We start from the raw sequence: 246289 nt of genomic DNA on the forward strand, positions 1-246289 counted from the left end.
GGGATTGTGACTCAAAGTAAAGCACTCGCCTAGCATGTGAGAGGTACTGGGTTCAATCCTCAGCACCACATGAAGATAAAACAAAGATGTGTCCACCTATAACTAAAAAATAAATATTTTAAAAAATATATTTAGAATGAATGAGAGCTTTCAAATATTCACTTGTTGTATTTCAGAATTCTGTGTTAAACCATGAAAAGCTTTTTGGTCCTGAGCTCTTGTGTCTCCTGAATCTTGACAAAACACTAGAACAGTGATCTTTGTGTTACCTTATAAGAAAAAAAAAATGAATTATGTATATGTAGTACTCAGATTTTCAGTTTTAAAGGTGGGAATAAGAAAACCAATGAGAAGAAACATTGCTAAGCTGATTTTATACTCCTACAAGATGATTATTGTTTTTTACACATATAAACACAATAACACTATTTAAAAATAAAAAAAGTCGTCGGGGTAAGTCTATTCCATTTTCTTTTTATTCTGGAATTTACATATGCTAAAGAAGATTGAAGATTTTTTTGGAGCTAAAAACCCAAAGTCACACTTTTAAATGAACTATGCTGTCTAAGTGCCACATCTTACTACCTACAAAGCTACTAGGCATAAAGAAAAAAATGAGTTTGAAGCTCAGTTTGTTTTATTCCAGCTGGAGTAGTTTTCATAGTATCGCTGAGGGCCTCAGGGAGAGTTGTGAAGGGAACCTGAGCCCAGGTTTTAGCGGGGGAGTTCAGTTTTACAACCTCCACCACTGGCTTTGCTGGCTTTAACAAATTCACTCCCTTTATTCTCTTGGGTTTGGCTGAAAGTTTTTTAAGCTTGAAACGCCTCCTGCTCTAATAGGAATTTGCCTCACCTGGTGTAATGGTTTTGCTTTCTATAGGTTTCTAGTTCCTCTGTTGAATAACTTAACTGTTAATGAGTCAGAAAAGAAAAAACCTGAAGTCATCTCCTACCTTTGGAATGCATCAGCGTCCTGTTCCAGTCTCCTTTTAAAAAGATAATTGGGGAAACTTCCATCATTTTCTTGGAAATAAAATCTCTCTCCAACTACCATTTTGGTCATTTTTATAGGCTTCTACTTAATTCTAAAAGTTTCCACTTTGAAATTATGGGTTATTATTATTTATTTTTTTAGCCCTTTTGGCTCACTTGATTTTCTCTCATTTCTTTACAGTAAAAATAATGGCTACTACCTCATGCACTGAATCACACACAAGATATGTACATTATCTTTTTTTACTTTCAGAAAAAGCAAAATGAATTTAGTCATAAGACCCCCCCCCGCCCCCGCTATAGTCTCAGCTATTTAATGATCACCATGACTTGGTGGAGGTTCATTATCCCCATTTTTTTTAGAAGAGGAAATGGAGCTAGTAACTTCCTCCAGGGTAACTAGAATAAATTGGCAGAGCCAGGCTTGAACCCGGACAGTCTGACAGTTCTTAACTGCTGTACTGTGGTCCACTCACTCCATCACATTCAGGTTCTGATATTATCTGTATTTTACAGATGAGAAAACTAAAGCTCATGGTGAGTAATTTCCCCAAGGTGAACTAACTAGTAAATAATGGAACTGGGGAGATGCTCAGATCCCTCTTGGTCTATAGCCTACTTGCTTTTCAAGAGTAACATAACACATTCATACAGTAGACTTACTTGTTTTCAGGAAAATTGTGTTTACTCAAATTTAACATGGTCTTTTTGAGGGTAGCGGGTACCAGGAATTGAACCCAGGTTTACTCTGCTACAGAGCTACTTTCCCTGCCCCTTTTATTTTTCATTTTGAGACAGGCTCAGGCTAAGTTTCCCAGACTTGCCTGGAATTTGCAATCCTCCTGCCTCAGCCTCCCAAATCGCTGGGATTACAGGTGTAAGCCTGGCTTACACTGGGTCTTTTTATGTGCATTTCTAGTACAAGTGCTGCTTGCTCCTCTGCTCACAGCTGCCTAAACCCTTAAGTCCCTTTGAAAAGGAGAGAAGAGGTGCCTTCAAGGGTGGAGGTGTGCGTCAGAGATTGCTGACACTCTCTTGCTAGTTCATACTCTGACTTTGGCCACAAGGATAGTAAGAATGAAATAACAAATATTGTTCACTTTTATTGAGCATTTATTCTGGTCCAGTCTCTGGATTAAGTGCTTTTCATACATTATTTAATTCTTGCAACCCTCCATGGTGAGTGGTATTATTTCCCCCAGTTTGTAGTAATAGAAAATAACATATAATGACATTCAGTGACTTTCTTGGATGTTCACAGGTAATGAGTGGTAAACGGAGATCTCTGTCAACTTCAGTCAGACTTTATGTAATCCAGCTTCTTAACCCCAGTGCTGTAGATAAAAAACTGTAGATTTGACTAGATATTATAGAAATAGAGCCAGGTTTTTGTTGTTGTTTTGGGTTTTATTGTTGTTGCTGTGGGTGGGGGGCTGAGTCCTTTTTTTTCCGTTTCTTGTTTTTTCTTTACTAGACTGCATGGTATGGATCATCTGCTTCTTATCAACTGATTTTAAAAATTCAAAATCCTTCTTGTAGTTGGTTAATAACGACATGGTCTCTGCTTTTGAAATTAGCTGGACTCTAGCACTGGACCAGTTCAAAAGCAGACACTTCACCAGCTTCTTTTTAGAAGGGACCATGTGTAAATAAACATCCCCCTCCCCAGGGCCACACAGAGAGAAGCAGCCAGCTTCAAGCCCTTGGCTCTCATGTGTGTCTCTTTTCTCCACCCTCCTCCGCCTCTATCTATTTACCATCATGCAGAAACAGCCTCCTTATTCTTTACAGGTGGATCAATATTTACAGCTGATAAGAGGAGAGGCTGTTGGCACCCCTGATTCTGCAGGCTGCTGTGTAACAAAAGCTGCCTGTTTTCCAAGGACCTTCTGCATCTGCTAGCAAACTGCGGTCAGCATTGCCAGGAGCTTGAGAGATGACCAGTTCAAAGGAAATTTGTTTGGAGTGCTTACAAACAGCTTCCTGTTTGCTAAGGAAGGAAAATAATTCTGTTACACATAGGTACAAGACCCAGAAGGCAGATCTGTCGTGAACAGTAGACATTTATTTCTCCATCTTTTATTTTTTCTCATGATCGCCTCAACATTCTGGTGTGTGATCGCAACCATCTGTACAATTATAGTTATTTAACCTACTGCCAGTTTAAAATTGAAGGTTGCATAGGTGCATATTAACAAGGGTGGTGCTGATAAAATTTTTTTTTTAAATTGAGGCAGCTGATCACAACAGCATTTTTAAATTAATGAATGTGATTGGCTTTAATTATAAAAAATACATATGTCTAGCAGGCTTCCTCAATAAGGCTTTTTTTATGCTGACTGTGGCACATTTTTCCTCAAATAATTGCAGAGCTCAGCTTTATCATTAAGCAGATGGTTTCTATTAATTCCCAAGGAAAGTAAATGATTGCAATTAACCGAATACTCGAAACCTGAGGATTTTAGAGTTTAGTCCGGCTACTTCAGGCATGAATCTATATGTCACCCTCTCTCAAGGGATGACAAAAAAAGAGAAATCCTTTTGACAATTTCATGCTGTCTCCCACTTTATAAATGGCATTGAAAGCATTTTGAGAGTTCTCAAAGCTGTTAGTGCTAAATCCCCATTGCCTTGCTAGTACTAAGTTTATGAGATGATTTTTTTGTTTGTTATTTTGGTAGTATGGGGGACATGGAAATATTCTAGATAAATCTGAATATCCACTGAAAAGAGTTCCAAAACTGTAAGTTAAGGAAGGACCGCTAGGGTTGTTTCTTTTCAACAAATATCAATTTGCTTCTTTGACCTATGGGGCAACATGTGAGATGTTTCAGCGGGTTCACAGAAATGATAACATGATGGAAAAGATCCCCATTCAAGTCTCCCCACCCCTGCTTTAAATAAACTAATGTTTGCAGTGGATTTCTTCAAGCTTGTTTGTTTTAACCAAATGATATTGCTTCCTGGTGTCTTCATTTCAAAGTTTAATCACATTCAACAAATTTTTGTTTGGGTGGGCTACTGAGTGCCAGGCTGGAAGGCAGAAAGGCAAAGGATTTTGTCCCTGATTTTGAAGCACCTACAGAGGGGACATAAAAATCAAACACTAAACCATCACAATACTATGTGGCCCACAGACAGGGAAGCATCTTGGCAGAAAGGAAGGCATCGAGAAAGTGTCAGAGCAAAGATACTCTGTGAGCTCGGCTGGAAGGATGAGTAGATGCTTTCAGGTTGTTAGCCTAGTGAGGAGGCCCCCACACAGAAGTTTCAAGGACCTCTTGGGTAATTAGATGTTGCCAGGATGCAAATTTCAAGGGGAGAGTGTTGGAATCTTAGCTGAGACTGGTTGGCTGGGGCCAGATAATGATACCTTTGATGCCTTGCTAACTGGAGTTAAGATCTTATCCTGTAGGGGATACTCTTTGTGGTAACAGTCTGGACAATGGAGAGATTAGAGGAGATGAGACCAGACTGGGAGATGAGTGAGCAGTCTATCCCAGAAGCTGGGAAGGTCTATAGGCCCACACAGGTTTCTATGGGCCAGGCACAGTGGTGCACACCGGTAATCCCAGTGGCTTGGGAGGCTGAGGCAGGAGGATCCCAAGTTCCAAGCTGGCCTCAGCAACGTAGAGAGACCCTGTCTCTAAATAAAATAAAGGGTTGGGGATGTGGCTCAGTGAGTAAGCCTCCTGGGTTCAATCCCTGGTACCAAAAACCAAAACAAAACAAAACATGGGAGGTGGTTTTGTTTGTGCTAGAGATAAGGAATGTGAGGGCATAAGGAAATGGTGCCTTTGCATCACTCCGGTGGATATATCCTTATGTGGTGGGGGGTGGGCACAAGGGGTGACACGGAACTGGGGGATTAAGGGAAAGATGTGGCTTGTAGTCATAATAATTCCTAAGCTGAGAACTCTGCATATGATTCATGAGATTATGTCAAGATAAGCTTAACCACATGAGGGGCTTCAATCTTTTTTCCCCTCCTGTTTAACTTTTTATTTTGCACTCACACAAAGCCCTTTAGGTGTGGATTCTGTTGGAGCTTGTTTGATGTATGTTTTTGGTTTTTTTTTTTTTAATTTTTTTAGTTTTCGGCAGACATAACATCTTTATTTGTATGTGGTGCTGAGGATCGAACTCGGGCCGCACGCATGCCAGGCGAGCGCGCTACCACTTGAGCCACATCCCCAGCCCCCTTGTTTGATGTATGTTATGTTCTTCCTGTGACCAAGCTTCTGCTGCTTGATACCATGGAAAACGTGGACCTCTAAGATGAGTGCAAGTTGCTACCACTAATACTTTTGTTCTCGTTTTCTATGGGCAGAGGCCCCCTTATTTAGAAAGCTAGAACCCATCCATCTCACTCTTCTTCTTAAACCAGATCATAGTCCTCCAAGTCTTGGGTTTGCATCTTTACCATCAGTATAAATAGGAAGTAAGGCTGGACAGGATAGCACATTCTTCGCATTTGGAATGACAACTTCCATCTTGCTCATCTCCTCTCCAAACCTTGACCTTTAAGGCACAACTCAAATTCTGCCCCCTTCCACTTTCACCATACCTCTTGAAAGAGAACCAATCCTCAGTCCTCAAAACTCCAGTGGTATTTTTTATTTTTATTTTTCATCTTTTATTTGCCCCTTGGTATTCACCACTTCGTATTATTCTGGTAAAGGTGGATGCCTTACACTCCTAGGTTGAATCTTCTCGTGGAGGTTCCCAGTATCATCCTCTGGGTCCCCCACTCTGTCTTATATGAGGCCCTAGGTTCAATCCCCAGCACTGCCAAAAAGTAAAAAATCAAAAGTAAAATAACATTTAAAAAGTAAAATAACATGATGAATTAGGTGTATTATTTTCTCCATGTTGCAGATAGGAAAACTGGGCCTTGCAGAAGAGAAGTCACCTGTCCAGAGACATACAGCTGTGAAGAGGTAAAACCGGGATGTGAGCCAGCTAGCTTTGGCTCCAACTCCAAATCCTGACTCTTCTCCATTGCATTGTGCAACTGGCTCTTGTGCATCTGTTATTTCACAAAATCTGCCTGTGAGCCTTAGGAATATCTGTTGTAAGCCTCATTTACAAATGAGTAAACAGAAATTTAAAACTTTATTAGGTAAAGTTTTAAATTACAAGGTTATTTGGTCCATCCAGCTCCCAAACCCCTGGTTCCTCCCACCACACACAACTTTTCTCTTACAAATATGTAGGGAAGGGGCCTCAGGTGGAAGTTGGAGGTAGCTCATTTCTAAGGTCCGTCCATCCTAAGATTCTGCTGTAGGAGCTCAATGTCTATGGGAAATACCATTGCAGGGATAGAAATAATTCTAATTACAGAAAGTAACTTTACATCTCCTCTGATGGTCCCTTTGGTAGTGAAGCATACATGAGTACTTGGAACTTGGAGCTAATTCAAAACAAAATGAAAAAAAAAATTGGCTTTATTTTGTCAGGACTATTAACAGGTCATCAAAATGCCTGCTTTGAATTTCTGTTTCTTTGTCTTTCTTGCAAAATAGTTGAAATGCAATGAAAGTGAAAGGCCCAAAGACAGACAACAACAAAACAGAAATTAAGTTCTTGGAAAGTGCACAAAACAAGCTGACTCAGCCAGTACAGTGAAGAGTTTTATGGCCAAGGGAGGCAGCTTGAGAAGTTCTTGAGTTCTAAATAGAAGATTCACTCCTTTAAACGGTTCCAAGTGAAGAACATTGAGTTCTTTCATCAGTTTGCCTCAAATATTCCCCAAAACCAGAGAGCAGAGTCAGCATCAAGTCAGGTGAAAAGTTCCTTCCATGGCATGAATCTGTTTTCATTTAGTTTTTATTTATGTCCACTGCTCTCAGTTTGTCTCTTTATAACAATTTTGTCTGTGATTGATTTCTAGTCCATTTCAAATTTATATATACTGTGATTTAATCAACTTCATCCTTACACAATGTGTTTTGAGACATATTAATGAGGTGGGAGTATTTTTCAGAGTATTCATAATTTATATTTTTCTTTCTTTCTTTTTTTTTTTTTTTTTTTGGCTTAGTATCAAACTTGGAGATTCTACAAGGCAAAGGGCCAAATTCTGAGCCTGCGTGATTTCAGGAAAGGTCTCCCATTGTTTTCAGGCATGTTTGCTCATCAATGTTAATAAAAGATTATTTTCTTACATCTACATTCTTTTCTCTGTTGCTGATCAAGAAATTACTTGGGAGTCAGTCACGGCATTGTGTGCCCAGAGTCACAGCTACTCAGTAGGCTGAGGCAGGAGGATTGCTTGAGCCCAGGAGGTTTTTTTTGTTTTGTTTTGTTGGTTAGATTTTTTTTTTTTTTTTTTTTTTGAGATAGTCTCACTGAGTTACCCAGACTGATCTCAAACTTGCCATCCTCCTGCCTCATCCTCCCAAGTAGCTAGGATTGTAGACAGGAAGCCCTTCCCTTAGCTACAAGCTCAGGAGTTTGAGACCAGCATGGGCAAGCATAGTGAAACCCCATCTCAAAAAAAAAAAAAAAAAGAAAGAAAGAAAGAAAGAAATGAGAAAGAGAGAATTACTTGGAGCTGGGAATATACATAGCTCAGTGGTAGAAAACAAGCCTAGCATGTACAGGGCCCTGGATTCAATCCTCAGTAACATTCAGAAGAAAAGAATGGAGGGGGGAAGGGAGAGAAATTGCTTGGGAAAAATTTTTTTGGGACAGTCTGGCTGGACACAAAATCACGAGCCACTCAAGCAGGAACAAACTGAATTTAAAAGTGATCACCTGAGGCCTGGGGAGGTGGCCCAACAGTGGAACTCCTGCAGAGCCCCATCCTCAGCACCATAAGGGGGAAAAAAGCCATGGCATGAATGTTGGTGAGCACCAGGTTTCTCCATTATAAAGGTCTGCTTTTCTCCTTTGCCAGTGTATGTAATTACATAGTATATGTAATTTTTTTTTAGTACTGTGTCAATATCCTTTCCTCTTGAAAAGTTAGTTAACCTCAGCTGTTTGTCATAGTGATAGAAAATGAACACGGGAGATAACACGTTTAAAAAAGAAGCCAAATACCTCTTATTCTTCTCAAAAGTAGAAATTTTGTATATCTTACAGATTCTAAATATAAACACAAAATAGGAGATTTTAAAGGGGCTTGATGGAGGTGGAGAAAAGTATTTCTTTACCACTGAACTATGATAAATCTCTTTGTTTTAATAAAAGTAATTACCACTGGGCGAGGTGGCACACACCTGTGATCTCAGCAACTCAGAAGACTGAGGCAAGACAATCACAAGTTCAAGGCCAGACTGGGCAATTTAACAAGATCCTGCCTTCAAAATAAAAGGAAAAAGACCTGGGAATGTAGAGCACCCCTGATTCAATCCATAGTACCAAAAGAATAAAGTAACTAACATTTGCTTAAAACTTACTATATGCTGTTTGTTTGCTATGTTCAGTGCCATATGATCAGTATTGCATTTAAAAGTCTCAACAACCCTACTCAAATTCCCATTGAATAGATGAAAAAACGGAGTCTTAGACAGTTAATTTTCCCAAGGCCAACATGGCGAAGAGGTTGGAGAATTTGTTTCAGGAAGCAACTTCAGCCAAGCTCTTCACTGTTATACTGCTGCAGTCTTTCTGCCAGAGCAGTTCACTCTCTTCCTGGGGAAGAAAAAAGATGCTGTCATCTAGTTGTCCTCCCCAAAGTGAAATGAGAGTTTGAGGAATCTTAGTGCAAACATTTATTGGCTTGGGTTTTGTAGCATAAATAAAACTATTGATTTAACTCTTGAAACATTTCCATCTTTTAATGTGTCAAACATGATCTTAAGCAAAACCAGAAAAGTTCATGATGTACATACAATGTAATCCCTGATTAACTTGACTAGGTGGAATGATTTTATGTTGTACCAATCACAGATGATTTTCCTCTCACCCGAATAGATTGCCAACTGGAAGAGATAGCAAATATTCTCTAGGACATTGGATTGTAATTAAAGGGCTCTGTTCCACTGCTTCTTTAATGTCCTCTGAAGTCCAAAATCAAAACCAGAACCCCAGCATACTTGACATTTCTTTTAGTCTTGTGCATTAATAAAAAAAAAAATTTCTTGTTGCTTTGTAAGGAATAAATTGAAGAAGGCACAAAGGACTTTTTAAACTTAATGAAAAAATACATAACTTTAAAATATAAAAATGACTGACCTTTTAAACTGAGCTACACAGTTCTTAATTAATAACTCATTATAAATAGTAATCACTGAGATTTTGAGAAAAATAGGAAATTGCCAATGGAAAGCTATCATAAGAATTAGGGAGGTAGCTACTTAGGTCAAAAAAGCAGCTAGCTGTCCCCATTCAAAAAGGTTGCTCTTTATTTTCAAAATCTTACATGAATGCAGAATGTAAGATCTCAGGAACATAAGGACAAAAAGTTTCTGATTATTATTATTATTAACATTTTAATCATTCTCTAACTTTAAGACAGACCATTCATGATCAATTATGCCTTCAGGAAACTCGTAAGCATTCATTTAGCTATCAAATGCACATCATATATATTTTTTCATCTGTTTTTAAAATTATCTTAAGTATGCTCTAGTAAAATGTGTAATTCATTTTAAAACCATTAAACAGGATTAATTCCCGTATTCCTTCTTGAAGTTAAGATAATACAGCTGCCAGTATCTCACTTTGGGGAAAGCTAAAGCAATAAATGGTTAGGTTAAAGACCTAATGTCTTTTAAAAAAAAAAGAAAGAAAGAAAAGAAAAAGAAAAAGGAAACTGTAACACTGCAGCATTTGGCAGCAAATTGCTCCACATGTAATGGTACTTCATGATGTGAAAACTACTGCCTATAGTATCCCTACGCTGTGTGATTCACACTGAGCAATGTAAGAATAGTAAGATATTGTGCTCTGTCTTAAGGATCTTAAAATCTAATTGAGAAAGCAAGAATATGTACATTAAACTGAAAGGGCACTAGGGCTTGCAGTATTAACTCCAGTCAGAGTTCAGAGAAGAGAGAAACAACTGTGAGCTGAAATCTGGGTACTCAGTGAGTGGTCCTGAGACCAGAAGCAGTTCTATTGCCCAGACTTCTTGGGAGTGTGGAATCTCAGGTCTCATCCCAACCTACTGTGTCAGAATCAATGTATTTAGAGCATCCTTTAGTATGGAAAAATGCTGAGTTAGAACAATGTTTTTAAGCCTAAAGCACTGTCCAATAGAACTTATTGCAATGATGAAGAGAGTCTATTTTCTTCGCTGCCCACATCACAGCCACTACTTTATGGGGCTCGATAGGTAGCTAGTGCAGCAGAGAACTGGACTTTTAATCCGAAATCTAAGTTTAAATAGTCACCTGGGGTTGATGGCTACCACATTGGACAGTGCACAATAAGAAAGATTAAGAGTCAGGAGATTCAATAGCTGTTCAAAAACAGACACTAGTTAGATCACTGTGAGGCCGTGTTTTTAACTTTCTTTTGCCTGTTTTATCATCTGTACCTAATGAAATGAATTAGACTGTCTTATAGTTTTATTTCAGTGTTACTGTACATGATTGTTTCTGTTGAAAGAACACTTCTTTGAACAAGTAAGTCTTGGAGAGCTACATCCCTAGCCCAGGGGTTGCATTTAATGTACCGTGTTCTGGTTGTGGTAAATGATGTAAGTCTACTAACTGTGCTTCCTTCCTCTGCCCTCCAGAGTACCCAGTGAAGCCGAGGGTGGAGGGGACTATGTCTTATTCATTATCATTTTCCTGTACCTCACACAGAGTCTGGTACACATTAATCAGGCAATAACTATTTATTGACTGCTGGCTGTTTGCGCCTACGTTTCAAAACTGTGTTTTCCACTCTTGGCTGCCTGCCCTGAAGGAAGAGGGAGCATTTCACTCCAAGCACTTGAACTCTCTGGCAGTCTTCTCAGTGGTCATATAACTTAGGGTCTCTCTGACTACCTTTCTACAAATTTGGCTCATATCGGCCTCACTCATCACTATCCAGACCACTCCAACTCTCACACCAGTTCTCCTCTGGTTGAAAAATCCAAATCAAAAGGGCTTCTTTGAGAAAAAAGGAATCTGTCAGTTCACTCAACTGAGAAGTCCAGTTCTGACATGGCTGAATCCAGGTGCTCAGAGATTCATAAGGACTTTACCTCTTCATCCCCAGGCAGGTCTTTCTCCTGTAGTGGCCTCCATCTCAGCAATGGCATCCAACATGCGGGCCTGTGTGGACATCCACAGCTGTATATTAGCACCTCCTCATTTATTCAAGAAAGTTGCAGGATTGAGCTCATGTAGCTTTAGTCATATACCATTTCCAAATCCATTTCTGGCAAAAAGAATGGAATGTTCCAACTGCCTAGGTTTGAAGGGTGGTTGTAACCAGTCCTAAGGCCAGGCTACTAATGACTGAGAGTAGATGAGGGATAACTTCTCAAAGAAAATTTGTTTTTGGCAAATAATAATAATTAATAATAATAATAATGTGACAACAGATATTAGGAAAACAAAAAACAGAGATATGTACTATAGGTATGCTATCTATATCTCTTTGTTCTTACTCCATGGCATTAGATATAAATGAATCTGATGCTTAACATTTGTAAAGCAGGTTGATCCTTCTAGGAACCTCAGTCCCAGTTTGTCTTTTTCCAGTATCTCGTTTCATAAATGGTTCCTTTCCCCACATCTCTTAGGATAGTGGATATTGCAGTGGATATCAGGGTATAAAACTTGGAAAGGGAAGCTGTGTACCAACAAGGGTTAAGGTTCTGACTCCCAAGCCAGCAGATCACTGCTCTGGCTTTTACAAGTCATGTCACCCTAGACAAGCTACTGAGCTCTCAAGTGGTTAATAATTCCTACCTCAGTGTGCTCCTATAAAGAGTTAATTAGAATATGTAAAGTGCTTCCTGTGCCTGGCTCACCAGAAGTGCTCAAGGGCTTTCTATCTATTGCTTTTGTTGTTGATAATAATAAAAGCCATTGCTCACATGCTTGTTGCTGGCTCCTCTGCTGGACTCCCAAAGGCTGGTTTGGCTTGGGCATCTGTCCCTCCCTTACCATGGTCCAGCCATCACTGGATGGCCCTTCCTGCATCCCCTTAACCCCCATCCTCCATGGCACTTGCACCTCTGTGGACAGGTGCTTCCTTCTGCTCTGACTGCCCGCCTCCCATCCATCACATCTCACAGTCATCAGGGAGGATTTCCGGACACTCACCTCCATCCTAGATCTATTATTTTCTTTCATAGCAACCCTCTTCTTTTCCTTTATTACTGTCCACCCTCTGTGATTACCGGTGTTTTTGTGTCTCTTTCTTACTGACTGCAAGCCCTCATAATGCAATTAGTAGGATTTCGGTAATTATTTATCAATAAAATAAATTACTATTGTATTTTCTACACAGACTTAAGGTGACAAGAACTTTGCTGGGGATATAGTGAAGGAGGTCTCAATAACTGACTGTACAGACCTAGTAAAGGGGGAACATTGAGAGAGAAGGTTGGAGAAAGGTGAGCTGGCTTTGTCCTTAGGGCCTTTGAGAAGGGGGGCACAAAATAAATAAAGAGGGTCAGCAGAACCAGACCTCTGCCTGTGACTGGCTGATCCATGTGGCATTCTTTTCAGTCTAGTCTTTCTCAAAGCAGATTGTGTCTATATTTAGCATCTTTGCCAATTTTATGTCTGTCTCTTTTTCCTTCAGAGCATGGGGTACAAGGAGGTGTTGGTCACATTGCCTGTTTGTTATACAATCCCCCCCAGTACTTTGAATGGCAACATTATAAATAATGGCTATTTATGATTGTTGTCTAGACTTAACAAACGGTTATTTAACAGGCAATGAAATAATTTACCCACAGTTCTTATGCTGTAATTACACACGCCACATTTAAGGGGCAAATGTTAGGACTCAGGCTCAAAATGTAAGTCTTGTTCACAGTGGTGAATTCTTCTCTGTGGGCAATGAATACTAGCATGAAATACAGAAGAAAGATTAAGTGCAGTCATTTTTCAGAGATCAGGTTCTTAGAGTTGAATGTCTAAGTCATCATAAATCTAATCAGTGCTGATTGGAAATATTAAGTAGCATATCTGTTCATTAGCTTCAAAATATTACAGGTTTATTTTTAAACATTTTGAAAGTACAGGGGGGGGGGGGGAAAACCCAACCACCCCTAGAACAACTATATAAACATTTTGGCATATACCCCTCTAGGTTTTTTCCTCCTATTCATGAATTTTTAAAGCATACTATTAGAATCATACTATACACGTGTCATATAATGTTTTAAAATTTTAATGTTAATGAGTTTCTAACTCTTGTTAGCTAGCTGCACTATTTAATACTGTGGCATTAGGAACATGGACTTCAAAGCACTAGAATTATAGCTGGTGTGAGTTGTGTTCTAAATATAAAACACTATAGTCCAAAGACAGTACAAAAATAAAATCATATTAATTTTATGTTGATTATATATTGAAATATTTCAAATATATGGGATCAAATAATGTATGTTAATAAAATTAATATCAGTTGGGTTTTTTGTTTGTTTTTGTGGTGCTGGGGATTGAACCCAGAGCTTTGCACATGCGAGGCAAGTGCTCTACCACTGATCTATACCCTCAACCCCTTATTTACTTTTACTATTTTTAATGTGCCTACTAAAAACTTTAAATTTACAAACATTACTCGCTTCTATTTCTGCTAGACATCAATGATCTATGGCATCATTTATAGCTGCATAATTTTCTGTTATATAAATAAAATCATTTAATTCTTAATCAATTCCATTTGTTGAATCAAGATATTTCTTATTTTTCAGTATTAACAGTTACTCTCTGAACACCTGTACATAGATCTTTCCTTTTTTTTTTTTTTTTTGTACTCTTTGTTTCCTTAGGATATACTACTAGAAGTAGTATACTATTAGAACAACTCTAGTAGAATTGCTAGAGAAATGAAAAATTTTTAAATGAGCAATAATGTTGTAAGGAAATAAAAAAATCATGCTTTGACTTTTTGTTATTTAGTCATCATTTTCCTTCTTAGAGAAAGATACCTTTCCAGTCATTAGCAATTGCTCATTTTACATTGAATTAAAAATACCATTTCAACTATATTCAGATAAATGAACTACCACTGTTGTTACTGAAAAGTCAGTTCTGAGTTTTCATGTTTTATGTGAACTGCAGAGTATAAAGAGTTGGAACTCAACATAATTTTTCCTTCTGAAGAAATATACTTTAGGTTGGTTATAGACAACCATGAAATGAAAAAGATTAACACTATATGAATTTTTAAACCTTTCTGATTTGTAATAGTACCTGACATGGGGTGGTGGGAGGGGAAGCTCAAAGATCATTTATCAGAGGTACAGAGTATTTGATCTATTATTTGTGTATAGTTATACCTTAACACTATTTATTATTATATAGTAAAAAAACAAATCCTTCAGTTATTTAGCAATAGGGCACATACCAGATAAACAAGGTGGTACTTTTCATACTAATTGGGTAAAATACATGGGATGGTTTGCACCAGGTGGCCAGCAGAACCTTCATATAGCCTGCCTCCTGACTGGTGCATGTCTGTAATCAAGCAGGAAGATCCCAAGTTCAAGTCCAGCCCAGGAAATTCAGAGAGGCCATGTCTCAAAATAAAAAGGGCTGAGGATGAGGTTCAGTGGTAGATCACTTGCCTAGACATGTGTGAGGCCCTGGAATCTATCTTCAGTACTTGGGGGGCGGGATGGGGGGTAGGTAGAATGAAAAAAAAAAAAAAAAAGAACAACAACTAAAACTTTCCTGGCTTGCTAGAGTTTTTGTATCTTATATACTTTTCTCCAATGTCAGAATTCTCAGGGAAAATGTTAGGACTTTTAGGAGTTGCCGAACTCTCTTTTCTCATCCCCTGGGTAGTATTAAAGAAATGCTGATTCAAGAACTAGAGTTTATGCTTGACTTGGAAATTTAGTATTGTGGGGGATTGATTGGACTAAACAGTGACTTGAATATAATTTAGGGGAATGATTTATGTCATTTCTGCTGCACAAAATGAAGAGTGTCTGGTTTACCGTCTGTGTTTCATTTGAAATAATGAGTTTCATTAACAGTGGAAGAAGGAAAAATAAAAATCTATAATTTAATCCAACTTGGCAGATTCTACTGTTTCCTAATTTTCAGTGTAAAGAATTTGAAGAAATACTCCTGTCCTCACTAAGCAGAAACTCCAAGCTGGATTTATTTATTTATTTATTTATTTATTTATTTACTTACTTACTTATTTTATGAGTGAAGGTAGAAGAGAAAAGACAGACCAATTTTCAGTAGAATAGTAATCAATAGATAGTGGCATTATCCTGAAGGTAATGTTACATAAGATTCTACCATTTGTACAGTTTGAATTATTATTTAGTTGTTCTGCTTTGTCTTCTTGCCATAATAGGTAATCATCCAAAATAAAGATATTTACACAGAATTTGTATTTCTAATTTCTCTAAAATTTCCCCATCTTTGCCATCGCGTGCAAAAGACAGTTTCCTTTATTAGTTAAAAAAATGTATCCTTCAGTGAACATGGTCTCACCTACTCCACAGTTCGCCTTTCACCCAATGTACATGACAGTGTGATGTGTCCTACTAGCATGGGGTGCTTTTCAATTTCAGATCAGATATAGTAGCAATAGATCTGCAATGACCTATTCTGTGAGAATCACAATTTTAACCATCAGTGGCATTTTAAACAAGAAAATATTTCATATGAACAATAGCAAAGTATGAACATTATTTGTACTCCTAGTCTAACTTGGCTCCTTCTCACAAGTTAGTAGACAAACAGCTGCCACTTTGCCAGATTACTTTTTTTTAATAAAACTGTTTTAGTCAGCTTTTTCGCTGCTGTGACTGAAGGACCCAACCAGCACAATTGTAGAGAAGAAAAGGCTTATTTGAGGGCTCACAGTTTCTCAGGTCTCTATCCATAGAAGACTGGCTCCATTTCTCTGGGCTGGAGGTGAGGCAGAACATCATGGCGGGAGAGTGTGGCAGAGGGAAGCAGCTCACATGACTAACAGGAAGCAGAGAGAGAAAGACTCCATTCTCCATGCACAAAATATATACCCCCTAGCCACGCCCCCAGTGAACCACTTCTTCCAGCCCCTCCACACCTGCTTCCATTTACCACTCAGTTAATCCTATTAGGAATCAATTCAATGATTAGGTTAAGGCCGTGTAATTCAATAATTTCTCCTCCGAACCCTTGCATTGGCTCACACATGAGCTTTTGGGGGACACCACCTCAAAACCATAACAAAGACTCATCACTTAGATTTCTTTTAACTTGTCTGTATAATTAATGACTTAGTTTAATTCCATATTAAGCCTTTTCCATCTGCAGGACTGTCATACAACAGTGACATAAAGCCCCACAGCAACACGTTTAATTGAGGAATGAAGACTAAGAGAAGGGTTCTGGGGCAATATTTTGATTATAAATAAAATTCAAAGTAAAATATCTAGTTTTGAAGGACTATGTAATTTCCTAATTAAAAAGAAAAGAAAAACGGCTATTTAGTGTTATTTTGTAAATGTTTTCATGTGTAATGCCAGAAAGCACAAGTCTAAGACTGATACATCTGTATTTTTTCTTTTTAAAAGGGGGAAAAAAAAGGAGTAAGAAGAGAGGGAGAGGAGCTGTTTTCAAGGGAGGCTGTCCTTAGAGGTGGAACTTAGAGCAAAGAGCTATCTTGGGGTTTCCAAGAATTATTTAAAATAACTACAAGGACTGTTTTCTAAGAGAAAATGCTGTGCAGTTCTTCTGTTTTTTTGCAGTGCTGGTTATCAAATCCGGGCCTCACCCATGCTAGGCAGGTGCTCCATCACTGAGCTACATCCCCAGCACTGTGCAATCCTTTTTAAAAATTAAATAGCCCAGTTCATTCACACATTCATTGTAAAGCCTACCCATACTTACTAGGTGTGCAATGATTGTTTCTTTTTTAGATGTTGACCGACCTTTATTTTTATTCATTTATTTTTATGTGGTGCTGAGAATCGAACCCGGTGCCTCACACATGTGAGGCAAGTGCTCTACCCCTGAGCCACAACCCCAACCCTTATTATTTCTTGATTTCATTCACATACTCATTGGATTTTGGGGGGTTATTTATGATGAGGATATTAAATGGAAAATCACTAACTGGTGTATTCCAAACATTCATGATTCATCAGATTCTTCCTGATCAAAAACATTTCTGATGATTTACATGTTTGATACATTTCCTTTTTCATAACTTATTAAATTTAGCTATTTAGTACATTAAGATTTTTAAAATAATAATATTTTACTATGAAATGAATAACATTTATAGGTAGATGTCAAACTAGGCCCTTGGTATTAGAGGATTTATTTTGTTTTGTTTTTGGTGATGCTAGAGATTGAATCCAGGGCCTCCTGTGTATGCTAAGCACACACTATACTTCTGAGCTACACTTCCAGCAACTGCTGGTTTTTTAAATAAAGTGTTTTTTTTTTTTTTGCAAATATTCAGTTTTTCTCAAAACTAACCCCTCCTTAGATTTTTTTCTTACTGCAGTTTTCCTGCAGTAAGACTTACAAACAAATTTAACTTTCCTGTATAAATTTGAGAATGCTTGCATTTTGTTCTATTTACCTAATTGCTTCATGGGGGAAAAAAAGGTAGAAGAAAACACTTTAGATATATGTAAAATAGTATAAAATGTGTGTGTGTGTGTGTGTGTGTGCATGTATATGAAATTTGGAGCTCCTGTTTAATAGATAATACTTATGATTAGATACGGATCTCATATAGTTACTCTTCGTAATATTAATACTTTTGATTATGTCTTACATAAAGAATTTCTTCTCTTTAATTCCTAAATCAGGCATGATTTAGGAATTAAAGAGAAGACTACTCACACCTGTAGTCTCAGCAACTTGGTAGGCTAAGGCAGGAGTGTCACAAGTTCAAGACCAGCCTATGCAATTTATCAAGGTCCTGGGAAACTTAAAATTAAAAAATAAAAAGGGCTGGGGATGTAACTCAATAATAAAGAGCTTCTGGGTTCAATCCCTAGTATCAAAAAAAAAAAAGTCCAACATATTCATCCACATTTTATAAATGAAGAAATCAGGGCACAGTGTGGATTCAGAAGACTCTTATAATTCTAAGATCCAGTCCCTTGCTTTATTTGCTTCCAGCATATAAAAATCAATGGACAAGCATTCAAGTGCCCTCTACATGCCAGGCACGTGCCACATGGTCATGGGTTCCCAGTAAAGTCTGAATAGTTGTTCTTGTCTTGAAATGAGGCTTGTAGCATGCTTCCTCTTGCTGCTGGCTAGGTGGGGATTGAGTTGCACTTGACCTCCAGTGCAGAGTGAGGAGAGAAGGAAGCAGTTTTCCTGCAGTAACTACCTGTAGGTTCTACACTTTCCGACTGATCCCATCTGACTTCTCCACTGCTCCTTTATTAACTTCTGCTCATCTGAATGTGTACTGGTGGTTCAGGTATACAGTGATGATGTTGGGCACATCTTTGACAGAGCCATCTCACAGTGACCCCTTTCTCATTCAAGCACCATAGTTTTTTTTTTTTTTGTTTGTTTGTTTTTTTTATTCTACCTGGGAAGTGTCCTTGGAATCTAAGACCTCACCTCATCTTAATACCATGTTTGAGGCACAGTGGTCATCCAAGTTTCCTAACTGGTCTTTCTGTCTCAACCTCTTTCTGCACTCCTCTAAATGGTTTCTAAACGTTACAGCCACAATCACTGTTCTAAAAGGCAATTTCATCCTGGGTCATACTAAAACATGTCAGTGGATCATATTCTCACCAGAATTCACCTGCAAGGCCTTTGCAGCCTGGCCCCAGCCCTGTCTCCAGGTCTCTCTAGCCACGTTTTTCCATTTGCACTCAATGCTTCTCAGCTGCACAGAGCCTCTCAATCTCTCCAGGGAGGAAGCTCCTGGGTCTGCCTTTCCCACTCCTTAATGACATTTCCATCATTTTTTGCCCTATAAATTACTGCTCACTTTCCAGTTCCAGTTCTGATGTCCTCTATGAAGTTTCCCCTCATTCTCCCAGTTAAGCTTGCTGAGCTCCACCCCAGCCATCTCCTGCTCCTCAGCACTTCCTTCAGATTCCATTCCTTCTCCATTTTATTCATCATTGCATCAGCATATAAGAGTCAGATTATAAAGTTGCTCAAATACAAATTTTTTAAAAATTATCTTTGTCAATCCAAACTCTAGAAAAGTGCCAATAAATATATATGAATCTATCTCTGGCCTGAGTTTTTAACCTATGTACTTTACTGGCTGAGCTCAGTCAGGGTCAAAGATTTCATTAAGATATGGCCAACTTGGGTTAGGGTGTAGCTCAGAGGTAGAGCATGTGCATGTGCTTAGCATTCACCAGGCCCTGGGTTCTATTTTTAGGAAAGAGAGAGAGAGAAGAAATATATGGCCATGTATATATTAGCTTTGCAATATATACAATGGCGTTTTAAAATCTTACATGAAGAAGGTTGGAGGTATAGCTCAGTGGTAGAGTATTTGCCTAGCATGCATATCTCCAGCACCACCATCCCCCTACAAAAGGAAAGAAAGACAGCAAAGAGATCCTAGGTCATTCTGCTCCACGTTTCCAAACACTTACTTAAGATAATTACTATCCCATAATGCTGTTTTGAACAGAAGACAAGAAGACAACTCAAGTGCCCTATATCACCTTAGGAAGAGACGTTCATTGTTTCCTTGTCCTTTGTAATGCTCTTTAATCCCTTGATAATCTGACATTTAACCTCTTTTACACACTTACTATGTGGCAGGCATGGCACTTTGTACATATTGCCATTTTTACTGCCCATATAACATTATGATGTGGGTGCAATTATTGGCTCTGTTTTGGTGAATAGGAAATGGAGGTGACATAACTAGTAAATGACAAAGCAGTATCTGAACCAAGGCTGGATGACTACAGAACTCATTTTCTTAACCACTATGCATCCCTGTCTTCCAAGAAGACATCTGTTCTAAATTCAGTCATTACTGATATAGGAGAAATGTTAAGAAGTGTAAATTTTTATTTGTTTATTTTTGTGGTGCTGGGAATCAGACCCAGGGTTTGGTGTTAGTGGTAAAGCCCCTGCTTTGCCACTGAGCCACACCAATGGGAAATTTTTATTTGATTTGATTTTATATTTTTTAATGCCTTTATTTTTGAAATTTTATTATTTATTTATTTCGTTACTTGAGTTAAACCCAGGGGTGCTTAACTACTGGGTCACAGCCCAGCACTCTTTTATTTTTTATTTTGCTGAGGTTGGCTTTAAATTTGTGATCCTCCTGCCTCAGTCTCTGGAGTCATTGGAATTACCAGAGTCACCATGGCACCCCACCAAAAGTGAATTTTTTTTGGGGGGGGGGGTTATGAGAGGTTAAACCCAGGGACACTCAACCACTGAGCCACATCCCCAGCCCTTTTTTGTATTTTATTTAGAGACAGGGTCTCACTGGGTTGCTTAGGGCCTCACTAAGTTTCAGTATGAATTTTTAAATAGTGATTATTACCAACAATTTTGACTCTATTAATTTGGTCCTTTTATTATTTTGAAAAAAAATTAAATTCACTATTGGATTAGTAGACAAAAATTCTAAGAAAAAAATCAAGGTTACATCGCTTAGACTTATTGTTCCTTTGTTTTTCTATAATATGCAATGCTTCAGAATAGCCTTGACTTTTATAATCAGACATTCTGTACAAAAAAAAAACTCTGTAGAGCTGCTGCATTCAGCATGTACTTGCTGTTTTAAATTACCTGTATTGCACAGGCCGTATTAATGGAAATAAAATTAGCTTCAAGATAGGAAGTGCCTTTGATTAGCTCAATGAAGCCATGGTCAATTCAATTAAAGTGTTAAAATATATTTCAGAGGAAAGAAAGTTTAGGATCATAAATTAATTCAACACAGTTGTTCCTAAGCACTTACTACATACTTGGGAGCATATAGTGTGTTTGGTGCTTTGAAGATAAATGTTATTTACCAAATACCTAGTTAATAAAGAGTTGCTTCAGAATCCTATGTTTAACATCAAAGATCTTTGTCCTGAACTTTGTGGTTGACAAGGTTTAATTTCATTTAAGTATGGGATAAGTGAGTCTTACTGGATACATTTTCATATAGATAAAAGTTGCAAGTATCCAAATCGCTTGTTCTGTGTGTATAGGTATAATTCCTCCTGTGTTATGTAACGTCTCACCTGATTTGGGGCTTTTATTATGCCAACAGGGCTCCTGAGCATCCTTGAGACCATCTGAAACACTAAGCATGCACGCAAATAAAGATTCATTGTTTTTATCTCTCTTTTCTTGGTTGTTTGAAGATTCACAATGTAGTTAATACCAGCTTATGGTATCAAACAACAAGGTTGGGGAACATGTGCACTGTTAAAGAATAGTTTGTTGAAATATTTACCAGATGGCCTACGTAAAGGAACCATGAAAAGGCCTCATTCCCTATGTATGTCCCAACTTCAAGACTTGCTCCTGTATAAATAGGGCTGCAGGGAAATTCAGAAAATGAGCATCGTAGTTTACCTTTAAATGTTTATTCCAAGTTTAAGGAGGACAAAAACAAAAAACAAAACAAAACAAAAAAAACTCTTAGAATCACCTTTTCAGTAACATGAACTGCCTTAGGACATGGGTAATCTTTTTTTTTCAATTTTTTAAAATTCTTTTTAGACATACATGATAGTTGAGTGTATTTTGACATATTATACATACATATAACTTATCCTAATTAGGATTCCATTCTTGTGGTTGTGCATGATGTGGAATTTCACTGGTCATGTATTCATATATGAATACAGGAAAGTTATGTTCAAATGACTCTACTGTCTTTCCTATTCCTAACCCTCTTCCCTTCCCTTCATTCCCTTTTGTCTAAACCACTGAACTTCTATTCTCCCCACAACCTTATTGTGTGTTAGTATCCGCATATCAGAGAATATTTGGCCTTTGGTTTTTTAGGACTGGCTTATTTGTTATTAAAAGAGACCAAGGTGGGCATGCAAATTGGTGCAACCATTATGGAAAGCAGTATAGGGATTCCTCAGAAAACTTGGAATGGAAACACCATTTGATTCAGCTATCCCGCTCCTCAGTTTATACCTAAAGGACTTAAAATCAGCATATTACAGTGACATAGACACATCAATGTTTATAGCAGCTCAACTCACAAGCGCTAAATTATGGAACCAATCTAGGTGTCCTTCAACAGATGAATGGATAGAGAAAATGTGGTATGTATACACAAGGGAATATTACTCAGCCATAAAGAAGAATGAAATTATGGAATTTGCCAGTAAATGGATGGAGCTGGAGAATATCATGCTAAGCAAAACAAGCCAGTTTCAAAAAACCCAGGGCTGAATGTTTTCTCTGATATGTGGATGCTACTTCACAATAAGTGGGCAGGGTTAGAGAAGAATAGAGTTAATTTAGATTAGGTAGAGGGGAGTAAAGAGAGGGGTGGGGTATTGGGATAGGAAAGATAGTAGAATAATCAAACATTATTACCCTATGTACATATATAACTCTATGATTGGTGGGATTCCACATCATGTATAACCAGAAAAAATGAGAAATTATACAAGAGAAACCAAGGAAGAAACTGAGAAACACAAAGCTTGCTTTATTTATGAAATTGCATTTTAAATTCCTGGATTCCATACAATCAAATTTAGATAACATATCCACCTTAAAAATGACTTTACCAAGCTGGCATGGTGGCACACATGTAATCCCACCTATTCAGGTGGCCAAGGTAGGAGGACTGCAGATTCTTAAGTTATAGGTCAGCCATGGCAACTTAGTGAGATCCTCTTTCAAATAAAAATCATAAAGATTGGAGATGTAGCTCAGTGGTAGAGCACCCCTGGGTTCAATCCTCAGAAACAAATAATAATATGAATAATAACTTTGCTAAATTTTTTTGCTTTAAAGAAAGATTGTATTTGCTGATAGAAAAGAAAATATTTGGTTCAACCACTAAAATAATGAATCTCATTTGATACAGTGATGTGTTTTCCCATACTAGAGTGCCACATGGAATGCTAAGGAAAGGAGTTTTAGAACAACCAAGACCCAAACACAGCTAGTCTACAGAGATCTCATTTCCCAATTTTTAGAATATTTTTAGATAATATGTTAATCTTATTAAAACAAGATACACTTTCAGATAAATGCACTTTCTCTTACACATTTGGTGGTGTTTCGGTTGGCTATGTTTTGATATAATTTGGAAATCAGATTTCTAATACCTAACTTGCAAATTTCAAGGCAAAGACATAAATTGAATTATCTGAGGGAAAAAAAGTCAGTAAAATTGGTCTCCTTTGGTGCTACTACAAATGAACTATAGTCATTTATTTGTGCATTGTTCTAGTTGTATAAACAAAGTAGGAAATAGCAGCCCTAGAAACCCTAACTTTCACTTGACATGTTGAAATAACTACAGCCAAATTAAGTTGTTCTGAAAGTCATGGTCTCAATGTTTATTGTTGGTTTACATAGACATGGTCTTCATATGAGAAATTCTGAGTACGGAGAGAATTGAAACTTATTAGAAAATAGTTTCTTATTGATTTTAAGTGGTAGGTTAATCTTTCTCTCTCTCTCTCTCTCTCTCTCTCTCTCTCTCTCTCTCTCTCTCTCTCTTTTCTCTCTCTTTCTACCAGGTATTGAACTCTGGAGCACTTAACCACTGAGCCACATCCCAGCTCTTTCTTATTTTTTTATTTTGAGACAGGGTCTTACCAAGTTGCTTAGGTCTTCACTAAGTCGCTGAAACTAGTTTTGAAGTTGTGATCCTCCTTCTTTGGCCTCCTGAGCCGCTGAGATTACAGGTGTGTACCACTGCACCTGGCTGGTTGGTTGATTTCTACTCTTACAGTTGTTTTGTTTTTTGTTTTTTAAATATTTATTTATTTATTTATTTTTATTTTTCGGCGGACACAACATCTTTGTATGTGGTGCTGAGGATCGAACCCGGGCCGCACGCGTGCCAGGCAAGCGTGCTACCGCTTGAGCCACATCTCCAACCCTCTACTCTTACAGTTTTAAACTGTATTTGTTCATAACAGAATATTCTGTTCAATCTCAATTTTGAAATTGAGTTAAATTTTAATTTTAAAGGTACTGTTCTTTATTAAATATATATAGTTCATAAAGAAATATTGTCTTTAAAAATAATGTTTCAAAGTTTTGCCATCATTCTTTGGATTTTCAATTAGATAATCAATATTTATATTAATTTAATATAAACCAGGTATGCTGGTTCATGCCTGTTTTCCTTTTCCCAGCTACTTGGGAGGCTGAGGCAGGAGGATTGCAAATCAGAGGCCAGTCTGAGCAACACAGTGAGACTCTGTCTCAAAATATTTTTCAAAAGGGCTGGGAATGTAATTCAGTGCTACAGTTCTTGCCCAGCACAAAGTGCTAGATTCAATCCCCAGTAACACACACATACACATACAAAAACAATATAAATTATCTAGAGAGACTGTACAGCATACCTAGTTCATCTTCCCCTCTTAACAATAGATAGAAGCACACACTACCACATCATAATATCATGTCTAATTTAGATTGTGCCATCTCAAAACTTTTTCCAAGCCTGCATTCTGACTATAACATTTTCTATACCTTGCTATATTGTTAACCAACCAAAGTCAATCAATATTTCAATGCTCTGCCTAAATTAAAGAACTCTGTTAAAGTTAAAAATATTTTGCATTAAAAGCACATTTTGAGGTCAGTGTAGACAACACATAAATTGAAACATCAGTCAAATGAAAATCATTTAAGACTCTGTGGCCTTGATCTTGTTCACAGTAGCTCTCCACTGTGTCAAACATGTCCTCACATCATCCCATTAACTCCTGATGACAATGCAGTAAAGCAAATTTTACACTTTTATTGCATAGTTGAGGAAAGTGATGCTGAGGAAGAAACAAATAAATTCCCCAAATCACAAGATCAGTAAATGGGAGAGTCTAACTCAGGATTGTGTGACTCCAGAGCCCCCATCAGTTAGTGTTCTTCTCATGTATATTTACCTCCCCCCCACCCCCATTATAGACTGTTGGAGAAGCCTAGAAGGAACTTCAGTTGTCAATATTCTAGAAAACTCACCTGACTCCATGATGCTGAGCCACCATAGATCTAGTGAACGGCAGAAATCGGTGACTTAGCTGAGCGCAGTGGCACAGGCCTAAGCCCAGGGACTCAGGAGTCTGGGGCAGGAAGATGACAAGTTCAAGACCAGCCATGGCCACTGAGCAACACCTTGTCTTAAAATAAAAAAGACTGGGGATGTAGCTCAGTGGTAAAGTGCCCCTGGGTTCAATCCCTAGTAGTGTTGGGTGGGGGTGAATTTATAATTCATCATCCAAACCTGAACACTAAAGAGGACACTCTAGTCATCTTACCTGGAAAAGAGGTACAAAGTAGGATTTTCCAGGGCAGAATGGGATGTGGTTACTTCACCTAAAGCAGTGGTCTTAGGGAGGTCATCCCATCAGAACTCAGGTGGAGGGTGTCATGCGTTGAAATACACCACCTGAACGACAAAGGAAGAATGAGAAACTCAGGTTCAGAGATGATTTCTTGACTGTGTTTTAAAGCCCATGCCTATGATTTCTCAATACATAGGTCTTCCTTTAAAGATAGTTGAATTGCTAATTAAAGTAAGGATTGAACTAAAACACTCAAAGCCAAGGGCAGAGAGATCTGCTGTGTTTTCAAGCTGCCCAGCTACAACCCTACCCCTTCTGACCCTCCCTCTACAAGTGTTTCTGCACCTACCCGTCATCTTTGGTCTGGACATATGGAGAGCAGTCTATGTAAACATTTTTCCACAAATTAATCAAAAGAATAGGCCATTTTACTAGTCACTGATTCACTTTAAATCTCTTGAGACCAGAATCACTGATTCACTTTCAACTCTCCAAGACCAGAAGAGGGGCAGGAGTTAATCGAATAGGTTGGGGCAGATCTGAAGTGTTTCCTCTGTTTGGTTAAAGTCCAAAGCTAGTGTTGGAATTCAGAAAACTCTTGTTATCGATCTTGTGGAGTTGCAGTTCAATTCCCTAAATAACGCTATCATGGAATTCATCATGACCAAGACTTTTTCAGTACTAAAGATGATGATGGTTACTACTTGAGTGTTATATACCTGCAGAGGGAAGAAATGTCATCCTTCTTTGCAAAATTTCATGTCTGACTTTCCTAAGTAGAGCAGAGAATTATCTATTCTCAAGCCATGGGTGTTTCATTTTTACTGCCTGTAATATTTTGGAAAACCTATCTGATATTGTCACTATATCCATGTTAGGATATTTATACTCTAAGTTATCTAATTAGTAAGTACAATTTGCAGTTTATCAGAAGGTATCAGATATTGTGGCTAGTGTTTTGAAGAACATAAGATGTATTATTCCTGCTCAGTCAGACATAGATACTGCCACGAGTGTTTCAAGGTCATATCTACTGGATGTTGATCTTGAACACAGTTTTTAAATAAATAATTAAAATTTTAAATAAAAACTGGATGAAAATTTGTCTTGTAACTTCTATTTAGATAAATTCAGTAATGTTTTAATTTTAAAATTGGAAGACAGATGCAAGGGACAAATATAGGAAAATTAAGGACCACTGAGCTATTTTTAACAGTTTCAAATTAAGTTGGCAGCTGTTGCTAACATCAGAACTTAAATAACTTTGCTTTGTTAAAAAATAAATCCTCAACATATGGATTTCAGCAAGTTGTATATTTATTGTTTGTACTTATTAGGGAAAGGCACTTCAGTTGAAAAAATAAAAAACTCTCCAGGGTATGAAAAAAAAAAAGTCTTCCTTGTTAGCAGCAACTGATCATAGCGTTATTGAAATATCTGTCCTTGAAAACTTCTGATGCTTTTAATTCAACATTTACAGTAAAACCCAGTTTCTTGCTAATGGGTTAAAGGCATTGCATTCGCCTGGGTTTTCAATTATGTTCTTTTTTAGAATTGTAAACTCAATTCTAGAAGAAACTTTCTGAGGGTCTCTTTTAATTGCTCCTTCAAACTCCAGAAATTTATGCCTATCTGGTGTGCAGGAAGAAGCTCATTATGTAGAAGTCATCATTTTTCAGACTACCAAAGGAAATATCCCTCTGATCTTGTTAAGTACCCGGTTTGAGTATGTATTCCATAACACATCTGCCTTTTATCAATTGAAATTGCTCTCCTCTCCCTTCAGACTAGGATCTCAAGGGCTGCAGTGGCCTTGAGCTAGGAGAAGGCAATGGTTCTGGCATTGGGGGATGACTTAAAAGTCAGCTCACAAAGAATGAAATAGGGACCCTTTGTCAGATGTGGCCAATTGAACACACATATTCAGCTCTGTCCCCTTTTAAATTTTCACTATGGTGACAGTAAATAAACTGTTTTTTAACAAGAGATAACCCACAAGATGAAGAGAATGAGAAAGAAGAAAATACCAATGGATTTTGGAGGCTAGAAACTCTGTAGTTGGTAATTGACTTGGAAATCTCAAGGAGGCAGATTACTGATCTGAAAGACAAGGAAGCTGAGAAGCAGCTGTTACATAGTCACACTCCAAAAGGCTCAAGGAGGTTTATCCTTTGGCAAGGCTGGAACAGAGAGTCTCTGGACTGAAAGACACAGGCACAGCTTGAGAGAGGCACCTGAGCCAAACCAGAACAAAGTAACATGCTTCAGCTTGTCTTCTGTACATTCAGTCAGGTATAGCCTCTAAGAAGAAAGTGGAGAAAGTATTCTCTAGAGAATATGGTTGGCCAACGGATGGGGGGGAAGACCAAAAATACTGACTTTTGGAGTTTTCCAAGGAAATAGCTCAACCTGGTCTTCTTACTGTAGAAGTCAGATAGAATCAAAATTTTTCTTTTCCCTGTTCCATCCTTACAGACAGCTTCTAGTCAGTTTTTTAGTTCAGCTTTTCAGGGAAAGATAATGTAAAAAAAAAAAAAAAGATACCCCAAATGGTACTCTATCTTTGATATATATAAATATGAGTAATAAAAATATATGTGTGTACATATATATAAATTAATATTGTCTGAGAAAATATTATACATAGTAAACAAGAATAGTATGCTACAAAAAGGAACCTTCACAAACATAGGAGCTCTCAGAAATTAAAAATATGATTCTACTGCAATTGAATTGATAAACGTTTAATTTAGGAAATTTGCATTTAGATAAATAAGTAGAGTTTCACTAATAAATTGCCTTTTCAGGGCTGGGGCTGTGGCTCAGCGGTAGAGCGCTCACCTAGCATGTGCAAGGCCCTGGGTTCAATCCTCAGCACCACATAAAAATAAATAAATAAAATGCAGTATAAATAAATAAATAAATTGCCTTTTATGTTGAAAAAATTATATGAAAGAAAAGGTAGAAAACCATGCAACAGGTGTCTTAAAAAGTGCAACATAGGAAATCTCTTAGAAAGTAAATGCAAAAGTTGAGAAAATTGAAAGTCTAGTCTGAGATCCAGCATCTAAATTATAGGAGAAAATGAAGGAAGAATACTGTTAAGGGAATAATTTCAGCACACACTCGTAATCCCAGTGACTCTGGAAGCTGAGGCAGGAGTATCAGAAGTAGAAAGAAAAGAAAAAGAAAGAATTCCAGAAAATTTCCTGGAACAGGACATGAATTTCCAGATTGAAAGGCCTACCTAGTGTCTTGTAAAGTGTTTGAAAATAGGATTATACCAACATATATCACCAGATCATTTTAAAATATTGGGAACATAAATAGTCCTACAGACTTTCAGGGACAGAGGGTAAATAGATTTCCTTCAAAGGGTGAAAAATCAGAAATACTGGAAGTTAGAAGACAGCAGGGGGGCACCTTCAAAATTCTAAGAAGAAATTAATTTGGGGTCTGGGGTTGTGGCTCAGTGGTAGAGAGCTTGCCTCGCACTCATGAGGCCCTGGGTTCGATCCTCAGCACCATGTAGGAAGGAAGGAAGGAAGGAATTTTAAAAAGAAACAAAACATTTTTTAAAAAAGAAATCAATCAATTTTGGCTTAGAAGTCAGTGTTCCACCATCATTTCAGGTTGAGGATAGGTAAAGGTGTTTTCTGACATGTAAGCTTTTCAACAGGTTTGCCTCCTATGAGGGTATGTGGGAGAGAATGAAGGTAGAAGGGAAATCAATGTACTCATATTTTCCTAGCTAGAGAAATGAAGGGAGATACTGAAAGAATCAGCTAAAGGAGGCGAATATGGTTACACATGAGAAACAGAAAAGGCGGGAAATGGCAGCTACTGTTTCCCAAAACAATCCTTTTAGAAGTGTTTGCTTTTTTAAATTAGGTAAAATTATATTTTAAAAACAGAAAAAAAAATGGAATAGGCCAGGATGAAAAAACAACGTTTGTTCTCCTTTTTGTTGGTAAGGTGGTCCTTTCAAATTGGCAATTCCTCTGACAGCGTATAGTAGATAGATGGTTTTGGTTTAACTTTAACTCATCGGTCTTTGGGTTCCCCAGGGTGTTTCTGTTGGTCCACAGTCCACACACCTTAGTGAGATTTTGTAATAATAACTAAGCTATACTTGAATAACTATTTCTTGTGGGAACATTGACAAGAGATTCACCAAAAATGAAACACACACACAAAAACCCTTTCTTCTTCTACCAAAGTACCGCTAGATAAAGAGAGCTAATTGGCAAGGGATTTAATAATATTTCCTGGCACACAAGCACACACACAGGAAACTATGAAATGAAGAAAATAAAATATTTTAAAATCCCCAAATACAAGTAGTTTCAGTTGTTGCAACCTGAAAATAATTGTTTTTATTAGATCATTAATGTTTCATGATTTGGGGATATATTTGTATGCCTTACTATTGAACTATTTTTATTGCTATATTGATGCCTCAAAGGATTCTGAAAAGCACCAAATGAATTTTTGGAATGGTGATAGTCCTGGGGCTAGAGTATTACCAAACAGAATGTCTTCCTAATATACAATGAGATTGTATCCATGTTTTATTGTATAGTAATGTTTTAAAGGAGACACAGTAAAGCTTTAATGAGAGAGTCAAAGAAATGAAGAAAGCATTGAAGATACATAGAGCAAATGTGTAGTAAGTTACTTAAGGACAAACAGTAGCTCTTCTTTATCTTTTTAATGTTTTTATTGGTGCAATATATATAGTGGGGTTCATATTCATTCATAAGCAGATACTGAGTTCCTTCTCTGCACCAGGCACTAAAGCTGTATCAGTGAACAAAACAGATAGAAATCTTTTCCTTTGTGGAGCTTTTCTTCTAGTAGGATTGCGGGTGAGAGCAGGGACCAAACAAAAGGACTACCAAACACACATGGTTTATCAGAGAGGATAAGGGCTATGAAGACAAATGACTCAGGAAGAGAGACAGAGTGTAGTAGAGTAGGGAGAAAGCAGACGATGCAATTTTAAATAGCAGACATGATAAACGTATTAAAATGTTTGTTTAAAAAAAAATTGTTTTGGTGGGGATCCAACCCAGGGCCTTGTGCATGCTAGGTAGCTGCTCTACCACTGAGCTGTGTGATTATTTCTTGATAAAGGCAAATCTGTTCCTCTCTATGGGGACTTTTTCTGAGCCCTTTATTTGGTTCAAGTCATTCAAGTACATTGTTGGGGTTAAAGCAAAGATAGGAACCTGAAAAGAATTAGGGCATGGCTAATTGAACAACACAACCAGAAGGGTACAGTGATGGTATAAAGGAGAATCAGTCCAGAGCCTAGCCTCCTGAACCACACAGTCTTAAGTAGTCCTTAGCAAGGTCAAGTTCTTTGCAAAGGACAGAGGATACTCTATCATAATAGGAGCTAATTTGCTTGTTTTTGAAAACATTCCTGGCATCCCAGAATGTACCTCACTGGGAGAAATAAAGAAAACCATGTAAGTAAACCTTTGATGCTACAGAGATCAAGCTGTTCCCTGTTCATCTCGGCTTCCAGAATCTAGGGGCCTGAGCTTCTTTGATATTATACTATTTATAGGTTTCTCTAATACACAGCTCCCTCCAAGAAAGGGCTGGAGAACCTCAGGAGTAAGCCTTTCAGTCATTTTCATGGACATTGGACTTCCATATTCATTCTTCTGCAGAGCCAGATTTGGGAAAACAGGTCTTTTAATTTTAATTTCCAGGGAATTTTAATAGGGCCAACAGATCAGAAGCCCCACCCACAAAGCCAGAGGGAATTCAATAAATACTGCTTTTTGTTAACCTCATACTTGTAGACTTTCTTTATACATCCTGAAATCCAGTATAGTATTTATTCACTACTTATTTATGTGGTGCTGGGGATGAACACAGGGCCTCATGCTGGCTAGACAAGTGAGCCATATCCCCAGCCCGACTTCTATTCTTATTTTTGTGCACATCTGCAGAGTTCATATGAACACCTGTAAATTATTCTGGGTCATCAGCAAATGTACTTCTGTGTTCCCATTCCCTGCCCCAACAATCAAACCTTGCCCCGTGAACATGTGCTAAAGATAAAACCCCTGAAGTCAGCTTTCATTCCTCCAGCAGCCTCCTCACCCTGGTAGAATAATGAGATCCTATCTTTTGAGGGTACAGTGTTGAGAGTAAATGGTATTTAACCGGAAGTCCCCCTGGCTTTATTAGCAGAGCAGCCTTTGTCTACCCCACAGGCTGCAGTGCCCTTGACTCTTCTGCCTGGACTTTGTCCTGTTTTGCACTGTTGGAAAGTGTGTGTAAACATCTCAGCAGGGTCCAACTGGGGCATCCTGGCTGTTCCTGCTCCTTTTGAAGTATGGGGGACTGTACCATTGTCATGCTAGTTGGAGGAGTCCTTTGTTTTACAATGGCCAGGCTCTGAAGAGCCAGCTGATAAGACTTGGGACCCTGGTGTGAAACTGACCCTTTGAACTAGGAAGAATCTTTTCAGATAAGCAAGCCTTGGCATTTTTACCACACAGCAGCTTTTTATTAGAGCTGTTAACAGAGCAGGTTAGTGTCCTTCCTAGGCATGTAAATAAAGGCTTTTCAAGCTTTTCTGTAATAACAGACACAGGACATGGGGTCCTTTTGTGTGTGTGTGTGTGTGTGTGTGTGTGTGTGTGTGTGTGTGTGTGGTGCTGGGGATTGCCTTATGCATATGAGGCAAGCACTCTACCAACTGAGCTATATATATACCCAGCACCTACTTATAAAGATGTAAACCTTCCAATTGCCCATCTTGATAATGGTCTTCGGGAAAATAGCACCAATTTGGAGTATCCATTTATAGTTACTCATTAAAAGATTAATTGTATCAGGAATAAAATACAAATGAAATCCAATTAAGGACCTTTTTCAAGAAAACCTTACACTTTCATTTTTTAAAAAATTATCTTGATTTTCCTTTCGACCAAATGGTATGAGTTACTTCTTAGAAAAGGCCATTGGTAGAACAGGAAATGGAAAATAGAATAAATGGTAGTCTTTTTAAATTAACATTTTAAAGTCCTGAATGTTCTTGAGTATTCTCTGAAAAAAATTATGCATTAATCATTTAGCCATTCAACAAACCTTTATCTAGTTCCAGCTGTCTGATAGCTACTAAGTACATATTTATGTGCAGCACTGAGGATAATTCCTACCTGGTTCTCCAAATCTTCCTGCCCAAGGCACCACACACATCAAGCCAAACACCTAAGAGGAAGGGTGAACAGGATATGGTAGGAAAGTGAATGGTACTGTTGGAACATTTTTTTTTTTTTTTAATGTGGTGCTGGGGATCAAACCCAGGGCCTCACACATGGTAGGCAAGCGCTCTACCAGTGAGCTACATCCCCAGCCTGGAACATTCTTTTTGATACTGAAAGTCCTTTGGAACTTTATTCTAAAGTGGGCTTTAAATGAAGAGTTTCATTTTCCTTTTTCAGCAGTTCTTTTGAGTTTCCATATTTTATGTTCAAGTGTGCTTTCCAACTTTTCCTTCATCTTAGCCTAAATGCATCTCTGGACAGTTTCCCAAAATAGAATTTTCCATTCCAGACTAAGGAGCTACAGATGAGATCGGGAATTTAGGGTAAATGTCTTGCAAGTTCCATTTGAAGTGGCACACTGTCAGAACTCCAAAGAGACAAAAGGGGCTTGTGTGGCAGCTCAGACTTTTCAGGCCCATCATGGACTGTGGTTCTCTTTGTGAGCATAGGACCCAGCAGACCAGCAGGCTGCTGCCCAGAGGGAATCAATGCAGTTGTTCTAGAGTAGCAACAGCTTTTAAAACAGCCTTTTGGCTTAAATTGGCCCCTACATTATAACTCTTCTCCATTCCTAGGTTGTCTGTACAAAAATTCAGAGAATCACAGAATTTCATAACCTGAATACCTACCTATTATTTTGTGGATGAGAAAGTGAGGTCCAGAAGAGTTAAGTTCTTCCAACCAGTAGTGGCAGAAACAGACCTACAATTCCAAACCCTGGCCCACCCTCCACCCCAACAGAATTGAGGACCACAACCTCCAAGGACCCTAAAGACATCCATGCCCATCAGATCTCCACTTCCTTCTCACTTGTTTCTAGTACCTCTCTGCTCATTTGTGACTGAAGCCAGATAATTTCAAGATGTTTCCTCCATGTTTCATCTAAAACAATTTTTTTTCTTCATGCTCTTTAGAATAAAGTTGCATTGATGAACTTTACATTGGCCTATGTTATATGCCCATGTATAAAATTGTTGAGCCCAGACCAATAAAGGTTGTACTGAACACTGTAGTAGGGATTTACAGATTTATTACCACTTGCCTCTTCCCCCACAAACAGTAGTACATTTGTGGGAATTACATTACACATAATGTTCAGGCACACTTGAATTTTAAGCCAAAAGAGTTCAAGGTAATGGTCCAGGATATTCTAACAGGAAAGTATGTTGTGCTAAGATTATTGCCATATAATAAAGTTCACAGTGCCCTTAAGCAGTATGAGCATGGAGGATCCTTTATAAAAATACTTAGTCTAGAGCCAACATTCCACCCCTCTCCTCTTTCTTGTCCCCTCCCTCCCTCCCTCTCAAAGTCACAATCTCCATACTTCTCATTTTCCACTGTAACCATTATGAAAGAAGAATTATTATCCTTTCATGAGTTTTTAAAAATGTAAGAGCAGTGTCTCAGTCATCATTAAAATGCATTCACTGTCATTTTTTATAAAGCTAATTTTTATAAAACCCGAAAGTGACAAATGGATGGATTAATTCAAATGAGATTGACATCACTGTATTCAATATCCTGATAAAAATCACATAGGAATGGGAGTTGTAATCTTATCCTACTGTGTGTCCTCAGATATGTATTTACCTTGTTCTCTGGCTAAAGAGGAAAAATTAATACTGTCAATACTGCGATTAAAGCCAGTGATAAGCTGATGTCTTGTCTATCACATGACTGGCTAGAGTTATCTTCTATTTCTCTGCATTAAATCAACACAGATGCTTTGGCTTTGTAAATGTCACTCAACATCATTTGGGCTATGCAGCCTCTCAATGTAATACAGCCTTCACTGATGGTGTGATGGGGATTTGAGGTTAGTTCTTCAGAAGAATTCTCCCTTACAGTAATATGATAATAATAGCGTAAGAAAAAAATATTACATGCAATAAAACAAATCAGAAGACTGAGCCAGAGAAAAGCTGTAGAACTCTTGTAAGAAGAAAGGGGGAAAGATCATAATAGAGAAGAATAAGAGACATAATTATGAACAGATGGAGTCATTTGTCAGTGATCACGTTGGGGGCAAATAGCAAGTTGTGGAACAGAGGACACCTTTTTTTGTCCTCTGCTAAGACAATACTTTCCCAGTGAACGAGCGGATGTTTAGTTCAAAAGGTCTCAAACTCCTACACAGCTCTTGTCTGTAAGGGTCCTGTGTTTTATTATTTTTTTGCTTTGTCTACACGACTTGATGTACTTAGTATTTTCAGCAAATATTCCCTATCCCCCAAATGACATGTGATCTGCCTGCTATGTGTCCATGTGTTGGGATACTAATGAGCATTCAGAAGTCAGGGAGACAGCAGCTGCCCAGTAGCCTTCAAGTTTCAACAGCCCTACCCAGCAGGATAGCAGTTAATTTACATCTACAAGGCAGCACTCACCTCAAAAGCTTCATGAAAATGAAGCTTATGCACATGAAATGTGTTGAAATTGTAGAAACTATGCAGAATTAAAATTAAACATTGCATATCCTCCAAATTATGGGTTTAGATATTAGATGATGAAATGGCTTAGCTTTAAATGTCTCATTTCATATTTTCTCAACTCCTACATTTTTGAGAAGCCATAGTTTCAAAGGTTTTGTGAATTAAAACCAGTACCACAAACCACACCAAAAGAACAGTTTCAGCTAACCTATTTAAAGGAGAAGTTAACTTCCTCTGGAGAAAGACATCTTAAGTAAGGTGGCTCAGATCTGTCAGATCACAGTCTTCCTTTGAGAATTTCTCATTAAAGAGTTTGAGATTCGTTCATCAACATCAGTGCTCTACAGGCAACACTGAAAACTTTGCCATGGCCAGGTAGAATTGTGCACTAACCAACTACTGAAAGGAGCTCTTTTTCCTTATTCCATGAATGTACTACTTACTTAGGAGAGCTGGTAACTAAAATGTAGTTACCCATAGACCAGTGGTTCCTAAACTCCATAGATAATACATAGCAATTATCTATGGAGACTGTAAATTAGAAATTTATAACTCCTAAAACTCAGACTTACTGAATCCAAATCTCTAGTGATATGGTCAAGGATTCTGTATATTTTAAGATGTTTTCCAAGTGATTGTTATTTTGCTGGCCAACTCGGGATCATTTGCTGTTTGAGTATTGTTGCTAAAAAAAATAAATAAAACCCAATTCCCAGCCATAACATTTAGTAGGATGTATTTTTTTTTTCCCAATCAGCACACAGAATTTTTTTTTTTTTTTCAGTAACAGAGTCTCACTATGTTGCCCAGTCTGGCCTTGAACTTATGGTACTCCTGCTGCAACCTTCCAAATAGCGGAAATTACAGCTCATCCCACTGTACAAAGTCAATCTTTTAATCCATTTAATAGACATTTTTGGAATATCTGTGCTGTATAAAATAATTCCACTTTCCTTGAATTACTGACTTCCAGCCCACAAGACACACACACACACACACACAAATTCATCTGTCCACTGTCCACGTGGATATATAAGAGTGGGCCCTTTGCAGGCATGTTGAAGTCTGACTCCACAGCTATGTGGTGGCCATTTTTAAACTTCACAGACTGAAGAACAGTAGAGTCCTGTCTGCCAGGAGAGAAAAATAAAGTGTTAACTAGAAAGAAGGGAGGGGAAAAAAAATTCTGCCTAGATTTTTGAAGGCCTTCCCTTCCTGAGCTGCATTCATTTGCTGATGCTCAGCTGAGCTGCTGCTCAGTGTGGCCTGAGACCCCCTGTGGTCTCTTGGGGGGGGGAATTATGGCTTCCACCCTGTCCCCACCCCCCATAGAGTAGTTTAGGCTGTTTCTTACACCCATAGAGTGCTTACTTACACAAATCACATTCAGCCTTCCCATCAAAGCTCCTTTTACATCAACAGTAGCTCCCTAATGTGCCCATCTTGTGTGGCTGCCATGGGCAGACCCTGCCCTCCCGCGGAGGCTTCCAGGGCCACCCTTCATTCGGATGTTCTGCCCACTAAATGAGCTTGTTTGGAGGCAGGTACCATTTGATTCCCAGTTGGAATGTTCTCCTTTAAATCACTTGAATTACAACTAAGCACTTTCCCAGTTCTGTGCCCACCAAATTTTCCTGAACAAGAAAGTTCCCTTGCTGGCCCTGTGCCCTGGACTCAGGTCCAAAGGCGGCGCCTGCAAAGCAGACCCTGGCTGCTTCCAGAAACGTGCTTCAGCTCTGAACTCCCGGCTTTTCAAGTGTCCTCGTGTTTTATGATAGAGGCTTTTCTTGGACCCCGCTTTCCTTCACATCTCATCCCCGCCCCCTTTTTTTCTTAAACCATCAACAGAATTGATATCCCAGTCTCATTTATTATTTATCATTTAGAACTTCTAAAATCCACATGACTTCTATGAAGAAGTAGATTTTTGATTCTATTTTTTTTTCTTGCCATAGATCTTGAATTCAAACTAAAGAGTTCTCTCAAACCTCTTATTTGCCAAGAATCCCCTTTGTTGCATTATTAAATAACCAGAATCCCCCCCCTCCCTTTTGAATTATAAGCAGTATCATCATGGAAGGACACTGGGAGGAATTTCTGGAGGCTGTAGGAATCTTGAGCTTGATCTAGCATTCATCTCTTTATTACATGACTTCAATTTAGGGTATAAAGAAGGTGAGGAGGTACATCTGGGATTCCAACAGCTGAGAAGGACTCCAGCGGCTGGGAATATTCTCATGTGGATTGATTTTGTATGTTCGCATTTCCTACAAACCCAGGAGAAAAAGTCAGCTTTTATAATTTCTGTTAGGAGTTTAGTGCTTTCCTTAAGACAGATATTGAAGTCAATGGCTTCGACTTATTTGTTTGGGATTTGTGTATGTAACTCTAATAGACCATCTCTGGTGATGATTCTGTATGGTAACTAGTTAAGGTCTGTAGTGTGATAGTCTTATTTGGGGGGAAATTCCAAGGATTTTAGTGTGTCTTAATTTCTTTAGTACCTGGCACTCCAAAGAATCTTTCACCTTGTGTAAAATGAGTGTGAGCGAAGTCAGGACATGTTCATCCCAGGTGGGAGTAGCCAAGCCCAGGACTTTACTAGATAAGTAACAGGTGTGAAGTGTTGTCAAAAGGCTCTTCTCTTTGACAGCTGAATTGAGCCATAAAATTTTTGAATAATTTATACAACTCTGCTGGAGTCCAGATATAGATTGTTAATCCAAGGCTCAGAATGCACTAGTGTGGATTTCACAACAAAACGCTTTAAGTTGATTTTTTTCTTTTATTGTGTCCTTTATCTTTGGCAGAGGTTAAAATATTAAGATTGCCCTATAAGTCAAAATTAATTTAGAAAACTATTATCCAGGATTTAACATCTTCTGTTTACTTTTAAATAGAATCAGAGTTTATCATGATCATATGTTTCCATTTATATTTTAAAATATTACAAGATGGCCAAGACTGGGGTTAAGAAACCTTTAAAACATCTTTAATTTCAGTTTAACTGCTAAGTTTGCATATACTTCTTATAAGCTGGGTGGATTTTTCCTCCTCAAAAAAAAAAAAAAAAAAGGAAAGAAAAGAAAAGCAACATGTGGTTTATTACATTCGTTACTCTTCTTAGCCTGTTTTGCATTAGGAGGTTATGGAAACCTAAAACTGAAAGCTTCATAAAGGAAAACCTTACAGGGAAGGAAAGAAATAGAGAAAAGAGACATCTGAGACTGTTCTTTTTCCTCCATCTGCCCTGAAAATACATTCCAATGTAAAACATTGGTCCTTCGAAGTTGGAAGTAGAAAGGAGCAGAGAAGTGAATGATTTTTTTTAAAGTCATATCTAACAAGTGCTCTAGTTAAGTAGACCCTATATTTTACCTTTAAGAACTATCTAAAATGTAAAAACATCTTTTTTTAAAAAAAAAGGAATGAAAAAAAGAGAAAACTAAGTGTAGATATTCATTCCCAGGCCTTCTGTATATGAATTGTCAGTTCCTCCCCTACTCCAAACAAAAAACTGCCTCCAGGAATTTACCCAATGAGGGTCAGAGCTTCCATACCTGTTGGCCAGCTTCTAGGGCTAGCATGGCAGGGGCCCCAATCCACTTTCTCCTAATTGCTGCCAGCAATGTTGATGCTAATAGCAAATATTTTCCTCATGATGCACAATCCAGTTAATGCACTAGTGATGATCTTGAATTTTTCCCCTTCTGATTTCATTATATATTAAATTTGTTATTATATAGCACCAACATCATAATGCCTTGGTGTTCCTATTAAAGGCTTTCAAGGATTCCAAATGTTTGTATATGTGATCCTATTCTCCCTAAGAAATCAATTAAGCATGATAAAACAGAATAAAGTTTTCTGAAGTAGATTTTAATTTGCTTAATCATGTGTGTGTGCCTTATATATATATATATATATATATATATATATATATATATATATATATACCCTACCTCATGATGGGTGCTCTTAGGAATCATGTCAATCATGTCAAGGAAAGTCATTTTAAAGTTTTTTGGAAAAGCAAGAAGATGCTTCTACGTTCTGCTTATTTAGGAATTTGGCCTCCTATTTTTTCAGTGGTGGCTCCATTCAAAGAGGTTGTTTAATCATATAATTCAATTCTTTCAAAAGACATTTGACTTCAGATTCTGAAGATGTGATATGTTATAAAACTGTTTCCTTAATATTTTCAGTTTTCACTAACTTTATTCTACCTCCCAAACATACTTTTCCAAAGAGTAGAGGACTGGTGGTGTAGCTCAGTGGTCGTGCACTTTCCCAGCATGCACCAGGCCCTGGATTCCAACCCTAGTACCACAAACAACAACAACAACAAAACAGCAGCATTTCAGAAACTCCTAGGGTCTTATTGGACCCCCAATGAAAAAGAAATAAAACATCAGAGATGGTTGATGATGAAAACACATTCTGGTCTATTATGTAAGCAACAAGGTAATCAACAACTTTAAACTGAAACTAGAGTAGTTTGTGTTGCATAAAAATGTTGGGTCCCAGGGGCTGGAGTTGTGGCTCAGTGGTGGAGTGCTTGCCTAGCATGTGTGAGGCACTGGGTTAGATCCTCAGCACCATGTAAAAATAAATAAATAAAATAAAGGTATTGTGTACATATACAACTAAAATTTTTTAAAAAGTTGGGTCCCAGGAAGAAGGAACAATTCCCATTATTTGAGCTCATCTATAATAAATTTTTGTTGGGGAACATATTAGTAGAATTGTCCAGAAGGGCTATTAGACAGATTATTAATTCTGCCATCTTTTTGTTTTGTTTTCATTTGTTTCAACTAATCTGAAGGACTTTAGTTAAAAAAAAAAAAAAAAGTTGTTATGGTCCTGTAAATTGAGCTGTAATCAATTTTGCCTGACAAGTTTATTAATGACTATGTTACTTCAGCGCTGTTTGCCTTCAGGATATCATGTGAGGTGAATTCAATAGAATGGATTACACACAAACTATAAATTGAATCATTCCCCTGGCCTGCCCCTTGTTCAGCATAAGCTACCTTTGAATTGAAGAGGTGAGGGTCGACTATGAATGCATCTGAGGGTGATATCCTTATTCTAATAAGAGCTTAGCACACACTGATACTGGTCATGACTAACGGGCAACAGAGCCGCTGTTTATATAAAGATCTCAAATACAGGCCAGTTTTGTTGTCTTTGGACAATAAAATGATTTTGTATCTGTTGAGATTAAAATAGTACAATGAACTGTTTCAAAAAGTTCAGAGTGTCATTTGAGGATCTCCAGGGTTGGTGGGGGTGGAGGCAGGGTGGGTGGTACAGGTCTCCTCTATATTTTTGCCTTTGAGCTGCAGACATTTTTGGTTCTTCAGGCCAGCAAAGTCAATATATTATCAAGGAGCTGCTCTCAGTGAGATGGACAATTACTGCTTCACTTCTGGCTAGAATAACATGGTATTAAAATTTTTAGAATTACTCTTCCCATGTTCTGGTGATGCTGTTTAAAGGAAAAGTGAAGGAAAGCAAAGCATTTTATTTAGCTGTTTACAAAAAATTCTGCTTTAAAATAAATAATATGTGCTTGGTATCAGGTATGGTAGCCCACACCTACAATCCCAGCTATCCGGGAATCTGAGGCAGGAAGATCACAAAGTTTAAGGCCAGCCTGAACAACATAGTGAGAGACTGTCTAGAAATTAAAATTTTAAAAAGGACAAGGAATGTAGGTCAGTGGTAGAGTGCTTGCCTATCAAGTGTGAGGCCTGGGTGGTGATGATGATGATGATGATGATGATGATGATATAGCTCAAGAGTATAGGCTTTGATATTAGAATCTGGATTTGAGTCCAGACTTCTCAACTATTTAGCTGAACACTTTGAACAATACACCTTGTTTTTCCCATTTGTAAAATTGGAAAAATAAGCTTCACCTTCTGTAGTTATAAGGATTCTTTAGTAGATATGTGCAGGATTTAGCACAATGCCTAGTATACAGTAACTCCAGAAGCCACGGGCACTATCAGAATGAGAGGTTCATTCTGCACCATGGTGTTCCTACTCAATATATCACCAAAGATAAAGCAGTGACATCACATCATGTCAAACTCACAATTCTAAAATGTACTTGACTCTAGATCCTATCCTGATTCCATGACTGTCCAGAAGCCACTAAAATGTCACTGAAAGGAAGGTACTCTGCCAGGTCCTCGAGGAGTCAGGAGACTCCCTTCCCCTAGTGGGTGTTAATGATGCTCCTGATCCATCCAGATCCCACTTGTATTCCCAAGAAGCAGTTTCTTTTGTTTGGACATCTTTAAAGAAAGCACACCCAACTTTTCCTTTCAAATTTCTTTTTTGTAGGGCACACTGCAAGAGTGCTTGCCTAGCATAACCAGAGTCCTGGATTCAATTCCAGTCCCTATCCCCATTCTGAAACTCCTTCCCTTTCTACACCGGCCACTTTAACCCATGTCCTCAGAATTGCATTCGGTTTCTGACCAGCCTGACTTCCAGTTCCACTATTGAAAAGACTCTAAGCCTGATGTTATCCTCTATTGCTTTACATTTTATTTTTGTGTCTTGAAAATCATCTTTCTGTGTGATCAACAACCGGCTGCTAATGGCCTGGCTGTGTCTTACAGGTCTGGATTGAAAGCAGACAGTTTTGCATAGGGGATCAAATTAACATGCTCCTTGAGGGTGTGGGACTCATGCAGCCAACTGGAGAAGAGTCACCCCTGTGGTCCTGGTTTCTGAACCTTACCTAAATTAACCCTATTAACCAGTCTCCTCTAGAAGGTCTTTATTGAGCTCAACACCATGAAATAACAGAGAGGGACAGATACTGTTATCAATAAGCTTCTAGTCTAGATAGAAACAAGATGAATGGACCCAAAATTATGAACTGACTATTCAAGGGGACTGGTAGCATATTTTCTGTGGTCTGTGTTAATCTAGCAACTCAACATGATGTTTTTCACTGAAAATAATTGGATAGTGAAGTAATTGGGATGGGATTGGCCGAGGGAGAATGGGAGCACTTGAGACTGCTCTTTGAACAACATTGAAATAAAAGAAATTCTGTTTCTCAAAAATATATCTCAGCTAGGCATGGTGGCACATGCCTATAATCCCAGCGGCTTGGGAAATTGAGGCAGGAGGATTATAAATTCAAGGCCAGTCTCAGCAACTTGAACAAATAAAAAAGGTTGGGAATGTGGCTCAGTAGTTAAGCGCCCCTGGGGGTTCAATCCCCAATACCAAAAAATATTTAAAAATGAATGATATACACATATATATAGATTTTGTTAATACTAACTCAAGCCATGGCTCTATTCCATCCTTACTGGTGAAGATGCTGAGTGGGAAAGTTGAGCCTGTGGGTTATTCTGCAGGAATCCACATATAAAGGAAAGAATCTGATCCTTCCAGTAAAGAGAATTTCTGAGAGAAAAAATAAGCAATTAGGGCTGGAGTTGTGGCTCAGTGGTACAGTACCTGCCTAGCATGTGTGAGGCACTAGGTTCAATTCTCAGCCCAAGAAAGAAAGGAAGGAAGGAAGGAAGGAAGGAAGGAAGGAAGGAAGGAAGGAAGGAAGGAAGGAAGGAAGGAAGATCCATTAACAAGCAATAAAAATATTTTTCAAAAAAGCCATCATTTTGGTGGAGGGGCTGGCCTGAATGACACAGTAACATTGGGACGGATGGAGAGGCCTGGAGCAGTAGGAATACAGCCAAGAAGCCCTTGGTCTAATGGGGCCCTGGGAGCATTTCCATGCTTATCATTAATTACATATTGAAGAATTAGTTAGGCTGATAAGAGTGAGTGAATGTCCTCAAGTAAAGGAAATGACAAGACTATAGACAAAGGGTCACGAGACAGCATGATATAGATGCAAGCTACCAGTTGTAGAGCCGAAAGTGAGTTATAACGGGTGATGGAGATGGAACGTAGGGGCTTCTTTGCAAAGAACCTTAATTTTGTCATATGGAGGTGCTGCAAACACTTGGAAGAAGGGGTTGTAAAGTAAGAGAATGATGTGGTCAGACTCATGGTATCAAGTGCAGGAGAACAAATATAGAAATGGAAGGACTTGAATCAATGAGTTAGACTGATAGAATGTCCCAGAATAGAGCACAGCTAGCAGCCATCACAGGGTGGGGAGGAGGGGTCAATAGAGGCTTTGTTTCTTTCTTTCTTTTTTTCCCCTCTAAAATCAGGTCTCCCCATGTTGCCATGTGGCTTCAAACTCAAGTGATCCTCCTGCCTCAGCTTCCTGAGAAGCTGGAATTAAAGACAATTTTAAAAATGCAGGGACTTGGTTAAGTGACTGAGTATAGGCAAGAAAAAGAGTATCCAGAGCAAAGGAAGCCTCTGTGATGAGCAGATTTCAGCTGAGTAAGATATTACACCAGAACTGGTAGTACCGTAAGCAGACGACCATAGAGTCAAAGGACAATATTGGTTTAGAGGTGGGTGAAGTGTTTGATTTAGAAATCTGAACTTTTTTCCCCCCCAGTACAGGGTATTGAATCCATGGGTGCTCTATCACTGAGCTACACCCAAGCCCTTACTTTAAAACAATCCAAATTAAAGAAAATTACAAAATCAATGAATGATGAATAAGACATAAGTAAGAATACCTAGTGTGTATTCCCAAGTCAGCATCCATGGAAGATCAAATATGAGCAAAACAGTCATTCACCACTCAAAAAATATTTAGTAAGAATCTACTCTGTACCAGGCAAAGCATCCAGGGTATAAGTACTTAGGAATATCACTAAACACAACAGACACTATGCCTATGCCCTTAATCCCTCTGTAATTTAATGCAAATTCAATGTTGAAGAGATTACAGCTCCAAACCTAAGGGAGAAAGGAAATAGTCAAAGTAACTTAGATCCAGAGACAGTTACTTATCTGTGATTCAAGACCAGCCGAACAATTTGAATTCCATATCCTGGCCCCTGCTCAATCTAATTAAAGCTTGTAAGCCAGTCTCCACTACAAAATCACCTCCTTTAAATCCCTACAGTTGCGGAAAGGGTTTTGGGATCTCAGATAAGATAATGAAATGTTATGGAAAGTTTTGCTGACCTTTTTTATTTTGGCAAGAGTTTTCGGGCTGCTTGAAATAATTCTTTGCTGACACCTCTCTTAAAGCACCTTGGTTAGTTATAGCACACAGTTAACAGTGTTAAAAGCTGGCATGCCCAGATTTTCCCTTGTGGGAACCAATCATCTTAGCCAGTGGAGAATTTAAATGGTGGTGAGCAAAATAGATTTGAGCAGGTAGTTCATGAAGTAAAGCAGCAAACATTCTATAATTTTGAGTTTCAAGATGGAGCAATGTCTGTTATTTAGGTGTTTTCTATTAAACACCAGCTGCTAGATTGCCAACCCCACTTTCAACATCGTTTTGACTTTTGCTTTAGGCGTTAGGTGGTTCTTCTGCAGAGATTATATTTCAACTTGAAAATCATGTGCTCATTTCTTTCAACTCTGAACTCTTAACTCCGGAGTATGTAAATATTATATTTTAAAAGTGAGAATCAATGGGAAGATAAAGTTTGAGTTCAGGAATGTAAATCCTTTGGGTTACCTTAAGTTTGTCTCCATGGGCACTGAAAAATAATACTTGCAGTTCCAAGTTAAAGCTCACCTCAGGACTGAGCTTTTGGTGGACTCTCAAGGAGAGACGGTGGTAATGTGGATTCATTTAGGAATGTCAGGGCCCATCTGTCCCTCTCCCCTCCCCATTCCCACAATATACACGGGGCAGCCCAAGGTCAGTCCCCCCCCCCCCCAGTAATTACTCCCTCAGAAACACTGTCTTGTCTTCTCTGCCCTTGACTGCTGGGTCAGTTTCCAGACTCTTCCTATCTGTTCTCCTGGCATTGTTCTCTTTACCCTCCCTCTAATTAGGGAATATCTGTGATCATGCAACTTTTCTCTGCTTTAGCTTCTGTGGCTCCCCACTACCCCTGGGAGAACTTAGTATCTTTATTATGGCTTCCACAGCATGGGCCTGCCTATATCTTTGGGCACAGTCTCCGGCCTCTCCCTCCTCTGCTTCAGCTCTTTTGCCCTCAGACTTTGATTGGTTCAACTTGGCCTAGGCCCTATTCCCTAACCCAGCCCCACTCTCTTAATTACCCCCCATCAACTACTTGTAATCTTGGAAGATGCAGTTCAAATGTCACCCCACCCTCACTCTTCCTTGATCCTCACTGTCTTATTTTATAAATGATTTTTAAATGATAGTTTTCAGCCAGGTGTGGTGGCACATGCCTCTAATCCTAGCCACTTAGGAGGCCAAGGCAGGAGAATCTCAAGTTTGAGACCAGCCTCAGCAAATAAAAAAAGCTGGGAATATGGCTCAGTGATAGAGCACCCCTGGGTTCAATTGCCAATACCACACACATACACACAGGATAATAAAATAAATGATTGTTTCCCATAACCTGCCCTCCCCTGGAAACCGTATTAATACTTTGATATATTATACACACACACATACACACCTGCATGCGCGCGCGCGCACACACACACACACACATTCTCTGCATAATTGGACTTTGCATATACTACCTTTTTTTTTTAAAGAGAGAGTGAGGAGAGAGAGAGAGAGAGAGAGAATTTTTAATATTTATTTTTTTATTTTTTTTTTTAGTTCTCGGTGGACACAACATCTTTGTTGGTATGTGGTGCTGAGGATCGAACCCGGGCCGCACGCATGCCAGGCGAGCGCGCTACCGCTTGAGCCACATCCCCAGCCCCATATATACTACCTTATAAATTATTAGTTATAACAATGCAATCATAATGTATTTGGGGGGTAACCACTCACTTTATTTTGGATATCTTTCCATAGTATAGCTCCAACACTGCTTTTTTGGAAGATTTACTCTGAATCTCTTAACATTTTGGCAGTTTTTCAGTAGTGAAGTTTAAGAATGTATTATACCCCAACGTATAGGAGTTGAGAAGGTTGTGGAAACCAAGATCAGAACTTCTCTAAAAACAGTATTCCCTGGGATGTGGGAAATCATCCTTCAGGATAGTTGGGAGTGAGGGGTGGGTTTTTACTGTAGTTCCAACCCTGAACAAGAGTCAGGGCTAGTCCGGATCCTGTATCCTCCCACCTAACTTGGGTAGTAAACACCTATCCAGTATCAGGGTTGTCTCGTTTTTAAACACTCAGAAAGTTCTAGCAGAGCTTCTGGGAACATGCATCTTGAAATGGAGGGGCCTGGCTGCTTTGGAAGAATGGCCAAGGCTATGATGGAGGAGCTCTGGAAGGGAACTAATCCAGGACTTCAACCGGAGCAGGCTCCCATTCATCTGTCCTCTTTGAGTTGAAAATGGATTGTGTGCCCTCCTCAAAAGTTCTGAACACTGTCTAACTGAAACTCCAGTATTTTAAGAGGTGGAAAAGCAACAACAACAAAAAACTAACACCTTAGAGAAGTGATTTACCCCAACGTCAGACCTAGTAATTGACAGAGAATAGGCATTTAGTCTCCTAACTCCAAACCCCAAGCATCAGGGTACTTTGAAGGGAGTATTTACCTCATTCACAAAGGAGGTGGGGGAGGGGAGAGGACTGGAGGAGTAACTCTAAAGGGATTGGGTGTAGAAAATGTTAAAGAACCAGTGCTCTCTAATCACATTGCTTTAAATATAATCAAAGGGGAAGGAAAGTAATTGGAGACCTAGGAAAACTGCAACCTATTATAAAGCTCCATAATGCCTGTTGGCTCTAGGAAGAGCTTGATATCTGCCTTGGGGCCTTTTCCTGGAGAGGCTAAGGACTCAACTAATGGTAACTAAAATTTACAAATGTTCAGTGACCCACCGGGGTATACTGTCAGATCTGAGCTACAATAGAAATGTTTAAAATTGACCAGAAAGTAAGACATGTTGCACAAACTTGCAGTGGTAACTAATTTGGGGGACAAACATGAAGAATTATTAAAATGATCCCTCCGGATCTCAGTTCCCGAAGGATTCCCAAGAATTGTTTTTAATTCTACAGTTGCATCATTTTATGTTTCTTTTAGTTACCTATCTGTATCTTGTCAACACAAACTAACTGCTATCCTAAATAATGTCCCCAATGCAGATCAAAACTAAAGCCATACTTGATGTCATTGTCAACTGCCTCTCAAATTGAATTCAGTGAGATGTCGTAATGAATATTGGAGCCCTTGATCTCTCTTTTCTGTTAAACCTAAAGGCTTCTAATGTCATCATCCTAGATTAATGACATTTGGTTATAAATCCTTTCAAATATATGAGACCAAGACCAAGAGTTTTAGCCTTAAAACTAAGAAGGAGGTCTGTTTTACAAAGGAAGAAACGAAGACAGAAAAGACCTCAAGGTCACTATGTGAAAGTCACTGGAGAGCTGGGGTTGGATCTCAGTAGTAGAGCGGTTGCCTTGCATGTGAGAGACACTGGGTTTGATCCTCAGCACCACATAAAAATAAAAAATAAAATAAATATTTTTAAAAAAGAAGAAGAAAAGAAAATCACTGGAGAACCAAGGATTAGCACCCAGATTTGCTGTATGTTGTATACTTTATTCTTTTCTACCAGACCTAAAATATAGCTGACAGGCATTTGACAAACAGAATACTACCTATTTATTTCTTTGCTCCCTGGCATGTTTTTGGTTTTCTATTATAGTCTTCCCTATTAAGACAATGTAGTTCAGCATGGCTTTACATTAGAAATGGAGATATTTATAAAGATATGGTATACCTGAGAGGACCTAGAAAGAATGATGTGTGAGAATCATTCATTCATTTAACTCATGTTTGTTGCATCTCTTGCTGTGTGTCAGAATGATTAGAATATAGTGGCAAATCCCAAAAGATCCCCAACTCTCAAGGAAGAAAACAACAAACCAATGGATAGACAAGTGACTCCAGGCAATGACAAATGCTAAGAAGATGTACATTGCAAATGAAGGGAGGGGTGGTATTTTGGGTTAGAGGACTGGACAAGGACTTTCTGTGGAGGTGACAGTATAGCAGATCAGAATAGAGGAAACTAAACCCTGAGAATTTCTGGGGTTTCTTTCTTACCCAACTCAAGTGTGCTCTTTAAGCAATGAATATTCACCTTGCTGAAACAAAAGGATGCTGGTTGGAGGGCCTTGCTCCATATTCTGCATAATTCACTCTTGACAATAGCAGTGCCTTTCAGACCAGTCCAAATTCTGTTTCATTCAAATTGAGAGTTAGTAGGAAGCTTTTAACTGTCTCCAAACTGCTTTATCAGTAAAAACACAATAGACAATAAAGTTGACAGTACCTGTTGAAAATAACTGTCTTGGAGGAAACATACCCTCTAATTTTGTGGCCTCAACTAATGGGAAGCTCTCCTTCTGAACTATTTCAAAAAGGGTCAGCCTGGCTGGGTCAGCCTGTATCTGAATGAAATGATAATTTAGGGCCTGGTTTAATCAATAAATCATTGCACATTTATTCTACAGATACTGTGAGTTAAAGTCATTCCTGTGGAAGCCCAAACAGAATGAAGTAGGGAAAAGGAAATCTGACCCAGGTATTCATGGTTAATTTCACAGATCCACAGGGGAAAGTGGTAACCTTTGAAGTCTTCCCACAAATCCCTGTGCCCTTAGGCCAGAGTTCTATGTTAGAATGTTTGGAGAATCTTCTTGAAAACTGAATCCATTTAGCTGATTTATTTGAATTACAAATTGTGTTTTCTGAGTCAGTGTGTCCAAACTAATCTAACAGCAAAACCCCAAATTTTGGACCCTGCCACTTTAAAAAAGTAACACACACACACACACACACACACACACAAATCCACTTCTGCTTATCTGCTTTGTTTTGCAGCAGAGATAACAGAATTAGATAACAGAATTGTTTACTTGGCTGATTTATTTATGGCAACTTGTGTATTTTTTAAATTTTTTTTAGTTGTTGATAGACCTTTATTTATTTATACATGGTGCTGAGAATTGAACCCAGTGCTTCACACATGCCAGACAAGTGTGCTACTGCTGAGCCCCAGCCCCAGCCCCAACCTGTATATTTTTAAATCACGTTAGAATAGGCTATTGTTCATTGTATACTATAGAAATACACATGTTGCAAATTACTCCCAAGGAATTCTGATGATGCAGGATTTAAACAAGAAGAAGAAGAAGAAGGAGAAGGAGAAGGAGAAGGAGAAGGAGAAGGAGAAGGAGAAGAAAGAAAGAAAGAAAAGAAAAAAAGAAAAAGTTTGTGCTCAACTTTGCACGCCTGTAATCCCACCTATCTTGGAGACTTAGGCAGGAGGATGGAAAGTTTGAGGCTAGCCTAAGCAATTTATTGAGACCCTATTTCAAGAAACCAAACCAAAAACAAACAGAAGACCACAAAGGAACGGTGACTATTTTGAAGTTGCTTTTTATTTACTAGCCTACTAGAAACTGGTGCAGCTCTTAAATAATGTGCTTTACCTCCTCCTTCTCTTGGCATGTTATCACCTGGAGATAGGTGGCAATTGTTAAAACTAAAATTTGTAGTTTGGAAGAGACTCAGACCACTGCTGCTGTTATTAATCTATAATTTCTTTCTGGGCTTGCTTGGCAATCCTGATTTTGCTTTTTTAAAATCCTTTCTGTTGACAACTGAAGTTCCATTTAGTGTACCTATAAATAGCTTAGAAGCAAGATTAGCCTTAAGTATGGGGCATTTTCTTATGTTTTAAGGATATTCACCCAACTTGTTTGTAACTCTTGCTAGCACTTAAGTACATTGCTTGACCTAACGCCTTCTCTTTTGCTGTTATTTACTGATAAAAATAAATCTCCTGCTCTAAGCAACAGGAATCACTCCTAAAAGCAAGGAAGTCTTAAGGAGAGAATTCATATGTTAATGAGCCCTTCCTAGTGAGAACTTGGTTAAACGTACCATTTGCTGACTTTGTTATGGGTAGCGTGGAGCTGACATTGTTATGGGCAGAGTGGTAGCCTTGCATATTCTTTCGCCTTAGTGGCCTTGTGTGCACCTGCGGGAGGGGGAAGTTTACATAAGCTTCCTGGGGTATCTGAATCGCAGAGGCTCCCATCACTAAGGCTCTGGGGAATGGAGCAGGCGGATGGAGGTAGGTGCTCAAGCCGTGAAGCTGGCCAAGTGGGTGGGTAACTTTTCGAGGAATAGCGCGCCAGGGGCATGGTCAGCAGTGACAGTTCCTGGAAAGCGGGCAGCGTGGAGATCTGGCAGGGCAGGCGCCTCCTGCGGTCGGGAGCCCAGAGCCCAGCCGGGCTAGGATCGCGAGCCAGGCGGCCAGACTGTGGCGCTCCGCTGAGGGTGGGATCTGCAGGAAGCGAAATGGTTACTTTTTTTTTTTTTTTTTTTTTTTTTTTCCACTGCGGGCTCTGGTTACTTCTGAAGCTCGCGGGCCCCAGGCGGGCTCCTGTCGCTGAGTGGAGACGGTTTTTTCTCTCGGTGGAGGAAGATCCAGGAGATTCGCAGAGCTGGGGCGTGGGGGGTGCGGTGGCCTGGACGAAGCAACTCAAACACCAGGGAGCAGAGATTGCAAAGCCAGAGGGGACAGAGGGTTGTCACGGAGCTGAAGGATCTTTTGCCGGGACCCCCACGGCTGGTTAGGGAGCTGTCGTGGGTGAGAATCACTGCGGTGCATCGAAAGGTGGTCGATCAGGACAGGCCGGGAGTGGGGGTGGAAAGTGCGTCACGGCGGGGCGGGAGCGACCCCTCGCCTGCCAGGCGGGGCCAGCTCTGCACCACGACCCCAGGGGTGCGGCCGGCAACGACTTAGTGGGGACCCTACGCTGGCTACCTTGCTTCTCAGTCTCTGCTCTGCTAGGGTCTCTTCCGGAAATGGGTGGGCCAGGGTGACGTGGGGGACATCCAAACCTTTTTTTTTCCTCCGGGAGCTAACCGCGCCGGGCAGCCAGCCGCAGAGCAGTGAGCGGCGGCGAGTGCGCGCCGCGGGGCTTGGCAGGTTCGTGGGCCGCGACGAGGGCTGCAGGCCGTGCTCGGCTCGGCTGCCCGAGACTGCAGGTGGGGAGCCGCTGTCTAGGTGTGGGGCTGGATGGCAACAGGCGACAGGAGCTGAACGCCAGAGGGCTGGGAGGTGCGCTTCGGCTCGCGCCTGCAGGGAGGGGGCTTCTCTGCGGAAGCTGGCGGGGAGTCGTGGGGCCCCGCAGCCACTCGGTGCCGTAGCAGGCTGCGGAACTAGTGCTCTTCCGCAGAGGTGGCGAGGCTGCGCTGAGAGGTACTTTCTGCTGGAGGTGGGAATCGGGAGTCCTCGGGAACCTTGGGGCTGTTCTGGGGGCTTCGCGTCGGCGACTTCAAGGGGTTCGCTCGCGGCCGCCGGGGCTCTACTTCGACCTCGGGCTCCCCACGAGCGACAGCACGGTCGAGGGCAGGGGACCCGGTCCGACTCACGGCCCTGGGCGCCCCCTCGCGGCCTGAGCCGCCGCTGCCGCGCGCCGTGCCAGGTCTTGAGGCGCAGGGGACTGGGACGCCTTCTTTTAGGTGTGTCCCCTTTTCTTGTTGCTTGGGTGGGTTGACCCCAGGGAGTCCCCGACAGCCCGCACTCGCAGCTCTTAAGAATTGCCCCCCCGAATTCTCCGCGAAGAAGGGTGACATCCCTTCCCTCGTGCTCTCCTCGGGTCCGTTTTCAAGGCTTTTAAAAGGCTCCGGGTTTCACGTTCATCGGTGTCTGTATAAACCAGGCTGTGTGTGGAATTTGTTTTTACAACTCGAGTCTTGTGACTTCTCAAACACTTTATTGAAGTGTTTTCTCTGGAAACTTGTTTCAAATGAGTGCTGTGAGTTTCACAAAGAGGAGTGTTGTTCAGGAGCCAACAGGTGACGGGGTGAAACCCGAGTCTCTGTGTACATTGGAGTCAAGTCTGGCTGCCGTTTCCTTGGGCTGCCGTTGGAAATAGAAATTTAAAAAAAAAATCAATAGGAGACTGACGGGAACACAGTTTTGAGAAAATATCTGCACCCCCCCCCCATTATGGAAATAATGAACTCGTTAGGACAGTGCCTGGAGTGGTAGGCCTCATGCTGCAGCAGATGCATTTTGGATCCTATCTTTATGTACCAGTTTACAGCCAAATAACCTGACCCCAAAATCGTCGCTTGGCAAAGGACCCTGCTTTGTCATCATGTTTCCTCCTTTTGTTAAGCAGTCTGCCTTACTGTCGTGGAATGTATTGTGCATGAAATTAGAGTGCTTTGAGTTCCACATTTCCTCTTGGAAAAATGGATAGTGTTTTGGCAACTGGGTGGTACATGACAGCCCACTCAGCTGTCGGAAAATGTGCACGCTGGGTGGAGATTTACCTGGAAAATGCAGAAAATACCAAAGGGTTATTGCTGGTATGAAGCACTTTTAATTAAGGAATGTTTCATAAGCAATCTTTTCTGATAGATAACTTCATTATGCTTTTATTTTTCAATATAACTGAAATAGAGTTGGATTCTGTTGGCAATGAATTTCGTCTCTAGCACACAATAAGTCATGGAGTGTAGTTAGGGTGTGTGAAAACTTTTAAGAAAATTACAGTGCAGTGTCCTTTTACTATGCAATTCAGATCTTAATTGCAATAGTTTCCATAGTTCTGGATTTATGTAATTTTAAGTTAAGGACATCACAAACAAGGAACTTTATATAAAGGAAGTGTTATGTGTTTGTACTGCCAAATTTGTCTCTATTTAAATTTGATTCACCTACATATTTAACCTGAAAGAACTAGTAGTTTTTGAATGGAGAACCTGTGATCTACGTCTTCTATGCAGGAAGGCCTTGTTAACAAGCAGTTTTAACAAAGGAGTTCTTAAAACTGCTTGTGGCTCACAGGATGGCACTTAGCAGCAGGGGACACCTAGGGAATGTTAGCCCAATTGACTTCACAAATCAGTATCTGTTCTGGTTTTTAGTGACCAAAGGATTTCTCATTTACTTGGGTATGTTCACACAAGAAAGACTTTTTTTTATAAAGACCTTATAATATCATGATAGTTTTCACATAGGCACTAGAGAGAAATGTCTCTGGGAAAAATATTGGAAGTTAGACCTTAGACTTCATATTCCATGACCAGCACTGAAAATTACTGAATAACAGTTGCATGATTTTGATTTAATTTGGTGACTTGGTCCAAGAAAGTGATGAATAAATAATAGGAACCATACCACAACTGATATACAGTTATAACCTCAATATGTATCTGATTGAACTTACTCTCCCAAATTCCCTCAAATCCTCCTTCAGCTTCCCAGTTGCCCTGTGGAATTTATAGGTACACCATATAATATACCCTACAGGGATATCACAGTAGTACCATAGTACCAATAAGTACATCATCTTTCAAGTCTTCTATTACTCAAAATTATATTGACTCAATTTCCCCCTTTTCTATTAGTTCTTTTTACTTTCCCTCCCAAAGTCAACATGTTTAAGCTTCCTTAGAGAGGCTTTGGCCTCTCCCAAGATCCTTTTCTTACCATGTTAATCTTCTTCAAGGGTAGAAATATCTTTCACTCATATACCATCAAGTCCAAAGTCTGACGTGTGTAATTTCTGAAAATCTGACTCAGATACCATTGCCATTTATTGCTGCTGCTTTGGAAGAATATATTTGTAGTGATTGTGTTCACTCTTCACTGCCTCTGGACCTCCAAATATTGTGCTTCTTACTAAGCTTTCTGGAGGAAAAAAGTACTCATTTATGTGTTATGTCAAGATTAGTCAAAATAATAAACCTTAGTTATTGTGTTTGCAGCATACAGACCAGTAGGAAATACAGTGATCCCCAGATAACCAAAATAGCATGCCAAAGTAATAAAGCTGCTTTTTTAGTTTGAATAATATCTCAAACCAAGTGATATCTCACTTGACCAGTGACTTTTGTGTTTATAGGAGGAATGGTTATGCCCTCATCCACAGTGTGCTCACTAAGTACTTTGAGACACACTTTCTCAAAGATTAGTTTCTTTACAGAATACTGAAAATGACAAACTAAAAAAGTGTTCAGAGGTTATTGGAAAAGGGAAAGCCTAGTTAAAAGACCAAAGTAACAGAAATCAAACATGAAAGCAGGGAAAAAAATCCTATAGAAAGTTTATCAATCATCAGGGAGTTATGAGTCAGGGATTGGGCTGTTCTGAACATCAGCTCCTCATTATGAAGCATCCCTAAACTGCCCTCATGTTCCAGGTGAGGACCAGGTTCCCATGTCACATCCAGCTGGATGGCTGGACTAAAACTCTGGTGTCTTGAATCCTGAAGCCAGCACTCTTTCCATTGTTCTCAGAATGAAAGCAGGTGATCAGCAAAATGCTAAATCACAAAATTATTTACACATCTACCACCACCAAAGAAAGCAAGGAAATAAAAAATGGAATTTGGAAATATTCTTATCACTGTGGCTACATTTTCTTTAAGGCCCCCCACCCCAGTGGAATATGTCAGTTGCTTTCCCCAGGAACCATCAATAGTGACATTTAAATACAAGGATGAATGAATGACTTTAGTGAACAAATCTAGAAAGTGAATTTCATGAGGAACCTGCTATTATAGCATTGTGTGGGGTGCTCGGGACCACACTCTTAATTTGAGGATCAAGTGCCCCCTCATAACTAAACAGAAATGAGGTGTTTTACAGTTGTTCAACCTAAGACTACTGGATAGACCTTGTTCTGCTGTCGACTTTTATACACGCTCTGTGCAAGCACCACGTGTGTGGTGTCTGAGGTTTTATAAGGACTGGTAAGAAACTGCCTTCAAGACAGCTGGAAATGATGGTCATTAATTTGGCCAAATTATGTGCCCTTTAAGAGGCTAGAGCCTTCTGAACTCAAAAAAGATGAAGCCCAGGTGTCAACATGCAGTCTTCATTTGTTACTAACGTGTTTTTCCTATTCCAAATGTCACTGTTGGCTTCAAAAAAACCTGTCTAGTCAATGAAAGTAAAAATGCCAGTTGGTACACTGCATAGTGACTCTAATTCTTTATTTTCATATAATTCTCTTGCATCCTTAAGTTGAACCATCTTTGGAAGGAAGGTAATTATGGGGTTTTTTTGGGGGAAGGGGGTGTTGTTTTTTGGTACTGGAGATTGGACTCAGGGACACTCACCCACTGAGCCACATCCCCAGCCCTATTTTGTATTTTATTTAGAGACAGGGTCTCACTGATACTTAGTGCCTCACTTTTTGCTGATGCTGGCTTTGAACTCGAAATCCTCCTGTCTCAACCTCCCAAGTTGCTGGGGTTACATGAACTACTGTGCCAGGCTTATAGTTGTGGGGTTTTTTTTTGTTTTGTTTTGTTTTGTGGTGCTGGGGATTGAACACATGGCCTTGTGCATGCGAGGCAAGCACTCTACCAACTGAGCTATATCCCCAACCCATAATTGTGATTTTTTTAAAGAGGCAGGTCCTAAGATGTTGGGTAACTTGTGAAAGGTATGAAATACTTCAGAGCTGGGGTTTACTGAGTGCTGGGAGCACCAGATTCCATTCCCTGAGCATAGCTCTTGCCTCTTGGGGCAGATGTTCTCTTGACAATTATATGATGATTGAGAAGTTATACATCTGCAAGTGTTTGATTCCTTTTAAATGGTAAGAAGTAGCTGTTTCACTGTTCTCAAGGAAGAGGGGAGAGAAAGGGCAAAGGAAAAAATGGAACTCTTCAGTTTCTGTGGCATCCTTGGATGGAATACCCCCCATAATAATTCTTGTCTTCCTAAGAAAAAATCATCCTCCCTTATGTTGACATTTAATTTTCAAAACGGTGTCTGCAAAGAACTCCTAACCTGCCTGACCTAAATTCAAAGACCTGTTCTCTCTGACCTCAATGCTATTCTTGATGGCATTATTAGCCATTAAAGTTTTTTGCTTCTCTTTAAAAAGGGGGGGGTGGTCTGTGAGTGAGAGAGAGAAATGATGATCAAGCAGGTAAAGCAAAGTGTGAACAATTGAGTCTTGTTACTTTTCTGAAGTTTGAAATTACATCAAAATTAAAAGTTACAAAAATAGCAGCATGCAGGACAGAGGATAGGGCCATCATTGTCTACCTAAGAGTGTTCTGAGCAAGAAAACAAAGGCGCAATGAACAAATGTTTTACTCTATAACATGATACCAGGGCTGAGTGGTTCCATTTCCAGTACAACTCAAGACTATTTTGTAAAACCCGATTTCTGCTCCTATTTCTTATGATCGTCCTTAAAAAACAACACTTGAAAATGAAATTAAAGACACTTTTTTGTTAGATCTGATTTTACCATGACCTCATATGCTTGACCTAAAAGATGTTTTTTAGCAGCCCAAATACAAACATGTTTAGATACCACTGGGAAGACCCTGGGTGAAGACTGAAGCACGTGAAGTGGACTCCCCTCTTCCTTTTGTGGTGTCAAAGTAAATACCACATAGTAATGCGACTGCCTAAACAGGGGGTGTTTGTGACATTTGTGAGACCACATTTTTATCATTTCTATATTAACATTTTTACAAGCACAGGAGCCATTCTCTGACCAGCCAGCTGCTGTCACTGTATGAGCCAACACAGTTATGAGTCAATAATATTCAATAGTTGATTAAGAATAAACTTTCTGGGACTATTGGCAGTCCTTTAAAACAGTACAGATAATTTTTAAAAATAAGAAAATCCAGGTGAAGCTAGTGATAATTGTAGTGTCTCTTACCACAACCACCCAAGTAGAGGTCATACTATGTCTTTTTTTTTTTTTTCCTTTTGTCTGTTTTTGTGGTACTGGAAATTGAACCCAGGGATGCTCTACCACTGAGCCATACCCACAGCTTCCTCCCTCCACCTTTTTTTTTTTTTCCCCCTCCAGACAGGATCTTGCTAAATTACTGAGGCTGGCCTCGAATTTGCAATCCTCCTGTGTTGGCCTCCCAGGTAGCTGGGATTACAGGCGTGTGTCATGGTGCCCAGTTTAGAATTTCTTCTTCTTATTATTTTTTGCATCATGAATGATGTTTGTTTATTGTTACTATTTCTTTCATTTATTTCCATTTTTTTTTATAGTGATGAGGCTATTTCTAGATATTACTTCTGATGAGCCAGGGTGTCTTCTGTCTCCTGTGTTAGAACTTGTTTTTAATATTTGTTTTTTGGTCAGCTCTCAAGACATGCTAACAAATGTAGTTTGGTCATTTTAAGTAATTATCCTCTGATATAAAAGAAAAATAAAAAGACTTCCTCCAGTGGAATAAATTCTGAACCAATAGCTCATGAAGCTGTTGGATTTTTTTTACATATATATTTTTAAAAATTTTTAAATTTGTTTTAGACATTGATGGACCTTTATTCATTTATTTTTATGTGGTGCCGAGACTCGAACCCAGTGCCTCACACATGCTAGGCAAATGCTCTACCACTGAGCTACAGTCCCAGCCCCTTTTAAACATATTTTTATTGGTGTATTACAATTTTACATAATGGTGGGATTTGTTTTTATATATCTGTACATGAAAGCAATATATCAATATAATTTGGCCCATACCATTCCCAGTATCCATCTCCCATCCCTCTACTCAGTTGATCTCCCTTTGATTTTCATGAGATCTCCCACCTTTCTTTCTTTCTTTCTTTTTTTCTTTTTCCCCCTCTCTGGCTTCCACATATGAGAGAAAGAATAGGCTGTTGAATTTCTATCATTTTGACTGGGCTTTCCTTCACTTTCTATGGGTGAATAGACTGTCTCCTTTCCAGTTGGATCATTTTGTGCATCTGCTAGTAGTTGTCATGACTAGTTCACCAAGAAAGTAACTTGGCCTGATCAACTCCTGTCCCTCAGAGGCAGTGTGGGGCCATAGTGGGTCGTGATCTCAGGGATTACAGCAAACGGGTCCAAACACAATAGCTTGTTCACTTTCTAAACTTGGACAGTTTACCCTGAGGCAGATCACTCTGAGACTGTTTCCTTATCTGTTAAGTGAGATACTACCTACTCTGGGTTGCTATTGATAGGTTATTAACTACTATAACAGTAATAGTACCTGGCTATGCACAAAGGATTAAATAAATTAGATTAAATAAATCAGAGTGCTACCAAATAATAACCAAAAGCCATGTTTATGATAAAAATCATTTTGTCACTTATGTACCTAAGGTTGTATTCGTCACACTGTCAGTGAATCCATGCTCAGGGTAGTTTGTTAAAAGGCTTGGGTGAACATGAATTACAGGTTTGAGATATGGCCAGCAAGTCCAGGTGATTGAGAGGGGAGGAGGATGGTAGGTGGCACTTAGTGCTAACATTGATTTACCTTGATTAGGATAGTAATTTACTCTACATTTTTTCACAAAAGGCTCATCAAGGAGTACAGCTGTAAAAGTAATTCATCTCTGTAGCAATCTGTATCTTTGTGCTAGCTTGGAAAAATCCATGGTTTGTCATAATTTGTGATGTTTGCTCTTATTTTATAATATAATGACATTTAATTTTTAGGTTCTATTTAATATTTATGTCCTTTGTAAGACTGCAAAGTACATAATGTGGTGTCTCCTCCCCAGCCAGATTTGGCAAGGGACAAGTGCTCATATTTCATTCACGATTCAGGTCAAATTGCATCGAAGGCACTGGTTCTCCTGGTGGGGGTTTTTGAGTTACTAATGAAAGTCTTAACCTCTAGTTCCCTTTCTTTGACATGTGGGGGTTGCTTTTTGTAAAGCAAAGAAGAAAGACTTAGATCCAAGACATTTCTGACTTTGATGAGCACATCCTTTTTTATTGAGGAGCTGGGGAGCACACCTGTGCCTAGAAAGCCTTTCCTAAGTCAGGATGGGAAGGAATGCACCTGTGCAAAGGGTCACCTCCCTCCCAGTGATAGTGTAGGAAATGAGGTCTTCTTTAATTTTTGTTCAGGGTGAATGAAAGTTAAATTTATCTGTTCGAATAATACCTACTGGGTGGCATTGTTCCTACTGCTAGTAAAGATTGTAGCCATGAGATTTCAGGGTTAGACTTCTGTTTGTGAACTATTAAAATTTTAATTTTTTAATGTTTTTTAATTTATAAAAAAGAAAACGACACTTTCTACAATCAGGTGTTGGTAGTAACGTTCTCTGATATTAACTGGGTTGCATCAAGCTGTGGAAAAGTGACCTTGTCTTGGGCTGAAATTATTTAGTTTTCCATTGCCTTTTCCACATTGAAGCAAATGAGAATATTTAGTAAGGCAGAAGAACTTTTGGAAGTCTGATTCAGGTCCTTAGCTGGGTGACTTTGGGCAGGTCACTTCTTGACCCTTTTCTCTAAAATGATTGGGTTGCACTAATTACAATTTTCTTTTTTTACATCATTTTTGTGGGGAGGAGGCAGGTATAAAAAGAACTATCTGGTTCTAAAAGGTCTGGCATTTCTTTTTTTCTTAGGTCCTTGAGTGAAGCAGGATTCTTAAGAATTAAAACACACTTAACAAAGACAATGCATGGTCCTGGGGCAGGGAATATGGTCCTGACACCTTTACTGCCCTTCATCTGGGGTGGCTTTACAAAGGATTTAACATCTTACTTTGCCCAATAGTGGGCTGATGGCATTTCACACACAGTAGGTGCTGCATAACTCTTTAATAAATGCTGGCTTATAATGCAATTAAACATTAATAGTCACCAAGCTGGAATTTATTTTAGCCTAGTGCTGTATCCAATTACTGTTTGTTGAAGGAACTCATTGATGAATGTCTGGCTGACTTTAGCCCTTAGTAAAAGCTTGAGGATTTAATGTGCTATATCAGGATTTAACTGTGCTATTTCTATTTAGTGTGTAAACTAAGTTTAGTGTCATGATTAGAAGTCTGAAAGCTAAGCAGTTTGGCCCAGGGGACCCACTCCCAGCAGGCAGCACTGTCTCAGTGGGAAAACTGCTTAGGAAACATGGGGGAACTGAGACAGGGGTGGGGGTCTCTGCAGCCATTTTTCATGGGGCAGAATAGCAGACAAAGCAGGTGGCCCCGTTCCTCACACTTCTTCCTACAACTACTAGGACTTTACGGGAATTTCATTTGTAGGCAAGTTAGAAAATCAACAAAACAATTTTCTTGAGTCCTTTTCCCAATAAATTAGTGTGTAGAGAGGTGCCTTTTAAAAGTGACTGGAAATAAACTAGATTTGGTGGCATTTTTGAGATATTGAGCTACTCAGGGGGCTATTTCCAAATTGTATAGTCCTGGGCATTGGAGGGTGGTGACACTAGAAATTTGATTACTTTCTCTGGGTCCAGCTGTGTGCAAACAAGCATTCAATAAAAGCTCTTGGAGATGGCTAGAATAATGCATTCAGGTTTTTAATTTCTTTGTTTTTTTTTCTTGTGTTGTCCACAGGAGCCATTATTGGATGTCCTTTGACTGAGAGATAAGGTTTTTAACTTTATTATTATGCCTTTGGAGATGGAGTCCAAAATGAGCAAACTGGCTTTCGGTTGTCAGAGAAGTTCCACCTCAGATGATGATTCTGGCTGTGCACTGGAGGAGTATGCCTGGGTGCCCCCTGGCCTCAGACCAGAGCAGGTAGGAACCCAATAGTATGATTTTCTGCTTTGTTTTTCAGTGTGACTTAAGACTTTAGAGCATTGTTTTGTTGTGTTTTTGCAGTAACACTGACATACCACTTTCCCTCAGTTCCCTCACACCTCTTTGGATGACTTTGAAGTTTTGCTTTTTAAGGTCTTATTTAGTTCCTCCAGGAAAGTTTTCCATCTCTTTACACCCATGGATCCAGTCACCCCACAGCGATGCAGTTTTTGCCTTCATGATAGATGAAATCTCACATCCTGCATCTGTGTGCCTTTGTAATGTGGGTTTCTGATGAAATCCACTCACTCTTCAGAGAGTGAGAGGAATTTACATTTTTTAAAACTTCAGTGACAACAAAAAGATAATAAAAGGAAAGTTTCCAGGCCAGATGTCAGTAATGCCTTTGCTGTGGAAGAGAGATGCCGAGCTATAAGAATCCACCGGAAGTGGTACTGTCTAGAAATTCAACCTGTGATAACTTCACTTTTAAGAGTCTGTCACCAGACAGAGTAATTGGGGAAAAAAAAAATTAAGGAGTTAATTTTGTGCTTTGTCTTATTTTAAGAAAGATAACCATCTGTATGCCTATTTTTATTTTCCCAATATCCTTATAATGATGAACTTTTTGAAAAAAAATCACTGGTGATAGATATTATTATGAGGGCAAAAACATCCTTTGAAATAAAAGATGACAAGTGTACATTTGCTTCTGAGTTATAGTTCCATTTCCTTTATGGTGGGAACTCCTTTGAGAGCAGAGAGTCCTTGTTCATCCAGGGCCCTGCACAGCAGCTAGTGCACATGCAGCTGCTATTCAATAAGTGTCTGTAACTGTGAAAAGCTTCTAGAGCTGATACAATGTGGAGAAGATAGAGTGCTAGCACCACACTTAGGGAAGCAATACATTGACAAAGTCCCCTTCTTAAATCTCAGAGTGGGTAGGTTTCATGTGATATTGATTTCTAAACAGAGAGGTCCCATGTGCCCTAATCTCTTTCTTCCTTGGATCATTTTCGTTCCTTCTCAGCATTGCAGTATCCTTTGCAGTACTCATTAAGGGATGTTCCTTATTTAAAGACAATAGAAAAACAAATATTAAGTTCTCCTTTCAAAGTGAACTAAATATAGTTCAGCATGGCTCCTCTCCAATTTCCTTGGAAAGATTGATTCCAGATATTTAGAAAATAGCATCCATGGAAGTTAAGGATGCAGATGCTTCAAAGAACCTGATCAGAGTCTGCAATGTGTAACAAGATTCAGAGAGCAAGTTAAATGTTTGTATAGTGGCTGGATATTGGACAGTGTCACATAGCCCATGTAGTCACCTGCAGAATTTACCCCAGACTCTCAGCTGATCCCTTGGCTGACCCTTGGAAACTGACTGAGGAATAGTAACAGTAAATGTGGATTTTTTATGGTGTATAATTTATGATGCTCCTAATTGTCACTACAAATTGCATTCCTGAACAGCAATTTAGCAGCTGGATGCTAGTTATCTGAAGGTTTGCAGTTCTGCTGAGTTGGCTCAGCTGGTCTTCTCATTAGCTCCAAGAGGCCAAACCTTGTATTGAGGGAAAGGTAACTTAAAGACTGAGCCAGCTAAGACATACAGTTTCTGTGTACTGATGTCATTCTTTGTCACTTACACAGATCCAGCTCTATTTTGCATGCTTGCCAGAGGAAAAGGTTCCTTATGTTAACAGCCCTGGAGAGAAACATCGGATTAAACAGCTTTTGTACCAGTTGCCACCACATGATAATGAGGTAAAATAACAGAAAGAAGGCTAATTAGAAAAAAAGAAAACATACAATAAACATGGAGATGCCTCTCAAAATCCCAGCTTCTCACTGGCTAGGCCTCTCTGGGGTCTTTGATCAGTTAAAATTTGGCCTGAGAATACAGCTTCCCATTCTGTAAGAAAAGAGGATGAGTGCAATAAACTTAACCAACACAGGTTGGTTTTTATAGTGTTTGCAGCCACCCACCAAATTCCTACAAATTCCTGAGATTTTCCCTACCCCTGCATCCAGGGTAAATGCTTTATGGTAGTTCAGGCCTGAGTCGAGTTGAGTGCCTATAGAATGTGGAGTGAAAGTGACAATTAACAAGTTTAAACCTTTTTTGGAAAGGTTAATGCCTTACTTTTTTTCAATGTCTCTTGCTGATAAGGATTTAAATTTCTCATTTAGAAAAAAAAGAAAAGTAAAACAAGACTATTTCTTCAGGTTGCCTTTCCCTTTTTCTAGAGAGGCTGCAAGATTTAGGCATGGTGTCATTTTAAAACTGGGGATTTGCAAGACAGGGCAGGTAAACCTGCCGTTTCATTTCCTGAAACTCTAACTCTGGATATAAAGAATGGGCGAAGAAGACTGTGTAGTCCAGTGTGGGATTCTGTTTTGCTTTCTGTGAAGGTGCGGTACTGCCAATCTTTGAGTGAAGAGGAGAAAAAAGAATTGCAGGTGTTCAGTGCTCAGCGGAAGAAAGAAGCACTTGGAAGAGGAACGATTAAGCTTTTGTCCAGAGCAGTGATGCACGCCGTATGTGAGCAGGTAACTCTTTCTAGGGTGATGGCTGGTGGAGGTGATGTGGGTAGAGTGAGCTGGGATAGGTGACAGTTAGTACAAGGTGTGCACCCTAATAGCCTCCAAAATACAACAGAAAGATAGACAACCTAGCTTTGTATTCCACAGTAATTCATATTGGCTGCACTGCTATGTATGACAGTGGCAGTCAGTCCACCCATATGTAAACATTGAGTGAAACCGGGCCTTGCATAGCATCCTGGCATGGGGGGAGGTACTAGGACAAAACTAGTATTTGAAAAATGCAGAAACATAATGAAGACATTCAAATCTTAACTGGCAGTTCTCAGAGTAGGAAATGTATCCAGCAGGAGGCTGGCTCAGGAAAACCGCTGTTAAATGTGGATCCGATTAAACCGTACTTAGGAACAGTCGTGTGTAGTAGTGTATCTGAGGCATGTTCATCACAGCTGAGAATCGCAAGTAATCCAGTATTGAAGAGCCATTTAATCTCTAACAGGAGAAGACCAAAATAAAAGCTTTCCTGATGAGTTTAGGGCTCATTATGAAGTTGTTTTTAATAAGAGTCATTTTACATTCACATTTTTTGTTTTCAGTGTGGGTTGAAGATAAACGGAGGGGAAGTTGCAGTGTTTGCCTCCCGTGCGGGCCCTGGAGTGTGCTGGCACCCATCCTGCTTTGTCTGCTTCACGTGTAATGAGCTGCTGGTCGACCTCATCTATTTTTATCAGGATGGAAAAATTCACTGTGGCAGGCACCATGCGGAGCTACTCAAACCACGGTGCTCAGCATGTGATGAGGTAAAAAAGTTGGTCCCTGAATGCTGGAAAAAATAGCTGGTAGCAAACCAGTATTCCACTGCTTATACCTAAGCAAAATATGTATCCTGGTGTGTGTTCTGTGTGTATATTGAGAACCCTGTGCACTCATACAACAGGATAACACACAGCTGATAAAGAGAGGGCAGCAGGTGTCTCTGGGCTTTCCTAAGTGTGGTGACCTTGATGATGGGGGGAAAAAAACAAGTTGCAGATGATCTCATTTTTGTTAAATATAGGGGTGGGCGATATAATATACATATTTGTATACAGTCAGAAAAGTTATAGAAAGACATATACCAAATTAATAGTGGCTCTCTGAGGCATGTTGGAATGGATTATGGTGTGAAAGAAAATTTCTTAAGCTTTTTAATTTAAAGTAACTTGAAATTTATAGAAAAGTTGAAAAGGTACTATAGAGAGTTCCTGTATACCCTTCTCCTCCTGATGCTAACATATTACACAGCCATGATATATAAATACACACATACATATATATATGTACATATATATGTATATATATGTATATATGTATATGTATATATAAAATCAAAGCTAAGAGATTAACATTGGCATAATACCAGTAGCTAAACCAGACTTTAGATTTCCCAGCTTTTCTACAAATGGCCCTTTGCATTCCAAGATCCAATCCAGGGTGGCTTGTTTCATTTATTTCATTGTATCTTCTCCTTGGTCTTCTTCAATCTATGACAGTAAACTTTCAGTTTTTCCTTTTATACATTTATTTTTTCCAATAATGTGCTATTTGAACATTTTTTTAAATATCAAAAAATGTAAATGTCCTTAATGCTTCACTTGACTCAGTGGCCACCTCCAGATTATCTACACACGTGCCATTCACACAAACCCAGCACCTGTGTAGCCCCTACAGACACTTGTATGATGAGTCTTCTATTGACTCACACAGCCAGGCATGGTGGCACACACCTATAATCTATGTGACTTAGGAGGCTAAGGTAGGAGGATCACAAGTTACAGGCCAGCCTTAGCAACTTAGCAAGGTCCTATCTCAAAATTTAAAACAGGGCTGCAGATGTATTTCAGTGGTAAAGGACCCTGGGCTCAATCCCCACACCTGCTTCCCCTCAGACCACTAAATTATTTCAATGGTAAGATGTTCTTTGCCAGATTATGTCACCAAAGTGCTACTAGGGAGCAAAAATACAATGAAGTGATTTATCTACAATGTAGAAATAGAAAAAATTTTTTTCAAGCTTAAGCAAGGATTTGTTTAGCATCTCTTTTCAGCCCTGTGTTTGTGCTCTTGTTGTGTAGCTAAACCAAGTTAAATTTAAGCTAGAGGCTGTAAGAAACAAGGTTAGTTATTTGATTTAAGAGGCAGTGTCTGTCCGTTGCCCAGAAAACATACGGTTACCTGGCCTTGTAAATAGGTCATGCTGATTTTCTTTTGTTCTATTGTTCTGCGTTTCTCTTTACAGATCATTTTTGCTGATGAGTGCACAGAAGCAGAGGGTCGCCATTGGCACATGAAGCACTTCTGCTGCCTCGAGTGTGAAACGATCCTGGGAGGACAGAGGTACATCATGAAGGATGGCCGCCCCTTCTGCTGTGGCTGTTTTGAGTCTCTCTATGCAGAGTACTGTGAAACCTGCGGGGAACATATTGGTAAGTCTGCAGCCCAGCCTTCTGCCCTGTCACGTAGCCATTGGTCATTTACAATTATCCACAGTCTTGTTTATCCATGTATTTTGTTTTTTTAAATTGGGGTACAATTTACATGTAGCTAAACATACAGATCTTAAATGTATTAGTTTGATGAACTTTGACAAATGGATATGTAGTCAATTCTCATTAATCACAGTTGTGAACATTAAATTAGTGCATATTGAACCATTGCTCCTCAGAGAAATGTAGGGTTAAGGTTCCTGTGAACCTCCGATCATGACACCTGCCTGGTGCTGGGGATCAAGCCCAAGGGCTCCCATTGCTAGGCAAGTGCTCTACCACTCAACTACAACCCCAGCCACATTTTCATTAACCTATCGATACAAAACCTCATTTCATGTGCACTTTAGGTTAAAGCCACTTTGAATATACACTGGTAGTGGATTAACCTCAAACTCACAGCCAGTAGCATTGTCACTCATGGTTAGAAGCTTATCCAATACATGTGTTTTCTCTGTAAAGTATATCGAAAGGCATATCACAGTCTTGCGCCTGGGAGCATAGACAGCATTTCAGCATTATAGTTAGAGGCCATTTTTTTTTTTTTTTTTTTTTTTAAAGAGAGAGTGAGAGGAGAGAGAGAGAGAGAGAAAGAGAGAATTTTTAATATTTATTTTTTAGTTCTCGGCGGACACAACATCTTTGTTGGTATGTGGTGCTGGGGATCGAACCCGGGCCGCACGCATGCCAGGCGAGCGCGCTACCGCTGAGCCACATCTCCAGCCCTCGAGGCCATTTTAAACAGCAAAATTATGGCATTAAATAGACCACGAATAGAACACTTTTTTATAGTATGGGAACTGCAACCAACCACAGAGCATCCTTTTGTTTGAGCTCAGCTAGGAGTGTGCATGTTGGTCAACTTAAATTTACTCCATTCTGCATGCCTATGAAAGACCATGAAAGTGTGATGGGTATCAATTCCGGGTGTACAGAAAATTTTTAGTGAGTAAGGAAATTCACCAATTCAGAATCTACAAACAATATTAATTTTGTCTTAACCCACACCCCTTTCAAGACCAAGATACAGAATATTTCCATCACCTGAGATGCTTTCTCTTGGCTGCCATTTCCTCTGTTTCTTCCTTCTTCCTTTGTTCCAAGCATTAATTTTCCTATCCTTTCTCAAAACAGGTGTTGACCATGCGCAGATGACCTATGACGGGCAGCACTGGCATGCCACAGAAGCATGCTTTTCCTGTGCCCAGTGTAAGGCCTCTCTGTTGGGATGCCCCTTCCTTCCCAAACAAGGTCAGATTTATTGCTCAAAAACCTGCAGCCTCGGTGAAGACGTCCATGCTTCTGATTCTTCTGACTCTGCGTTCCAATCAGCCCGATCGAGAGACTCCAGAAGAAGTGTCCGAATGGGTAAAAGCAGTCGGTCAGCGGATCAGTGCAGACAGTCTCTCCTCTTGTCCCCTGCTCTGAACTACAAGTTCCCTGGTCTTTCCGGCAATGCTGATGATACCCTTTCCCGGAAGCTAGATGATCTGAGTCTCTCCAGGCAAGGAGCAAATTTTGCCAATGAAGAATTTTGGAAAGGGAGAGTAGAGCACGAAACCCCTGAAGACCCTGAAGAATGGGCTGAGCATGAAGATTACATGACACAACTCCTCCTCAAGTTTGGTGATAAAAGCCTCTTTCAGCAGCAACCCAGTGAGATGGATATTAGAGCCAGTGAGCACTGGATATCTGATAACATGGTGAAAAACAAGACCGAGTTAAAGCAAAATCATCAGAGTCTTGCCAGTAAAAAATACCAGTCTGATATGTATTGGGCCCAGTCACAAGATGGACTGGGCGATTCTGCTTATGGTAGCCACCCAGGCCCTGCAAGCAGTAGGAGGCTCCAGGAACTGGACCTGGACCACGGTGCTTCAGGATATAATCATGACCAAACGCAGTGGTATGAAGATTCCCTGGAGTGTTTGTCAGACTTGAAACCAGAGCAAAGTGTTCGGGATTCTATGGATTCTTTGGCTTTGTCTAATATCACAGGTACGTATAGGGAGTGTGGGCTATTTGAAAAAGTGACCACTAAGACGTTTATTCAAAAAACATTGCTGATCAGCACCAAGAGGGGATATATTATTTAACACTCTGGACAAGCTGGATACAGTGGTATACACCTCTCATCCCAGTGACTTGGGAGGCTGAGGCAGGAGTATTGCAAGTTTGAGGCCAGTCCGAGCAATTTAACAAAATCCTGTATCAAAAGAAAAAAGGAGGGCTGGGGAGATAGCTAGTGGTAAAGCTGAGTTCAATCCCCAATACGAAAAATAAAAAAAAAATAAAAATAAAAACACCTTTAGCCCAGAGGAAGGAAGGCATTTCAATTAAATGTTGAACGCTATACAGCCAAACAAGTATGTGTCTGTACAGGTAAGTGGGCATGTATAAAATATTTTTTTAACCCTGTCTTTTGAGATAGGTATTACCTGTTTTAAGGAGGAGAAAACTGGTTTATTTGAATAAGGGAGTCTACAACTGGATCGTGTCCAAGAGATTCTGTACTATTAGATTGTGCTATATGAATTTCAAAATATTAAAATCGGCCTGTGCACTTCATAAGCTTGTAACAGTCTTAAACATTTTTTCTGAATTGCCCTGTGGCAAGAGATAGCTCAGAACGATCTGAGTGGTTTTTTTTCCTCATTTAAAATATTACCTTACTATTTCCAAAGCAAATTCATATTATCCACATTTTATCCTTAAAATAATCCCGAGTTGTACAGAGTGGATATTACTCCATTTTGCACAGTAGGAAATTTAAATTAACAGAATGCTAAATGTCTAGTATTACATAGGTTGTAAAGACAAGATTGGACCTAGGATCTAGCACATTGTCAACCTCATATTTGCAGCAAGTTTTTGGACACAGAAATATGGTCCTTGTGCAGCAAATTTTATAGGTTAATGATACACAGTCATTTCATAAAGGTGGTTTATTAAAACAACCAGCAAAGGCTCCAGTGGCTGCCCACTGCCCGAATGACCTGAGCCAGGCAATGCAGTGACATGGACGATGAGAGGAAGTTACTCTCTGGCTTCTGTGGACTGCTCAGGGATGAGGCCTACAATAAAGGGGAGGGAAGAATGGTGGGTGAGACTGTCTGCCAGGCCCTGTACTAAGTGTTTTGACATTTTAAATCAAAATCAGACTAATTTGATTCAACGTGAAGAGTTAGGAGCTGGGGGTGTTGCTCAGTAGTAGAGCATGTGCTTAGCATGTGCGAGGCCCTGGGTTTCATCCCCAGCAACTCAAAAATAAAATTAAACATGTTAGGGGCAAGCTGGGCATGGTGGCACAACCTGTAATCTCAATAATGTGGGAGACTGAGGCAGGAGGATTCTAAGTTTGAGGCCAGCCTAGGCAACTGGCAAGACCTGCTCAAAAAAAAAAAAAAAAAATTAGAGGCTGACATTCCTTGACAACAGACTGAAAAACAGGCTTCCTTTAAATAGTAGGGAGTTACATAGTCTTCACCTGACAACAGTCCACACCACTCCCTATTGTTAGTTAGTCTTGGTCCTGTTACAACAAAAGGCATCCATCTCAATTGTGAGAAGTTTTTCTTTCTTCTTTTTTAGCAGGGGGTGGGGTGGGGTGGGGTGGGGTAGGGTGGGGTGGGGAGGTAGGTGTCAGGGATTGAACTCGGGGACACTTGACCACTTAGCCACATCCCCAATCCTGTATTATATTTTTATTTAGAGACAGGGTCTCACCGAGTTGCTTAGTGCCTTGCTTTTGCTGAGGCTGGCTTTGAACTCACAATCCTCCTGCCTCAGCCTCCTGAGCTGCTGGGATTATAGGCATGCACCACCACGCCCAGCAGAAGTTTTAAAGTAAGATGGGGTTGGAAACAACACCTTTTGTGGGTCAGAGGTAGAGTAGAGAAGATTGGCTAAAAGTTGAGATCAGGGGTTGGACAGACCTTCTGAATAGTCTAGGTAGTCTTTTTAGGCCAACCACAGATAATATGTAAACAATCGGCATGGCTATGTTTCAGTGAAAATATACACAAACAGGCTGTTGGGCTGTCGTTTTCCAAACACCAGTCTAAAATGAGGAAGATTCCCATGATAGTGGCCATGTGGTTGTAAAGGAAGGAAATGATTTGAGAGATGTTCAAATAAGACAATTTGGCTTTAATGGATTGAGGAACAGAAGCTTCCACAGCTTATGTTAATAAACAAATGAAGAGCTGTTAAATTTTTTGCTGCTTGTGCCATGTGCTAAAATAATGTTTGGCTCAAAACAGCAGAGCTCATAAGCAAGGTTGTTGCCCCTTGTATCATTAACAATATTTATATTCTTTTCAATTGATAAATAATACATATTGGTTTTCCGTAGTAGGATTGTTTATTTGCAGTGCTGGGGTCAAACACAGGACCTCAGACCTGCTAGGCAAGCATTCTACTGCTGAGCTACAATCCCCATTCCCTTCCTAGTGGGTTTTAATCAAATATTGCAATTGTAAATCTTTGAAATGTTTGCTTTCAATAGCGTATTTCTAATAGTTATCAGAATATTAGGCTTTTGAGAATCATATATTGTTTTGGCTCCTCTTCTAGGGGCTTCAGTGGATGGAGAAAGCAAGCCTAGGCCATCACTATATTCTCTACAAAACTTCGAGGAGATGGAGGCAGAAGACTGTGAGAAAATGAGCAATATGGGAACTCTGAACTCTTCCATGCTACATAGGAGTGCAGAGTCCTTAAAAAGTCTGAGTTCAGAGTTGTGTCCAGAAAAAATCATGCCTGAAGAGAAGCCAGTACATCTGCCAGTGCTCAGAAGATCCAAGTCTCAATCCAGACCACAGCAGGTCAAGTTTTCGGATGATGTCATCGATAATGGAAGCTATGACAACATTGAAATCCGGCAGCCTCCAATGAGTGAGAGGACTCGGAGGCGGGTTTACCATTTTGAAGAGAGGGGATCTAGGTCCCACCACCATCGCCGCAGGAGAAGTAGAAAATCCCGCTCTGATAATGCCCTGAATCTTGTCACAGAAAGAAAATATTCTCCCAAAGACAGACTGCGGCTTTACACTCCTGATAACTATGAGAAATTTATACAGAATAAAAGTGCCCGGGAGATCCAAGCATACATCCAGAATGCTGATCTCTATGGACAGTATGCCCATGCCACATCTGATTACGCACTGCAGAACCCAGGAGTGAACAGGTTTCTGGGGCTCTATGGTGAAGATGATGATTCCTGGTGTTCCTCCTCCACTTCCTCCTCTGATTCAGAAGAAGAAGGGTATTTTCTTGGACAACCAATTCCTCAACCCCGGCCACAGAGATTTGCCTACTACACAGATGACCTTTCTAGTCCAACTTCTGCACTTCCTACCCCTCAGTTTGGTCAGAGGACAACTAAATCCAAGAAGAAAAAGGGACACAAGGGCAAAAATTGTATCATTTCTTAACTGAGTAGCTGTGGAGATCAATTGTTTAAAACTTAGCCATTAACCTTTGGAATCTTATCTTTTTTCTTCCATAGGAAAGTTGCTAAAATAGTTTAAAGTGCTTTCTTCTCCCATGTAAATGAGAACCCTACTGCTGTTTACAGTGTCAGATTAACAGTTGAAAGGTGTGATTTCTCCAGTTTACCCTCCTTGGATGGTGCCAGGTTAACGTGACATGTGACATCGGTGCCTGTAGCAGGTGCATTACAGTTTCAAATAGCTGCTTTGGTCTCCAATCCACAAGAGAATACTCAAACTCTCGAGGTGACTGGACCGGGGTGTCCATTTAGAAGATGGAGAACTCCAGCCACCTTTGTAAAGCAATAGTGTTTGTCTTTATGTACGTCAGGTTGGCTCAGGTCCTGACCAGTCTGTCTTGTTGTGAGGCATGCACTTGTCACAGTGACCTAGCTAATACTGTGCATCCTATTGTGTGAGGCCAACTTGTCCCCTTTCAGCCCTTATTAGCCAGGTAAACATTGTATTGTATTAGCTCCAGCTCCAGATTGAAAAAGAAAATTGCTATTTATAATGTAGTATTTCATAGACGTAAGTGTATTCCTAATTTAACGGTGCAAATATTAATGTATATACTGTACAGTTCAGATTTTAAAGCTGATATTTTTATATCCCTGAATTGCAAGATGTTTGTTACACTGCAGTGCTAGATTTATTAGGGAACCAGAAATAGCATTTATGGATGAAATGATTGCTTGTATTTTAGTCAGGGTTTATAAGTTTTAGATGGTTAAATTTATATTGCCTAGTGATGGAAAGTTTAATTTTTTTGATTTTCAATATTAAAAAGGCTCTGTATGCATGGTGGGGCTATGTAAATACTCTTTAAAACTATGGCCCTATTAATCTTACGAGTGTTATTTATGGGTCAAGCAATGTAAACTGTATAAATGTATAAACAAACAAAAACCCACACATACCCCTGGAATATATGGTAAAAACAAGTAGATGCTGTCTGGGTGAATGTTTTTCCCTGGGGGTCAGGTAGGGTGTCTTTCCCATTCTTGGCAAGGTGATGATTATCTCATGAGAAGAGTCTAGAACTACAAGGATCTGCTTTTCCTGGAAGAGGTCTTTGTAGATTTGTTATTTGAAGAGAGGTGACTCCTTTTTTTCTTCCCCTCCAGCTAACTTGTTGGCCTTTGAAAGCAATTTTGAAAACTGGGACTTCTAGTTATTTTTCTTTTAAAATCTTTAGAGGATGCTGTGACACTGAGTACTTCAAGTTCATATGAGGTTCTAGTTCAAGGAAAAATTATGTTGGGTTTGAACTAATGAGTGGATATTTTGATATGTGCCATTCTTGCATATATATCTCAGTCTAATTAAAGGTCTTGGTGGCATCTGGGGCCTTTTAGGGAGGTATTTAATAAATGCTTAATAAATAACAAACTACCTTTCTGAATACAAGTCTTTATAAACATCCAGTTAACTTCTTCTTTGGTCCTGTGTTCCAATTTGTCTTATTCTGCAGTCCTTCTACCATGAATAGGCCTCCATTTTACTTATGCATGTCCACATGTCCTCATTAGCAGGTAGGAGATAAGACTTGGGACACCAAAACATATGTTTCCATATTTATCAGAGCAGGGAAAAGCTATGAGGCCTTGAGGAGGCCAGATACAATCCAATAGGTAAACCAGTGAGCAAACAGCCTCCCTGTCTCCTCGCTGGATAGGGCAAGGCTTTGTATCTAGGCCTTAAAGACTTCCTTCAGAAAATCACCAATGGGAGGAGAACACTTTACTACTCCATTTGAAAAAAAAAAAAAAAAGACTTCAAACAGGACAAAAGATAAGCTTCTTCCCATTCCTCATCCCAAGTAACCACTATTACCCAGTTCTAGTGGATCCCTTCAATGTTCAAAGCACATTTATGTGTCTCTCTTTAAAATGCTAGTTGGGGATAGGAGTGTATCTAGTGGGAGAACACATGCATAACATGTGCCAGGCCCTGTGTTCAAAGTAAAACCCATACACAACTGACTTGCTTTTTGTTTTGTAGTACACACAGGTCTACCTCATTCTTTCAGTGGCTGCTGAATATTTTAACTTTAGATATGCCATTATTTAACCTGTGCTTTGGTGAGGTACTTGAATTGCCTCAAACCTACCTTACCCTGCAGTGGCATATGTGTGCACATAACTTGGGAGTAGCATAATGACCAGGATGGAGGTTATGTATATTTAAAACTTCGATACTGCCAATTTTCCTCTAAAAGAAACTGCTGATTTACACTTACATCATGTATTATCTGATCACAACCTCACATAATATATTAGCAGAATTCTTGGTTTTGAAGAAATTTTTAGAACCTACTCTGTAGCAAGCATCCTTTTAGGAACCCCTTATGCAATATGTTACATTCAGCTGATGGTGTGTAGCCTGAAGACATGCAGGTATGAGCTGAAGGTGCCGCCCTCAGTAATTTTCAAGTTCATTCTTAACAGATTAGTTACTTTTGTTAAATCTGTCAACAATCACCCTAGTGATTCTTTTCATTTCCTTATTATAAGGGTTATATAGATTTCCAAGGGTTTTAGGAAATAAATATTTATTCACAATGATAATGTAATCTTCATATTTTTAAATCTGTATTAGTAAAGCAGAAGACAGTCTACAAAGGCAGAAAGGAAAGCAACTGCCTTGCAATTCTGTAAAAAAAGTATAGCATGTAGTTGCTAAAAGGTGTGAGTAGATCAAGTTAACAGGAACTTAAAAGTATCTTGGTCAGTCACTGAATTCTGAAACTTGATCCAAGACAAATATTGAGTGTTAAAATTCTGCCTGTGATCACACATGGGGAATCAGAACCCCAAGGGTTGCATTTTCCTCACTTCAGAGCAGTTATTGCAGAACACCACTGCCGGTCCTGGAAAGACACAAAGTCCATAGGAACTCCTTTCTACTCTCATTAAAAGAAAATGATTCCTTATAGGTAAGCACATGCTATTCTCTGCACTCTGCTTGCTCTTTAGTCCCTGAGTTCAATCAAAAGTGCCAGAAGTGAAAGGAGAAGTCATTTGCTACCCAATCCTCTTGCTTTGGCTACCAAGCATGGACGTTAAAATGATGATGAAATTAGAATGCATACTGCTAGATCTCCAGTGGACTCTTGACAACCACTGGAAAGAACCAGTGTTGCTAGACCATCCACTTTTTCAAGAGAAGCCAAGAATCTGAAGTTTTGGGAACTTTCCCAGCTTTTAAATGCTAACAACCAACTCAAACATTTTTGAAACACTGCTGAACAGAATGAGTATGGCATCGCAGTTTCTAACCTCTGGGTCATAAATTCAGGGGTCGAAAGCAGACTCCTCTATGCTTAGAGTTGTCTAGGAAGGCAAAATACTAATAACTATTTATAGAAATACATGTGTCCCTTTTTTAGATACACAAAGAAGAAAAATTATTGGGATCTTTAAAAACACCTTAAGAGCTTCATTATCAATTCAATGCTAGTCAAATAATTATGATAAATTCTTTTTAATGAGAAGATCACTAATTGCCTAGATTATCTAGTCATTCACTAGAATGCTGTATAGAGGTGTGCAGAAAACATAGTTTTGGGGTTTTTTTTTTTTTTGTAAACTCCAAACATATTAGAAAGGCTTCTAGGCAAACTGTACTAAGGAGCAGGAATAACTGAATTTTGCAACTGGAAGAATAAAATGGAAGCTTTTCAGAATGTGGAAGAAAAGTAGGATACTGGGTATATTGTATAGATTTAGTCACAGGATTAGAAACAACTTACTCTGTTTGAACAGATCCATCTAGCTGGCCAAGTATAACTTTCAAGGATCAATTTTAGCCATAATATTTCTTTCTGAAAGAAAATTTTGCATCTCTATTGCTGTACATTTACATACGTATGCTGTTATGCCATGTCAACTTTTGAAGTAACTTGCAACCCACTCCCTGAATGCATTTTATTCCAAAGTGGACAGTACCATTAAGAATAAAAATTAGTTGCCTTAATACTAGTGATTTCAGCATTTTTAGGTAACTGAATCAAGCAAGTGATGTTGCTTGGTGGCTACTAATCTAAATCCACTCACCACAAAATTGATCTTGCAGAGTGATGCAAAACACTGAACTGCAGGAGTCAGGAGAGATGAGTTAGGAAACCTACCTCTCATTAAGGTTCTGACGGTGTTCATACTGTAATATGAGAGTGTTAGACCAACTCAAAGGTTTCTTTCCAGCTTTAGACTTCTGTGGAGATTAAATTTATTATATTATTGGTCTGAAGAATCTTCTCAGTATAATGTGTCTTTCTTTTTCTGACTCTTCATTTACCAACATGTTTGTCTGACAAGGATCTCTGAAAGAATGATCCCCACCCCTTCCTCTATCACCAAGACCATAGCTTAAGGGAGCTGGGAGTTTTGAGAGGGGTGTGTGTGTGTGTGTGTGTGTGTGTGTGTAATTAATACTTGAGATTCTGAGTAAGAGGATAATCTAAATAATGAAATAGAAATTCAGGCATGGGGACTGGGGCTGTAGTCAGTAGCAGAGTGCTTGCGTAGCATGTGTGAGGCACTGTTCAATCCTCAGCACCACATAAAAATAAAAACAAATAAAAGAAAAAAATTCAGGCATGGTTATCTCCCTTTCAGTGCATATGCTTAAGGTTGGTCCTATCTCTATTAAGTAGACAGTTTGGAAGCTGGATAGAGTATGAGAATAAAGTAATTTTCTCCATGTCATTTCTCTCCAATTACCAGGAGAAAAAGAAAGAAAGTGGGCTGCTTTTGGCAACAGTATTAGTCTTGAATCTCTGAACATGGAAGCAAAGATCAAAAGGTGTTAATCATATTAAATGAATCCTGAATGCTACACATTTAATTACCAGGTTTATTCCACTGAAATGAATTCTCAAACTTCACCATGAATCCTGATGCAGCAGTTACAGATTGTGAGTCCTGGGCTGTTTGGGGCTGCATGCCCAAATCTGTTTCCTGAAGTAGCTCCAAAGTCATAGGAACCAATATGGAAGTTAGTATCGAGTGAGGATAAAGTGAAAAACCAGTAGAATATACTGAACTAGGACTTTGTTTTTTGTAAAGTTATTAGTTTTATACATAGCCCATTATAATTATATTATATATGAATTTCACATATCTCAAATAGCTAGTCTGTACTGAAGGCAAGATTTGAACCTAACTCTGAATGACCACTAAGCTTTTTCTTCTTTAAAAACACTAAACTTAGACTGGAAACTCTACGTAAGACACTGGCCACTTGCTATATAGACCTGGGAGGTCATAACTTCTGTAGTCCTTAAGACCAAAATCCTCATTGGTCCTGAGTTTGATCCCCAGCATTGGGGGAGAAAAATCTAAATTGGTAAAGAATTCCATATGAACGTACTTTGTTAGTTACGAAACACCAGAATGGTGATTCTAACCTTGTTCAGATAGTGCAATAAGAAAAATATGATGCTTCTCAGAATTCTATAAAATAGTATATTAAACCTGAAATAAATGCATTTTAAGCAACATCCAATATGGCATGCTATATTTTACTCTACAGAAGTAACAGCAAGTTTTCTTTTAAATAATGGGCAAAAAAACCCTTTAAAAACCTAACACCATTTTAGTGATAATAATCTAGCATTAGAACACCATCAATCCGGAAAAAGAGTTCAAAAAACAGTATGATATAGAAACAGGCTGTTCTTCCTGTTATATAAATGTACACTAGATTGTAACAATCATATGTCACTTGTCATTTAAATATAGCTTGAAACTGAGAACTCTGGATTGGCAAAGCCTTTTATACAATCAATCAGCCCTCATTACCCCAAGATCAATCAGTACAACAAAAATGCAGCCTGCTCAGGGCCAACTTCAGTCAAACTAACTTTTGGATGTAATTTGACAAAAATGAGCAGTGAGTCTGAGTAAAACATGAGCTGTTTTAATAGGAAACCAAATAATAATGTGTCTTAAAGAATAAAAATGTTTATTCTGCTCTCATTAACAGTTCAGTACTCCATGTAGTCATGGAATGATCCAGGTTCCTTCCATATTATGAATCCACAAAGAAAGAAAAAAAAAAAAAAAAGAACAATGTTACACTGCGTTGCTACCTCTCTTGGGAAGGGATAAAAGAGTACCTCTAATGTCTAAGAGTCACAGTCTAGAGCAGTACTTCCCTTTCAAATTCCACAAGACAGAACTTACTTCAGATACCTAACTACAACGAGGGCATGGCAAATCCAGTCATTTGGCATTATATGATTCAGTATTAACTCTATAATCATATTAACTCTATTACAATGGCAGTTATATGATTCAGTATTAACTCTGTTACAATGGAAAATGGGCAAACAGATGTTGGTAACTACCTTAATTACTGGTACACGCCCATTCCCATTTCTTGTTCACCTGATTGGATAACACAAGTGGTCTGAGAGTTGGAAGGAAGGACATGAAAAATCTGCACCTTGGTCTGGCAAGCAAAATGTGGGCATTACTCCCAGAGCACCACACAACAGCCCAAGCAGTTAAAGCTGAAAAGCCAACTGGCTGCCTGCAACACTGAATGCTGCCCACTATTATCCTTTAGAGACAATCATCATTCTCCCAAAATTATAGCCAAAAAACTTTCAGAGCCTACCTTGGAGTTTAGAATCGATTACAGCAAACTCTGGAGTGAAGCTGATATCAGAATCTATTTGGCAGAGTGTAGCAGAGTACTTCCTAAGGGGATCTGGTCTTCCCTTCCTTCCAGAGGTTCTGTATCTGTAAACTGGCTCAGGGCTGGGAGGTGATTGAGGGCTATGAGAAATTAACATTTTTGGCAAGAATACTACATATATAATGTTTTCAAATTTCACTCAACTACAAGAGGTAAAACTATAAAATGTTCAAAATCCCTCAATTCTGCTCTCAAACTACCTTTTCCCAAAGAAGGGGAGAAAATATAATCATCCATTCCTTAACTCTCTGCAGTCTATAGTTGAGACAGGTTCCTAAAACAGAAGACAGATTAACAAAAGAACAAGCAAGTTTATTAACACCTACAAAGCATGGGGCTGGGGATGTGGCTCAAGCGGTAGCGTGCTCGCCTGGCATGTGTGCGGCCGGGGTTCGATCCTCAGCACCACATGCCAACAAAGATGTTGTGTCCGCCGAGAACTAAAAAATAAATATTAAAAATTCTCTATCTCTCTCTCTCCTCTCTCACTCTCTTAAAAAGAAATAAAAATAAAAAAATAAACACCTACAAAGCACAACACAAGAGAGAAAAGCAACTCAAAGCAGTTGTTTAGGAATCTGCCTTAAATAGTATTTTTTGTTTTATATTTTGATACTGGGGACTGACTCCAAGTGTGCTTTACACTGAGTTATATCCCCAGACATTTATATTTTTTTCAGAGGGTCTCCATAAATCGCCGAGGTTGTCCTCAAACCTAAAATCCTCCTGATACAACCTGTGAGTCACTGAGATTACAAGTGTGCACTACCACATCTGGCCTAAACAGTTAATTTTAAGAAAGAAAAATGAAGTTCAGATACATGACAATGGAAAAGTGGCCCCAGGCTTTAGAGGTGGGAAAACTGTGGGAAGATAAATCTATTGAGATTTAGAAAGTCAGCTTAAGAGGGTCATCTCAGAACTGAGAAAAAAAGCTCTCTGTAATTTACATTTGGGAAGGGAAAGGAGAGAGAGAGAGAGAGAGAGAGAGAGAGAGAGTGTGTGTGTGTGTGTGTGTGTGTGTGTGTGTGTGTATGTGTAGTGGGTATAGACTTTTATTCTTTGTGATTCTCTGTCCTGCTTTTAGGCAAACTGAGAAATGGCAGAGTTTCTCTGCATTTTGATTGTCTTCAACTCAAGAATCCTTTATATTTTGGAGAAAAAATATCTTGGTTTCCTTCACCATCTTTATCACCCATCATCTTCAAAGAATTTTAGTCACATAGGCTGATACCATTCCCTCCTGTATTTTGCTACTTTTCCTTTTCTAAGTCTTATTCTTCCAATATCCAGGGTCACACGTTACTTCCTTTGTGAAGGCACCTTTAATTTGACAAACATGAGTACCTATAGCATTTCAAACTGTGCTAAGAACCAGAGTCCATGACAACATGGTCCCTGTCCTTCCTCCATGAATTATTATACTGATGTAGGGTTTTATTCCTGCTGTACTTGGAAATTCAGGCTCACAATGACATAATTGTTAAATACTATTATGCTCAACAACTACTGTTTTCAGATATCAAAAGTCCATTTACCACCAAATTTAACTTCCTCTATCCTGCTGCTGAGTAAGTGAACTGAATAATTAGAAACAGTTTTTTAGCAGAGAGTAATAAAATTTACATCTTAGCAGAGCAGTTTAAGCCTGATAAAATAAGAGAAAAGACAATCTAATTATTTAAACTTGGTTTCTTTATTTTTTACTTTTAAAATTCACAAAAAGCTTTACAATATCTGCTTTCCCCATGTTGATCATCAAGGCTTTATGGTAAGACAATGAAAATTTTATCACATCAGTTATGTATACTCAAAAACAATGGATAATTTACAAACACATCTCTTTAATCAAGAACATTTTACAAAATACATACTCTGGTACACATCTGATTTTATCCTATAATTGGACTTTAAAAGGCATTTAAAAAAAGAAAAGAAAAATCCCCAACAAATTTAACACTGACAAGCCTAGCAGAATAATGCTGATGGCAAGCTATAAAGAGATCTAAATATCAAATGTACTTTGAGGGAAGGGAAAAGGAAGAAATTACCTGTTGAATCTACATTGAAATGCATCTGTTAGTAAGACTTTTCCTTTTAATGGATTTCAATAAAGTGAACAACTCCTTTGCCTCTGGCAGTTTCTCAGGTTTTATTTTCAAACTTGTGACATCTTAAAGAAACAGAATCCTGGGACTAGAATATTTAAGGAAAAGGAAAACACTGGGGACAGGAGGATATGACATCAGTACTTTCTTCATCTTTCTATGGTAAGTAATAAATCACTATTCACACTAAGGAAGAATATCAGAGATAATAAGTGGAATTTCATTTGGCTTATGTTTTATAAAAGTTAACTAAGTATAACATCTCAATGGTAAAAATAAAAATTCAAGATAGTCTCCCTTAGGAAACTTAAAAAAATAAATGTTGCCCTCAATTAGTTTTTAAATTTGTAGAGTGGCATAATACATATTTGGAGACACTCATGATAAAATCCATTAAAATTATTTATACTGCTATTTCCTCTTTTAATATAGTCTTGATATACTCTTGGGGAGCTCTTTAGATAGCATATCCACTAAAAATAATGCCAGAACTGAAGTGAGAATAGAGTGGAAATGGAAAGAGGATGGGAGGATAATGAAATGGTTAGTAATAACAAACATGATTTTTAAGGTTTCCTCACTAATGTCACAAAATGATATATTTTGGCTCAATGGCACCACGCTGCTGGAATTGACCAGGAAATAAGTGGAATATTCTAATGGTCCCAGTTAGGTCTTTAGCTAACTCGTGATTTGGATTGCTCACTGATGAAGGACTGTTGACACAGTCTGGTTGGTAGAGGGTGGCTGTGGGGACTGACTGCCTGTTTTGCTCTGTTTCTTTGAAGAATACTTTTGAAGGGCTAGGAATCTCTAAAAGTCGGCAGAAAAAGAACTCCTCAGATTACACAGATTAACAAAAGAATAATTCTGTAAATGGCTTAATCATGAGCATGTTATCAATCTCTTTTTAAGAAAAAAAAATCTCCAGTACTCCTCTATATTTTAAATTTTTCCTCTATTGATCAGGTTTTTGAAACAATCTCAACTTTAAAATATCTCTTTATCATTCATCAAAAATTGCCCCATTAGTCTAGTATATGATGTTATTGAAGACTACATGGCAGAGAGAATAGTCAAGAGTTTCTTTTGGAAGAGATACATTGAATTCATTTACTTGGGGGAAAAAAGGATTTTATTCTAAGGTGTCTCTTGGATATTTTAAGTGCTCTACTATATCATAGAGAATTATTCTCAAACCAAATATTCTCTAAGATACTAATGTACTCAGGATAGGACACATTAACGTATTAAAAGTTACAAAGCCTAAGAAAAACAAGCACAAGTCAATAAAATCACAACTCAGAATTCAAATATTTCCACATGGTATCTTCACTATGAAATGCAAAAAGACTACTGTTTAAGTGAAATGATCTCTAACATGTAAATTTCACTCCTGTGACCAAATGATCATAAACCATGGAAGACCATGAGTAAGTACAGAAAGCTACTCCCCGGGACTGCTTTTTCAAAGCTTAAAAAATTATTTGACCATCATTTGGGTGGAGGGATGAGTATGGATTAGGAGGCCTCTACATGTTTAAAAAAGATTCTAATTAAAATATTTTAAGCAGACTATTTTAGATGTTTATTTGATACTGGAAATGTGGTCAACTATCATAAAGTATTTCTCTTCATTACAAAAATTCCATATATTAAGGATTTGAACAATTGGGAAAAAAAATCTAGAAACATTTTTTTTTTTTTTTGCCTGAGCACTAAATCTTCTAAAAAGGCTCTCCAAAATCTTGAGCAGAAGTATCATAATCTGCAATGAAATGCTTGAGTTCTTCAACACACCGCTCACCTATTTCATGCAAATTCTGCCGCAGTGCAAACTGTATAGACTTTTCTAATGAAGGGTCTTTCTCAATCAGCATTTTCACCACCATCCCAAATGTTTCACAGTCCTGTCGGTAAACCTAGAATGGCAAACCACATTCTGGTTAGCTGAGAGTGAAAATAATTAGACAAACATTTAGTTGATTGAGCTAGCAGAATTACAATGCTGAAATCTGTAAGGGAAAGGCAACAACACAGCAGAACTTCTCCGAGAGTTGTGTGGTTGCTGCTGCCAGAGGCCACTTAAACCTCTGGCTTGGATATTTGCTGACAAATGAGTACAAAAACAGATACAACACATCACTGACTGTACAAGCTTGGAATGGCATTTGCCAGTACTAGATAGGGCAGTCTACTTAAAAGGACCATCAAGCTAGAGATGAGAAAAGAACAAAGGCTAGGCAAGGCACATCAATGGCTTTGTTCATTTATTTGTTTGGAAGAAAACAATTTCTGAGCCCCTAACTTCAGCTTCTTTGAATCATGACAAGATAACAAATTCAACAACATACAACAAACAATAAGAATGCTGATGTATTGAGCTGAGGTGGTTGAGCTCTTGTCTCGAATACATCAGCACTGAGTTTGATCCTCAGCACCATATTAAAAAATAAATAAATAAAACAAAGATATTGTGTCCATCTACAACTAAAAAAAAAGAAAGAAAGAAAAGAAAAAAAGAATTATGAAGTATCTATTGGAAAAAAACTTTTCAAGTTAGACATAGGTAATCATAAGTTCTCCAAGTCAGGCCTAAAATCAAAACAGTATGTTAAATACTCCCATGCGTGAACATGTTTATACACATGTATGTGTTTATATATATATATATATATAAACATACACATATCATACGCATTATGTATACGTACATTTCTATTTCAATGTATATATCTTACTTCAAAATTTATATATTTTATCAGTGGCAATTAGATATTTTTCTGTCCAAAAATTGCTATTTCTTCTACACTAAATGACACTTCCTTAATTTATAGTAAAAAAAAAAAAAAAAAAAATTTTAGATTTCCATGCTATGTTTTGTACACAATAGTCTGTGTCTTTAAGGAAAAATAGTTAAGCCTCCAAAAAAATTATGTGCACTATAAATTATTTGATTTAAAAGACATGTTACAAGGCTGAGGCAGGAGAATTCTGAATTTAAGGCCAGTCTGGGGAATTTAGTGAGAACCTGTCTCAAAATAAAATTTTTGAAAAGGGTTCAGAATGTATCTTAGTGTGAAGCACTTGCCAAGCAGTAAGAAGCCCTGGGTTTAATACCAGTACCACATAAATAAGTAAATATCGTGTTACATTATCTTTTATTTTTCTAATGTAACAATATGACATTGTTTGTTCTCCAAAAATGACTTTATTCATTCTGGAAAACTTCAGAAATCATATTGAGCTATGATGTTTTTATTCCTAAAATGGTCACTACTAGTTGTGGTGGCTTCTACTGTTTTTAAATGTCTACAATATTTGCCTAAAAATAGCTATTTCGGCTGGGGATATAGCTCAGTTGGTAGAGTGCTTGCCTAGTATGCACAAGACCATGGGTTCAAACCCCAGCACCACAAAAAAAAAAAAAAAAAAAAAAAAAAAAAAAAAGCTATTTCAAGAAGACTGTTTGTTGAACATTTTCTTGGGGTATGGGGCGACTGAACCCAAGGGCACTATACAACTGAAATATATCCCCAGCCATTTTCATTTTGAAACAGGGTCTTGCTAAATTGCCCAAGTTGGCCTCAAACTTGTGATCCTCTTGCCTCAGCCTTCCTATTAGCTGGGATTACATGTGTCACTGTGCCCAGCAAGACTGTTTAATTTTTGCCTCTCACTTTTAGGTTGCTAAATTTTACTAAAATTATTTCCATGCTGTTAAACAAACAATTCAAAAGTCCCAAAGAAATTTAAAGGACAAGTTCTTCAAATGACCCCCAAATTAAAATACATAAAAACATTAGCTCTCTTCTCAGCAATATACACACACATTTTTCTCAAGAGTAATGAAATTTACTCATAACTATCAAATTTAATTCAGCAATATAAATCCACAATTTGTTTCAGCTTATTATAAGGTTATATGATCCAGAACTAATATTAACATTCTGATAAACCAACTTAGAAAACAGTATACCATTCAGATAATATCACACATGATGTCAAGGCAATAGAGTACATTATGACTAGTCTAACAAACACTACTGTACCTAAATTCAGTCCCTGTGGAGGAAAGTCAGAATCATGATATTTCACAGTCTTTAGTGGAGATAAATTCCTTACCAAACCAGTCAGCCCACATAATAACAGCATTTTAACACCAACCACAGGCCTCAACAGACCACTTTGTGGGTGGCCTAAATTTTACAGACTTTTTTTTTTATAACAGATGTACTAGATGAGGATAATGTTACCTGCAAATTCTTTAACGTAAATCTGCTTTTTATCTAAACTGTAACTCTTCATTTATAGCATATTTACAGAACATAAATATGCTACATATTTGCATAAAAAAACAAAAAAATTTTAGACATTTATTTAAACTGTTAACTACTATCACTCAAGTGACAAAATACTAATAAACATTTAAGGTTTTTGTTATCTGTGTGTATTTACTATAGGTTTTTTAAGTTTTTCACTGGAAATAGAATAAAAAATTATACACTGGTTAATAAGAACAACCAGAACTATTGTAAATAATATAATTTTCTACTAGAGGAAAACTCTTCTGAAAAGCCTGCTTAAAATGTCCTTGTTGGGCATTAGACAGGAAACAATTAGTTTTTGTTAAAGGAAGACCTCGCCCTCCAACATTTTATAAATACAACTTGAATCTATCAGAAACCTATTTCCGAAATCTGTTCCACAATAAACTCAATCCCAAAACAGGAAGGGTGTAGTTATCTGTAGGAGAGTATGTTTGCTTATGGTCCCTAGCTGGAAATTCATTAATAATCTTCAGATTTGGTATCTACAGGCCACACAGGAAGATTTTTTTTGTTGTTGTTGCTGTTTTTGTTGTGCTTGGACTTCATCAAAATGGGAAACAGGTTCAACTGTGGGAGAGGTTTATATACACCGCACAGAAACTTACTTAAATTTGCCAGCATAATGGAAACACTATCCAAATGTGGTTTCACTAACTCCTTTGTTGTAGTAGTTAGTATTAAGTTAAATTCTTATAAAATACTTTTAGGAACAAAGAAATATGCTAGGATAAACTATCAAGGCTTTTTAGTATTAATTATGTGTTTGGATGACTAGAAGAATATCTGATGAAACAAACTTAATGGCAAATTGCTCCATTTAAAAATTCCTTGTAATGACATTAAACTTCAATATATCACTTCTATTCCTTACCTCTGTTCCCACAAAATAAGAAACCAAAATAAAGGCAAGATGAGTTGCAAGGAGAATTTTCAGATAAACCATCTTTAATATACATTACAATTCTGGAAGAATAGTTTGAAGGAATAGTGGAGGTTAGAGTTGTGCCAATGCAGCCAGCAGCCATTAGCCTCAGAGGCCAAATTATCAAATGAGAATATTTCTTCTATTGTTGGTGACTCATCATTTCAAAGTCATTTCAAAATACTTAAAAGCCTAAAACATATTACTTTGAAAGAAACCATGTTTCCCCTTTCAAATATATTGTCAATGCAACCCATATTTATATATATAATTTATATACAAAATCTCCCCCCACACACACACTGAGAATTGATCTCAAGGGTCTCGCACATGGTGGGCAAGTGCTCTACCACCAAGCTACATCCTCAGTCCTTTTTGTTTTGTGACAGGGTCTATGCTAAATTGCCCAGACAGGCCTCAAATTTATGATCCTTCTACCTGAGCCTTCCCCGGTAGCTTGGAATACAAGCATGCTACACCTTGTCCAGCTTATACACAGAAAATTGCTGGTAGTTTGCTTAGCAAAATGTTTTTTTCTTCAGATTGTATAAAGTGATTGCCAATCCAAATCAAAGAATATAGTTCAGGTTAAATGTCCAATTCCTGTCTCATTCTATAATTAATAGAATAATTAACAGCATACTATTATTTTTAACAATCAGACCTTCTAATCAGAATCCAGATAAGATTTGGTCTAAAACTCTTTTTCCTATGAGATAAGATAAGCATACTGTAAGAAGAAAGTAAAAGTCAACTTAAAATACCCTGCTTCACTGTCCATTCATATGGTTTTCACCACCAGAACTAGATACCTATACAAAAAAACATTTTTTTAAAAGACTACACAAAGAGCCAAGTTTTAAAATATCTAATAATATCTGTTTTATCTTTGCAAAAAAAAAAATCAAAACATACACACAAAACCAAAACCAAAAACTCGTACAGAGACATCATTAAGAAGTTGAGAGGACGGCATATTACTAAGATGAAGCAATAATTAAAATGTAAACATTACATGTAAAATAAAAGGAAAATTTGGCAGTTCTGCCTGTGTCTCCATTGTATAGGTGTGACAGGAAAGCTCTAAAATTTTTCCTCAAATATTGAATCATTCCCAGTGATTCAAATCAGTATTTATCCCATATAGTTCAACTGGGAAGCAGTTGTGTTCTGTATTCTATTTTTTCCTAAATGGCAATTATTTCAGTTTTAGAGACAAATTGGAGCAACCAGAATACAACTTTAAAAGTCAAATTTTGATTATAATGTCCTATATTTCTGTTTAAAGCAGCAGTATCAGCAATCATTCTCCTCACATACTAAAAAAACTCTGAAGCATCTAAATGGAAATCATGTTAAACTATGTTTTTTTCCGCTTTCAAGTCATTGCATATAGACATAATTACACAGTTAAATCTTCAAATTCAATTAATTTGTAGAAAAAGAACCAATTGTTTTGACAATGGAAAATGAGACATTCACATCTACAAGTATGCCACAAAATAAAGAAGAAAATGCAAAAAATTAGCATAGCTATAATTTTTATTTTTTTTTTAGAATTTTTTAAGTTTTTTTTTTTTTTTTTTTAGTTATCGGCGGACACAACATTTTTGTCTGTATGTGGTGTTGAGGATCGAACCCCGGCCGCACGCATGCCAGGCAAGCGCACTACCGCTTGAGCCACATCCCCAGCCCGATAGCTATAATTTTTAATTTTCATTCTATTCAGGCCAAAAATGATCCACAAGCAATTTTTCATTCACACTAAATAACATAAATAAAGATTAAATTGTATTTAAATTACAACACTGAAAAAATATCTCTGATCCTTTTTAAAATGCCCCTAGATTACAACTATCTTAAAAAGATGGGCTCCTAAATACCGATATGCAGAGTGATGAAATTTCTATAGTGATGGGGCCTCCAGGTTTGGGGTACAATATGGGCATTATAATAGTACCTCAGCTCACAAGGCTTTTTTGAGGATTATATGAGAGAACACACATAAAGCACTTAATACACTCAGAAACCATTCAGTCATTCAACAAACATTTGAGGACTTACTCTGTGTAGGATCTATACACAAGAGTTCTTCAGGTGAATAAAATGTATTTTTAATTAGAAAGATGTAATAAAACACAAAAACACAAACATATATATAATACCAGTAAGTGTTAAAAGAGAAAGTAGATTCAGTGATGGAGAAACTGCTTGGATTGGTCAGTGAATAAGGAAATGTTTTAGTTGACAGAGTGATACTGAAGTAAGAAGCCAATGAGAGAAAACTGAGCAGAAGTCAGTATCCACAAAGGCCCCCCAGAAGGAATGGAAAGCAAGTCCTCTTGACAGGGAGCCAGTAGAATGCCATAGAACCACTGGAGTAATATGAGAAATCTGGAAGGAAAGGTAAAAGACAAAATGTGCAGGTCTCTAGAGCCACAGTAAAGACTTTAGATTTTTATTCTGAGTACAATGGAAAGCCATTATTGGATTTCAAGCAGGGGAAACATTATGTTTAACAGGTTTACATATCAGGAAAAAAGAAATCATTCCAACATCTCACTTGCCTAGGAAAATTGAGTTTCAAAGTATTTTGAAGCACTAACCTTTGTTTTAAACACTATTGTTTGTTCCTTTTAGATGGAAAATTCTAAAACATATTGGCCATTTCCTGCCTGGTCATTAAAAGAAAAAAAAAAAAAAAAAAAAAAGCTCTAAGAAACCCCAAAGCTAGTGTATTTTTCCCCCTCTTTGAAAGCATAATGATCATTAGCTAAACTGAGTTATCGGTTTACATTTAATTTTTATCACTTGCCTCTTTAATTTTGAATTGTGTTACTCCAGGCACCAGAACTGGTCAAATTTTCTGGCACATAAATTGAATTAAAGGCTAAAAGAGACAAAATTTGTATCATATGTTTTCCCCCAATAAAATTGTTACCTTCACCATCTTATCCATAGGCATCATTTGATTATTTAGTAACTTTCAAAGTGTTCTTCTTTGGTAATCTGTGGTTAAACAATTTTCTACTTTTACTCAAAGGATGCTGTGAATTGTTGGACAACGTCCAAAACTGCAGTTATTTTATCCACTGTGAACTCCTTAATCTCTCTTGTTGAATTCCATATCAACATAAAACACATGGAGTATTCTAAGCCCTTTCCACACCCAATTCAGGAACTCCCACTGCTGATAGGACTCCCCTCCTGTCCCTATCTCACTTCCTCCTACTCTTAACAAAATTGCCTCTTTTCGAATTTATCTTCTATTCAACTCAAAAATGCTGCTACTTTTTTCTCCCAGTCTCAGAAAAAGAGTCTCTCTGAGTTGTCCAAGTTACTCCTTATATCCCTGCTATTGACAGTTCCTCTTGCTTCAGTACTTATTCCATGTGTTTATCTTCAGGCTCCTTCATATAACCCTTACCTTTTCACAAGCATTCACAAATAGATTTATTCTTCTGCCATACTCTCATGCCCTTGTTCTGCATTTCTGATTTTGGCAATGTAATTCAGGCTATTATTTCCCACCTAAAAAGTAGCAAAACATTTCTGTATAGCCAAATCAATTGCCCCAAACAGCATGATCATAATACTCACATACTGAAAATTCATCCATAAGCTATTCTATCAAAAGAATTCAAACACTTTTTTCTGACATTCAAATTTTTATAAGTCTGTCTCCAACCCACATATCCTCATATAATTACCTGGGTTACTATCAACTATCATTTTTCTACCAAAAAAATTTTCAGCAAAATGTAGTCTATAATAAACTGGTTTTTCACTCCTAGTTTCTCATCCACTACTTGTTGAACTGCATCCTTTAATTTGTGGGGTCTGTACTAATGCTGAATAGTCAGTGTGAGAAGTGAATTGCAGTTCCCTGGTTGGGGTTGAGACAGATTATTTCCTTCCCAATATGTATCCTTTACAATAAAAGTGTAATCAAAGGTATAACTCTTTGCTGACTTCTGTGAATTCTTCTGGTGTACCCTTCAAACTTAAGGGGGGTCATAGGAAACCCCTGGATTTGTAGCCATTTGGCAGAAATGAAGATGAACTGGGGACCCTCAGAGTGAAGCTAGCATCTGAAGTAAGGATACTCCTACCAGCACTGTGTCCTTTAACTTGTGGAGTCCACACCAACTCCAGGTGTTGGTGCCAGAACTAAACTACACTACACTTGTTGGGTTGAAGCAGAATATTTCCTTCTAAAGCCTTTCTACTAAATCAAGAAAAAGTTTCTGAGCCCATCATTCAAGCTCCTTCTAATCTACCAGTTAATACAATTTTGTTGAAATCTACTGTAAATTCATTGCAAAAAAAAAAAAAAATCTTTGTGCTGAGGAGTAGAGTGGGGAAATGAAGGTTATATGACAGATAAAAATACCACACTACTTGTAATTGTCAATTATTCCCTATAGTTTCCTATTTTTGTACTTATGCTGATTCTATTCACCCAAACTTGGAATCCTTTAGGTCCCATTTTCATATATGAGAATCTTACCCTAATCTTAAGGGTCTGATCAAACATCACTTCCACAGTGAAGCCTTCTTTGGTTGTAACTGAAACCTATTTTAAAAAATCTGTTTCAAAGCCAATGAGCACAGTAGAAAGCAATTAATAAGAAATAAGAAATAGAGTAAATTTGAAAAAGTTAATTGAGCTTTTAAAACATAACCCACTACATATCTCAGAAAACTCTAGCCTTAAAAAAAACTCAGAGGGGCTGGGGTTGTGGCTCAGCGGTACAGTGATGCCTACCACATGTGAGGCGCTGGGTTTGATCCTCAGCACCACATAAAAATAAACAAATAAAATAAAGGTATTGTGTCCAACTACAACTAAAAACAAAAAACACCTCAGAAACATATTCTTTTGAAGTAAAGGGAATTGCCAGCAGCCATCAATGAGGAAGAAGTAAGAAAGGACAGTGTTAAGCTAACACTGAAGCCACTGATGCCCCTTAAAAGCCAGGAACTCAGCCTGGTAAGGAATAAAGGACATGACCTTAAGTTCATGTAAGACTGAATTAGATCTGAGCCTCTATACAAAAGGAGGATCTTTGGAAAAGTATCAATTGGAAAGAAAATAAAAAACTTGGTTGTTGGCAAAAGAAAACCACAGGTTAACCTGAGGAAGTAGTTTCCCCTGAGAATGCATACGCAACTGGAAGTTCTGAGTATAAGCCAACAACTCCAAAATCCAAATACGTGAGGGAAAATGTAAAACTTTCTTCAAAAGTCATCAGAAACAAAAACTGAATCAGTCTTGGGACTTCAGATATTGAAATTATATCTGAGGAGGAAATTATTTTTAAACTTATTTACTTTTTATATGCATTTTCACTATAACATGTCTAGACATGGATTACTCTTTAAGTTTATTATATTTAAGACAATTTATGCTTCTTGTATCTGAGTATTTATACTTTTCAGTAGAGTTGGAAAATTATAAAATATTATCTCTTTGAATATGGAATATCCTCTATTCTCTTACTTTTATTCTCTTACTTTTATGTCCTCCAGTTGAATTTAGGTAATTTTTTCATCCTATTTTTCATTACTCTTAAACTTTTTTCTTTCATATAACTTTGTGGTGCTGAGAATTGAACCCGGTAGCTCACACATGCCAGGCAAGCGCTCTACCACTGAGTCACAACCCTAGCCCTCAAACTTTTTTTAATCTTAAATCTTGAGCATTTTAAACATAACAAGCTGAGTTTCTGGTTCTCTGGGGAATCCATGACTTCAGTATTAGCTTAGCAATCTGGTTTCTTACTTCCTCTTCATTAACAGTTGCTGCCAACTCCAAGTTTTTGTGTTTGTTTGTTTGTTTGTTTGTTTAGAGAGAGAGAGAGAGAATTTTTAATATTTATTATTTTTCTTTAGTTTTCGGCGGACACAACATCTTTATTTGTATGTGGTGCTAAGGATCGAACCCAGGCCGCACACATGCCAGGCGAGCGTGCTACCACTTGAGCCACATCCCCAGTCCCATCTCCATGTTTTTTGAGGCAAAAGTTTTCTGGGAAATAGAGTATACTGTATTTTAAAGATCAAGGTTTAAATTATATCTTAGTTATAATTTAAGATTTTTTAAAAAGAGCAAATATGAAAGGAAAAAAATTAAAAGTAATGAAAGATGGGATGAAAAAAAAATCTACCTATATCCAACTGGAGGACATAAAAGTAAGATAATACAGGATATTCATTATTCATAGAGATAACATTTTATAATTTTCCAACTCTACTAAAAAGTGTAAATACTCAGGTACAGGAAGCATAAATTATCTTTTTTTTTTTTTTTTTGAGAGAGAGAGAGAGAATCTTCAACACTCATTTTCTAGTTCTCGGCAGACACAACATCCCTGTTGGTATGTGGTGCTGAGGATCGAACCCGGTCCGCATGCACGCTAGGCGAGCGCGCTACCGCTTGAGCCACATCCCCAGCCCCATAAATTATCTTAAATATAATAAAAGTAATACAAATAATCCATGTCTAGACACATTATAGTGAAAGTGCATATAAAAAGTAAATACATTTAAAAATAAAAATAATTTCCTTACTCCCTTCACAGAGAGTCATAAAGATATAATTAAAATGAATGCTTTTTTGCATTAATCTTCTCATTGCTTTAAGTAATGTAGTACATGCATAAGAAATCTTTTCAATCTTGCCGACACTGAAAACCATTAAAGTATTCCTGCATTTTTGCAACCAAATGAATAAAAATGACTTTGCTGCTTTATTTCCTAATTATTTGAAGAGAATGGTTCTTGAAGAATTATTGTAGTGTTAATCTTCATTAGCTTGATTAATTAATGGCAAAGACAAACTACAGGAGACTGAGGGTGCTTCAGGCCAGTTCTATTCATTTGACTGTTGAAAGAAGAATTGGGGCAGGGGGCTATTAAACAAATATTTACTGTGAACTTACTATAGGCAAGGAAATTCTGGATGACTCGAAGATGATTCATCAGGTAATTTCCCTTCTGTCTATTAAAAAGGTAAACAATATATGATCTCTGAACATATACTCAGTTATGGGTAGGAAGAAAAGATGTCATGAGGGGCTGGGATTGTTGCTCAGTGGTAGAGTGCTCGCCTAGCATGTTCGAGGCCCTGCATTCGATCCTCAGCACCACATAAAAATAAATAAAGGTATTGTGTCCAACTACAACTAAAAAATAAAAAATATTTTAAAAAGAGGTCATTAATTTTTGTCTGTGCAACTTTTACTGGCAAACAATAGCTATGCAACTGATAAACTCATTGAATAGATATATTTTTACTGTAAAAAATTTTAGAAGGGGCTGGAGATGTGGCTCAAGCGGTAGCGCACTCGCCTGGCATTCGTATGGCCCGGGCTTGATCCTCAGAACCACATACAAAGATGTTGTGTCCACCGAAAACTAAAAAAAATAAAAATAAATATTAAAAAATTCTCTCTCTTTAAAAAAAAAAGAAATATTTGCAGAGCAAAAAACTGATCTGTATTCAAGAGTATAGACTCTTTTCTCTTTGCCATTATTTCCTAAATAATATGTAGTATAACAACCATTTATATAGCATTTACACTGTGTAAGTCTCATATATTACTTCAAATATATGAGAGGATATGCATGGATTACTTGAAAATACTATTTTATATTTTATGTGAAAGCAAAATCATAAAGTCACCCTAAACAAGCAAAATATTTCATAGTAAAATCTTTAGCATCTATAGATTTTGGTATCTGCAAGGGGTGGGGGAGTCTCCTGAAACCAATATCCCAGGGATCCCACGGGATAACTGTTATATCAGCCTTCCTTAAAGAGGGGGAGGGGGGCCTGGGTGCAGAGCTCAAAAAAACAAAAAAGAAGAGGAAGAGCAGGAAAGAAAACAACAAAACAGATGACAACATCATTAGCTGCCAACAAACCAGACACTAATCAATCAACTCATGTCTAATACTTAAGTTCAAGTTACCTATAAAGAGAAAGATATTTTTGGTGCCACTTTTAAAAGGTCTCTTCTATAAATGAACTAAGAATACCAACAAGCGCACATTGTTATAATTGTAGTCAGCAGTGAGTACTATAAGACAGATACAGTTTATTGTTTCGAGTACAATACCTGAATTAAATAGTTAAGAGAGTATATGTGATAAGAGATTTCACCTTTAAAAATGAGAAATAACAGATAAAGGGAGTAAATATGAAAACAATTTATGTTTTAGAAAAAGTTAGAAAGAGTAGAAAATTCTAAGGAAAGACCAATCTTTTCATGCTGTTTTGTATCTAGAAAAATAAAGAGAAAACCAAATGGAAAATGTGAGAGCAAAGTCATAAAGTCACCCAAAACAAGCAAAATATTTCATAATAAATTTTTACAATCTGAATAAATTAGGCACATGAGGGGGAACAAAACCAAAAGAAGCAGAAATGAAGGGTCCAGAGGCAAATAACTCAATTCCTAACACTGGTAAGGAATTGAGTTATTACCTCTTAGAGTTAAATCTGTGTTAACAAACTTGCTATAAAATTTCAAAGTAATTTGAAAGCAGTCAATATTTGAAAGCTGAAAAGAAACAGACAAAATATTATTTAACATTACCAAAACTATTTGTGACTTTCAAAACAGAAAGGACTTTCACATATATAGGTTGTGGATTATGCAAGAGAACCTTAAATTAATCCCATTAATAAATGAGGAGAATCGAAGACATTAAATGGAAGCATCCAATGTTCACTATACCATGCTATTTATAAATGTCTTCAATGTAAAATATTCGGAGACTAAAAAATGTTGACTTACAAAAGCAGAATTTGAAAATATTACAGAAAGTTTTTACCAAACACTAGTACTCAGTGGATAAAGAGAAGAGGTGAGAAAATGAAGCTTGTGCATGGGCTTATTCCACTGGGTACACATTGACTGAAATGAATTTGTTGTAGTGACAATATCCCTTGGGATAAAGTCCAAATAGCCTCATCCCTTGTAGTACTTGTGCCATTTTATATTTATTTTTATAAAGTTTGGTATTTGTACTATTTGTACTTAATGTAAAAATAATCTTGTAATGAGAACATCAAGCTAATTATTTGCGGATTTATACCAGGTATAAAATAACTTACCTTAAATTTTCCTTAAATTTACTTGATTTTGACTTTTCCCATATGCTACAAATTATGTTACAGAGAGAGCCTAGAAATGAAATTCTCTGAAAACTTTACATTCATACTTCAACAACAAATTCCTAGAGTAACAGAATGACTAGAATTTGACTGGTAAATCGTAACATTTAAACACCTAGAAATTTGGCAAAAATAATTTTTTTCAATTTATTTTGAAAATGCAGATTTTCAGGTGAATTTTATGTGAGTATATATGTAAAGTGTGAACAACTGGTTGGTAATAATGGACTGGTAATACATTTGGGTAGACTTGATGTCTAGACAAGATAGCAGTGAGAGCTGAATTTTTAAGAACCTTCCTTACTTGCTCTGATGAAAAGGAAAAACAGAGAATGATTCTATTATGTAAGGTTAGTATGAAATGCTTATATCAAGTACATACTACAATAGTAAGAGCTGTCACTACTTTGAAAACAATTTTATTTTAAACTATCATAGGCTAAAACCTGGTTCTTTTCTTTATCCACAACCCTAGTTAACACTTTCATGACATTTGACTAACCTTCACATCAATACTCTTTAAAAGTAGAACAAAAATAATCTATTACTTATTGAAAAAGAAAGAATAAGAGCTAGTGAGAGAGGGGGAATCATCAGGCTATGGGTAGCAGTTGAAACTAGACACTGAAAAAAGGGCCACGGCTACAATGACCAAATGTAACATCTATTTACAGATGAAAACACTAATTACTCACTGGTGCTTTACAATGGTATGTTTGAGGATTTTTTTTTAAGTGTTAGCACAAGAACAATGCACTCCTAAAAGTATTAAAAAAAAATTCAAAATATCTAAAAATTCTACTGTTAAAATGACATTAGCACAGATCAGCAGTAGAGATCCTGGGTTCATTCTGCAGCATCATAATCAATAATAACAAAAATAAACAGTGTGTACAAAAGAAGCAATACTTAGCTTTTAATATTTATTTATTTATTTATTTATTTATGGTACCAAGGAATGAACTCAGGGACACTGGACCACTGAGTCACATCCCTAGCCCTATTTTGTATTTTCTTTAGAGACAGGGTCTCACAGCACCTCACTTTTGCTAAGGTTGGCTTTGAACTCTTTTTTTTTTTTTTTTTTTTATTTATTTTTTAGTTCTCGGCGGACACAACATCTTTGTTGGTATGTGGTGCTGAGGATCGAACCCGGGCCGCACGCATGCCAGGCGAGCGCGCTACCGCTTGAGCCACATCCCCAGCCCCGGCTTTGAACTCTTGATCCTCCTGTCTCAGCCTCCTGAGCCACTGGGATTACAAGAGTGTGCTACTACGCCTAGCCTAGCTTTTAATTTTAAATATGACTTAGAACAGAAAGGGGCCTTACATTTTTCAGTCCAACTTTTGAAGAAAAGCTAATAATCAGCCCATATATTGTTAAGAGTATAAAGTTCAAAATAAAATAAAAATTATTAAGTATATTAATCTAGACTTACGGTAGAATTTTATTAGCCTATCAGCTAATGACTAGATAGGCAATAAAATGACTTCTGAATTTCACAACAGCCAAACTATGGAACCAGCCTACGTGTTTATCAATGGATGAATGGATGAAGAAACTATGGTTTATATATATAAAAGAGTTTTATTCAACCATAAAGAAAAATGAAATTGTATCATTTGTAGGAAAATGGATGGAACTTGACACCATTATGTTACACAAAATAAGCCAAACTCAGAAGTTCAAGGGATGAATGTTTTCTCTCATATGGGGAAGCTAAAGAGGAAAAAGAAAAGGGGGGTTGGATCTCATGAAAATCAAAGGGAGATCAGTAGAGGAAAAGGATCAAGGGATGGGAGTTGGTTGGGAAAGTGCTAGAGAGTGATATTGGCCAAATTATAATCATACTGTTATATTGTGTGTATGTTCAAATATGTAACAACAAATTCCATCAATATATACAACTATAATGCATCAATGAAAAAAATGTGGAAAGAGAATTTAAAAATCTTTATAGAGAAATCCCAGAAAAACACAAGGTGGTTAAAAATAAATAAATAAAAAGTAAGACAAAGCCTTAAAAAAAAAAAGACTTCTGAATTAACTTCATTTTCCTTAGATAACTGGAGTTAAAGAGATTTCTAGATAGCTAATCTATAAAATATTTTTACACGAGCCTAACATATCTATGACTATAAAAGATAATGACTTTACTAAAACGCATATATATTCAGTTTTAGTCTTTGAAGTAATAGAAAACAAAAATACTCAATTCTCTCACCAAGTGTACCTGACTACTCTTTATTTCTGTATATTTAAAAGAATGGTATCCCATTGAAAATGTTCCTGTATATATTTAACTATAAATTGTCAGATAAATAGGTAATCAATCCCTTCTCAGTGGATGGAAAACAATCATTTTCATAAAATATCAATATTGCCAGGCATGGTGGCACATGCCTGTAATCCCAGCAGCTCAGAAGGCTGAGACAGAAGCATTGTGAGTTCAAAGCCAGCCTCAACAAAAGGCGAGGTACTAATAAGCAACTCAGTGAGACCCTATCTTTAAATAAAATACAAAATAGAGCTGGGGATGTGGCTCAGTGGTCTTGTATCCCAAGGTCAATCCCCAGTACCTTCCCCCCACGCCCCACAAGTTAAAAAAAAAAAATATATATATACACACACACACACACACACACACACACACACAAATACACTCCTTAGGACTGTGTTCTGAAAAAGCCAGAGAGTTTTTTTGTTTTGTTTTGGTACCAGGGATTGAACCTAGGAGTGCTCAATCACTGAGCCACATGCCCAACACTTTTTTTTAGAGACAGGATCTCAATGAGTTGCTAAGTGTCTCTCTATGTTGCTGTGATTGGATTTGAACTCAGATCCTCCTGCCTCAGCCTCCTGAGCTGCTGGGATTAGAGGTGTGCACCACCATGCCCGGCCAGAGGTTTTAAAAATGAACTCATTTTGTTGTTGTTGTTTTGTTTTAGTTTCTATACACAAAATAAATTTTAAAAACACAAAGAGATAAGACTTCCCCCCCCCCACAAAAGATACCTCTCTATGATTTGAAGAATGTTATAAGCTAGTTGGAAAGCTGAGGTAGGAAGACCCAAAGTTCACTGTCAGCCTCTGCAACTTAACAAGACCCTGTCTCCAAATAAAAAGAATTAGGGATGCAGCTCAGGGTGGCGTGCTGCTGGGTTCCCTCCCATATTGGGGACCCTTAAACATCAAGGAACTGCTCTATCTATTCACATTTAGAATAATAAACTTTGGCCAGGAGATTTAGTTTATTTATACTCTAATAACTGCCATAAAATTAATGACTTTCTTGGGAAAAAGCTGAGGGACCTACTTTATAAAAACTGCAAAAAACCTAAATATTGTAGTTCATCTTTAAAATTTACCAGAACATATTACATTTGATAAAATAGATAAGGTACTTTGGTTATTACAACTTGATTTGTTGGTTTCATCTATATGGATTTATTGTGGTACTATTCTTTTAAAAAAATTTTTTTAAAGATTTCATGTATATGGAAAAAGAAGAATAATTACCAAACACCTGTGTAATACATTACTTAGCTTTCTCAGACCTTTATAATTTTCCTACCCATTTGGTATTTAATTTCTAAAAATAAAATGTGTAAAATTCAAGTCAAAATTGGAAAAAAAAATAATCTCTTAAAACTACTTCATTTTCAAAAATTATTGTTAAGTTCTAGCTATGAGTTTATAAAATAACCAAAGTACTCTAGCAAAAACAGAACTTCCATTAAGTCTTCTGGTTTATAGTACTTTAATAATTATTTTAATTCTCTTACTATATACCTGACTTTCTCAAGAGATCAACTGTGAAAAATAGTAAGAAGAGATGGCAGAATATTAATAAATGACAACCCCAAATACTCCTTCTTTTGTTATTTCAGTTGAGTGTTTCTACCAGTTATATTCTTAAGAATTCCACCTCAAATTTAGGTGAAAAAGAGAAGCAGCATTAAATCATTCATTTGTTCAACATTTATTAAGCACTTACTAGTAACTACTGGGCCTAAGTGTTGACAGGTGACCAGGTTGAGACATCATCTCTGATTTCAACTGACTCAGAGACTAGTCAGTTTCAGGTGTATGACTTCATCCATCATTCATCCAAAAATATATCTTAGGATACCAATAATTTCTCTAGGTGATGCAGATAAAGCACTAAGCAAAACAAAGTACTTGTTCTCACAGTGTCCATTATGGTAAGGACAGACAAGGAAATAAAAACATGTATCAAGGATCCTATCTATAATCCCAGCTAATCAGGAGGCAAAGCAGAAAGATCGCAAATTCAAGGCCAATCTGGGCAATTTTGTGAATGAAACCCTGTCTCTAAATAAAAAATTTCAAAAGGTTGGGTATGTAGCTCAGTGGTAAAGCACTCCTGGGTTCAATTCCAGCACTGGTGGAAAAATATCAAGGAACTTTAAAAATAAAAAGCTAAAAACAAAGTGAAAGTAAAAATACAAAGGGGTCTGGGGTTGTGGCTCAGTGGTAGAGCGCTTGCCTATCATGTGTGATGCACTGGGTTCAATCCTCAGCATCACATAAAAATAAATAAAATAAAGATATTGTGTCTATCTACAACTAAAAAAAAAATTAAAAGAAAAAGCAATCTTAAAAAAAAGACAAAGTGATAGCAATTATATATAAGATAAACACATTCATATTTGTGTTGAAGACATAGTGATCAAAAAATCTTTTATTAATGTTCTTAATTGATTTGAGAGACATCAATCATTTTCACATCACCAAATTAAAGGAGGTTGTCTCATTCTCCATTTTTTTTTAAACATTTCTCTAAAGACTTGATGTTGCTGATCATCATTATTTTAAAACTACTGATCTGCCTTTCATGGTGGCATTAACACAATCACATTTAGGATTTAATTGAGATTTTCCCCTACCCAACCAAGGGAAGGAGATTTTAATTGATGTGAAAACTGGACAATACCTTGAGAAAGGCTTATTTTATTCTTAATTTCAAATAGTTTTTAGAAGAGTATCTACCAATGTGATGACATTTATTCAAAATACTGAAGAGTAACAACATCAAAAAGAAGCACCTATACAAAATATTTCATAAAGCCCTTTCACGTTTTTTACTTCATTTAATCCTCATAAAATGATAATACCCTAATGAGCTAAATAATATTTCATATTTATACCCTAATAAGAAAGATAATCATTTCAGATTTAAAGACCTCATTTTTCAGAATAACATCACTAAAAATGAGATTTAATGCTGTATTTTTTCAATTTTTGGAAGATAATTAAGAAAAACATAAGAAATATCTATAATTCAAATATTAAAAAATAACATTTGCTAACACTTTGGTGCGTTTAACATCCCTTCTTCTATCCCTATTAAGTTTTAAGTTTAAGAGTTTTTTTAATTGCTTCACATTAATTAGACAATGTTCTTTTTAAAAAAGAAAAAAGTTTGTTTCTTATTTAAAAATAAAGAAGGATGGGCTGGGTCTGTAGCTCAGTGGTAGAGTGCTTGCCTAGCATGTGTGAGTCATTGGGTTCAATCCTTAGTACTACAAAGAAAGAAGAAGAGAGGGGGGAGGGGGGAGAGAGAGAGAGAGAGAGAGAGAGAGAGAGAGAGAGAGAGAGGGGAAGGTAGGTGAATCACATTGGTTAAAATGACTATGAAATCAAACAATTTTAAAAAACTAAATAGAATTTCAGAATGACAAGTAGAAAAAATAAGTATCAGTAAAAATTTATATCTGAAAAGTACATGGACCAATGATTATGAAGAAGACTGTGTTCCCACCTGTTCAATCTCTTTGGTTTTTGATGCTATTGCTTTAGAGCGACTGGTTAGTTGACTGTCTTCAAATAATTCTGTGCCATCTGTTGTATTTGACTCAGGTTCTTCTGGATGGTCAATGAATAATGGTGCGGTGGATTCAGCCTTTAAAAAAGAATTTTGCAAATCTTTATTTTTTTAAAAAGACTTAAGAACATTTCAGATGGTTGTGTATAAGAACTAAGTGGTACATTATATTAACAGAAAGTTATACATTTAACTTATTTAAAGAGAAGAAGACTGCCAATTTCATTACACATAATAAGCATATGTAAAAAGGATTAAAGAAAAAATGAATGACACTTTTTAAATTTTAGGTAAGATAAAGCCTCTAGGCTTAATTCCATTCTAAAATTAATTCACTCTATATTAAGATACAGATAAAAGATTTTCTCCCCATGGCTCTTCTTTAAGCAATCTATTTATGGAACACTGAAGGAGAAAAAGTTCAACTGAAAGTGAGAGGTATGTGTACACATAAAGAAGTATGACAAAATGGAACACAGAAAAGGGATCCACCTCCAGAAGTTAAAACACCTGACTCTTAAAACTAAGGACTTATTGATATCATTAGAAAATCCCACAAAGCAATAATGATTACTTATATTTTAAAACAACAACTCTACAATGAATAAATAATCCTAGCATAGTCTGGAAATCATTGCCTATCAATATACTGTCAACTGTATCAAAAAAGGAGAAAGAATTAAGTAAGGGGATGTGCACATTTATGCATATACATGCACAGGTGATCCACAGAAGGATACTATCCATGGGAAAAAAATCATAAAAAAATTTTTTTCCCCCAGTACAGGGGATTGAACTCAGGAGTGCTCTACCACTGAGTTACATCCTCAGTCCTTTTTATTTTTTATTTTGAGATAGGGTCTCACTAAGTTGCCCAGGCTGGCCTCCAGCTTGGGATCCTCCTCCCTTAGCCCATCATGTTGAAATCTGGCATGGTAACTGTTTTGGAAGTTGAGAACTTTAGTTAGTGATTAGGTGGGTTTAATGCTTTTAAAGAGGAGACTTTAAGGAATGATCTTGTTCTCTTTTGCTCTTCTACTACGTGCCCAACAGCCTTCTTCCCCTCCAGAGAATGCGGCATTCAAGGTGCCACATCTGGAATCAAGACCATGCCATTGCCAGACACAAAAAATGCTAGCACCTTGATCTTGAATTTGCCAGCATCTAGAACTTTAAGAAATAAATTTCTGTTCATAGCAGATTGCCTAGTCTTGGGTATTCTGATGCAGCAGCACAAAAGTGACTAAAAGATGGGCCAATACACAAAAAAATGTTAACTGGGGAGCACAAGAAGCATATCAGAGCAGATATAAGTTTTTGTAAAAACAAAAAGCAGTAAGAAAAAAATAGCTAGGTGAGAAGGGACACACTTGTAATCTCAATAACTCAAAATTTTTAAAAAAAATTTTTTAAAAAAAGGGCTGGGGATGTAGTTCAGTGATAGAGCACCCCTGAGAGTTCAATTCCCAGTACCACAAATAGAGAGGGAGGGAGGGAGGAAGGAAGGAAACTTGACACTAAAAAATAAACTTAGAGATATATTGTTCAAGGCACTCTTGCAAAAATATGGCAAGAGCTTGAAACACATTACATGTGTATATATATGTACTCTGTGTGTGTGTAAAACAGAGGCACCAAACAAGAAAAAAATTTTGAAATTTACAAAGGTCACCAATGAAACAGTCATAAAATTTTACAGTAGGTAGGGAAGCAGAATCAAGAAAAATCTCGAGTCTTACTGTACTGAACGAACATTATTGATTCCACTGAATGAACACAAATTTGAAAGAGTCATAGAAGTCATGCATTCTAGGCTGGAACAGAATAAGTGGAGACACCGAAGCAGAAAACTACATCCTATATGTGAAAAAAAAAACCACAATATTTTCACATTTAAATGTTAAAATTTTCTTCTACAGCAGGAAGAGATGTGCTCTACTAGAATGTTCAAAAACCTTCAAATAATTTGCCTTTTATTCTGATGGCCACAAGCAAAACTTTCACCTCTACCTAAAAGGATGCTAAGTTACATCTCTACAAAATTTGAATGTAACCTCTTTAATGGCTACTATAGTTCAGCATTTGACACAAGCACATGCAGAATGAATAGTGAATTTAAAGCCAGTATAGTATTTTCCTCTGAAAATGTGTGCCTTAAAATATTTAATTCTAAAATACTCATAAGGGAAAAACACTAAAAGTTTGGTAAGTTAGGCAAACTTTGTTATTTATCCTTCCTTCAAAGACCAATGATGAGCATATTAATATATTAAAATCTCTGAACCCAGCTGAAATATGAAAACCAATCTACCTCTTTTAAATGCAGCACTTCCAAGGCTGAGGTAGAGCTCAATGTTAAAGTATTTGCATAGCATGTATAAGCCCATAAAAAGGGCTGGGAATGTGGTTCAGCAGTTAATCACCCCTGAGTTCAATTCCCAATACCTTCCCCCCAAAAAATCCTATTCCCAAAAAGCACAAATCCCTAAAAGCACAGATCACTATTTAAGAGCCCATGAACAAATATTATCTATTATCTGATAAAAAAATATTAATAAGGTACAGTGGTGCTAAATTTCTTAGAAAGACAAAAAATTCCCAACTACTTAATTTCTAATATGAAAAAATATCAATCTGATGTGGAAACCATTTTAGACAATGGTATAAAATTGATGTTACTGTTCAGCATTAATGATGTACCAAGTAGCAAACATACTTAAGTAATCTTAGTCTCACTCTCATATCTTTCTTGACTTTGATCCAATAAAAGATCATGTCTGAGTGATGACCCCCACTTCCAGATTTTTAGGGTCATTTATTTTGCATTAATCCAAAAATCTAGTCAACAGTGGTCAAATTTTAAAGTGAGGGGAGAAGGTTAAAAAGTTTTTATAACAGGGCACAGTGGCATATATTTGTAATCCCAACAATTTGGAAGGACACCAAGTTTGAGGCCACCCTAGGCAACCTAATGAGACTCTAAGCAGTTACCAAGCTCCTGTCTCAAAATTAAAAATAAAAGCCTTAGGATGTAGCTTAGTGGTAAAGCACCCCTGGATTCAATCCCAAGTACCCTCACCCCACACACAAAAAATGTCTTTCTAGACTCCATTGTCACTGACTATTTAAGGGTCAATGAGAGAATATATGTATATCATTCAAAATCTGAGAAGGGTAGACAATAACATTTTTTAAGAAGTTAAGAAATTAAAAAATGATGGGGAGTTGGAGAAGATGAATAATAGAATAATATGAATATTATTCATATAAAAGTAAAGCCTTGTCTATATATTAATAAGATCTAAATATGTATTAACACAATAAACTCTTAAGCCAACAAAAAAATTGGTCTTACTCTAAAATAACAATTTTGAAGCACATGTATCTATTGTTAATATAACAACCATTATTCTAAATTATTAAGATAATTAAAACTATTTAAAATAACACTATTAATGTATTACTGTGTTATTCATGTTTTTAAATAATGCTAGGAAAGTGCTACAGGATAGCTTGATGTTTTTAATACATTTATTGAAGAATATGAAAAAAATATTATTCTGGCTACAATAATAAGGAAACCTTGACCTATTTAAGGACAATTGCTATCTAAATGACAGATCAGCATTTTCAAAAAGAAATGCTCTATGTAAATTCTGACAGGGTTTGTACTTTTTATGAGCAGTGTACATTAGTTACTTTGGAAAGGACCTTTTTATAATCCATGAAGATGTAGGAAAGTATATTATTGCTATATAGAATTCCTATGCTTAATCCCTTTTATCAAAAAACCTTCCACAAAAGACATCCCAAACTATATCACAAGGCCAGAATTCTTCAAATATAAATAACTTTTCATGTTACAGAAATTTTTATATTGTCTATCGTGTGAAGATTAATTCTTCTTGCATCAAAATCTTGAATCTGAAAACTTAATTTAGCCCATGAAATCCTTTTAGAGATGTTATACATTATATATAAATTTTTCAGTTAATACACACATTTCAGAAATAACTTTCTATAGACCCAGAAATGTCTTTTTTGGTTTTTCAGGGTTTGTTTCTATGAGGTTTTTTTTTTTTTTTTGGCAGGGGAGGGAATCAGGGATTGAACTGAGGGGCACACAACCACTGAGCCACATTCCCAGCCCTATGCTGTATTTTATTTAGAGACAGGGTCTCACTGAGTTGCTTAGCACCTTGCTTTTGCTGAGGCTGGCTTTGAACTCAAGATGCTCCTCCTACCTCAGCATCCTAAACTGCTGGGATTACAGGAGTGTACCACCACACTTCACCTCATTTTGTTTATTGTAATCAATAATCATCAAAGGTCTCAGGAAGCCCAAACAATGTTTAATTTCATTCTTGAGATAATTATGAAATAATTTACATAAAATATAATGTGCAACATAAATACAGCCCACAATCCAAGTCAAATTAGTTCTGTGTTCTGAATTCATTGGTTTATGAGTAGTGGTTGAGTGTGATTTCCTGAGATACTTTTAAAAGCAAAGTCCATCAAAATAAGTATATAAATAATCCATTTCTTAATACTCCATATTTATGCAATTCTTATACTATTAAAGTATCAGAGACATTCAGGCACAGTGTGATTACTGCATTCAGAGTCATTCACATTTAGACTGTTATCTCTTGTGTGGTTAATTTTAATAATCCTTGAGGGTATTTTTCTTCAAATATATTTGAAATTCTAGAAGATATCAGATATTTCCCACCCATAACTTAAAAGTCCAGGAAAAAAACCTTCAGACATGAAACATACACGAGGAATTACACCATACCTCAAACTCAGAAATTTCAGGTAAGTTACTTTCATCCGATTTCTCAAGCTTCTCAGCAGCCCATTTGCTTGCAGCCTCAGCTAGTTCCTTTTCAGTTAGCCTACTGGGTTTGTCTAACACCTAGTAAAAATCAAAGAACATTTTTTGTTACAATACTCAAGGGCTTTTAAACTTCAAATATGTCAAGAAGCACACTCCACTTACACTTAAAATCACATAAACCTTCAAATTTATATGGATAACTGGTACATTCTTTTTCGGCTCCTTCAAAAATATTCAAAATAGGATTCCTTTAAATAGCAATTTTCTTTAAGACATATAGACTAGATCTAACTGGCAATTTAATCTACATAAAACTTCAGAAATTCATCTAGGGAACAAAGCAAAAGACACAATTTAACTCATATACTAATTGTATATAAAATATAAAAGACATTATAAACTAATTTCAGTGTTTTATCTTTATAGTCAATGAAATAAATGATGCCAAAATTTCATTAAAGCAAGTTCCTAAGTAATGCAGTAGGAAAAGTCCAGATGTGTCATCTTTATAATTTATAACAAATCATATAAATCCTACTCCTTACACAGTTTTAAAACTTAAATTTCATTGAGCCTACTACTATTTCTTCCTCTAACCAATTACAGTATGAACAAATTATGGGCTTTGGAGTTACAGGCAGACAGTTGTGAAATGCAATTTAATCAATTGCTAGGAAGATGGCTTTATACACATAATTAATAATGCTTCAATCGTGGCTTGTTTTTTTCATTTACAACATAGACATTAATAATACCTTATAAAGTAGTTATGAAAATGAAGAGAGGTTAACAGACTTGAAAACATCTAGGATAGGCTTGATATTTTTTTGTTTCTTTTCTGTATTCATTGATATAAATCTATTACACCTAAACATATTTGAAGAAGACCAATGAGTTCATGGGGGAAACATAAAAGCAAAATAAAACGTCTACTGGATCACATAATTATTCCCATAGTATCATTTAAAAGCATATGCTATAGAATGAGATGTAAAATAGTAAAGCACAAATAAGAAAAACCCTTCTCTAGGGCCCTAATAGTAACTTGCTGATTCCATTTCCTTATAGAAAACCTTATCATAAAACCTTACCATTTCCTTATTTCCATTTCATCAATCATGCCTTGACAGCCCTCATTTTGTCCCTAATATATCTCTACTCCCGATGCCAGTCCTTGTTTTTCTTTTTTTTCCTTAAAAAAAAAAAATCCACCTTATGGTGCATCACTATTAACATAGTGCTTTTAAAAAACATTCTATATACAAAATATTTCAATTAAATAAAAATTCCAAAAAGGTGTTACAAGCTTGTCACCTCAGCCTGTAAACCAGGAAACTGAGGTCAAAGTCCCTAATTAATACTGAAAAAAAAAAAAAAATCCACTTGACTTTCTTCCTAATTAAACTCACCAAACTACTGACTGGTCACTGGTAATATTCACAATGATTTATATATACATGGAGTTGTGGGACAGTAAAGTATCTTGCTCCAAAGATATCTCTTTGTGACATATTTTGAGTTGATTATTCAGAAAAAGTGAAGATCTCTACAGACATGTGTATGGCTTTAAAAAACTGTCCTTTTACAAAAAGAAATTTATATTTATCTACATGAGTAAAAGAAGCAGAAGGTGTAAATGGTCTTTTTCTTTGAAACCCCCATATCTGCCTTGGACAGGTTTTTCAAAGAAAAATGAGATTTCAAGCCTGACACCTGGGCCAGAAAGATTACCACAGGTGGTCCTCAGAGGGCTGCTGCCTAGGAAACTGTGTCTGCATAATAAGATAAGTTTTATCCCACACAGTACTTCTCCTGAACCTCCCCCATGGCTTCTGTTACTACCTCCCCTGGTTCAGGACCTCTAAACTCTATTCCCTTGTGCACCACAAGATATTATATAAACTTCAATCATATGATCCTTTCCTTGATCTCATACTTTCTGTGTGGCTCACATGCTTAGACATATAATAAATTTTTAGTTTGTCTTCTATGACTCTGTTTACAGTCAGTTCATTTCATAGACTAAAATTACCAAACCTTCAGAGGGAAAAGAGAAAATTTGAAACTTCCCTTCCAAGTAAATTCCATAGCCAGAAGCAAACCTAAATATCTGGTTCCAACACCCTGCCCATATAGAAGGTTTAAAAGATATTATATAAAGCAATATCTTTATTACTACTTAGTAATATAAGATTTTTTAAAAGGTACAAGAAAACACACACAAATACATCCAAGAAAAAAATTTATATTGAATTTTTTTGGGGAGTATCTTTTTAAGAGGGAGTTATAAAGCAAAACACAAATGTTCATATGGGCTCTCAACAGAAAACAAAGTAAAAACCTACTATAACTTAAACTACTAATCTGTCATTAAATGTGTGCACTTGAAAAGCTACTGGAACTACCTTCTAATAGCAAAAAATAAACTTTCTGAAAACGTATTCCTATTTAAGGACAACAATGTTTATAAGAGAAAGTCCTTTACCAAATCAGATCAATGAACCAAAGCTTTTGATATCTACCCTGTAGCCCTTGGCAAAGAACACACAGAGCTACACTTTCCTAATATGCAAAATAATTATACATCTAAAATTTTGATACTTTTTCCATTTTAAGATTTTACAGTCTATAACAAAAGTGCAACCATCTACATGAAATATGACAAAAATGGCAAAAAAATTCATCCTTGTTGTTTCACATTAAATATGTTTTAACATGCAGTGCAAAGTCCTACTTTAAAACTTATTTTTATTTATTTATTTTTTATTGTTGGTTGTTCAAAACTTTACATAGTTCTTGATATATCATATTTCACAGTTTGATTCAAGTGGGTTATGAACTCCCATTTTTACCCCGTATACAGATTGCAAAATCACATCAGTTACACTTCCATTGATTTACATATTGCCATACTAGTGTCTGTTGTATTCTGCTGCCTCTCCTATCCTCTACTATCCCCCCTCCCCTCCCCTTTTTTAGTTGTAGTGGGACACAATACCTTTATTTTATTTATTTATTTTTACGTGATGCTGAGGATCGAACCCAGCGCCTCGCTGGTACTAGGCGAGGGCTCTACCACTGAGCTACCATTCTAGCCCTATAACTTATTTTTAGATAGCACTGTATTTGGGGAGAAATTAAAACTTCATATGTAATAATTTAAATTTTTGTGGTGACTTGACTTTGGCAGGTTCTATCTATTCTTTATTAACTGACAAGAAAAATAAGTCAGTCTTTCATGTGGGTAAAGCACTCTTAATGTGTTTAAGACAGAACCCAAAAATCTTATCAATTTTTGCTATTTAAAACTTGCCATTCCAGGGTTGGGGACATAGTTTAGTGGTAGACCACTTGCCTAGCATGCATGAAGCCTTGGGTTCAATCCAGCAACATAACATTAAAAAGCAACCTATTACTCTAGAACCCTCTGACTTTGAGAAAGTTCCAATGATACAAGTTGTCACAAACTTTTCCCCTCTGAGGCAGAGAAGAAGCTGTCCCTTGAATACCCAGCACAGACTTCCAAGTAATCCTGGAAAGTCAAAAATAATAAAGGGAGAAGAACAAAAAGAAGTGAAGAAGAGAATATAAGAAGCAACAATTGTGGGCAAGAGAAAGAGTATGAAAATTGTAAAGAAAGAGAACAGATGGAAACAGCAATTTCTCAATTATTAAATTTTGGGGATAAAAAACATAGGGTCTGACTTTTCAACATGTTTTGAGATGCTGGAAAGTGATAGTTAAAAGAAAAAAAAGTATGGCAGTATGTAAAAACGTGGATGTGCAACCGATGTGATTCTGCAATCTGTATACGGGTTAAAAATGGGAGTTCATAATCCACTCGAATCAAATGTATGAAATATGATATGTCAAGAGCTTTGTAATGTTTTGAACAACTAATAATAATAATAAAAAGTAGCTATCCCTTAAGAAAATTATTTAACCTCTGAACCTCCAATCTGCTGTAGAATGGAGATTTATACCTACCAATATCAGAGAATTTCTGTATGAATTAATAAGAAAAACCACTAATACCCCAAGTTGACTAATTATAAATAAATGTTAAGTCTTTACCTATACCCCCAACTTCCCCCAAAAGCAAAAATCTACAACTATGCCCCATCTGAATATTTATTCCCACCTGATTACTGTCAAGATGAACAAGGGCTGTAGCAGTAAATATTAATTTTAGCACAACCTATGAAAAAAAATTCTACAAGAAAATTGTTCATTTACTCTGCTATTTTAAAATTGTGGTTACTTAAAATTCAACTATTTAAATGCAGCAAATCAGCCCCATAAGTATGATTATATATGCTAAGAGCATCTGTACTAGCCAATCTTATTGACTTTATCATTCTTCTTTAAACTCATTTTAGGAAAATAACAAACCTTTGATGAAGGAACTGCTGATGAACTTGAGGGTGAAGTGTCTCTTGATGTTTTCAAAGACTGGACTGGTCTTTCTTTACCTATACAAAAAAATATAAAATTTTTCTAGTTCATTTGTTCTCAAGTGATTTTGTAACTGAATTAATGGGAGAGGATCATAGAGTTATTTTAGTACTGAAATGTTACATCACATTATTAAATTAATTACATTAATATCTAAAACTACCTTTCTCAGAGACTGACAAGATCAAATATTTAAAGTAACTCAGAACCAAATGATATATACGGCAATCTAGGCCACACCAATATCAGTTATCAAACCTGGAGCTACAGAGAAGACAATGCCTGAGGAAAGGCAAAACACAATTTTAAATCATGAATGCTTCCTTTTCCCTGCGACTACATGTTAATATTTAACATATCACAATATAAACAAGCAAATAGTTATTGTAGTTATTATATAGATACTAATAGAGCTAATCAAAGGCTAGCTCAAGGAGAGCTATGTATAGGAAATTTAGATACTCCTGAAATGTTTATACAGTTTAAAAAGTAAAATTAGAAAACTATAATTCAGAGTACTAATCCAGAGCCTGGCATGAATGAATTCCCAAATATTTGTTCGATGGCATGAAATAAGTCTAAAGCCACTAACTCTATCTTAAGTCACTTCAGACACTTAAGTGCTGTACACATACACCATGTTTTATAGAAACTTAAGCCAGGAAGTACATTTAAGCAATATTACTTTAGCAGGTTCAACAACAACCAAAAAATATGTTTAAATATAATGTTTAAAATTGGTAACAATAATGTTATTGATAGAAAAACATTTCACTAAATTGTCAAACTCTCTGCCCTTAGTTGCTGGAGTGGGGGAAAACAAACAAACAATTAATAATATGGAGAAAAGAAGAAAGTGGCATCAACTTTTAAGTCACACAGAGCTGATTGAGACTGGAGAGTGGGTTAAGGCCAGAAGAGCAAGTCAAAAGCAAAAGCAAAGGCAAAACAACCTTGAAACTGAGGCAAAGCCAGTTCTGGTCAAAACGCCTCTTCCAGCTCTTCCTCACAACAGCAAAGATTGCTAAGCAAAGGCCTAGAAACTCAAAGGTTTCCAAGCACCTGGGGCAGTAGTGAATAACACCCCTTTCCAATGTCCTGAAGACCCAAGAAGTTTCTCTATACCCATGACCTTCAATCAGGGACAGTTTTGTACCTCCCACCCCACATACTGAGCAATATAAGACATTTTTGATTGTCACAGTAAGAGAATGCCACAGGCATACTAAGTAGAGGCCAGAGGCGCTACTAAAAATACCTGTTGGGGAGACATCCCCATAAAAAAGAATCTCTACACCTACACTCAAATGTCAATAATGTTGAGGTTGAGTTTGAGAATTCCTGGCTCTAGGCTGAGTATTCCAAGTTTGAAGCTCCAACAGTTTTTAAAAAGACATAACGTAGAATTTAGGGTACCACAACCCTGGTACCATAAAAGGTTTTCATACTGAGCAGGCTAAAAATTTACGGTATGCCTTAGAAATCAAAAGAAACATGATATAAACCATCATTACATCACCAAAGCCAAGAATATGATTTATTTAGTTATTTTTTATTGTATTCCCATTGCATGTGGCAAACTCTACATCATACTGAGATAATATCAGTCTATCCCACTATACCAAAATTTCCTAAAGGAACAAGTATCACAGCTCATTCCTTTTTGAATAGCCACAGCCTACTTCACTCAAAGTCTTAAAGACAAGATTAGGCATTCAAAATTAGGTAAAAAGGTGAAACTTATTTTCTACCTTTAGCATGCATTGACTTCTCCATTCTACTCAAATAAGCAAGCCCTTGAAAGATGAGGTGCTGGACCAATCAGCACAGCAGGCTATACTAACTAAAAGCATAATTGCAAGCTCAATTCTAACATGCATGTGCTAGACACAGAAGAAAAAGAAAAACAAAAAACAAAGAACCTGTCACAAGCAGCTGTTAATCCCTTATTTAGCAATTCCTTTATAAACAGGGCATCAGTACTGCAGATATGTCAGGTATGGTCCTATGTCAGTCTTAGGACCTTTCCTGATTTAAGCTGCTTAAAAGCTAATCTAGGCTGATGTCAACCAACCTCAGTGTGCAGAAGCAAAGAAACACTAACAGGCAAGGCAGGCAGTTTATCATATATCTACATACATTCCTTTACACCTGTTTACATAAATGGGAGGGACAGGCAAGAAGCAAAGGACAAAGAAAATGATGATGGCAGCAGAAAAAGCACAGAAAAGGTAAACAGAAATTCCTTGATCCCACCTGCCAAGGGCCTCTCTATTCTATAGATCTAAGCCTCCCATGGATGGTTATATTCCTAGTCAGGAATGGCTAGCCCATACAATGAACCCACATATCCTAATCCTACTGCTGCAGTGCTATCTAACTCTAATGACAATAACGGACTAATGGAGCAGTTATATATTTTTCCCATTTCCATTACCTCTACCTATTCAAGCCTCCCACCCTTTCAAAATCCCAAATCAGAATCTAGCTCAAAACTCACCTCTTTCTGGCTTTCCTTCATTCTGCCGTTTGTAGGAGGCACCAACACGCACAGGCTCTAGAGAAAGGTGTGCAGGCAGGAATTAACACCAGCTCCTCTGTGCCCAGATGGAAAGATAAGAACCCAGAAGTAGGAGCAACAAGAACAAGAACTTCTGAGTGTTCACTAGCTACCCTTTCCTACCCTGCTTTCAAGCTGGGTTGCCTGAGCAACCACCTCTGAAGATGAATCATAACGGAATGGAAAAAATCTTTGTTTAGGGTATGGGAGACCAAACATGCCATACAAGGTACACTTCTTTGGCATACTGAGATCACTATTCAGAGAAACAACAGACACAGGAATAGCTCTTAAAAACTGTCCTTTTGTAAAAGAAATGTACATCTAAAATAACAAACAGTAGATGCAAAAAGAGGCTTCCTTTGAGGTCCTTTAAATCTGCCTAAAAATGAATCACATAGTATCAGGAAGAGAGACTAGAAGTTCAGCACCTGAACCAGATGCTTTTAGGCTATCACTTACTCTTTTGAGAACAACTCAGACATTACCTGAGATTTTATCTGCATAGCAAGAAAACTTTTTCTTTTCAGTGCATTCCTCTCCTCACCATCCCATAGCTTATTGACACCTTCCCACCTGAAACGCCAAGCTTCTATTCCAAAGCCACATACTTCAACCATTTAGTCATTCTTTTGAGTCTTATATATTACATACACATGTAATAAATTTCCATTTCTTTTCTCCTGTGGATCTGCCTGATGTCATATTATTTCAGAATCTGTTACAGAACCATCAGAGAATATAGGGAAAAGATTTAAACGGCCCCCATATAGGCCAGAAGCTCACTAGAAGTATTAAGATGAGGCCAGTCAATGACAGCATGGGCAGAAAGGAATGAGAAAAGGATCAAAGATAAGACATGAAGAGAAGAAAAGGAACAATTCTATTCATTGTTACAAGTACCTAATCTCACCCATAAAGTTCAGATTCAAAAAACTTGTACAGAATGAGACACATACACCAAATCAGGAGTGAAAAATGAATCAACACTAGAAATCAAGAAAAATACTGGGGAAAAATTCAAACAGTTATTCTGATTTGCTTTCAACAAACAGCCTATTACTAAATTTTGCTGATTCTTCTTAAGCAAATTATCTTATATATGGTTTTTCTTTAAAAACAAATCCATAGCTATAAATCCTGAAACATTTGTTAGTTTTCTTGCCTGCAAACTTTTAATGATGCAGATAGAATAAACTTTCTAAACAGCCTAAATATACCAATTAGGAAGCCCAGATAATTCTACAATAAGGGCAAACTTTTTAGCATTTATTTAAAACCTTTCTTTAAAATGCCCTTTTCCAAAACTGTTTGACATTGTCAGTAACCTGCCTTGAACTATGTTTCAAGAAATATCATGGAGGGCTGGGGATGTGGCTCAAGTGGTAGCACGCTCGCCTGGCATGTGTGCGTCCCGGGTTCAATCCTCAGCACCACATACAAACAAAGATGTTGTGTCCACCGAAAACTAAAAAATAAATATTAAAAAATTCTCTCTCTCTCTTTAAAAAAAAAAAAAGCCAAATTAAGTTTAAAAAAAAAAGAAATATCATGGAAATAATGCCATCCTTTATTTTCAATAATGATATGGAAGATACAGTAGACTTTTCTCATTCACTGATCTCTCTAGCTTCAGGCAAGTTTTTGTTAATCCTGAACAGCTGATCTGCTTTTATGTTAGATATACTATGGACACTATTACTATTACTTTTCTATTTGCTATGGTTAAACTCTTAGTTTATGTACAGCAACTGTCTAGAGCATTATGGTAGACATATACTTTATTCTTACTTTTATTTCCTATCCTTATTTCCTTTTAAAATAAACTCTTCCATCTTTTTATTTGTTTTATAAAGTGTTTTATTTCACCAAGCTTCCTCAAATTCTTTTTCAAACCAAGAGATAAGAACAAATGATATTTTACAGACATCTATTAGAGCCTCAGTCCACCTCATACTAGGTGGTAAGAGTGGACTGTACCACCCATCCTATCAAACTTTGTGTTCAATTAGTTACTATATGTTGATAGCTTAAAATCAATCATGGTGGGAATATTCACTCCACTGATATAAGCAAATACAAAAAATAAGGTCTTTTAAAACAACATAATTTTGATTCCAAATTTCAGAGACACTGTAGTTACTGAACATTTAGTTAGATTCCCAACAATGTTGCTTTAAATAGATCTAGATTCCTAACACACCACTAAAACCATACATTATAATTATAGAATCTTGAAGAAATAGTGACTAAATCAATCCACTAAGTGTTAGGGTGTTTTTTTGTAACACAAGATTTAATAGTAATAACCCCACTGTGCTTAAACTCTTCATCCCAGATTCTACTGATTTGCTCACTTTAGAACTAAAGACCTCATTCTTTTTGTTTTTTAGTTGTAGAGTACAATATCTTTATTTATTTATTTGTATGTGGTGCTGAGGATCGAACCCAGTACCTCCATGTGCAAGGCAAGTGCTCTACCACTGAGCTACAGTCCCAGCCCCAAGACCTCACTCTTACCCTTGACACTTTAATGACTAATACATAAGATTTTCTTAATATTTTAAAATTAGTTTTTCATGCCTGCATCGGTCACCTTTCTGTGACAAAATCTGAGATAACCAGCTTATAAGGAGAAAAGGTTTACTCTAGTCACAGTTTTGGAGGTTGTAGTCCACAGTGGCTTGGCCCCATTTCTTTGGACATGTGGTAGCACAGTGCATCATGATGGGAAAATGATATAAGAGGCCAGTACACCTCATGGCAGCAGAGAAAGCAGGAAGGGTCTCCTTGAAAGACAATCTTCTAAGTAGGCCCCACCTCCTAAAGGTTCCATGACCTCCCAATAGCAACACAGGTTGGGGCCCCAGAACATTTTGAACCCTCAGTGCCTTTGTATTTTTATGTTGATCCCATATATCTTTCTAACTATATCTTTCCTTTTCTTTTCTGTTACTTCTTGTTTCCTAAATGTGAGTGTTCCTCCTAACCTCAATTCTTTTTGCTCTGCTATTCCTAGTTGGTTTCAATCAACACTATGAAACACATTTCTCTGTCCCTTCTACTCACTATTCTACATTCTAACTGACAGGATGTTATTCACTAGCTACTTAGCTATTACACCTCAAATTAATCTCACTCATCCTAGTAAACAGACACTAACTTTCTGCTTGACAGCAAAGGGTTTCCCCCTTTGTATTCAGGGTTAAAATATTCTTGCCTTTGCTGTGATTTGCTAAAGAAAATGAGTATTGCTGGGCAGATGGCACACAACTATAATCACAGTGACTCAGAGAGGCTGAAGTAGGAAGACTGCAAGTAAGTGCAAGGCCAGCCTGCAACTTAGGGAGACCATGTCTCAAAAAATAAAAAGGTCTGGGGTATAGCTCATTTATAAAGCTCCCTTGGGTTCAATCCCCAGTTCCACAAAAAAAGAAATTAATCTTAAATTAGGATTAAGGAAATAAACCAAGAAGGAAAATTATGTAAGTGGCAGTATAGAAATCAAAATTTATAAATATTGGTGGTTAAAGAAAAATAAAGATTAAAAAAAAGCCAATTACAAATACTTTCTAACTTAAAATGGTTCAACTTATAATTTTGAAACTTTACAATGGTATATTGGCCATACACATTCAGTAGAAACTGTACTTTGAAATTTGATCTTTTCCAGGACTATGATGTATCATATAATACTGTAACTGAATGCTAAGCAGTGGCAGCAAGCCACAGCTCCCAGTCAGTCACACTGATCACAAGGGTAAACAACCAAAACTCTACAGTGTACTGTGTTGCTAAACTATGAAGTTCAGTAGTCTGGTGCATTAAATATATTTTCAACTTATGATGATGAATATAGTACTACTGTAAGTCAAGGAACATCTTTATTAGTTCTATACACCAGACATAAAGGTTTTTTAAAGTAAAAGCAAAAGCTGGAGAAGTAGCTCCAAAACAACATTCAAGAAGTTCTTTAAGAATTGCAGGGGCTAGGGTTGTGGCTCATCGGTAGAGTGCTCGCCTAGCATGTGTGAGGCCCTGGGTTTGATCCTCAGCACCACATTAAAAGTAAATAAATAAAATAAAGATATTGTGTCCAACGACAACTAAAAAATGTTAAAAAAAAGAATTGCACAGTATTTGTTGATTCACCAAATGAAATAGCTGAATACAAATCTACTATGATCTTTCAAAAATATGCTTTCTTCTATATTTTCCTACTGAAAGCAAGGAGTCATCCAACACTATCAAGTGCTATTCATTATAACTCATAAGAACAAAGGATATTGCACACACAAAAAAGAAATCATCAAGAGAGATAATAAAGTTAGGGTCTATGCCTTGTAAACTACTGACTCTCAGTACATACAGTGCTTGGCAAAGAGCAACAAAAAGAAACCTTCAAATTCAAGAAACAAACTTCACAGCACAGGTGTTACATTGATCTCTCCTTTGACAACTGAAGATTTGAAATAGAAAATGGTTTGTTTTTCTGGACCACAGACAAACAGGAGAATTTGGGAATTCTGGTTAAAAAGAGTGTGACTTCTTAGAGATTTACCAGTTCATTCAAGAAAGTCTATAACAGAAAATGGGTACTTGTATCCATTGCGTCAATCCCAGAAATATGTTCTGTATTAAAGGTAACCAAAAATGATGGGGAAATGATACTGGTATAGAGGTGGAGAAAGCTTTGCACCATCTCTGCCCCACAATCTATCAGGTCAGATACTGACAAGCTGAAGTAAAGTCAACTGACTAAGAACTCTTGAAAGTGCCCTGCTGAGTAGTGCTCTAATATATCCACTAAAAGCATGTAAAGCTCACTTTTGTACATAAGGAAAATACTGTATCACCTGTACACATTTATGAATGCTTGCCACTGAGAGAACATACTAAGTCCCAAGCAAGGACACTATAAAATGTCTACACATCTAGTATTAATCGATTACTGCTTTAGAACTTTTATCATTCAGATGCCAGAAAAGCTACACCTGTATTCCTAGGGTTCACCCAGAAAACTCACAGCCAAAGCTCTCTTATGACTAAACAATGGGTTCTTAAATAAGAATAATATATTATAGAATCTAATTCAACAGCTAATTAATAGTGTGAATCAGTTAATAGCTCAAGACTTTTCAGGAAAATATTAAGTTATACTTCAGGAATTCCAAAAGAACACAGCTAATCCCAATAAATCTTCTCTACTGGCATTCTCTCACAAATTTCTACTCATCCTTCATATACTACCTAAAATGCTTATTCCTATTTAATTATTTGTTTGCTTGCCTCTTTAACTAGATTATAAACTAAAGATGGTAGAGATCTGTATTGCTTGGCAAACCATGTATCTTCAATATATTTTTATTTGTTAAAAGACAAGTATATGTACTGAACACAAATACAATGGTTCCAACTAAGAAACACTATGATATGTATGTAGTTGTTAGGAGAATGGCTCCCTTTCTATTATCTAGTGTACAATCTTATTTCCATATTCCCATTACTACTTCAAATCTGCACAGAAAAGCCTGCTCTCTAAATACAAAATTAAACTCTAAATTTTAAAAAAAATGCTTTATTGGGGGTGCAATGGTGCACACCTGTAACCCCAGTGATTCAGGAAACCAAGGCAGGAGCATGGCAAATTTGAGGACAGCCTGGGCAACTTGGCAAGATCCTGTCTCAAATATAAAAAGAACTGTGGATGTAGCTCAGTTGTTGGGAACCCCTGGGTTCAATTCCTAGCACCACATACACACACACAAAATTTCTACATAACCAATAGTTCATAAGATATACATCTTTTCCCACTATAATAAAGTTCAATAATGAACACTTCCAAATACACTGGTATCAAAAGTGTTTTTAATATTTGAACACTTAGAACAAGTATTTTTAAAAGAATTAAACAGAAATATGTAATAGTCTTTCTTTGAAATACTTGCCAAAAATCAAGAAAATAAGAGGAAGTTAGGCTGGAGAAAAACAGGGCAACAACATTAACAACAACAAAAACTCTGCAAATCTTCTATAGCAATTACGTTTTTTTTAAACTGAAGCAAAATGCTACACAGCCTCATTAAAAAATAAGCATCAATGGCAAATTTGGCAAATGTTTAGAATAAATTAACAAAGAAGTAGTTTGTAAGTTCCTGCAAGCCACAGTGGATTTATAAAAACAAAGCAACACAATCTTTATGTCACTGTTTGATTGAGGAAATGCTTTACAACTTAAAATTTTGGCAAGAGTGCATCTGATAAGGCCTTCCAATGAGATCCCTAAATGGAAATAAAGACAAGATAATAGTAAAGTTGGAGGATCACAAGTGGTTGAGTAACAACAAACAATGATGATCAAAGCTTGAGGTTAATAGATCTCTAAAAGTATCTAAATTCAACTCTGGGGATATGATAGTACTCCTCCAGTATGTAAAAGGTTACAACAAAAAAGAAATGTTTGTTTGTATATGTGGCTTAAGAAAAATAACTAGTATTTAGTAGATGTTAGAGGAAAAGATTATTTTCTAAACAATGAGCTACATACAGAGGTGGAATGGCCAAACTGAGATATTATAAGAAAGACTTCAACAAAAAATGGGTATAAAAGGGGCTGGGGCTGAGTGGTAAAGCACTTGCCTAGCAAGTGTGAGGCACTGGGTTCGATCCTCAGCACCACATAAATAAATAAAATACTATATAAAAAATAATGGATATAAGAGACTGAATTTAATGAATTCTGATGTTGCTTTTAACGCTACATGCTAAATAAAAGGTAAATGTTAAAAGAAAATGAGGTTAAAAGACAGTCTACACACTGTTAGCATCTGAATACGAACAAAAAGGACTAAAAAGAATGTTGCTTTCACAGTTATGTCCAGGTCAGCCTAACTAACATAAGAACCAAGTTCTTATTAGTGAAGTATGGTATGAAAATAAGTTTGATTTAGAAGGGTAATTAGTCTGAAGCAATACAAAGTTCCATAGGATTTACCTAAAAAGCTAAGTAGAAGAAATTTAATTATATGTGTATATAAACACAAAATGAGAAATAGGCACTTGAGTTGGAAAAGCAGTTAAATAATTCTGTGGCTTATAGCTAAGAACAAAAAGGAGATGTTAAAGTGCATGTCAGACTTATGAAGATTTAGTCCTTTAACAGTTACTACAGTCAAACTACTAGTTATTATTAAAGCAGGTTAAATTACTCTGAAAAGTTATAAACAAAAAGCAAAAATTTTAAAAGTAAAGAAAAAAATGAGGGCATAAGTAATTTTTAAAAATAGTTATTTTAACCTGTAATCTGTAAAAACATTTAAAATCTTTACCAAAATTTCAACTACATTACAAACTAAATTTCAACACATTGTTAATCAATCTAGCTTAAGCTGGTGATAATTGAAAAATCCTATTCCTTGGTATTTCTTTGAAGGAAAGCAAGGTACAATTAATATCTATGACGTTCAGATAAAGCAAAAACTAGTATCACAAGTGTAATATTTACTTCTCCATTTACTGTTGAAAACAAGACTTCTCCAACTTAAGACTTCTTGGTTTTTTAATAAGATGATCTTATATAAGTATTCTGAAAGCATGAGAGGAATATAGAAAGTATTTTCTTAGTATTGCATAAGTAGTTAAGGAACCAAAGTATCCTGCAAGAGTTCTCCCAGAACAAATTCTTTTATCTTCATTAAAGAATTTTACTTTCAAAGTTAAAAGATTAATGAAAACAAACACGGAATTAGCAAAGTCATTTATATCTATATTTCAGTTTACTCCATATCTTGGGTCCCCCAATCTTTCCACCATTCCATATACTAAAGATATTAAACCTCAAAAGATGGGAACAGTATACTGGAGATCCTGAGAGAGGAATATCACATTATGTCTCATGCATACTTCATCTTAAGACTTTAGAGTTTGGGTCACAAAGCAGCCAAGTCCATAAAAACAGAAAAAAATGGTCTCCCAGAAATTTCTGTTTTAAAGGATATACAAAAAAAAAAAAAAAAAAAAAACCAAGACTAATTCACCAATTCTACTTTTAACAGCTTTACTATAAGCTATCAAATAAGAATCTCAAGTTTCTGTTTTAATATTTTATGTTTTGTTAAAAAGTCTTCATTATTAGTTTCCATAAGATACTTTCTTCCTCTTAATCAAATCATTAATTGATCTTGGCTTAAGTCATACATATTCAGAAAACAAATACTTAAAAGGCATCTGACTAATTTACCATATGACTATGCATGAAAACACTAAGTTTAGAGGTTGTTATCTTGAAGGTTTTTTGCTTTTGTTTGGGGTTTTTAATATGCAAGTGGGAGAGAGAAAAGCAAAGGAGAAAACACTCATTAAACTCCACAGAACTTCCAGTTTCCCAGAAGTGTCTCAAGCATATTATATTAAGCAATCAGGCACAGAGGTGCTATGTTTTTGTTTTTATTTGGTTTGAGAGCTTTCCAATGATATTCTTAAGTCTTATACCATCATTCATACACCTACCTATAACCAAAAACATGTTTTTTAGAAAGCTTCACTCTGCCTAGCTCTACAAATTAAGGAATAACAGATAAATGTTTGCTCAACACAGATCCAGGCAACAGCTACAAGAGAAAACCATGTGATGATGACAGGTGGTTCTCCATCACTCTCATCATGCAGGAGGCAGAGGCTATTGAATTAAAATTCTTATTATTTGAAAAAGACACTAAATAGGAAGGAAGTTAAAAAGAAAAGTAAAAGAAATATTCTGGACTTTTTTTGATTTCCCTCTCTTGGCTTACAACCAGTTAGAATATACTTCTGCACTAATTTTGAAGGTGAAAGGTTAAGTAGACCCCAACTTCAAAGAGTTGGGAAAACCCATGTGTATTCATTATACTATTCTTTAAAGTTCTCTATAAATTTTAAAATTCTTCAAATTAAAGTTATAACACCTATGAGGCAATTTGTCTTAGTACACTTCCATCAGTGGAAACTGTGAAAGGAAAAGGAGTCGTATAAAATACATACTTCTATGTTGAGACTGATGGAAAGAATATGTTTTGCTTCGTTCTGGAGAGTAACTTCTACTACTGACACTGGAGCCAGATCTGCTGTGTGGAGAGTCCTTTCGACCTACAGGCGATTCTCTGAAACAAGGAGCATCCCTTTTATGAGGAGACCGGTCTCTCGAATAATGGGAAGAGTAGAAACTTTTTCTTCTAAAGCCATCTCTCATGTCCCTTTGAAGAAAGAATAAGAAAAGATAATTATACCCTCTATTCCATATACATACACAGGCCTGCATGTGCGCGCACGCGCAGACACACACACACACACATAAATGGCAAAAGCTCTAATTACAAGCTACTCTTTATATTGTAATCTTGGTTCCTTGTTCAACCAAAACCTAACTGCCAAAGTCAGTTAACAAAATGAAACTATCAGTTAAATATGATTTAGAATGCACCACTTTTTCAATTAAGTAAAAGTCAGATGGTCAAGTACAAAAGTTACTTTATTCTAAGCAAGCACAAATTATAAAATGTGAAAAACAGAGATATATAAACTATTTTTCTTGCCTTTAACAATAAACCACACAGTTACTACAATTCCAAAGGCACCTAGCAATACCAAAGATTTTCCTAGTGAAACATTCCATGACATGTTATTTATTCCTTTCTAAGTATTGGGAATGTTCAGGTAGAGCATGAGCATCCCTAATCCCAAAAGCTCCAAATTTTGAAACCTTTTGAAGTCTGAATATTTCTGGTCCTAAGTATTTCAGAGAAGAGATACAGAGGTCAGATGCAATAGTTTACACCTGTAATCCCAGTAGCTCAGGAGGCTGAGACAGGAAAAATCTGAATACTTCTAGTCTCAAGCATTTTCAGAGAAGAGATATCACAGGTGGGACACAATGGTACATACCTGTAATCTCAGCAGTTCATGAAGCTGAGACAGGAGGATCCCAATCAAGGCCAGCCTTAGCAACCTAGCAAAACCCTAAGCAAATCAGTGAATCTCAAAATTAAAAAAAAAAAAAAAAAAAAAGAGCTAGGGATGTACCTCATTGGGAAAGCACCCTGGGTTAAATCTCCAATATCAAAAAAGATGAGGAGATACATGATTTGTATATATCACTGCCCCCTACCCCTGCAATCTGGCAATGTCTAGAAGGCTTTTGGTTATCATAAGGGGTGAGATGTGATCATGCTGGTAGGTGCCAACAATGCTACCAAAATACTACAATGCTCAGGACTACCCTACACACACACACACCAAAAAAACCTGGTATGTACCTATTAAATTCTGAGTTTGTGTCCTTAGTTTACAAATTGTTGCCCATCTTTAAATACCTACTTTTTATAAATCATCTTTACTTTCATAAGTTACATTTTTTATTAAGCAATATCATCAACTCAAATGAATAAGCAAGCCCCACTAGGAAAAATTTATAAGCAAAAAGCATCTTTAAAATGTTGAAGCTAACCAAAATTATTAAGCAAACCTATCAAGAACAAATGGGTTTAATTAATTGATGATTTAACAAATATACTTCCATATTAAAATTAAAGACTATTAAATTTCAGACAGAAGAATGCTAAGAGACAAACCAATGGCATGGACGTTATTTTTGCAGGGGGCACAGTCCTAGAAATTGAACCCAGAGCCTTGTATACATATTACACAAGCACTCTATCACTGAGCTAATTCCCAACCTCATCACACTGAATTTCAAATGCTCTGAAAATTATTTCAGTATATTAATTAATGGTCACACATAAGTAGTTTGTTGTCCTAGGGTTATCTGAACACTAGCTAATTAACACAAAAAATATACTGCCTCTAATAGACACAATTAAGTTTCCCTAGGAAAAAAATAGAAAACAGCTAAAATTCATTAATGATAAATGAACTGGTACAGAATCCTAATAATGAAATCAAGTCAGTCACTAAAACATCTATCTACTGAAGGAGTTAACCATTATTTTTCTTTCAAAAAAGACTGGCAGAAGAAAGAGGGGGAACTGGGATTAACCTTACTTTGACTGAAAGGGTTTATTATTTATTTGATCATATCTGGAGGTCAAGGGGAAAAGCTAATTTACAATAAAGGGGGAAATTAATAATCCAAGACACAACCACGTTAATTGACAAATAAACCTACAGATTTTTGGAACTCTATCAGTTGCTAGGGACTCAAAGAGAAGCCAAATGCACACAGTCCCTGCATCACAGAACTCTCAGGCTAAGAGAAAACGACATTAAATATACATAAAACAGGTGAATGCAGTCAAGAATGGATGTAGTGAAACTAATTAGGAGTCTGTTTAGTCCAAGGAATAAACAATAGTAACCTAGATGAAATAATGGGGTCACAAATTTTACACCCCCAAGAATATACCTTTTAGACTTAACATGCGATGAAAATTTGACAAATGAGTGTGAAAGATGCATGGGGAATGCCAATCTGATTCCCAGAATTCTAGTATAACAGATTAACAAGAAAAACTGATCTGAGAAATGAAGATGGGGTGAGAATCATATTGATATAGGAGCATATTAAGTTTGAGGTGATCAAATAACATCTAGGCAAGCAACTAGAGACAATGACCTGAAGTTCAGAAGATATTTCTGGTTCTCAATGTAGATTTCCCTGTAAACAAACAGTAAACCCATGGATACAGATGAAAACAAGGAATAAAAAAAGCAGAGTGCCCAGAATGTATGGTTTAAAAGCTATAACACAAAGAGAGAAATGGGGGACTGGGGTTGTGACTCAGTGGTAGAGTGTTTGCCTAGCATGTGTGAGGCACTGGGTTAGATTCTCAGCACCGCATATAACTGACAACTAAAAGAATAAAACATTTTGGGCTGGGGATGTGGCTCAAGCGGTAGTGCGCTTGCCTGGCATGCATGCAGCCCGGGTTCGATCCTCAGCACCACATACCAACAAAGATGTTGTGTCCGCTGAGAACTAAAAAAATAAATATTAAAAAAATTCTCTCTCTCTCTCTCTCTCTCCTCTCTCACTCTCTCTCTAAAAAAAAAAAAAAGAATAAAACATTAAAAAAACAGAAATGGGCTGCCAAATGAGAGAACAGCCAGAAAAATACATACACACACACACACACACACACACACACACACACACACACAAAGAGGAAGAGAGTATATTATCTGTGAAGCCAAGGAAACAGCATTCCAATAAGGAAAATAAAGATTTTCTAAATTGAAATTAAATGAACTTTTTTTAAAAAAAATTTTTTTAGTTTTGATGAACCTTTGTTTTATTTATTTATAGTGGTACTGAGAATTGAACCCAGTTCCTCACACATGCTAGGCAAGCACTCTACCACTAAGCTACAACCCCAGCCCCTAAATGAGTTCTTACTGATAGCTTACTTAGAGGATAGAGGAGAGCAGGTCCATATTAGGAAAGACTGCCTATCTTCTTCCATTGAAAAGATGAATCTACAGTTCCTAATCCCAACACCAGATGGCAGTAAAATCAAAGCACAGTTCAGAACTATCATAGTAGTCTGAGGTGGCTGAATGAACTTATGGGAAGAACATGTCAGATTTTAACAGCTCAAAGTAATGCCTCTCCTCTCCGCTTCGTATCAACCTCACCCACCAACTTAAGAAAAACATTACAGGCTGGGGATGTGGGTCAAGCGGTAGCGAGCTCGCCTGGCATGCGTGCGGCCCGGGTTCGATCCTCAGCACCACATACCAACAAAGATGTTGTGTCCTTTAGAGAATTAAAAAATAAATATTAAAATTCTCTCTCTCTCTCTCTCTCCCCTCTCTCAATCTTAAAAACACACACACACACACACATTACAACAGGCAAGTAAGCTCGGTATCTTCTTTGATAAAGTGGTAATATTGGCTAACTTACTTTTTCAGAAATACACACAACCACTATATGATAGGCACTATGGAGGATCACCCTGACTCTGAGGAAGTTTAATATCTAAATGAGGTTTGTGACAGAAGGTTCAAAAAGGCTGATGCTGTAATTCAGAAGGAAATATGTATTAGTAGATTAAAAAACAACTCATCTGGGTCTTTAAGGAAAGATGAAAGTTAGATCAATATTGACTAATAGAAATATATTTGAGTTATATATTATAGCCATATTTAAGGAAATAGGTGAAATTAACTTTAGCAATTTTTTTAACTTAACCCAAACTAAATATGTCCATAGTATTATCAACATGCAATCCATTTTTTATTTTTATATTTTTTAGTAACTTTATTTTGTTTACATGGGCACAATATCCCTATTTGTTTATTTATTTTTTCATGTGGTGCTGAGGATCGAACCCAGGGTCTTACACCTGCGAAGCGAGTGCTCTACCACTGACCCACAACCCCAGCCCCTATTTTGTTTATTTTTAAAGTGGTGATGAACCCAGTGCCTCACACATGCTAGGCAAACGCTCTACCACTAAGCCACAACCCCAGCCCAACATACAATCAATATTTTAAAATGTAGTGAGACTTCTGTTCAACATAGTCCTCGAAACACTGGCCAGAGCAATTAGACAGACAAAAGAAATTAAAGGCATAAAAATAGGAAAAGAAGAACTTAAATTATCACTATTTGCAGATGATATGATTCTATACCTAGCAGACCCAAAAGGGTCTACAAAGAAACTATTAGAGCTAATAAATGAATTCAGCAAAGTGGCAGGATATAAGATCAACACGCATAAATCAAAGGCATTCCTGTATATCAGCGACAAATCCTCTGAAACAGAAATGAGGACAACTACTCCATTCACAATATCCCCCCAAAAAATAAAATACTTGGGAATCAACCTAACAAAAGAGGTGAAAGATTTATACAATGAAAATTACAGAACCCTAAAGAAAGATATAGAAGAAGACCTTAGAAGATGGAAAAATATACCCTGCTCATGGATAGGCAGAACCAACATCATCAAGATGGCGATATTACCAAAAGTTCTCTATAAGTTTAATGCAATGCCAATCAAAATCCCAGCAGCATTTCTTGTAGAAATAGATAAAAGAATCATGAAATTCATATGGAATAATAAAAGACCCAGAATAGCAAAAACAATGCTAAGCAGGAAGTGTGAATCAGGCGGTATAGCGATACCAGACTTCAAACTATACTACAGAGCAATAGTAACTAAAACAGCATGGTACTGGTACCAAAACAGGCGGGTGGACCAATGGTACAGAATAGAGGACACAGTAACCAACCCACAAAACTACAACTATCTTATATTTGATAAAGGGTCTAAAAGCATGCAATGGAGGAAGGATAGCATCTTCAACAAATGGTGCTGGGAAAACTGGAAATCCATTTGCATCAAAATGAATCTGAATCCCTATCTCTCGCCATGCACAAAAGTTAACTCAAAATGGATCAAGGAGCTTGATATTAAATCAGAGACACGGCATCTGATAGAAGAAAAAGTAGGGTATGATCTACATAATGTGGGATCAGGCTCCAAATTCCTCAATAGGACACCCATAGCGCAAAAGTTAACAACTAGAATCAACAAATGGGACTTACTCAAACTAAAAAGTTTTTTCTCAGCAAAAGAAACAATAAGAGAGATAAACAGGGAGCCTACATCCTGGGAACAAATCTTTACTCCACACACTTCAGATAGAGCCCTAATAACCAGAATATACAAAGAACTCAAAAAATTAGACAATAAGATAACAAATAACCCAATCAATAAATGGGCCAAGGACCTGAATAGACACTTCTCAGAGGAGGACATACAATCAATCAATAAGTACATGAAAAAATGCTCACCATCGCTAGCAGTCAGAGAAATGCAAATCAAAACTACCCTAAGATACCATCTCACCCCAGTAAGATTGGCAGCCATTAGAAAGTCAAACAACAATAAGTGCTGGAGAGGATGCGGGGAAAAGGGCACTCTTGTTCATTGCTGGTGGGACTGCAAATTGGTGCAGCCAATTTGGAAAGCAGTATGGAGATTTCTTGGAAAGCTGGGAATGGAACCACCATTTGACCCAGCTATTCCCCTTCTCGGTCTATTCCCCAAAGACCTAATAAGAGCATGCTACAGGGACACTGCTACATCGATGTTCATAGCAGCACAATTCACGATAGCAAGATTGTGGAATCAGCCTAGATGCCCTTCAATAGATGAATGGATAAAAAAAATGTGGCATTTATACACAATGGAGTATTACTCTGCATTAAGAAATGACAAAATCATAGAATTTGGAGGGAAATGGATGGCATTAGAGCAGATTATGCTAAGTGAAGCTAGTCAATCTTTAAAAAATAAATACCAAATGACCCCTTTGATATAAGGGGAGTAAACAAGGACAGGGTAGGGATGAAAGTTTGAGAAGAAGATTTACATTAAACAGGGATGAGAGGTGGGAGGGAAAGGGAGGGAGAAGGGAAACCGCATGGAAATGGAAGGCGATCCTCAGGGTTATACATAAGGACATATAAGAGGAAAGGAGGGGTAAGACAAGATAATACAAATGGAAGAAATGATTTACAGTAGAAGGGGTAGAGAGAGAAAAGGGGAGGGGAGGGGAGGGGAGGGGGGATAGTAGAGAATAGGACAGACAGCAGAATACATCAGACACTAGAAAGGCAATTTGTCAATCAATGGAAGGGTAACTGATGTGATACAGCAATCTGTATATGGGGTAAAATTGGGAGTTCATAACCCACTTGAATCAAACTGTGAAATATGATGTATTAAGAACTATGTAATGTTTTGAACGACCAACAATAAAAAAAAATGTAATGAGATATTTTACATTCTTTTTTTCATTCTAAATCTTAAAATTCAGTGTGTATTTTATACTTACAGAACATCTCAGTTTGAGCTGGTCATATCTCAAGTGATCCATGGGCATATGCAGCTAGAGACTCCCACACTGGACAAAAGATTTGGATGAAGGAAAAAGCATTCAAAGTGTCAAGAAAAGGAGAAAGAGGTTAAAGGGGATTATGTGCCCAATAACAGAAGTAGTTAATAGGACCTTATAAAGCAAAGACTAAAAAACAAAAGTAGAAAACTTAAAAGGGAAAAAACAGTTAGTATGAAATACTGCAAAGGCTAAAAGAGACCTATACAATAAAGATGTAGGAGTCATGTGACCTGTAAATCCAGGAGCCCAATAAAACGTTAGAAATCAAAACAAATTTTAAGAAATTAAAATACATCCATCTGCTGAAGGAGCTTACTCATTACTTTTGTTCCAAAAAAAGATTAGCAGAAGGAAGACAGAGAGAACTGGGATCAACCTTATTTTGACTAAAAGAGTTTATTATTCGATCATATTATATTTAGCAGTTGAGGGGAAAAGTTAATTTACAATAAAAGGGGAAGTTGTTAATCCAAGACACAAAACCAAACGTCAAGAGAAAAATGGTAGAAACTGACTAAGACAGGGAGATGGTCTTATTGGAAAGATACACAAAATGTAGGAAGAGAAAAAATAAGAAAGCATTATCAGTAAAAGAATTATAGAAAATTATAAAAATTACCAACTGAAAGTAAAGAGAGAATGTGAAAAGGGGCAAAATTGTGAAATAGCTCCTTTGAGGCAAAGTATTCATTAGAAATGTTCCTAAAAATGTTAAGTCCTTAGACCTGTGTGAGCATTTCCTGGGAATTTAACAGAAATTCAAAATCAATAGTAGCAGCTCTCACCAACTGAAGCAGAAATCTCTGAGGATGTGACCCAGGATTCTGGATTCTAGATTCTGGGCTATAACAACACTTTCCGTGAGATTCTTATGCAGACAATACATTGAGGAGGAGTTAAGTAGAGAACCTTACAATGTGTAAGAGCTATATATAAGTGAACTGTCCACAAGTCAGAAAGTGAAAATTCAAAGCTCATGAGAGCACAAAACTATTCTCAGTTGATTCAAAGGTCTGGCCATGCCTGTGTGTAGCTCTAGCCAGAACTGAAACATGCAAAAAGACTTGTAGCTAAATGCATTATCAAATCATAACAGAGAGGTGGATGGGATAGAGACAACTGTGAACCAGAAATTACAATTATCAATGAAGAAGAAACTAGATGTTTAAAATTTATCACAGTACAAACATAAGGACATGGTAGTACAAACAGGGAACTTCAAAGATAACACTAGAATAGTGGGTTGGAGCTCCTAGAATGAATCTAAGGATCAAAGAAGAGCAATTGAGCTGGGAAAAAAAAGTGGTTTCACTCCTAGAACATTAGGTTCCAGTTACAGAAAAGAGATGGCAAAAGTGACTGAAAATAAAGTCATTCTATTTTGAGTACGGTGAATATGAGTTTCAAAACATACTAAAAGACCAAGTCCTTGCTACCTTGAAGCTTATATTCTAGTAAGGAAGATGGCATATAAACATTTCAGAGTGACAAGTAATATAAGGAACAACAGACCGAGAAGGTTATTTTAGGTAGGATAATCTGGGAAGATTTAAATGAGAAATAACAGATAACCAGAGAGGTGACAGAACCCAACAAAGAAATTCAAAAAGAACATTTCAGGTAGAAGGTACAGCAACAATAAAGACAAAATATGTTGTGTGTTTAAGACCAGTCTAGCTAAAGCAGATTAAGAGGGAAGAATCATGGAGTACATGACTACAGAATTTGAACAATATCATAAAGAGATCTGAACTATGTTCACAATCATCACTAAAGGCTTTAAGAAGGCATCAAATGTTGGAGAGAACATACTGATAAGTAAGTATGCTTCTTGGAGTTTACAGACTTAAACAGCATCAAAATTTCAAATGCAATATTAGTCTTGTGTAAGGACTTAACAAAAGTATCACCCAGTAGAGGAAGGAAAATTGGGTTAGGATACATTAAGGTAGTCTGTGAACTAGCCTCCTAAGTACTGAAAAACCCTGCCAAAGTAACAATTATTAACAACTATATTGTTAATATAGTGCTGATGTGATTTGAATTTTTGAACTAATCTAAATAAATTTAAAGAACTATCTTTAAAATAGTTGAAGTAGTACCATCAGTCTGCCTACCTTTAAATTTTATCCATCCCTTAAGAATTTTATGATCTTGAATAATCTTCTATGCCTACAAAGTGATGACAATACTAATACCTTCTTCACTGACTATAGTGAGGAGTAAACAAACTGATAGAGAGATAGCATTTAGAACAGAGCCTGACATGGCACTGACATGTCTATTGACAACATTACCCCTATATGATTTTCATTAAACCAATAAAAGGTCTGCAACAACAAATAGCTAAGGATCACAAACACACTTGTCATTCAGAAAAGCAGAACTCTTAAATCTTACATATCTGTAGGAGTTCAAAACCAAGTCATAATAATAAAGCCTCTAGAAAAAGACTTCAGCTTGATTTCTGGGGAAATTTTGCTTTATAGAAGATGAACTACCAAAAATTCAGTATCAAAGCATTGAGCTAAGAGTTCTTTATACAGATGAAGCATATGTAAAAGTAAGCAGAAAGGCAGCTAACAAAAAACAGAGATCAGAAAACATTTACTGTTAAGAGCCACAAAGGACTTTTGTTTTGCAATACTGAACCCCACGTCTAGTACATGCTATGGCAAGCTCTCTATCACTGAGGTACATCCCCAGACTTTTTTTTTTTAAACATCTTTATTTTGAGACAGGGTCTCCCCTAAGTTGCCCAGGCTGGCCTCAAACTTTCGATCCTCCTGCCTCAGTCTCCCAGGTAGCTGGGATTACAGACATGCACCTGGCTAAAAGAGAAATATTTTAGATTTGTGGCTCTATGGTCTCCATCACATATCAACATTCTACTCATGTATCACAGCAGTCATGGCCAATATGTTAATACTTGGGCATGGCTATGACACCAGAGCTAGCTCAGCACGCTTTCAGGTTTTATCATCAGAAGGTTATTTGGGAGAAAGTTTTAGCAAGGCAGGCAGTCTGAAGGACGCAGTGAAACTTGTGCCACACCAAGTTCATCTTGTTTTCCCCAAAATCCTCTATCCTTGGGAGAAGGTGCTGACCTCAAGGCCTTCACTATTAGAGTAGCACCTTGGCATGCAGCCACCTCTAGCCAGCATTATCACAGCAACTGGGGCAACATGACCTGCACTTTTGCATAGTCAACTCCCAGTGCAAACGCAGCCACAAGGGAATCAGAGACCAGGGTTCGAGTCACCACTCTTCACAGTTATGTTCCAATAAAATCTTATTCACAGAAACAAAGAGTTGGTCAGATTTGGCCAAGAGTTGCAATTTGACAACCCCCAATCTAAATGATTGTATACTTCCAAATTTTCAAGTACAGTTACCTACAGCTTTGTATTTTCACATAATATGAAGAAAAGTATGTTTTCCCTCCTCCTACCTATTCCCAATTTCTTGAGGCGCTCCATCAACATTAAAAATACAAACTCAGACTTTTTTTTTTAAAGTTAGATAACATGATAAAGGCAAACTATATCTTAACCTTAAAACTACACAAAACCATTTCCTAGATTTGCTTCTAATTCTTTGGCACAATAACTGATGAGAGAGCATAATGAGTTTTTTAAACTTACAATTCACCAGAAAATCCATAATGCTTTCATTAGTAAACTCATTCCCAGGCAACACCTTAGGAATTTTTCCTCTTTTCTCCATTTTTTCTTTCACCTGTACTTCCTAGATAAATCGCTATTGATTATTATACACAATTTATATAACTAAATATTTTTCCTGGTATATCAATATTCTCAAAGTTTCTCATTTTAGGTTTAGATATTTGTAGATTCAAATTTAGTAGATAATGGCAAACTGTTTACCAGAGCATTTATATTAACAGTTAATTAACCTCTTTGCACCTTTTTCCCCATTTGTAAAATGGAAATGTGGGATAAAGAGTGAAAATGCCTACCACACGTAATAAACACTTCACATATTAATTCATTAGCTCAAATTTTAAAATACATAAGTTAAAAAGGACGTGAAGCAAGTAGAATTCATATATCTTGCTGATGGGAATATAAATGCTGTGGTAAATAGTTTGCCATTATCTACTAAAGTTGAATCTACAAATAAAGAATAATCAAGCAAATCCACTTTCAGATCTATCTCACAGAAATGTATGTTTGTGTGTTTGTGTGTGTATATGTATGTGTATACATGTACACAAAATACACTGTCAAAGTATTTAAAAAATCAATTTTTAAAAAAATTTCATACAATGGAACTACACATTCCCTATGATAATAACATATTATTATATTCTTATAATAATATAATGTAATATAATAAATATAATAATGGATATAACAATGAAAATGAAGAAACTACTGCTACATGCAATTTTGAAAACTATTACAATGTTGATCAAATACAAAAGGTATATCATATACAACACTATTTACAAAGAGCCCTCATTTTACAAAGTTCGGATTCATACAAATTTCAGTACCACATACTATTATTTGGATAAGGATCCCCCAAAAGGCCCATATGTAAAATGCTTGGGCCTCAATGTGACACTAGTGAAAGGTAGTAGAAATCTTTGAGAGGTAGGGCCTACAGAAAGTAAATGGGGACATGCCTCCAAAGGCAATTATGGGAAGGTGGTCTCTTCCTTTCTCTTTGGTGCCACTGTCATAAAGTAAGTACTTTGCTCCACCATAATCCTCCTTCATAATACACTGCCTTATTACAGGGCCCAAGAGCAACAAGGTCAATTGACCATGAACTGAAACTTCCAAAACTCTTGAGTCAAAAGAAACCTTTCCTCTTTGTAAGTTGTCATCTCAGGAACAGAAAACTAACCCGCATATCAGAGTTTAAACACCAGTCCCCCAATAACACAGTACAAATATTATTTTCCACAGTCACTGCACAAAATACAAACTTTGTTACTAGTTCTTCAGACCACAAATCATTACATGAATAACAAATGCACACCATGACCAATAACCAATCACACCACATATTTTGAAGTCCATTGGTGATTGGTCATTTACATCTGTTATTCAGTTCACACACAAACAACAAAAATGTGTTGCCGTGGGGACTGGAGTTGTAGCTCAGTGATAGAATGCTTTCCTGGCATCCGTGAGGCAGTGGGTTTGATTCTCAGCACCACATATAAATAAATAACAATAAAGACCCATCAACAATTAAAAATATATATTTTTTAACGTGTTGTCTTGTCTTCCAGGAATAAACTCACATGGCATTTTACAAAAGGGGATAATCAAAAGCTAACTGAGAAGTAGGGTTGTGGCTCAGCAGTAGAACACTCACCCAGCACCTGCAAGGCCCTGGGTCCGACCCTCAGCACCACATAAAAATAAATAAATAAAATATTGTGTCCAATTACAACTGAAAAATAAATATTTTTGCCGGGGTCCTGCCTCAGTGGGATCCAGGGGGTTCTGAAGGATGAGTGGTGCTAGTGCAAGAAATTAGACAACAGGGCTGGGGATGTGGCTCAAGCGGTGGCGCGCTCGTCTGGCATGCGTGCGGCCCGGGTTCGATCCTCTGCACCACATACCAACAAAGATGTTGTGTCCGCCAAATACTAAAAAATAAATATTAAAAATTCTCTCTCTCTCTCTCCCTCTATCACTCTCTCTTAAAAAAAAAAAAAAAAAAAGAAATTAGACAAGGAGTCATTCCGTTGGAGCAATCTCTAGGAGAGAGCTCTAAAACTGCTTTTTCTCCTCATTATGGGTACAGAATCATTAGTAAAATGCATCATCAATTTACAATTTCCAGATTTTCCCAGGATATAACATTTCCTTGTTTAACAGATGCCAAACTACGTAACCAGACTCTTTGTCTCCTAACGTGTCATTAACCTTTAAGTTTAAAGCACACCTGTACTTTGTTTCTAATCTAAGATCCCATCTTAAAGTCCCCCAAATCTTATAACCTAAAATCTATAAAATATTCTTAAAGCGTCTAAGAAACCCATAGCTAAAAACCTAAGAATCTAAAAATTTTCTAACATTATTCTAAAAAGGTATTTTATAAAACCTTAACTAATGCCTACATTTATTCTTATAAAACTGGTTAAGCTGCTTTCTCAGAGAGTTTCCTTGTTCCTTAGTTAAAGTATGCCAGTTCTTAAATCTTAGTAATCTTTAACTAAAGGGCAGGCTCTGTATGTCAATCCACCTGCCGCCAATATTAGCTATTGCTTATCATAAATCTTTAAAAGAGGATTTATTAGAAGGGAAATGTATTTTTATTAGCCTTTTATCCCCTGGATAATACCATAACCTATCCTTAATCAAAATAGACTTACATATAGTGGGCTTCATGCAATAGGCATAATAATTGTCTACTTAGGCTTTTTTTTTTTTTTAGTTCTCGGCGGACACAACATCCTTGTTGGCATGTGGTGCTGAGGATCGAACCCGGGCCGCACGCATGCCAGGCGAGCGCGCTACCACTTGAGCCACATCCCCAGCCCCTCTACTTAGGCTTTTTAAGAGACTTAAGATTATGCATTTGGTTTCTTGGTTGATATAATCAATTGTGGTGCCTAAAGTTCCTGAATAATTTTCCCAGAATGATTATTGATATTTTTCTGCTTTATCCTTAATGTCCTGAGAGATAGTGAAACAGTCTTTTAAGTCATGAACCACCTGTTACATTCTTGGCCATCTAGAATTTAATTTGGTTTAGCAATAAGTATACTCATGCCTTCTGTTAGGTTTATGAGTATAAAATAAAAAGTCCCAATTACATGAAAAAGGGTCTCATGGTTTCAGTTTCCCACAAGTGCAGCCTTGCCACTTTCATCCTCACTATGATCTTGTCAAGACAGTGGGAAGGGGATCGCCTTCACCAATTTCTTTTTTTCTTTTAAAGCTAACTGGGCCGAGAATGGATACAGCTCAGTGATACAGCACCCGCCTAAGCACATATGAGGCCCATGGGTTCGATTCTCAACACTGCTAAAAAAGAAAAAAGGAACTGGCCAACAAAGATGAAAGTATAGACAAGACACAGAATGTGATAATGCTAATAGTTCTATTCAAATCAAACACAAATGAAGGTACAGAAGAAATAGCTCATGTGGAACACCTATGACATCGTCCTTCAAGAGACTCCAGATACATAGAAAGAGCTTAACGAAGGCCATTTTTGACATAAGTGACAAAAAGGATGAAGACATAATAGAGGAAGTAACACTGGCAAAAACTCTCACATTAAAGAAACTCAGAGGGCTGGGGTGGTGGCTCAGTGGCAGAGCGCTTGCCTAGCACATGTGAGGCACCGGGTTCAATCCTCAGCACCACGTATCAATAAATAAAATAAAGGTCCATTGGCAACTAAAAAAAAATTAAAAAAAAAAAAAGAAACTCAGAGTTATCACATGACAACAAAAATGCAAAGGTTAAAATATTGGAAAATGATCCAAACTTGGAATGCAGTAGAACAATTTACCAAGGCATAAACAAAATGCTTGCTCTAAATCTTAGGTTCTTATGATGAGAAAAAGGCAAGCACTCTTCAATATAATTAATTTTTCATTTTTGCAAAGAAAACTTTCCTGATGTTTCTAATATTAAGTTACAGTATACTAAATATCAGTTTTACCATTTTATCATATTCCTATACATTTATAATTGATAGTAAGAGTCAATGCTTTGACAAAAATTTAAAAAAAGTCACGAATGTAATTTTCCTCATTTACTATTAAAACTAGTTAAGTCAGAAAAATGATTACTTTTGAAGAGAAAAAAGAAAGTAATTGAGTAGGGGCAAGAGGGAAGCTTCTAGAATGCAAATAATATTCTATTTCTCAACCTGGACTATGATAATTCAGTGGGTTGTAAACCTTGATTTGTGCATTTTGTGTTATATATTCTAAATAAAGAGTTTTGTTAAAAAGAAAGGTATTTATCTGTCTCTAAAAATGTGATAACATAAAAATATAACTATCATTTAACATGACCTAAAAGGACTTTGTTTAGAAGTAAAGAGAAATTTTATCCTTGAGAAAGAATTTTTTATTTTTAATATTTACAGAAAAATAAATTACAAGACTAGCTATCATCTGAAAATCATTAATACTTTCTTTTAACAATGCTAAGGATTGAAGCCAGGGCCTCATTCATAAAAGGCAAGCACTCTCACTGAGCTACACCACCAAACAAATTAATATGTCTTAATGATTTCTTCTGAACACCCAAATAACATGGCATAACTTGCTAAACCCAAGAGAAGTGATCCACATCAACTTTAGCTACCAACATGGTGTCAGGCCTTCTTTCCAGAGGAACATAAAAGATATGTAACATGATTAGGCATCACCACCTGGAAATATTCTTTCTGCAAAGGCAAATCTTCCAATATGTCTACATAAATAAATAGTTCAGAATTAAAATGGTGAATGAGGGCTGGGGATGTGGCTCAAGCGGTAGCGCACTCGCCCGGTATGCGTGCGGCCCGGGTTCGATCCTCAGCACCACATACCAACAAAGATGTTGTGTCCGCCGAGAACTAAAAATTAAATATTAAAAAATTCTCTCTCTCTCTCTCTCTCTCTCTCTCTCTCTCCCCTCTCTCACTCTCTCTTTTAAAAAATAAATAAATAAATAAAATGGTGAATGAGTACAAGGAATTAAATCAAGGGAAAAAGAAGATTTAAAATTTCTATTAAAAATTGTGTTTACTCATTAATCATTTGATAGCATTTAGTTGCGCAGATATAATAGCAGACACCAAAAATTTAAGAAAAACTATAGGTAAGAAACTTTAAATTTTATTTATTATAAAGACATTTTTAAAATACTTTATAAAAGTCTTTTTATTTATTCACTGACTTTTCCTATAGATTTTAGGACAAACAGACTCATGATCAATTTGAATATAATGTTATAGATTAAGAATTGTGTTATAAATAGCATTTTTCTGAATAAGGGATAAATAATCGCAACATAGCAACATAAAAATAATAAAACTAAATTGTCTATAATGAAGTCTCAAAAGAAACCCTACGTATTTAACTGAACAACACTTTTTATTATCAAAAATACACAGCTTGACAGGACATTCCATTCTTAGTAATTTTTAAAGTAATTTTTATGGATAGATGTTTTAGAAACATAAACAAAGGAATTGCTACAGTGGATACAGACAGATGAAGCTGCCATAAATAAGAGAAAGTGGTTCAGAGTCATTCATAATAACACAATCCTGTGGTTTCTGGATTTCAGTCACTCTGTACCATTTATTAGAATGATGGTTTTTCAAATCTAGTTTCACATTAGAATCATCTGATGAGCTTTTTGCTCTTGCCTGGGATGGGTGAGGCCCTGTGTTCAATCCTTAGTACCATAAATGGGGCAGGGGGGACACAACAAGGTCCACCCAAGATAACTGAATCACATCTCTCAATGTGAAAGCCAGACATTAGCATTTTTAAAAATGATTCCTGCATAATTCAGAGTATAGCCAGCACTGAGAACCATTATATGAGGCAAGCTACTATTGTATTATAGATTTTTCATTCCAAAGTCTCACACTGTTACCTTACCCCAGAGATTGCAAACTATTTTCAATGAAAGAAGTTGAGATTTAACATTTTACAAATCTAGATTTCTGAAGCAGGCCTTGCTGGGCTTACATACCCAATTAGCAGATAGCTACAGCAGCTCTAATCTAGCATTTATTTATTTTTTTGCTACTACAAGTATGCAACATTATTTTCACTACATTAGCAACATAGATAAATACATGTTAATTGTTTACCCACAAATGTTGCAAGTACTTTATAACTACTGTATCCGTATATACTTAAGTAACACAATGTAGTAACTTAAATTGATCTTGTAAAAGTTTTCACCTCCTGAGCCTCTTCCTCAATCAACCTCTAACTTCCTCCTTTAACTGAAATCTGGCATTGAATACAAATTCCATCCCTCTTGAGTAGTAAGTGCACATTTTTGACGCCCCCTTCAAGGTCCTGAGGAATATGGAGTAGAGAATTATATTTTAGATCCTTTACCTCCTAAAAAAGGGGAGTGAAAAGTCTAAGAAACTACTCATTTAAGTTCATGCCATCCACTGTACCTCATTACCAAACTCCTGGTAACTTCTCACAGTCCTTAAAGATGTTAGCACAATTACATAATCCACTGTTACCACATACCTTACCCATGACATGGTTTAATCAAAAGTTATGTGCAATATTGTAGATTCACAATTCCTTGACCACCTCCTCTCTTCACAACACTTTAGCACACACTTAAATCCTAAACCTTTCCATTCATTATCCAGTGGGGGGGCCCTCATCAGAATCCAATATCACATTTTAGCTACAATGTCTCATCCTTCACTTTTCTCACTCCTGCTGTAACTCCACATCCACCTCCTTGGTACCTTTAGGGTTTTTTTGTGTTTTATTTTTCTTTCTTCCTGTTCTTTTTTTTTTTTTTTAAACAATCCATATTCTTCATCCTAACCTCAATCATTGTGCTTCCAGCCTAATCACTCCACAAATAACAACTTTCCATTCTTGCAATTCTGACACATTATGTTAGCCAACCCAAAGCCTGAATGAATCCCCAAATCTGTGATTTCTTCACTGATATTTGTGGATTGCCACATCCTAGAGAGAAAAATACACAAGCCTACAGATTTAATCCCACTACAGAATCATGATCTCTAACTTTCACTATGCCTTTAATTCTACTTTAATTCTACTCAGTAACTCAATAATATGTACATATATACATATATACATATATGTGTATCTACATATATATGCATCACTGGTGAGTTCACAGGAGCAACTATTCCACATCTTATTTCCCCAAAACCCTGTCAACGAGTGACCCAGGCCTAAACTGCCTCAACTGCTCGCCAGATTCCCTCTGGTCTTAGTCAATTTACCTTCAGATCCACTCATTCCTCATGCTATCTTTCCTTTCTATCCCTGTCAAAAGTTAACTAATTTATGGTCTTCATCCTGATTCTTCATTGATAGTGCCTCATCAGTTATCTGATTTCTGCCTTATATCTCAATCTCTTTCTCTCTTCCAACTATGACTATGGTCAAGTCATTGATCACCTTTTAAAAAGGTGGCAAACACATTTCTCTTTAGCCAGTGTTCTTCTCCAGCTAGTAACATTCTCCACTTTCCTTTTCAAGTTTTTTCTTTTGCTTTTTGTTGTTGTTGTTGTTTTGTTTTGTTTTTGAAGTGCTGGGGAATGAACCTAGGGCCTTCTGCACTTTCACTGAGTTATGTTCCCAGCCCCTTTTTAACTTACTGAGATTAGACCTAACTAAGTTGCCCATGCTGGCCTTGAATTTGCAATCCTCTTGCTTCAGTCTCCTGAGTAGCTGGGACTACAGGTGTACACCACTATACCTGGCTCTCTCAAGCATTTTTTAACAAGTTATCCATCCATATTGAATCTACCCCTATCTCGTCCATCCTTACACCACCAAACTCAAATGATATTCTACTCATTATAGTTGCACACTCAGTTTCATTAGACATTGGTTATCCCAAGACTATTTTAAAAATTTGATTTTCTACCATTTCCAGGCTTCTTCATTGATATTGCTTTGTCTAGTAATCTATTGCTTTTATATAACTCCATCTTCTCTTTAGACAACCTCAATTTTGAAATCATTTCTTCTATGTTGTCAATCTCAGATAAAGGAATTATTATATATACAGTAAACAAAATAAAAAAAAACAGATATATCTTTCTTCCTCATTTGCACATCTTGCTAACTTTTTACTATTGATTAAACTTAACCATTTTTCTTCATCCCATTCCCTATGTTCAGTTCAGATATTCATAATTTCTTGTTTTATCTCAAGTGCCATCTTTAAAGTCATCCTACACACTGAAAACAAAATAAAATACAATCTATTTGGGTTGCCCTTATGGTCTGGATTTGAGGTGTACCCCCAAAAGCTCCTGTCTCAATGCAAAAATGTTTGGAGATGAAATGACTGAACTGTAAGAGCTATAACTAATCAGTCCATCCTAGTTTGCATTGACTGACTGTGTGGTAACTGTAGGCAGGTGGAACATGGCCAGAGGTGGGTGGGTTTCTAGGGGCATGCCCTGAAGGGTTGTTTGTTTTCTGCAGTCCCTTCATCTCTCTTTTTCACTCTCTGCTTCCCAACCATATTCCTCTGCTGGGCGCTTTCCCCATAATGTGCTGGCTCACTTTGGGCCCAGAGCAATGGAATCAGCCATCTATGAACTGGGATCTCTGAAACCATACAAATAAAATAGTTTTCCAAATAAAGTTTTCCTCCTCCACATTTTGCCCATGTCCTCTAATAAAAAATGAACTAAATCCTAACATATTCTGGATTTCACATAGTGTTTTGAACAAATGGATATATCACTATATAAACACAGAACCAAGATGAGCAGGTTATGACACACTTGGTGTGTACATAAATGATCAGTATGAAAATGCTAATTCTTAGCCCAGTGTGGTTGTATATACCTGTTATACCAACTACTCAGGAGTCCAAAGCAAGAGCATCAAGTTCAATGCCAGTATGGATAACTTACAATTTTATTCTGTCTCAAAATAAAATGTTTAGAAGGGCTGGGTATACCTTAGTGGTAGATACCTTGCCGAGGATGTGCAGAGCCCAGGGTTCAAACCCCAGAACTAGAGGGAGTGACAGCTTTCAGAGGCAGGGAAGAGGGTGGTAACAGAAAGAGAGAGTGAGAGAGGAGAGAGAGGGGAGAGAGAGAGAGAGAATTTTTTTAAATATTTATTTTATTTAGTTCTCGGCGGACACAACATCTTTGTTGGTATGTGGTGCTGAGGATCGAACCCGGGCCGCACGCATGCCAGGCGAGCGCACTACCGCTTGAGCCACATCCCCAGCCCCAGAAATCTTGATATACTATCCTTACTTCTGTTAGCTGTTATTTAATGCAGCTGCTTCTAAGAATTCCAAACTTCCAACTTGTAACATATTTGAATAGAAATAATTAATACATGTATCCTAGACTTATAAAGTACATAACGTTTAATCTTTAAAAAGGGAGGAAATTAGCTAAGTTATAAAGTTCCACTACCAATAACAGGACTGTGGAAGATGATATTAAAGCAAGGTGGCCCTGTACAGCCAGAAGAGCCATGGGATCAGAAGACAAACTACATACATGGGTGTGAACAAATACAGAGCTCATATAGGTGTCAGGTATTGAATCTGATTTTATCTTACTTACACACTTATAAATTAGATTGTTACCATTTCATGGATGTTAGCAGGACGCACAAGATTTCTGCATAAGAAACAAAGGACTTTATCACTCATAGCACAGCAAACAACATAAGTATTAACAGTTCCCCTGTTCTCAAGTCCCAGAGATAATGTGGCATTATCCTAAATGGATTCTGTACATGCAATGAGTGTGGGTCTCAAGTGAGGAACACTGAACTTGGAGAATCTACCATTTTCACAACATCAACAAGTAGGACTTCTCTTTAACAAAGCAGGAGATCTTACTTTACCCTTCAAGATTGCTTACTGCAAACCCAACTCTGTGAACTAGCCTGAAAAGTGAGTAGTCAGACTCTTGCATATCTTGGCAAGATATGTAAGAGTGAAAGAGACCCATGGAGAACTGTCTCTACTAACAACCTGGAGCCAGGTTTCACACTGACAGAAAAAAAGACATGAAAATATGGTGAGGGGTGGGGGGATTGCCACAAACTCATGGTCTTCAATACAGGTTAAAAACTAAAAATAAATTCAAGCTGGGCACAGGGGAACAAGTCTGTAATCCCAGCAGTTCAGGAAGCTGAGACAAGAGGATGGCAAGTTCAAGGCCCAGCCTCAGCAACTTAGTGGGGCCTTAAGCAACTTAGTGAGACCCTGTCTCCAAAAAAGGGGGAAAAAAAAAAAACCAGAGGTAGGAGGCTAAGGTTGTAGCTCAGCAGTAAAGCCCCTGAGTTAAATCTTCAGAACCCAAAACAAACAAACACAGATGTACAAATTTCTGGCATGCTCACTCTCTCTGTGTGTATCTGTGTGTGTGGGGTGTGTGTGTGTGTGTGTGTGTGTGTGTGTGTGGGTGTGTGTTTCTGCACATCTAATGCCCAATCTTAGCTTCAAAACACCACTCTCTACTATAGAGAACCTGTGCTCTTTGGAGGAGTAGCTGATTTCAGGGCCCAAACAGAGAAAGTCTAAGAACCTGAGACAATTTGTCAGAAGTAAGGAAGTGAACAAAGAATGATGTAGGCATGTCAAAACAATGCAGATGGCCTTAGTTTGGCAATGCATTCATAGACATGACACCAAAAGCATAAGAAACAAAAGAAAAATTGATAAATCAGGCTTTAAATTTTAAAATTTTGTGCATCAAAGAACATTAATAAAGGGAAAAGACAATTTAGAGAATGGAAGAAATATTTGCAAGTATATTATTTTATAAGGTTTTTGTATCCAGAATTTAAACAAAGCAAAATAAAAACTCCTAAACAAAAAGACAACTCAATTAAAAAATGGGCAAAGAACTTGAATAAACATTTCTCCAAAGACATACATAAACAATAAGCATCACTAGTCATTAGGAAAACACAAATCAAAACCATAATAAGATAACACTTCACTATTTATCAGTTAGCTATTTAGAGGGAAAAAAACAGAGGAGGATGGAACATAACAAGTGTTGACAAGAACAAAGAAAAATGGGGACCTCCATAACTGCTCATGGGAATTAAAAAAAAGCTATAGCCACAGAGAAAAATGGCTTGACAGTCCATCAAAAAGCTAAATACAGAATTACCACAGGATCGGTTAGGTCTATTCCTATACATATAGGAGAACTGAAGAATTGACTCAAAACTGGTATGTCTAAACCAGCTTTCACTGCAGCATTATTCACGATAACCAAAAGTTGAAACAATTCAAATGTCCATCAGAAGATGAATGGATAAACAAAATGCTGTACACACCCATATTATTCATCCATAAAAAGTTGTGACAGATACAATATAGAAGAACCTTGAAGGCATTATGCTAAAAATGCCAAGTAGCATCTGAGAACAGATTTTGTATGATCCTACTTACATGAAATATCTAGAAAAGGCAAATTCAGAGAGGCAGAAAAGTCAACTGATGGTTGCCAGAAACTAGGGATAGGAATAAATGAAGAATTACTGCTTAATGAGCAAAGAGTTTCTATTTGTGGTGACTAAAATGTTTTGGAAATAGTAGTGATGGTTGCACAACATTGTTAATATAATTAATGCCCATGAACTATAGACTTAATGTTTAAAAAGGCATATTTTATGTATTTAAAAAAAAACACAGAAGCTAACCTGAAAAACTTTCCCAGGTGAAATCTGAGCATAAAAATAATAACAGTAGAAAATTATAAAGCACTGAATAAAATAGGAATCTAAGAGTTCATGCTGATATAAAAAAAGTTTTATTTGTTTAAGGGAGTGGGATACAGAGATGGCATTCTCCTTATAGCAGAATATCAGTCTAATAAAGAACAGAGTTATTTCACAATCACCCATTCAAAACAATCACATTAAAAACTGGGGCTGTAGCTCAGTGAAACAGTACTGGCCTAGCATAAGAGAGACTCTGGGTTCAACACCCACCTCCACAAGGTCGGGGCAGGGAGTGGGGGAGAGTTCAAAAACCATCATGTTTGTCTTAGTGGGTTTGGGGTACTAATATAAATTAGCCATTAGGTGGATTGATAACAAACTATTTCTCACAGTTTTGGAGGCTGGAAAATCTAAGATCAAGACACCAATAGATCTGGTGTCTGGTGAGGGCTTTCTTCCTGGTTTGAAGGTGACCATCTCCTCTTGCGAGTCCTCAATATCATGGAGAATAGAGAGAATGTGAGCAAGTTTTTGTGTCTCCTATTAAAGGCCCTAATCCTACCGATGAGGGTTCTTCCATTGAAACACCTCCTAAAAGTCCCGGCCTCCTAATAACATCACAACAGGGGTAAGAATTTCAACATATGAACTTCGGGGAACACAAACACATCCATAACAATGTTAATAATTAATTCAGGCAAAAAACCCACTGCTGGCTGCTAAAACTAGTAGGTGGAAATAGAATGAGGAATGGTATAATCACACAGTTTCAAAGTATCTCCACTAATTTCAGAGGGGAGAGTTACTTCATAGTGAAAAAACTTTAAAGACTTCATCTTAATCAAGTGGTAAAAGTCAACAACAGCAAAAAGAGGACAAATCAACAACATGAATAGCCTAACAATAAGCAATTAAAGAACACAGTATCACTTAAGAGACTGTTCCAATGAAAACATACATGGATCTAATCATAAACAAACATCAGACTAACTTAACTGAGGAACACTCTATAAAAATAATTTTTCTAAAAATCTACCCAGTATTTATCTTACCAAAACCAAGAAGTCATAAAAGTCAAGGAAAGAGTGTTCCAGACTGAAGAAGTCTACAAAATGTGATCTACAAACCCAGATTAGATCTTTTTTCCATAGGACAGATTATGGGGAGCATTGCTAAAAACATTCATGTAGTCACTAATTACAGAAGCCCTTTGAATTGTTCCTGCAACTTTTCTGTAAACTTTAAAATTGTTCTCATCTTTTCTCCCCACAATAAAAATAACTGCTGTGTACACTCCACTGACACAAAACCAAACTACTGATTATTATGGCTTTTCTAAACGCTGAGAACACTACCAATATACCCAACTGTTGTCTTTGCAGGGTTTATAATGCAATTTTTTTTCCCCTAAAACAACAGCTGTTTCCTATTCACAATGTCTTTTAGGTAGGAAATTTTTCATGAGTCCACCTAAGAAAGAATAGCTTACAAACAGCCAGATATATGTCAGACAGTAATAGCTGTAGCTTCTGTGACAAAACAAAACCCAAGACATTACTGAAGACAACTGGACACAGTGGAAGTATAGGAAGGTGTGGGTAGTCAAGCACTCTCTATGCCATCCCTTGCTTTACTTTTCTTCATAACAACTATTTAATTATTTGCTTACTATCCATAATTTACTAAGATGTAGTCAACGTGAAGGTACAACCTTCTTATTCCCAGGGGATAGAAGAGCATTTGACATATAATATTCAAAGAAATATTTAACAAATGACTAAACATATCATATAGTATGAATGCTATACCCTGAAGACAGAGGCTGTACCTGGTTTTAATGCCCCTGGTATAGTTAAGAAAACTGATCACTAATGAACTATTAATAATCAATGGATTTTAAAAGTAAAATAACAAATTGAGTGTGTTGGTGTGCATCTGTAATCCCAGCAATTCGGGAAGCTAACGCAAGAGGATTGCAAGTTCAAGGCCAGCCTCAACAACTTACTGAGACCCTGTTTCAAAATTAAAAATAATAAAATAAAATAAAAAGGGCTGGGATATAGGTCACTAGTTAAATACTTGCCTAGCATGTGTTTATTAATAACCAGAAACTCTAAGTACTTGTGTGAAGCCCTGGGATTCAATCAACCTCAAGAGGGATGGGGAGAATACACATGTCAGAACCAAAATAAATTACTATGTGTCAGAATCATAGGATACAGTCTTAGCAGCTGGCTTAAAGGGAATTTTCAAAGCCCTACTTATATTAATAAATAAGAAAGAAAAATAATTACCCAAGTTAAATGTTAGATTTCAAAAAAGGGGTAGGAGGAAGGTACAGTCTTTTTTAGAAGGCAAACTCATATGACATCTATCAAAATTTATAATAAAGATGTCTTCTGACATCTTTAGAAATTCTGCTTTGGCTATCAATCTCATAAAAACTAAACTATTGTTTCATAAAGATATCATGTATTAGGATTTGTTGCAGCAACATTTTGTACTGTAAATAGAGTGACTAGCCAAATTATTTAGCATAGTCTCACTACGGACTATTACTTAATCACTAAAAAGAATTAAAGTTAAATCAAATACCTTGAAGGGATTTCTACAAGTACTAAATGCAAAAGTAATGTAGAGAAAAGTATGTATAACATAATCCCTAACATGATCTTTTTTGTTGTTGGTACTGGGGATTGAACCCACAGGCACCCTACCACTGAGCCACAACTCATCTTACATATTTCAATTTTATTTGAGAAAAGGTCGGGCCCAAGTCTTCCAGGTTGGCCTTGATTTGCAATGCACCTGCCTCAGCATCCTGAGTAACTGGGCTTACACAAGAATGTACTACTGTGCCCAGCTAACACAAATTTATTAATAACCAGAAATTCTAAGTACTTATGAATATAGAGAAAATACAGAAAAATATATACTGAGATGTTAAGATGGCTATAGCAACTAAGGATCCATATATGATTTTATTTCATTAATAAAAAAATTCTATAGACAAAGGAACACTTAAAAATGGGAAAAAATTAGATTACAGGGCTCGGGTTGTAGCTCAGTGGCAGAGCACTCATCTGGCTCATGCAAGGCACTAGGTTTAATCCTCATAAAAATAAAGCTATTATGTCCACCTACAACTAAAAAATACATATTTAAAAAAATAATACGATTAACAGAGAAACTATTTAGAAAGCTAAAAATACAACTAAAATAAATTTAAGAATCATTTCTTTGGGGAAGAAAAATAAACTATAAGCTAATCCAAATTTTTAAAAGTTTTGTTTTTATCATCTACTTTTCACATAAAGGTCTTAATTACATTAGATATTATTTTGACAGACTTTCAATCACATTTTCTCAAATATTGGTCTGAACACTATTTATTGAAAAGTTCATTCTTTCACATTTGCTTGGAATGCCACTGTTGCCAAATCCCAAACTCCTAAATATACCTAGGTTGTTTCTTAAGTGTTTTGCTGTTCTATTTGACTGTAACTGTGTACATTTCTACAGTTTTACAATTTGGGGTATATGGTTTATGGTTCTCTTAGGAGAGAATCTGCCATGAGATCTGAATGTCCCTGCACAAATTTGCCTGTATACTATTGCAAGACTTAACTACTCACTGATAGTAAGCAATTTCTGTAGATGGTTATAGAAATGGTTAAATAGATCAAGGTAGCCAGAGGAAGATTAACAAATGGCTGCTCATTCCTAGAGAAAGGAGGATTGGCTTGCTTTCTACTTACTACTAAAGGTACTGAGCTCTTGACCCTGGGTTCTTTGGGTCACTGAATCTCTCTCTGCCTATCACATTGCTAGGTGGAATTTGAGATCAAGGAATTAGTGCTACCATGCTATTGCTCCTGCCAGCTGCTGTCCTGTGAACAATCTCATCCACTTAATCTTATTGTCTACTTCTGGCATATGTAGAGTTGTGGCATTTGGTTCCTTGCCATACTCTATGAGACTGGAGTTCTTTTCCCCAAGAGTTCATAAAGGACTCCATTTACAACTTTCATTACAACTACTGTAAAATATTTAGAAAACAAATTATAACCTGGCTAAACTGTCCGTCACTTTTATTACACCAACTGTTCTATTAGATGCCCTCTATAAGTAACCCAAACTAAAAATGACTGAGAAAAATGTGTTTTCCCATCAGAATTTTATTGATCAAAATAAAGCAACTGAAGAGCTGGGATTGTGGCTCAGCAATAGAGTGTTCACCTAGCATGTGCAAGGCCCTGGGTTCTATCCTCAGCACCACATAAAAATAAATAAATAAAATAAAGGTATTGTGTCCAAATACAACCTAAAAAATTTTTTTAAATAAAAAATAAAGCAATAGAGAGAACACTTAATAATAGGTGATACTTTGTAGAAGGGAAACATTAAGATAGAGAAAGAAGGCCGGGGCGGGAGGAGGAAAAGAGTAACAGGAGGTATTAAGGAATAATATTGATCAAATTGTGTTTTATGCAATATGAATATGCCATAAAGAAACTCACTATTCTCTATAATTAATAGGTACCCATAAAAAAATTATAAAAAATAGAAGACACTTTGCAAGGATTCAAGTATTTTCAGGATACTTCCAAAAAAAATGCTTAATTTTTAATTAAGCAAACTGAAACTTCATAATCCATACCACACTCTAAGAATAATTTAACAACTTGCAAGAATACATTAATAACTCATATATTCTAATCATATCTTTATTATCAATTACAAAATGCCAATAGATATAGAACATTAGTTATGGGTCACATTAGTCACAAAAAAAATATAATGCTTGTTGCTTTCAAAATTTTAAATCCTAATGAAATACTTCATCTATGTGCCTTAAAATTAGATTTCTACAGCACAAATCTAAAAGTCAAAGTACTTATGTTATTATTTCTATCTTTTTACCTGTAGTCAGGCTGTCGGTTTGCAGAATGATCATCTCTTGTCCATCTATAGCCAGATTCATCCTGTAACATAAAAAAAGTTACTTGGACACTTGTTATATTATTTTGATCATGTTCAATATGTCTAACAGTATTACGGAAATTAACCTCTAAGGCCAAAACACTATGAAGACAAAAACACTTTTCTAAATCTTCCTAAAGCTTTAAAGGCATAAAAAAGAAAAGAAAATTAAAAATAAAAAAGATACAGCACGTTATCCACTTCAACAACTAAAAATAAACTGACCAAGAACCTGTGGTTCCATTTATCTTTTTAAAAAAATTACACTATTTCCTTGACAGATCCACATAGGCTTATTGTCAAAAACACACATACCATATGATAATAGTCAATGGCTTCTGAGGACCAGGTATAAATTTTGATGCATACACTTCTCATTTTCTAAGTTTTCTCATCAATTTTCAGATTCAAGCTCAATGAAAAACTTGCTACTTTTTTTTTTTGGGGGGGGGGGGGCGTGAGCAGGTGGCTCAAACACAGGGCCACATGCATGCTAGGCAAGTACTCTACCACTGAACTATATCCCAGCCTAAGCTTACTACTTTTTCAACTTTTCATGCTCAAATTTTCATTTTTCATCTTATGCCTCATCAAAAAACTACAATTAGAAACAATATAATAAGAAATTGTCGGGGCTGGGGATGTGGCTCAAGTGGTAGCGAGCTCGCCTGGCATGCGTGCGGCCCGGGTTCGATCCTCAGCACCACATACCAACAAAGATGTTGTGTCCGCCAAGAACTAAAAAATAAATATTAAAAATTCTCTCTCTCTCTCTCTCCCCTCTCTCACTCTCTCTTTAAAAAAAAAAAAGAAATTGTCAAAACTACATTAGACTAATATGTGGCACTAAATTAAAACAAATGAACCATATTTGTCCTTTAAGACATAACTACATAGGTATATAGAAAGAAGCCAAATAGTAATTCATATCCAATTACTTTAGAGTGAAACATAGAATATAACATGTAATATCTTCATCTTCCTCTTTAACATTATATTCCTTATTCTTCCATAAGTAAAATGTACCTATCATTTTCCTTCTCAACATTAAATAAAAACAAAACTTCACAGCTATCATAAAATATTGGATCAAGTAAGCAATTTAATTTATATAAATCAACTCCAAATAAGAATTAGTATCAGGAGAATCCTAGGATCAAAATGTACTTATTGTTTGTTTGAATAAAATTTAAATTAAAAAAATGTAATATAAAGCATGACAACAAATATGATTTATAAGAATATAAAACAAAAGAACTACTATTGAAGCAACATTATGCTACAAGTTTTTGGGCAAAATCATGTTCCTGAGGTTTAAAACACAAGTCCAATAAATACAAAACTCCCTCTACACTTAATGGTCACACAAAGTTTTGATAAAAGGGATAACTTTTTTCTTTCTTTGAAACAGGGTCTTGCTATGTTGCCCAGGCTATCCTCCTGCCTCATTCTCACAAATAGAGACTGAGAGCAAATGATACCATACCCAGCTTGTGAAAACACATTTTTATACTACAGGACAAACTGTTTCTCCATGAGAATAACTGAAGAATGACTCTGATGGCAAATTCCAGTATTACTAAAAGAGAGATAATACATAGTATTTACTTTTCAACACATACCATCCCCTTCCTAAAGGAATGGCATGACATTTAAAAGCTAAACAAAATAAAAACCAATTCTAAGACAAGAAAGAATCTATAACACACCTCAAACTTTAGGAAAACAAGAAAATACTGAATAGTGTTGTTACCACTTTAGAATTGTCAAAAATCAGTATTATGTAATAGAGAACTGTGCTCTCATAAGATAACTATCCTCTGTAAATTGCCTTACCTCCATTCCTTCAAGTGTAAAGTATGGAAAATAATCCAATGGCCAATATGAGGTCAAATTTTACTACAAACAATGTTTCAATATTTCAATTAATTACCATATTATATACAGTACAGAAGGGGAAAAAATAAAAGGTAGGAAAACAGTCTGGAAGAGGAATACTTTAAGTATGCAGGCTAGAACAGAGGAATTGCATCAAAGAACAGTTTCAATCAAGTTAATAACAAATTATTGTAACCTTAATACACACTTCTAGATCAAGAGAAATAAATTATAATTGTGGTAGTAATAATAGCAGCTAACATTTTAAAGTGTTTACTATATGAAACAATGTTTTAAGTGCTTTCTAATTTGAATTAGTAAATAGCCTTTAAGAACTGTAACAAAAATGAGACTATCAACAACCTTAACCCACTTCACCCATAGCATTTCATCATGATGAAAATAATAAAAGTAATTTCAAGTAGGTTCATCCAGTAAGACATGGTAACCACCTGCTTATCACTTAAGCACCCAGGCAACAGATTATCTTTATATGGTTCTACAAATCCCTGCCAAGTAAGGGGATTAAAAAGCAGGCTACTTGGAATGAATGTCATTTAGAGCTATCCAGAGCATTTTTACCCACCCTGTCCAACACCCCAAGATTCTTGACTACTAGTTCCCATTTGACAGCTTCAGCAAAATTCAACAGAGCATCAGCAGGAAGTGTTAATCAACTGCTTTCATGGCTGTCACATAAACTTTTATTACATGAATTTTAACTTATAAGAAATAACAATTAGTACATGGGGGAAATTTACATACTCCTCTGTGAGGTGGACCACTTCTTCGATCATGAGAAAAACTGCGGCCCTCGTCATATTCTCGGTAATCAACATGACTGTAATATCTACTGTAGCTTCCTTCACCAGGTCTGTCTAGCAGTGGTGGTTTCTTTGGCACAATATTAACTACTCTATGGTAGCCATCCTAAAACAGACAAAAAGAAATATATAAAAATCACTAATTTCTCTACTTGGTTTTGGAACTGTTTTTTAAAAGCATAGGAATTTTTATCCTCTATCAAATAGGCTAAATGTATAAACAAAAATGCATTAATGAAACATGAATAAATAGTAAAGTCTTCACATGAATTAAAGAAAATAAGACTGTTCAACAAAGCCAAGTTTTCAAAATAACGTGCAACAATGGGAAAAATCAATCATAAGAAAAAAATTATCATTTTAATAAAAAATAAACTTCAGACAGTAAAAATGTTAGCTCTAGCCTTAATTTCCTAAGAAATTTAGAAATAAAACATGGCAGCACACACATTTTATCTACTTGCTTGAACTAGTCTACTTAGAAAAAAACGCAAGATTTTGACACATAAGCAACAGCAAACAAGGAGATGATAATGAGTTAAAAAGATTACAAGGAAGGAAGCATTTTGTTATTTTTCCAGCAGCAATAAAGAGGGGCAAGCCATTGCCTTCACAAGTTTGGAAGCAAAATAAAAGCTAACACAAAATCTGAACTAGTTTTATTCTTGATGTTTTAACATTTTAGCAACTGAGTAGGGGGGGAGTGTTGGACTTGGGGAATCTGACAGAGGGAGAACATTGTCTTAGGTTGGTAGCTGATGTGAAATAACAATTAGAAGCAGAGAGCTGACACATGTATCTGTGATCTGATCTAGGACATGGATGGTACATGGGCAAGAAATTTGAAAGCTTGGTGATTTTGTGATTCAAAAAAAAAAAAGCCTTATAAAATATAAAGATCTGGGGCTGGGGATGTGGCTCAAGCAATAGCGCACTTGCCTGGCATGAACTGGGCACTGGGTTCGATCCTCAAAACCATATAAAATTAAAAAATAAAGACATTGTGTCCACCTAAAACTAAAAAATAAATATAAAAATGAGAAACTGAATGAAAAGTGGTCAGCACAGTATCTAACACACACTAACTGCTCAAAAATGTTTGTTACACTGATTACTACCTTTGCAGATGTACATTTAAGAAAAAAAAACTTCAATTCCTTAAAGTGCTTCCTTATATTACTTCTTAGCATTAGAAAAAATAATTATTGAATTGTTATTAAATTATTATATAACATTCAAATGATTAAGAAATTTGTCAATTACAAGGAAAAAGGAAAAAATTAAATCAATAGTTCATATCTATTTGAAAGCTACAAAAAATCAAAATAATTTTTCCATGGACATATAAACTGGTTTCCTTCTTTAGTGCATTAGATTATTGAAGTATAAGATAAGGGCTAGGGATGTAGCTCAGTGGTTGTTTTTGTTTTTTTAATGCTCTGTGTGTGTGTGTGTTTGTTTCTCCCCCCCCCCCAACACACAAACTTTAAGATATATTCTTTTTAAATAAAATATGATACACAAGTTATATTCATACTTTTTTCCACAAACTACCTTATACAGATATTGCAATTAAATCTAAGAAAATATGGTGTTTCAAAAAAATAATTTGGCTCGATGGACATGGCAGTGATAGGAGTCTTGGAAATCAGGATCTGGTCCTTTGCCCCCCCCCAATCCCCCTCACCGCCCCCCCCCCCCAAGGCAAGCACAGAAAATAGAAAGCAAGTTTTATACCCCAGGTTCCCACTCCCTTCCCACCTGCCAATTGGTATTCATTAGCAACTCCTTGTGTTGGGAGGAGTGATTCTCACCCCCCCCACCCACCCTCCCCGCAGATGTTAACTACCCATTTCCTTTTCTTTTATAATCAGCCAATTAGTACTCCACTTTCTAACTGGATCATTTACTATCTATGCTGACCACCTGTCTTTTGCCTCAGTATCAGCACTTCATGCCTTTAATTCCAGGTTGAGACAGGAGGATGAAGGCCAGCCTGGGCAATTTAGATCCTGTCTCAAAATAAAAAGGGCGGGGGATGGGAAGGGTGGGGGGCAGTGCAGGGAGTAGTTAAGTAGTACCGCAGTTGCCTAGCATATGTAAAACCTTGGGTCCAATTCCCAGCCCTGCAAAAATACAAATATCTTTAAGCCAAAATTAACAAAATTACAATTTAAAACAAACATCTTTCTCTCCCTTTTCACCCCCTCTCTCTCCTTTCCCCCCTTTGATGTTGCTGGTAATTGAACCCAGGGCTACATGCATTCTGCCACATAGTAAGCATTTCTAATTCAAAAGTTGCTATTCATAAAATTAAAATAGGGCTGGGGATGTATCTCATTGGTAGAGCATGCACAAGGCCCTGTGTTCAGTCCCCACTACTACAAAACAAAACAAAACAAAAACAGAATTAGAATAACTAATTTTTCCAATTCCAAAGAATCATAAAAATTAAATTCTACAATATTCTAAAATGTTTATATATGCTTCAAAAGACTTTCATGAATAGAGTTAGCTTCTTTCTTTACAAAGCAATATGTTGCTTTGTTCAACTGCCCCAGTTACCAGAAAGTTACTTCAAGATTGTAAGTTTTACATGATAAAACTTTCAAAGTAGTTAAAACTCATATCACATTTATATATTTTAAAAATTGCTTTACCACCTAATAAAATCATTCATGTGATCATTTACTATCTACGCTGACAACCTGTCTTTTCGCCTCAGTATCAGCACTGCATGCCTGTAATTCCAGGTTGAAACAGGAGGATGAAGGCCAGCCTTCATAAACTCAGCAAAAGAGAAAAATCCTATTAACTTGCAATCTGCCAATGAATATCAAATGAGCATTTCCTTTATGTTTTGAGAAAATGTTTAAATAGTAAGTACATTGTGCTATTTCTGCTCTTTAGACAACTAATCTTAAAGAAAACTCCCTTTCTATATGAAAAGAATTAAGGAAATGAAGACAACTGTAGGAGTCTGTAACAAAGCAGGGTCGTATTTTCAGATTCCAGGAGGCACCAGGTTTGATCTTCAGTACCACATAAAAATAAAAATAAATAAAGGTATTGAGTCCATCTACAACTAAAAAAAATTTAAAAAAAAATAAACTCAATGGAGTTGAAACATTTCTACTATTTCATAAGCAGATATTTCAAATGTCATGTTTGCATATAAAAATCTTAGTTTACTCAATGAAAGCAACTGTTATTGCTCTGTTCATTATGGAAAATATTTGTATATTATCATATGAATGCATATCTACGTATTAATGACTGAATATTCCTATTCATTTAAAAATTATAATTTTCAGTGGGCATTACTAGAATTTCCAAAAATATTCATAGAACTTAATGGATTTATTTCTCCAAGTTAGTAAGAAAGGTGTGATCCATCAGGCAGACCAAAAGTAAAAAGTATATGTTGCTAATTTTTTTTTTAAGTCTATTTTACTCAATCATTTGTCAACTCTGGCACAATACAGAAAGAAAAACACTAGTACATAAGCTTAAATATTTTTTTGAACAATTAAACTTGCATGAAATTTCTATTTTCACATTTGTCACTGTTTGGGGTGAGACAACTATCATCACTAGGCCCTGTAAGGTTTATGGAATAATTTTTCAGTTTATGCTCATGAAAATTTGGTCAGAATAAAACATACCAAATTAATTTACCAATTTAGAAATCTGAAATGGTATACATGTTTTGTTAAAAAGTAACAAATTGTATTTTAATTTACTATACATTCCAGTTAATATAACTACCTGTTATGAGAAACACTTTCATTTTTAGAAAGTAAAGGCTGCAAGTGGGTGATTTTTATTTGATTCACTGTATGAATCAATGCCAAACTTTCCACATGTTAAATCTCATAATTAACTGAGTACAAGTTTTGTGGAAAACCTCAGTTCTTTCAAAACATTTCTTGAGACTATGAATATATTCTCTAAATGGCAGAGCATATGCTTAGCATGCCTAAGGCCCAGAGTTTAATAGACACACACCTGATTTTTTCTTTGCCCAGTTCTACAAAAATAAAATATAAAAATGTTAATATATAAACCCCCTCCCTTAAATATCCTTATCCATTAGACACATAGTGAAATATTTATTTACATTTGAAAAATGAATCATTGATTTACTTCAAAATCTGGGAAAGAAGTAAATGGCAGAGACACAGAAAAAACACAATTTGCAAGGAGTAGATAATTGCTGCTTGGATTATATATCCTTTGGGAGATGATTATATTGTAATTTTTATATAATTTTTTTCCTTATAAAAAGTCAAAAATAGGACAGAGGTTGTAGCTCAATGGCAGAGCACTTGTCTATCATGTGTAAGACACTGGGTTGATCCTTAGCACCACATAAAAATAAACAAAGGCATTATGTACATCTACAACTACATAAAAAAATTTTTTAAAGTAAAAAAAAATGACTCTTACACTAGTGCACTAGCAAAGTAAGTATGATGGCACATCTAAATAATTAGTGGTTTTACTTCCTATTATAATCAACTTACAACATCAACATAGCTTACAGAACCTTGCTGGTCTTACTCATTGAATAAAGCACCTACAAAAGTAGTTGTCACAAAGTAAGCAGTTCATAAGTTCATACATAACATACATTCTATTTTGCTATCTAAATTTTATTTTTCTTTTGTCATCACATGCTTTATTATAAGAAAAATACCATACAAAACCATATGTAACTCAAAACTATTACACAGGCTGGAAGACTTTTCCTTTCAAAAGCTTTGAGGTTTTGAGGTCATATTTTATGACATGTATTTTTATCACAGCACTCACTGATTCTTTTGGAGGTTATAAAATTTTAAAATTAGGTTCAGAGCATTAGTAACTTACATTTTGGGCACTAAGATAGCTAGTCTGAAGCAGTCCAATCTGTTTCTTCTTGCCTTATTTTTATTTTATTCTTATTTTATATTAGTATACTAAGTAGATTTTTCTGATTTTGACAGCATTGGTGAGAATAGTAAAACCCAGTAGGGATGTTAAGACCAGCAATATTTTTCTGTCACATTCATGTTAGTTTTTAGTTACATAATTAGGTTTCTTTTAATTTTTTTTTTTTTAGGAGACCCAATACAATACCTTTTCTTTTTAAAAAAAAAAATATTTATTTTTTAGGTGTAGATGGACACAGCACAATGCCTTTATTTTTATGTGGTGCTGAGAATCGAACCCGGGTCCCGCCCATGTTAGGCGAGCACTCTATCGCTGAGCTACAATCCCAGCCCCCATAATTAGGTTTTATAATCAATCAATAGGTACTGCTCCCCAAAAGCTAAGACATATTATTATAGAATGTGACCAAGAATATATAATTTCTCTTCTAAAGATAGTGACAACAAAAAGAAAGTTAAGTTCTTGCAATTCTGTTAGCCAAAATTAAAACAGCCCCTAGAGTAGCTCTACACAAGGAAATATCATTAAATTAAAACTCAGCAAGTGAACACTTAAGATTTTGCATTTCATGTATGTAATTTCCCAACTTAAACTAATAAAATAGTGCTCTCTAATAACATGTTTTAGGGGGTATATTGTGATCCACAATTTACTTTGAAATGCACCAAAAGCTTAGATAGATTTGTAGGAAGAATAGGTATATATATAATAAATAAGATATATATAATAAATATATATAATATATATATTTAATAAATATATATATAATAAAGCAAGTTCAGTAAATGTAAATGGTTGGATATAAGTGGTAAATATATGGTTGTTCATTATAAAATTCTTTCAAAATTTTGCTGTATGTTTAAAAACTTTCAAAAGAAAATACTGGGAAATGTTATACTTAACATGGGTAAATTTATATGAACACTATTTAATAAACCATTGAACTGGGGGGTATAACTTACTTGTCTAGCATGTGCAAGATCCTGGGTTTGACCCCCAGCACTACAAAAAATAAATAGAAATAAGACAATTTTAAAAAGGAATAAAAAAGGGCTGAGGTTGTAGCTCAGTGGTAGAGCCCTTGCCTAGCATGTGTGAGGCACTGGGTCCGAATCTCAGCACCACATATAAATAAGTAAGATAAAAGTCCATTAACAACTAAAAATAAATAAATAAATAAAGGTATAAAAAGAACAGTAATTAAAATATGCACATGAAGGTCTAGAATAAAAGTGTTTCAGGAAAAAAGAAAAATAATACTTGTTATAGGAAACAAGTATTTGAATATTAACACACTGTAAACAATGTTTTAATATATGCATACAATTAAAATTACTAAATTAAGTAAACTTGATTTCAAGTTGAACAAAAGAAAGGTTTCTCGATTATACTTTGAGTACAATTACATTTAGGAATATTTGAAATTGTTATGCACATATATATATTCTCCACAAAGCTTCAGATATTAACAAAATCATGTTCTTAATTCACTAAAAAAATGTATTTTTGGTTGGCTAAACTCTCTAGGAAAAATAATGTCATTATAAGAGTTGCAGAAATATTCAATTAATTTTAAAAATAAATTTCATAAATATCATTACACAGGTTAACTATCCCTAATCCAAAAATCCAAAGTCTGATGTGTTCCAAAATCTGAAAATTTGGGGTGCCTAACATGACTCTACAACTAGATTTCACACCTAACTTCATGGGACAGATCACAGTCAAAATAAAATAAACATATAAAATCAATTTCAGGTATGTGTATAAAGTACATATGAAGCACAAATTAATTTCATGTTTAGACTTGGATCCCACCTCTAAAATAACTTATAGCAGCACAATTCTCAATAGCTAATACTGTGGAACCAACCCAGAAGCCCTTCAATAGATGAATGGATAAAAAAAAAAAAGTGGCATATATATACAATGGACTATTACTCAGAAATAAAAGAGAATAAAATCATGGCATTTACACGTAGATGGATGAAGTTAGAGAAGATAATGCTAAGTGAAGTTAAGCTAATCCCCAAAAAACCAAATGCTGAATGTTTTCTTTGATATAAGGAGGCTGATTCATAGTGGGACAGGGAGTGGGAGCATGGGAGGAATAGACCAACTCTAGATAGGGCAGAGGAGTTGAAGGGGAAGGGAAGGGAAGGGGTATGGAGTTACTAACGATGGTAGAATTATGATGATCATTATTATCCAAAGTACAGAAATGAAGACATGAGTTGGTGTGAATATACTAGGTATACTATCATAAATATGAAAAATTGTGCTCTAATGTGTAATAAGAATTGTAATGCATTCCGCTGTCATATACAAATAAAAAACTACGCAATAAACAGTTTTAAGAAAAAAAAGACATTATTTACATGTAAATATTTTAAAATTTGAAAAAACAAATGTCATCTGAAATACTTTTGGTCCCAAGAATAAACAGAATAACTACTTGATTATAAAACCTAATTATGTAACTCAAAACTAATATGAATGTGACAAAAAAATATTGCTGGTCTTGACATCCTTACTGAGTTTTACTACTCTCACCACTGCTGTTAAAAATCCGAGAAATCTACTTACTATACTAATGTAAAATAAGAATAAAGTAAAAATAAGGCAGGTAGAAAAAGATCAGACTGCTTCAGCCTAGTTATAGTACTATGTCCAAAATATAAGCTACTAATGCTCTGAACCTGATTTTCAAACTTTATATTCTCCAAAAATTCTGAAACTGGAATTTCTCTCCATTTTCAAGTAATCCAACAGAAAATCAACACTTTATGTTGCAGCCTCATCAGAATTTCCATATTACCTGTCTGTTCCCCACTAGGCTAACAAGACAGACTCCCACAACTGAAGTCTGTAGATACCTAAAAGATGTTCTGTCACAAAACCTGATAAAGGCTAAGAAATTAGGGACGAAGAGCTTGAGAAGAAGATGTACATTAAACAGGGATGAGAGGTGGGAGGGAAAGGGAGTGAGAAGGGAAATCGCATGGAAATGGAAGGCGATCCTCAGGGTTATACATAAGGACATATAAGAGGAAAGGAGGGGTAAGACAAGATAATACAAATCGAAGAAATGATTTACAGTAGAAGGGGTAGAGAGAGAAAAGGGGAGGGGAGGGGAGGGGAGGGGGGATAGTAGAGAATAGGACAGACAGCAGAATACATCAGACACTAGAAAGGCAATTTGTCAATCAATGGAAGGGTAACTGATGTGATTCAGCAATCTGTATATGGGGTATAATTGGGAGTTCATAACCCACTTGAATCAAATTGTGAAATATGATGTATTAAGAACTATGTAATGTTTTGAACGACCAACAATAAAAAAAAAAAAGAAATTAGATAACTAACCTTACAGAAATTCTATGTTAAACCACACAAAGCATTTTTGTTTGGGTTTTGTTTTGTTTTTGTTTCTGGGTTTTAGTTTTTTTGTTTGTTTTGTTTTGGGGGGATCAAACTCAGGGCCTCACCCACACTGACCTACACCCCCAATACCAGAAAGTACACTTTTAAAAATAAAGATCTTATAGGTATCTAGAAGTTATATGTAGATATTCTATGATAATTCATTTCCTTCCTATAGTGGAATGGACATGCTTATATCCCAGATTCTTTGTAGTGTACATCTTTGGACTTTAGTCTTCTATGCACCTACTTAAGACTATAAAATATATATATAAAAGTAACTTACAAAAGTAACATATTATCCACATTTATATACAGGAATTTAAAAGAATGCAATACAAAAATAATAATTCATACATTTGCCAAATTGTATGCTGAGGATAAGATTCCCAATGCTAAATATAACTCAGTATCAGCACAACAATTCATGAATATCCAACTGCCTTTCCTGGTTTATCAAAGCCAGAAGTTCACACAGCAGCTGCTTTTATTAATTAAGTCATACTATGGTAGGAGGTACCTTCTCAGCAGTCACCCTTTCGTTGCATACTTTATGTCATATCCAATAGTACATCAAATACATTTTTCAGTGTTTAAGAACCAGAAACAAATAGGGCAAAGGGTGTAGCATGAAAAAGATAAAGAATACAGTAAAGTTGCTTTTTGCTAGGAATTCAAATAGAAAATAAAATTAGAGCATCACATTCCCTCATCCCAAGAACTAATGATAGTGGGTGCTCACTTTTTAAAGAATTAGCTAAAACTTTATACTTAGAAAAATATATGCTGCCTTTCCAAAACTTTAAACTTATTGAGATATGACATTCTTACAAGAAGTATGCAAATAATAGATGTACTGTTGCATGAATTTTCCCAAGATAAAATTACTGTATAATTACCACCCAGATCAGGACACTGAACACTTCCAGCACAGCAAAATCCATCCTGTGCTCTCTTGGTACCTCTTCCTCCCCAAATAACCATTTTTCTAGCTACTTTTGCCTGTTTGACAATTTCATATAAAAGGAAACACACAGGATATACTTTTGTGTCTAGCTTCTTTTGTTCAATATTATGTCTGAAAGGTTCATCTGTGTTTTGGTCTCTAGCAATAGCCCATTTATTCCCAGTGCTGTATAATTTAATCCACCTACTGTTGGACATCTGCACTGTTGACAGTTTGAAGCTGTTATGAATAATGCTGCTTATGAATATTCTTACATGTCAATATGGTAGTTGTTTTGTTTTGTTTCATATTTGTTTGTTTGTTACCAGGGGTATAAGCCCAGGGGCAATGGACTTCTCGAGCTACATCCCAGCTGTCTATCTAATCTATTTATTTTTAGACAAAGTCTCACTAAGTTGCCAAGGCTGGCCTCAAATTTGTAATCCTCCTGCCTCAGCCTCCCAAATTTCTGGGATTACAGGCCTAAACCACCACTCCCAAGCAGTATGAGGGTTTTTTTTTTTTCATTTGTTCTTTATACTCTGCACAGGCTAGGTAAGCACTCTACCACAGAACTATGTCTCCAGCCCTCAATATGGGTTTTTAAATAATATTAGATGGTCTCTGTCCTGTAAGCAAAGATTTGAAAACTTAAATAACATATTATGAAAACAAAGCCAGAAATCATAATTTTATTTATATTTTATTTCTGGTGTCAAACACTTTAAGCCAGGGATTCAGCAAGTCCATTTAAATTTCAATCTAAATATATGAACCAAACAACCCAACAACTATAGCTTATCTGGTGAATTTGTCCCCAAAAGACATAAAATATTTTCATGTTATAGTTTGTTGTTACAGATATTCAAAGTCTGATTTATACTCTATTTTGAAATTATAGTAATGAAGCCCCCAAAGGTAGCTCTTGATATTTAATGACCTACAACTATAGTTTGGGCCTTAAGTGTCTCCCAAAGGTCTACATGGTAAAGGTTTGCTCCCCTGAGAGAGATAAATGGGAGATGGTGGAGCCTTTAGGAGGTAAGTCTTATTGGGAAGTCTTTTAGGTCACTAGAGTCATGTTCTAGAAAAGGATAGTGGGACCCTAGTCCCTTCCTGGTTTTGTTTTATTTTTTTCCTCCCTGGTCTTGAAGTGAATGGTTTTGCTCTGCCACACCCAAAGCCTGTCATGATATGCTACCTCACCAAAGGACCAATCCATCTTGGACTAAAAACTCCCAAAGTGTAAACGAAGTTGATTATGTCAGGTGTTTGTTATAGTAATGGGAAGCTAAAAAACCTACTAACTAATACTGTAACACAAAATTAGGTTTTTCATGGTTTAATCCTTACATTCAAATGTAAGTAGTTTCCTTTAATATATGCCTTTCTATTTTCTAGATTTAAAAACATTATTCTGAGAAGAGATCTATAAACTTTACCAGGCCACTAACAAAAGAAAAAGAGAATAAGAACTGATGCTTTATTGAACTAAAATGTAAACACAGAAAACAAACAGATAATTTCTAAAAGCCCTCATAAGGCATAAGGTATTGAGAGGAAGAAGAAGGTTTAAATTACTAACCAAGATAAGGCCAAGTTCATCATAAGAAAAGTATACCTGCATCCTGGGCAGATGGGATATGGGAATATAGAAAGGTTAATAAACTAGGAGGTGACTGGAAGAACACAAACACCAATCAACTGGAACTAAAAGAGAAAAAAAGGAGAGAGAAGAACCTATACAAAGTCTGGACAGGTTCTGTGATCTGGAAAAGAAAAAAGCAACCTAGGCTCCTCCTTGTCCAGAAAGAACCAAGCAGCCAGATAAGGAAAACACAGTTGAATATACCTGATCTGATCCTAAAAGCAATTGTATATAAACACCATCTCCCTACCTGCTTTCTACTGTTGAAACTATTGTGCCGGGGGAAAAAAAACCTGTTTCATATTTACACACACACAGATAGTATTAAATGAAAATGTCTGATTTTGTTTGGATGAGGGATTTCGATCATCTTTACCTCAATTCCTGCCATCATCAGTGTTTTCAATCTTCATCTACATCTGTATTTCTTTTTGTTGTTGCTTTATTTGGGGGGTTTTGTTTTGTTTTGTTTAGTATTAGGGATTGAACCCTCATGCACTTTACCACTGAGCTACATCCCCAGCCCTTTTTGTTTTTTTGTTTTGAAAAAGGGTCTTACTAAGTTGCTTAGAGCCTTGCTAAATCGCTGAGGCTAGTCTCAAACTTGCAATTCTCCAGCCTCAGCCTCCTGAGCCACTGGGATTACAGGCATGCACCACCACACCCAGATCTACATCTGTATTTCTTTTTCTTTTTTGTTTTATATATATATATATATATATATATATATATATATATAAAATATATAATAAAATATATAAATATATATATATATATACTCTATAATACTAACTACTATCTTTCTACTGCTCTGCGGCCTTTATATAAAGAAGATATATATATATATATATATCTTTTTTTTTTAAGTTGGACACAATATCTTTATTTATTTTTATGTGGTACTGAGGATCGAACCCAGGGCCTCGAACATGCTAGGCAAGAACTCTACCACTGAGCCACAACTCCAGCCCTACATCTGTATTTCTTAAATCTGGGTGTAAGGCTCATACGGTGAACTTTTAAACAACAATGATGTCCAGATTCCACCTATGGAGATGATTTAATTATCTGCAATGGGGCCTATGCATGGTATCAGAGCTCTGTAAGGGGCTGAGAATGTGGCTCAATGGGAGAGCATTGCTAGGCTCTGGGTATGGTACAAGAGAGAGAGAGAGAGAGAGAGAGAGAGAGAGAGAGAGAGAGAAAAGAGTTCTCTAGGTAATATTTAATGTGCAGCTAAAACTGAGAGCCTCTAATACAATCACTAAGCCAAACTCTATCCTCAAAACTTTCTTGAACCTCAACTCCAATACCTTATACCAACCTTCTAATCCCATCAACACACTGATCCCCACCCTGAAGTTTATCATCTTGGAAACTCAATGCTCTATAATACCAACTACTATCTTTCTGCTGCTCTGTGGCCTTTAACCTTGCTAAGCCCTTCTTGTCCCTCATTCACTCACTTTTTAAATCTACTGTTCTTGTTTTAGCCTTACTACCTTCACTAATTATTAGCCCACATTACAGAATATATTACCTCAATAATTCTGTGCCAGATCCTTCAGTATCATCGTACGGGTTCATTATTCATCGTGCAGTCTTAAATCAATACAACAACCTGCTTTCCCTCTTCTTTTATTATCTGGATTACTCAGGTAATAAAAGAACACAGTCCTGCAGATGGTACCCAGTTGGTGGCATACCCACACAGAAAATTATTTTATGAAGCTCTGAAATACTGCATTTAAAATATATAATGAAATATATGCTTGGCAGGGAGAGGAGGCTTAAAAAGCAATTAATTAAAAAAAAAAAAAGGTATCCCATTTCCCATCCCTGTGTTACTTATACAATCACCTATATCATATCCTTATCCAACCAGGTAAACTACAAAATAACTGTACCAAGTTTAAAAAAAAAAAAACAACATTTTTTTTTTTTTTTTTTAAGATTAGAAACAAGGTCTATATGTCAACCTGGAAAGAAATGACATATGGTAATAATTAAGTCTATCCATCATCCTGAAATATGATAGGCCTCTTTATTCTTTCCATCTTAAATTACTTTGTATCAATCCTAACCTGAGTTGTAATCCAGGCCAAAACAACCCTGAAGATGACACTGTCCAACTAATAGTTGTCAGATTAAATAATCTACTATAAAGAGAAAACAGCTAACATATAAACAAACCTTTTTTATGATGTTTAATGAATCTACAATATGCCCACATATCATTACCACAAGCCCAATTCCCTGGTGCTTAGAATGGGGCTACACAAAAGTTCAAATTTACAATTTCTTGACCTTTCCCAAACCCACCTAGGCCTCCCCAGAGGACTCTACAGAAAGAGTATGTACATTCACTTAATAAATATTGAGCTCCTATTAGGTATAGTGCTGGAAACAATAAGCAAAATAGCAAGCTCCTTGAGAAAAGGCCTAGAGCAACTGAGACAAGCAAGACAGAAAACAAGAAGCAACCTACCTGTCCCCCCACCCGCTTCCCCAGACACTCTGACTCACTGGCTAGGGTGGTGCCTTACCAACCACAAGCAGACACTACTGCAGGATTCCAAAAAAGGGGCATTAACAGGTTACTATTCAAAGATAAAAGCTAACCTCTTCTAAAATGAAAGCCTACTCTAAATTTCATACATTCAATTCACATTTTTAAGAACAGAGACAAATAAAAGACAGCCAATAGTAAGTACTCAAATATTTCTTGGTGAACAGATAGTTTGACACTCATAACTCAAATATTCTTCACTAATCTGATATAAACACTTTATTTTAGAAATTTAAACAAATATAACATTTTTTGACATAAATAAAATGTTTCAACTTATTTTCAGACTTTTCGAAGATATTTTTCAATCCAGACTGGTAAATTTTTGGCACCTGAAGATACTGTTAACAGGTCAAGCTTTGATGTATCAGATTAAGACACTAGGTTCTGAATTATTCTATATGTAAGAGTAACTTACATTGGGGTGACTCCGAGGAGGTACTCGTTCTCTTGGAAGTCTTTCATAGTCATATCGTCCCTCAGACCACATTTCATCTCTTCTGTGAGCCACTAACCAAAAACAAAAACAAAAACAAAATATGGTTTTTATGTTACTAGGAAGTATCAGAGAAAATAAAGTAGTGGTAAATTATTACATTCCAACACAAATATTTTCCAGACATCCTAAGGGAAAAAATATATGAGTTACAAAAAGGGAAAAAGTGATTAAAGCAATGTTTCTCCTAAACAATTTTGAGATTTTCTAAAAAACAAAGACAAAAAATCACTTTCCTTTTATTTTCAAGGTTATTTAAAGCTTCAAAGACACCAATTATATGAAGAGCCACAGACCACAAATACTTCATTCTCAGCTAGCAAAAAAAATAGAAAAATTCAGTTAAATAAATAATTTTTTTAAAAAAAGGGGCAGAGCTAGGGTTGTGGCTCAGTGGTACAGTGCTTACCTCGCATGCGTGGGGTACTGGGTTCAATCGTCAGCACTCATAAATAAAATAAAATAAAGGCACTGTGTCCATGTACAACTAAAATTTTAAAAAGTTTTTTAAAAAGGGCTGGGGATGTGGCTCAAGTGGTAGCGCGCTCGCCTGGCATGCGTGCAGCCTGGGTTCGATCCTCAGCACCACATACAAACAAAGATGTTGTGTCCGCTGAAAAACTAAAAATAAATAAATAAATATTTTTTTAAAAAAGTTTTTTAAAAAAATAAATAAATAAAAGAAAAGGCAAATCAGCAAAGCCACTCCTTATTTACTGACAAGTAGTTTCTATAATATTAGTTTTCTGCTTTTCTACATTCTGCAGGTTTGTATCTCCTCCCTAGAGATGGTCAGTGAAGAATCTTTAACTGGGAAAAAAGTGTTAAATGAACAATCCTGTAAAAACACACTCAACAAATATTGACACAAACCACAATAATCTCTGACACAGACCCTCTTGAGTTTTTTTAATGTTGTAAATTTATTTTAATGCAGAGAACAAATAGAAACTGCAAAAAGGCAAAAGCCTAGGTAAACAAATAGGGTACAGGAAAACGGGTCACTTATATGAAACAGCAATACAGAAGATTAGAGATTAGCAAATCTTTTCTATAACAGACCAGACAAATATTTTTAGCCTTACCCTTATATCTGAAAAGATTACACTAGATATATAAGATCATTTTTATATTAAGAAAACTGACTTTGCTGGGAGCTGTGGCGCACACCTGTAATCCCAGCCACTCAGGAGGCTGGGGCAGGAAGATCAGGAGTTCAAAGCCAGCCTCATCAAAAGTGAGATGCTAAGAAACTCAGGGAGACTCTGTCTCTAAATAAAATATAAAATAGGGCTGGGGAATGTGGCTCATGCTTGAGTGCCCCTGTTATGGGCCAGGCTATAGGGGCAATGACCAGACTCCATTGTACCCTGAGACTCCATGTTATGTAAGAAATGTTTCTCCCATGGGAACACCCCACCTCAGTACCCATCAACAGTTGCTTGGCATAGCATGTTTGGCAACACAAAATGGCAATTTTTTTTTAAATTTTTTTAGTTGTAGTTGGACACAGTAGCTTTATTTTATTTATTTATTTATTTATTTTTAAAAATAAAATCGAACCCAGGGCATCACCACATGCTAGGCAAGCGCTCTACGGCTGAGCCAAAACCCCAGCCCCACAAAATGGCAATTCTTATACAAAGTAAAATTGTTCTTTTTGGTTCCCATTTTTCTTGGACAATGTACCCTGACAGAAATTGATTGTCTAGACATTAGTAATTATTCTTTAACTTGTATTCAACTAGGATCGTTTGACCCACTACCCTTTCTGCTTATGATTTTAGATCTCATAGTGTTTGTTTATGGTTTTGAATCAGAGCAACAGCCACTTGTGATTTATGTGGTTTTGAAATACAAAGGTGTGCTCTAACCCTTGAAGGGGGTCAAAGGGTATAGACTTACAGCCTGTCCCTTGGCCTTCCAGCTGGTGAATCTGGACCACCAGATGGTGAATAAATGTTCCATCTCCTGCTTTCAGACAGACTCAGTGATTTATTGCGATTTCGCCATAACACCCCTGAGTTCAATCCCCGGTATCCCACCCCACTACCCAAAAAAATTAGCTTGAAAATGTCTCATGTAGGGGCTGAGATGGTGGTGCAGTGGTAGAGTGCTCCCCTAGCACTTGAGAGGCCCTAGGTCCGATCCTCAGTACCACATAAAAAAATAAAATAAAGGTATTGTGTCCAACTAAAAAATTTTTAAAAATTAAAGAGAATACCTCATGTAGTTAAAGAAAATAAGAAGATAATGATGATGAAGAGACTGACTTCCTCTGTATGAAAATCCCTAGTTTTATATTTGGCAGAAAATGGTCTCAGCTTCAAAAGTAGTCTAAAAGTCATGGTCATGATCATTAAATCACCAAAGGATGTGCTAATAAATTCACTATGTAAAAGCTTGATGGGGAACTTTCTAATGACTTCCCCTCAAAACTGTAAGGGGTATGTAAGCAAACTACAATTAAAAGAAAAAAATAGGATGTGGGGCCATCAAGAAAACTGTAAATCTGTGAAATATTCTTATCTTAAAAACAAAAATAAAAAAACAAAAAACCTAAATTGAGAAAGTAGCATGCAACTGCAGTCCCAGCTACTCAGGAGGCTCACTTGAGCTCAGCAGTTTGAGGCCAAACATTAAAAAAAAAAAAAAAAAAAAAGGCCGCAGGGGGCAGTATAAATCTGCATTAAAAAAAAAAAGGCTAGTATAAATCTAATCAAGCCTAAAGCTCTATCATGAAAGGAAAAAGAAGGTGTTCTATCACAAAGATTAGGCTCCCTGCTAGCCCCCAGGGCACTGTCACTCTAGGCTATCATCCCAGTAATTTTGTAGTCTAAGGAAGGAGGATTCAAGAAGAGCCTGGGCAATTCTGTTAAGACTTTGTCTCAAAATAAAAAAGGCCCAGGATATATAGCTCAGTGGTAGAATGCCCCTGGGTTCAATCCCCAGTAGTGGGGCAACAGTTAGGCTCCTAGATGCAGCAGAGATTTTGTGAAGTGACTCACTTTACCTGACTGTGGAAGATCATATATATAGATTTCTTCTGATCAAGTTATAATTTTCTGCCTGGCAGTTTGAAAGATAACAGACTATTACTGCCATAACCTCAAATATTTTAATTACTTAAAGAATCAATCCACAATTTATGGAAGCTAAAAGAAAAAGTAGAGAAAAAAAGTACGTCTACAGCCATCCTACCCTGAACATGTCCTATTTCCTCTATCTCAGAAGCTAAACAGGGTTGGGCCTGGTGCTCTAGGCTTTAAAAAAAAAAAAAACAACTAGCAATTGGAATAAAGCAACAAACAAAAATACAAAAATACAATCATGCAGGAGTTCAAAAAGAACTGTTCAGGGGCTGGGGATGTGGCTCAAGCGGTATCGCGCTTGCCTGGCATGCGTGCAGGCCGGGTTCGATCCTCAGCACCACATACCAACAAAGATGTTGTGTCTGCCAATAATTAAAAAATAAATATTAAAATTCTCTCTCTCTACCTCTCTCTCTCTTTAAAAAAAAAAAGCTGTTCAGAATATAAATCATCATTTGTAGAAGAATTAAACATGAAGAAACACATCAAGAAGCTAAAATCCAGATCCCTCAACAAATTGAAGTGAAAATCTAAATAAACATCAATTCATCAGAAGAGGCGTTATTGTTTAATGGGTATGAGATTTCAGTTTGGGAAGATAAAAAAGCTCTGGAGATGCTGGCAATGGTTCCATCAGTCCGAATGAAACTGAATTGCATTTTTAAACAATAGTTAAGGGCTGGGATTATAGCTCTGTGGTAGAGTACTTGCCTAGCATATGTAAAGCTCTAGGTTTGTTTCTCAGCACCACATATAAAATAAATCTTTAAAAAGTTCATTGACAAGTAAAAATTTTTTAAATAGTTAAAATAGTAAATTTGATATATATTTTACCACAATAAAGATTTTTTTATTATTATTAGTTGTTCAAAACATTACAAAGCTCTTGACTAATCATATTTCATACATTTGATTCAAGCAGATTATGAACTCCCATTTTTACCCCGTATACATATTGCAGATTCACATCGGTTCCACATCCACTTTTTTACATACTGCCATACTAGTGTCTGTTGTATTCTACTGCCTTTCCTATCCTCTACTATCCCCCCTCCCCTTCCCTCCCCTCTCCTCCCATCTTCTCTCTCTACCCCATCTACTGTAACTCATTTCTCTCTCTCGTTTTTTTCCCCTTTCCCCTCACTTCCTCTTATATGTAATTTTGTATAACAATGAGGGTCTCCTTCCTTTACCATGTAATTTCCCTTCTCTCTCTCTTTCCCTCCCACCTCTCGACCCTGTTTAATGGTGATCTTCTTCTCATGCTCTTCCCCCTATTCTGTTCTTAGTTGCTCTCCTTATATCAAAGATGACATTTGGCATTTGTTTTTTAGGGATTGGCTAGCTTCACTTAGCATAATCTGCTCTAGTGCCATCCATTTCCCTGCAAATTACATGATTTTGTCATTTTTTAGTGCAGAGTAATACTCCATTGTGTATAAATGCCACATTTTTTTTTTATCCATTCATCTATTGAAGGGCATCTAGGTTGGTTCCACAGTCTAGCTATTGTGAATTGTGCTGCTATGAACATCATTGTGGCAGTATCCCTGTAGTACGCTCTTTTAAGGTCTTCAGGGAATAGGCCAAGAAGGGCAATAGCTGGGTCAAATGGTGGTTCCATTCCCAGCTTTCCCAGGAATCTCCATACTGCTTTCCAAATTGGCCGCACCAATTTGCAGTCCCACCAGCAATGTACAAGAGTACCCTTTTCCCCACATCCTCGCCAGCACTTGTTGTTGTTGTTTGACTTCATAATGGCTGCCAATCTTACTGGAGTGAGATGGTATCTTAGGGTGGTTTTGATTTGCATTTCTCTGACTGCTAGAGATGGTGAGCATTTTTTCATATACTTGTTGATTGATTGTTATGTCCTCCTCTGAGAAGTGTCTGTTCAGGTCCTTGGCCCATTTGTTGATTGGCAGAACTAACATTATCAAAATGATGATATTACCAAAAGTTCTCTATAGGTTTAATGCAATGCCAATCAAAATCCCAATGGCATTTCTTGTAGAAACAGATAAAGCAATCATGAAATTCATATGGAAAAATAAAAGACCCAGAATAGCAAAAGCAACTCTAAGCAGGAAGTGTGAATCAGGAGGCATAGCGATACCAGATTTCAAACTATAGTAATAGTAACAAAAACAGCATGGTACTGGTACCAAAACAGGCAGGTGGACCAATGGTACAGAATAGAGGACACAGAGACTAATCCACAAAGTTACAACTATCTTATAACTATCTTATACTTGATAAAGAGGCTAAAAGCATGCAATGGAGGAAGGATAGCATCTTCAACAAATGGTGCTGGGAAAACTGGAAATCCATATGCAACAAAATGAAACTGAATCCCCTTCTCTCGCCATGCACAAAAGTTAACTCAAAATGGATCAAGGAGCTTGATATCAAATCAGAGACTCTGCATCTGATAGAAGAAAAAGTTGGCTCCGATCTACATATTGTGGGGTCGGGCTCCAGATTCCTTAATAGGACACCCATAGCACAAGAGTTAATAACAAGAATCAACAAATGGGACTTACTTAAACTAAAAAGTTTTTTCTCAGCAAAAGAAACAATAAGAGAGGTAAATAGGGAGCCTACATCCTGGGAACAAATTTTTACTCCTCACACTTCAGATAGAGCCCTAATATCCAGAGTATACAAAAAACTCACAAAATTAAACAACAATAAAGATTTTTTAAGAAAACCAAAAACACGAATTTACCTGGCATCAAAATCCTAATCACACAATAAAGTTTGCTGCATTTCCTACATCTAGTTATCAATTCTGCAAGGCATCAACCTGTATAGTATTCTTAATTTCTACAAGAAACAAGTAGCATCCATCAAACAGACATCACACTAGTGCTACTACAGTATCAACTCCTACAGTTAATCCTGTAACAACTTTATCTGACTCCACACCCAAGGACACCCCAAGAGTATGTAAGCACCTCATGAAGAGCTACAAAAATCAGTTGCAAGTTGAAGCGTTTAATAAATAAATTCTCTTCATCTTAATAAGTTCACTTTTAAAAGCTTTTTCTTAAAATTTCAATTTTTATACATATAGTGAATAATTTAATGAAAGGAAGCTTATTTATCAATACAATAGTTAAACTGCTAAACTTTCTATAAATACAGTGCTAAAATATAGAAGTCACAGTATAATGCCAGTGCATGCCTGTAATCTCAGCTACTCAGAGGCTGAGAGAAGAGAATCCCATATTCAGTTCAACTTGTGCAACTAAACAAAATACTACTTCAGTGGTAACACTCGCCTGTCACATATGAGGTCCTGAGTTCAATCCAATCCCGATCACTGGGGTGAGGGGTAGGCTATAAAGTAATCTCCTGTAATCAATTATTTCATTTTTGAAAACTTCTATCTTCCGGTGAGTACACTATAATACTAAATTAACAATTAACATCTTCAGAGAATCTGCAAGTATTTAGTTTTTAAACATATTATTTACCATAACTACCTATGCTTTTACAAATGAGCAGTACTGGAATGTTTTATCTTTAATCAAATTACTATATATATAGTAATTTCATATATATATATATATCTCCAAAATAAAGAATATAAAAATAGAATGCATAATAACTGTCAAATTAAACAGGGCTTGATTTTGGCAAGATAAATCGCATCCACTAACACAAAAAAATTTAAAATCAAACTGCTCTGGTAAGGCCCCATGACAAAACATTAAATTTCTCTCATCCTTAAGAAATCTATAATTGAGTAAGGCAGGAATATAAATAAGAAAGATTCCATAAGCAATTCTGTACTGTTTTTTAAACTAGAAAGACAGTTTGATTACGTAGAAAAGAAAAAACATTGAGCTGTAAGATGGACCTGAAGGTGGATCTTAAATGAAGGTAGCAGAAAACAAAACAGAGGAGGAGATGATAATGCAATTAGGGGAGAAAATTATTAGAATAATTAAGGGAGAAAATATGCTAACATTACCTTACATTCAAACGGAAGTTTGGTACAACTTTCTGATTAGCAGTATATTATCCAGATTTACAAAGGAGATCCATCCCACAACCTGTTAGCTAAATTTATATAAAGGTATTCTGATTCCCAGTGAGTGATTCTGCTACTTACTGTGTCATCAATTCACTAAGTCTCCTCACATTAATGGAGTCTCAAAAGTATTCCAGTAAAATTCTCTAGTTCAACAGGTTATGTAAACTGAATACAACAGAAAATGGAAGGACTCTCAACATTACAATTAGAGAACAGAATTAGAATCCAATGTGGAAAATGAAGACTTCATTTAGAAGTGTGCATTAACTGGTTCCAAATTCTAAAAAACAAACAAACAAACAAAAAATCCCTCTCATGCTATAATTAATAAAGAAGGTAAGTTTAATATACCATCATGGGTTTTAATTCCAGAAAGAAAATAAGCATCTCCTAGAAGTGTCCACTGAGTTAACTTCAACAGAGGGCTGAGGAAGGGAGGACTGCCATTCCAAGTAAAAGCAGCCAGGAAATTCAGAAAACAAAATCAGGGCATTATCCTTGTGTCAAGCCACTCACACTTTGAGCCAGAGAGGTGCATGCCTATAATCCCACCAACTGAGGAGACTGAGGCAAGACAATTCCAAGTTCAAGGCCAGTCTCAGCAAATTCAAGGTCAGCTTAAACAACTTCTTAAGACAACTTAAGAAGACTGTCTCAAAATTTAAAAAGGCTTGGGGTGGGGGTGGGGATATAGCTCAGTGGTAAAGCGATCCTGGGTTCAATTCCCAGTACCTCAAAGAAAAAAAAAAACGCATTTGGATCCAAAGTTAAGGTGATAATACTGGTTTTTCATGTTATTCAAACCAGCTATAGTAGCAATTTAGGAAATAAAATAACTGCATTTTGATCTAGGAAACTTCCATTATTAAACATACTCAGCACAATTTTCCTTCCTTCCCAAATTCATTCCCTTCATTTTTTATTTTCACCCAGCAGCTATTTTGACAGCCAACTACAGTTAGTGAATAGCAAAGTTTCATTTAACCTCATACTTTAGATGTACTTTTTGCACTGACAAGATTAGAATGTTCTCCAGTTACCTGCAGAGTTAATTTACTATAATGACACTTCTTAATGTCCTTTTAATATCACTTAACAACCAGATCCCCCAATCTTGCTTTTTCATAGTACTAATCATCTAGGCTACTATATAATTTACATTTAATGCACATTATTGATTCCGTACTACTAGAAACATGAGCTATATGAATCTCTATTGTTCACTGATTAAGCCCCTAGAAAAGTTAGCACAAAAGCCAGACAAGGGGCACATGCTGTAATCCCAGTGGCTCAGGATGCTGAGGCAGAAGGATCACAAGTTAAAAGCCAGCCTCAGCAACTTAGCAAGGCGTTAAACAACTCAGGAGATTCTGTCTGTAAATAAAATACAAAAAAGAGCTGGGGTGTGGCTCAGTGGTTAAGTGCTCCTGGGTTCAATCCTCCCAAAAAAGAAAATTTTGCACATAATATATACTCAGAATTCAGAGTGCATTTACTAATGCTAAGAAAATGATTCTTCTAAATAAATAACTCCATATTTCCACTTCCATCTCAGCTCCTTTCAAGGTAATGCTCCATACCTTCAACTCAATATGCCAAAACAGTTCTTCACACTTCTCAGAAAACTACTTCATCTCCTGTCTTCCCTATTTTGGTCAATGATACCAACCAAGAAGACAATAAGGACAGCTTGATCTATTTAAAAGTGACACTGTAAAACATGAAAGCATTCTGCCACTTTTTCCACAAAAAGAAAGTTAAAATCTCTCTTAGCCTTTCTTTGATTCACATTTCATATGTAATATTGTGTTATTTGTAAAGAGCCCCACCTTAACTGAAATAAGACTCTGCCTCCCATCTTACTCCATGTTAGAATGGCTCCAAAATAGGTTAGACTTCAGCTCATTTAAAGTTGTGTTCAAAAGACTGATTATTGTTGCAAAGATTACTGTGATCTCAGAGAATATTATATATAACCAAGTAAAGGTTCAAGAGTATAAAAATCGGGCTGGAGATGTGGCTCAGCGGTAGCGCGCTCGCCTGGCATGCGTGCGGCCCGGGTTCGATCCTCAGCACCACATACCAACAAAGATGTTGTGTCCGCCGAGAACTAAAAAATAAATATTAAAAAAAAAAAAAAAAAAAAAAAAAAAAAAAAAAAAAAAGAGTATAAAAATCATTTTTCTTGGTTCATAGCTATGACACAAACTGAATATGTTTTTGCTCTGTTAATTTCATTTTGTACTTTCCTTGTAAACTTTATAATTGTTATCTTTCAGTGTTTTGTAGAGATACTTCTTATTTAAAAAATTTTAAAAAAATAAAACCTGGGTTAATCTGAAATAATAAGCCATCACCTACAGGACAGATAGTACATAATACTGACTTCCAGTACTAATGCTAACCCCAGTTAAATGAAAGGGGTAACTATAAAATTATAGATATTGAAGTCATAACCTATTAAACTGGCTTGCTGGCTGTTTAAAACCAAAAACTTGGAGACCAAAGTCAATGAAGTAAAAAGGCCAAGGAAAATGCAGCCAACATTTTGGCTCTTGCCCTCTAAGTTCAGCTGGACCCAAAGAACGATGGGACCCCTTTGTGGGCTCTGCAACTCTGGTAAGTCACTTATCTGTGGATCAGGGAGATCAAGAGGACCCTAGAGAACAGGAAGCCAATGCACATACTGCAATGAAGAGAGTCATTGGACATGGAAATGTCCCTGATGCTTCCAAGAAACGCCACATATGGTCAGCAGGACCCTGACCCATCCTGGCAGATGGCACCATTTGGTAAAGGAACACTAAAGGAGCCAGGAGGCTTCTTTGCACATGTCCCCAAGAGTGATCTCTGAGAAATCTCAGCTGACTCTAAGAATAGATAGGAGCAAAGTTAGTTTTGACCAACTTGGTCTTAAACACCTAGCAAGGGAGTATAGTTTAAACACAGTCCTGGGCTGGGGATGTGGCTCAAGCGGTAGTGCTCTCGCCTGGCATGCGTGCAGCCCTGGTTCGATCCTCAGCACCACATACCAACAAAGATGTTGTGTCCGCCGAGAACTAAAAAATAAATATTAAAAATTCTCTCTCTCTCTCTCTCTCTCTCTCTCTCTCTCTCTCTCTCTCTCTCCCTCTCTCTCCTCTCTCACTCTCTCTTTAAAAAAAAAATAAATAAAGTTGGTATTCATGCTTGGAGATTAGACTATAATCATAATTTAAAAAAATAAATAAAAAAAAATAAACACAGTCCTACATGGACATTTACAAGGAAAACCAATTTTTTTTTAATGTAACTTAAGTTTTTACACTTGTGTCAGCCATACCAAAAGTAAGTAAAGCTGAAGGCTGTAAAGGAAGGGTTCTTGATAATAACAATCATAAGAATTGCAAACTTTTCCTCAGTTAATTTGAGTCTGATTTTATAGTCCTACAAATCTTCCTAACCTCCTATATTGATGAACTTCATCTGTTTTTAACTGATATGATTATGAGTTCCTGTCCTCATCGTTTTCAGAGACTGGCTGAAATAGTAATTGTTTCTGTTCTAATTATTTACAAAAATGTAATGCTTTGCTGTCTTTATTGTTGTCTTAGCATAATCCCTGCCTTTTGCATATGTCCAGTCACCTGCCATCTGCCACTGTGGACCTCTGGACTGCTCTGATGCTGAATGCCCTTAACTCTCCAAGCCCCATCTGATAGAGAACAAGGACTCTGGGTTACTTTCCCCAACTTCACCCCATTTTAGCAGGAAGCAGCTTGGAGATGTCATTGCCCACTTTCCATAGAAATGGAAGCTAGAAATTGACAGTGTGGAAATGTAACAGGGGTTCACTGGATGCTTTGACTATATCCCTTCTGCTTTGAAACTTACATATTTTTTTCCTTTTTCCCAACCTTCTTCTCCCTGATCTTCTTTCCCCTAAACTTCTCTTTCTTGATCTTCTCCATGATCTTCTTTTCCCTAACCTTTTCCTTCCTGATCTTTTCTCTTATCTTCCTTTTTCTAAACACCTCCTCCCTGATCTTTTCCCTGAAGTTCTCCTTGATCTTTCCTCCCCAATCTCATTTTCTCAGAATCACCTCTTTAAAAAACCCTGTTCCTGATGATGGGTAAAAACACAGGGTTTGGGACAGATGAAACACAGGGGATTCCTATCTCCAAAAAAAAAAAAAAAAAGATACCAACCAGTAACCCCAGCCCCAAATCAGAAACCTGAATCATACAAAACTCAAAAAACTTTCATATCTAAATAATCACTAAATCCAGTTATTTCTATAAGTTCAATAAAGGACAGATAGCTATATCTATTCAAACTGCTAGCAAATTGCTTGTTCTGCATGGATGCCATTATTTCTCAGTAGCACACCTTTACCTCTGCCTAGAATATTTATCTGCCTTCATCTTTCCATGTCAAGAGTCATCTCAAATATCACTTTTGTTGCATTTTCCTAAAACAAAACTGTCCTTTCTTTGTACCCCTCAAAACATCCTACTACATTAGTACTATATAACACCATATTCTATTTAATTTGCTTCCTTTCCATCCTACCAAACTAAACACCACTGCAAAGGCACACAATTGTACATTTGTGTTGTTCCCTCTCCTTAGCTAAGTATTTATTACGAGCCAAACTAATAGTTCATGTGACCACCACCTAAGAACCTATATACAAGAGTTTGTACCTTTTAATTATTCAGAAAACGTTTTGTTAGTAATGTTGTACTATGATTCCTGCCATACTTCTCAAGACACTAATATTACTTCACATTTGAGCAAAAAATATCAATGATAGCCGTCTAGCTCTAGCATCTAAAGCAGTCATTCTCAACCCTGACTGCACACTAGATCTAAAGAGCTTTTAAAAATAATGCTACCTAGCAGGGTACAGTGGCACATGCCTTTAATCCCAGCTACTTGGGAAGTTGAGGCCAGAAGATACAAAGTTTGATGCCAGCTTGGGCAATCTAGCAAGATTCTATCTTCAAACAAAATATAAAAAGGGCTAAGGGTATACCTCCATGATACAGTACCTCAGGTTCAATTCCCAGTACCGGAAAAAAAAAAAAAAAAAAAAAAAGAAAGGAAAAGTAATCCATATGGTATTGACTGCACTATCCTCAGTACTGCAAAAATGGTATAAATTAAGTAACATAAAAATTTGGATAGCTGAAGTAACAGGTTAAGATGTTGGCATATTTTTTTTTTTTTATGTTGGCATATTTTTAGGCAACCAACATATGAATCCATAGGAGAAGCAGACAGATACTATGCTTGTGTATGTATATGTGTGTGTGTGTGTATATATATATATATAACATAAAGAAGAAAATTTTGTTGCATTTAAATTTACCACCTAATAGAACTTCAAAATTTGAGTAAGGATTCTTTAAAATTTAGAAAGATTTTTAAATTTAATTCTTAAAGCCAGGCACAGTGGCACATGTCTATAATCCCAGTTACTTGAGAGGGTAAAGCAGGAAAATCCAAAATGTGAGGCCAGTTTGGGCAATTTAGTGAGACACTGTTTCAAAAAAACAAAAGGGCGAGGTGGGTAGCTCAGTAGTAGAGTATCCCTGGGTTCAATCTCCAATGCCACAAAAGAATCAAATTTAATTTAAAAATAATACCACCTAGGCCCTACACTCTGAAATACTGTAAGCGACCAGGTGGAGGCTATCCAGGGTCCCCTAACAATGGAAGGAAAGCCAAGGTCCCAGGGCTGTCCAAGGATATGAGGACAGCTCTGTGCAGGACCAACAAGGGCATGGTATAGAGCAGGCTCTGGATGACCTCTGTCTTTCCACATCCACCCACCTGCACAAAATGGGTCTCTCCAACTCATCTTAGGGATAGGTGGGAGGATCCTTGTGTTCAGGCTGGGGGAATGGAGGACAAAGAGGCTGATCATTTAACCAGGTGGATGAATGGCAAAGAGATCCCTGAGTCCTCTTACCAAGCCCCCTTCTTCTCTGGGTTCTCCTACCCTCTCTCAGCCCTCATACCATCCTATCTTTGCTGGGCCCCTTCAGAGCAGCCATTCTCTTCACTAATTTTTTTCAAATCTTAAACTCATCTCAGGCTGAGATCAACTGATTTAAAGCAAGTAAATACATTTCTGACAGCCTAAATTGAAACATTAGGGAGATTTTAAGAATTGACTTGAATCTGAAAACTGCATAATGATATTTCTACTTTAAAATGTTTAAAATTCCAGGGAACTAAATAAAAATAAATTTAAAAAATAATTAGTTAAGGTCTTAGGGGGAATTAGCACTGATACCAACTAATATGGTCAAAATAGAACAAAGGACCTACCAGAATTCAGTACTGTTTAGTACTCAGAGGTAAAAGCAGGTATAGAGGTAGTTATCAATGTTTTAAGACAGTTAAAAATGTTTAAATAGAATCTTGAGAGGTCGCTTAAATGTGAATGAACAATAGTGAATAGTAGAATCTAAGGAAAGAAAAAGGTATTAGGGAGATATGTTTTTTTAAAACAAAACAAAACAAAACAAAAAAAAACAGAATTGACCAAAGCAGATTCACATGGCAAGGAATAGGGGGAAAAGCCTACTTAGGTATTCAGCAAGTTTTCATTTCCTCCTGTATATGCAAGAATCTGTGCAACTGAGTTTCAAAACATGTAAACACCTTACCCACACAATCTTAAAAATAAGAGATACTATCTCTCACTTTCCAAAAACTGTGGAACCTCTGAAAAGCTTAAATTCCAGGGTTCATTGAAGCCTGGAAACAGACTCTGGCATGCATGACTTTAAGGTTTAAGCTCTTTCCAACAACAGTATCATACTGCTTCACAAAGGAGACAGGCAAGGACAGAAAGAACAAATTCAAGGTCATTAAATAGTACCAAAGCGAAATTCTAGACATGAAGCCCACTACAGACCTCTAAGCCTAGAAATAATGTGAGGAGGGAGAATGTCAATAGAAAAGATTAACCTGGCAATACACAAAATGGATTAGAGAAGAAGCCGGGGGCAGGGAGATCACTGATTGCTCCCATTATGAATCATATAACAAAATTTTTAAAGTACTGCATTCTTTACTTTTCAGAAGTCACTGCCTATTCAATGCTTTAATAATACTTCTTTTAGGTACACTCATACATTACTGGTGGGACTACAAATTGGTGCATCCACACTGGAACGCAACATGGAGATTCCTCAGAAAACTTGGAATGGAAACACCATTACCAATAACCTGGTTATTCTGTTCCTTGGCATATACCCAAAGGACTTAAAATCTGCATACTCTAGTGACGGAGCCACATCAATGTTTATAGCCACTCACTTCACTGTAGCTAAGCTATGGAACCAACCTAGGCGCCTTCAACAGATGAATGGATAAAAAAAATGTGGCTCATATTCATATACATACACATTCATACACACACAACGGAATATTACTCAGTCACAAAGAAGAATGGATAGAAAAGAATAAAGCCAGGCACAGTGGCACACGCCTATAATCCCAGCAGCTTGGGAGGCTGAGGCAGGAGGATCAAGAGTTCAAAGCCGGGGCTGGGGATGTGGCTCAAGTGGTAGTGCGCTCGCCTGGCATGCGTGTGGCCCGGGTTCGATCCTCAGCACCACATACAAAACAAAGATGTTGTATCCGCCGATAACTAAAAAATAAATATTAAAATTCTCTCTTTCTCTCTCTTTAAAAAAAAAAAAAAAGAGTTCAAAGCCAATCTCAGCAAAAACAAGGTACTAAGAGACCCTATCTCTAAATAAAATACAAAATAGGGATAGGGATATGGCTCAGTGATTGAGTGCTCATGAGTTCAATCCTTTGTACAAAAAAAAAAAAAAAGAGAGAGAGAGAGAGAATGATAGTATGGCTTCTGTCAATAAATGGATGGAACTGGAGACTATCATGCTAGGTGAAATAAGCCAATTCCAAAACACTAAAAGCCAAATGTTCTGATATGTGCATGTTAACATACAATAAGAGAAGGAGGGAGGTAATGGAAGTTTACTAAATTAGAAAAAGGGGAATGAAGGGAAGAGTTGGGGGATGGGAATAGAAAAGAGTAGAATGAATCGTTCATAACTTTCCTGTGATTATTTATGAATATATAACCAGTGTAACTCCACATCATGTACAAGCACAAGAATGGGAAGTTATACCCCATGTATGTATAATATGTCAAAATACACTCTAATGTATATCTAAAAAGAACAAATAATTTAAAAATATACATTTCATTATAAACTTTAGCCAAGCATGGTGGCACATGCCTGTAATCCCAGCTATTTGGGAGTTTTAAGGCAAGAGTATCATAAATTAGAGATAGGCCTGGGTAATTTAGTGAGACCCTGTCTCAAAATTAAGTAAATAAAAAGGACTGGAGATGTAGCTTGCCTAGCATGTCCAAACCCTAAGTTGAATTCCCAGCAACAGGAAAAAATTAAAACTTTTAGTTCAGAATAGAATGGTCATTACAGAGGCTGGGGAGGAGGAATGGAGAGAGAAGGATGGGGGGGGGTAAAGGTTGATAGATGGATACTAAGTTACAGTTACACAGGAGCAAGAAGTTCTGGTGTGCCTACAGAAAACAATAGTAGACTACATTTCAGAAAGCTAGAAGAAAGAATTCTGAAAATTTTTACCATAAAGAAATAATAATTGTTTGAGGAGATAAATGTTTAGCCCGATTTAAACATAACAACATATACATGTATCAAAACATAACATGGTACTCCCAATACAAACAATTTTTATATTTTTAATGTATAAGTTTAAAAATGCATTTAGTTTAAAAAAAACTTTTTATTTCATTAACTTATATTTGTGACTGTATTTCATTAATTAACTTAGATTTGTGACTGTCCACTATGATAAATGAAATTACACAAGTAGACAAAAATGCCAGATGTCTGCCTAAGTATAGTATTTATAAATCTAAACCTTATTTCACATCTTACTTCACACCTAGATGAAGTTAAAGGCTAATTGGTCAGCCTCCTTTCAGTATTTTACCTTCCATTTTACCTAAAAAAAAAAAAGAAAAAAAACTTAACTATTAATATGTATTCTTAATGTGTGCTTTCCTTTTTCTTTTTTTCTTTTTTTTTTTAAACTGGGGATTGAACCCAGTAGTACTCTACCACTGAACTACATTCCCAGTAAAAAACAGATCTCAGTTTCCTAGTGTGGCCTTGAACTTTTAATACTTCTGCCTCAACCTCCCAAGTCACTGGGATTACGGGTGATGTGTTATCATACCCAGCAATTTATGCTATCCTTAAGAATCCAAATAGTTTCTTATTAATTAAGTCTAATAAATCCAAATTCCTGTCTTTCAAATGCCTACTTCTACCATCTCCTACTCTTCCCCAAAAGCATTATTCATGCCATTCTCCTGTGACACAAAATAGGATATTCTATCCTATAATTGAGTTATTTTCCAAACCAAAACACCCCCTTCCACTCTATCATTCAACTTCCAACCATACCTCAAGGCCCAATTCACAATCTGCTATTCTCTACAAAATCCATTATCTAAAATTTACAGCACTTAATACAGATTCCAAACTGATGAATGACAAGTCACCTGTGACTTTATCTGGCTTGTGGTTTTTTGTTGTTGTTGTTTTTAAACCAAGATTTTATTCCATTAACAATATTATTAAAAAACTTAGAAATAGGGCTGGGGGGTTGTGGCTTGGTGGCAGAATGCTTGCCTAGAATGCATGAGGCACTGGGTTTGATCCCTGGCACCACATTAAAAATAAATAAATAAAATCAAATAAAGGTATTGTGTCCATCTACAATTAAGAAAATATTTTATAAAAATTTGAGAGTAGTGTTTTAAAAAAAAAAACACATTTTTCCCAACATTTCTTGAACAGATTAAATGTTCTGACAACACTAGGATCATATTCTTACAAGTCACAATTATCTATAAGTCACAATTAACTGAATAGCAGTTGATCCCTTCCCCCAGGTTCTTTACATATTAATTTTAAGTGCCTTGACCACTGAAACCATACCTTCAGCATCTACAATCATTCAAGAACTACCTGACTGCCTATTATGCACCAGTAACTGTATTAGATATTGAAATTACAAAAATGAAAACAAGTACAGTCTCTCCTTCACAGCCTAGCTTAGCAGATAGGCAAATAGAGAAACATTTAGAATACATGTGATAAGCTCTAAAAGCTAAGCAGAGAGCATTTAAGGAAGGTAAAGAAAATTAACTCTAAGAAGTTAGGAAACGCCCTCAAATAAAGTGACAGCAAGAATAGGAGTTATCCAGAAAGAGGTAGGTGGCGACAGGGAAACCAAATGTCCAAATAGAGAAAAGAGTCTTTCCAAAGACACTGAGGAGATAAAAATGTATTTTGAGGTAATGAAATTAGTTCAATATGGCAAGAGTCACTGCCAACTTTCAATGTAGGTATCAAAGAAAGGACTCAATTGAAATGATTAGTAGGAAAAACCACGTGTTAATAAAGGTCAGGAAATGAAACAATCTCAGTAAAAAGGCTGAATATGTAAATGAGCAAAAGCAGAAAAAAGGTTTGAGAGAGCACAGGATGGGTGCTGAGGGGTTAGATGCTTAAGAAAACCAAGAGCAGTGACAGCCTAAATCACCGGAAAAGAAACACAAAGCAGCAGAAGATAAGGGAATATAGCATAGAATACCAAAGGGGCTTACATCTTGGGCGATAACCAAGGATAACTGGGATGTGAAGCATGATAGGTTTGGCTGGCCACAGTTTGCCAAGAGAATTAGTACCAGCGGTCCTTTGGTGGACGCCGAGGCATTCAGGCCTCGCAAAATTCAGCTGCGCCCTGGATGGATTGCACTTCCGTCTCTCCAGAAGACATCAGCTTCAGTCTGGATGGACTGTGCAGGCTCCAGGACAGGCTGTGGGTTCCAAGCTGCTGGCACGCAGGCTCCCAGGGAGTAGTTAGAGGCCTGATCTGTATGTGCTGGTGGGTAGAAGTTAAGTATAAACTACCTTGCATTATTTTGATTTTGTCAGTAGGAATGATGGGCCCGTTACGACCTCTTAGAGAAAAAGCTGTTCCTGTCCATTACAGATCGGGAGGGCGGGGGTGGGGGGTGGGCAGGGGGGAGGGGCCAAGAAGTTCAACATACCAATCAAGATTAGTCATTCTGTGAATCCAACTTTCCCCGAGTTGGCCTTGTCTCCCCGACTACACTGAAATCACCGCCACGAGGGAAAAAAAAAAAAAAAAAAAAAAGGCCTGGTTTGCAATTTTTTGTTGTTGTTATTTCCTAAAGTGCCTAAAACCGAGGTGAGTACGTCGAACACATTCAATAAAATTGCCGATTTCTTAACTGATGTTTGTTTAGTCACTTAGGTCACCTAGCTCAGTACTCTTTTTGCATATTAGAATACTAAAGAGAAGCGAATATGTAACTTAGACTCGATACTTTCCTTTATTCCAAAATCCACTGCGTCTCTCCACCCTCAATCGCAAGGGCAGAACTGTTGCACGACTGAAATGCTGCAGGAGACTCCAGGTTCCTCAGCGGGAACCACCCGCCAGCTCCCCCGAGGCGTAGCTGCCAGCTCACGTGTCCCGTCACCTCTAGCAAAAGTAAAATGCGCTCACCTACTCTGGGCCGCCGGGAGACACCACGAACGTAGTCGTCCACTCGCCGCCGCTATCCTAAGGAAGCACTTCCGGCGCGCGCTATGACATCACTGACGCGCGCCTTTTGGCCCGCCTCCGGGGCCTGGGTCTAAGGCGAACCGGGAAGGGGTACGGGTGGCCCTACCGCCCGGTATTTTCCTCTGACCCCTGCAGGAACAGGTGATGCCAAATCCGCTGCCCGCGGCGAGGAAAAGTCGGGGTTGAGCCCGAGCCGAGGCTGGTGGTCCTCTGGTCTCCCGGGCTCGCCCCACCTGAAGGTAAACGCCTCCTCACTTGCGGCCTTTTCCTCCTACCCGGTAGCCAAAACGATTTGCCACCTCTCCCGCCTTCGCCGTTTTAGTGCTGAACATCAACCTTTGCCTGCCTCGAGTTTCTTACCAGAATGTCTAACGTATGAATGGGCTCAAATGAGGAACTTTTAAAAGCGACTTGTTGATGTTGAGTTTCTAAAGTTTTCTAAATAATTCTCCCCCAAACACCTAGTATAAGCAAATTTTCCAATACTTTGCAAATTGACATAAATTAGAATCAGTATTTTGCTGTTTGTGATAGTTCATACTGTTAACTCAAATACATGGCACACGTGGATTTCATGTGCAAAAATGTGAATTTAGCTTGAGGATCTGGGTTCAATCCCCCATACCAAAAAGAAAGAATTAAAGGAAAAAAATTGGTTAATCCCGAAATAATTTTCATGGGTGATTTGCTGACTTTGTAAAATAAGTTGTGAAACTTAATTAGAGGTTATATTTGTAACCTTAAACATAACGTGTATATGTAAAACACTATACCTTGGAAGCTCTCATAAAATGCTGTAATTCATAATTTGTCAACAAAGTGCAAAATTAAGTGTTAAAAATAATTTTACATTGTGAAAAGTGAGCCTAACATTTCCTCTTGATATGAATACAACCCCCCAAAAGTACCCAAAGTATTACCAAAAAAAAAATTAGTGGCAGTGGTTCTCTATGAGCCACCAGACTCTCTGAGGTGAATGGCAAGGTATACTACCTATTTGAAAGTACTTTCTTGCTTTTATCCTAAGGGGAAGTAAAAAGTAATCTCAAGGTTTTGCTTTCATCTTTTGGAAAGCCATCCTCTCATACACAGTCCAGCACTAAATAAAAGATTAAAGAATTTACTTGAAAGAAGGACCATATTAAAAACTCTTTTTAAGTGGTGACTGGGGAAAATGAATTCCTTAATTCACCCAGCTGGACTCACTGACTCTCACTTTTTACATTTGTAAGAAAGGCATGTAAATTAAATTAGTGGTGGCCAACACTTGGTTTTACTTGGAATGAGGAATGTCTGGTTTACATTGCTTATAGGTTACTTTTTTTTTTTTCCTTTTTTAGAAATGAGTGGTGGCTTAGCTCCAAGTAAGAGCACAGTGTATGTATCTAACTTGCCCTTCTCCCTGACAAACAACGATTTATATCGGGTAAGTTTTAGTATTAATGCATTTATCTACTGAATTGTCTATTTGAGATACAGATGTACTTTTAAGCAAATAGTTCTGACAAAAATCTTTTTATTTATCTACTTATATATGTTTTGGTACCGGGGATTGAACTCAGGCACTTAACCACTAAGTCACATCCCCAGTCCTTTTTTGTGTTTTATTTAGAGACAGGGTCTCACTGAGTTGCTTATGTTATGCTCGAATTCGGACCCCCAAAGACCACCAGAGACCCAAGATCGATGTAAGCAGCAAAGAGGTGTTTATTGCGAGCTAGCTCCTAGCTCGGTCCTCTGCGCGGGCACACACACAGCAACTGGTGACGCTGAGAGGCCCCAAGCCCAGGGTTTGCAGCAGTTTTATACATTCTTTGGAGAGGGCAGAGACTTCACATACATCATAGCAAATCATCACACACCACGGCAAAATCAAATAACAACTCTAAAACATGATTAGCACATTCACTGGCGGGAACAAGTTGGGTAGGGGTGATTGGTCAGTACAAAAGGGGTATTCATTTGAACTGATTGGTTTAAGCCAAGAGGGGTGTACGTGCTGAACTACATGGTTTCCCAACTTGTTATCAACCACCATAAAATACTGGGAAGGTCATCTGGCATCCCAGGTATTTCCCTGTCTCATGCTGATTGGTGGCTGCTAGGGGGCTGCTATGGATCCCCACCTAGCCTGACTGAGTCAGGGACACCTGGCGCAGCAGATCTCTCCTGTAGATAAACAACTTAGCAGGGTGGTAATGTGCCTAGGAGTGCTCTGTGGGTTTTTCCAAGGACAAAGGCATGTCCCTTCCTTGGACAGGCTTTGCTCTGAGATAGAGGCTGGTTTTTCATTTAGGGCCCTGCTAAATTGCTGAGGCTGGCTTTGAACTTTTGATTCTCCTGCCTCAGTCTTCCCAGCCACTGGGATTACAGTCATGTGCCACTGCACCCAGCTTCTCTTACAAAATTCTTAATTAGAACATTATAATGCACTTAAACCGTTAATACCAAAGACCTCTATTGAAAATATGAATAAAATTAGTTATCATTTCCAAAGAGAATTTACTATGCTTTTTTAGAAAACAATGAGTTTTTTATAAACAGAAGATAAAATAGCATTACAAAGCGGGAGCAGTTTGTGATAGGCCAGTTTTTACTGCTTGCTTACTTGGCTTTTGAAACTAACTGGTAATGGAGATGAGGTTTTGGAGTAAAGGACTGATAAGAGCAAATATCCCTTTCCTAACTTTCAGGTTTTTTGAGTATTCACAACATTCACATATAAGCAGAATGTTTAACAGTTTAATACATGTGGTTTTCAGTTCAGAATAAGGGTGATTGAGATGGGGGGGGGGAATATCCCTTCTAGTATATTCTTTCACTTCTTTACCTTATAGAGAACAAAATTTCCCACTTTATTTTTCCTGCACATGGGTGGTTGAGAGGAATTGAAAGGAAGGATGTAAATCCTTTCTTCAAGTGTGCCCTATTTTCTTTACTACTTTGGATAAATGTTCAGTACAGAGATGCTACATATGTGATTCATGGTACTTAATTAATTAAGATAGCTTGAGTTTCAAAGAACATAGGGAAAATTAGCTTTAGCTTCTCTATAACAAAGTGGACAGTGTGTTGAATGCTTAATGTGTTCTGAGTACTCTGAAAGGTTGTAATAGAGACATATCAGTGAACAAAAAGACTTGAATTCATGATTCAGGATAACAAGAAAAACAGACTGTGCAATATGAAAAAGTTAGATACTAAGGGAGATGTTAAAATGTTGGTTGCTAAGGAGAAAAGGCAGGGAAGGAGGGCTATTAAATGTTAAGTTGGTAATGAAAGTGAAATTTTAGATAGGGTGGTTAGAATACCCTTATTGAGAAGGTAACTTTCAAATAAAACACTGAAGCAATTAAGAGGCAGATGTCTAGGAGAAAAGTATTTCAAAAGAGGAAGGGTAATCAGAGGTAAACTCATTCTAGGGATGCCTTATAGGGCCTATACAGATTATTCTAAAGAGCCCAGCTTTCAATCTGAGTGAAATTAGAAGCTATTAAAAAATGTTATATAGAAAAGTGTACTGGCCTCAGAATCTGATGTTGCTAACACTGGAATCCAGTTACACTGCATTGCAGCATTACTGAACTAATCATAGAACTCAAAATTTCATAATTATTGGTTGCATGTTGTCGTAGTCTGGCTGGGCACAAAATAACCAAGCCGCCACACAGCCTTGTAGGTTCAAAGAACAACTCTTTATTCCCCAACTCTCACCTGCACTCTACACACACTTCCTGGGAACACACTCCCTCCACTAGGCTCTGCAGGCCAATTCTCTGGGAAACAATGGGAACTCCAAAGTAGGCAGCAGGATCCGCCCTAATCCCTGAGCCGCCCTATTCCCAGCAAGATCCACCCTAATCCCAGAGCCGCCCTATTCCAGAACAGGGTCACCTTCCAACCATACCCTCTGGCAAAATGCCAGGCATCATTCCTACTAAACTGTGGCTCTCAACAGCATGTATTAACATATTCTAAAATTGTTTTCTAAAATACATTATATAAGTGGTTTTTTAGTTTGTTTGCAGTGCTGAGGGTTGAACTCAGAGCCTTACATATGACCTCACACATGCTAGGCAAATACTGTGCCACTGAGCTACATCCCCAGCCCATTGTGTAAGAAGTAGGAACTAGCTGGGTGTGATGGAACATGCCTAAAATCCCAGCCACTCAGGAGACTAAAGTAGGAGGATTGCAAGTTTGAGACCAGCCTAAGCAACTTAGTGAAACACCATCTCAAAATAAAATAAGGACTGTGAATATAGTTCAGTGGTAGAACATTTGGCTAGCATGCACAGGGGTCTGGGTTCAATTCCAGTACTGAAAAAGGGGGAGAGAGTACTTACAAGTTTACAGGTACTAGCTGAAGATATAGAACTAAAAGGGAAGAAAGGGCCAACTATAAAGTACTACATATTAATGATGGACAGAGGATGGAGATCTATGGAAATGGATTTTTCATTGTTGAAGTTTTGTTTTTATAAGCAGTCTAACGACTGACTTCTTAAACAGTTATTGCTTAGACTGTAGGTGTAGAATACAAAAAGTGATATTCCACAACATTTATATTTGGTTTAGCTGAAGCTATGGTGGAGTTGATACTTGCCAAGAATATACCATAAGAAAACAGCAGCCGTCTGGTGTACCTGCCTTAGATCTATCACACATGTAAAGTGTCTCTTTATTTGTTTTGCCATACTGGGGATTGAATCCAGGGATCCTCTACCACTACCTACCCCTCCAGCTGTTTGTTTGTTTGTTTTTATTTTTATTTTTTAGCTGTAGTTGGACACAATATCTTTATTTTTCTTTTATTTGTTTTTATGTGGTGCTGAGGATCGAAGTCAGGGCCCCACAGGTGCCAGGCAAGCACTCCACCCCATAGCCACGACCCCAGCCCCCTTTTTATTTTTTATTTTGAGAAAGGTTATTGTTAAGTTCTTGCTAAGTTGCTAAGCCTGACCTCAAATTTGTGGTCCTCTTGCCTTAACCTCACCTATAGCTGGTGTTACAGATATGTGCCACTGTGCCCAGATAAGTGTTTTTTTCAGAAATTCAGGAACAGAGGCAGATACATGTGATTGCAATGAGAATAAGAATTTTGTTCTGGGGGCTGGGGTAGTGGCTCAGCTGGTAGAGCATTCGCCTACACAAGGCCCTGGGTTCCATCCTCAGCACCACATAAAACAAATAAAATAAAGGTATTGTGTCCAACTACAATTAAAAAATAAATATAAAAAATTTTTTTTCTGGTCACATAGAAAATATTTCTTGTAGAACCTGTTTTATAGATGGAAGGCTAAAATTTCTTTATAAACCATAACAAAGAATTTAGTTATCGTTTACAACCTGAAAATTCAGTGTTTATGATTTTAAATTATAAATTTTTATGTGATCTTTTGTTTCAGATATTTTCCAAGTATGGCAAAGTTGTGAAGTAAGTATTCACCTTAAAAGATACTTGATATAATCAGATGAATAAACTATTAACATTTTATGTATATTTCAGTTGTTGTTGTATGTACATAAATATGTAGACAACTTTTTAAAAACAATTCCATACATGCAATTTTGTTTTTTTTACTTGACATTATATCCTAAATTTCTTTCTCTGGTTTTCCATAAATGGATATTAAACACTTGAAGTTCATTTGTATCTTGAGATTTTTAACTTTGTTAAAACTAACTTTGCTACTACAAATCATCAAAAAATACTTCTGGGTTGGGTCAGTGGCACTTACCTGTAATCCCAGGAATTTAGAAGACTAAGGCAGGAGGATTGCAACTTCAAGCATTGAGAAATTTATCAAGACCCTGCTACAAAATAAAAAAGAGTTGGGGATGTAGCTCAGTAGTAGAGTGCCTGTGGATTCAATCTCTAGTACTTTAAAAAAAAAACAAAAACAAAAACCTGCAGGTAATTAGGCAAAAAAAAAAAAAAAAATGGGAAGATGGGGACTGGGGATGTTCTAGTTCAGGTTGATTTTATTCAGTGATAAAGCATTTACCTAGCATGTGTGAGGCTCTGAGTTCAATTCCTAGCACAGCAAAAAAAAAAAAAGGGGTGGGGGAAGTACAGGGAATAGTTTGTACTACAGGCCTTCTTGCAAGAGAAAATAAAATGAAACAAAGAAACAAAGACCAGGCATAGTGGTGTACCCTGTAATCTCAGCTACTCTAGAGGCTGAGACTGGAGGATCTCAAATTCAAAACCAGATTTAGGAATTTAGGTGGTGTCTCAAAAAAAAAAAAAAAAAAAGCTCCAGAGGTCTGTATCTTTGTGGTACACTACCCTTGGGTTCAATCTTCATTACCATGAAAACAAAACAAAACAAAGAAGGCCCCTGTGACTGGAGATGAATAAGTTAAGGGAGAGAAAAGATGGCTCTAAATGCCTGTCGGTTCCTATTCTTGTTTGTTTTTCATTCTGAAAACACTTGGAATCATTGAAGAAGGCTCTTTTTTTTTTTTTCCTCCATTTTTTGAGAAAAGGGTGGTACTGAGGATTAAACCCAGGGCCATGTGCTTTACTATTGAGCTACTACATCCCTGGCTGCCCAAATTTTATTTTTTCTTTTTATTTCTTTTCCCTTTTTCGGTTGTATTTTTTCATTTTGAGCAGGGTCTTGTTAAACTGCTAAGGCTGGCCTCAAACTTGTAATCCTCTTGCCTCAGAGCCCAAAGTTGCTGGAATTATAGGAAGGTGTCACTACACCCAGTATGGCTTCTAAAACTTTTTAAAAGTTTATTTTGGCTTCAGTGTAGAGATTTGGATTAGAGTTGTAAAGGAACAAAACAAAATGCAGTAGCATTGGCTCAGGGTACTTCAGATGGAGTCAGAAGATCATTGTTAATCAGATCTCAGACAGCTTTGCAGCTGAACCTTTGAAATGGGCTGCAAGCAGATCCACCTTCATGCCCCATGAAAGCTGACCTTTTTTGTTAAACACCACTGATTGCTTTCTACAAAGGGACCTTTTCCCCAAAACTATCCAGAGACTGAAACTGCACCCAGTTCCTTTCTTGCAAAACAGCTGAACTTCTGCCCTCACTGATCATAATTCATAACAAGTGATGTAATTTCCAAACCCTTTGTAGAAAAGCTAAAAATTTAGCTGCCACTTTGTAAAATCTTGTAGCACATTTTCAAGACTGCTTGAATCTGTTTTTTTCTGGATTATAATCCTACCTAGCCCCAAACAAATGTAATTCTCTTTGTTCTAGATCAGGTTGATTTTATTCTCTTTTTTTTTTTTAAAGTAAATCTCTAATTTTTATTTATTTTCTTTAAAGAGAGTGAGAGAGGAGAGAGAGAGAGAGAGAGAGAGAATTTTTAATATTTATTTTTTAGTTCTCGGCAGACAGAACATCTTTGTTGGTATGTGGTGCTGAGGATCGATCCCGGGCCGCAGGCATGCCAGGCGAGCTCGCTACCGCTTGAGCCACATCCCCAGCCCTGATTTTATTCTCAGTCACAAAAGTAACGAAAACAAATTTATGGAGACCAATCTTTTTTTATGTAAATTTTTAAATTTATATATGACAGCAGAATGCATTAAAATTCTTATTACATATATAGAGCACAATTTTTCATATCTCTGATTGTATACGTAGTATATTCATACCAATTCATGTCTTCATACATGTACTTTGGATAGTAAAGATCATCACATTCCACCATCATTAATAATCCCATGCCCCCTCCCTTTCCCTCCAGCCCCTCTGCCCTATCTAGAGTTCGTCTGTTCCTCCCATGCACTCTCTCCCTACCCGACTATGAACCAGCCTCCTTATATCAGAGAAAACATTCAGCATTTGGTATTTTGGGATTGGCTAACTTCACTTAGCATTATCTTCTCTAACTCCATCCATTTACTTGAAAATGCCATGATTTTATTCTTTTTATTACTAAGTATTATTCCATTGTGTATACATGCCACATTTTTTTATCCATTAATCTATTGAAGGGCATCTAGGTTGGTTCCACAGTTTAGCTATTGTGAATTGTGTTGCTATAAACATTGATATGGCTGTGTCCCTTTAGTATGTGGTTTTTGAGTCCTTTGGATATAGATGAAGGAGAGGGACAGCTGGGTTAAATAGTGGTTTCATTCCCAATTTTCCAAGAAATGTTTATACCGCTTTCCATATTGGCTGCACCAATTTGCAGTCCCACCAGCAGTGTTCAAGTGTACTTTTTCCCCTCGTCCTCGCCAACACTTATTGTTGTTTGTATGTATAATAGCTGCCATTCTGACCGGAGTGAGATGAAATCTTAGATTGCTTTTAATTTGCATTTCTCTAATTGCTAGTGATGATGAACATTTTTTCATGTATTTGTTGATTGGTTGTACATCATCTTTTGAGAAGCGTCTCTTCAGGTTCTCATAGAAATAGAAAAAGCAATCATCTGGAAAAATAAGAAACCCAGAATAGCTAAAGCAATCCTTAGCAGGAAGAGTAAAGCAAGTGGCATCACCATACCAGACCTTAAACCATACTACAGAGCAATAGTAACAAAAACAGCATGGTATTGGCACCAAAACAGATTGGTAGACCATTGGTACAGAATAGAGGACACACAGACTAACTCACAAATCTGTGCTCACTTATAAGTCACTTTCACTTTGTCATTTCCATTCTTGATACCCCTGACTTTGAAGAGATAGCTGGTTTTATAAATGTATTGATTTCTCTTACTTTGTAAATGTTTTATTACATAACCATTTTTTAAAATTCGAGTTTTCTAAATATTCATATTTTTTAAATTTATCATTGCCTCATTTTTAACTGGCTCTTTGTTTATGCTTTAAGGGTTACTATAATGAAAGACAAAGATACCAGGAAAAGTAAAGGGGTTGCATTTATTTTATTTTTGGATAAAGACTCTGCACAAAACTGTACAAGGGCAATAAACAACAAACAGGTAAGCCAAACATTCTCACCAAGGTTTGTAACCCAAAAAATATGGGGAAATATGGGAAATACAGTTAATGAGTATCCACGGATTCAGAAAGCATCTAATGGGGATGACCAAGATATACTGGGCTCCCAAAACATTGGTAGAATCTAAGAAAAATACCATAGGGTAGACTTCATCAATCAAAGTAGGGCAATTGCTAAAATCATCCAAAATATAAATGGAATTGAAGATTCGAAGAAATAAGATCAAATAACTAGTTTAGGTTTCTGTGAAATACATCCTTCTGCATTTACATTTTTGTCTGTTTAGCTGTTTGGTAGAGTGATAAAGGCAAGCATTGCTATTGACAATGGAAGAGCAGCGGAGTTCATCAGGAGGCGAAACTACTTTGATAAATCTAAGTGTTATGAATGTGGGGTGAGTAAACCTAAAATTTAATGAAATCATTGTAGTTTACTCTGAAGTATTTTCCACAATAGTCTTTTATTGGTGTTCCTCAAAACTAAAATCATGAGATATAACAATCTAACACTTTTTAGAAAACAATTTCAAAAAGGTAGAAACTGGAGAAATTATCACTCTATATTATCCAATCACAGTTATCTTTAAATACTACATTTAAATTAAATTTACTTAGATGAGTCTGAAGTCTCTAAGTAAAACAACTTTTAGAAGCTGGTTTCTTGTCTTGCCAGACAAGAAAACGTGGGGGTAGTTCGGTTAAAAACATTAGCCATATAATGGGGAAAAAAACTTTTTCAGAACAGTGGGTTTGGTGGAGCATGTCTGCATTCCCAGCTAATTGGGAGGCTGAGGCAGGAAGATCTCTTGAGTTTGAAAGTTCAAGACCAGCCTAGGCCATAGGCTGGCAGCCATACGCAGTGCCTCACTTCTATAATCCCTGCTACTTGGGAAGCTGAGGCAGGAGGATCACAAGTTCTAGGCCAACCTGAGCAACTTTGTAAGACTCTATATCAACATTTTTTAAAAGGGCTGGGAATATAGTGTAGTGATGGACTGTCCCTGGGTTCAGTCCTAAGGGGAAAAAAAAAAAGAACTTCTGACTGGCTAAAACCAGCTTCTAAAAGTTGTTTTACTTAGACACTTCAAACTCATCTAAGTAAATTTAATTTAAATGTAGTATTTAAAGATAACTGTGATTGGATAATATAGAGTGATAGTTTCTCCAGTTTCTACCTCTTTGAAATTGTTTTCTAAAAGTGTTATACTGTTTATCTCAATGTCTTAAAAATTTGGGGTAACTCGAATTTTTATTAATGTTATTTCCTGTTTCTGTGACATTTTACCAGTGTTTAAATGTAACAATTTATTACCACCAGGTGCAGTGGCACATACCTATAATTTCAACTACTTGGGAGGCTGAGAGAGGGGGATCACAAGTTGGCAACTTAGCGAGACCCTGTCTCAAAATAAAAAGGACTGGGTATGTCGCTCAGTGGTAAAGCACTCTAGGGTTCAATCCCTATTACCGCCACCCCCCACCACACACACAAAATTAAGTACCAGTATTATCATTTAACCTATCCTCTCTGAGATGGTAGGTTTTGAATTTTTGTTGTTGAAAATGTCACTTTGTGGCCTAGGCTGGATTGAACTTTCAAACTCAAGAGATCTTCCTGCCTCAGCCTCCCAATTAGCTGGGAATGCAGACATGCTCCACCAAACCCACTGTTTTGAAAAAGATTTTTTCCCCATTATATGGCTAATGTTTTGTAATTGAACTACCCCCACATTTTCTTGTCTTGAGTCTTTTCATGATCTACTGTCATCCATGTAACATTTTGGTGATTAGGAGAGAGATAGCCATAGAACAATTTTGTAAAGACCCCTAAGAAAATTTCAGTCTGGATCTCATATCTGTCAGTTTCTGAAAGATGGTATAAATACTTAAATGACAGTGTAAAATACTTAAACTGGATCCTGAAGTATTAATGGGGAACTGGAAAGAAAATTACTCAGAGACAATGTCCTAGCTACAAAATCACATGAACAATTCAAAGAAATGGCTTGGGCTCCTTTCTCCCACTGCCACTCCCTATTCCCCTTCCCCATCAAAGAACAATATATAGACAGATGGATGAATGAATAGAAAGAGGAAGCAAACAGTGGCATGGATACATACGAATTCTGTCAATCTCTATGATTTTAAACCCCTTTAAGTGAATGTTTTAAAGATGCTTTTCCGAAGTCCTAAGTTTTGTTTTAAAAGGAGTACTAACATGCATAAGGTCCTGGGGGTTTGGTCCCTACCACCAAAAGCAAATAAATAAATAAAAATAAAAAATAAAAAAGGAGTAGAGATAGTTATGTATAATAGAATATATCATTTTTCATGTTCATAGTAAATATTAAATTACTGAGAAACTTTGAATGAATCTGGCTTGTGGATCCATAGATTCATTGTATTATACTTTGTAAATTTTTATACATCCTTTAATTCCCACAAAATTGGTTTACATTTATTCCTCCTTTTTTTCTCAGTTATTTCAATATTAATCCTTTTTTTTTTTTCCAATGGGACATGTTAAAATTTGTTGGTATACCATTGTTCCAGAAAAGTTTGGGAAGTGCTTCTGTAGGTAAATGTAGTCCTATTAAATAGGACTATAATATCAGCAATTTTATTTATATATTTATTTATTTACTTATTTTGCAGTGATGGGGAATGAACCCAACACTTCACATTTGCTAGGCATTTTCTGTACAGCTGAGCTACATCTGCAGCCCATTGTTTTTTGTTTTTTTTGTTTTGTTTTGTTTTTTAATTTCTTTTACAGTTGTAGATGGACAGCATGCTTTTATTTTATTTATTTTTTTATGTGGTGCTGAGGATTGAACCCAGTGCCTCACGCATCTTAGGCAAATGCACTGAGCTATAGTCCATGCCCATGCCCATTGGGTTTTGGGGTGTTTTTTTGTTTTTTAACATTTATTTTTTAGTTTTAGATGGACACAATACCTTTATTTTATTTTTATGTGGTGCACAGGATTGTGCCTCACACATGCTAGGCAAGCACTCTACCTCTAAGCCACAATACCCAGCCACATACTGGTTTTTTAAATTAAGATTTGTATAGTCTTTTTTTCATAAGTCTTCAAAGTGTGCCTTTTCCCTTTAGTATATATCAATTCAGACATGCTCATAGTAGGCACATAGAGCTAGTGTCTACTATAATTGGACAGTGCAGGTATAATGTAGATATGAAAGTAGTTAAAAATAAAAATGAAGAAGACAAAATTTTCCTTTCTTTGTAGTAGACTTTGCTCATGCTAGATAAACTGTTGTTTAAAAAGTCATTTTCTTTTGTGTATTCCCAGTGTGAGGATTTTTTTTTATTATTCTAAAACCTTTCAGTCATAAGGTACCTGGCAGGTTTCTGTTAATAACAAATATAGTATTTTTCCTCTTTTTAATGTGAATTAAAAGGAAAGTGGACACTTAAGTTATGCCTGTCCTAAAAATATGCTTGGAGAACGGGAGCCTCCAAAGAAGAAAGAAAAAAAGAAAAAAAAGAAAATTCCTGAACCAGAAGAAGAAATGTATGTATATCTATTATGACCTTAGTGTGTTGATTTGTCTTTTTACTGTTGATTAATTGCATGCTGATCTCCCACACACACACCCTTCTCTTTCTCTTTAATAATTTAGTGAGGAAGTAGAAGAAAGTGAAGATGAAGGGGAAGATCCTGCTCTTGACAGTCTAAGTCAGGCCATTGCATTTCAGGTACTAAATTTTTTTTTTTTAAGTACTGTAGTTACAAAGATTTATAGTCCTTGCTTGCTTTTTCTCTTTTCTTTTTTTGGTGCTAAATTGAACCCAGGAGCACTTTACCACTGAGCTATAGCCCTATCCCTTTCTATTTTTTATTTTGAGACAGGTCTTGCTAAATTTCCCAGGCTACCTAAAAATTGGGATTCTCCTGCCGCAGCCACACCAGTCACAGAGATTATAGGTGTGCAGCCTCCACACCTAGCATCCCTTACTCACTTTATTGACTGTCTCCTCGTGGAAGCCTCTATCTTTCCCCTTCACCTCCTAAATTTGAGATTACAGAATGTTCCTCTAACAAATGGGAATGAAAAGTTCCCATTTGTTCTTTCTAAATTTTAAGAAAAACATTGAAACATTTTTAGTTTCCTATTTTCATTATAGAATTGAGCAGAATTATTTGATTAAAGTGAGTTTAGCTCAACCAAAAAGACTTTTCAGAAATTACCTAGGAAAGCCAGGCACAATGACACATGCCTATATCCCAGCAGCTCAGGAGGCTGAGGCAGGAGGATTACGAGTTCAGAGCCAGCCTCAGCAATTTAGGGAGGCCCTGAGCAACTCAGCAAGATCCTATCTCTAAATAAAATATAAAAAGGGCTGGGGATGTGGTTCAGCGCCCCTGGGTTCAATCCCTGGTACCAAAAAAAAAAAAGCAAGGCCAGTCTTAGCAACTTAGCAAGGCACTAAGCAACTCAAGTGAAACCCTCTTTCTAAATAAAATACAAAAAAGGGCTGGGGAGGTGGCTCAGTGGTTAAGTGCTCCTGAGTTCAATCCCCAGAACCAAAAAAAGAGAGAAATAACCTAGGATGATTTTGAGGAATATTGTAATTGAGACAAAGTAAGAGGGTTGAGAGGAATATCTTACTGTCTTCATGACCTGGAAGGGTGGAAAGTGGTTTCATTTGTGTTGCATTTTTGCCATGTTCAAATTAATGCACCATGAATAACTTTAGACAAAATGCTGGTTTTATTTCTTTTCTGAATCACATTATAGCAAGCCAAAATTGAAGAAGAACAAAACAAATGGAAACCCAGTGCAGGGGGTCCTTCAACATCAGATGATTCAAGACGCCCAAGGATAAAGAAAAGTACCTATTTCAGTGATGAGGAAGAACTTAGTGATTAAAATTGTATTTATTATGTAAATATTTTAAAAATAAAATCTTGGAGTATAAACTTAATTTGGGAAGTAAAGATTACTTTTAGTATTTGAACATAAGAATACTTAATATCAAATAGTTTTGTACTATAAAATAGTTCATAGGAAATTTAAAAATAATTTTAAAGCATCATGTTTCTCTTTTGCCTTAGCAAAGTACAGGTTGAGCATCCTTAATTCAAAAGTCCAAAATAATTCAAAATGCCCCAAAATCCAAAACTTTGAGCACCAATATGCCACCTGAGGTGGAAAATTCCATACCATAAAACTTTGTTTCATCCACTTTATTAAATATATGTATAAGCCATATGTGGTGGCAAACACCTATAATCCCAGTGACTTGGGAGACTGAGGAAGAAGGATCACAAGTTCCAGGACAATTAAACAATAGCAAAACTCTATTTTTAAGATAAAAAAATATAAAGGGAATATAGTTTCAGTGGTAGAGAGCTTCTGGGCTCAAATCCCAGTACTGCAAAAAATAAAAATTTGTTAAAATAAAAAGGTATAAAATTACCTTCAGGTTATGTGTAAAAATATAGGAAACATCAATGAATTTCATGTTTAGACTTATGTCTCATCCCTAAAATATCTCATTATATATGTATAAACACTCCAAAATACTTGTGGGCTCAAGCATTTTTGATAAGGAATTCTCAACCTGTACTAAAAATCAGGATTTGTTAGTAATAATCTTGTAAAGAACTAATTGTAATAAAAATAAGAAAAATATGATAGTAATATTATTGTTATCCCATAGGAAAAGGCAGATATTCAAATGACTTATTTAAAAACTTGATATTAAAAACTTTATTCATATCCAATTGGATTACATGAGGGTTTGCAAATAAATTTAATCTCAAGCAAAACTTCATACAGACTGGAAAGTTGAATGGTTTATTATTAGGAATGTTAAATAAACTTTTCAAGAGAATTTTGTCTCTAAATATGGGTGCTTTATCATCTTATTTTTCTTTTAGCTTAATCTCAATCTGAGTGTTGTTATACCCATAAAATATGAAGTAGCTCTCAAAATCTTATACCTAAACATAGAAACTATTTGTCTGCCCTTCCTGTAGGACCAGATTCTGTTCCCCACAAGCAACTACTTATAACTTCATTGACTATTTCTTTTCATATGTATGTACATATTGCTTAAAAAAAGGCATATATTTCTGTCACTTAATTCATAGAGGGATAAGGGAGGACTTTTTTCAATCTGTTATATCTCCCTCTGTCTCTTCTATTTTACCAGTATGGCTATGTTAAAGTATTTGGTTAAATCCATATTTACTATTTGGGTTTTATATGACCATAAATAGTTTACATTTCATGTATTTATTACATTTCTTTTTATGACTACATCTTTCCCTGTCTTCTGCAGTTGGTTATATAGGAATGGAATTATAGAGTCTTTAACTTTCTTCTGTGTGTATTTCTATTACTGTTTGACTGCTTTGTAAGAACACCCACATACTACATTTTTAAATTATTAAAAGCAATAAAAATGTTTCTATTTTGAAATCTACAAGGATATTGAAAATATTAACAGTATAGAATCTTCAGTCTCAAACAAACCAGAATGATTGAATGCAGTACTCTATTTTCTGTTCATCCATTAATTAATAAAATATTATATACTTTCCAATAGAAAATGAGCTAGAGACTTAAAGAATATAAACAATAAGTAGTATGAAAACTACTTTCATTAGGTAACTAATCTACTTCAACCAGCAAAATATTTTTTACCTCATTGGAAAAAAAATAAAAATAGAAAAAAAAACCTACTGCCTTATCAACTAGATGGCAGACTAAATTCCATTTTATTTACATAAGAAGAATAATTTGGCTGTAATTGTTCTTTTATTATTTAAAAAAAATTTTTTTTCACTATACTGGTGTTTGAACCAGGGCACCCTACTACTGAGATACTTCCCAGCCATTCCTATTTTTTTATTTTGAGACAGTCTTGATAAGTAGCTGAGGCTGGCCTGGAATTTGTGATCCTCCTGCTTTGGCCTCCCCTCTGGTGAAAATTATTTTTAACTGATATATAAAACAAAATTCTACATATTAATGGGGTAAAATGGTGTTTCAATACATGCACAGAACATGTAATATTTAAATCAGGTTAAAAATCCTTCATCTCAAACATTATGGTGAAAACATGAAATTCTTTTTTTTCCCTTCCTGGGTACTGGGATTGAACATAGACACTTTACAACTGAGCTTATCCCCAGCCCTTTTTTATTTTAAGACAGGGTCTTGCTAAATTGCCAGACTGACCTGGAACTTGTGATCTTACCGCCTCAGCCTCTGGAGTATCTGAGATGATAGGTGTGAGTCATTGAGCCCAGCTATTTGTTACTGATTTTTATGAAGCAGAAGTATTATTTGCAAGAGGCTACAAAATTTTGAAAGTTTAGGGACTGGAAATGCTACTCAATGGTAAAGCGCCTTTTAGCATGTGGGAGACCCTGTGTTTAATCACCAACATCCCTGCCCCAAAAAAGATTTAAAAAATCAAAGGTACTATGTCCAAGTTCTTTTTTAGGGGAGGTGGTGCTGGGAATTGAACCCAGAGTTTGCACTTTTGCTAGGCAAGCATTCTACCACTGAGCTACATCTGGACAACTTAACAAGATGCTGTTCCACATAAAAAGGGCTGTATTGTAGATCAGTGGTAGAGCCCCACTGGGTTCAATCACCTGTACTGCAAAGAAAAAAGAAATCCAAACTTTGGAACCAGATTGCTTTGGTTTAACATCTGGTTTGAACACTAGTTGCATAACTCTAATCAAATTATATGTCAGAACTAGGCCTTAGGTTGATTTTTTTAATGTTTTTATTAGTGCATTATAGTTATACATAATAGTAGGGTTTATTTTGACATAATTATACATACATTGAATATCGTTTGCTCTATTTCAGTCCTCACTAATTCCTTCCCTTCCTACTGCTCTTAGTCCCCTTCTCCTACTCTACTGGTCTTCCTTCCATTTATTCATTTTTAATTGGTTCTTTATAGATATACATAAAGGTGGGAATCAGTATGATATATTTGTATATATACGTATCATGATTTGATCAATTTCATTTCTCAGTTCTTCCCTTTTGGTTTTTATTTTGTTTGGCTTTACAGTATTGGGGATTGAACCCAGGATCTTGTATACATAAAGCACATGATCTACCATTGACATAAACCTCCAGTCCCCATTGTATAATTTTTTTCTATCAATACTGGGGATTGAACTACCACTGAACTATATCCCCAGCCCTTTTTAAATTTTTTTTATTTTGAGACAGAGTCTCACTAAGTTGCTGAGGCTGGCCTTGGATTTGTGATTTTCCTGCCTCATCTTCCCAAGAATCTGGAATTATAGGTGTGAGTCATTATATCAGACTGTATAATATTTCTTATTGAACATTCTATCCCTCTAGGTTAGCTTTTTGTAGCAAATCCCATTGAATTCCTGCCTACATTCATTTTCCACTTTCTCATCTTGGTTTCAACCTGTGTTATTGACAGGATTGATGTATCTTTCCTTTATGGATTTGGCTCACTAAAAAGTACCAGAGAAATATATTTTAACATCTTTTTCTACACTTAACATAAATCCAGCCGTGAGCTTCAGGGAAAAGTGACTCAATCCTGGCTCTAGAAGGTAGATCTCCTGGACTGAGCTAACCATAATAATCTCATTTCTCAGAGCCAGGCATAGTGGTGTATGCCTGTAATCACAGCTAATTGAGAGCCTGGGCAATTTGGTGAGACCCTGTCTCTAAATAAAAGATCTTAAAAATGGCTGGGGATGTAGTTCAGTGGAAGAGTACCTCTGAGTTCAGTCCTCTGTACTGCCTACCCTAATCATCATCATCATCATCATCTCTTTCCTCTTGCCAGCAATTGGTTAAGAACGGACATATGGTTCTGTTCTGGACAATACTAAGTGAGTGAAGTCTATTAGGGGCTTCTAGGGAAATTTTCCTTGCTGTTAAGAATAATAACCCTTGGGCTGGGATTGTAGCTCAGTGGTAGAACACTAGCATGTGTGAGGCACTGGGTTTGGTTCTCAGCACCACATACAAATAGATAAATGAATAAATAAAGGCCAATTGACAATTTTTTAAATTTTTTTTTTTAATAATGACTCTTCTTTTTCTGAGTGTTCTTTCTCTGGATGTGATTTCTGGCACTGTTGGAGACAATATCAAGATCTTGTAAGATACCAGCCATTAGTTGAAATTATATGTAGTTAACAGTCGTTAAATATTTAACTCATTAAATATCTCTGTCTCCCAGACATTTATTGGATTGCAATTCCTGACATACTTGTGAATGGGTGGGGACACTGGCTAGTACCAATCAAAGAGCTGTGAAAAGAAATGATGTGTATTTCTGAACTGCAGCACTTAATTATTGGTATAAGGCTTTCTAGTGTTCTCTTCTGGCACAGTGATCAGTACTGTTCAATGTGCTAGGAGCTATGTCACGCTCGGTTCTTATGTAACTAGAGTTCACTGAAGAGAACCCATAGCTGGCCTGGATATATCTCTTTTTAGCATAGCATTTTTTTTTTAAAGAGAGAATTTTTTAATATTTATTTTTCAGTTTTCGGCAGACACAACATCTTTATTTTATGTGGTGCTGGGAATCAAACCCAGCGCCCTGCGCATGCCAGGTGAGTGCGTTACCCCTTGAGCCACATCCCCAGCCCCTTAGCATAGCATTTTAAAAAATACCAAGTAGGGCTACAGTTGTTACTCAGTGATAGAGCAATTACCTATCATGTATAAAGCCCCAGCATTAATCAATCAATCATTAATAAATACCAAACAAAAGAAATAACATCTTGCTGTTAAATCTGGCCTTTCAAGACAACAGAAATACTCTTCAGTCTTAGATCCATTCTTCTCCAAGCTTCAGTGTGTTCATTTAGGAAAGTGAATAATAATATACACATTTCTAGGTTCATAATAGAAATAAGTAACAGAAAGCACTTAAAGAATCTAACATATGGTTAACACTATGCAAATTACAGACATTATTAAAATATTATAATTTTGCTTTGTACCAGCACATATACTTACTACAATAAAAGTAGCAATAAAAGTAACATCAAACATTAGTATTATAATGAATTTTAAAATGACATTTCTCTATGTGAGGAGAGCAGTTCAAATTTATCCAAACCTATAAGTTAAACTTTGATCAAAATCATTTTTATGTTAGAGCCTTTAAAATTTTGAGGTAGGGCCTGGGGATATAGCTCAGTTGGCAGTTGGTAGAGTGCTTGCCTTGCATGCACAAAGCCCTAGGTTCAATCCCCAGCACCAAAAAAAAAAAAAAAAAAAATGAGGTAGCCTGCACTGTTTAAATCTAGCAACTCAAGAGGCTGAGGCAGGAATATCACAAGTTTGAGGCCAGCCTCAGCAACTTGGCAAGACCTGTCTTGAAATAAAAAATTAAAAGGAATTAGGGATGTAGCTCATTGGTAAAGTACTTCCCTAACATGCATTCAATTTGTAAGACCACAAAATAAATCAATGTGTATGTGTACACACACACACACACACACACACGGACTCTGATGGAAGTCACCCACTATGTAAAAAGACTACCAAGCTGAAAAGGTCACATGCAGATGATTGGGTCAACAACTTGCTGAACTTTAATCAACAGCGCAACCAACAACCACATGAGTGAACTATCTTGGACATCTAGCCAAAACAAGCCTTCAGAAAACTGCTGCCCCAACTGATATCTGGTAGACCACATGAGACAACCAAAGCAAGACCCAGCAATTCTACTCTGAGCTATATACCCAAAAGAAATGAAAATATATGTCCATAAAGAAACTTGTAATGAATGCTTATAGCAATATTATTCACTACAGCCAAAGGTAGAAACAAATGTCTATCAGAGAACAAGTGGATGAACAAAATATGGTCTATCATACAATGAAATACTATTCATCCATAAAAGAAATAAAATAATGATACATGTTACAACATATCAAAAATAAGTAAAGAGGTCTAGGGATGCAAAAAGATGTAAGAGAAGTGGAGTGACTATTACTAATAGACAAAATAGACTTTAGCACAATATATATTATTACAGATATAAATGAAAATTTTATAATGATAAGTGGTCAATTTACCCAGAAAATAAACCAAACACATACTTAACAACAGAGATCAAAATACATACAGCAAAAACAGACAAAATTGAAGGAAAAAGTGGATAATTCAGCAATGTTGGAGATATCAATAAACCCACTCTCAAAAATAAATGAACTAGATGAAAAATCAACAAACAAATTAAAGCCTTGGACTTGGCTTAACTGATATTAACAGAGCACTCAATACGAAATTAGCATAATACACATTCTTTTCAAGCACACATGAATCATTCTCCCAGGTAAGCAAGATGTTAGACCATAAATGTAAAGGGCTAAAAACCAGGCAAAGAATGTTCTCTAGGCACAATATTAAACTAGAAATAAGCCAATCAAAGAAACTTGAGAAATCGATAAATATTTGTAAATTAAAATAATATACTTCTGAATAACTTTCAAGCCAATGAAGAAATCTAAGAAAATTTAAAAACTTCTTCCCTGCACAATAATAAAAATTCAACAAAATTTCAAAAAGCATGGGAAATAGCTAAAGCCATGCTTAGAAGCAAATTTACACATTTAAAAATTTGTATTAGAACCAAAGCATGGTAGACATCTGTAATCCCAGCAATTTTGGGACACTGAGGTAGGAAGATCATAAATCGAGGCCAACTTTGGTAATTTAGTGAGACCCTATCTCAAAATTTAAAATGGGACTAAGGATTTAGCTCAGTATTAAAGAATCCCTAAGTTCAATCCCCAGTACCACACATACACACACACACACAAAAAAAAAAAAAAAAACTTAGAAAAGGTAAAAGGTGTTGAATTAACAACAACCTATGCCAGGCATGATGCTGCATGCCTGTAATCACAGTGACATGGGTGACTGAGGCAGAAAGATCCCAAGTTCAAGACCAACTTGGGAAATTTAGCAAGATCCTATTCAAAAAATAAAAAGGGCTAGAGATGTAGCTCAGTGTTACAGTGCTTGCCAAACATTAGCAAGGCTCTGGGTTCCATCCCTAATATGCAAAAAAAGAGACAAAGCAAACTGGAAGAAAAGCTGAAGGATCTAGGGGGCAGTGTGTGCCTTGACTTTTCCAGCTTCTAGAGGAAGCACTCCTTACTTGGCTGATGAACACCTTCCTCATCTACAGTGCAAACAGTGCCAGGTCAAATGCTTTGTACATCACATCAATCTGACTTCCTCTTCTTTCTCTCCCTTTCACTTTTAAGAGTCTCGTAAGTGACATAAGTTCTAGGGATTAGTACATGACATCTGTAGGATGCCGTTATCCTATCTAATACTCCCTATAGCAACACATTTAGTTAATATTTTAAAAATCTGGGGCTGAGTGCACAACCAGAGAAATGAAAAGTTGTGTGGCAATTGTGTGCAATGAATTAAAATGATTCGGCTGTCATATATACCTAATTAGAATAAATAAATAAATAAATTTTATTTTATTTTATTTTATTTTATTTTTTTTTTACATCCAGGGCTGGGTTTGTAGCTGAGGTAGAGCATGTGCTTGGTCTTAGCAAGGCCTTGGGGTCAATCCCCACACCAAAATAACAATCTATACACAAAGAAAATGCTAGGTCCAGATGGCTTTATTTGTGAATTCTTTCAATTATTTAAGAAGAAATAATACCAATCTCTGAAAATTATTCCAGAAACAGAGGAGGAGGGAACACTTCTAAAGCCCTTCTGTGAGCTCATTATTATCCTTATATTCAATGCCAAAGACATCACAATAAAACTACAGACTAATACCCTTGTAAATATGAATATACACACATCAAAAAATCATAACAGAACACTCACAAAGTAAATGTAGTAACATATTTTTAAAAATTACATACATTGACCAACTATGATTTATCCTACCTGTATGAGGATGGTTTAACATTTAAAATCAATCAATATACCATTTTAATAAAATAAAATAGACTTGGTCATTTGAATATATGTAGAAAAAAACACATTTAACAACATTAAGTGCCTATTCCTATTACTCTTGAAATAGAAGTAAACTTTAACTTGTTAAAGAGTATGTAAACCTACAATTAACATGCTTAACAGTGACCAAGATCTCTGTTCTCATCTCTAGAACATTGTGCTAGTGAGTTCAGCCAGTGCAATCTGAAAAAATAAAATAATATAAAATAAAATCCTGCAGATTAAAAAGGAGGAAATAAAATTGTCTTTCTTTGCAGACAACATAATCCTTTACTCAAAAAATTCTAAGAAGCTCAGAAAGGAATTGTTAGAACTAATAAATTTAGTAAAATCACTATTCAAGATTAATACACTAAAATCATTTGCTTTCCTCTAATAAGAAATGATATGAAAATAATTCATAGTATCAACATAGTAGTAGAACAAAATGCTACCTGAGTGTCTTGGCACATACCTATAATCCCAGTTACTCAGATGCCTGAGACACGAGGTTCAAAATTTCAAGGCTAGCCTTGGCAACTTAGTAAATCCCTGTCTCAAAATTTAGGGGAAAAAAATCTATAAAGGGGGTGGATGTAGCTCAGTGGAAGAGTGCCCTTGGGTTCAATCCCCAGTACTGAAAAAAAAAAAAATCTTAGGAATAAACTTAACAAAAGCAGTGTAAGATTTTGTACATCAAAAAAGCAAACACTGCTACAAGAAATTTTAAAAGATTGAAATAAATGGAAAGACATTTTGACAGGGAACAGACAGATAAGAACGGTGGGAACACGAAGTTAAGAGTTCACTCAAGAGAACCCATAGCTGGCCTGGATATATCTCTTTTTAGCATAGCATTTTTAAAAATACCAAGTAGGGCTGCAGCTGTTACTCAGTGATAGAGCAATTGCCTACCATGCATAAGGCCCTGTGCTGACCCTCCCACCCGTCCCATGCTTTCTTTTCCAAGGAGCAATTTACCTGCAGCCCTGCCTGGACAAGATATATTATAAACTACCTGTTATCTGCAGGAGAAATGCAGACCCAAAATAATATTGGTAAGAAGAACTCTGAAGGGGGAAACTCTTGTAACCGTTTTCTCAAACCAGCTCCCAAAGTTTAGGGAAATAAGGATAATTCCTCCTAATCATGAAATCTGAAAGAATTTATGGTTAAGAATCCAATTAGAACCAGTCAGCATGGGCCAAAATGACCTAGAGTTGTCATGGCAGTGGGGACTTAAAAGTCTGATGTCATCCTGCTTTCAGTCAAAAGTCAAGAGGTGGACCTGGGCATGACTCTCTGGAAACTTTTCTGGGATCCCCAATAAAACTGGAGTGTAGGAGAGGCACAGTATCCCTCTCTTCTCTGATAGGACCCTTTTTCTCCATTGAGAGTGTCTCCTTTCCCTTTTCCTAATCCTTCAATAAACTCATGCCTGTTACTCTGAGCCACATGGCTGTAATTTTTTTCTGACTTGATTGCAAGAATGAGGGTCTGGAGGGAAGGTGAACCTTCCAGCTGCCTCAGTTTCCTGGAAGGCCTTAGTCCTGTAACAATTCCATGTTCACAGATTGGAAGATTTGATATTATTAAGATGGCAATACTCCCCTAGTTTACATATAAACTCAATGTGATTCCTATCAAAATTCTAGCAGATTTTTTTTCAAAATTGATAAGCTAATCCTAAAACATATATGAAAATAGAACCCCAAATAGTTATAAGTCAATCCCAAAAAAAACAAAGGCTGAATGTTTTCCCTGATATGCGGATGCTAATTCACAGTAAGGGTAGTGGGGCTAGGGATTAAGAGGGGAGTGAAAAAAGGGGAAAAATTATGGGAGTAGGAAGGATAATAGAATGAATTGTACATTATTATCCTATGCACATATAAGATTACATGATGAGTTTGATTGTACTTCATGTACAACCAGAAGAATGAGATTGTACATCATGAATAACCATAAATACTCCATTTATGTATTATGTATCAAAATGCATTCTACTGTCATGTATAACTAATTAGAACAAATTAAATATACATATTACAACAGTTATTGTGAAAAAAAGACAAATATTTACTGACATAATTAAACAGAAAGAAAAAAGGAACAGAATTTTGAATCCAGAAATAAACTATTCATGGTCAAATTATTTTTGACAAAAGATCCATGGCAATCCCATGATATAAGACTCCTAAAACACAAGAAGTAAAATTAAAAATTAATAAATGAGATGGACTCAAACTAAAAAGCTTCTTCTCAATGAGGTGATGAGAGAGCCTACATTTGGGGAGCAAATTTTCACCACACACATGTCAGATAGAGCACTATTCTCCAGGACACGTAAAGAACTCAAAAAACTTCACACCAAAAACTCAAACAACCCAATCAATACATGGGCTAAGGAGCTGAACAGACACTTCTCAGAAGAAAATATACATTTGATCAACAAATATATGAAAAAAAATGTTCAACATCTCTAGCAATTAGAGAAATGCAAATCAAAACTACTCTTAAGATTTCATCTCACTCCAGTCAGAATGACAGTTATCAAGAACAGAGACAACAATAAATGTTGGGGAGAATGTGGGGGAAAAGGCACACTCACACTGCTGGTGGGATTGCAAAGTATTGCAACTAATTTGGAAAGCAGTATGGAGATTCCTTAGAAAACTTGGAATGGAACCACCATTTGACCCAGTTAACCCACTCCTTGGTTTATACCCAAAGGACTTAAAAACAGCATATTACACTTACGCAGTCACATCAATGTTTTTAGCAGCACAATTTACAATAGCTAAACTGTGGAAGCAACATAGATACCCTTCAATAGATGATATACACACTCAGCATTAAAAGAGAATAAAATTATGACATTTGCAGGTACATGGATGGAATTGGAGAATATCATGCTAAGCAAAGGAAGCCAATCCAAAAAAAAAAAACAAAGGCTGAAGGTTCTCTCTGATAACTGAATGCTGATCCATGAGAGGGGGCGGGGGCATGGGAAAAATGGAGGAACTTTAGGCAAAGGGGAGAAAGGAGTGGAGAGGAGGCATGGAGGCAGGAAAGATGGTGGAATTAGAAGGACATCATTACCCTAGGTACCTGTATGACTGCACATATGGTGTAACACTACACAATGTATAGCCAGAGAAATGAAAAGTTGTGCTGCTATTATGTACAATGATCAAAATGCATTCTGCTGTCATATATACCTAATTAAAATTAATTAGGTATATATGACAAATGTTGCTGGGACAATTGTATATCCACACACAAAAAGTTAAATTTAGACCCTTATCTCATATGAGTTATAGGGACTTAATGAACAACTTGAGCTCTATTGAAACTCTGGAAGGTCCACACCTTATTAGTAAAAACCAAGTTCCTAAAAAAGGATATGTGTCTCAGGACAAGTCCTAAGTGGACCTACACTAAATAAACTGGTAATCAAGACTCCAGAAGATCAGCCACTAATTAGTGCTGAGATAGAATGTCCAAGAAAAACTACACCTCAAACTCCTGCCAGCAACAGGCTAAGAGAATATAGCCATAACTCACCAGATGACACACAAATCTCTTTGTTGCCACATGAATGGAACTTTCTAGAAATCTACAAATTTACTGGAAATCTGCATTCTAAGATTTTAAGGAAAGTTGTTTTCCAGGAGGCACTCTGCTATAAAGCTATCCAAAAAAGAGAAGCTGCTGGGCACTGGCCGCTGCTGGCCAACATGCACTGTAGGAACCTGGTAGTGGAAAGAGGGCAAGGGCCTGTGGCTGGAAAAGCCGAGCATACTGCAGGAGTTTCAGGAGTAAGCGCAATGGAGTCAGGAAGTAAAAAATCCTTTTTTTTCCTGTAATGGTTCTCTAGCACCTTCTACAACAAAGTTTCAGTGACATTTGACAAAGGAAAACTATTGGAAAAGCCCAGAACCATTTTCTCAGAGCAGGAAAAATGGGTGACTTGGGAACAGAGTGCAATACTAAGCATCACACGTATATATGAATACATATGAATATATTTGTATATATGATAGGATGGGTACAAGCAGGAATGATGGGAGGTCCCGGGAACACAGTCACAAAGGGAATAGAAAAGCAGCTTTCTCAAGAAAATAGGATGCACAGTCAGCTCTCTCAAAAGAACAAGATGTCTCAACCCTGATGTCTCAACCCTGATCACAGGCAGGGGAGTCTACAAACCACAAAGGCAGAACAAGGACATCCCATACACACATCCCCACATGCAAAACACGCTTTAAAACATACATCAGTCAACAATTATCCCCATGCAAATTTAGCATTTAAAAAGGGACCTATGAGGGGCTGGGATTGTGGCTCAGTGGTAGAGTGCTCACCTAGCATGCATGAGGCACTGGGTTCCATCCTCAGCACCACATAAATATAAAATAAAGATATTGTGTCCACCTAACATTAAGAAATAAATATTAAAAAAAAGAAAGGACCTATGAACATACCACCTTGGTTGTTCTCAATTAGGTCCACAGGCCTGACAAAACCAGGAACTATGTAGATAGGATTCCCAGGAACACAGGTGCGGTTCTCACTCTGGAGACAGACCTTTGGGCATCTATGCTGAAAGTATTTTGACTTTGAATATACTTCTGATGTGTACAGCTGTCCCTCTGTGTGTGCATTCATGTGTGTGCATGCATGCTCTGTGTATGTGTGTGTCATCAGTTATCTTGATAGATCGGAATGCATGAACCGAGAAACTCCCTATCTCCTGCAACATTCTCAGAATCCCCGCAACATATATCAGTTGCGCCCAGCCTCTACCCGGGCATTGAACCCAGGGCACTTTACCACGGAGCCACACTCCAGGCCTTTTTACTTTTGGTTTTCAGACAGGGTCTCACTAAGTTTCCCAGGCTAGTCTCAAACTTATGATCCTCCTGCCTCAGCCTAAGCAGCTCGGATTACAGGCCTATGCCTCCTCCACCCCCTGACTAGCATAGCTGACCATTAAACATGCTGGTGACCTTGTTCATCTGGGTAAATTCTTGGTCTGTGGCATAAATGATGCAGTTCCTGGCAGAGCATTGCTACCACAAACTCTCTGGCTCCGTTCTGCATGTCCAGGACAGTTCTACATGTTTGTTTCTTTTGTTTTCTGGAGGCAAAGAGGATTGAACCCAGGGACATTTTACCCGTGTGCTATATGCCCAGTCCTTTTTATTTTTATTTTGAGACAGTTTCTCATTAAATTGTTGAGGCTGACTTTGAAATGATGATCCTTCTGCCTCAGCCTGAGGAGTCTCTGGGACTACGAGCATGTGCTACTGTGCCCAGCTTGCTGCCACTTTTATTATTCTTTTTCTGGAAATGAAAGAATCCATTCTAGACTATAAAGAGGGGATGGGAAACGGGGCTAAATGCATTTTCATACAGTTGGAATTCATAGAAGAAAAAATTTACATAGAATGTGCAAAAGATTGAAAAGAGTAGCTTTATTTTTTAAAAGAAAAATTTACAAAGTTATCCTACAGAGTTAATAATGAGTGATTTATAACTTACACAATCTAGAAAAATAATTATGCCAATCATACTGATGCAGTGTGTTAGAATCACTTGCCTTACCAAACATAAATAAACAGAAATTGGTATTGGGGATAAAAATATGTTAGCCTAACACAATAATATTTGATTTTCAGGGACATATTATTTGACCCATATTATAATGAAAGAAATAGGGCTAGGGGGTATAGCTTATTGGTACAGCTCATGCTTAACATATGTAAAACCCTTTGGGTTTAATCCTTAGCACCAAAAAATTAACTTATTAATCAATGAGGTGTTGTTTTAAGATGAAACATTTTTTTTTCAAAATATAATTTCTTTTTTTTTTTTTTTAAAGAGAGAGTGAGAGAGGAGAGAGAGAGAGAGAGAGAGAGAGAATCTTTATTATTTATTTTTTAGTTCTCGGCGGACACAACATCTTTGTTGGTATGTGGTGCTGAGGATCGAACCCGGGCCGCACGCATGCCAGGCGAGCGCGCTACCGCTTGAGCCACATCCCCAGCCCTCAAAATATAATTTCTTAGAAGAAATAATATTACACATGCATACAAATCTAACAAGCTATTTTATAATGGAGTTTTCACATACTTATAATCTAAAATGAAAGGGTTTTTTTTTTTTCCTTATAGAAGACTTTTTAAGGAGCTTCTTGATTTGGGAAGAAGTTAAAAACAATGAAGTATATGAATTATCACTAATTTATGTATTATGTATAATATCTTAATTTTATTATATTTTGTTTTCTAAGGTTAATGAGCTTTAACTGTATATTACTGAGTGTTGTCTTAATTGTGCATTGAGTATTTTTCAGAATTTTTATTTTTATCGTTTAGGAAACATAAAATGCTTTCTTTGAATTTTAGGTGGGTAAATTCTAAAACAGTATGCCCTTTATTGACAGCCATATGACTATGTAATAAGCCATTATTCCCCATACACTTCTATTTCTACTATCAGTAGAAATTATCATATATATTGTACATTGAGTGCTTAGTATCTACCAAGTACCATTCTAGGCACTTTAAATTTATTTTTAAATTTAGTCTTCATAAAAACCAAAGTAGGGAGCTGTGGTGTAACTCAGTAGTAGAGCACTTGCTCAGCATGTATGAGGCCCTGGGGTTGGATCTCCAGCCTGGAAACAAAAACAAAAAGACTCAAAGGTGGCATGTCCATTTTACAGATGAGGAAAACAAGTCACAGATAAGTCAAGTAACCTATATGTCTTGGCAGTATTAGAAGATGCTTAAGCCAATACAGAATCCATATAAATAACACTTCTTATTTAAACTTTATGAGTTAGATTGGATTTTATCTTCTCTCCTTTTCTATTACCTTTATTTTAGTAACTTAGGGCACTATAGTTAACTTCAATGAATGCCAGGTGCTAACACCCAGAGGTTATGATAGCTTTAAAGATCAAATTGACTTATTGGGAAAGACTAGCCAATAAAAAATTTCAGAGTAGTGAAGAAATATCTTATAATCCTGATATATCTTACTGGACTTGTCTTTTAGAACTTGCATTTTCAATAGGGTGTGGTGCCACACACCTGTAATCCCATATACTCCAGAAGCTGAGACAGAAGAATCACAAATTCAAGGCCAGCTTCTGGCAATTTAGCAAGAACCCATCTCAAAAAATAATAAGGGGTGGGGCTGTCACTCTGGTAGGGTTCAATCCCTATTACAGCCAAAACAAAACAAAATAAATCCTACAATTTCATTATCATCACAAACATTAGGAATTCCAAAGTTGGACTTAAATTTTCTATGACCACACTATTATAGATAATAACCTATGTACAGTTTCTTTCAACATTCTACATTTGTGGGGGTGGGGATGTGGCTCAAATGGTAACGCGCTCGCCTGGCATTTGCCATTCGCGGGGCGTTGGGTTCGATCCTCAGCACCACATAAAATAAAATAAAGATGTTGTGTCCACCGAAAACTAAAAAATAAAAAAAATTAAAAAAAAAACATTCTACATTTGTTTTATACTTTCAAAAAATTTCAAAAAATTTAAAATTGCTCACAAAGATATGCATCTGAATTTTTAAAAATATTTACTTTTTAGTTTTTTAGGTGGACACAATGCCTTTATTTTATTTTTATGTGGTGCTGAGGATCAAACCCAGTGCTTTACGCATGCCAGGCAAGCGAGCTACCACTTGAGCCACATCCCCAACCCCTATCTGAATTTTTATGTTATACGTTGTCTAAATGATAGTTTAGCCTGGAAAATGTCAAGCCACTACCTGTGCCTCATTTTACATAGGGGAAAATATTATGTTCTTGTATTCCTTAATTTTCATCTGATAAACCCAGGTATATACCTTTAGATAGTATATACCCTCTCCACCACACCACTTAAAATTTGAAAGAATTGGGGCTGGGGCCGTGGCTCAGCAGTAGAGAGCTTGCCTAGCATGTACTAGGCCCCGGGTTCAATCCTCAGCACCACATAAAAATAAACAAATAAAATAAAGGTATTGTTTCCAACTACAATTTAAAAAAAATTTATAAATTTGAAAGAATCAAATTGCAGAAACACATGTTCATCAAATTGTGAACTGTGTGTCGGTCTTTTGAAAAGAATCTTTACTTGAATAGGCTACAGATATGATGATTCATGCAGTAATTTTATCTCATGAAATGATAGCAAATCTTTTTTGGCTAACATCCCAGCCCAACTCCAAATGTGACTTAAATCAAGATGGATCATAACTGTCAAATGCTGTATTCATTTTAAATTTTTAAGTCTATGTCCACATACTATATGTGACCACCTGTAACCACCAATTACAGACAAAACTGAACATAAAATCACTTTCAAATTTTTAAATCTTAGTAGTTAATCACTTTTGCTACAATTCTGGGAGATGTGATTATTATATCAAGCAGCATATAATTTTCACTTTTTCATTCATTTTTGTGTGTTTCTATATCTAGTATATAGGATTCCCTTTAAAAATAATAGCAAAAAAGAGAAAAATAACTACAATTTCAAGTCCTACTGTGTGCCATGTACACATTATTGACAATCATCTTCACCATCCTGGAAGATAGGTATTGCTCATGGGCAAAGGTAGCACCCTCTGTCTTTTGATCTGATGACCCACAATTTTTTTTCTTTCTCCCTTTTTTTTTGGCGGGGGGAGGGGGTGGGTAGTGCTGGGGATTGAACCTTGGGCACTTTACCACTGGCTACATTCTCAGCCCTTTTTATTTTTCATTTCAAGACACAGTCTTGCTAAGTTGCCCAGACTGACCTCAAACTTTCATTCTCCTGCCTTAGTTGCCCAAGTTGCTGGGTTTACAGGTGTGTGGCACAATCCCTGCCCACAAGGAATAGTTTCTTTGGTTTGGTTTATGAAATATCTCATGGGCCATAGTTGACAGCATAGTGCATGGCCATTTATCAAATATCCTAACAAACTATGAGACCAGTAAGAACTATTTCTGTATCTTCAAACACAGCCAGTTATTTCTTTTCATTTCAATTCTTCGCTCTTTAGGTGGTGGAGGGAAGGTTTGAATCCTGATAAAAGCCTAAGCCTCCTCCTCTTTCTAAGGGCTCATTTTGTCTTTTTTCACATAATTAAGGTCTGTGTCTTACCATAGCTTGGAAGGTTTGGAGTGGATAGCTCTATGATCAAGGAACACTTTTTTTCTTATTTTTTTTCCTTGTTTTCTAACTGTAGCAGATGACATTTCCATACTACTGGCACGGTGAATTTCAACATTTGAGTGTGAATGAGAAGATGAGGTAGGAAGGAGACAAAGAAGTGTCATTTGACTGGCTTTGGGTATTGATGTTTGTGTCCTTCAGCCAAAGAAGGGAATTCTCCCTTTCTGGTTCAGTTCTCTTGGGCTTTATATTAGGGTTTAGAGACAAGATACAGCTAAATATTGCTTTGTCTTATTTTGCCCCTACTGTGCATATAGTGCCCTCAACATTATCACACATAGGAGTAATCGGCCCAAGACCAAATTCAGATATTACTGGCTAAAGATCATCCAGCACTAACATGATAGTAAGCCATTATTATGATTTTAACAAATTATAATAGCTAAAGTATTTGCTGGCTTGAATGTAGGTCAGTGTTAGAATACGTGCCTATCTTGTGTGAACTCTGGGTTCAATCCCTAGTAACTCAATAAAAAGTCTGTTATGTATTGGGCTCCATTCCAAGTGATTCATCTTTACCACAAACACTTTGCCTCTGAAATGAAAGAATCTATTAAGAGCTTGAAAAACACTACATGCTGAATATTTACAATAGTGAAGGAGTTAAAATATATAAAATGTTAATTTGTAGAAATTCAGGCCTTCTTCATGCTGATCTGAACAGTTTTAGCTGAGATAAAGTGAGAAAATTATAAAGTCACCTCCCTAGATGTATGCATAGTGTCATTAATTACTTGAGGGGAAAATATAAGGCTTCCTTTTTTGGATTTCTATCTCTTAATAGAGTTGTCATTCCACATTTGTTTTGTGGAATAATAACTTCAATTTTTTTTTCCAAAAGGATACTTCAGCTTAAATTAGTTCAGTAAATTAAACACTTTCCACCACAAAAGACTTAACATCCATGTTAGAAACATTAAGGATGGGAACTGAGGTGATAAATGTTATTTTCTTTCCATCCTCATCACAAGATTCTTACTTAAAGAGCATAATCCAAGGCTGTCAGAAAGCCTCAGCTAAAAAGTCTACAAATAAAATCATTTTAGTAGACAGGAGGTCATGGGGGCTAACAAAACCAGCTAATACCAATCTAATGTATCTGTCTATATATTGTGTTGTATTGTAGATCAAGGTCTTTACAGACTGTCAGGGAAGAGCTAAAATAAAAGCAGGCCAAAAGTTGAAACTAGATACAAAGAACACAAGTAGGTCAATGAGACCTAGTAAAATAAGGCAAATGCAGAATCAGAGATGTGCCAAGGACAGAAATCAAGTTGCCCAATAAAAACCAGTGGAGATAAATAGAGTAGGTAGAGGGTCCTAAAAGATAATTATGATCTGGATCAGTTTAAGCTAAAAGAATTAAGGGCAAACAGAAAAAAGACCTCTGTGGAATCTAACAAAGATGTGCTGTGGCAGCCTCCATTTTGGAACAGAAAGTCTTACAGATGTTCCTCCATTGCTTTTGAAGGCATAGTGCTCCACGCTGACTTTTTTTTTTTTTTGGTGGGAGGTGGAAGGGGTGTGTGCATATCAGGGATTAAACCAAGGGGCACTCAAACACTGAGCCACATCCCCAGCCCTATTTTGTATTTTATTTAGAGAGGTTGCTTAGCATCACACTTTTGCTGAAGCTGGCTTTGAACTCGCTATTTTCCTGCCTCAGCCTCCTGATCTGCTGGGATTACAGGCATGTACCAAGGTGCCTGGCTAAGCCTGACTTTAATAGAGGCTAACATCAGACTCCTGTGGGTCATGTGACTTGTTTTGCTCTCTAAATATAAACCTCACCCTTCTGTCACTTATGCACATTCAGGTAGGTGCAAAACCTCTGAGCCAGAAAGCACAAGAATGGGTGTAAATCTATCTCTGCTAATAAGAAACAACTCAAGGCACATGATCCACCAGCATTAAATCAACAAGAGCCCTAATTTGTATCATGTTACCAAGAGCAGGAATTGGCTCACTTGCAAGGTTTCTGCCAATTGACTCTTCCTAAATGTAGAAAAATATTTATCACCATTCTTGGGATCATTTGGATTATTGGCTCTGACTTCAGATAAGTAGAATGAACAAACCCTAATTTCAGTGGAAACTACTGCTGCATTCTTCCATACTGGACTCTCAGAGCTGATTCTACTTTAGAATGTCTAGTGGATTACCTATATTTGCTTATTTGCTATTTTCATGTGTCTGTCTTCAAAAATATCTAGTCTGATGAACAGCGTTCAATGCTGTCACTGAATATATTTTCAGTACTATTTGCTTTATTTTTGGCAGGACTAATCAACTCACTGGCAGATAGGGTTGTCCATGGATTTAATTTTGATGTAGTTTGGAAAATGGTCAAATACTTAGTTGACATTTTTAAAGCATCAGTGAATTATTTATTTAAATATTTTTTTTCTCATTTTAGCTAACTTATATGGGGGGAGGGGAGAGAGGGACCAGTAAATAGGCTGATTTCACATGATTTTGCCAACAAAAATTACAACATTTCTAAAAACAAGAGTATTCATATGTTTTCTTTCTTTCTTATTTATTTATTTGGGGAGGGAGGGCAGGGGTACTGAGGTGCTTTACCTCTGAGCTACATCTCCAGCCCTTTTTATTTTATTTTTTTTATTGATTGTTCAAAACATTACAGAGCTCATGATATATCATCTTTCACACATTTGACTCAATTGGATTTTGAACTCCCATTTCTACCCCAAATACAGATTTCAGAATCACATCTGTTACATACTCACATTTTTACATAATGGCATATTAGTGACTGTTGTATTCTGCTACCTTTCCTATCCCCTACTATCTTTATTTTATTTTTTAGATAGGGTCTTGCTAAATTGCTGAAGTTGGCCTACAACTTGCAATTCTCCTGTTTCAGATTCCAGAGTTTCTGGAATTACAGCACCATGCCCAGCTATTCATGAACCTTTGAAATGCAAAATGAGCATGCATGAGCAACCCAGGCCATTCCTTGATCTGTGCCCTTGACCCATGCCTCTGCTTGCAAAAAAGTAACATGAGAGCAATACTTGAGCAAGTGCTAGAAAACCTGGCACAAAATTGTAGAACTTTGCCCTGATTCCACCTCTAGTTCAGCCCCTATTTACTGTCCCTCTATATTCAAATATTCATATTGTAGACCAAGGGTTTGCTGTCTCCCCTCTGGAGATGTCCCATATTCTCCCTTAAATGTGTATGTATCCTTTGCTTTACCCCCAAAACTTTGTTCTCTCAACATGGATATGGTGTTTATCTCTTGCTCTACCCCCCAAAGACATCTCTGTCTTTCAAGATTGCCTGCATTTTTCCTTGAATGTGTATCTGCTTTGCTTAATAAATCTGTTTGTGTGTCTGACTGAAGTGTTTAAATTCTTTCCTGTCATGTAGCCAAGGACCTCACTTGTTCTGAGTTCAGGTCCCTTTCTCCAGGAACTCTTTTGGTATAAAACTGATTTTTTTAAAAATTTTTTCTCATTTTTTAAATTGATTTTATCTTTTTAAATACACGACAGTGGATTGCATTACAATTCTTTTACACATATAGAGCACAGTTTTTTATATCTTTGTATATAAAGTATGTTCACACCAATTCATGTCTTTATACATGTACTTTGTTTTTTTATTACAATTCTTATTACACATATATACCACAATTTTTCGTATCTCTGTTATAAAACTGATTTTTGGATTTGACAAGAAAACTTCAGTAAGTGGTAAAGGGGAAAAGCAAAATATAAAATTTTAGAAGGTAACAAAAGTTGACACAATGGAGACAGTAAGTATAGATTCTTTCAAGAGGCTAAAAAGGTGTTGTAGAGAGCTTCCAAGATGACTCCCAATCATCCCTGGCACCTAGAGTTCATGTTTTTGTGTAATATCTTTCCATCGACTCTGAGATGGATTTAGTGACTTGCTTCTAATAAATATAGTCAAATAGAGTGTCATTTTCAAAACTGGTTTACAAAACACTAGATTCTATCTTGCTTGCTCTTTGTTGCACTCTTCTCTCATTGTGATGGAAGCTAGCAGCCATGTTGTGAAGTATCCTAGAGAAGAAAGAATAACATGGCAAATAACTGATGGGATGGAGACTTGTAGCCAAAAGGGTACTGAGGCCCTCAGTCCACCTGAATCCTGCCAACCAGCAGATGAATTAATTTGGAAATGGGTCTTCCCCTAAAGAACCTTTGCAATGACTACTGCCTGCCTGCCTATTGATTGTGGTCTTGGGAGACACTCTGAACCAGAGCACTGAGCTAGGGTATGCCTAGATTCTTGATACACAGACACAGCTATTTTTAGCTGCTAAGCCTTAGCATAATTGTAATGCAGCAATGAATAACAAATAGAGAAAGCAAGATGTGAGACAGGGTGATGACTTAAGAAGAAAAGATTTTGGAAAGGACCCTCTTTTGTAGTGCTGGATATCAAACCAGGGCCTTGTGCATACTTGGTGAGGGCACCACCACTCAGCTACATCCCCAGCCCTTTTTAAAAATCTTATTTTGAAACAGGATCTTGTCTATTTGCTCAGCCCGGCCTCAAATGTGCAATTCCTCCTGCCTCAGCCTCCTAAATAGCTGGAATTACAGGAATGCATCACTTTTTTAGGTAAGAGAATTTTGAATATTTTATGTGCTTAACAGCCAGTAAAGAGAGTTTGAAAATCAAAAATAAATGATCATTAGGAGAACAAAAGGAGATGAGAAGATACCAAACAACAAACTTTCTACTCAAGATGTATTTTTGTGGGCTAGTGGCATTAACATCACATGTTACAAATGCACAATGTCAGGTCTCCCCTCAAAACTACTGAGTCAAAACCTGCATTTAAACTAGAAGTCCTAGTGATTCATATGCACTGACCCAGACCACAGTGAATAGAATAGATTCATCCAGGACTACAATAATTTCACTTGAGACTAGAGGAAATAGGGAAGGAGATGGATACATTATAGATGGAACTGAGAAAGAAAGAACTTGGTCACAAAAATCATTTTAGTATTTTCCATGAAATATGAATTTATTCAGGGTACAGAGCTTGAAATGAATGGCAAAGAATGACAATAGCTACTAAAGTGACTGAAACAGGGAAATGACCTGAGAAAATATATAAAAGAGGCACTAGAAGTCCAGCTGAGTTTGGAGACCAGGTATTTGCTAGGTGTAGGGGTAAGTGATTTTTCTTCAATATTATGCAGCAGTCTGCTATAAAACTGGAAAAGGCAGATACTGCTATCTGGAAACGGTATAGGAAGTTAAAATAATGTGCTACAGTGTTTTGGACAGAAAATAAAGAGAGTCCAAGCTGGGAAAAATCAGAGGGTTTAATGGGCTGATGGCTAGAAGTTTAAATGGGGAACAGTAAGAGTATTGGAAAAACAGTAATTTTCAAAAACCAGAACAAAGGAATATAAGATTTCAGAGACCAAAAGATTGGATTATCCAAACACTCTACCATCTTCTCCATTTTTAAATTCCTGGTAATAACAAAACAGATGTAAGAATTATAACCATGTCATTTAATAAGCCCAACCTAAGGATTGCATTTAATAAACTAATTTTATGCATTTGGCCACTGGATCTTTAATTTATTAAATGAGAGAAGAGATTTGCTGGCCCCTGGAGAGTTTCAGGAGACCACCATGACTTTCTTTTTTCCCCTCTTTGGGTACTGGAGATTAAACCCAGGGATACTTTATTACTCAGCTATATCCCCTAAACCATTCTAGCCCTTTTTAAAATTTTTCCCCTGGTACTTGGGATTGAACTCATGGGTACTCTATCACTAAGCTACATCGCAAACCCTTTTTATTTTTTGAGACAGTCTCACTAAGTTGCTGAGGCTGGCCTCCAGCTCATGATCCTTCTGCCTCTCAGCACCACTCCCCCACTCTCATGTCACTGAGATTACAGGCACATGCCACTACACTCAGTGTAAATTTTATTTTGAGATGGGGTCTCACTAAATTGCCCTGATTGACTTTGAACTTTCCATCCTCCTGCCTCAGCCTCCTGAGTAGCTGGGATACAGAAGTGTGCTACTGTGCCTGGCCCCCATGACTCTTTAGGTTTCTTTTAGAAAACACTCTTCCATTCACTTTCAGCCACAAAATATAGCTAAGTGCAATGGTGCATGCCTGTAATCCCAATTACTTGGAGGCTGAGGCAGGAGAATTGCAGGTTCAAGACAGCCTGCCCAATTTGACAATGACCCTATCTCAAAATAAAATTAAAAAGGATGGAGTTGTGGCTTGAAGGTGGTCATAAAACACAGTCTGAAAGTGGAAATTTGTGTGACCAGTTCTTTTTAAGAATCATTATGAAGAAAATTGATTTAGAATGAAATCCTCTCCTCTCCTGCAGTCAGAGCCTGCATCATGCAGCCTTCCCACTCCTGGAAGAGGAGAGGAAACTATTTTTTTTCTAATTCTCCTCCCTCAGCTAGATACTCACAGCTTCTGAGCCCCTTGAGGGCTGTAGCATCAGGAGATACGAAAGGATAGGGGACACAGAAACAGAGAAATTCTTATCTGCCCAATACTGTTATGACATGTTCTCTGGGCCTCACGAGTATTTAGAGCAGACAGGTTTTTGTTTGTTTGTTTGTTCAGGTTCTGCACGTGTGTGATGATTCACTTTTCCCAGAAGCCACTGCTTCTCTTGTTGATTTTCAGTCCACTTACACAGACCTTTTCTTGAGGTGGGGAACAGTCTTGTTTGGCAAAAACCCTATTAGTCTGGAGCACTTTCTTTGGTGGGGATTTTTTTGGGGGGATTGAACCCAGGGCTGCTCTACTACTGAGCTACATTCCCAGCTTTTATTTTGAGACATCTTACAAGTTGGAGAGGCTGATCTTGGACTTGTGATCTTCCTGCCTCAACCGTCAAAGTCATTGGAATTAGAGGCATGCACCACTGCACTCAGCAGGCTGCAGTGCTTTTTAAATGACCCTTTGCTGATATTTGTCCCAGGAGTTCCACATCTTATCCCTGATAGCTATGCACTCTGCTTTGTGCCAGAGATGGATACATTCACTTCTTAAAGCAAAAGTGTCTTTTTTACTTGATACCTCCAGGGCCTTTGTTTCATGGGTGTGAGAAGATGAACAACCCCTTCTCAATTGTAGTTGTAGTTAGCATATGTGTGATAAGAAGGCAGCTAGTTGAAGACAAAGGGAAGAGGAGGCACATCCAGTAGGGAAACTGAGAAAGTATAAGCATTAGATTTGACTTTGGTCATACGTAACATAATCTCATGCTATAGCAGATTAATCAAATTAAGGAATTTATTGATCTTATGATATAAAAGTCTAAGAATAAGCATTTCAGGGGTGTTATTGTTGAATCTTCCTGAGAAGATCAGGGAAGAATCCTGCTTACTTCCTGTGACATCATTCTTGAACTGTGGCTTTTACAGTACCAAGATTACTTCCCTAATGCCAGCCATCCTGAACAGGAAGAAGTGAAAGCGAAAGTGTGTGCATGCTTGAGTCTTCCCCTCTTAACAGTAAAGTAATAGCTTTCCTGGAAACTCTGAAATAAACTTCTCTTTATATTTCATTTACATATCAACAGACTACCCCAAGCTTGAAGGGAGGCTGAAAAGTTAAAGTTGTTTGATATGGGGCCCAATAATGTTTCAAGTAAAATGAGTGTTCTGCTAGGAAAGGAGAGGTAATAGATTTTGCATAGGCAATTAGTGCAAGCACTGGACAATTCACTTATTATAATTTCATGTTTTTCTAAAAAGTACCATGGAGGTTTTACAAAGATGTTAATAACATGGTGAGTTTAAAAAAAAAAAAAAGAAGTATTAGAGGACTGGGGTTGTGGCTCAGTGATAGAGCTCTCGCCTAGCATGTTCAGAGCCCTAGGTTCAATCCTTGGCACCATATAGAAATTAATAAAATGGAGGTATTGTGTCCAACTACAATTAAAAATAAATATTTTTTAAAAGTATTAAAGATAATGCAAAGGAACAAGATTATAAGATAGAGAAGGAAGCAGAGTTCCTTCGCAAAAATGGCATTAAGTTTTCTAGCAGGCAATTCAACTTTTTTTTTTTTAAAATTGGGGATCAAATCCAGGATTGCTTTACCACTGAGCTACATCCCCCGGCCTTTTTCATATTTTATGAGACAGGATCTTGCTAAATTGCTTAGGGTCTCACTAAGCTGCTAAGTCTGTACTAGAACTTGGGATCTTCCAGAACTTGCCTCTGCCCCATAAGTTGCTGGAATTACGGGCAATGTGCCATCATGCAGGCAATTCAAAGAGGAAAACAATTTACAGGAAATGCAATGTTCTTGAGAAAAGGGTTTACTTGTGGAGAATGCTCCAAAAGTCACAGTAAAAGGAGAAAGTATACTTATTCCTTGATATCTCTGAGGAATTGGTTCCAGGCCCCCCCCACTTGTGAATACCCAAATCCATGGATGTTCAGGTCTCTTATACAAAATGTCATGGTATAGGTTGAGCATTCCTAATCCCAAATTCTTGGGGCCATAAGTGTTTCAAATTTTGGATGTTTTTTTTCAGATTTTAGAATATTTGCAAAACATATAGTGAGGTATCTTGGAGATTGCACCCCCCTAAAGATGAAATTCATTTATGTATCAGATGCACTTTGTAGCCTGAAGGTAGTTTATATAATATTTTTAGTGCACCTGTGTTTTGACTGTGACCTGTCAGGTGTGGAATTCTCCACTTTTGGCATCATGTTAATATTCAAAGTTCCAGATTTTGGAACATTTCAGATTTCAAATTTTTAGATTAGAGATACTCAGTTTGTATTTGTGTCTAACCTATGCATATCCTCCTGTATGCTTTTTTTTTATACTTTATAGCTCTGCCACTGAGCCATATCCCCATCCCTTTTTATTTCATTTCATTTTGAGATAGGGTCTAACTAAATTGCCCAGGAGGACTTCCAACTTGCAATACTCAGCCTTAGCCTTCAGAGTCACTGGATTTAAAAGGCCTAGCTCCCCAAGTAATTTTGATCTACAAGTGGTTGAATCCAAAGATTTGGTATCTGCTGATAAAGAAGATCAACTGTAATAAGCAGTATTATGACAGCAATATTTTGAAAGAGAATATAGAATATAAATGTTAGTATAGGAGGTAGATCTTGATTTGCAATTATGAAGGTGGTGAAGATGATAGAGATGAATCAAATTTTAGAATTAATTGGCTTTGAGATTCAAAACAACACCAAGGCTAAGACCTCAGATAATGTCAGACCAGATAAGGCTGTTTTTATCACTGTCAAGAATCTTTTATTTTTGCATGGTTCATGGTTCCAGGTCTTCAAGAAAGATCTGGCCATAGCCAGACATGGTGGTGCATGCCTATAATTGCAGAGGCTCAATAGGCTAAAGCAGGAGGATTACAAGTTCAAAGCCAGCCTCAGTTGCAAGACCCTGTCTAAAAAAAAAAAAAAAAAGGAGCCAGGGATGCAGGGATTTGGCTCAGTGATTAAATGTCCCCTGGCTTCAATCTCTGATACCAAAAAAAGAAAGAAAGAAAAAAAGAGGGGCTGGGATTGTGGCTCAGTGGTAGAGCGTTTGCCTAGCATGTGTGAGGCCTTGGGTTCGATCCTCAGCACCAATATAAATAAATAAAATAAAGGTCCAATGACAACTAAAAATTAAAAAAAAAAAAAAAGAAAGGAAGGAAGGACAGAAGGAAGGTCTGGCCAGATGGGAATGACATGGCTCTAAAATGTTCTTTCACCGAGTGGCTGAAAGGGGAGGATATATTAATTTGAAGAATGCTCATCCTTCAACATTATTTGGGACCCAACATGACTGTCTGTCCAGAAACCAAAGTTTTTGGGTACTTTGTACCACTTCTGTATTTGGTGATGATATAAGTACTATTGCATCTAAGACACCCTGAACTTTTTAAATTTATCTAACTGGTTGTTTTTTAAAAAATATTTTTTAGTTGTTAATGGACCTTTATTTTATTTATTTGTATGTGGTGTCAAGAATCAAACCCAGTGCCTCACACATGCTAGGCAAAATCACCCCCAAATCAGTCAAAATTTCAGCAGGATTTTTTGTAGACAACAACAAGCTGATTCTAGAATTTAGAAAGGAAAAGGAACTAGGATAGCTGAGACAATTTTGAAAAAGGAGAAAGTTGGAAGACACACTATCTGATTTCAACATTTACGATAAATCTACAGTAATCAAGACAGTGTGGTTTTGGCAGAAGGATAGACACAAGATCAATGAAACATAACACTGTCTTCTAGCAATAAACCCTCCAAAATGTGGCCAATTGACTTTGATAATGGTGAAGAGGCAAGTCAATAGAGAAAGAATAGTATTTTCAACAAATTATATGGGAACAAATGGATCCATGCAAAAAACATAAACTCGATCCCTACCTAAAACATCAAATAAAAGTTTGCTTAAAATGTATCATATGCTTAAAGGTAAAACCTTAAAACACATAAGAGAAAACCTTTATGACATTGGGTTAAACAGAGTTCTTAAATGTGGCATCAAACCACAGTCCTAAAAAGGAGACAGATTCACTGGACTTAATGAAAATTAAAATTTAGTCTGCCCCCTTTTTTAATATTTATTTTTTAGTTGTAGTTGGACACAATACCTTTGTTTCACTTATTTATTTTTATGTGGTGCTGAGGATCGAACCCATGGTCCCACACATGCAAGGAGAGCACTCTACTACTGAGCTACAACCCCAGTCCTTCCCCCTGTTTTTAAATCCTACAAAACTGGGGATCAAACCCAGGCAGGGTCTCAAGCTGCCACTGAGTTATATCACCAGCCCTAAATGAATTCTTCATTGAAAGACCTCAAGGAAAATAAAAAGACAAGCAACCATCTGGGAGAAAAAATTTACAAATTATGTATCTTATAAGGGACTTGTAAATATAACATAATAGAGCTCTTAAGATCAATAATTAAACCCCAGTGGGATATTATTCAGCCATAAAAAGGAATGCAATTTTGATATAAGCTACAACATGGATGAATTTTGAAAACATTGTGTTCAATGAAATGAGCTAAATGTAAAAGCTGAACATAAAAGTATTGTATGATTTCACTTATGAGGTGCCTAGAACAGGAAAATTACTGGAGATACAAAGTAGAATAGAGGTTATCAGAGATGGGGGAGAAGGGGTTATTATTTAACAAATACAGATTGATGGGGATGATGAAAAAGTTGATATGGATAGTTATACAACATTAGAAATGTATTTAATGCCACTGAATTATATACTTACAAATGGGTAAAAAGTTAAATATTATGCATATCTTATCTCCATTTTTAATAACCTCAGTGATAAGAAGACAACCTAATTTTTTTAGGTAAGAAAAAGTTTTGAATAGATATCAAACCAAAGAAGATACACAGATGGCTAATAAGCTCTTTTTTTTTTCTTTGCTAATAAGCTCTTGAAAAATGCTCAACGTGCTCAGAACACACACCGAGCCCAGATCGGCTGAATTCAAGCTCCCGTTCACCTGCTTATCACAGCCAAACTGCTGTGACTCAGCACTAACGATCCCGCTGAAACAACTGGTCGGTCCTTCTGAACTTACGGAGGTAAATGCCAACCAAGCCTTCATAGGCAGTGGCCACAGGATTGAAATGGGGCTTGGGAGAGACAGTCAGAACCCACCCGTTGCATTGGTCACCCGGCAAAGGGAACGAACTGTCACCATTTGCATGGGATACCACCATAGCAGAGAACTGACGTCACCAGAACGCAGCGGAGGAGATAACTTCATTGAAACCAGCGGCGACAGGTGTGTAATCCCCTAGCCATCCCTCTCCACACAGTGGGGAAACCTTAAGGGCCCCTCCCAACTTTCCCGTGAGCGCGATAGCCAGACCGAGGGAATCAGGAGTGGCGCGGGACTCGTGGCATGGAACTCCCGGCTACTGCTCCCACCAGTGCTGACAACTGAGGTCTCTTGCACCAGCTACCAGGGGCGTGGCTACCGGAGGGCAAGCAAATTCGCTGGGGGTTCTCAGCCCCAAGCTCTACAAACTTAGGGTCTGAGGGAATGGCAAACAGGGAGCGTGTGCCCAGGCGTTCATGAAAACAGGGCTCCCAGGAGCAACAGACCTGGCGCGTAGCCAGTATTGTGGTGAGCGTCACTGGTGAGCGGGGCCTGGCTAGAGGAAAAGTGGGGAAGTGACTAGACACAAGAGAAGGCCCTAGGCACTCAGGATTGGAGACCTGCCCAGTCTGAGAGGAAGAGCTGCTGCACAATGATTGGTTCCCTCCTATTGAGAGGAGAAGCTTGGCCTGGTGGGCATAGCTCCACCCACTGGAAGAGAAGTTAATCAAACTCTAAGACTGCATTTATTAATTTTTTTTAATTTGGGGTTTTTTTTCATTTTCATTTTTTGTCATTTTTAATTTTTTAAAAAATTTTTTAATTTTTAAAATTATTTTATTATTATTTTTAAATTTTCATTCTCATTTTTTATTACTATTTTTATTTTTTTATTTTTTTTCTTTTTTATTTTCTATTTTTTTCTTTTGTTTTTCATTTCTTTTCAATTTTCTTATTCCCCCTTCCTTGAATTCTACCTGCTTACTCTCATTCTCTTTAGTGACTTCTTCCCTTCCCTTCTAATACCTTTCCTCTCAAGCATCAAATAAATTTATAGGAATAAACAGTAACTCAGCAGTCAAACAGAACAAGAAGTAACATGAGCAGCATGAAAAAGCAAGGAAGAAAAGGACTACAAACAATGCAGGACAGCCTAAATATTCAGGAGGACCTAGAGTCATCAGAAAAATGGTCATATAAAGAACTCAAGGAATACCTTAGACAGATGGAATGGAACCTTAAAGAGGATACGAGACAGCAAATCCAAACAGTGAAAGAACACATTGAAAATGAATTACATAAACAGATAAAAGAAGAAGTTAAGCATCTTTATCAGGAGATAGAGATTATAAAAAAATCAAACAATAATTCTAGAAATGAAGGAAATGATAAACCAAATTAAAAACTCAATTGAGAGTATCACTAACAGAGTGGAGCAAGTAGAAGCCAGAACGTCAGATAATGAAGACAAAATATATCATCTTGAAAAGAGTCTAGCCAACTCAGAAAGGCTGGTAAAAAAATCACAAGAAAAACATCCAAGAGATACGGGATAACATAAAAAAACCAAACTTACGAGTCATCGGGATAGAGGAAGGTACAGAGATTCAAACCAAGGGAATGAGTAACCTGCTGAAGGAAATAATTACAGAAAACTTTCCAGAAATAAAAAAGGAAACGGATATACAAATTGTAGATGCATACAGGACACCGAGCACACAAAATCACAATAGACCAACGCCAAGACACATTGTTATGAAGATATCCAATATACAGAACAAAGAGAAAATATTAAAAGCTACAAGAGAAAGGAGGCAGATTATACTCAGGGGTAAACCAATAAGGTTAACAACAGATTTTTCATCACAGACGCTGAAAGCAAGAAGATCCTGGGAGCAACGTATTTCAAACACTGAAAGACAATGGATGCCAACCAAGAATTCTGTATCCAGCAAAATTAAGCTTCAGGTATGACAACGAAATAAAAATCTTTCATGATAAACAAAAGTTAAAAGAATATGCAGCCAGAAAACCAGCACTGCAAAGCATTTTGAGCAAAACACTACACGAGGAAGAAATGAAAAACAATAACCAAAACCATCAGTGGGAAGTGCCTCGGTAAAGACAGAGGGTGGGGGAAAGCTAATCATGGAGAAACAAACTAAATTTTAAAAAAAGATAAATAATCAAACATGGCAGGAATTATAAACCATATGTGAATAGTAACTCTAAACATTAATGGCTTAAACTCTCCAATAAAGCGACATAGGCTGGTAACATGGATTAAAAAAACAAATGCAACAATATGCTGCCTCCAGGAGACACATCTGATTGGAAAAGACATACACAGGCTGAAGGTGAAAGGTTGGGAAAAAATATACCACGCACACGGTCCTCATAAGCAAGCAGGGGTGGCCATCCTCATATCGAATAAAATAGACTTCAAGACTAAGTTAATCAAAAGAGATAAGGAAGGACATTATATACTGTTAAAAGGAACCATTCACCAACAAGACATAAAAATTATCAATATTTATGCACCAAATAATGGTGCTGCGATGTTCATAAAACAAATTCTTCTCAAGTTCAAGAATCAAATAGACCACAACACAATAATTATGGGTGACTTCAACACACCTCTCTCACCATTGGACAGATCCTCCAAACAAAAGTTGAATAAAGAAACTATAGAACTCAATATCACAATCAATAACCTAGACTTAACTGACATATATAGAATATATCAACCATCATCAAGTGGATATACTTTTTTCTCGGCAGCACATGGATCCTTCTCAAAAATAGACCATATATTATGCCATAGGGCAACCCTCAGTAAATATAAAGGGGTGGCCATGCATTTTATCTGATCATAATGGAATGAAATTGGAAATCAATGATAAAAGAAGGAAGGAAAAATCCTACATCACATGGAAAATGAACAATATGTTACTGAATGATCAATGGGTCACAGAAGACATAAAGGGGGAAATCAAAAAATTCTTAGAGATAAATGAAAATACAGACACAACATATCGGAATCTATGGGACACAACAAATGCAGTTTTAAGAGGGAAATTCATCGCCTGGAGGTCATTCCTCAAAAAAAGGAAAAACCAACAAATAAATGAGCTCACACTTCATCTCAAAGCCCTAGAAAAGGAAGAGCAAAACAACAGCAAATGTAGCAGAAGGCAAGAAATAATTAAAATCAGAGCGGAAATCAATGAAATTGAAACAAAAGAAACTGTTGAAAAAATTAACAAAACTAAAAGCTGGTTCTTTGAAAAAATAAATAAGATCGACAGACCCTTAGCCATGCTAACGAAGAGAAGAAGAGAGAGAACTCAAATTACTAACATACGGGATGAAAAAGGCAATATCACAACAGATGCTACAGAAATACAGAAGACAATTAGAAATTATTTTGAAAACATATATTCCAATAAAATAGAAGATAGTGAAGACATCAATAAATTTCTTAAGTCATATGATTTGCCCAGACTGAGTCAGGAGGATACACAAAATTTGAACAGACCAATATCAATGGATGAAATAGAAGAAGCAATCAAAAGACTATCAACCAAGAAAAGCCCAGGACCAGATGGGTATACAGCGGAGTTTTACAAAACCTTTAAAGAAGAATTAATACCAATACTTTTCAAGTTATTTAAGGAAATAGAAAAAGAGGGAGCTCTTCCAAGTTCATTCTATGAGGCCAACATCACCCTGATTCCGAAACCAGACAAAGACACCTCAAAGAAAGAAAACTACAGACCAATATCTGTGATGAACCTAGATGCAAAAATCCTCAATGAAATTCTGGCGAATCGGATACAAAGGCACATCAAAAAAATTGTGCACCATAATCAAGTAGGATTCATCCCTGGGATGCAAGGATGGTTCAATATACGGAAATCAATACATGTTATTCACCACATCAATAGACTTAAAGATAAGAACCATATGATCATCTCGATAGATGCAGAAAAAGCATTTGACAAAGTACAGCATCACTTTATGTTCAAAGCATTAGAAAAACTAGGGATTACAGGAACTTACCTAAACATTGTAAAAGCTATCTATGCTAAGCCTCAGGCTAGCATCATTCTGAATGGAGAAAAATTGAAGGCATTCCCTCTAGAATCTGGAACAAGACAGGGATGCCCTCTATCACCACTTCTATTCAATATAGTTCTTGAAACACTGGCCAGAGCAATTAGACAGACGAAAGAAATTAAAGGCATAAAAATAGGAAAAGAAGAACTTCAATTATCACTATTTGTGGTCGACATGATTCTATACCTAGAAGACCCAAAAGGGTCTACAAAGAAACTACTAGAACTAATAAATGAATTCAGCAAAGTGGCAGGATATAAAATCAACATGCATAAATCAAAGGCATTTCTGTATATCAGCGACAAAACTTCTGAAACGGAAATGAGGAAAAACACTCCATTCACAATATCCTCAAAAAAAATAAAATAAAATACTTGGGAATCAAACCTAACAAAAGAGGTGAAAGATTTATATAATGAAAACTACAGAGCCCTAAAGAGAGAAGTAGAAGAAGATCTTAGAAGATGGAAAAATATGCCCTGTTCATGGATAGGCAGAACTAACATCATCAAAATGGCGATATTACCAAAAGTTCTCTATAGGTTTAATGCAATGCCAATCAAAGTCCCAATGGCATTTCTTGTAGAAACAGATAAAGCAATCATGAAATTCATATGGAAAAATAAAAGACCCAGAATAGCAAAAGCAATTCTAAGCAGGAAGTGTGAATCAGGAGGCATAGCGATACCAGATTTCAAGCAATATTACAGAGCAATAGTAACAAAAACAGCATGATACTGGTACCAAAACAGGCAGGTGGACCAATGGTACAGAATAGAGGACACAGAGACTAATCCACAAAGTTACAACTATCTTACATTTGATAAAGGGGCTAAAAGCATGCAATGGAGGAAGGATAGCATCTTCAACAAATGGTGCTGGGAAAACTGGAAATCCATATGCAACAAAATGAAACTGAATCCCCTTCTCTCGCCATGCACAAAAGTTAACTCAAAATGGATCAAGGAGCTTGATATCAAATCAGAGACTCTGCATCTGATAGAAGAAAAAGTTGGCTCCGATCTACATATTGTGGGGTTGGGCTCCAAATTCCTTAATAGGACACCCGTAGCACAAGAGTTAATAACAAGAATCAACAAATGGGACTTACTTAAACTAAAAAGTTTTTTCTCAGCAAGAGAAACAATAAGAGAGGTAAATAGGGAGCCTACATCCTGGGAACAAATTTTTACTCCTCACACTTCAGATAGAGCCCTAATATCGAGAGTATACAAAGAACTCAAAAAATTAGATAATAAAATAACAACCAAATCAACAAATGGGCCAAGGACCTGAACAGACACTTCTCAGAGGAGGATTTACAATCAATCAACAAGTACATGGAAAAATGCTCACCATCTCTAGCAGTCAGAGAAATGCAAATCAAAACCACCCTAAGATACCATCTCACTCCAGTAAGATTGGCAAACATTAGGAAGTCAAACAACAACAAGTGCTGGCGAGGATGTGGGGAAAAGGGTACTCTTGTACATTGCTGGTGGGACTGCAAATTGGTGAGGCCAATTTGGAAAGCAGTATGGAGATTCCTGGGAAAGCTGGGAATGGAACCACCATTTGACCCAGCTATTGCCCTTCTCGGACTATTCCCTGAAGACCTTAAAAGAGCGTACTACGGGGATACTGCCACAATGATGTTCATAGCAGCACAATTCACAATAGCTAGACTGTGGAACCAACCCAGATGCCCTTCAATAGATGAATGGATAAAAAAAATGTGGTTATATCCCTGACATTTCTGACAATGTGACAAATATCCTTAAAGATTTACATGCTCAGATAGAAGCTATGTCCTCAGCAACTTTGTCATGGAAACAATATCTTAGCTCCTGGTTCTTGGTACTTCCTGGTGGTAAACATTGTTAGTCTTTGTCTTTGCCATCATACTCATTGGTATATTCCTGTGCTATGGCATTTATTGCTGCATCAATATGGTTCCAATATTAATAAATTCTTGTTTCTCTTATAGACCGCCCATCGCCCAAATGGCCCTCCAGCCTATTACTTCTCAATCGGACTTCTATCATGGACCACTCGATAGACCCGATTTTTAAAAGGGGACTCCAAACTGCTTGTCCCAACATCGCCCCTTTTGTCAGCCTGAAGAAGCCAGAACGGTCTTCGCCCCCATTCCTTACAACAGTAAGGAGCTCCCCAAATTAGAGGGGGGAATGAAGCCAGATTTAAAGTTAGGTAGTCAGTGTAGTTAGGTAAATCGGGTCTAATATCGAGTGAAATCTAAAATGGAGGCCATGCTGGGAATGACTCAGGGAAAACAGGACAACTCAGGGAATGTTAATAAAGTTCCGAAAAGGCCCTAGGCCAAAGTCCACCTGGAAGAAATGTTAATGAACAGCCCCCAGCAGATTTGAAGACAGCCCATCCCAAAGAAATGTTAATTAACAGCAAACTTGACTTGGAAATGCCCAAATTACTTCTTTGGCCCACCTGTGTCCCACCCCTTGGGCCTTCCAACCTACATTCTATTACTGAAAGAACTATAAAAAGGGGAGACAACTGCACTTCCATGGATTCCACCTTTTGGGTCCCCTTCTTCCTCCGGGAGAAGTCTTTTATTCTGTCCTTTAATAAATTTCTAATCTCTAAAAAAAAAAAAATGTGGCATTTATACACCATGGAGTATTACGCAGCACTAAAAAATGACAAAATCATGGAATTTGCAGGGAAATGGATGGCACTAGAGCAGATTATGCTTAGTGAAGCTAGCCAATCCCTAAAAAACAAATACCAAATGTCTTCTTTGATATAATGAGAGCAACTAAGAACAGAGCAGGGAGGAAGAGCAGGAAGAAAAGATTAACATTAAACAGAGACATGAGGTGGGAGGGAAAGGGAGAGAAAAGGGAAATTGCATGGAAATGGAGGGATACCCTCATTGTTATACAAAATTACATATAAGAGGTTGTGAGGGGAATGGGAAAATAACAAGGAGAGAAATGAATTACAGTAGATGGGGTAGAGAGAGAAGATGGGAGGGGAGGGGAGAGGGGATTGTAGAGGATAGGAAAGGTAGCAGAATACAACAGTTACTAATAGGGCATTATGTAAAAATGTGGATGTGTAACCGATGTGATTCTCCAATCTGTATTTGGGGTAAAAATGGGAGTTCATAACCCACTTGAATCTAATGTATGAAATATGATATGTCAAGAGCTTTGTAATGTTTTGAACAACCAATAAAAAAAAGAAAGAAAAAATGCTCAACTCAGTTTATCATAAAGAAAATACAAATTAGCTGAGCATGGTGGTGCAAACCTGTAATCCCAGAGACTCATAAGCCTGAAGCAGAAGGATCACAAGTTTGAGGTCAGTTTCAGTGAGTTAGTGAGATGATCTTGTCTCAAAATAAAAAATAAAATGGATTCGGGATGTTTAAAGTGACTGTGGTAAATGTTGTAAAATAATTCAATAGAAAGGAGGAAGGAAGGGAGGGAGGGAGGGAGGAAGGGAGGAAGGGAAAGAGGGAGAGAGGGAGGGAAGGAGGAGAAAGAAAAACACAAATTAGATATCACAATAAGATACTACTATATATGCATAAGAATGACTATAAAACAAAACAAAACAAAAAGACTAACAGTACTAAATGTCAGTGACTATTTGGAACATTTGGAACTCTCATACATTGCTGGTAAGAATGCAAAAGGTATAGCTAGTTTGTAAAAAAGTTTGACAGTTTCTTATAAAACTAAACATAAAATACTATGTGACTCAGCAATCCCACACTAAAGTATTTACACAAGAGCAATGAAACCTTATATTCACCCAAAGCCCTACATACAAATGCTTTAACCATATTCACCAACTCCTGGAAACAACACAGATGTCCTTATACTGGGGAATGGATAATCAGTAGGGTGCATACACATGGTGGAATATGACTCAGCAACAAAGGGGAACAAACTACTGATAGAAGAAACAACATTGAAGAATCACAAGTTCATTATTATAAGTAAAAAAATAATCACAAAGAGGAAAAGGCTACATTCTCTATGATTCTATTTGTATGACTTTCTGGAAAAGGCAACTAACTCTTAAGAGTGGAGAACAGATCAGTAGCTGCCAATGGTTAAAGCTAGGGGAAGACTTGAGCACAAAGCAGCAGCATGAGCAAAGGTTTTTGGGTAGTGGAACTGTTCTATATTTTGACTGAGGTGGTGATTACACGACTGTGTGCATTAGTCAAAATTTATAGAAGAGGGCTAGGGCTGTAGTTCAGTGGCATAGTGCTTGCCTAGCATGGGTGAGGCACTGCGTTCGATCCTTAGCATCACATAAAAATAAACAAATAAAATAAAGGCAATCTGTCCATCTACGACTACAGAATTTTTTTTAAAAAATCATAGAAGATAGTTGGGGATTAGCTCAGTTGGTAGAGTGCTTGCCTCACATACACAAAGCCCTGGGTTCAATCTCCAGCACCACACACACACACACACACACACACAAACACACACAAAAAAAATCTACACACAAAACAACAACAAAAAAACCCATAGAAGAGTGAATTTTATTATGTTGAATTGGTATATAATTTTTAAACATCCCATTTGTGATAATGACAGCTGGATTAATAATAATCTTGGAGACTCATTAGGATGACTTGTAAAACAATAAATATATGATGGAGAAATTTATCAAAACAGATGTTTCAGAGGAGATGAAGAGATGTGGTTTTGTATACTAATATGCCAGGCATGATAATGTTGTTTTTCACTAAAAAGTGTCTTTCAAATCTGCATTGTAGCTAGGCATGGTGGTGCATGCCTGTAATCCCAGTGGCTTGGGAGACTAAAGCAGAAGGATCACAAGTTCAAAGTCAACCTCAGTAACTTAGTAAGGCCCTAAGCAACTTAGAGAGACCTTGTCTCAAAAAAAAAAAAAAAAAGGGCTGGGGATGTGGTATATGGTTCAGTGTTTAAGTGACCCTGGGTTCAATCCCTAGTACCAAAAACTAAAAATAAATATGTATTGCAAGTTGATCTCTATATTGCTACAAAGTTAAACCCAAGTCATAATACTTTAGATTTACCACTACGTGATATACTAGGAGCCATAATAATTAATGAATGAAGTTTGCCAATAGATTAGTCATTCTTCTATTTGATAATAGTAAAGAGGCAGTGAAAAAATGCCTTGCTATTAAAAATATCATGGAAATTTATTGGGGGTTGGAGAGTATGTGTCTCTGGCAGAGGAGCCAAAAGCAAATGTGGAAACTCAAAACCATCAAAGTAAAGCTGCTTATCCTCCTAGCAACTGGCATGACTTCATATACATGAAATCTAACTTGAACATCTTATCAGCTAGAAATGCTTTGATGTCAGTTTGTAATCAAGGACTTTTACATGCTTACCAGAGATTCCCATCTCCACAAATTATTATTATAAAGCTCTTCTATTAAAATAAGACTGGATTGATTATATAAATAATCGCATCTTGCATTTGTAAAATATAATAACTCTACAAATAACTTGTAGATACATATTTCCTCGTTTAAACTTAAAATGTGCGCTTGGATTTGTAAAGAGTTTAGACGCTTTCAAACCAGAAAATTTTGTTATTTCAAAGTAATTCAGGAGTTTTACATCAATTTAGTCATAGAAATACATATATTCAGACAGTAGAATGAAGTGAACATAACTTTCCTATGTTTATACATGAATACATGACCAGTATAACTCCACATCATGTACAAGCGCAAGGATGGAAGTTAAATTCCATGTATGTAAAATATGTCAAAATATACTCTATTATTGTTTATATAGAAAAAGAACAAATAAAATGAATAAAAAAGAAATACATATATTCATAAAGATCACAATTTATTTTTGGTCGGGCAGGGGATGTGGCTCAAGCGGTAGCGTGCTATCCTGGCATGCCTGCGGCCCGGGTTGGATCCTCAGCACCACATACTAAGATGTTGTGTCTGCCGAGAACTAAAATAAACATTTTAAAAAAATCTCTCTCTCTCTCTCTCTCTCTCTCTCTCTCTCTCTCTCTCTCTCTCTCTCTCAAAAAAAAAATAAAATAAAATAATAAAATATTTTTGGTCATTTTCTTCCCCATAACAAGAAATTAAAGGATTTGTTGAGAACTACAGTTTAATCAGCTGGTACTAACAAAGGTCTTGATTCAAATAAAAAACTAAGATTCCATCTGACTCTGTTTCTCAGGACACACCACACCCAAAGACCATGTATCATGTAGCTATAATGCTAGAATTTTAGGATTGTATAACTGGACGGGACATGAAAGATTTTTGAGAACAATCTTCTTCAGCTGTTTCTTCTTCCTCTCCCTCTTCTTCTTCTGCTTCATCATCTTTTCTTTCTCATTTGCTTTTGTCTTTGTAATAATGGGGATTGAACTCAGGGTCACTCTACCACTGAACTACATCCCAAACCCTTTAAATAATTTTTTTAAAATTTAAATAGGGTCTCACTAAGTTGCCTAGGCTGTCTTCAAACTTCTGATCCTCCTGCCTCAGCCTTCCAAGTCATCAAGATTATAGTTATATGCCACCAGGCGTGGAATATAGTTGTTTGTTTTACTTGCTTGGCAGGGGGAATAGGAGACCCTAGGTAGAATAATTCTGGTAGTTGGCTACCCCATGCTGCATTCAGTGGGTTGAGGGGAATGGGCTATCTAATAATTCCACTAAACTTTGGGCTTTCATGACTCAGGGGAACAAACAAACAATGATTTTTTTCAAACCGAGTGGGCACTCAGGTGAGCAAGGAAGGACTGCTGGCAAAAGTAAATGTTTGTGTAGAACTTACTGTGTATACACCAAGTATTTTAATAATAATTCCAAGAGGCACATACTACTATCATGCCCATTTTCTATGTAGGAAAACTGAGGTACAAGAAGGTTAAGTAACTTGTCCTGTATTATTTAGATAGTAAATTGTGGGATGGAGATTAAGAACTCTATCTGGTTCTAGTCATTCTTCTGAGCTACCTCAGAAAAACTCCTGGCTCTTAGATATTGTTTATGAGTGCTGGGCATCGTTTCTGATTACTTTATATATACTAGTTGGTTTAACACTCATAACAATCCTATAAATATGTACTGTTATGAACCCCATTTTATAGATGTGAAAGCTGAGGCATAAATTAAGTAATTGCACAAGGTTACAAAGCTAGTAACTTAGAGTCAGAATTCCTCCCCCATTCTTGGTATTGCATGGAGGAGCTCTCTACCACTGAAGTTACATCCCCAGCCCTTTCCTTTTTTTAATATTTATTTTTTAGTTATAGGTGGACACCATATTTTTATTTCACATTTATGTGGTGTTGAGGATTAAACCCAGTGCTTCATGCATGGTAGGTGAGCACTCTACCACTGAGCCACAACCCTAGCCCATCCCCAGCCATTTTTACTTTTTATTGTGAGACAGCATTTCCTTAAATTGCAGAGGCTGACCTCAAACTTGCAATCTTCATGCCTCAGCCACGCAAATCACAGAAGCATATGCCCCTGCACCTGCTACTAAAGTCAGAATTTTTATCCAGGCAATCTAGTTTTAGACAATGCCCTTAACCACTGGATCTTGCTCAAAATTTTATTTATATTAAACTTATTTATCTATTTATTTAATCTGAGAAATGTTAAGTGATATATAACATGCAAAATTTTACTTGAGCTGGACACAGTGGTATATGCCTAAAATCCCAGTGGCTCAGAAGCCTGAGGCAGGAAGATCACAAATTGAAAGCCAGCTCAGCAACTTAGCAAAGCCCTAAGTAACTTAGCGGGACCCTGTCTCAAAATAAAAAAACGGGATGGAGATGTGGCTTAGTGGTTAAATGCTCCTGGGTTCAATTCCTGGTACAAAAAAAAAGTGTGAATTTTTTTTTTACTTGCATGATAAAAATATGTTTGTTTCTAGAATATAATATAGTAATGAAATGTATTATTTGAATGGCAGTGTGTTTGTTGTAAGAAATTCTTGTAAGAATCACTGGAGTTTTATTTATATTACTGCAAAAACTGATATTAGTTCCATCTTTTTCTTATGAAGATATATCTGACAACAGATTGAAATTTCTCTTTAAATATCACTCTCCAAAATTATATCTCAAGGAAATATTTTCCCTACTGAGAAATTTTATATTGCAGCTGTGTTTGTGCTATTTATTGGCAGAGGGATTTTAGATGCTTACAAATTTTTCATATGTGTTACAGTAGACATTTTTGAATCAAGCATATTCATATAAGAATATTTAAAATATATTTGACCTTACTAGGGGTTCTAAGGGTAGCTACAACACTTACATTTTGTGCTGGAAGCTTATAAAATCACTTAATATATCATTAGGGATAAAATCTTTATAACTAGAGTTTATTAAAATGCTGGGTTTTTAAAAAATAAGAAACACACCACCATTAGCTTTCTTGGATGTGGGATTTGTACATAGAGTTGCTCTCCCTAAACTCTAAAATATCTAAACATGTAGATTTACCAGGACACTCAGAGTTGGTGACACAGTGTAATTGTAGAAAACCAATAATTTTTCATTTTAAGACCCTCTGATTTTTAGGGATATTGAGCTTATAATTTTGGACTTCTCAGCAACTAATCTAACCATACTATATTACATATTCACATAGACTAAGGGTTTTTTTCCATTGGGATCCTATAGGTTATATAAGGATAAATATGAAAATCTGATCCCCAGGGCATGTGCTAAACACTTTAAATGGCACTAATACAAGATAATAGAAATAAACTGTAATTAATAAGAAAATGCAGGGATAAAAGTAGGAGTGAGAAAGAATAGGAAACCTAAGGAGAAAATGGTGTGTTATATAGAAAAACTATCAAAAATATGGAAAAGATCAATTGAAAAGGCAAGAAGAGTAAAATACAAAAAATTCACATAAAGTAATAAGAATAACATACAAAAATAGACTTTTGATCAAGCTCAGAAGATAAAAGAACATAGTTTTAACAAAAGATTTCCAACATGAACATAAAAGTTACTAGTGAGAATGGTGATATTTAATATTCAAATAAGGATGCACATAAATTCATTTTATTACATAAGCAGATATCCTTGCACCAAATAAATTAATAGTGTAGACTTTAGGGCTTTGGAGCAAATCTATGTCTTTTCTACAGAGGGCTCTCTTCAGTTGTTGAAGATCGAATGCAGGCCTAAGGCATAGGTAGGCAAGTGCTCTACCACTGAGCCACCACTGAGCCACATCCCAGCCCCAGATGACTGACTATTCTTTTAAGACAAGCTCACGTCTTCTTATTTGCCCAGTGTAGAGACTGAATGCCTGACCTGGGATATCAATTCCAGTGACCGTAATAACTGAGCTTTGCTTTCTGAATTGGGAATTATCTGAACCAATCCATAAGTTTGCATGTCATGGAAACAATCTTCCATGGAAAAAAAATAGATAAGATCTCGGACATAAGAAGAAATGGAAGGCAAATAATTGCATGAAGGATCCATAAGGAGTGACCCTTCCTCTTCTTCAGTCCATATCTATTGTTTTATAAGGAGTTTTACAACTGATTGATTGAGCATGGGGAAATCCAAGACCTGGTTTACAAATGGTTCTGCACGATATGCTGCCACCAGTCAGAGGTGGTTCCAATGAGAAGGAAAATATTAGAGAAAAATTCTCCCAAGGAGCATAATTCAGAGCAATTTGTCTACTTTGTCTGGACTGAAACATGGTCAGAAGTACGCATCTGCACTGATTCTTGGGTGTTGCTAACATTTGAGCTAGATAGCCAGGCAACCAGAAAGGACAAGATTAAAAAATTGATAGCAGGTGTTCAAAAGAGGTATGTGAATGGATCTTTCAGAATGGGCAACAAAGTGTGAATGTGTTTGTGTCCTATGCAACTACTTATAAAAGGACATCATCCGAAAAGAAATCATTCAGTGATTAATACTCTCTCCCCTAACCCCCAGCAACTGAACCCAGGGACACTATAACACTGAGCTACATTTCCTGCCCTTTTTATACATTTATTTTTATTTTGAGATAGGGTCTTACTTAATTGCTGAGGCTGGCCTAGAACTTGCAATTCTCCTGCCTCCCCAGTTGCTGGGATTAAAGGCATGAGCCACCACACCTGGCATGATTCACTTTCTTAATGTCAGTCGATCACTCTCCCAGTCTCTCTGGTCCTTTCTCAATGGATTCAGGCACTAAGTGGTTGCGTTATTCAGAATAGAGGCTGTGGGAAGACATCCATGAACTGTGATTGAGCTAAAATGATGCTGAAGCCATTAGGCAGGAAAGCCTAGTATCAGAAACTCCTAGCAGCAACCCTACTGGTTTGAGAATGCCTGGTTCATGTGGCTTCCTACCTAACTCCATCACAAGTTCAGTACAGCACTAGAGATGGGGCTACCTACTGCAGTCACACAGCCTCTTAGAGATGGGTGTGGCTTGCCAAAATGCCAATCAACCTGTTTACTGCAAGTCCCCTGCAACACCGAGAAGCAAGTACCAAGACTCCTCCTGCTGAAACTTTACCCCTGACTTTGATGTAGTTCCCCTTAAATAAAGAATCTGGGGCCCTTTTTCAGTTGTTCAGTTCCAGATCCTGTCAGGACTGGAAAACTTATCAGGCGCTCCCCTTTTTATCTAATTTCTGCCTCTGTCTTTACTTCTTACTAATTATTTCAGACTTTTTACTTCCCAGACAACTCACACCTCCTGAGCAGAAACCTACCCTGGAGAGGTGCTGGTTACCGGACAATAAGAGGCTTTGCATGGGCTAAATCTGATACGATCTTCTCTCTAACACTGAACACTGAGCCTCCTATTTGGTGCCCTTCCTTGAAGGATACAAGCCAGCCATCTTGTGATTGGTTGATTACATTGAAATATTTCTATCTTGGAAGGAATTTCATTAGAACGAATACAGATTCTGGATATGGATTTTCCTTCCCTGCCTATAATGCTTCTGCTGGCACCACCACTCATGGACTCATAAAATGCCTTTATTCATTTTCATCTTATTCTGCCCAACATTGCTTCTGATTAATGAATTAATTTCACATCAAAAGAAATGTAGCGGGCTGTGGTTGTGGCTCAGTGGTAGATTTCTTGCTTAGTATGTGTGAGGCACTGAGTTAGATTCTCAGCACTGCATATAAATAAATAAAGGTCCATTGACAACTTAAAAAAAAAAACAATAGCTATAATAAAAGAAAGGAAGGAAGGAAGGAAGGAAGCAAGCAATGGCCTCATGCCCAGAAAATTCACAAGTCATACCATATACTCCATCTACCAGAATTACCTGGCCTAAAAGAACAGTGGAATGGTTTACTGAGGATACAGTTGATTTGGAGAAAACATCCTGAAACAAAGTGTGATGCTGTTTTACAAGATGTAGTGTATGTTTTCAATCAAAGGCCAATATGTGGTGCCGTCTTTCCCATGGGCAGAATAAATACAGTAATCAAGAGATGGAAAAGGGAGGGAGTGACTCTTCTCACTATTATACCTACTTATAGAATTTTTGCTTTCCATACCTTCAACATTGAACTCTACTGAGATTTTGATTCTCCAGGATGAGATGCTTCCATGAGTTTTCAACAACAAGATTCTATTGGATTGGAAGCTGGTCCCCCCACCCACTCTGTACTGAGAATTGAACTCAGGAGCACTTTACTACTGAGTTTACATCCCCAGTCCTTTTTACTTTTTTGAAATTTGAAATAGGGTCTTGCTGATTTGCTGAGGCAACCCTTGAACATACCATTCTTCTTCCTTAGCCTCCTAAATTGCAGGGTTTATAGCCATGCACCACCATGCCCAACAATTTTGGAAAATAAAACTGTTACTTGGATATTTAGTGCTCCGTATACTACTGAACCAACAGGTAAATAAAGGAGCTGCTTTATTGGATGAGGTGGTTGAACCTGACAACCAAGATGAAATTAGAGGTAGCTCACACTTGTAATCTCAGTGACTTAGGAGGCTGATGCAGAAGGACATCAGGTTCAAAGCTAGCCTCAGCAATTTAGTTAGGCCCTAAGCACTTAGAGAGGCCCTGTTTAAAAAAAATTTTTTAAAAAAGGGCTGGGAATATGGCTCATTGATTAAGTACCCCTAGGTTTAATTTCTAATACAAAAATAAAAAAGGTAAAATTGGCTTGCTGATATCCTGGGAGGGTAAAAATGATTATGTCTTTTGCCCAAAGCATTCCTGAAAGCACCTCCTAGTACTTCAATGACGAGTAGTAAAAATTAAGAGAACTTTATCAACTAAAGCAAGTCAGGACCACTGAGCATTCAAACTCTTCAGGAATGAAGGTCTGGGTATCTCACCAGGTAAAGAACTCAGTCTAGTTAAGTGCTTGACTAAATGAAAAGAAAACATGGAATAGCTGGTGGGGAAAAGTTTTACATATCAACTATAGTCCCATGATAAGTTACAGAAAGGAGGATTGCAGCAGCTACATACATTTTCTTCATCACTTTTTATGTACGTGCATGTACAAGTATTTGTAAATATGAACTCTTTTCTTCTTCCTCTTTTTCCTTTTATTACTTAATATAAGTTCTGTTAGAGGTTACCTTGAAAATTTAGTCCTTAGGTAAGAGAAAACAAGATAATACTGAAGCTGAATTTAAAAAGTAATTAAAATAGTGTAGAGATGGATGGTGTGGTTGCTTCCAGAGATGGGTAGAATGACTATTGGGAGGTAGTGTCTCCTTACTTTGGTGAGTAGGTGAAAATGCCTTTATCCATAGGATGGTTGCATATAAGGGGAAAGGTAGAGAGTTCATGTTCCATAGAAGTGCAAATACATGTAGAAAAGTTTGTGGGGATGCTGAGCTGTCAAAGAAAGTCATCTGTGCCCCAAGCCCAGCCTCTACTCTACAGTCCACTTGGTATGGTAAAAGCTAGTGCTCTGCTTTATGAATTTGTTCCTTCTGACTCTGCCAGTAGCAGGTGTCAGAAGTAGACAGTAAAGTTGGAGAAAAAAGGGTCTATGCTTCTTTGCTATCTGCTTCTTTTTGGCTTTCAGTCCTTTTCCTGTTCCTTGGAGCGTCCCCACAGCACAGCAATTCTTTCTTTGGCAGAAGCTGCTTTCTTTTGCAGTTTGCAGTTTTCCCCATACTTGCAATACAGGCTTTATATGACACTATCTGAGATACCACCACCAGTGGGCCAGTGCTCCTTCTTTATAGGTGTGGGGTAAAGTCTTGGGTTTTTTTTTTTTTTGGGGGGGGGGTGGGTAACCAGGGATAGAACTCAGAAGCACTCAACCACTGAGCCACATCCCCAGCCCTTTTTTGTATTTTATTTAAAGTCAGGGTCTCATTGAGTTGCTTAGTGCCTCACTGTTGCTGAGGCTGGCTTTGAACTTGAAATGCTTCTGCCTCAGACTCCGGAGCCGCTGAGATTACAGGCATACACCACTGCACTTGGCTAAAGTCTCGAAACAAAGTCTCCCAACTTTCTGTTCAAGGTAACTTTCAGTGATGAATATTATGTCCGCTTCACACTACTTTCTGGATTTAAGCAAGGCAGATAAGAGCCAATTATGTAAATAAGAAACTATCTTGAAGCTAGGGCTGGGTTGGTTTGTAGTAAAGAGGAAAAGCAAGAGGAATGCAAACCTGGTCTGTGATGTTGTTAATTAAGGCCAGACCCTGGGGTGAAATAGAGACCTATCAGAAAGGAGTAGACTGTAGGGAGAGAGGGAGTTAAGAGTAAAGAAGGTACATGGGCTGGGAGCAAACTTTAGAATAAAAGAGTCTTAGTGTAGTGAAAAAAAATCAAGAGACTGACAAACTACCATAGTATCTTAGTGTGTTTTCTTGAGGGTTTTTTCTTATGCTTTTTATATACTTTAGTCTATCTTGTATATTCAAATGCACATTCTGCATTTCACAACAGAAGCATTGTCTTTATTACAAATTCTTCATTTGTGTGTGTGTGTGTGTGTGTGGACTACCAATATTGTTTTTAATGACTGCTTAAAATACAAATCTTTGTTAGATCATAATTCTTGTACTGTGTAATTATTCCCCTTCTGATGAGCATGCAGGTTATTTTCAATGTTTCTTAAAATAACTGCAATGACTGTTTCTATGAAGAAGCTTTATATGACTTCTGGTTAAATCGTTAGGATTTATTACCAAAGTGGAACTACTGTGTCAATGAACATTTTTTGGACATTTTAAACCTTAATCTTTTAAATCTTAATTCTTCCTTAAATTCGTATAGATCCACAATCCTTTAATTCAAAAAGCACTGAAAATTGAAAGCATTTTTATATTTTACCTGACCCATAATCATTTAGCAGCAAATCCTAAGTAGAAATAATGTGAGGAAACTTATGGACTTTAATTTTCCCATTTAGTGTGAATATTTACATTTTCTCTGAAATATTTAATGTGTCAATTATTGGGCACGAACTCAGAACCCACTCAAAGTGTTAGATAATGATGTAGCATTTGTTCTACCTTTTGAAAATCCCAAAATGTCTTACTTACCAAATATATCTAGCTCTAAGGGTTTCAGATGAGAATTGTGAATGTCACAGGAATGTGCTAGATATGTTAATTTAAAAAATATTTGTTGATATTTGAAATTTTTATATTGATATTATAGGCTGGACTGTAATATAATTTCTCCAAATTCATATATTGAATCCTTGCCCTCAGTACCTCAGAATCTAACTATATTTGGAGACAGGGTCTTTAAAGAAGTAATTCAATTAAAATGAGGTCATTAAGGTGATCCTAATCCAATGACTGTTGTCTTCATAAGAAGAGATCAGGACACAGACATGCGAATAAGGGAGAGTATATGAAGACAGAGGGTCTCTCCCAGCCAGGGAGAGAGGCTTCAGAAGAAAACAACCCTGCTGATACCTTGATTGTAGCCTCTAGAACTGTGAGAAAATAAATTTGTGTTATTTAAACCACCCAGTCTACAGTGCTTTGTTATGGCATTCAAGAAAAGTCACTTAACCCTGGCCCTAAATTCTTTGTCTTTAAAATGAAGGGTTAGACTACTTGATAACATTCAGTAGGACTCTAAGCCCTTTAAAATGTGCATTTATGTAAGATATACAAAGTGACACACAGTGCTCCAAAAATGTTATTTTATCAGTAAGCACACAACCACCCCCAATAGATGAAAAAGTCAAAAATCACAGAAATTAAGCAAACTTTCCAAGATC

The 246289-nt window shown here is 36.8% G+C and overlaps 3 protein-coding genes across 13 annotated transcripts; 2 read left to right on the forward strand and 1 right to left on the reverse strand.

The window, feature by feature from the left end:
- The first annotated feature begins 51108 nt into the window (after positions 1–51108).
- Prickle1 (prickle planar cell polarity protein 1) lies at positions 51109–72656 on the forward strand. Its single transcript, XM_077798508.1, has 8 exons — positions 51109–51304; positions 60613–60798; positions 62455–62568; positions 63217–63354; positions 63945–64148; positions 65627–65813; positions 67008–67871; positions 70449–72656. The coding sequence occupies exons 2-8, from the start codon at positions 60667–60669 to the stop codon at positions 71306–71308; spliced, it is 2499 nt and encodes an 832-aa protein (XP_077654634.1). The 5' UTR covers positions 51109–51304; positions 60613–60666; the 3' UTR covers positions 71309–72656.
- Positions 72657–81162: 8506 nt separating this feature from the next.
- Pphln1 (periphilin 1) lies at positions 81163–184164 on the reverse strand. 11 transcript variants are annotated; one of them, XM_077798498.1, is made up of 12 exons: positions 184091–184164; positions 183162–183439; positions 165256–165347; positions 157214–157253; positions 151258–151422; positions 148555–148616; positions 121341–121552; positions 112263–112319; positions 109700–109779; positions 105266–105385; positions 100402–100542; positions 81163–82100 (listed from the first exon to the last, which is right to left on the reverse strand). In XM_077798498.1, exons 3-12 carry the CDS (start codon positions 165330–165332, stop codon positions 81906–81908), a joined length of 1149 nt encoding a protein of 382 aa, XP_077654624.1. In that variant the 5' UTR covers positions 165333–165347; positions 183162–183439; positions 184091–184164; the 3' UTR covers positions 81163–81905. The 11 variants fall into 11 exon arrangements, with proteins under 11 accessions (XP_077654624.1, XP_077654622.1, XP_026257194.1 ...); XM_077798496.1 differs by lacking the exon at positions 157214–157253 and adding an exon at positions 183609–183667 and having other exon boundaries at positions 184091–184133; XM_026401409.2 differs by lacking the exon at positions 157214–157253 and adding an exon at positions 183609–183672 and having other exon boundaries at positions 184091–184131.
- A 30-nt stretch (positions 184165–184194) lies between these two features.
- Zcrb1 (zinc finger CCHC-type and RNA binding motif containing 1) lies at positions 184195–199451 on the forward strand. The gene is made up of 8 exons (XM_026401418.2): positions 184195–184389; positions 185491–185576; positions 189559–189587; positions 192965–193076; positions 193383–193490; positions 196522–196634; positions 196744–196819; positions 197863–199451. Exons 2-8 carry the CDS (start codon positions 185493–185495, stop codon positions 197992–197994), a joined length of 654 nt encoding a protein of 217 aa, XP_026257203.1. The 5' UTR covers positions 184195–184389; positions 185491–185492; the 3' UTR covers positions 197995–199451.
- The last annotated feature ends 46838 nt before the right edge of the window (positions 199452–246289 follow it).

Source organism: Urocitellus parryii, chromosome 5 (genome assembly GCF_045843805.1).
Source record: "Urocitellus parryii isolate mUroPar1 chromosome 5, mUroPar1.hap1, whole genome shotgun sequence".
NCBI lineage: Eukaryota > Metazoa > Chordata > Mammalia > Rodentia > Sciuridae > Urocitellus > Urocitellus parryii.

Bases quoted from the DNA above. Each gene is read 5' to 3' on its own strand.
- Prickle1 (XM_077798508.1), top strand. From the start codon at position 60,667: ATGCCTTTGGAGATGGAGTCCAAAATGAGCAAACTGGCTTTCGGTTGT. The intron at 60,799-62,454 runs GTAGGAACCCAA...TCACTTACACAG, and splicing joins CTGGCCTCAGACCAGAGCAG to ATCCAGCTCTATTTTGCATG. The intron at 67,872-70,448 runs GTACGTATAGGG...CTCCTCTTCTAG, and splicing joins GGCTTTGTCTAATATCACAG to GGGCTTCAGTGGATGGAGAA.
- Zcrb1 (XM_026401418.2), top strand. From the start codon at position 185,493: ATGAGTGGTGGCTTAGCTCCAAGTAAGAGCACAGTGTATGTATCTAAC. The intron at 189,588-192,964 runs GTAAGTATTCAC...TTATGCTTTAAG, and splicing joins AAGTATGGCAAAGTTGTGAA to GGTTACTATAATGAAAGACA. The intron at 196,820-197,862 runs GTACTAAATTTT...ATCACATTATAG, and splicing joins GTCAGGCCATTGCATTTCAG to CAAGCCAAAATTGAAGAAGA.
- Pphln1 (XM_026401408.2), bottom strand. From the start codon at position 183,201: ATGCTTCACATCCCAGTTATCCTTGGTTATCGCCCAAGAT. The intron at 148,617-151,257 runs GTATGTAAATTT...TTTATGTTACAG, and splicing joins GTGGTCCACCTCACAGAGGA to GATGAATCTGGCTATAGATG. The intron at 112,320-121,340 runs GTATGTATTTTA...ACCTTTCTCTAG, and splicing joins CCATCAGTCTCAACATAGAA to AGCCTGTGCGTGTTGGTGCC.